Source organism: Microcaecilia unicolor, chromosome 3 (assembly GCF_901765095.1).
Source record: "Microcaecilia unicolor chromosome 3, aMicUni1.1, whole genome shotgun sequence".
Lineage (NCBI taxonomy): Eukaryota > Metazoa > Chordata > Amphibia > Gymnophiona > Siphonopidae > Microcaecilia > Microcaecilia unicolor.
The window spans coordinates 318,889,154-319,147,461 of record NC_044033.1 but is presented as its reverse complement, the minus strand read 5'-3'; the positions used below and the strand labels follow the sequence as shown (position 1 = coordinate 319,147,461).

Sequence of the window (258,308 nt, the reverse complement as noted above, 5' to 3'; positions counted from 1 at the left end):
TTTCAAAACCACATTTGTCCATCCTTCATATAAGAATAGTTGTACAGATAAAAGTATGGTGTATTTGATATTCATCCTAAAATGAAAAATGTATTGATTAGTGTAGATATGGATTAAAGGGGTTGAATGAAGAATAAGTGATTGTGGGCCAGATTCTATATATGTTACCTAAAATATTGGCACCAAAAGAAGACATACTAAGGTGTACTCTGTAAACCATGCCTAAAGTTAGGCACGGTTTACAGAATATGCCTAAATCCGTCCACATGACTAGAATTTAGGCACAGCCATTTATGCCAATGACAACCTGGTGTAAATGCCCACAACTAAGTTTAGGCATGGAGCAAGTTATTCCATAACATTGAACATAAATGTTTGGAATGTCCATAACCCACCCATGCTCCTCCCATAGCCATGCCACCTTTTGGGATCTGTGTGGAAGAGTTTACGTGGAGTATATTATATAATACGCTTAGCGAGTAGTGCATGTAAATTCTAATTGTTACCAATTACTGCTGATAATTTCTTGTTAGCATCCAATTATCAGATGCTGATTGGCTCATTATCAAATTAAGTTATGTGCACAAATCAGAATGCTCCCAGATGTACACATGCAACTCAAGAAACCATCTACAGAATTGGTGTTGTATGTGTTATTATGGATAAGTAGCCTTCACAAGAATATTGGTGGCTTGAAAAGACTGATCTTTACACCCTATAATTTCAATAGCCAAAGATGTATTATTGTCAAACCTATTAAAAAAAAGATTGGGATAGAAAGGATCAAAGTATGTAAATTATTTATTAAAGAGCCTGAGAACAGAGTAAAGAAAGACAGCAGTAGATTACTCTAAAGGAGTGTGTAGGAATTATTGAAAGGTGATTATATAAGTTTAGGAACTTGAGGTTAAAGAAAAGATATTAGCAAAAATACAGCATTTTGAAAATCAGGCCTAAAAGTGATAGTATGGATTATGTGCTCTCCTTCATACCTTTTAGATTACTTTTCATGTCATCTACAATCAGAACTACTCTGTTTGAACATAAGAACATAAGAGTTGCTGAAGGTCCATCAAGCCCAGTATCCTGCTTCCAGCCGTAGCCAATCCAGGTCTCAAGTGCCTGGCAAGATCCCAAAAGAGTTCAACAGATTTTATGCTATCCTAGAAATAAGCAGTAAATTTTCTCAAGTCTACCTTAATAATAGTTTATGGACTTTTCTTTTAGGAAATTATCCAAACCTTTTTTAAACCCTGCGAAGATAACTGCTTAGTGTCTAAAAGTGTAACCCCATAGAGTTCTGCTGGGAACGAAATAGAGTAGTAGTTCCCAAACCTGGTCCTGGAGGTACCCCCACAAGTCAGGTTTACAAGGATATCCACAATGAATATTCATGAGAGAGATTTGCATGCAGTGCCTCCACTGCATGCACATTTCTCTCATGAATATTCATTGTAGGTATCCTGAAAACCTGACTGGCTGGGGTGCCTCCAGAAGCAGGTTTGGGAACCGCTAAAATAGAGTATACATTCAGGTTTTTTTTGCAAAAGATTGTCCTTCAGTTTAGGATGTACACCTCCGCTTAACTTCTAACTCCTAGGTCCTGATGCACAAAGGCAGCTGCCTCGGTAAACTTTTATGAGTCGCAAACAGCAACCGATGCAGCTAGCTGCCCCACTATGGAAGCCATGTAGAATGTGCCGATCTTTAGGAAATCCCGATAGAGAGATTTCAATAATGGTGAAAGAAAACCAGGAGTGTTCAATGGGAGAACAGAGTAAAGGATGCAAATTATTCCCATTAATTTCAAAGCAGTCTATAGATGTAAGGAAAAAAGACAATTTAAAGTGTCTATATACAAATGCTAGAAGCCTTAAAAATAAGCTAGGAGAACTGGAGTATATAGCACTAAATGAAGAGGTAGATATAATAGGCATTTCAGATACCTACTGGAAGGAGGACAATCAATGGGACATTGTGTTAGCAGGGTACGAATTATATCGCTATTATAGAGTGGAGTGGATTGAATTGGAGAGGGACTTGTGCTATATATTAAAGAGGGAATTAAGTCAAACAAAATAAACATTCTACATGAAACAGATAGCAGCGTGGAATCTTTATGGATAGAAATTCCAAATCTGAAGGGAAGGAATATACTGGTAGGGCTGTACTATTGTCAGCTGGGACAGAATGAATAGACAGATGAAAATATGTTTACAGAAATTAGGAAAGCGGCAGATTGGGCCACATTATAATAATGGGTGATTTCAATTATTCTAATATTGACTGGCTAACTGTTACATCAGGGCGTGCTAGGGAGGTAAAAATTTTAGATGTATTAAATGACTGCTGCTTGGAGCAACTGGTACAGGAACCAACAAAAGGGGGATCTCATCCTTAATGGATTGCAAGGCATAGTACAAGAGGTAATGGTGTTGGATCCTCTGGGAAACAATGATCATAACAAGATCAAATTTGAACTGATATCAGGAATGAAGTCACTAAGGAAATCTACTGTAGCAGCTTTCAATTTTCGAAAAGGCGACTATGACAAAATGAGGAGAATGGTTAAAAAGAATCTAAAATGATCAGCCGCAAAGGTTAGGACTCTCAATCAGACATGGATGTTGTTTAAAAATACCATTCTGGAAGCCCAGACTAGATGTATTCCACATATTAACAAAGGTGGAAAAAAGAGCAAACGACAGTCAGCTTGGATGAAAGGTGATGTGAAAGAGGCTATTAGAGCCAAAAGAATATCCTTTAAAAAATGGAAAAAGTATGTCAATGAAGAAAATAAGAAGCAATATAAGCACTTTTATGCCAGATGCAAAGCACTGATAAAGAAGGCTAAAAAAGAATAAAAAGAAAATCTTGCTGAGGAAACAAAAACTCATAGCAACACCTTTTTTCACGTATATCAGAAGCAGGAAATCTGTGAGGGAATCTGTGGGACCACTAGATCAGGAAGGAGTAAAAGGAACGCTCAGGGAGGACAAGGCCATAGCAGAGAGATTGAATGGAATTTTGCTTCAGTCTTTACGGAAGAAGATGTACAAGATCTACCTGTACCGGAAATGGTTTTCAGGAGTGATAATGTGGAGGAACTGAAAGAAATCTCAGTAAATTAGGAAGATGGTACTGAGCCAAACTGACAAGTTGAAGAGTAATAAATCACTTGGACTGGATGGTATACACCCCAGGGTAATGAAAGAACTCTTAACATGAAATTGCTGATCTGTTGTTACTGATCTGTAACCTGTCCATAGTACCTTAAGACTGGAGGGTGGCCAATGTGATGCTGGTTTTTTAAAAGGGTTCCAGGGGTGATCTGGGAAATTACAGACTGGTAGGCCTGACCAGTGCTGAGCAAAATAGTGGAAACTATTATAAAGAATAACATTACGGAACACATAGACAAATATGGTTTAAGGGACAGAGTCAGCATGGATTCAGCCAAGGGAGGTCCTGCCTCACCAATTTGCTTCATTTCTTTGAACGCATGACTAAATATGTCGATAAAGGTGAGCCGGTTGATGCAGTATATCTAGAATTTCAGAAAGCATTTGACAAATTTCCTAATGAGAGACTCCTGAGAAAATTAAAGAGTCATGGGATAGGAGGCAATGTTCTGTTGTGGATTAGGAATTGGTTATCGGACAGAAAACAGAGAGAGTAGGATTAAATGGCCATTTTTCTCAGTAGTTGAGGGTGAATAGTGGAGTGCCACAGGGATCTGTGCTGGGACCGGTGCTTTTTAACATATTTACAAAATGATCTAGAAATTGGAACAAGTTAGTAATTAAATTCGTGACGAATTGAGGAAGACCTTAGGAAACTGGAAGACTGGTCATCCAAATGTAGACAAGTGCAAAATGATGCACATTGGGAAGAATAATCTGAATCATAGTTATTTATTTATTTGTTGCATTTGTATCCCACATTTTCCCACCTATTTGCGGGCTCAATGTAGCTTACAATTTCCGTCTAGTTATCTAATGTTAGGGTCCACCTTAAGACTCAGCATTCAAGAAAACAACCTAGGTGTCATTCTATACAATCTTCTGACCAATGTGTGGCTGTAGCCAAAAACGCAAACAAGATGCTAGCCATTATTAGGAGAGGGATGCAAAATAAGATCAAATATATTATAATGCCTCTATATATCACTCCATGGTGCGACCTCACCTTGAGTATTGTGTTCAATTCTGGTCACTGTACCTCAAAAAAGATATAGCGGAATTAGAAAAGTTTCAAAGAAGAAGGACCAAAATGATAGAGGGGATGGAACTGCTCCTGTAAGAGGAAAGGCTAAAGATATTAGGGCTCTTCAACTTGGAAAAGAGATAGCTGAGGGGGGATATGATTAAGGTTTTAAAATCCTGAGTTGTGTGGAACAGGTGGAGGTGAATCTGTTTTTCACTCATTCAAAAAGTACAAAGTACAAAGACCAATGGACACTCAATGGAATTGCATGGAAATACATTTAAAACAAATAGGAGGAAATATTATTTCACTCAACGAATAATTAAGCTCTGGAACTCTTCGCCAAAGAATGTGGTAATGGCTGTTAGCGTATCTGGGTTTAACAGTTTAGACAAGTTCCTGGAGGAAAAGTACATAGCCTGTTATTGAGATGGACATGGGGGAAGCCACTGTTTGCCCTTGGATTGGTAACATGGAATGGGCTACTAACTGTGTTTCTGCCAGGTGCTTGTGACCTGGATTAGCCTCTGCTGGAAGCAGGATATTGGGCTATAGGAAACATTGGCCTGATCCAGTATGGCTATTGTTATGTTCTTGTGTAAAGGGCGATTGCAGGACCTGTAGGGGGGAGCACAGAGGGAAATCCAGTCCTGCAATCTCCCTTACCACCCCCGTCTCCAAGATTAGGGCTGTAAGGTGGGTTGGAACCATTCCTGAGCTTTTTCAAGGGGCCAGATATTGGCCTGAGAAATCCTGGGGGCAGGCAGGACCCTCAGTGGGTGAGAAGATGGGTGAGACAACAGTCTGAGAGACATGTGCATGGAATCCTGCCACTGCATGTACATGTGTACCAAGACAGATTCTGGCCCAGCCCCCCTTACCAACTCGGTGGCCAGCTGGCCCTCAGGATCTGGCAGGTCAGTATCTGGCTTCTCAACTCTGCTAGGTAAGAGCTCATTTCATAAACCCTCCACCCATTAATTCATACTCTGGGGGTTAGTGGAAAGTCCTGAAAGGAGAAGCATTAAAGGAGATGATACCTTAATGTTGGTACAGAGACCTGGACATAACAATACAAAGCAAGTAGTAGTAGTAGGTCACAGTATGGGGCAGATTGACAGCCTACCTCACCACTGAACTCTGTAGCCATCTGTCCCCTGGGTGGGGGATAGGGGGGAGGGAAATATCTGGTCCTTCTATAATACCGATACTGCCAACTGAGATCTGTTCTAAGGGAAAGCTGGCGTTGATGGGGCTGCATGTTCCATGACAGAAGTATTGGTGGACACCTGGCATGCTGATCCCAAGTCCAGCTCCATGCTGGAGCCTGGAGCATAGGTCACAACACAGGTGTCCCATGCCAATGATCCCAGGTATATAGGTGCCCTGCTGGGCCTAGATAGAGGGCCACATGTACTCATGTGGGCCACAATTAGCCTACTCTAAGCATTTCCCTGTCTGTTCTTTACCCTGCAGCCACACACCCTTTTGACACGTGGCATAGAACTGCTCAAAGTTAAGGTATGTTGTCTCTAACTAACTAGCAACCCATCTGCTACCAGCCAGAAGATATGCATAGGCAGTTCCTAGATTCTACTTTACTCTCTGTTCTTCATGCTTCCTTACCCACAACCAACATGATTGAGGGCTTGGAAAGACATACAAACAGCTGCTTCTTATTGATACATTGACATATTTACAGCAGCGGTGTACATTGGTGAGGACGAAAGGAAAATCAATCATGCACAGATATGGGAGATATATACGTGAGTGAGGAGGCTAAGGAACTAGACAAAGGTTATTTTTTTCACAATAGCAAACAGTCAGGCACTACACATCAGAGGAGCTTCCCCACAGCTGCAACTAACCTCAGCAGGCCAAAGGCCAGGGGATTAATGTAGGCAGAAGGCCAGAGCTGCCTGTAGGGGATAAAGAACAGGAACTGTGACTGGATGACCTCCCCCCAGAATATGCTGATGGGTTTGAAGAGGGTGAGGGGCCCCTCCTCTGGCCCTACTGAATATGGGGTGCGGGGCAGGGAGAAGGTAATAAAATGAAGGACTTTTGAGTATTGTAGGGGTGAGTTCACTGTTCTGGAAATGACAATCAATGCATACAATGGTCCCCCCCCCCCAACTCTAGAAATGGGTGGGCACTTGAGCAAAGTTTATTGGGATTTACGAGGTGCAAATCTGATGAAAGACCACAAGATAGGGACTCCGTGATGCTGAGTCCAGTGGAGAACATGGTGCACAGGTCCATTCCCAGGGCCTCTCTCCACCCCCCAACCCCCACAAATGGCCACACCTGGATGTCTCCAGTACAGCTGCACATATCCCCACAGTCTCATCATGTCAGTTTTTAACCAATAGATATGTAAATAGGCTGGAAACAGTTTGTATCAAAGTATACTGCTGTCCTTTGTGTTCCTGCTGACCAATGCCTGTGCTCTATCCTGTCTTGCAGCCAGGTCCTAAAAACAACAGACCTTGGTTAGCTGTTACATAGGGCAGATAATGTCTCAGGTCTGCTTCCTAGCAAAAGGGGAAGGGAGGTCTGTGCTTACCTGCAGACTTTGGCAAAAGAAGAGTCCATCTGGCTCATGGCTTCCTAGGTTCAGCTGCTTGATGCTGGGGGGACAGAACGGAGAGCAAAAGAGTCAAGTGTGCAAAAATCCAAAAAGATGAAAAGCCACCTTCCACCTTGGGAATGTTATAGTAAGGGGGATATGACAGGAAATATAATAGACATTAATCTCCCCAAAATGTTTCCACGTGTGGGTCATAATCAAATCCAAACGTCTATGTCATAAACAATCTCTCTAAAACATTTTCATGTGTGGGTCATAATCAAAAAATTCCGTCCATGTCCCAAACATCTAGTTGGCCCCACCCAAAATGCTTCAGGGGGCCTATTTAAACATTCATCTCAGGATTTTCAAATCTCTATATGCCATTGCTATCATAGCGCCCAAAAAGCAGGCGCAAAGACTTAATGGCAACTTTACTGATGGCAAAATCGAGCTCCTGGTGAGGGAGATCAGTGAAAGGTATGCAAATCTGTTGCCCCCAAGGGCCAGAGGCTTTCAACCACCATCAAGAGGAGAGAGTATGAGGCTGTCAGTGACAGCATCAATGCAGTCTACCACTGCAACTAGGAGGTTGAGGACTGCAAGCGTAAATGGTGCCAGTGGGGGCTGGACATCATGGACAAGGCTGGTGCCAACCACCCAGGTGAAGACACAACCAGTCTCACCTCCATGGAGCAGATTGTTCATACCTTCCTCCCCCAGGAGGGGATCCATGGAGTCGGGAGCCAGAACACCTCAGCATAGCCTGAGGAGTCAGATACATTTGGAACATGAAAGCTGTGCTGTCTATTCTGTTTCACTCTCTCTTCCAAAAGTGAGGACAGTGTAGGAAGCCTCATTGATAACACTCCTGTGTGTAGGCTAGGTTCACAGGTAGGTAGGGGAGGGGGTGAGAAGGCACATTAGAAGGCATGGTGAAAAGCTGGATATCAGGAACCATGAACCAACAATTCAATAGGGAGTAGTAGTTAGTGAGTAGGTTGGGGGCCAGTTAGCTAGGTGGGTGGAGAGCCCCAGTATCTGTCATCTTTTGGTACCTTATTTTCCCCATCCATCTTGACCCATCACCAACTAGTGCGTATATCTGCTCTTCACATCTCTATGTTCCTGTTACTGTGCTCTCTACACCCCTTCCACAATCCTTCTTTGTCTACCTACCTGCTTGTTTGACTGTCTGGCATGTTGGTCTCTCAGGTAAACAGTGCACCATACCCCTTGGCTCCAGCAGTATTGCATGTAGAGGCACATATCTTTGGGTGTCATAGTTGTGGCCATGCCCTTATGTTCAGACCTACTGTTTCTCTGTATCTAGCTCTGCGACCTCTCCAGTCTGCTTCATTTCCTATTGTTGTTCTTCCTGTAAGCAAACCCTCGCTTTGGTCTCCCTGCTTCTGCTACATTTTTTGTTTTTGTTCTTCCTGTTAGCCAAGCCTCGCTTTGGTGTCCCTGAAGCCAAGCCTTGCTTTGGTCTCCCTGCTTCTGCTTCATTTTCTGTTGTTGCTCTTCCTGTTAGCCAAGCCTCGCTTTGGTGTCCCTGAAGCCAAGCCTTGCTTTGGTCTCCCTGCTTCTGCTTCTTTTTCTACTTGTGACATCATCAGCCTACTCCTTTATAAGGACCAATGGAGCTTTCCTATGTTGCCTTTGCAAGAGGTCTCTTAATCTTGTGTTACCTGTTTAGAGCATTTCCCTGCTTGGCTTTGTTCCTGAGTATCTTGCTCCTGAAGGTCTGTTCTGTGTTTCTTTGAGTCTTGTGTTTCTATGCTTGCTTTGTTTCTGTGTGTTTGCTTTTGTACCTTGATCCTGAAAGCCTGGCTCTAGAGCCACACCCTGCCCTTGGTGTCTGCTGCTTCTCAGTCTGCCTGGCATTTCCCTTTCCAGCTGTGGGTGCTGGTAAGCACACTGCTTCTTTGTTTGTTTGTTTGTTTGTCTGTCTGTCTGCTTAATCCTTTGCCTGCTATGTTTGCTTCATGGCTCTTGAGCTCTGTTTCTGCCAAGTTCTGTTCCTGTTGTGTGTTTGAGCCAGGTTCTGCTCCTACTCTATGTTTGAGCTAGTTCTGTCCCCGTTCCCTGCCAAGCCAAGTCCCTTTCAGTATCCTGTTCTAGCCAAGCCAAGTCCCTTTCAGCATCCTGTTCCAGTCCAGCCAAGTCCCTTTCAGCATCCTGTTCCAGTCAAGCCAAGCCAAGTCCCTTTCAGTATCCTATTCCAGTCCAGCCAAGCCAAGTCCCTTTCAGTATCCTGTTCTAGTCAAGCCAAGCCAAGTCCCATTCCAGTATCCTGTTCCAGTCAAGTCAAGCCAAGTCCCATTCCAGTATCCTGTTCTAGTGAAGCCAAGCCAAGCCAAGTCTATTCCAGAATCCTGTTCCAGTTAAGTCAAGCCAAGTCTGTTCCAGAATCCTGTTCCAGTCAAGCCAAGTCAGTTCCAGAATCCTGTTCCAGCCAAGCCAAGCCTGTTCCAGAATCCTGTTCCAGTTAAGTCAAGCCAAGTCTGTTCCAGAATCCTGTTCCAGTCAAGCCAAGTCAGTTCCAGAATCCTGTTCCAGACAAGCCAAGCCTGTTCCAGAATCCTGTTCCAGCCAAGCCAAGTCTGTTCCAGTATCCTGTTCCAGTCAAGCCAAGCCAAGTCTGTTGCAATCAAGCCAAGCCCGTTCCAGAATCCTATTCCTGAATCCTGTTCCAAGCCAAGCCCGTTCCAGAATCCTGTTCCAGTCAAGCCAAGCCAAGTCTGTTCCAGATCCCTGTTCCAGCCAAGCAAAGCCCGTTCCAGAATCCTGTTCCAGTCAAGCCTGCTTGAGAATCATGAATCCTGTTTGAGAATCCTGAATCCTGGTCCAGCCAAGCCTGTTCGAGAATCCTGTTCCAGCCAAGCCTGTTCAAGAATCCTGAATCCTGTCCCTGCCTTGTTTATTGTCTTGCTTCTGTTATTCTTGTTGCCTAGCACCTACCCTGTTTTGTCTGTCTAGTTATGCTTTGTCTTGTCTATTTCAGTCTAGTCCTGTCCGGATCCAGTCGTTGCCTTGCCCTTTTCTGGACCCGGTTTTAATCTACTTCCATGTTTTGACTTGTCTTGCATTTCTGGGTCCCAGTCCCAGTTTTAATCTCGTTCTGAGTCTTGCTTTGTCCTGTCTGGGTTCCAGTTCTGGCCCTTGCCTTATTTCCTTGCCTCATCTGGATCCGGTTCTTGTGTTGTCCATTGTGTTTAGTTACCTCTGTCCTGCCTAGTCCAGTCTGTTCTGATTTCTGCCTGTGCCAGCCCCAGTGATTTGTCTGCCGAAGCTCCAGCTTTGGTCCAAGGGCTCACCATTCCTGGGTTTTGTAACATTGGGTTGAGTGACAATGCCATTCCTCATCATGTGAGCTGGACATGCACGTGGAAGAGTATGTACAGGAATGCTGCAACACAGTGGAAGGTTAGGTAGTTCAACAAACACTTTCTTCCACTTTGCCTATGCAGGTGATGACACTGACTCAGAGAGTAAGGCAGGCCCTAGCAGCCAGCAGACCCAGCAGCCACAGGTGTGGGAAAAGGAATCGGAAACGGTACCAGTACTGCCCTCACAAGAGGTCAGTGGGGATGCTGGCAGCAGATGCGACCCTCCAGGGGCTGCCTGCAGGGGAGGAGACATAGGAGGCCACAGTGGTGGACACCTCCCCACCCCATGAGCATTTGCTGATGGGGGCCAAGAGGCCAAAGAGGCATATGGCGAGCCACATTGGGCCCATTGAGGACCATCTCGACACAGACAGCAGGAGCTCTGTCTGGCAAGAAAGCTCCTTCCCTAGAATGTGGAGCTGGCCAAATGTCATGGCAGAACCTGCAGCTCCTCCAGGAGGGGGTGAAGGCACAGCATGAATGTGGGCAGCTGCTCCAGAGCTGGCAGGAGGGGATGCAGGGGATGAGCCTTCAGGTTGTGGGCCTCCGCCAAGATCTGCAGGCCTACTTGGCAGCCATCACTTCCCAAGAGGGCACACAGCAGGCAACTGGTGAGGCCAACAGGTGGCCACCACTGTCTTCCCCATCCACAAGTGCTGCCTCAAGAGCCAAGCATCAACCAGCAGCTAAGGCTAGGACCCCCAGGCCAGTGGGTCAGCAAGAGGGCAGGTTTCATCAGGCCCTGCATATGCTCCCATCCTGGGTCCTGTGCCCAGATCTTACCTAGACACCAAGCCAACTAGGTGGCCTGACTTCCAGGGGGTGGCCAAGGCAGCAGGCTGCATTGTGGACAGTGACAAGACTGAGAGCCTTGCAGGGGATGAGTTGGTCACCAGTTCAGCTGTAGCCAGGCCCGGGCTGTCACCAGCTACTCTGGGACAGGGTGGAAGTGGTGCAGGTCAGTGAGGACAGGGGAGGGGAAAGGGGAATTAGGCATTTTCTGTGCAATATTGCCTTTCTGGGGTCAACTGTGCTGGGAATGAGGAGGGGGGTGTGTGGGGGTGTGTATGATGGGGGTGGGGAGGGTATGCACAGAGAAGGGGTGGTGAAGGGTGTGGAGGTGTGTGTTACATGAAATAAATACTATGTACTGTCACTAAAAATTGGTCTATGTGAGTCTTTCCCTGGCTTGGATCCCCAGCTGGTGTGCACCCAGGTCTGCTCTGTGGGTGGGGGGCAGAGGGGGGTGCTCCTCATGCTCTGCGTCTTGGGCCTGCTGCTGTGGTTGCTGTCCATCTTCTGGCAGGGCCTGCCCTCTTTGCTGTTCCAGGCTGTGCAACATGCAGCAAGCCATGACAATCTTTGCTAGCTTTTCAGGGCTGTAGAGGGGCTCCCCTCTGGACCGGTCAAAATATCAGATGCGATTCTTGAGCTTCCCAAAGGTGTTTTCGATGATGCAGTCTGTGGTTTGATGCCTCTTATTCTAGTCCACCTCCAACGCAGTTTGGGAGTGCACTATTGGGTAATGAGCCAGGTTCATTGTGGGTATCCTCTGTCACCTGGGTGGGGAAGCAGAATGAGAAACAGGGGTGTGTATTGGCTGGTTTGGGTACCTTGTGGAGGTGATGTGGTGCTTGTGGGTTGGGAGGCACCTAGAGAGAGGAAGTATGTTAAAGGGTTGTGTGAGGAGGTATGGAGTTGGGGGAACTGTGTAGTGCTTACCTAGGAGCCAGCCACCAGTGATCTCCCCTCAGTTGTACCTCCAGTAGATTCCAGAATGCTGTGAGAATATTAGCATAGCCTAGCATATAACTAGAAATCTTAGTGAACTTAAGTTTACATATTCTCACTGCATTAGCAAGGGAGAGAATCACCGTGTAGAGACCAGAAGTGATCTTGTAGTCAGGACCTTGCCTCCAGGGGATGCAATATCCTCGCACACTAGTGTCTCCAGGGGCATTTTCGCAGAAGGGAAGGGTTAGGATGGCATTGTAGTTGGAGATTTGATCATTAGGCATGTAGATAGCTGGGTGGCTGGTGGACTAGATTGCTTGGTCACTTGCTGCCTGGTGCAAAGTTGGCTTACCTCACACGACACCTAGATATAATTTTAGACAGTGTTGGGGAGAAGCCTGCTGTCTTGCTACATGTGGGTACCAATGACATAGGAAAGTATGGGAGGGAGGTTCTGGAAGCCAAATTTAGGAAGCTGAAATCCAGATCCTCCAGGATAGCATTTTCAAAAGTGCTCACCATTCCATGTGCAGGACCCAAGAGACAGGCAGAGCTCCACAGTCTAAATGTATGAATGAGGCGATAGTACACGCGTTTAGATTTGTTAGGAACTGGGGAGTGTGGTAGCCGTGTTAGTCCACTCCTAAGGTTATCAATAGAAATCAAACAAAATAAAACATGGAAAAGAAAATAAGATGATACCTTTTTTATTGGACATAACTTAATACATTTCTTGATTAGCTTTCGAAGGTTGCCCTTCTTTGTCAGATCGGAAATAAGCAAATGTGCTAGCTGACAGTGTATATAAGTGAAAACATTCAAGCATTACTATGACAGTCTGACAGGGTGGGAGGATGGGGGTGGGTAGGAGGTATGCATGGGGACATCAAAGCATATCATTGATATTCTAACAGGATGGGTGTGGATGTTGGTCAACATTTTACAGGACCAGGACACTGTACCAGTGACTTCACAGTGAGAATCCTGAAAAGTAACTTTAAAACCATACAAGAACGTAAGACCTTTGAAGTCAGAATGATTGAATATTTTAACACCCAACAGAAAGGACTTAACAAGGATCTGGGGTTCCTAGCCCATTATAAACCATAAAGCTGTATGTCTCTGTTGATCAACCCACCCCTCACCTATCCACACCCATCCTGTTAGAATATCAGTGATATGCTTTGATGTCCCCATGCATACCTCCTACCCACCCCCATCCTCCCACCCTGTCAGACTGTCATAGTAATGCTTGAATGTTTTCACTTATATACACTGTCAGCTAGCACATTTGCTTATTTCCGATCTGACGAAGAAGGCCAACCTTCGAAAGCTAATCAAGAAATGTATTATGTCCAATAAAAAAGGTATCATCTTATTTTCTTTTCCATGTTTTATTTTGTTTGATTTCTATTAGGAACTGGGCAAACATTCTGGGGAAGGGGAGTCTGTTCTAGAAAGATAGTCTCCACTTTAACCAGGGTGGAACAAGGCTGCTGGTATCAACATTTAAAAAGGAGAAAGAGAAGCTTTTAAACTACAAACTAGGGGGAAGCCAACAGTTGCTCAAAAGCGCATGGTTCGGAAGAAGGCACCTATAAAAGATATCACTAAAACAAGGAAGAATGGGCATCCTGATAGTGAAGTTGCAATAGAGACCATAGTTGACCTGAAAAGAAGATTGTACTGGAGGCAAAAATAAATAGTAAAAACTTTTTTAGGTATATTTGTTACAAGAAACCGGTACAAGAATCAGTTGGACCACTAGATGACTGAGGGGTAAAAGAGACACTCAGGGAAGTCAAGGCCATAGCAGACAGATTAAATTAATTATTTGCTTCGGTTTTCACCGAGATACCAGTGCCCCCCCAAAACCCACTACCCACAACTGTACACCACTACCATAGCCCTTACCGGTGAAGGGGGGCACCTAGATGTGGTACCGTGGGTTTGTAGTGGGTTTTGGAGGGCTCGCTGTTTCCTCCACAAACATAACAGGTAGGGGGAATATGGGCCTGGGTCCGCCTGCCTGAAGTGCACTGCACCCACTAAAACTGCTCCAGGGACCTGCATACTGCTGTGATGGAGCTGAGTATGACATCTGAGGCTGGCATAGAGGCTGGCACAACATATTTTTAAAGATGTTTTTGAGGGTGGGAGGGGGTTAGTGACCACTGGGGGAGTAAGGGGAGGTCATTCCCGATTCTCTCCGGTGGTCATCTGGTTATTTCGGGCACCTTTTTGTTTCTTGGTTGTAAGAAAAACAGGACCAGGTAAAGTCGTCCAAGTGTTCGTCAGGGACGTCCTTGTTTCTTTCGATTATGGGTCGAGGACGTCCAAGTGTTAGGCACGCCCAAGTCCCGCCTTCGCTATGCCTCCAATACGCCCCCTTGAACTTTGGCCGTCCCTGCGACGGAAAGCAGTTGGGGATGTCCAAAATCGGCTTTCAATTATACCGATTTGGACAACCCTGGGAGAAGGACGTCCATCATCCAATTTATGTCAAAAGATGGGTGTCCTTCTCTTTCGAAAATGAGCCCTATAGTCATAACCATCAAGACACTTTTCTCAAATTCCACCACATTTACTTTCTCTTTGGCTATGCAAGCTTAGCTGCCATTGGTGGGCAAATTCATATCTGAGGTAAGGTATACACAAAAAGTAGCACATGTGAGTTTATCCTGTTGGGCAGACTGGATGGACCATGCAGGTCTTTTTCTGCTGTCATCTACTACGTTACTATACTATATTTCATTAAAGAACTGATATTATTAGGAAAGGATTTCCTGTCATCTGAAGTTTATTTTTTATTACATTTGTACCCTGTACTTTCCCACTCATAGCAGGCTCAATGCAGCTTACATATTATATACAAGTACTTACTTGTACCTAGGGCAATAGAAGGTTAAGTGATTTGCCCAGAGTCACAAGGAGCTGCCTGTGTCTGCAGTGGGAATCGAACCCAGTTCCCTAGGACCAAAGTCCACCACGCTAACCACTACACCACCCCTCCAGTGCTACTTCTTGTGTACGTTCTAGGTATACTAGTTGTTCTCATAAGTTGCCCTTGCACTGATCCTAATTTAGGTGCTCATTTTCAAAGCACATAGATTTAGAAGGTTACATGATCATCCATCTTCACTTGTACTGGGAAAAAAATCATCTCTGCTATACATGCTACTACCTTTAGACTGGACACCCTTTCACCTAAACATGTAAAACAATTCTTCGCTGGCCTTATTCCTACTGTCTTAATGTTTCACATAGTCTTCGCACTAGTAAAGTACTGTGAAGAAACAGTGTGTTTTAAGCCTGTAAAATGTATTAGATACTTTCCTATCTTAATTATGTCTGGAATGTATTTTTCCTATTTGGCCAGCAGGTGGTGTTTCCTTGCTGTTCTTTTTCTTTAGCACAAACTGGAAGCAAGCAGTAGTATACTTTTAAATCTTGTTGACTGGGCTCTGATTGGCATGGAGTTTGAAAATACCCAGCAGTTGTTGCTGGCTGTTGCTTCAGTCTTAGCTGTTAGTCGTTAACTCACGAGAGGATTGTGAAAAATTACAGAAGGCACTTACGAGACTGGGAGACTGGGCGGCTAAATGACAGATGACGTTTAATGTGAACAAGTGCAAGGTGGGAAAAAAGAACCCGAATTATAGCTACGTCATGCAAGGTTCCATGTTAGGAGTTACAGACCAAGAAAGGGATCTGGGTGTCGTCGTTGATAATACACTGAAACCTTCTGCTCAGTGTGCTGCTGCGGCTAGGAAAGCGAATAGAATGTTGGGTATTACTTGGAAAGGTATGGAAAACAGGTGTGAGGATGTTATAATGCCATTGTATCACTCCATAGTGCGACCGCACCTTGAGTATTGTGTTCAATTCTGGTTGCCGCATCTCAAGAAAGATATAGTAGAACTGGAAAAGGTGCAGCGAAGGGCGACAAAAATGATAGTGGGGATGGGACGACTTCCCTATGAAGAAAGACAAAGAAGGCTAGGGCTTTTCAGCTTGGAGAAGAGACGGCTGAGGGGAGACATGATAGAGGTATATAAAATAATGAGTGGAGTGGAACAGGTGAATGTGAAGCTTCTGTTCACGCTTTCCAAAAATACTAGGACTAGGGGCTTACGATGAAACTACAGTGTAGTAAATTTAAAACAAATCGGAGAAAATTTTTCCTCACCCAACGCATAATTAAACTCTGGAATTCGTTGCCAGAGAACGTGGTGAAGACGGTTAGCTTGGCAGAGTTTTAAAAGGGGTTGGACGGTTTCCTAAAGGACAAGTCCGTAGACCGCTACTAAATGGACTTGGGAAAAATCCACAATTTTGGGAATAACATGTATAAAATGTTTGTAAGTTTGGGTAGCTTGTCAGGTGCCCTTGACATGGATTGGCCGCTGTCAGGGCAGGATGCTGGACTTGATGGACCTTTGGTCTTTTCACAGGATGGCATTACTTATGTACTTATGAGAAAAGAGAGACAGATCTCTTTGCTGAGGCTCGGTGAATTATATGTCCTGATCTTCCCAGGTACAGTTTAGGCAGTGTACAGATGTTTATTTAGTGTTATAATGATCCATATTTCAGTTACTTGCTATTATTTGCTATTTGCACTATTTTGTTCCACTGTTCAATATTTTTAAGAGAATAAACATAATTGTTTGTTCACCCTGTTTGTCTGGACTGATAAAGAATCCTGGTAGTTTGTGTGCTGGGTTTGTGAGTGCTTTCTGGGAACTGTGAGACAACTTGCAGTATGGCCCATGTAACCTAGAAATCACTGGGGATAACTTGAGAGTGGGAGACTTGCACAGAAGCTGTTGTACCACAGTCAGTGGGAGGAGGGTGCTAGTACAGGGCATAAGCAGCAGGTGCAGGTGGACCTGAGCTGTGCTGGGGCTAGTGGATAAGCATTTTGTGACAAGTATCATCCATTTAGAAACAGGCACTAATTAAGAACATCATACTGGGTCAGACCAATGGTCCATCTAGCCCAGTATTCTGCTTCTAGCAGTGGCCAATCCAGGTCATATGTACATGGCAGAAACCCAACTCCATGCTACCAATCCCAGGGCAAGCAGTGGCTTCCCTCAACTCCATCTCAATAACAGACTATGGACTTTTCTTTCAGGAACTTATCCAGACCTTTTTAAACTCAGATATGCTAACTACCATTACCACATCCTCTGACAACGAGTTCCAGAGCTTAACTATTTTTTGAGTGAAAAAATTTTTCCTCTTATTTGTTTTAAAAGTATTTTTATGCAATTTTGTTGAGTGTCCCTTGGTCTTTGTACTTTTTGAATGAGCGAAAACTCAATTCACCTCCACCTGCTCCACACCACTCAGGATATTGTAGACCTCAATTATAATCCCCCTCAGCCATCTTTTTTCCAAGCTGAAGACCCCTAACCTCTGGCCTTTCCTCATATGGAAGAGCTTCCATCCCCTCTATCATTTTGGTCTTTTTTGAGGTACAGCGACCAGAATTGAATACCCAAGGTGTGGTTACACCATGGAGTGATACAGAGGCATTATAATATTTTTGGACTTATTTTGCATTCCTTTCCTAATAAGTTCTAGCATCCTGTTTGCTTTTTTGGCTGCCACCGCACACTGGGCAGAAGATTTCAGTGTATTGTCTAAAATGACACCTAGGTCTTTTTCTTGAGTGCTGACTAAAGTGAATTGTAGCATCAGATAATTATGATTCAGATTATTCTTCCCAATGTACATCACTTTGCATTTGTCTACATTAACTTTCATCTGCCATTTGGATGCCCAGTCTTCCAGTTTCCTAAGGTCTTCCAGCAATTTTTCACAATCTGCATGTGTTTTGACAACTTTGAATAGTTTCGTGTCATTTGCAAATTTAATCACCCCACTCGATATTCTGATTTTCAGATCATTTGTAAACATGTTAAAAAGCACTGGTCCTAGTACAGACCCCTGAGGCACTCCAATATTCTCCATTAAGAAAAATGGTCATTTAACCCTATCCTCTGTTTTCTGTCCAGTAACCAATTCTTAATCCACAGAAGGACATTGAGGGGCATAATCGAAAGCAAACGCCTATCTCCATGGGCGTTTATCTCCGAGAACGGGTCCGTGAAGGGGCGGACCGAACCGTATTTTCGAAAAAAATAGACGTCCATGTTTTATTCGACAATTTGTGAGCTGGGCGTTTTTGTTTTTCAGCGATAATGGAAAATGAAAGCGCCCGGCTCAAAAACGAATAAATCCAAGGCATTTGTTCGTGGGAGGGGCCAGGATTTGTAGTGCACTGGTCCCCCTCACATGCCAGGACACCAACCAGGCACCCTAGGGGGCACTTTTACAAAAAAAAAAAAAAGGTAAAAGAGCTCCCAGGTGCATAGCACCCTTCCCTTGTGTGTTGAGCCCCCCAAATCCCCCTCAAAACCCACTGCCCACAAGTCTACACCATTACTATAGTCCTAAGGGGTGAAGGGAGCACCTACATGTGGGTACAGTGGGTTTGGGGGGGTTGGACGACTAAGCATTAAGCAGCACAATTGTAACAGGTAGAGGGGGGATGGGCCTGGGTCCACCTGCCTGAAGTCCACTGCACCCCCTAACAACTGCTCCAGGGACCTGCATACTGCTGCCAGGGAGGTGGGTATGACATTTGAGGGTGAAAATAAAAAGTTGTGAAACATCATTTTTTGTGGTGGGAGGGGGTCAGTGACCACTGGGGGAGTCAGGGGAGGTCATCCCTGATTCCCTCTGGTGGTAATCTGGTCATTTAGGGCACTTTTTGGGGCCTTATTCGTGAAAAAACAGGATCCAGGAAAAGTGCCCTAAATTCTAGCTAAAAACGCATACTTTTTTTCCATTTTTGGTGAAAGGCGCCCATCTCTGTTCGGGTGATAACCATGCCCCAGTCCCGCCTTCACCACACCTCCGACATGCCCCCGTCAACTTTGTACGCTTCTGCGATGGAGTGCAGTTGAAAACGTTCAAGTTCAGCTTTCGATTATACCGCGCTATTCGTTTTTGTGAGATAAACGTCCATCTCCCGATTTAGGTCGGAACTTGGGTGTTTTTCTCGTTCGATTATAAGCAGGATTGTCTCCTATCTCATGACTCCTTAATTTTGTCAAAACCTTTCTGAAAATCTAGATATACTACATCAATCTGCTAGATATACTACATCAATCTGCTCACCTTTATTCATGTTTATTTCTGTCTTCAAAGAAATGAAACAGATTGGTGGGGCAAGACCACCTTTGGCTGAACCCATGATTACTCTGCCCCATTAAACCATGTTTGTCTACGTGTTCTGTAATTTTATTCTTTATAATAGTTTCCACTATTTTGCCCAGCACTGAAGTCAAGCTTACTGGTCCGTAATTTCCTGGATCACCCCTGGAACCCTTTTTAAAAATCAGCATCACATTAGCCACCCTTCAGTTACTACAGATAATTTTAACAGGTTACAGAACACTAGCAGCAAATCATCATTTCCATGATTGAGTTCTTTTTTTGTTGTTGTTACATTTGTACCCTGTGCTTTCCCACTCATGGCAGGCTCAATGTGGCTTATATGGGACAATGGAGGGTTAAGTGACTTGCCCAGAGCCACAAGGAGCTACCTGTGCCTGAAATGGGAATTGAACTCAGTTCCTCAGGACCAAAGTCCATCACCCTAACCACTAGGCCACTCCTCCACTCCTTTCAATGTCCTGGGGAGTATACTATCTGGTCCAAGTGATTTATCACTCTTTATCATCTCAACTTGACTCAGTACATCTTCCAAGTTCACCAAGAGTATATATAAAAGAGTCCTCCCTTTACACTAATATTTTTCAGCCTCTCTTGAAAAAACAGTCCTTGTATCCATCTCTCATCTCTAACTAGTGCCTAGTTTATAATTTATCTATGCTCTCTAAAATCATGGAGAAGGTTGTAGCAATGTAGCGTATTCAATTTATTACCAAATCCATTGTTCTTCACCCCAAAGATGCAGGCTTGTAGAAGGAGCTTAGCATGGAGGCTTTACTAATTATTCTTGGGAATGACATTTGAAACTTTCTTGATCAAGGCTAGTCAGTAATAATGGTTTCCATAGCCTTAACATGTATGTTTGATCTGGTTGACCACCAATTGATACTTTACAGAATTTGATATCATGCCTCACCATAAATGCTCAAGTTGAATTAGAATAAAACATTAAAAAGAATCACATATATAATCAAGTACCAGCCCCGTTATTCAGTTGGCAGCGGGCAGCAATTTGCTCGTTGTCATTGTTCAACCCGGATATTCAATGCTATGCCATTTCCAGCAACAGACGTTGAATATCCAGGTTTTTCAGTGCCGGCTACTGCATGACCAGTTAAGTCAATTTTCAGACTTAACTGGCCATGGCTTAGCAGGCAAAGATATGCCTGATTTTTATGTGGCTTTATTTGAATGCTAAGTCAGCTGGTTAAGTTCTGGATAGCGGGACTTAACCAGTCAGATCCCTGGAACACCCCCAATATTGCCGGCTTTATTTTTGGTGCTAACTGAGCGTTTTCAGTGGCATTTAACCAGTTATCGCTGCTGAAAATTACTGGTTATTCATATATTTAGCAACAATATCTGTTTAACTAGTGCTGGCTGAAAAAATGTATGATCAGAAACTGTTTAGTACTGGGTCCATCTTAACCCCCTTCCCCCCAATTTCAGCCCTCTTTTTCTAGGGCTAAAATTGGCCATTTCAGAGGGAAAGATTTATAAGTGCATTATGGCCACAATAATAATAATAATAATAAAATAATAATAATAATAATAATAATAATAATAATAATAATAATAAAACTATATTTATAACGCGCTATATCTTTAAAAGTCTAAGCGGGGAACAAATCACATACAAAATATTAAAAATAACAAAGCAATAAAAATTATTTCTTTACACAACAAACTATACAAAAAAAACCCTCTACAATTGAAACATACAGCAGATTAAAAATTTACATGGTATTAAAATAATTTATACATCAGAGGAACCAAAAGCCTGAAGAAATAGTTTCCAATGCTTTTTTAAACTGATCCATATTTTGGATTGAACGAAGTTCAATGGGCAAAGCATTCCATAATTTCAGACCTTTGATGTAGAAAATAGATGATCTGCATTCTTCTAAATAAACCTGATGAAATGAAGGCACGCCAAGTAGCTGTGTGTCACTTAAATGTCATTTAAAAGTGAGTCATTTACCAGTTACTGTACATTAAAGTGCAATAATGTGTTTTATTACCAAAATATGCATAATGCATAATGTTTTAACCCCTTACACACCTTCAAGAACCCTTTGCTCCACAGGTCTAAACCTCTTTATCAGTCGCTTCCTCACACCACATCTGCTTTGATTGTATACAGACCAGAATTTTCACCGTGAGTGGCCCCACACTCTGGAATTCGTTGTCCTTACGTCTTCACCTGGAGTGTGCTTTTGACAGTTTTAAAATAGGGTTGAAGACTTTTTTAATTTAAAAACGATTTGGTATCTGAGCCTGTAGTGGGAGGCGGGGCTGGAGGTTGGGAGGCGGGGATAGTGCTGGGCAGACTTATACGGTCTGTGCCAGAGCCAGTGGTGGGAGGCGGGGATAGTGCTGGGCAGACTTATACGGTCTGTGCCAGAGCCGGTGGTGGGAGACAGGGATAGTGCTGGGCAGACTTATACGGTCAGTGCCAGAGCCGGTGGTGGGGAGGCGGGGATAGTGCTGGGCAGACTTATACGGTCTGTGCCCTGAAAAGCATAGGTACAAATCAAAGTAGGGTATACACAAAAAGTAGCACACATGAGTTGTCTTGTTGGGCAGACTGGATGGACCGTGCAGGTCTTTTTCTGCCGTCATCTACTATGTTACTATGTTTAGTATCCTGGGCTACTGGTGCAGCTCTGCTGTGTTTGCTGGATCTGCAGAACAACTTCTTGCCTTTCCCTTTCCCCTTCTATTGCCCTGCCACCTAACTTTCCTCTGTCTCATCAACCACTGTAGTTCCTTTCAAACTTACTTTACATTGTATTTTTAGTATATTGTGAACTTCTCTGAAAGCATACTCATGATGAGGTGTATCAAATAAATTGAACCTTAAACCTTGAATTTAAGATACCATGGGATGTACAGTAACGAGCTACAAAGTTTAAGCTTGTTTCTATCAACTTGATATACCGCCTCTATCGAGGCATGAATCGAGGCAGTTTACATATACTATACAGATATTCAAATGCATGCAAAACAACTCATTACTATGTAAATGGTTGTATTTAATTAGTATACTACTAGTAAATAGGCAAAAACTGTTTATTATTCCTCTTCTAACCAGATTATCAACTCGTAGCTATTGATAATATAACAATCCAGTTTAGATCATTCTAAATCCTCTTCAATTTAGAGATAGAAAACTTTATATATATATATGAATGTACAATTTTTAACCATCAAATTTACTTCAAATAATTCTATATAGATATATTTTATCTTGAACCTCAGTGATGTCAGTCGCCTTTCTTATATATAAGGTCAACTTTACGGCATCTAGTTCTTCATAGGTTCTTCATAGAACATTTAGTTCTTCATAAGTTCTTGTTCTTATTTAATCTAACCAGTGTTATTTTATATCCTATCAACCATTATTTTACTTTAAACATTTTTAAACACTTATCTTTTTAATTTTTGATATTGTCGGACTCGGGGGATCAAACGTCCGACATGCACGTTTCGCCCGCAATGGGCTGTCTCAAGGACATTCCCCCTGTCTTTCTCTAGCGTCTGCTCAGCAAAAGTTATCAGCTAAGATCTTAGCTGATAACTTTTGCTGAGCAGACGCTAGAGAAAGACAGGGGGAATGTCCTTGAGACAGCCCATTGCGGGCGAAACGTGCATGTCGGACGTTTGATCCCCCGAGTCCGACAATATCAAAAAATTAAAAAGATAAGTGTTTAAAAATGTTTAAAGTAAAATAATGGTTGATAGGATATAAAATAACACTGGTTAGATTAAATAAGAACAAGAACTTATGAAGAACTAAATGTTCTATGAAGAACCTATGAAGAACTAGATGCCGTAAAGTTGACCTTATATATAAGAAAGGCGACTGACATCACTGAGGTTCAAGATAAAATATATCTATATAGAATTATTTGAAGTAAATTTGATGGTTAAAAATTGTACATTCATATATATATATAAAGTTTTCTATCTCTAAATTGAAGAGGATTTAGAATGATCTAAACTGGATTGTTATATTATCAATGTATTTAATTAGTAACATTAGTTAATATACAGTGGTCAAAATAAAGATATAAAGCAAAAACACTAAGGCGGGATGTTATCACCTTGGGCTGCCGTTAAGACGTTATTTTACTGCTAACCCCAGTTATTAGTAATTAGGGGGCCCTTTTACTAAGATGCACTACGAAATTGGCGTGGAGGGGCATAATCAAACGCGAACGCCTATCTCCATGGGTGTCTATGTCCGAAAACGGGTACGTGATGAGGCAGAACAGACCGTATGTTCGAAAAAATGGACGTTTTTTAGCTGGGCGTATGTTTTTTTTAGCGATAATGGAAAAAAAACGCCCAGCTCAAAAACGTCCTAATCCGAGCCATTTGGTCGTGGGACGGGCCATGATTCGTAGTACACTCGCCTCCCTGATATGCCAGGACACCAACTGGGCACCCTAGAGGTCAGTGCGGTGGACTTCAGAAACAGCTCCCACATGCATAGCTCCCTTACCAAGGGTGCTGAGCCCCCAACCCCCTCCCCAAAACTCACTACCCACAAATGTACAACACTACCATAGCTCTTAGGGGTGAAGGGGGCACCTACATGGGGGTACAGTGGGTTTTGGAGACCTCCCTTTTACCAGCACAAGTGTTACAGGTGGGGGGGGATGGGCCTGGGTCCACCTGGCTGAAGTGCACTGCGGTACCCACTAAAAGTGCTTCAGGGACCTGCATACACGCAGGCCTCTAGGACTTATTGCTGCTATATAACATTGGCACACCATTTTACACCTGAAGACTATTATTGGAATAAGCATGTTTACTCACAGTTAACTGCAGATCAGAGGTTGTGCCCCACTGGCAAAAAGTCTCCCTGGTACTGAGATGAGCAGTAGGTCAGAGCTGGCAGAATGGTGTACAATGCCCACTTTCAGCCACATTCAAGGTAAGAACTAAGTTCTGTAACGTGGCTAACATGTGAAAGGGAGCTAAAACTGGCTTACAAAAATGGCCACTACCTCATGGACTACCGGAAACAAAACAGGGCACACTCTGATCCAGTAAGCAGGGGGAAAAGCACCATGGGAGTAGAGCCTACCAACTACCAACATCGTGAGCATTTGCCACAAGCTAGTGGAATCACGGAGCCCAACACCCTACACCCACCACAATGCATTGCTGATGTGACTCTGCAGTGCCCTTAACAGAAAAGGTGTCCCACTCACCCGAGAGCCACATCAAAACCAGGGAAAGGCTATCAGAGGACAGAACACATTCTGCTGTCATGGAGGTGGGTACGAAATGTGAGGCTGGCATAAAGGCTGGGAAAAAAAGTTTTTAAAGTGGGTTTTTTTGGTGGGAGGGGGTTAGTGACCACTGGGGGAGTCCGGGGAGGTCATCCCCGATTCCCTCCAGTGGTCATCTGGTCCGTTGGGGCACTTTTTGGGGACTTGTTCATGAAAAAAAAGGGTCCAAAAAAAGTGACCCAAAATCGCAGTAAAAACACCTTTTTTTTTCGATTATCAGCTAAAGACGCCCATTTCTCCTCGGCTGATAACCACGCCCCAGTCCCGCCTCCACCACGCCTCCGACACACCCCCGTCATCTTTATTCGTTTCCGCGACGGAGTGCAGTTGGAAACGCCCAAAATCGGCTATCGATTATACCGATTTGGGCGCCTTTGCGAGAAAAACGCCCATCTCCCGATTTGGGTCGAAATATAGGCGTTTTTCTCTTTCGATTATAAGCTGGATAGTGTGTCCTAATCTGGGACCTTCCCATATGCTAAAGACCATTCTTACTGCATCCTTAAAAAGGTTATTTTTTTTTAATTTTGCAGGTCCCGCACTTTGTCAATTAGCACATTGGACTTGCAAAAATGTTTATGCGGGAGCGCTTGCAACCTCTTGTTTGGGTGGTGCTAAGTGCTCTCACATTAACCCTGCGATAACCAGTTAGTGTGCGGTAATGTGGGCGTGCTACCTGGTTAGTGCAGACACACTCACTCTCTGCCCACGGTAAACCCCCTCGAAATTACCACAGAATGCTTTACTGAGTCCTGTGCTAAGTGTTGTTATGGCGCAAGTTAGTGATAAAATAACACATCTTAGCCCACGTTTATAACTTCTCCCCCTCCAAAAAACACAAAGAACAAATAAGACATAGGACAGTGTTTTCCAAACCTGTGGTACAGCAGGCACCCAGCCAGTCAGGTTTTCAGGATATCCACCATGAACATTCACAGTAGCGTACCAAGGGGGGGCGGTCCGCCCCGGGTGCACGCCGCTGGGGGGTGCCACATGCCTGTTGGCTGAGTTCGCTCATTCCCTCCTTGCTGTTCCCTCTACGCGGAACAGGTTACTTCCTGTTCCATGGCAAAGGGAGCAGCAGGGAACGAGCGGACTCGGAGCCAACAGGCGCGCAGCACCTCCCCCCAGCAGGTAAAAATGCACCCGGGAGGGGGGGTCACACTGCACCCGGGGGGGGGGGTGTAATTTCACCAGGGGGGGGGTCGTGCTGCACCCGGGGGTGGTGTAATTTCGCCGGGGGGGGGGGGCCATGCTGCACCCGGGGGGAGGCACATTGGCGATCCGCCCCGAGTATCAGCCAGCCTAGGAACGCCACTGAACATTCATGAGAGATATTTCCATGCATTGCCTCCACTGCATGCAGATCTCTTTCATGAATATTCATTAAGGATATCCTGAAAACCTGACTGGCTAGGGTGCCTCCTGGACCAGGTGGTTTGGGAACCACTGACATAGGAGATTCACTATTAGTGCATCTTTAACCACAAACACAAGCTAGACAGAACTGTAAATGATTAAAAAAAAAATCTCATACCCGAAAAGGACAAGGGAAAAGTTATTCTACTGAAAAGTACTTGCAGGTAAGCTTAGAAAGTTTTTGAAAAGTTGGGTAATCTCTGCGTAACTTATTTTCCATGTGTAACTTGTAAGTGGTTTGACCGGTTTCCTGTGTTCATCTCTGGCAGAACCCCAAGCTGACGACTCCCAGCTCTACATTGATTCCAGAGCTTAAAGGAAAAGTACCCCCTAGAGTGGGTAAATAAAGAAAAATGGTACTACTTTTCCTTTAAAAAGTCTTTTTTTTTCACTCTGAATTCCCCCTCTCCCAAATAACCGTTTCCTGAGTCTCTAATTGCAACCGTATTCTCTCCTCTTAGTGAAGAAAAAGTAGTAGAGGTTGTTGACCTGTCTATGTTGTAAATGTATAAAGATAAAGATTCATAAAACATAACGGGAGAAGTAAAAAAATATATAAAATGATACCTTTCTATTGAACTGACTGTCCTGAGTAAGGGGGTTTTAGCTTATAAATTGTTAGTCTAACTAAAAGGAATTACCTTATGTGCTTTGAATATTTTATTTGTATTAGTTTTTACCTCCAATCGAAAGGATTTGGCCATTCTGGGGGGGGGTCTCAGCCTTGCTGCCAGCCTAGAAACAATGCTCTCACTAATTATATCCGCTTATAATGGGACTCCAGCATTTCTGTACCTTCAAAATTGACCTAGATAAAGCCAGTCTATCAACACTTTTTCTCCCTGTGCATCGTGTATGGTGTGTCTATTTGATCACATGACTTAGACGCCAGGTGCTAGAGGGGAAGGAAAACATGCAGGAGAAAAGAGAACCCGCGAACTGATCATTGTGATCGTCTGGTCTGGGATGGCCAAGGAGTTGGAGCTTGGAAATGGTACAGAAGAACAGAGGTTGTAATAAGCATCATTACAAACTGTAGTCATCAGTTGGTTGCAGGAGGGAAAGATAACGAGAATGATTGCCTAGCCAAAAAAAAAAAAAAAAAAATCAAACAGAAACTGAACGTCTGTTAAACTTATTTGGTTTTGCTAAGCTGCACGGAACCTGAGCTTTTCCAGAGATGGCATTTCTTCTGCTGCAATTATTATCTATTTCAATTTTGTGCAGTTCTTGAAAAAGGATATGGGGGAGGGGCAATGGAGGAAATGAAAGACACACCTATTATTTTACTTGGTGACGTGAAATATATTAGAAACGACGACCGACTGCAAATGCAACAGCCAGCAGGGAGAGATTGTTTAAATTACCTGTTAGAGGAAGATACTGGTCCCAGGGTGAGAGGTTCTTCAAAACTGAAAGGAGCCGTGGCAAAGGTAACATATTTTGGTATTAGAAAGGCGAATCAAAGCAAGAGTTTAAAGGACAGCATTCTGCTTTTCTAAAGGGATGATTTGAAAAGATAAAGATTAGCAGTCAGAAACTGTAAAAGCTAAGAGAAACAGAAAAGGTGGGAGGGTCACAGCAAAACGTGCAAAGAAAAGAAGAGCTACGGCACTTATGGCGAGATGACAAACTATAGTAACTAGTGAATTGTAAGCTCTGTAAGCAGGGACTGTCTCTTCATGTTCAAGTGTACAGCGCTGCGTACGTCTAGTAGCGCTATAGAAATGATAAGTAGTAGTAGTAAATGAAGGCAGGAAAAGAATTACGTCGTGATCACCTGCAAGACTTCACCTTATTCAGGACAGTATTTGTATTTTGCTAGATAGAGGGAGAACCGTCCTCTGGAAGGGATGTGGTACAGTAGATTTGGGGTACTACATTTGGCAGCAAACGTCATGCAGATTTAGATTCCAGAAACTTCATCAGCATATCAATTTGCATATATGTTACCAAATAAGAGCCTGAGGTACTAAGCTTTTTTCTTAAATACACAATGGGAAGAATGCCTTAGTAAACGAGGCCCACAGAAAAAGCCAAAAAAAAAAAAAATTAGGGGCTAAAAGGAAAGAATATACTTATAAATGTACAGAACAGAAGATTATTTCTGGATTCTGGAGTTATTCAGTATTGTCCCTGGTGAGATCACATTTCTACGCTTCTATATTTTGCTGCTATAGTTGCAGTTTTTCCTGTCCCCCCCCCCCCCCCCCCCCCATAATTAGACAGTTTTAACTTCTCATTCTCTTGTAAGAAGTGTGTGTATGTGTGTGTGTGTGTGTGTGTGGGGGGGGGGGGGGGGGGGGGTTCTCTTGCAGCTTTCAGAAATCTTTCCATTTGCAGAAGAGGAAATGTGTTCATGTTTCTGTTTCTCCAGCTGCAGTTTATGCAGACTCTGATTTAATTTAAATTTATTTTATTTCAATATTTAAACAAGCATACAACTTGTTTACGAAATACAGCAATAATATAACAGTAAAGTACATGAATAGCCATCAAAATAAACGTCATGCTACCTTAGACCACAAAATAATATATGAGTGGGGCTAAATGAATAGAGAAGTTTACATATTCATAATAATTGTATTAAATTAAATAGACCGCATGACTCTCATTTTTCCTTTAACTTTTCAGTTGTTTCATTTCTACGAATGATTTGAGCTCTTCAGGTGAATAAAACACATATTTTGTTGTTTCCAATCTTACTATGCATTTACATGGATACGCTAGAAAAAAGGAACCTCCCCCCCCACCCCCCTTTCAATGTCCCTTTTTTCAAAGCCAAAAATGCCTTTCTCTTTATCTGGATCTGTTTTGTGACATCAAGGTAGATCCATATTCTCTCCTCTTCAAAGAGGGATTTTGCATTTTTAAAATATAATCTCATTACAGCATCCAAGTCCTGTTCAAACACAAATGATACTAATAGAGTAGATCTCTGCATTGTATCTTCTAAGGATTGTTCCAATAAGAGTGAGATATTGTTCAAATTTATTTGGCCTTCAGCCTCGTTTCCAGGCCTTCTCATTTCCCCTTTGGGGCTTTCAATATAATAAATTGTATTTATCGGGGGCATAGATTCTTTCGAAAATTTCAGATTTTCATTGAGGTATCTCTTAAATAAATCTAATGGGGCATACCCCAGGGATTTAGGGAAGTTCAGGACCCGAAGATTCAGGTGTCTATTATAGTTCTCTATATATTCTATTTTTCTTCACAACTCAGTATTGTCCTTAATTGCAGATATTTTAAAGTCCTGTAACTGTCCCAAATCTTTTTCTACTTTAATTATTTTCGAGTCAAACTCTTGTTTCACTGTATCCACCACATTTTTCATTTCGTCAAACTTCCCATTTTATTCAGTTTACTCCAAATCATTCCTAGATTCACCTCCGGAGTTGTTCTTTGAGGTAAAACCTCAGCCCCCAGCATCTCTTTCGGCAGTCCTGAACCCTCGTTTGACAACTTCTCTGTCTCACTTCCGGCAGCAGAGACCATCATCTCCAGGGCTGTCTTCATCGAGGGATACGGAGGGAATGTCTGCGTTGATGGTGATAGGGAGACTTCCTCTCGCCATGATGTTTCCTCTTCTCCGGCAAATGACACTAGGGGATCCCTCTCCCGAGTGTCTTTAGAGAGCCCGGAGAAGAATCGCTCTATTCTCGGTTGTGTAGGCGTAGAGGTAGTGGGAGGCGATGGAAACCGTTTCACCACTCCTTTACGCTTAGTATGCGGCATATTCAGGTAAAGCTTGTAAAAAATGTTTTCTTCTCGAGAATAATCGAGCGTTCCGCAACCAGTCAACATGCGGCCATCTTGAAACGCCCCACCCTGCCAGGGCCTTAGCACACCGCAGACTCTGATTTATTGGGTTTGTCTGCTTCTCTTTCAAATTTCTGTTCACTTATTCCATATTTGGTGAGAGTCTGTGTTTGCCTGTGCCAGCAAGGTGAGGTATTCTGTTAACCCGTGGTTTCTGTGTAGCACTCTGAAACTGTCTAGTCTGTTTAATTTTCTAGTAGGTGGTATGTTGGTATTCTAGTTCCTTGGGTAAATGTTTCCTTTTTATGGATGGGTTATTACTATTTGTGTTCTGGAAACTAGTGCTGTTACAGTATGCTGCATTTGCTATCTAGATACTAAGAGTGTATATGTACAGTGGTGGAAATAAGTATTTGATCCCTTGCTGATTTTGTAAGTTTGCCCACTGACAAAGACATGAGCAGCCCATAAATGAAGGGTAGGTTATTGGTAACAGTGAGAGATAGCACATCACAAATTAAATCCGGAAAATCACATTGTGGAAAGTATATGAATTTATTTGCATTCTGCAGAGGGAAATAAGTATTTGATCCCCCACCAACCAGTAAGAGATCTGGCCCCTACAGACCAGGTAGATGCTCCAAATCAACTCGTTACCTGCATGACAGACAGCTGTCGGCAATGGTCACCTGTATGAAAGCCACCTGTCCACAGACTCAGTGAATCAGTCAGACTCTAACCTCTACAAAATGGCCAAGAGCAAGGAGCTGTCTAAGGATGTCAGGGACAAGATCATACACCTGCACAAGGCTGGAATGGGCTACAAAACCATCAGTAAGACGCTGGGCGAGAAGGAGACAACTGTTGGTGCCATAGTAAGAAAATGGAAGAAGTACAAAATGACTGTCAATCGACAAAGATCTGGGGCTCCACGCAAAATCTCACCTCGTGGGGTATCCTTGATCATGAGGAAGGTTAGAAATCAGCCTACAACTACAAGGGGGGAACTTGTCAATGATCTCAAGGCAGCTGGGACCACTGTCACCACGAAAACCATTGGTAACACATTACGACATAACGGATTGCAATCCTGCAGTGCCCGCAAGGTCCCCCTGCTCCGGAAGGCACATGTGACGGCCCGTCTGAAGTTTGCCAGTGAACAGCTGGATGATGCCGAGAGTGATTGGGAGAAGGTGCTGTGGTCAGATGAGACAAAAATTGAGCTCTTTGGCATGAACTCAACTCGCCGTGTTTGGAGGAAGAGAAATGCTGCCTATGACCCAAAGAACACCGTCCCCACTGTCAAGCATGGAGGTGGAAATGTTATGTTTTGGGGGTGTTTCTCTGCTAAGGGCACAGGACTACTTCACCGCATCAATGGGAGAATGGATGGGGCCATGTACCGTACAATTCTGAGTGACAACCTCCTTCCCTCCACCAGGGCCTTAAAAATGGGTCGTGGCTGGGTCTTCCAGCACGACAATGACCCAAAACATACAGCCAAGGCAACAAAGGAGTGGCTCAGGAAGAAGCACATTAGGGTCATGGAGTGGCCTAGCCAGTCACCAGACCTTAATCCCATTGAAAACTTATGGAGGGAGCTGAAGCTGCGAGTTGCCAAGCGACAGCCCAGAACTCTTAATGATTTAGAGATGATCTGCAAAGAGGAGTGGACCAAAATTCCTCCTGACATGTGTGCAAACCTCATCATCAACTACAGAAGACGTCTGACCGCTGTGCTTGCCAACAAGGGTTTTGCCACCAAGTATTAGGTCTTGTTTGCCAGAGGGATTAAATACTTATTTCCCTCTGCAGAATGCAAATAAATTCATATACTTTCCACAATGTGATTTTCCGGATTTAATTTGTGATGTGCTATCTCTCACTGTTACCAATAACCTACCCTTCAATTATGGGCTGCTCATGTCTTTGTCAGTGGGCAAACTTACAAAATCAGCAAGGGATCAAATACTTATTTCCACCACTGTATGTTTGCAAGGATTTTATATTATTTCTCATGTTGTCTGGTACTGAAGTAATAACAGAATCCAAATACTACTTTTGTGCTCTGGAAATAGTAAGAAGGAATCTCTCCTGTTAGTGGCTTGATGAATGCAGACTGTTCACAGAAATGGAAGTGGAGAGTTTATGTAACTCTCAGAGTAACTGGCTAGATCCATGTCAATCTGGATTCAGACCTGGTTATGGAACAGAAACGGTCCTCGTATCCCTGCTAGATGATCTTCACAGAAACCGAGACAAGGGGTTTGCCTTGATGTTAGTACTGCTAGATTTCTCAGCAGCTTTTGACACTGTGGATCATGATATCTTGCTAGCACGACTGACAAAAACAGGTATCAATGGAACAGTACTTGCCTGGTACAGATCCTATCTATCAGACAGGCAACAATCCATAATGATTGGCAGCAACTCATCACCACCATGGACACTGACCTGCGGGGTACCACAAGGATCGATACTGTCACCTATTCTGTTCAATATCTACCTCAAGCCACTAGCTGAGCTGATTTGGTCAATGGACACTCAGTTCTACATCTGTGCGGATGATGTGCAGCTACTCGTACCCATTGAACCTGACTTACCTACAGCCTTGAATAAACTGATCACTTGTCTAACATTAATTCAAGAATGGGCTAAACACAACAAACTTTGCCTGAACCCAAGTAAAACCAAGCTTCTCTGGGTCCCTAACACAAGTGGATAAACACCTGACATCAAAATCCCTTTTGGGAAGTATGAACTCCCCCTCAAATCACAAGTCAGGAACCTTGGAATACAGTTAGATTCAACACTTACTCTGATTCCCCAAATTCAAGCAACCTTCAAGAGCTGATTCTACTATTTGCGACAGCTACGCTGCCTCTCTCCTTACATCGAGAAGGTAAATCTTATCCCAGTTGTGCATGCCAAGACTGGATTACTAAAATGCACTATACAATGCTCTGACTACAAAGGGCCTGCACCAGCTCCAGTTGATTCAGAATGCAGCAGCAGCAAGACTCATAGAAGGTTGCAAGCGACGTGACCACATCACACCATTTTTGCAAAATCTTCATTGGCTACCAGTACAATACAGGGCTAAATTTAAAACTCTATGTCTGATCTTCAAGGCCCTGAAAGGAAATGGCCCTGAGTATCTGAAGAATAGGATGATCCGCCACACACCGCTAAGGACACTAAGGTCCTCCCAAGGACTTTCACTAACTACAGCCTCTCCAAAAGACATTACACGATGTGATACCCGCAAGCGAACCTTCTCCGAAGTAGCCCCCACATTCTGGAATGCATTGCCTGAAAGTCTCCGCTTAACACAAGACTATCTCTACTTCAGGAATCAGTTGAAAGCTTGGCTATTCAACCAAGCCTTTAATGGAAGAAGTAACTAACTTTTTAGTCTACTACTACTACTACTATTTAGCATTTCTATAGCGCTACAAGGCATATGCAGCGCTGCACAAACATAGAAGAAAGACAGTCCCTGCTCAAAGAGCTTACAGTCTCACTCACACACACAAGGATTGTCACTCTGGGCAAGTCACTTAACCCTCCATTGCCTCATGTAAGCCGCATTGAGCCTGCCATGAGTGGGAAAGTGCGGGGTACAAATGTAACAAAAATAAAATAAAAAAACACAAGGATTGACTCGGGCTGCACATACTGCAGCGGGACATGTTTATCCACTCCTACCCTAGCTGAGATAATATTTAACCATTTCTCTGACCTCACGTGCAACCTTCTTCAAATCAATCACCTTACTTTCTAATTCTTCCTACTTTCTTACTCATCTATATGTTACAACTTTGCCTTACCCTTCACTACCAATTATAATGTTCTAGTACATATTGTGTTGTCATTGCAAGTAATATACCATGCCATACTTTGTATTGTTGTTCAAATATTTTTACTGCTGTAATTGTCTATTGCTTATGTTTGACTTATTTTTATTGTACACCGCCTTGAGTGAATTCCTTCAAAAAGGTGGTAAATAAATCCTAATAAATAAATAATAGTAAATAAATGTTGGGGTTCCCTGCATAGTTTTTTTTAGATTTTATTGGTTGAATGATGCTACTGAGTAATGTTAACAGCAACTTTATTTGGAATGGAAACTGCACCTGATGGATGAGTACATAGATTTCACTATAGCATAAGTTTTTAATCCCAGTTCCAATTTGCAGTATTTGAGATTGAAGTCAGGATGCCAATTAGAATCAAATACTCTTTAAAGTTGATAAAACATTACAAATATTTACCAAAGAGTTTTTTTTAAATGTGTTTGTTAATCAGTGTTTATCATGTAAAAATGTGGTCATTGATTTGGTGCTTGGGAAGGGAACTCAATCTGACTTCTGTGCAGGGTTTTGCTATTAATTAGAAATTACATACTCTTTTCTTAAGGACTAGTAAAAGAGGCCCGTTTCTGGAGCAAATGAAACGGGCGCTAGCAAGGTTTTCCTCCCCAACACCCCCCTTCTCCCTCCCTCCCTCCCTCCCTCCCTCCCTCCCTACCTACCGACCCCTTCGTCGTTCTGACGCCATTGCTCCGCACCTCCTGAACGCACCGTACGCCATTGCTCCGCCCTCAGTGTGTGACGCCATTGCTCTGCCCTCAACATCATCAGAGCCGGTGGTGGGAGGCGGGGCTGGTGGTTGGGAGGTGAGGATATTGCTGGGTGGACTTATACAGTCTGTCCCAGAGCCGGTGGTTGGGAGGCAGGGATAGTGCTGGGCAGACTTGTACGGTCTGTACCCTGAAAATGACAGATCCCTATGAAGAAAGACTAAGGAGGCTAGGGCTATACAGCTTGGAGAAGAGACAGCTGAGGGGAGACATGATAGAAGTATATAAAATAATGAGTGGAGTGGAACAGGTGGATGTGAAGCGTCTGTTCACGCTTTCCAAAAATACTAGGACTAGGGGGCATGCAATGAAACTACAGTGTAGTAAATTGAAAACAAATCGGAGAAAATTTTTCTTCACCCAACGTGTAATTAAACTCTGGAATTCGTTGCCGGAGAAAGTGGTGAAGGCGGTTAGCTTAGCAGAGTTTAAAAAGGGGTTGGACGGTTTCCTAAAGGACAAGTCCATAAACCGCTACTAAACGGACTTGGAAAACTCCAAAATTCCAGGAATAACATGTATAGAATGTTTGTACGTTTGGGAAGCTTGCCAGGTGCCCTTGGCCTGGATTGGCCGCTGTCGTGGACAGGATGCTGGGCTCGATGGACCCTTGGTCTTTTCCCAGTATGGCATTACTTATGTACTTATGTACTTATGATCCAAATCAAGGTAAGGTATACACAAAAAGTAGCACATATGAGTTTATCTTGTTAGGCAGACTGGATGGACCATGCAGGTCTTTTTCTGCCGTCATCTACTATGTTTGATGCGAGGGCGGGGCCCCTAGACTTGGCGATTTTGGTGGCTTCACCACCACGAACCCTTCAAACCTGTTTTGAAGGAAGTGACGTCAATGGCTTGGCTTCACTGACGTCAGTGTCTTCAGAACGTTGAGAGTGAGTTTTATTATATAGGATATTACAAAAAAGATTACTAATACTGCTCTTGATACAGATCCCTCTATAATTAACCTTGGACAAGTATGTTGGTGTACGTGTGTAAGTCCCTTTCAATTGCTAAACAGCTAGAATAAGTTGAACCAAACTTTACATAGAGGTAGGTCTTTGGGAGGAGAGAACCAGAGGGAAGCAAAGTCAACAATTTGGTGGTAAGAAACCCAAGGGAGACAGCTTCAATACATCGTATCTCTAAAATCAGTCAAGTTCTCATGAAATTAAATAATTAGTCTAAGTTTAGTTCATTACTGCTTGATATACCACCTTTCTACAGAAATCAAAGTGGTTTACAATGTAAAACAATAAAATAATTAGTTACAATGTAAAAACAAATTCCAATATAAAATAACAGTATAACAAAAATGATATAAAACAGCAATAAAATACATAAATAGAACATCTTAACATACAAATAAGATGCCATAAAACAAAATACAATAAGCTACAAAACATAATAAAAAGTAAATATAGACTGTAATAGAACAGTGTGTTTTAAATCTGTAAAACCGCCTTTATTAAACCTTGAAGTGCATTTCTCTAGTTTGGCCAGTAATACACTTTTAAAAACTTGTTGACTGGACTCTGATTGGCCTGGAGTTTGAAATTATCCAGCAGTTGTTGCTGGCTGTTCCTTTAGTCTTAGCCCGGGAGAAAAGAGAGACAGATCTCTTTGCTGAGGCTTAGTGAATTAGATGTCCTGATCTTCCCAGGTATTGTTTAGACAGTATACAAATGTTTAGTTAGTGTTATAATTGATCCATATTTCAGTTACCTCTTATTGTTAGTAGATTGCACTATTTTGTTGCACTGTTCAATTTTTAAAAAGACAATAAACAATATTTAGTTTATTTGCCTCTCTGTCTGGACTAATAAAGAATCCTGGTGATTTGTGTGTTGAGTGCTTTCTGAGAATTGTGGAACCACTGGGAGTGTGGCTCCAGTAACCTAGAAATCACTGGGGATAATTTGAGAGCGGGAGACTCGTCCAGCGGTGGTTGTGATCCAGTCGGTGGGAGGAGGGTGCTATTGTAGAGCACAAGCAGCAGGTGCAGGCAGACCTGAGCTGTGCTGGGGATAGACCCTCTAAGTAACCTGTGACAAGACAAGCCCCAGAGATTCCCCAGTGAAGCAGTTGAGCCCAGAACTATGGGTCCCAGAAATCCTTGCAAGAATGAGAGAAGAGAGTAGTCCTAAAAAAATGGAATGGATTCCCAGCCCCAGCAGGGGGAGCAATGGCTCGAGGCAGGGTGAGCCTGTTACTCCATTCCCCACTAGAGGGAGAGGGAAGGATAAAGCTCAGATTCCCTGGCTTCGCAATCAGTATATAATTCCCCCCAGATGTGAGAAGGGGAGTGCAGATTTCCTGGAGGCTCTCAATCACCAGGAGAGAGGGGAGACGAATGGAGAGAAAGATTCCATGAAGTCTGTGGAGGAAGGAAGTAGCCTGCCACTAGAGCTGCCTAAGGGAGAGGAGCCAGCTACCATGGAGTGGGAGAATTCAAAGGTTGCCCTGCCCAGCACTTGAAGGCAGTGGAGGATGCCACACCGGGCATGGTGCTGAGAGGTGGGAGAAATTGCCAACCCTGCTCCTTACAGGGTTCCCTCTGTGCTGTGAAAAGGCAGGTGATTTGTGGTATTGGGTTGATGTACAAAGACTGTCCATGAAGATTTGTTCTGAACTGTTGTGCTACATTGGAAGTGGGCTGAACTCTTACTAAATCCTTCTGAAGGAGGGGGAAGGGAAAGCTAATGCCCTAATAGAAGACCTGAGCATTTGCTGAGGGATTTTGGGATCTGGACAGTACCTTTTTTTCTTTGAAGATTATCTTATGAGGACTGTACCTTTTTCTTTTGAAGACTATATTAAGAGGGCTGTACCTTTTGTTATGAAGAATTATGATTTTTGGTATGAAATTGCCTTGACAATAAAATGCTTTGGCCCTGAGTCCCAGTATCAGCAGTATTCTGTCCAAGAACCTTGGGAGCCCCGCAGGCTTGCCGGCTCCACCCAAGAGGAGGAAGCGAACCCCCTTTACAAACCCCAGGTGGGTGGCTAAACATTTCATGATATAGACCTCTCTGTGCAGCACACCAAATCCTGTCAACCATCTCTCAATCAAATATAGGATTTTTCAAGCAGATATTTTTTTTAATCTCACCTTAAATCAAGAAAAGGACAATTCTTCTCTAAGATAAGGCAATAATGAGTTCCATAATGTTGGCATGTGAAAGAAGACGGGCTTTCTGGATTCTAAGTCAATGGGTTGGAACATAAGAATCAAAAGTCTAGATAAATAATCCGGAATCCCTATGCACCCTGCCTTAAAGGCAATTGGAAACAAGCTTAAATGTTGCACGAAGATAAGAGGAGCCAGTGTTCATAATGTAACAAAGGTCAGACATGATCAGTCTTTCTAAGATATTCTTAATAGGCAAGTCTCACATGCAGTGAGTTGCAGTAGTCAAATTTACTTCAAACCAGAATTAATGTTCATATTTCTGAATCTCCAAATAAAGATATACAGCAGTAATTTTTATTAAGGCAAAAAAAAAAAAAAAGCAAAACCCTAGAACATATAGTAACAGAGATATGTGCATCAAAAGTCAAACCTTAATCCACTTGGCAACCCAAGTGAATTGCCTAATAATTGTGATTATGCTCAGAGGCGTGGCCAGGTTTTGATGTCAGGGGGAGCAGATTTTTGTAACTAAGACACTGGTGCAAGGATGAAGGGCTGAGAGAGAGGGGAGGGTTAAAATCTACATAGACAGGTTGTTAGTGATTCAAATTTTTGAAGAGCACTGTGCCTTCTAAACTGAGTGGGAGTCTGCATTGCTGCCAGTGTGGGGGGAGTTTGTGCAATATTTTGTTTTCAATTACTAGGGACAGACAGATTCCGTGGAGTCCTGCAGAGCTTGCCCATCCCTGAGTATTCAAAAGGTGATACTGAAACAGCACCTCCTACTGGAAGGACTATAGGTGGAGGACTCCCACTCAGCTTAGAGGGAACAATGCTGACAAGGCTAAAGTGGGGTGGAGCAGGGGTAGTATGGGGTGTAACAAGTCAAGTTTAAATCTTTAGGATGGCAGCACCTGTGCCTCCAACCCTTATATTCCATCTGTCCCTTGTCGGACCTCATCCCTCTTCTATCATTCCCAGCATTAGATCCTTTCACTCACCCCATCCCCAACCCCAGTCTGCTAGCTCTGAGCCCCCGTTTATCTCTGCCCCAGCCCTAGCATCAGCCTCTTCTTGCATCTGCCCCAGCATCAGACCATTTCTGTCACATCTACAACCTGCCAGAATCAGCTCCCTTTTACTATCCGCAGTCACCTTCTCCTAGCCTTAAATTAGGGCCATTTCCGAGTCCCAGCCATCTTCAGCTCCATCTTCAGAACCCTTCTCCCACCTGCCCCCCTTTACAGCCTCAGCCCCCTGCTCCAGCCCGCCCTTCTTTTTCAGCCCCCAGTTCCAGCTCCAGCCCAAATTACATAGTAACATAGTAGATGACGGCAGAAAAAGACCAGCACGGTCCATCCAGTCTGCCCAACAAGATAAACATATGTGCTACTTTTTGTGTATACCCTACCTTGATTTGTACCTGTCCTCTTCAGGGCACAGACCTTATAAGTCTGCCCAGCACTATCCCCACCTCCCAACCACCAGTCCCGCCTCCCACCACCAGCTCTAGCACAGACTGTATAAGTCTGCCCAGCACTATCCCCGCCTCCAAACCACCAGTCCCGCCTCCCACCACCGGCTCTAAGATCGTATAAGTCTGCCCAGGGGTAGATGATTCAAGAGTCAAATCAAATTGCCCTACTCCTCATTTACCATCTTCCGGGAGCTTGGTCCAAGGAAAAACCTCTACTTTTAGAGATTACTTCCTCTGCCATGTCACAATTTTCAAGAATTATTTTCCTGGGAGACTTAAACCTACACTTGGAAAATTCTTCCACACGCTCTCCTTTTCAGCTCCCTGTTCCAGCCCCAGCCCCCTTCTTCTACCTGCTCCCCTTTTCTGGCCCCCTTTCCAGCTCCAGCCCTATCCTTCTACCTGCTCCCCTTTTCGGGGCCCCTTTCCAGCTCCAGCCCTATCCTCCTACCTGCTCTCCTTTTCAGCCCCCAACTCCAGCGCCTTCTCCCTCCTGGCTCCCTTCCTTTTCAGCTCCCAGTGCCAGCCCCAGCCCCCTTCTCCTTCCTGCCTTACATTTAAAAATCATTTACCCTAATTCTTTGGCAGCTGTCAGTGACTGAAGCTGGCTGCCTTGGATCTTTCCTCAGCTGGGTCCTGCCCTATCAGGAGGGCAGAGTCCGGCTGAGGTAAGACCCAAGGAAGGCTGCTTCAGTCACTGACTGCTGCCTGAGTTAGGGTTAAGTTCATTTTACAAGATCTCCAGAGGGAAGGGAGAAAGGAGTTGGACTGTGTCTGGGTGAGGTCAATGCCTTCCCCATGGTGAAGGAAAGAAAGACAGCAGGGAAGGAAAAGTGGAGCAAGGCACTTAGGTGCTGTTATTGTTTAAAATCCATTTGGGGGAGCAGTTGCATGATGATGATACATACCTACAGTAATCACAAAAATGATAGCTGTTGCCTTCCTGAACTGCAGCTGTTAGTTCCTATTACAAGTTCCACTTTAGAGAGCGCGAGAGAAAATGCTATGTTAGCATCTTGACTGCATTACTTCAGGAGCCATGTTTGCTCTTCAGTATCTACCTATTCTCAGCATTAGACTGTCGGTCAGACTGTAAGCTCCATTATACAGAGTCTATCTCTTCTTCTATGTATACTTTGTACTGCTATATAACTGTGTAGTGATGTGATGGTAGCATTATTTATTGTTTGAGGAAAGTGGTCTATAAATGTGATATACCATGGCATATTGTTTCCATCACAGAACATTCTTCTATGAATATATTCCCCATATCTACTCTTGCCAAGACACAATCCTCCATGCCTCAGGGGAAGGCAATGGCAAACTACTCCTATATCATGGCAACATAACCACCGGGGTGGGGGGGGGGGGGGGGGGGGGAGCCTCATTGTGTGTTTGCCAGGAGTCAAGGCACTTCTGGATCTGGACTTGCCCTGGCATTTCAGTTTGGAATTATCGCTAGCTTAAGCCTGATTAATCTTAAGAACATATACTGGAGGTTTGTCATAATTTGAATGTGAGAAAATGAATAGAAGTACAAAAGGATATGTCAGTTTTCTGGATGACTTTTGTTTTCATGTTGAAAAGTGTTGAATACAGCATGATAGATGACTCAGTGTTTACTTCTATTGGCAATACTGCATACAAATAGGACTGAACCTATCTAGAGTGTCATATTTGCATCAGTATTTTGCGTTAGTGGTGTTCATTAACTCACCTGACCATAGAGAGACGGCTAGAATGGAGAATATAGTTCAATAGTCTTACTAGTGCTTCTGACTTGTGCACTGCTGGTATCTGAGCATTTCATTTAGGCAGAAGAATACTCCAGAGACTAAGAAAGAGCCAGCCCAATGTGCAGTCTTGCCACCATGAATTAATAATCTAAGGGTAAACTTATTATTGATTTAGTTAGTTATTGGGATTTATTAACCATCTTTATGATGAGATTCACACAAGGCAGTGTACAACAGGTACAATTTAATATTTAAAGCGTATAATTTTGTTAACAGCATAACAACAGTAAACTGTCCAAGTATAAATATAAATACAGCGAATGAGGTAAACTTGAAAGCAGCAAATTGAAACCTAATAATAGGACTACCATGAAACAGTATCAAAAACATACACATTTAACAACACTAAAATTCAAATAACAGATATAATACAATGTCAGCATAATAGCAATGAAACAACTAAGCACACATTAGAACATTCAAATAACATAGATATGATACTAATGCTTTTCTATTCTATTCTATTCCTATTTTTATATCCCATCTAAATCAACCTGGAATCAAAGTGAGTTACATCCAGATAGAACATCAACTAATATGGCATCAAGCATTTGCTACATAGTAATTTAGAGGCTCATTTTCAAAGCACTTAGCCTCCCAAAGTTCCATAGAAACCTATGGAACTTAGCCTCCCAAAGTGCTTTGAAAATATGCCTCTTAGTAACATAGTAGATGACGGCAGAAAAAGACCTGCACGGTCCATCCAGTCTGCCCAACAAGATAACTCATATTTGCTACTTTTTGTGTATACCCTACTTTGATTTGTACCTGTGCTCTTCAGGGCACAGACCATATAAGTCTGCCCAGCACAATCCCCGCCTCCCAACCACCGGCTCTGGCACAGACCGTATAAGTCTGCCTAGCACTATCCTCACCTCCCAACCACCAGCCCTGCCTCCCAACCACCGGCTCTGGCACAGACCGTACAAGTCTGTCCAGCACTATCCCCGCCTCCAACCACCAGTCCCGCTTCCCACCACTGGCTCTGGCACAGACCATATAATTCTGCCCAGCACTATCCCCGCCTTCCAACCACAAGCCCCGCCTCCCGATCTTGACTAAGCTCCTGAGGATCCATTCCTTCGGCACAGGATTCCTTTATGCTTATCCCGTTACTGTTTTCATTTCCACCACCTCCCGCGGGAGGGCATTCCAAGCATCCACCACTCTCTCCGTGAAAAAATACTTCCTGACATTTTTCTTGAGTCTGCCCCCCTTCAATCTCATTTCATGTCCTCTCTTTCTACCATCTTCCCATCTCCGGAAAAGGTTCGTTTGCGGATTAATACCTTTCAAATATTTGAACGTCTGTATCATATCACCCCTGTTTCTCCTTTCCTCCAGAGTATACATGTTTACTTCAGCAAGTCTCTCCTCATACATCTTGTAACGCAAATCCCATACCATTCTCGTAGCTTTTCTTTGCACCGCTTCAATTCTTTTTACATCCTTAACAAGATACGGCCTCCAAAACTGAACACAATACTCCAGGTGGGGCCTCACCAACGACTTATACAGGGGCATCAACACCCCCTTTATTCTGCTGGTCACACCTCTCTCTATACAGCCTAACAACCTTCTAGCTAAATAAATAAATATTTGCTAAATAAAGGGTCTTTTACTAAGCCACTGTAGAAATCAGCTAGTAGTAAATGCTGAGACGCCTATAAGAATATAATGGGCCTTTCGGCGTTTACTGCCAGCTGATTTCTACCCCAAGCTAAAAACACTACAGCGGCTTAGTAAAAGACTCCCTAAGTAGGTTTTCAACGCTTTCCTAAACATCATATAATTAGGAAGTATTCGTATCTGAACTGGAATGGAATTCCAAATCCTGCTAGACTGAAAGTTAAATGAACTTTCATGAATGCGTTTATAGCAAAACTGAATTACAGAAGGACTACTCAATCTTATTAATGATCCAAAACTAGAGGCAGAAGGAACAGTAGGAAAATAATTTAAGGGGCCCTTTTACTAAGCGGTGGTGAACCCAATCTGGAACTACTTCTAGCCCAAAGAATAGGAGAGCTCAGATACATTCAAGTATTAGTGAAATAAAGTCTTTCTGTTTTCTAAAAATGAGATATGAATCGGCAGATCTAATAACCTCAACAGGAATATTCCAAATTGAAGCCCCCTTATAAGAAAAGGAATACTCTAACATTCTCTTTAATCGAACACTCTTGAAGGAGGGAAACATAAGCTTAAAAATTCTTGATGATATAGAGAAAGAAATTACAGGTTTTAACAGTATATTGGAATTGGTGTAGAAAAAGATAGAAAGGAGTCAAAATGGGTTGCAAGCTGAGGAGGTGGGGAAGACAACAGTGTTAGCCACAGAAATAGAGAAAGAGGGAAGGGAGAGGTAGGTTTAGGGGAAAGATAAGAACCTCCATCTTGGCCTTCTTAAGTTCAGATAGAAATAGAACATTCAGGTGTCAGTGTCAGGCAAGCATGCTGAAATATGGGTCTGGATTCATGATAACATTTCTGGTGAAGAGAAGTAAATCTGGGAGTCATCAGCATAAAAACAGTTTTGAAAGCTGTTTTAGGAAATCAGACTACCAAGGGAACAAGTACAGCGAGAGAAGAGAAGAGATCCCAAGACAAAGACCTGAGGTACACTACATAAGTACTGCCATACTGGGAAAGACCAAAGGTCCATCAAGCCCAGCATCCTGTTTCCAACAGTGGCCAGTCCAGGTCACAAATACCCGGCAAGATCCCAAATATGTACAAAACATTTTATACTGCTTATCCCAGAAATAGTGGATTTTCCGCAAGTCCATTTAATAACGGTCTATAAACTTTTCCTTTAGGAATCCGTCCAAACCTTTTTTTAAACTCCGCTAAGCTAACCGCCTTTACCACATTCTCTGGCAACGAATTCCAGAGTTTTATTACAAGTTGAGTGAAGAAAAATTTTCTCTGATTCGTTTTAAATTTACTACATTGTAGCTTCATCGCATGCCCCCTAGTCCTAGTATTTTTGGAAAGCATGAACAGACGCTTCACATCTATCCGTTCAACTCCACTCATTATTTTATAGACCTCTATCATATCTCCCCTCAGTTGCCTTTTCTCCAAGCTGAACAGCCCTAGCCGCTTTAGCCTTTCCTCATAGGGAAGTCGTCCCATCCCCTTTATCATTTTCGTCACCCTTCTCTGAACCTTTTCTAATTCCACTATATCTTTTTTGAGATGCGGCGACCAGAATTGAACACAATATTCGAGGTGCGGTCGCACCATGGAGCGATACAAAGGCATTATAACATCCTCATTTTTGTTTTCCATTCCTTTCCTAATAATACCTAACATTCTATTTGCTTTCTTAGCCGCAGCAGCACACTGAGCAGAAGGTTTCAACGTATCATCAACGACCACACCTAGATCCCTTTCTTGGTATGTGACTCCTAACGTGGAACCTTGCATGTCGTAGCTATAATTCGGGTTCCTCTTTCCCACATGCATCACTTTGCATTTGCTCACATTAAACGTCATCTGCCATTTAGACGCCCAGTCTCCCAGTCTCGTAAGGTCCTCTTGCAATTTTTCACAATCCTTCCTCAATTTAATGACTTTGAATAACTATGTCATCAGCAAATTTAATTACCTCACTAGTTACTTCCATCTCTAGGTTATTTATAAATATGTTTAAAATCAGCGGTCCCAGCACAGACCCCTGGGGAACCCCACTAACTTCCCTTGTCCATTGAGAATACTGACCATTTAACCCTACTCTCTATTTTCTCTCTTTTAACCATTTTTTAATCCACAATAGAACACTACCTTCTATCCCATGACTCTCCAATTTTCTGTAGTCTTTCATGAGGTACTTTGTCAAACGCCTTCTGAAAATCCAGATACACAATATCAACCTTCACTAAATCCATGGTTTTTTTTTGTTACATTTGTACCCCACGCTTTCCCACTCATGGCAGGCTCAATGTGGCTTACATGGGGCAATGGAGGGTTAAGTGACTTGCCCAGAGTCACAAGGAGCTGCCTGAGGTGGGAATCTTGTCTCATTAATCCATGCTTTTGAATATGCTCTGTAATTTTGTTCTTAATAATAGTCTCTACCGTTTTGCCTGGCACCGAAGTCAGACTCACCGGTCTATAATTTCCTGGATCTCCTCTGGAACCTTTTTTAAAAATCGGTGTTACATTGACCACCCTCCAATCTTCCGGTACCATGCTCGATTTTAAGGATAAATTACATATTACTAACAATAGCTCCGCATGCTCATTTTTCAGTTCTATCAGTACTCTGTGATGAATACCATCCGGTCCAGGAGATTTGCTACTCTTCAGTTTGTAGAACTGCCCCATTACATCCTCAAGATACAGAAAATTCATTAAGTTTCTCCGACTCGTCAGCTTCGAATACCATTTCTGGCACTGGTATCCCACCCAAAACTTTTTCGGTGAAGATCGAAGCAAAGAATTCATTTAATCTCTCCGCTACATCTTTATCTTTCCTGATCACCCCTTTTACTCCTCGGTCATCTAGGGGTCCAAACTGATTCTTTTGCCGGCTTCCTGCTTTTAATATACCTAAAATACAGTTTTACTATGTGTTTTTGCCTCCAACGCAATCTTTTTTTTGAAGTCCCTCTTAGACTTCCTTATCAGCGCTTTGCATTTGACTTGACATTCCTTAGGCTGTTTCTTATTATTTTCAGTCGGTTCCTTCTTCCATTTTCTGAAGGATTTTCTTTTAGCTCTAATAGCTTTCTTCACCTCACTTTTTAACCATTTTGGCTGTCGTTTGGTCTTCTGTCCTCCTTTTTTAATACGCGGAATATATTTGGCCTGAGCTTCCAGGATGGTGTTTTTGAACGAAAATACAAAAGGTGGGAGTGTGAGCCAGGCTATCCAAAGACTGAAGCCAGGGTAAGCTAAAAATATATGACATTTACTAGTTGAAAACAAATAATAATAAAACAATTATACATAGAAAATGACTCGACATAATCTTATGTTTCGGCCGGATGGCCTACATCAGGAGTCTGGTCACTGGGGCAAACAATGATTAGAGATTATCAATGGGTATAATCACAAAATCTCAAAACTAAAAAAAAAAAACAATTGAAAGATCTGCGGAGAGGATCTAAAAAAGGAGGAGGTCTCTTCCCCTACTGAAGGAAAGGAGTTGGACCATACTTCCTCACTGACTGCAGTGCAGAACGTGTGACTGACGTCACAGTAAAGCCAGGTACCTACGTTTTTGAACAGCATCCACGCCTGATGTAAATTTTTGACCCTCGCAGTCGCTCCTCTAAGTTTTTTTTTTTCACTGTTCACATTTTATCATAGTTTCCACTTTTAAAGTTAAACACTAACGTATTTGATTCCCTATCAGGCTTATTTTCGAAAGAGAAAGACGCCCATATTTCAACCCAAATCGGGAGATGGGCGTCCGTTTCCCGTGGGCACCCAAATCAGTATAATCGAAACCCGATTTTTGGCATCCTCAACTGCAGTCCGTCACGGAGACGAACAAAGATCACGGGGGCGTGTTGGAGGCGTTGCGACGGCGGGACTGGGGCGTGGTTATCGGCTGAGGAGAGATGGGCGTCTTTAGCTGATAATCGAAACAAGAAGAGCGTTTTTGACGAGAATTTGGTCCGCTTTATTTGGACCCTTTTTTCTCAGGTCCAAGTCCCAAAAACGTGCCCCAACTGACCAGCTGACCACCGGAGGGAATCGGGGATCACCTCCCCTGACTCCCCCAGAGGTCACTAACCCCCTCCCACCAAAAAAAAAACTTTACAAACTTTTTTTCCCAGCCTGTATGCCAGCCTCAAATGCTGTACCCACCTCCATGACAGCAGAATGTGTTCTGTCCTCTGACAGCCTTTCCCTGGTTCTGATGTGGGTCTCGGGTGAGTTTGACACCTTTTCTGTTAAGGGCACTGCAGAGTCACATCAGCAATGCATTGTGGTGGGTGTAGGGCTCTGTGATTCCACTAGGTTGTGTTAAATGCTCACGATGTTGGTAGTTGGTAGGCTCTACTCCCATGGTGCTTTTCCCTCTGCTTACTGGGTCAGAGTGTGTCCTGTTTTGTTTCCGGTAGTCCATGAGGTAGTGGCCATTTGTGTAAGACAGTTTTAGATCCCTTTCATCTGTTAGCCACGTTACAACACTTAGTTCTTACCTTGAATGTTGCTGAAAGAGGGCATTGTACATCATTCTGCCAGCTCGGACCTACTGCTCATCTCAGTACCAGCGAGACTCGTTGCCAGTGGGGCACAAACACTGATCTGCAGTTAACTGTGAGTAAACGTGCTTATTCAAATAAAGGATGTTTTCAGCGAGATTAGTCTTCAGGTGTGAACTGCTGTGCCAAGGTTATACACCAGCAACAAGTCCTGTCCCTGGAGCACTTTTAGTGGGTACCGCAGTGCACTTCAGGCAGGCAGACCCAGGCCCACCCCTCCCCCACCTATAACACTTGTGGTGGTAACTGGGAGGCCTCTAAAACCCACTGTACCCACATGTAGTTGCCCCCTTCACCCCTAAAAGCTATGGTAATGTTGTACATTTGTCCCTCCCACGACCAAATGGCTTGGATTGGGACGTTTCTGAGCTGGGCGTTGTTAGTTTCCATTATCGCAAAAAAAAGAAAACGCCCATCTCAGAAGGAACCAAAAACATGGCATTTGGTCCGTCCAGACCATATTTTCGAAACGAAAGATGGACGCCCATCTTTTTCGATAATACGGTTTGTCCCGCCTCTTCACATACCCGTTTTCGGACATAGACGCCCATGGAGATGGGCTTTTGCATTCGATTATGCCCCTCCACGTATACTTGCTTCAAAGCTAATATCAAATCCGATCATATTATGATCACTGTTATCAAGCGGCCCCAGCACCATTACCTCCCGCACCAGATCATGTGCTCCACTAAGGACTAGTTCTAGAATTTTTCCTTCTCTCGTCGGCTCCTGTACCAGCTGCTCCATAAAGCTGTCCTTGATTTCATCAAGGAATTTTACCTCCCTAGCGGGCCCCGATGTTACATTTACCCAGTCAATATCATGGTAATTGAAATCACCCATTATTATGGTGTTGCCCAGTTTGTTTGCGACAATAATTTCCTTTAACATTTCTGCATCCGTCTGTTCATCCTGGCCAGGCGGACGGTAGTACACTCCTATCACTATCCTTTTTCCCTTTACACATGGAATTTCAAATCACAGTGATTCCAAAAAGTGTTTTGTTTCCTGCAGAATTTTCAATCTGTTTGATTCAAGGCTCTCGTTAATATACAATGCTACCCCTCCACCAATTCGATCCACCCTATCACTACGATATAAGTTGTACCTCGGTATGACAGTGTCTCAGTGGTTATCCTCCTTCCACCAGGTCTCAGAGATGCCTATTATATGTAATTTTTCATATAGGGCAATATATTCTAATTCTCCCATCTTATTTCTTAGGCTTCTGGCATTTTAGTTTGTCTGATGGTGTATTTATATTCTCTTTGTAGTTGTTTCCATTTTGTGGATGCCTACTATATCTAATTTTTCGTTTAGTGCAATATATTCTAACTCTCCCATCTTATTTCTTAGGCTCCTGGCATTCGCATATAGACATTTCAAAGTATGTTTGTTGTTCCTATTTACATGATGCTTAGTACTTGACAGTATTAATTTGCAATCTTTTGTCTGATTTTTATTTTTATTTAAGGAAACCTGATCTACTACGGTCTCTTTTGCAACCTCACTATCAAGATACCCTATCTTCCCTGTTTTGGTGATATCTTTGAAAGATACCTTATCCCAAACCATGCGCTTTTGAGCGACTGTCGGCCTTCCCCCCCCCCCCCCCCCCCCCCCCCCCCCCCCCCCCCGTTTCTAGTTTAAAAGCTGCTCTATCTCCTTTTTAAATGCCGATGCCAGCAGCCTGGTCCCACCCTGGTTAAGGTGGAGCCCATCCTTTCGGAATAGTCTCCCTCTTCCCCAGAATGTTGCTCAGTTCCTAACAAATCTAAAACCCTCCTTCCTGCACCATCGTCTCATCCATGCATTGAGACTCCGGAGCTCTGCCTGTCTCTTGGAAGTAGAAGTCATGATGGATTATTATGAAGCAGTCTTTGGGAAAAGATAGGTTTTTAGCCTGTTCCTGAAGTTGAGATAGCTGATCTCTGTTCTGACGGGAATAGGTAGAAAGTTCCATATTTTGACTCCAAGTACGGGGAATAGAGAGCTGAAAATCTTCTGATTTTGAATTGTCTTTTGAAATGGTGATGCTAGCATTAGTTGTTGTTTCAGTCTGTTAGACTGGACCAGATATAGCGAAGTGGTCTTAGTCAGCAGTTCAGAGGTGAATCCCTGTAAGATTTGAAAAACTAAAGAAGCAGCTTTGAACCTGAGTCTTTCTTTCTGTTATGGGAAGCCAGTGCAGTTTGTTTAGCTGAGTTGATCTATTCAGTCTGTATATTAGTCTTGTATAATTCTGTATAATTTGCAGTTATTTCTGATATTGACACTTAATACCAAGAAATACAACATTACAGTAATCCAAGTGAGGTAGGACTAACATTTAGGCTATTAGTGCGAAGACTTTTTGGTCAAAGAATGGTCTGACTAGACTTAACTGTCTCATTTTGAATAGCGTTTTCTTCCATAGCTGATTAATATGGGAAGAGAAGGTGAGTGAAGAGTTAAGCAAGACCCCTAATATTCTGATTTCAGATTTGACTGTAAAGCTTTAACCATTGGACAAAGATATTGATGAAGGGACCTCAAATCCCTGATTTCAGAAACCCCAGGACCTTGGTGTTTTGCGCATTCAATTTCAGTTTATCGATCAGGGCCCAGGTGCTAACAGCAGTCATACCATTTGCTACAGACTGAGGGCCAGATGCATCAACCAAACGTTAAAAAATCTAAAACGTAAAAGTCCCTAACGAATTTTAAAAAACGAAGAATGCACCAAAAAAACAAGTCGCACATGTTCGGTGCGGTATTGTAAAGAACAATGAATCAAATTGGTATAATCCCCATCGGTAATCGGCCCCTAAAGCATGCGCAGAGCAGCCAAGCGTTCTGCTGGCTGCTCTGCGCATGTCCCAAACGTCAAAACAAAAACAAAAAAAAACCACGTGTGTTTCGGGAGGGGGCAAAGGCATTCGTCAGGCGCGTCCTTGCCTCCCCCCACCCGAGGTCGCCGCTGCTCCCCGCTCCCCCATGCTTAAAATCGTGCCTTTTGTAGGCAGCCCCGACTCCTCCTCTCCCTCCCTTCCTGCTTTTTAACAAAAAACAGCTCCTGCCATCCTGCGCCCCGTGTCCCGCCCCTGCCGCCCCCCCAGAGGTCGCCGCTGCCGCCGTTCCCCCCCCTCCACCAGGCCCCCCTCTGTCTTACCGGGCTGTGCAGCCGCTGCTCCCCGCTTCCCAAAAATCAAAACTTTAAGCTGCCCCGGCCCGCCCCTCCCTTCCTCTTCTTTTTCTCCCCAGCTCTGCCTCCCGCCATCCTCCGTCCTGTGCCCCGCCCCTGCCGCCCTCCCTGAGGTCGTCGCCGCCGTTCCCCCCTCCACCGGTGCCGCCCTCCGTGTTACCGGGCCGTGTAGTGCAGGGGCGTAGCTACGTGGGGCCACGGGGGCATGGGTCCCCACAGATTATGCCCTGGCCCCCTCTACATTTGACCCCCCCTCACCGTCGCCGCCTGCCCCACCGCCGCATCAGGTACCTTGTTTGCTGACGGGGGTCCCCAAACCCTGCCAGCAGAAGAGTCTTCTTCAGCGCTGGTCGACTCCGGCGCCTTTTTTGTGGGATCATCTGTTTCTGACACCTTACGTCCTGCACGGGGCTGCATGCACGGTGCAGGATGTAAGGCGTCAGAAACAGATGATTCCACAACGAAGGCGCCGGAGTCAACTGACGCTGAAGAAAACTCTTTGGCTGGTGGGTGGGGGGGGGGGGGGTTGGCGGCGGCGAGAGGGTGGGTCAGTGGCTAAACAGTGCCCCCCCACCTTGGCCTCTAGCCCCCCTCCCGCTGAGGTCTGGCTACGCCCCTGGTGCAGCGCCTCTCACCTCTGTTGAGGGCGCTGCACGGAGAAGAACAGCTGATCGCCTCCTCTGCAGTCTCCGACGTTCCTCCTCCCTCCTCCTGGGCCCCCTTCATCTGGTTACGTCAGACAAGGGCGGGCCCAGGAGGGAGGAGGGATGTCAGAGACTGCAGAGGAGGCGATCAGCTGTTCTTCCCCCGTGCAGCGCCCTCACACAGAGGTGAGAGGCGCTATAAGGCCCGGTAACACGTAGGGGGGCTCCGGTGGAGGGGGGAACCGCGGCAATGACCTCGGGGGGGGGCGGTGGGGGGGGCACAGGGCGGAGGATGGCGGGAGGCGGAGCTGGGGAGAAAGAGAAGAGAGGAAGGGAGGGGCGGGCCGGGGCAGCTTAAAGTTTTGATTTTTGGGAAGCAGGGAGCAGCGGTGACTGGGGGGGGGGGGGCAAGGACATCCATAAAGGACGCTCCTGACAAGCACCCTTGCCCCCTCCCGATCCTTTTTTTTTTTTTTTCCTTTTTTTTAAATGCGGGGAGCAGCGGGGACCTCGGGCGTCAATAAAGGACGCTCCTGACGCCTGTTTTTTCCCCTCCCTCCCGATTTTTTTTTTTTTCATTACAGTTTGGCAGCTGGGCAGCCCTAATGAGAGGTACAGACCTCTCATTAGATTTCCTGCATTTTTCCTGCGTTAAGGCAATCGGACAATGTTAGTGCATCTTGTTACAATGGGGTTTGTACACGAATTGCTCATCTGCATTCCGTTTTCGTTAGCTGCTACCTACGTCGGAAAAAGGTCTTTAATGCATGTCATGGTTTAAAACTTGTTCGTTAAAGGGTTGTAAAAGGGTTGTTAAAGTTTAGTGCATCTGGGCCTGAGTTGGATCTTTGTTTAATGCTGTTACTGATAGAGAAGCAGGATGTCATCAACGTAGGATAATAGTAGTTCATTAAGGGTCACAACTGTCAGGAATGGTGAGCCCTTGGACCAAAGCCAGAGCTTTGGCAGACAAATCACCGGGGCTGGCACAGGCAGGAATCAGAACAGATTGGACTAGGATAAACAGACTCAACAAGGCAGGACAGAGGTAACTAAACACAATGGACAACACAAGAACCGGATCCAGACGAGGCAAGGAAAAGAAGGCAAAGGGCCAGAACTGGAACCCAGACAGAACAAGGCATGACTCGGAACTGGATTAAAACTGGGACTGGCACCCAGAAATGCAAGACAAGGCAAAACACGGAAGCAGAAAAGGGCAAGACAAGAACAAGGCAAGGATTGGATCTTGACAGGACTAGACTGAAAGAGACAAAACAAAGCACACCTAGACAGGCAAGACAGGGCAGGAGCTAGGCAACAGAATAACAGAAGCAAGACAATACACAAGGCAGGAACAGGATTCAGGATACTCGAACAGGATTCTCAAACAGGCTTGGCTGGAACAGGATTCAGGATTCTCAAAAGAGGCTTGGCTGGAACAGGATTCAGCATTCTCAAACAGGATTGGCTGGAACAGGATTCAGGATTCTCAAACAGAATTCAGGATTCTCAAACAGGCTTCACTGGAAACGGATGCTGGAACAGACTTGGCTTGGCTTGGCTGGAACAGGGTGCTGGAACAGTCTTGGCTTGATTGGAACCGGATTCTGCAACGGGCTCGGCTTGACTGGAACCGGATTCTGGAATGGGCTCAGCTTGACTGGAACAGGATTCAGGATTCTCAAACAGGATTCAGGATTCTCAAACAGGCTTGGCTGGAACAGAATTCTGGAACGGGCTTGGCTTGGTTTGACTGGAACCGGATTCTGGAACGGACTTGGCTGGAACAGGATTCTGGAACAGGCTCGACTTGACTGGAACTGGATTCTGGAATGGGCTCGGCTTGACTACAACCAGATTCTGGAACGGGCTCGGCTTGACTGGAACAGGATTCAGGATTCTCAAACAGGGTTCAGAATTCTCAAACAGGCTTGGCTGGAATAGGATTCAGGATTTTCAAACAGGATTCAGTATTCTCAAACAGGCTTGGCTGGAACAGAATTCTGGAATGGGCTCAGCTTGGCTTGAATCAGATTCTGGAATGGGCTTGGCTGGAACCGGATTCTGGAATGGGCTTGGCTTGGCTGGAACAGGCTGCTGAAACAGGCTTGGCTTGACTGGAACAGGATTCTGGAACGGGCTTGGCTTGACTGGAACCGGATTTTGGAACGGGCTCGGCTTGACTGGAGCAGGATTCAGGATTCTCAAACAGGGTTCAGGTTTCTCAGACAAGCTTGGCTGGAACAGGATTCAGGATTCTCAAACAGGATTCAGGATTTTCAAACAGGCTTGGCTGGAACAGAATTCTGGAATGGGCTCAGCTTGGCTTGAACCAGATTCTGGAATGGACTTGGCTGGAACCGGATTCTGGAATGGGCTTGGCTTGACTAGAACCAGATTCTGGAACTAGCTTGGCTTGGCTTGACTGGAACCGGAGTCTGAAAGGGACTTGGCTTCACTGGAACAGGAGTCTGAAAAGGACTTGGCTTAGCAGGGAACTGGGACAGAACTAGCTCAAACATAGAGCAGGAGCAGAACCTGGCTCAAACACACACAGGAACAGAACTTGGCAGAAACAGAGCTCAAGAGCCAGGAAGCAAACATAGCAGGCAAAGGATTAAGCAGACTAAGGGAAGACAAATAAAAAAAGAAGCAATGTGCTTACCAGCACCCACAGCTGGATAGCAGTGAAGTAACCAGGTATGATGCTGGCTTCTACAGACTCAGAATAAACAGACAAGAACCACACACACAGGAAACAGAACAGGGAATACAGAAACAGAGCTTGGCTAAACAAAGAGGTTGGCTTAAGCACAGAGCTTAACTATAGCAAGAGTCAAAAGCAGGGCTAGACTAAAAGCAGGAGCCAATGGTAGAATCAAACAGATACAGACACCAAGAGCAGGGTGTGGCTCTACAGCCAGGCTTTCAGGAAAGAAGATTGAAAAGCAAACTCACAGAAACAAAGGAAAGCATTGAAACACAAGACTCAAAGAAACACAGCACAGACCTTCAGGAGTAAAACACTCAGGAACAAAGCCAAGCATGGATGTGATCTAAACAGGTAACAAGATTAAGAGACCTCTTGCAAAGGCAACATAGGAAAGCTCTTTGAGTCCTTATAAAGGAATAGGCTGATGATGTCACAAGTAGGAAATGAAGCAGACGCAGGGAAACCAAAGCGAGTCTTGGCTTCAGGGACACCAAAGCGAGGCTTGGCTAAAAGGAAGAACAACAACTGGAAATGAAGCAGAAGCAGGGAGACCAAAGTGAGGCTTGGCTTACAAGAAGAACAACAATAGGAAAAAAGGCAGACTGGAGAGGTCACAGAGAAACAGTAGGTCTGAACATAAGGGCACAGCCACAACCGTGACAATTAAGTCCCAGGTGTTTTGAGGCAGGGGATTACATAAAGAGGTTGAACAGGTTCAGTGAGAGGGGAGATCCCTGCGGGACCCTGTAGTTAGTAGTCCAGTAGTTGGAAAGTTGGAATTCACTGAACCATTTGAGCACAGTCCCTATTATTCCTATCTGATCCAGATATTTGAGTAGCAATATGTAGTCAACCACATCGAGTGCCACTGATATATCGAATTGAAGAAGAATTACTTGGTCGCCTGTTGTTTGACATATTTAGTTAGAACTAGCAGTAATGTTTCCGTACTATGTGACGATCTGAAGCCAAATTCTTTCTTCAGTGTAAAGTAGAAACGTTTTCCAGATAAAAAAGAGTTGTGTACTAATGTAGGTTTTCTAATGCTTTAGTAAAAAGGGGCATGCTTGCCACTGGACGGTAGTTTGCAGGCGATGTTACGTGTAGCCCAGATCCCTTCCATAGTGGAGCGAGAAAAATTTTGCCAATATCAGGAGAAAGAGAGCCAGTTTTTACCAGCTCATTGAGATCAAGTAACCAGTTTACTGCTTCCATAGGTGTTTTGGGCATTGATCCAAGGAGCAGTTGGCTCGGGAGCATTTCAACAGTTTTGCTCTTACATCTTCAGCTGTTAGCGGTTGAAAAGATTTCCAGTTTTGGTCAGTTTTGAGTCCTTGGGTTGTAAGATCTCTGGCGATTAAGGCTGAACTACGGGTTGGGCTATTTTTCTCTGTTGTAGCCGTAGATAGTTTGGACATAATTTGGAGGATCTTACTGGCGAAATGATCAGCGAAATCTTGGGCAGTGGGACATGTTTTCTGTGAATATTCATCCTTATTAGTGGAAGCTAGTGTTTTAACTAAGGAGAAAAGGTTTTTGTTGTCAAGATCATCTTGACCTATTAGGCTGCTATAGTATTGGCGTTTTGAATCAGCTACCTTCATTTTGTAGCGTTGGAAGTCTTTTCTTCTTCAGTATAGGCATTGTAGGGACCTTTTACAAAGGTGTGCTAGTATTTTTAGCGCTTGCTATTCCTATGGGCATCTCTAGCATTTTGCGCCTGCTTATTTTTAGCGTTCACTAAAAATGCTTCTTCTGTTCCCATATTCATGGAGGCAGGTTGATTATTTTTTATGTGTACATGTTGGACATTGTTATTTCAGATTGCATTGCCTGTAACAGGTTACACTGCTTGTGCCTTTAAGAAAGGCAGGAAGTGCCTTTGGACTACAAATATTAGTCTTCCTGCTGTGCTCTGTAATAGGTTTTTTACGATCACATATCCCAGTTCCCTATGCCTTGTGGGACTTTTCCTTTTGGCTGGCTTCTTGTCTGTGCATGATGGGATATAGCCTACACATTCTCTTTCCATTGAGTAATAGGAATCTGTCTGCAGCATGGGGTTCTAAGAAGTGTGTCTAACACTGTGCCTAGCTGTTTTAAGCCTTTCAAACGCCTTGTAACATCTTCACATTTTCACCATTTAAAGTATTGACAGCAGAAGCGTAGCTAGGTGGGGCGCAGGGGGAGCGGTCGCTCCCCTAAACAGCTGATTTGAAAAAATGGCGCCTATGCGCCTCGTGGCAATATTTTTTTCAGCTTCCTCCCTCCCTGAAACTGCGCTTTGCAAGGCTGGAAAATCTCCTCCTCTCTCTGCCGCCCTCCTTAGTCCTACCCCCTCTAGCACGAAGAGTGTGCGTCAGAGAGAGGACCAGCATGTAGCGGCAGTGCTTAACCTACGACGCAGCTCCAGACGCCCCGTCCCGCCTCCCCAATGGCAAAAATGACCTCCATCTACTTCTGCCTCCCTCCAGCTCCCCGCGGTCAGACGGTGCTTGCTAACCTACCTCAATCGCTGCTGAAGAGGCACCGGAGCGATTGAAAGGAGCTGCCTTGGTGCCTCGATCTTCCTTGTGATGTGAACTGCCCACGCGGAGCAGGAAATTGCATAAGAGGAGACAGAACACATCACACTGAAGATTGAGGCACCCAGGCAGCATCTTTCAATGCTGCAGTGCCCCTGCCAGCAGCGATTGAAGCAGCTTAGCAAGCACCATCGGACCACGGGGAGTAGGAGGGTCGGCGGGAGAGACTCTGGAACCGGGGGGGGGGGGGGGAGATAAAGGGAGAAAATGCAGGCAAAAGGGAGGAAGAACTAAGTGCTGCTCTGCTGGAAGGGGAGAGGGAGAGACAGACAGGAAGAGGTGCTGGAGGGAGAGGGAGAGGCAGAGGGATACATAAATGCTGGATCAGCTTGGAGGGTGAGGGCAAGGGAAAGACAGTAGACTGATTGGCTGACTGACTAGGTAAAGAAAGGGGGGAAAAGACCCTGGAGACCTAGGAGGGAGACATACTGAACTGTGGGGGAGGGGAGTGGGATGAAAGAGGGAGACATCCTGGCCCCAGGGTGGGGGAAGAAGGGAAGAGAGAGAGGAGAGTGACAGGGAAACAAGAGATGTGAGATATGGAGGGAAAGGGATAAGGACACAAAGGGGCACTACTGGATGGGGAGGGGGCTTAGTGACACAGAGGGGCAATACTGATCACAGCAGGGGATAGGGAAAAAAGAGAGGGAAATGCAGGCCAAGGCAAGACAAAGACCTAGATGGGAAACTGCTGAATTTAAGGGCTAGATCGGAACATTTCGAGGGCAGATGCTGAAACTAGAGGAAGGATAGTGACAGGGCTGCAGGTGGTAGAAAGGACGCATAAGGACACAGGAGGATGGTGAACATGGTGAGAGAAACAATATCAAATGGAAAGAAGACACTGCATAAAACAGAAGACACTGAGACCAAAGCGAATAGAATAACTAAATGTTCAGACAACAAAGGTAGAAAAAAGTATTTTATTCAGAATTTATTAATTGCAATATGTCAGCTTTTGGAAATGTGTATCTGTGATATTTTGCATTTGTTTCAATTCCAGTTCCTTGTGTCATATCTGTTGTGTTGTGTTTTTTTCATGTGTGATCAAGGTACAGTATTCTGCTAGCATGTAGTATTTGCAGTCCTTTTTGTTTTGTTTTTTTTACTAGGTAGTGTATTGGTGTATTAGTGCCTGGTATAATATTTACAGTGCTGCCGTTTCACGCATAAGGTTATAGCTCATCCTGTCCTTGGAGTTTGGCAAGGTTCTCAGTGTGTTTTTGCACAAGTTTGTGTATAGTGTTTTAGAGTGGAGAGATTGTGAGTTGGCCTTACTGAGGTGGCACCAAAACGTCACAAAGGGTTTTAGAGCCTAAATCATGAGACACTACCTCTTGAAGGATCTTTAAATAGTCTAATTGTTCCATAGGTGTGTTGGCTGAGGGCAAGTAGGATGTGTAAAAGAGAGGCAGACTGACTGCAGGCCTCTTTGGATGTGTAGGCATCATTTACAAAATCAGAATTTGAATACATTTGTATGATTTGTTGTCATCTCCGCTTCACTCTATTTTGGTGGTGGGGGGGGGGGGGGGGGATATGGAGTTTGTAATACATAATAGAAGGTGCAGAGTTTTGCTGAGATTATATTCGATTCTGTTGAGAATCCAGATTTCACTCCGGAGTCCCACACAAAAGAATTTGTTGAATGATGCTATCAGTTATAATGTTGGTTTTACCTGATAGCTGAAACTAGCTGGAAGGGGATGATTTCTTTATGCATAGAAGGCCCTGCTGTCTTTCTGGGACGAAGAAGCTACATTACATTGCTAATTTAAAACTGAGTAGGTTGAACTCCGAGTCCTATCCTTTCACCATCCTTACACCATCTGTGTAGGAATGTGTAACGGTGCAGCTTGTTCCAGTTTCCCAATAGTAGGTATATTGGTGCTCCAGAGCCCAGTGTACTATATATAGCACTGTCGTCTGATAGGTGGGTTAGGGCTGTTATGGTGTGGTAAGTATTGTGTTCTAAGGCAGTCCTGGAGTACCCCCTTGTCAGTCAGGTTTTCAGGATAGCCACAATAAATATGCATAACATTGATTTGCATATACTGCCTCCATTACATGCAAATGTTTTTCATGCAAATTCATTGTGGATAGCCTGAAAACCTAAATGGCAAGGGGGTACTCCAGGACCACCTATGGAAACACTTATCTAGGTCCCACTGTAATATTTATAGCACTGCCTTTTCATAGGTGGGTTAGGGCTGTTATGGTGTGGTAAGTTTTCAGTATAGGTTTTGGGTGTCTTTTTGCAGGGGTTTGTGTTATTTCACAAAGTGTCTAGCCCTATTTGAAAGTAGACTCTGGGGCAAGGGCCATCTTTGTTGGCCCTTGTCACCCAAAATAAAAATGTTCCAGACTAGTGTTCTTCACATCCTGTAGAGTCACCACACAAACAAAAGACCATCTTGATTTAAATAAGGTGTCTAGCAGTGGAAGGACTGGGTGTGCTATTTCTGAGGTGATGGTCTCGATTTGAATATTTTTATTTAAAGTTAAGATAGGTTGTCTGCTCTGACCAGTCCAGGGACCTCTTCTGCATCCTGCCTCCTGATGTAACTTACTGTTTCCTTGTAGTAAGGACGTAACAGAGGCAGCCTGTATTAATCATTGCCCACCACAGCCCTTGAGCAACAACACAAACACTTCTGTCTAGCTGACACCAACCGGCGCCTATTTTATAAAAGTCTGCTCCCCCTGAGATCAAAACCTGGCTACGCCTCTGATTGACAGCATTACTCATCAGCCGGTGCTGATATATTCTGAATTCCCTGGTTACAGGGTGAGCTGGTAGAAGACAGACAGACTCCCAGTTCTACAGGGCAGAGACTCTTGTGCATTACTATAAACTTTGTTTGATTTGCATTAAAGAAGTTTTGATTCAAGAGTTCTGAGTTTTCACAGTGATGTTCTATATTATGGTTTAGCTGACAGTCTAGCTAAAGTGTCTGAAACAGCACTTTTACAGGGATTGTACAGTGAAATTTGTGGAAATTACAAAGGCATAATAAACTTAGGAAAGGTGCAGAATATTACAGGCATCATCATAAGCATAGTTGAAAGCAGAAATTAATGGGATTGGTGCTGGTCATCTATGCAGATAGCATACAATTAGTGCAAACCTAAATAATTAATTAGCCGGCAGATGCACAGTTAGCAAAAGTAACAATTCCTGCATAAGCCTCATCATTGACATAGCAACCAGTAAAGTATCCATTCCTGTAGCAAACCATCTCACTGTTGCTATACACATACCCTCTCTCCAAAGCATACTCTTTGCTTGCAAAAGAAAAAAACTTACCATATGTAGACTTCCTAGCCTCTCAGCAAAACGTAACATTTTTTGCCACAAAGCCAAGGTTTGCACTTACAGTTTAAAAAAAGGTTATCTTTGCTGCTGAAGCCATGGCAAACTGTGAAGTAATTCAGTCAGACAAACCAGTAGCTAAGGAGGCTGAAGTAATGGAACAGCACACAGACACAGCACAACCCAGCAATAGCAGCAGTGCTTTTTTTTGTGCTGGTACGCGCCGGTACAGCGTACCGGCACCTTTTTTGTGAGGTCCGGCTCACCTGCCCGCTCCCTTCCATTTGTGCACTGTACTCCCCCCCCCCCCCCGCCCTCCCTCTGCTCCCCCCCCCCCCGCTTCTCCCTTCCATTCGTACACCCGTGCTCCCCCCACCCTCCCTCAGCTCCCCGACTTTCCTTGAAATCTTTAATTTACCCGAAGTCGCGGCGAACTGGCAGTAAAAACAGCTGGCAGGCTTGCCTCCTCGTCGCTTCCCTTCCCTCTCAGCCCACCTTTCTCTGATGTAATTTCCTTTCCGTGAGGGCGGGACGCGTTGAGAAGGAAGGGAAGCAACGAGGAGGCAAGCCTGCCTGCCTGCCAATTGTTTTTACTGCCGGTTTGCCGCGACTTCGGGTAAATTAAAGATTTTAAAAGGAAAGTCGGGGAGCTGAGGGTGGGTGGGGGGAAGCTGAGGGAGGGTGGGGGGCTGGGTTTGAATGAATTGCTGGACAGGGGAGAGAGGAGAATTGCTGGACATGGAGGGGAGGGCAGGGGAGAAAAGAGTATCACTGGACATGGATTTGAGGGAAGGCAGGGAAGAGAGAATTGCTGGACATGGATGGGAGGGGAGGGCAGGGGAGAGAGGAGAATCGCTGGACATGGATGTGAGGGGAGGGCAGGGGAGAGAGGAGAATCACTGGACATGGATGGGAGGGAGGGAGGGGAGAGGAGAAATCACTAGACATTGAGGGAAGGACAGGGGAGAGAGGAGAATTGCTAGATATGGATGGGGGAGAGGGCAGGGGAGAGAGGACAGTTGCTGGACATGAATGGATGGAGGGGAGGGCAGGGCAGAGAGGAGAGTTGCTGGACATGGATGAAGGGGAGGGCAGGGGAGAGAGGAGAGTTGCTGGGCATGGATGGAGGGGAGGAAAGAAAAAAGAAAATGCACATGGATAGAGGTAAGGGAAAGGAAAGAGAGGAGAAAAACTTCACATGGATGGATAAAATAGGCAAAAGCTGGATCCACGTTATACCTCCTCCAGTCAATTCCATGGGGGAGGACCCAGCTTTTACTTATGGATGTAGGGCAAGAAATGAAGAAGAAAGGAGGAAAGTAAAGAAATATATGGGAAGGAAGCCCTGGAAACAGAGTTAAGAGAACAGATAGAGAGCAGCAGAATCAGAGACTGGGACCGATTTGGATAGAAAAACAAAGTCACCAGACAACAAAGGTAGAAAAAATCATTTTATTTTCATTTTAGTGTCTGGAATATGTCCAATTTGAGAATTTGCATCTGCTGTCTTATTTTGCACTGGCTATACTGGAGCTGTAACAGCTTACAGAAATGATTTATAATGAAAAAAAATCACTTTATTTTTTTTCTCCTATACTAGTAACATATTTTCAATGATGTCTGTTTATATGCGCCATGGCTGGTATAAGGGGTGTGGATAATGTGGGTGTGGCTATAATAGGGTGGAGTCATGTGACCCCGCCCATAATGAGTACCAGCACCTTTTTTCTACAAAAAAAAAGCACTGAATAGCAGTGACGGGTTCAAAGCCCACAAGACTACATAAACCAACAGAGAAAGCCAAAGATATGTATGAAGCTGAATTAAAAGGATATGTTTCCCTTTTGAACAAACTCTGAGTCAAAGTACAACAAGGAATGCATGAAGTTTCAAAGGGGGGCCAGGCTAAGGGCTTAAATACTGACCTGCCACAAGCTACCTATCAGTGATATCAACCAAAATCACAAGAATATTGTGAATTTCTGAGCAGGCAAAAAACATCAGACAGTTTAGCCCAGTGGGAGAGATAGCAGGCCACAGACCTCACATGCCAGGCCAAAGTAATTGAAGGCACAGAAACACACATAACCCCTGCAGAGCAGAATTTGCCCAAACAGTCTGGCAGCACTAGAAGCACTGAAAGTTCTAGGTCCCTGAAATCACACAGGACAATCCATACTAGCAGATCTACTGCAAGCTCTCTTCCTCTTAAGTTGCAAATGGATTGACTTGCGGTCCAATCGAGAGTTCCTTATGGTGAGCAAGAAGTAGCTATAAAAATGGAGAAACTTACTAGAAGAAGAAAGAAAGCAGCTTCTGATGCTGCTGCTAATGCTGCCGCTGCTGTTGCCACTGCTGAAGCTAAGGTTGCCGCCTCTGAGCGCAAGAAGGCAGAGTTAGACATTGTCCTAAAGTTACTCTAGGGGAAAGAAGAAGCAGCTGTTCTTGAGGCCCAAGTAAACGTTCTTGAAGAAGGTATAAAGCAGGATGGTGGGGTGAGTCACCTCAGCCACATAATCGCAGAAGATTCTACCCAGCGAACAGCAGAATATGTGAAGGCTCATACTCTGGCTCTTTGTTTGATTTGCATTAAAGAAGTTTTGACAGTGGCGTACCAAGGGCGGGGCGGTGGGGGCGATCCGCAGCGGGTGTCAGCAGGTGGGGGGGGGGGGTGCTCCGCTGGCACTGCAGTCCCTACTTGCCTACCTCCAGCTCCGTCGACAGACAACCCTCTTCTCCTGCCACCCGGCCAGCACCCAGCCTTTAAAAAAGAAATTTGTGAAGCGCCTCGCGTCTGCTCTGCTGTAAATGAAGCAAATTGCCTCGTCATGTCGGTCCTTCCCTCACTGTGTCCCGCTCTCGTGGAAATAGGAAGTTACATCAGAGGGCGGAACACAGTGAGGGAAGGGCCGATGCGACGAGGCGATTTGCTTCATTTACAGCAGAGCAGACGCGAGGCGCTTCACAGGTTTTTTTTTAAAGGCTGGGTGCCTGCCGGATGGCAGGAGAAGAGGGTCATCTGTCAACAGAGCTGGTAGGCAGGTGGGGACTGGGTTGTGGAGGGGGGAGGCTTAGATGTGAGAAGGGGACTGGGTCTGGGGGGTTCAGATGGGAGAAAGGGGCTGGGACTGAGTGGGGGGCTCAGATGGGAGAAGATACGAAGGCGGTAGAATGAGAGGACAGGAAATGAGATTGAAGGGGGGCAGACTCAAGAAAAATGTCAGGAAGTATTTTTTCACGGAGAGAGTGGTGGATGCTTGGAATGCCCTGCTACAGGAGGTGGTGGAGATGAAAATGGTAACGGAATTCAAACATGCGTGGGATAAACATAAAGGAATCCTGTTCAGAATAAATGGATCCTCAGGAGCTTAGCCGAGATTGGATAACAGAGCCGATAGTGGGAGGCGGGGCTGGTGGTTGGGAGGCGGGGATAGTGCTGGCCAGACTTATACAGTCTGTGCCAGAGCCGATGGTGGGAGGCGGGGATAGTGCTGGGCAGACTTGTACGGTCTGTGCCCTGAAAAAGACAGGTACAAATCAAGGTAAGGTATACACAAAAAAGTGGCACATTTCTTGGGCAGACTGGATGGACAGTGCAGGTCTTTTTCTGCCGTCATCTACTATGTTACTATGTAAGGGGACAGACTGGGTCTGGGGGGGTGCTCAGATGGGAGAAGGGGACTGGGTCTGGGAGGGGGGTTCAGATGGGAGAAGGGGCCTGGAGCTGGAACTGGGATCTGAGAAAGGGGCAGGAGGGAGAATGGGGCCATGCCAGGGGCAGGTGGGAGAATGGGTCTGGGGCTGAAAAGGGGGGCCCTAATGCAAGGCATGTGGATGAAGGGGACTGGAACTGGTGGCTGAAAAGGAGGGTAGGTGGGATAAGGGGGCTAGTACTGGAACAGAGCTGAAAAGGGGACAGGGAGAAGTGGCTGGGGCTGAAACTCAGGACTGGTGGGAGAAAAGGACTGGGGTTGAAACTGGGGGCTGAAAGGGGGACAGGGAGAAGTGGCTGGGGGCTGAAGCTCGGGACTGGTGGGAGAAAAGGGCTGGGGCTGAAACTGAGGACTGGTGGGATAGTGGGGCTGAAACTGGGGGTTGAAAAGGGGGGCAGGTGGAAGATGTGGGATAATGGGGCTAGAACTGGGAGCTGAAAAGAGGGGGCAGGGAGAGAGAGAGAGAGAGAACGGATAGATCCTGGATGGAAGGGGGAGTGAGAGGGAGGGCAGACCCTGGATGGATGGGAGAGGGTGGGCAAATGGTGGATTGAAGGGGCAGAGAGAAAGGGCAGACTGGATGGAAGGGATAGAAAGGGCAGACAGTGGATGGAAGGGGGAGAGAGAGATGTCAGATGGTGGATGGAAGGGGCAGAGATAGAGGGCAGATTTGGGTGGAAAGGAGAGAGAGGGCAGACAGTGGATTGAATGGGCAGGGAGGGAGGGCAGATGCTAGATGGAAGGAAGACAGTGAAAAGAAGAAACCAGAGACAACAAACTGTAAATAAAATATATATTTTTATTTTTTTGCTTTAGGATAAAGTAGTATTGTAGATGTGTTAATAAATGTTTATAAATAGAACACGTAAATAAGGTAATCTTTTTATTGGACTAATTTTAATACATTTTGACTAACTTTCAGAGAACAAAACCCCCTTCCTCAGGTCAGGATAGGATACTGTAACAGCACTATACTGTATTGACCTGAGGAAGGATGTTTTGGCCTCTGAAAACTAAATGTATTAGTCCAATAAAATGGTATTATTTTATTTTCTATATTTGTTAATTTGTAAAGTGGTGATTGGTATTTGTTGTTTTCAAATTTACATCTGCTGTCTTTATATTTTGCACAGTACTAGGGGCCATTTTCTGTTTCTATGGTGTTGCATTGTATGCAGAGTCTGGCATCTTGGGGGTTCAGTTTAATTTTTGTCTAAATAGAAAGTTTATTATTACTTATTCTATAGTGGATTAGGGTGTATCTGTGTTTGTGAAAAAGACATGGCTTTCAGTTGGCATTGACTGTGCAGGATCGACAATCTGTACTATTCTGTCTGGTTTCGTTTTACAATAGGTGAATTGATGTTCTAGTGCTCACTGTAGTGTTTAAGATGTTTTCCTTTTCCTTGTGTGATTTGTAGAAATGACTGCTTATGGTATGGTAGAATTGCTCTATAGGTCCTGAGTGTTTTGTATTCTCGGTACGCCTAGTACTGGATTTTGGAGGGTGGGTGTTAAAAAATGGTGAGCCCCGGGCGTCAACTACCCTAGGTATGCCACTGAGTTTTTATTCAAAAGTTCTGAGTCTTCAGAGTGATGTTCTATACTATGGTTCAGCTGACAGTCTAGCTAAAGTGTATGAAACAGCACTTCTACAAGGACTGTACAATGTTAGCTCGTTTTTGTAAAAGGACCCCTGTTTTACTTTTGCTTAGGAGTACCAGAAGGGTCTAATGAATAAGAAACAGGCCATTAGAGGCCTGTTTTTCTTTTGTCTTTTTTTTTCTTTTGCCTCAGTGAATGTGGAACTCTTAGTTCTATTTTTCTTATGAATTTTAAAGTTGCATTTCCCAGCATGCACTGAAACACAAGCAGGTCTGATCTTGCTTCTCTCTTCTCCAGTGACTCAGAGATGTATGATGATCTTGATGTTGTTCTTTCATTGTTTTTTTAATACAGGCATTCTGAAGCTGTAACAGCACCATGGCATATTCATCCTCCTCTAAACCTTATCATGAAGACAATCTTTTGCGAGTTCTGGAGGACCTTTGGGGGTATGATTTAAAAAGGTTTAAATATTGTCTACTTGAAGATGGGCAAAGGGAGGATGTCATCCTTCCCAGAATAGAGGTTAGGGATGCCTCTCCAAATGAATTATCAGTCCTCTTAAAAGACTATTTCCCCGACAGTTACTTGGAGAAAGCAAGGGAGATCCTCTGCAGAATCAATATGAACAAGCAGGCCTCAAACCTGATAGGTAGGTATCACTGTAGTAGAGCAGATGCATTGAAAAACAATGTTGTTTTCATGGAAAATGAATCTATGGACTACCAGCATGATTAGGGATACAAGAAATATATTTCAAAATGGCTTGCGGATTTGTAGTGCTTAAATTGCCAGGCTCTGCAGATTATTCAAAATTGCCCACATTGAGGGTAGTGGTGAGAATAGGGGTGAGTGGTTGGATAAAAGATGCAATGGGAAGCTGATATTGTTTTAAATATGGAAATGTATGTGCTTATCTACCCAAAGTAGGAGACAACAATAGAGGTAGACTAGATAGGTCAATTGATCTTTATCTGCTGTCATCTACATAAGTATATAAGTATTGCCATACTGGGAAAGACCAAAGGTCCATCAAGCCCAGCATCCTGTTTCCAACAGTGGCCAATCCAGGTCACAAATACCTGTCAAGATCCCCAAAATATACAAAACATTTTATACTGCTTATCCTAGAAATAGTGGATTTTCCCCAAGTCCATTTAGTAACGGTCTATGGACTTTTCCTTTAGGAAGCCGTCCAAGCCTTTCTTAAACTCTGCTAAGCTAACCGCCTTTACCACATTCTCTGGCAACGAATTCCAGAGTTTAATTACAAGTTGAGTGAAGAAAACGTTTCTCAGATTCGTTTTAAAGAGACGCTTCACATCTACCCGTTCAACTCCACTCATTATTTTATAGACTTCTATCATATCTCCCCTCAGCCGCCTTTTCTCCAAGCTGAAGAGCCCTAGCTGTTTTAGCCTTTCTTCATAGGGAAGTCGTCTGATCCCCTTTATCATTTTCGTCGCCCTTCTCTGCACCTTTTCTAATTCCACTATATCTTTTTTGAGAGGCGGCGACCAGAATTGAACACAATATTTGAGGTGAGGTCACACCATAGAGCGATACAAAGGCATTATAACATCCTCATTTTTGTTTTCCATTCCTTTCCTAATAATACATAACATTCTATTTGCTTTCTTACCCGCAGCATCACACTGAGCAGAAGGTTTCAACGTATCATCAACGACGACACCTAGATCCCTTTCTTGGTCCGTGACTCCTAACGTGGAACCTTGCATGATGTAGCTATAATTCGGGTTCCTCTTTCCCACATGCATCACTTTGCATTTGCTCACATTAAACGTCATCTGCCATTTAGACGCCCAGTGTCCTAGTCTCGTAAGGTCCTCTTGCAATTTTTCACAATCCTCCGGCGATTTAACGACTTTGAATAACTTTGTGTCATCAGCAAATTTAATTACCTCACTAGTTACTCCCATATCTAGCTCATTTACAAAAATGTTAAAAAGCAGTGGTCCTAGCACAGACCCCTGGGGAACCCCACTAACTAACCTTCTCCATTTAACCCTACTCTCTGTTTTCTATCTTTTAACCAGTTTGTAATCTACAATAGAACACTACCTCCTTTCCCATGACTCTCCAATTTCCTGTGGAGTCTTTCATGAGGTACTTTGTCAAATGCCTTCTGAAAATCCAGATACACACTATCAACCAACTCACCTATATCCACATGTTTGTTCACCACCTCAAAGAAATGTAGTAGATTGGTGAGGAAAGATTTCCCTTCACTAAATCCATGTTGACTTTGTCTCATTAATCCATGCTTTTGAATATGCTCTGTAATGTTGTTCTTAATAATAGTCTCTACCGTTTTGCCTGGCACCGAAATCAGACTCACCGGTCTATAATTTCCTGGATCTCCTCTAGAACTTTTTTTAAAAATCGGCGTTACATTGACCACCCTCCAATCTTCCGGTACCACGCTCGATTTTAAGGATAAATTACATATTACTAACAATAGCTCCGCAAGCTCATTTTTCAGTTCTACCAGTACTCTGGGATGAATACCATCCGGTCCAGGAGATTTTCTGCTCTTCAGTTTGTAGAACTGCCCCATTACATCCTCTAGGTTTACAGAGAATTCATTAAGTTTCTCCGACTCATCAGCTTTGAATACCATTTCCGGCACTGGTATCCCACCCAAATCTTCCTCGTTGAAGACCGAAGCAAAGAATTAATTTAATCTCTCCTCTACAGCTTTGTCTTCCCTGATCGCCCCTTTTATTCTTCGGTCATCTAGCGGTCCAACCGATTCTTTTGCCGGCTTCCTGCTTTTAATATACCTAAAAAAAATTTTACTATGTGTATTTGTCTCCAACGCAATCTTTTTTCAAAATCCCTCTTAGCCTTCCTTATCAGCGCTTTGCATTTGACTTGACATTCCTTATGCTGTTTCATATTATTTTCAGTCGGTTCCTTCTTCCATTTTCTGAAGGATTTTCTTTTAGCTCTAATAGCTTCCTTCACCTCACTTTTTAACCATGCCAGCTGTCATTTGGTCTTCCATGTTCCTTTTTTAATACGTGGAATACATTTCACTCTCTCAGTTTTTTTTTCACTGTTCTTCTCATTTTATCATAGTCTCCTTTTTTAAAGTTAAACGCTAACGTATTTGATTTCCTATGTGTACTTACTTCAAAGCTAATATCAAATCTGATCATATTATGATCACTGTTATCAAGCGGCCCCCAGCACCATTACCTCCCGCACCAGATCATGCGCTCCACTAAGGACTAGGTCTAGAATTTTTCCTTCTCTCGTCGGCTCCTGTACCAGCTGCTCCATAAAGCTGTCCTTGATTTCATCAAGGAATTTTACCTCCCTAGCGGGCCCCGATATTACACTTACCCAGTTAATATCGGGGTAATTGAAATCACCCATTATTATTGTGTTGCCCAATTTGTTTGTGTTCCTAATTTTATTTAACATTTCTGCATCCATCTGTTCATCCTGGCCAGGTGAACGGTAGTACACTCCTATCCCCATCCTTTTCCCCTTTACACATGGAATTTCAATCCACAGTGATTCCAAAAAGTGTTTTGTTTCCTGCAGAATTTTTAATCTATTTGATTCAAGGCTCTCGTTAATATACAGTGCTACTCCTCCACCAATTTGATCCACCTTATCACTACGATATAAGTTGTACCCCGGTATGACAGTGTCCCACTGGTTATCCTCCTTCCACCAGGTCTCAGAGATTTATTTATTTATTGCACTTGTATCCCACATTTCCCCACCTATTTGCAGGCTCAATGTAGCTTACAAAGACCTGTTATGGCATCGCCATTTCAGGGTAATAGATACAGTTGATGTTACAAAGATTAAGATAACAAAAAAATAGCTAAGCAGACAGTTGTAGAGGGAAGAATTACAGAGTCAGGGTGGGTTAGTGAAGTGTTATAATTAGGCTATGGATTCTCATGATAGGCCGTGTTGAAGAGAGAGGTTTTCAAAGATTTGCGGAAGTTAGTTATTTCGTTAATTGTTTTCAGGCTGGTTGGTAGTGCATTCCACAGTTGCGTGCTCATGTAGGAAAAGCTGGTCGCTTGAGTTAGTTTGTATTTTAATCCTTTACAGCTGGGGAAGTGTAGATTGAGAAATATGCGGGCAGATCTTTTAGCATTTCTGGGAGGTAAGTCCACGAGGTCTAGCATGTAAGCCGGGGCATCTCCGTAAATGATTTTATGAACAATCGTGCAGATCTTGAACGCGGTACATATTTTCAGTGGGAGCCAGTGTAGTTTCTCTCTTAGGGGTTTTGCACTTTCATATTTTGTTTTTCTAAATACGAGTCTGGCTGCGGTATTCTGGGTTGTTTGAAGTTTTTTGATAGTCTGTTCTTTGCAGCCAACGTAAAGTGTGTTGCAATAATCCAGGTGACTTAGTACCATTGATTGCACCAGGTTGCGAAAAATGGATCTTGGGAAGAAAGGTTTTACTCTTTTTGAGTTTCCATATGGAGTGGAACATCTTCTTGGTTGTGTTCTTCACGTGGTTTTCGAGTGTGAGATTTCAATCAATGGTAACCAAGAATTTTCAAAGTGTTTGAGACTGGGAGGGAAAGGTTAGGTGTGGTTATGGTGGTGAACTTGTACTATGTTGTGAGTTGAGTACAAGACATTGTGTTTTTTCTGCTTTAAGTTTTAGCTGAAATGCATCCGCCCAGGTGTGCATAATTTGGAAGCTTTGGTTGATATCATGGGTGATTTCTTTTAGATCATTTTTGAACGGGATGTAAATCATGACGTCGTCTGCATATATGTATGGGTTGAGGTTTTGATTGGCTAGTAGCTTGGCTAGTGGTATCATCATTAGGTTGAAGAGGGTTGGTGAGAGGGGGGATGTTGGAATGTATTGTATTTTACATGCATTGCCTGTCAGAAATGTTTTTCTCTGTGATTACTCTGTGACCTCTGATGTGAATTACTTAGAGAGGTCACACCCATGCAACTTCCTGTGGGGGTGATTAGGCACAGCACATGGAGCTCTAATGGTCTCTCCTAACCTGAGGATCTGTGGTGTGAGCATCCATTACCATCTAAGCACATGGAAAGAGCTGATAAACCAAATGTATAGTATTATGTATATATAAGCCTGTCTGAATATAATCTAACTACAAACTGTGAGTAAACAGATGTTTTGTTACTTCAACTTTAAAGTGACTCAGCAGTGAATTATTCTGGGGTGTATGTGAGAGAGATGAAGAAAAGAAATTAACATTTCTAAAGCTGAAGCTGTGTGTATAAAATCTGCTAATTATTTACTACAAATAATCCAACAAAAGGGTTATGGGCCCAGCCCAGGAATTGAAAAAGGAAGAAGAGAAATATTACCAGGCAGTGAAAAAGCCAAATTTTTCTCTTAAGTTTTAAAAGAAAGATTCAGTCTGTCTCTCTCTCCCCCCCCACACACCAAACAGGCTAAGCAATGGCTGAGGGAGGAAATTCACCATTTTTCTACTCTCTCAAGGTGCCTAAATTAACTGAATTTAATTATCAGCAGTGGGAACTAAGATTCAAATGTCTCCTTCAAGCAAAGAAATTAAGTATGTGTTTAGACCAAAACAGAACAGCTGAAAATATGGCTGAATGGGACAATGCAAACTATTATGTGAAGTGCATGTTTTTTGAAGCTCTCTCAGAGAAACAAGCCATATTGCTGGAAGCAAAAGATACAGCAAACGAAATTTTAGATAAGCTAAGAACTATGTATGCAACTACATATGCAAAACAGCAACCAATTTGGTTGGCAGAGTTAAATGAGACCAAATTAAGGGATAAAGGTAAATGTAATGATCACATTATGCATCTTATGTCTTCATTTCAAAAGTTAGAACTTTCTGGAATTCCCATGTGTGATGCATTGAAAAGAGCATTTCTTTTTACCTCACTATCAAAGAAGTTTGATGTTTTTAGGTCTGTAAATGAAGCCATTGAAGGGCAATCTTTTGAACAGGCAGCATCAAAACTCAGGCAGGAATGCATAATTAATGATTCTGAGGAGATGTGTTTTCAAAGACAGTCAGAGAGAAATGAAACAAATTTCTTGGCAAAGAATAGAGGAAGGCGGAGCTATGGGAAAACTCCACCCAAGGGCAAGCTGATTTGCTACTCATGTGGAAAGGAGGGACATGTATCTAAATGGTGTAAGGAAACACAAAACACTCCCTCTAGCTCACCTAAGCCAATGGAACAAAAGAATTTTCCAAGCAGAAAATGTATGAAAGACAATGATAAACATAATAGCTTTCTAATGGCAGAAAAATCTTTGACTATGGTAAATAATAATTCAAATGAAAGTACTTGGATTTTGGATTCGGGGAGCACATGCCATTTAACCAATTGTAAGGATTTCTTTCAGGAAATGAGTCCAGAAGAAGGTGTTCTTCATACTGCAAACGCAGGGACTACTCAGATCCAAGCAAAAGGCATTGGATTCTTAAAATGCAAAGTGTCTAATGAAGTTAAAGAAATTCCTGTAAGTGATGTCTTGTATATTCCCCAAGCAGTTTGCAATATGCTTAGTGTATCTACATTAGATAAGAAGGGATTTGTGATTCATTTTGAAAACAGTAAGTGCACAATCTCTAAAAATGATGAAGTGTATGCTGAAGCTTTTATGCATAATGATGTTTATAAACTGAGCATTTCAGGTGAAGCCTCACATATGGCGCAAGTAAGGAAGAATGATGGTAAATGTAGTCTGGAAATCTGGCACCGCCGCCTGGGACATCGTGATTTTAAGGTGATCCAGGATCTTTACAGTAAGCAACTTGCTACAGGCATTGAAATAAGTGCAGATACTGGTAAAATGGAGAAATGCATAGACTGTGTTACTCAAAAAGGTGTGAGACCCTCATTTCCTGCATACACAGGAAATAGGAGTAATAAAGTACTGGACTTAATACACAGTGACTTATGTGGACCGTTTAATATCCCATCATTGGGAAATAACAGATTTGTGCTAATATTCTTGGATGATTTCTCTAGATACTGTGTGGCCTATTTGCTGAAAGAAAAAAGTCAAGTCACAGACATGCTGAAGAAATACGTAGCCATGGTGAGCAATAAATTTGAAAGAAAATCAAAGGTTCTTCAGACCGACAATGGTGGTGAGTTCACTTCACAAAGCATGCGCACATTTCTACAACAAGAAGGCATTCAGCATATCACAACAGTAGCTTATACACCAGAGCAAAATTCTGTTGCAGAGAGAAAATTTAGGTCAATTGTGGAAATGACCAGATGTATGCTGTCAGATAGCAATCTCCCTAAAAGACTATGGGGGGAAGCCATTCTCACAGCAGTGTACCTACAAAACAGAATGCCAACTAAAGGCGCTGAGCGCACACCACATGAGACATGGCATGGTAGGAAGCCAAACCTGTCACACACAAGAACATTTGGAACTACAGCATATGCTCATGTACCAAAGCAAAGAAGGCATAAGCTGGATTCCACAACAGAAAGGGGCATTTTAGTTGGCTATGCTCCAGGACACAAAGGATATAGAATTTTGAATCTGAAAACTGGCATTGTTGGCATAAGACATGTTACATATTTTGATGAAAACAAAAGGGTTGATAAAGGCTGGATTATCCCAGATGAGCCTTATCATCCAGAATATGAAACTAGAACCATAATAGACATGCCAGTGTATATAAATGCCATACCAAGGCAGATGTCTGAAAGCAACTCATCTGTATCTAACGAGGAACAGGCAGAGGAAGCAGACACAGAAAGGATCATTGAAGAAGACAGTACAGTTGGAGAAGGGGAATCAATTGGAGAAGGACTCTCAGATTTAGAGGATGCGGAAAGGTCGGACCAACCTGTTGTCAGACGCTCATCCAGGGAAAACAAAGGTGTTCCACCCCCAAGACTGTCTTACCTAACAAAGTCAGCAGAAGCTCAAGAGCCCTTAACATGGGATGAGATTGAGAAAATGCCAGCAGAAGAAGCTGCTGAATGGCGTAAAGCTGCACAAGAAGAAATTGATTCATTGCATAAAAATAATACTTGGATTCTTACAAAATTACCTCCTGGCAAGAAAGCTATAGGATGCAAATGGGTATTCAAGTTAAAAAGGAATGCACAAGGAAAAGTGGAAAGGTATAAAGCCAGATTAGTCGCAAAGGGATATCTTCAAAAATATGGAGAAGATTTTGATGAAGTGTTTGCACCTGTAGTGAAACACACGACAATTAGAACACTTCTGAGCATTGCAGTCTCAAAAGGCATGCAAGTCAACCACATTGATGTGAAAACAGCATTTCTTCATGGAGATATAACTGAAGACTTGTACATGGAACAGCCAACAGGTTTCATAAATACAAAACAAAGACAGCTAGTGTGTAAATTAAACAAAGGTCTTTATGGATTAAAGCAAAGTGCAAAATGTTGGAATGACAAATTGCATGAAATATTGACAAATTTAGGATTTAAGCAAGGTGAAGCAGATAAATGCTTGTACACTAGGTGCAGAAATGGACAATATGCATACATTTTAGCTTTTGTTGATGATCTGCTCATTGCAAGCGAAAGTGAGCAAGAGTACAAGGACATTGTAAAATATTTAAACCAGAATGTTGAAATAAAAGAACTTGGTAATGTGTCATACTATCTTGGTATAGAAATTGAGAAACAAAATGATGGTTCTTATCTTCTAAGCCAGAAGCAGAAAATAAATGAGCTTATTGAAAGTTTAGGTATGCAAGATGCCCAAGTTGTAAGCACTCCCATGATCACTGATTTTCTGAAGGATGAAACAGTAAGAGAACCTTTACCAGATAACATCCAATATAGATCAGCCATAGGTAAGCTTTTATATCTGACTACCACATACAGGGCTGATATAGCAAATGCAGTAGGAATTTTGAGCAGAAGGGTCAGCTCACCTACCAAATCAGATTGGATTGCAGTTAAAAGGATGGTAAGGTATTTAAAAGGTACCATTGATTGTAAATTAAAGATTTCAGCCAATAGTAATCCAAAACTAATATGTTACTGTGATTCAGATTGGGCAGGGGATCATTCTGATTATAAATCCACAAGTGGATATGTGTTTATGTATGGAAATGTACAAATTTCTTGGGCCAGTCATAAACAAAGTATTGTGAGTCTGTCTTCTACAGAAGCTGAATATGTGGCTGTATCAGAAGCATGCAGAGAACTGATGTGGATTGAAAAACTTTTGCTGGATTTTGGAATAGCTGAACAGAGACCAATCCAGATAATGGAAGATAATCAGAGCTGCATCCGACTGTCACAGAATGACAAGGTTCAGTCACGCACCAAGCACATCGCAACGAAATACCACAACGTGCGAGAGTTGGCGAAAGAAGGGGTCATCAGTCTACACTATTGTCACACCAGTGAGATGACAGCTGACATCATGACCAAACCGTTACCCAGAGAACGTTTTGAGAATCTGCGTATAAAGCTTGGACTTTGTATGAATTAATAATTGCATGACAGTTATGCATGAGAAGGGGTTTGTTGGAATGTATTGTATTTTACATGCATTGCCTGTCAGAAATGTTTTTCTCTGTGATTACTCTGTGACCTCTGATGTGAATTACTTAGAGAGGTCACACCCATGCAACTTCCTGTGGGGGTGATTAGGCACAGCACATGGAGCTCTAATGGTCTCTCCTAACCTGAGGATCTGTGGTGTGAGCATCCATTACCATCTAAGCACATGGAAAGAGCTGATAAACCAAATGTATAGTATTATGTATATATAAGCCTGTCTGAATATAATCTAACTACAAACTGTGAGTAAACAGATGTTTTGTTACTTCAACTTTAAAGTGACTCAGCAGTGAATTATTCTGGGGTGTATGTGAGAGAGATGAAGAAAAGAAATTAACATTTCTAAAGCTGAAGCTGTGTGTATAAAATCTGCTAATTATTTACTACAAATAATCCAACAGGGGATCCTTGGGGGACTCCACATTCAGGTGTCCAGGGGGCTGATATGGCCGTTTTAGCTGTTACTTGGTATGATCTTGTGGTCAGGAGTCCTCTAAACCAGTTAAGAACATTCCCTCCAACTCCAAAGTATTCTAGGATATGTAGTAATATTCCATGGTTGACCATGTCGAAGGCACTGGACATGTCAAATTGTAAGAGAAGTATGTTAGTGCCAGTTGCAATTGTTTGTTTAAATTTATTCATTAAAGTCACTAGTACTGTTTCGGTGCTGTGGTTTGACCGAAATCCTGATTGTGATTCATGCAGAATTGAGTGTTTATTTAGGTAGGTTGTGAGCTGTTTCGTCACTACGCCCTCCATAAGTTTGGTTATCAGTGGGATAGATGCTACTGGACGGTAGCTGGTTAAGTCGTTTGCACTTTTCTTTGCATCTTTGGGTAAAGGAGTAAGTAAACTATTTCCCTTGTCCTTTGGGAAAAGACCATTTTCTAGCATGTAGTTTAGGTACTTTGTGAGGTCTATTATGAGTTCTTGAGTGGCATATCTTATACGTACATAAGTAATGCCACACTTGGAAAAGACCAAGGGTCCATCGAGCCCAGCATCCTGTCCACGACAGCGGCCAATCCAGGCCAAGGGCACCTGGCAAGCTTCCCAAACGTACAAACATTCTATACACGTTATTCCCGGAATAAGGTTGCTAGGGCAGGTATCTAATTTGCATTGTGACTTGGCGTATCTACCAAGCGATTGGGAGATGTTATCGATCGAGAGTGTGTCAAAGTTGGTCCATGACCGGTCTGCTGGATATTCCCCAGGTGATGTATCTAAACATTCAAGGAAGTTAGCGTAATCAGTGGTGTTGATCGGTATTGTGAGACGAAGCTTAGTAATTTTCTCTTTGAAGTAATTCACAAGATTGTCTGCTGATGGGGTGTCTGTGTTATTAGAAGTAACCAGTGTGGTATTAAGTAATTTGTTTATGAGTTGGAAGAGTTTATGTGTGTCCTTGTAGTCTGGCCCAATTTTAGTTTTATAGTATGTTCTTTTAGTTTGTCTGATGGTGTATTTATATTTTCTTTGTAGTTGTTTCCATTTTGTGGATGCCTACTATATCTAATTTTTCATTTAGTGCAATATATTCTAACTCTCCCATCTTATTTCTTAGGCTCCTGGCATTCGTATATAGACATTTCAAAGTATGTTTGTTGTTTCTATTTACATGATGCTTAGTACTTGACAGTATTAATTTGCAATCTTTTGTCTGATTTTTATTTTTATTTAAGGACACCTGATCTACTACGGTAGGGGCCCTTTTACAGAGGCATGGAAGGGCTAACATACGGTTAGCACACGCCCAATTAGCACTACTGCAGGGGGGCTTCCTGGTGGAAACTAGCAGCACGCCCACATTGGAGCATACTGCATGATTACCACATGGGTAGCACATGAGCCCTTACTGCTAGGTCAATGGGTGGCGGTGAGGGCTCAGGCCATAAATAGGTTTATATTAGTGCAGGCCCATTTCCCGGTCATTAAAAAATAGCCTTTTTCCCAGCTGCAGTAAGAAATGGCTCAGCACGCCTAAAAAACACGCCCACATACCACAGGGGACTTTTTACCGTGGCTTTGTAAAAGGGCCCAATAATCATGAAACACACACTCAAGTTATTGGGTTCTCCTAGATTTGTTAAAAAAACATATATATTTTTTTAATTAATTTTTTTTATTTTACCTCTTGCACCATTTAGCTAATGTTGTGGTTGTTTATTTTTGCAGTACTTTGTTAGGGACGGGGTGGGTGTGCACTGGAACTTTTCCTGCTTTTAACAACAAATTTCAAACAGCATTCTAGCATAGCTAGCAAATTCAATAGCTATGTATGCCAGGTATGTATCAATTTACAAGAGCGAAAGAGCTTTCTCAAAATTCTCCCCCCCCCCCCCCCCCCAACCTTTACCCAGCTAAAAGTATGCAGGGGGCGAGGAGAGGACCCACAATGAATGTAAATTGAGTAGAATTTCCAAGGGGGTATTTAGCTTGGAGGAACAGGGAAGGAAATAATGTTTATAGATTACATTTGCAAATCTAAATGAGTTATTTATCATGAAAAAGGTACGTGCAGAAAAGTCAATTGCAGATGTCAACAAGTACTTTGTAGTTTGTACCTGCTGCAACAAGGTGAAAATATACATTTCCTTTCACTTTGAAATTTGTTGCAAAGTCCATGGCTAAAACTTACTCATAGACTTTGCATTAATGTGGGCAGTTTGAAAATTGTTCCCAAAAAGTGAAAGCTTGGAGAATTTTTCCTTTCCAGAGCTCAAGGCTAAAGTCAAGTAGCATGAGCATAAAACAGCTTGCTGCTCAGACTGAACTGGAAGAGGTAGAGCAAGACAGACATTGTCAGTCCTAAATCACAGTAAGGTTAAATGATTGAGTAGAACCTGAAATCTCATCTTCTAGACTCCAACAGATGCGTGATTTTCTCCATTTTCATCTCTTTCAGGCACTGTCAAGGATCTCAAAACGCCCAAACCTGGTAAATATTTCTCAGAGCTAGACACCGATTTGAAATAAAGTTGATTAGGAAGATGTCACACTCCTTGCGGTGTTCCTTGATGTGATAGCCTTAGGTGAAAGTTCCATAGATTCTATAGGAATCGCCAATACTACAGCTGTGTATGAAGGTTCCACACTCTCTGCAGTAGTATAGTCGTATGTGACAGTCTGTCATGTGTAGTATAACTATTCGCTGATTGTCACATGTACACAGTGAAAGAGTGAAATTGCTTCAGGCAGGGAGCCTGTTTAGGAGAACCATTTTCACTGAGGGGCCCTTTAACTAAGCCGTGCCAAAATGGAGTTACCGCCCAACTACCACGTGGCTCTTGTGGTAATTTCATTTTTGGCGCGCGTCTGATACATGTGTCTGAAACATATTTTTTTTAGTTTCGGGCGCGTGTAACGGACGCATGCCAAGTGGCATTTGACGCGCGTAGGTCATTACCGCCTAGATTCTTTACCGCTAGGTCAGTGGCTGGCGATAAGGTCTTAGACCCAAAATGGACACGCGGCAATTTTGATGTTGCCGCATGTCCATTTTCGGCAAAAAAAGGCCTTTTTTACAGGTGTGCTAAAAAATGGATTGGCGTATGCCCAAAATTCACGAGCCATTTTTCAGCGCGCCTTTGTAAAAGGACTCCTGAATGTCACAGGAAAACTTGCTGATTGGGGGATTGCCTGAGAAAACTGTACTTCTGAATGCCAAGCACTAGCTGCCTCCGTGCAGTGCACAGCAGCCCTCTGTGCAATCATTACAACACTTATCATCATCAATGCCTGAATTGTGATATTCAGCTTTTTAGTGTATTGGACTCCTGATCCAGGCAATTTTTTTTTTCATAAATTTTATTGACAGAATTTTCATTTATAAGAATACAACAAATATAGTAACATCAAACAGTACCAAAGAGCATCCATAATTTGTACTAGAATAATGGGTGAATTGCATACATAAGGGTAAGAAGAATGCAGAATCTTCTGTAAAGATGCTTAGCACTTAAAATCCTAGGTAATAGTGTTACTGGTAGCAGTCTTTAAGAGGACTGAAGGTTGTGCTGTTTGAGTGCAGAGCAACATGGCTCCACCATTCTGTAAAATTCAGCTTTGAATTGTCCTTCAGTTGCATATGATAAGGTGCAAAGCAATTGCAAGCATAATGTTAAACAATTTCTGATGAATATCTATGGTAATATCAGGATCAGATGAACATAAGACTATTGTTTTGTAGGTAACAACTGAGTCTTTAGGTAAGTCAAAAATTAACACCATTCTATTCCATATGAGGTCCCTGTAAGCCTTGACATTCTTGCAATCATGTGGGCTAGTGAGCCTTGTTCAACCGAGCAGGACCAGCATAGATCCAGAGAGGACATTTTCCTGACTTTAGCCAATCTAGAAGGGGTCCAGTAAGCTTTATGTAACGTGATGAAGGAAGTTTGAGTTATTGCCATGGATTTAGTAGGTCTAATTACTTTACACCAAAAGGACATCCAGACAAAGTCAGCTAAACATAGATCAAGTTCCTTTTCCCATATAGATTCCAGGAGAAAAGTAAACTTTAACAGGAGAGTCGTGTAATTTTTTGTATAGATTAGATGTTTTCTTTCTGCCTAATATTATTTGTTGACACACTGAGGCAAACTCCGAGGTGGAGGTGGTTAAAGATGAGATTGACTGACTGGAATGAGGATATATATGAAGTAACCTGTGTTCAGGAAATAGAATGGGTTAGTGGCAAGTCAAACTATGAAGCCAAAGCTTCTTTAAGAAATAATAGTGATAAACACCACAGACCCTTGGATTTCCAGATAGATTCTAGTTGTAACAAGCAAAAGGAATCAAATATGGAATTATGCCAGAGAGGAACATCATCCAGTGTTTCAACTTTAATCTTGGTGACGTTTCAGAATTCCCGAATAGCACAGGCAGAAGCCTTCAGGAGTCGAAAGGGCTTAGGGTAGTGATATTTATCCATTAAAGGGAGCAGACATAGTGGGCATGGATACACCAAGGATGCTTCAAAAGAAAGCCATCTAGCAGCATCTCTGCTAAATTCCCTCTGCACTCATAATAACAATTGAGAAGGTCTAAAGGCTGAGTGATATTGTCTAAAATCTGGGAGATTAATTCCATGCTTATCCCAGATAAGCTTAAGTTTTGTATGTGAAATGTGAGGAGGTTTATGCTTCCATTGAAACTCATTAATAAGAGAGTCAATCTTTTTATGTAAACTACTTGGAAAAGGCAAAGGGGTCATACTAAGAATGTAATTTAACTTCGGGGCCAAAACCATTTTAATGGCTTCCAGTTTACCCCACCAAGTGAAATATAGGGGAGACGAGGAGTTTAGAAGGGATTTAGCAAGTGAGATGATAGATTTACTGATCAATTTCATAAATTTATCTATAGTGGAAACATACAATATACCTAAATATTTAATTTTTTGTGGTTCCCAAGTAAGGGGAAGATGTCCTAAATGATGTTTTAAAATACAGGGGTTTAGAAGCATGACAGCAGATTTTGACCAATTCACTTTATAACCTGAAATTGGGGAAATGGAGTTAATGACAGTAAGTAATACAGCGGAGAGATTAAATGAATTGTTTGCTTCGGTCTTCACCGAGGAAGATTTGGGAGAGATACCGGTGCCAGAAATGGTATTCAATGCTAACAAGTCAGAGAAACTGAATTAAATCTCTGTAAGCCTGGGGGATGTAATGGGGCAATTTGACAAACTGAAGAGTAGCAAATCTCCTGGACTGGATGGTATTCATCCCAGAGTATGAAATTGCAGAACTATTGTTAGTAATATATAATTTATCTTCAAAATCAAGCGTGATACTGGAAGATTGGAGGGTGGCCAGTGTAACGCCGATTTTTTAAAAAGGTTCCAGAGGAGATCCGGGAAATTATAGACCGGTGAGCCTGATGTCAGTGCTGGGCAAAATGGTAGAGACTATTATAAAGAACAAAATTACAGAGCATATTCAAAAGCATGGATTAATGAGACAAAGCCAACATGGATTTAGTGAAGGGAAATCTTGCCGCACCAATCTACTACATTTCTTTGAAGAAGTGAACAAACATGTGGATAAAGGTGAGCCAGTCAATATTGTGTATCTGGATTTTCAAAAGGTGTTTGGTAAAGTACCTCATTAAAGACTCCAGAAGAAATTGGAGAGTCGTGGGATAGGAGGTAGTGTCCTATTGTGGATTAAGAACTGGTTAAAGGATAGAAAACAGAGTAGGGTTAAATGGTCAGTATTTTCAATGGAGAAGGGTAGATAGTGGGGTTCCCCAGGGGTCTGTGCTGGGACCACTGCTTTTTAACATACTTATAAATGATCTAGAGATGGGAGTAACTAGTGAGGTAATTAAATTTGCTGACAACACAAAGGTTTTCAAAGTCGTTAAATCGCGGGAGGATTGTGAAAAATTACAAGAGGACAAGACTGGGAGATTGGGCGTCTAAATGGCAGATGACGTTTAATGTGAGCAAGTGCAAAGTGATGCATGTGGGAAAGAGGAACCTGAACTATAGCTATGCAATGCAAGGTTCCACGTTAGGAGTCACTGACCAAGAAAGGGATCTCAGCGTTGTCGATAAGTTGAAACTCTCTGCTCAGTGTACAGCGGCAGCTAAGAAAGCAAATAGAATGTTAGGTATTATTAGGAAAGGAATGGAAAACAAAAGTGAGAATGTTATAATGCCTTTGTATCAGTCCATGGTGCGACCATGCCTCAAATATTGTGTTCAATTCTGGTCAGCGCATCTCAAAAAATATATAGTGGAATTAGAAAAGGTACAGAAAAGGGCAACAAAAATGATAATGGGAATGGGACTACTTCCCTATGAGGAAAGGCTGAAGTGGCTAGGGATCTGCAGCTTGAGGAAAAGATGACTGAGGGGAGATATGATAGAGGTCTATAAAATAATTAGTGGAGTTGAACGGGTAGACATGAATCATTTGTTTACTCTTTCAAAAAACAGTAGGACTAGGAGACATGCGATGAAGCTACAAAGTAGTAAATTTAAGAGAAAATATTTCTTCTCTCAACATGTAATTAAACTCTGGAATTCGTTGGCAGAGTATGTGGTAAAGGCGGTTAGCTTAGCGGGGTTTAAAACAGGTCTGGACGGCTTACTAAAGGAAAAGTCCATAGACCATTATTAAATTGACAGGGAAAAATCCACTGCTTATTTCTGGTATAAGCAGCATAATATGTATTGAACGTTTTCAGGATCTTGCCAGGTATTTGTGACCTGGATTGGCCACTGTTGGAAAAAGAATGCTGGGCTTGATGAACCTTTGGTCTGTCCCAGTGTGGCAATACTTATGTACTCATCCGCCGATGAAATTCAGGGCAAGCTCTAATAACAATAGCTAGGGGTTCCAGAGCTAAATTAGGGGGTCTTTTACTAAAGCTTAGCTTGAATTATCTGCAGCAGGACCCATTTTATTGCTATGAGCCCTGCTTCAAATAACTTGAGTTAAACTTTAGTAAAAGACCCCCTCAAAGAGCAGGGGAGACAGGGGACTACCTTGTTTAGTGCTTCTCTTTAGTGGAAAAAATTGAGTAACTGTACCATTAACAGCAATGGCTGCCAATAGGTTTTTATGCAGGTGTTGAATCATTCATTTCAATAAATTTGGAGCTGAAACCATACCAATGCAATACATGAAATAAATAGTCCTACTTAATCCTATTAAACACCTTTTCGATGTCTAAAGATACATCCAAAAAAGGAGTCAGTCAAATATTTAGCTGTGGCCAAAATATTCCAGAGAAACCGAGAGTTATCACTGGCTAGTCTACCTGGAGTAAAACCATTTTGTTCTCTATGGATTAAATCGGGGAGAATTTTTTGAAACCTAGTGGCCAAAATTTTAGCATAGATTTTATTATCAATATTGATGAGTGAAATTTAGACCCCATCACAGTGTTACATAGTCCTTGTAGTGCTCCTCAGTTCTATCATGGCATCTGATGGACCCGCATTTCCTACAGCACTTCTTAGTACTGCAGTAGTATCTGAAGTAACTGGACCTGTTTGCCTGCTGCTGGGAAAAGCTTGACCTGAAGAGCATGGGAAAGGATACAGGAAGTGCCTTCACCCTCTTAACAACCATCGGCGTGCAAAGCAACTGTACAATAACATCTAATTGGGACTGGCTGAGCTGAGAAGGGAGCCTCAGGGTGTGGGAAGATCATGCCCTTGATGACATCATCTCAAGGGATTTATAAGTGACGCAGAATCCTGAGGCATTATTCATCTACTGCCTTCACCATCTTAACAACCATCAGAGTGCAAAGCATTTCTTCATGAACATCTAATTGGGACTGGCTGAGCTGAGAAGGGAGACTTGGGGTGTGGGAAGATAATGAGCTTGATGAAATCATCTCAAGGAATTTAAGTCATGCTGAATCCTGAAGCATCACACCTCAGCCATCGTACCAAAGGGGTGTGAAAGCCCCGCCCCTTTGTAAACCCCTTCATCTGCATCTTCGGATGCAACTCTGATGAAAATTCTGGAAGTGACTTTCTAGATTTACTGTTATAATATTTTTTCATGAGAACTTGCTGGCACACATTGTACAGTAAGTCATTAATTTATCAATTTTTTGTCACAGCTGTGAGGAATGATCCGGAGTAGTGAGCCCTTGGGTCACTGCTGGGGACCAGCAGCAGCAGGTGAACCACCCAACAGGAAGCGAGACTAAACACAGAGAGGCTGGTACAAGATTCAGGACTCTCAAACAGGCTTGGCTGGACAGAATTGTGGAATGGACTTGACTTGGCTGGACCCGGATGCAGGAACGGACTTGGCTTGGCTGGAACCAGATGCTGGAACGGACTTGGCTTGGCTGGAACCGGATGCTGGAACGGACTTGGCTTGGCTTGGCTGGAACCAGATGCTGGAACGGACTTGGCTTGGCTGGAACCGGATGCTGGAACGGACTTGGCTTGGCTTGGCTGGAACCAGATGCTGGAACGGACTTGGCTTAGCTCGGCTGGAACCAGATGCTGGAACGGACTTGACTTGGCTGGAACCAGATTCAGGATACTGGAACAAGATTCAGGATACTGGAACAGGATTCAGGATACTGGAACAGGCTAGGCGGGAATGAAAGCTGAAAGCAAGCAGGGCAGCCACAAGCAGGAAGGGGGCTGAAGCTAAAGACCAACAGGGCAGACACAAGCAGGAAGAGAGCTGAAACTGAAGACAAAACAAGAACTAGCAGGGCTGGAACTGCAACAAGCACTCACAGATGAAAACTCACCTAAAGACCTCTGTTGCAAAGACAAGTCTGAAAGTTCCCAGGTGCATAATAAAGGCAATTACAGATGAGGTCACAGGTGAGGCTTGGCAGCAGAAGCACCAGGAGTGCTGGAACATCAGGACTGGAATGAACTCTGGAACATGTCTGGGAAACAGAAAGAAGACAGTCCACAGCAGCCATAGACCTGGTCACCCGGAGGTGAGTGTAGGCATGGAATACAGTCACAATCGTGACATTTTTGTTAAATTCTGTGGTCCTGTGTTTTTTAAAAAAATGCATTGGTTAAGATGTTTTTGTTTACTTCAGCTGGGATTGGAATTATTGAGGAATGAAACCTCATGAATAGCTGGCAGTTTGATTCCTACTCTGCTGACACCAGCATTTTCGAGCATTAGAAGTAGTAGGCAACAAAGCAAATTGCAGCAACAATCTAGACTCAATGTGACAGATTGTTTGTTTCTTTCTAAAAATATTCCAGAAGTTATTTATGGCAGACAGTATGATAGAACAGCTCTAGCTAAGCATTCTTTTCATAAAAACAATTTAAAGGAATCTACTAATTTCATTTCAATCCCTACCAAATCTCAGATATCAGAGGTAGAAGACTGAACTATCATTGAGAGGTCCTTTTACCATGCTAAGGTAAAAAGGGCCCTGCAGTAGCAGTGGGGCCATTTTTGCCACACGTCAGGACTCTTTTTATCGCAGTGGGTAAAAAGCCCCTAAAAAAGACATGGCTATGTAGTAAGATTATTCTTACCACGTGGCAATGCGGGGGGGGAGGGCACTTACTGCCACCCATTGAAGTGGCAGTAAGGGCTCCCTTGGTAACCCAATGGTAACCAGGCAGCGCCAATTACCGCCAGGTTAACGCCGCACTAGAAATTATGGAGGCATTTTTCATAGAACCGGAAATGGTGCACACTCAAGGCAGAACTCAAGGTGGTGGAGATGAAAACGGTAACGGAATTCAAAAATGCATGGGATAAACATAAAGGAATCCTTTTTGGAAGGAAGGGATCCTCAGAAGCTTAGCTGAGATTGGGTGGCAGAGTCGGTGGGGGGAGGCGGGGCTGGTGGTTGGGAGGTGGGGCTAGTGCTGGGCAGACTTCTACGGTCTGTGCCCCGAAAAAGGCAGGAACAAATCAAGATCAGGTATCCACATAAAGTAGCACATATGAGTTTATCTTGTTGGGCAGACTGGATGGACCGTGCAGGTCTTTTTCTGCTGTCATCTAGTATGTTACTGTGTTTCCACCGGCAGCCGCGTTGGGCCAGCGGTAGTTCCGGGTTGACGCTCAGCAATCCTTTAGTAAAGTATATAGTATTATTATAGTTTGTTATACCAGCAGCGTTTGATGCTGTAGACTATTGTGCTCATTTCCAAAAGAGAAAAAATCCAAAAAGTGGCATACAGTGGGGGAAATAAGTATTTGATCCCTTGCTGATTTTGTAAGTGTGCCCACTGACAAAGACATGAGCAGCCCATAATTGAAGGGTAGGTTATTGGTAACAGTGAGAGATAGCACATCACAAATTAAATCCGGAAAATCACATTGTGGAAAGTATATGAATTTATTTGCATTCTGCAGAGGGAAATAAGTATTTAATCCCTCTGGCAAACAAGACCTAATACTTGGTGGCAAAACCCTTGTTGGCAAGCACAGCGGTCAGACGTCTTCTGTAGTTGATGATGAGGTTTGCACACATGTCAGGAGGAATTTTGGTCCACTCCTCTTTGCAGATCATCTCTAAATCATTAAGAGTTCTGGGCTGTCGCTTGGCAACTCGCAGCTTCAGCTCCCTCCATAAGTTTTCAATGGGATTAAGGTCTGGTGACTGGCTAGGCCACTCCATGACCCTAATGTGCTTCTTCCTGAGCCACTCCTTTGTTGCCTTGGCTGTATGTTTTGGGTCATTGTCGTGCTGGAAGACCCAGCCACGACCCATTTTTAAGGCCCTGGCGGAGGGAAGGAGGTTGTCACTCAGAATTGTATGGTACATGGCCCCATCCATTCTCCCATTGATGCGGTGAAGTAGTCCTGTGCCCTTAGCAGAGAAACACCCCCAAAACATAACATTTCCACCTCCATGCTTGACTGTGGGGACGGTGTTCTTTGGGTCATAGGCAGCATTTCTCTTCCTCCAAACACGGCGAGTTGAGTTCATGCCAAAGAGCTCAATTTTTGTCTCATCTGACCACAGCACCTTCTCCCAATCACTCTCGGCATCATCCAGGTGTTCACTGGCAAACTTCAGACGGGCCGTCACATGTGCCTTCCGGAGCAGGGGGACCTTGCGGGCACTGCAGGATTGCAATCCGTTATGTCGTAATGTGTTACCAATGGTTTTCGTGGTGACAGTGGTCCCAGCTGCCTTGAGATCATTGACAAGTTCCCCCCTTGTAGTTGTAGGCTGATTTCTAACCTTCCTCATGATCAAGGATACCCCACGAGGTGAGATTTTGCGTGGAGCCCCAGATCTTTGTCGATTGACAGTCATTTTGTACTTCTTCCATTTTCTTACTATGGCACCAACAGTTGTCTCCTTCTCGCCCAGCGTCTTACTGATGGTTTTGTAGCCCATTCTAGCCTTGTGCAGGTGTATGATCTTGTCCCTGACATCCTTAGACAGCTCCTTGCTCTTGGCCATTTTGTAGAGGTTAGAGTCTGACTGATTCACTGAGTCTGTGGACAGGTGTCTTTCATACAGGTGACCATTGCCGACAGCTGTCTGTCATGCAGGTAACGAGTTGATTTGGAGCATCTACCTGGTCTGTAGGGGCCAGATCTCTTACTGGTTGGTGGGGGATCAAATACTTATTTCCCTCTGCAGAATGCAAATAAATTCATATACTTTCCACAATGTGATTTTCCGGATTTAATTTGTGATGTGCTATCTCTCACTGTTACCAATAACCTACCCTTAAATTATGGGCTGCTCATGTCTTTGTCAGTGGGCACACTTACAAAATCAGCAAGGGATCAAATACTTATTTCCCCCACTGTAAGTCTGTATTTGGACATTTTTCTCACAAAAACTTCTAAATCATCATTTTCAAAACCTATTTTTAGATGTTTTTCTCTGAAGTCCACAAAAAGTGCATCCAAATCTCAAGGAGGAGTGCCAGGGGTGTGTTCAGAGTGTAACTTGGGCGTTCCTAAAACTTAGACGTTTCTCAGCCATAATGGAACAAAACCAAACCGTCCAGGACTAAATCGTAGACATTTTGAGCTAGATCTGTTTTTATAACAAATAAGGCACAAAAAGATGTCCTAATAACCATATAACTACTGGAGGGAATCAGGAATGACCTCCCCTTATTCCCCCAGTGATCACTAACCCCCTCCAACCCCCTCCCACCCCCCCCACCCCCAAAATGTGATGAAAAACATTACTTGCCAGCCTCTGTGTCACCCTCAGATGTTATACTCAGGTCCTTCAGAATAGCATGCAGGTCCCTGGAGTAGTTTAGTGGTGGGTGCAGTGCACTGCAGACAGGTGATCCCAGGCTCCTATCTCCCCCTACCTGTTACACTTGTGGAGGAAATTGTGAACCCTCCAAAACTCACCAGAAACCCACTGTACCCACATATAGGTGCCCCCTTCACCCGTACAGGCTATGGTAGTGGTGTACAGTTGGGGGTAGTGGGTTTTGAGGGGCTTAGCAGACAAGGTAAAGGAGTAATGGTGAGATATGTACCTGGGAGCATTTTACAAAGTCCACTGCAGTGCCCTCTAGGGCACCCTATTGCTTTCCTGGGAAGCCACTTTTCCATTATTCTACCTGATGCCAAGCTTTCTATTTTTTTTTATAACATCTGGGCCTTGTGTCTATTGTTTATCAGTAGATTTCGGCTTTGAATTCAGATCTATAGATAAAAAGGAAGTCTCATTACATATATCTAAATACCAGAGTGCTATTTTTCCATACTTCATAGCAAGCGTGTACATTCTCTAATTACCTGTCCCAATGCAACTGAAGGTTTTATCTCAGCATTGCATGTAAATGGCTTCATCTCTGTGTGGATTCTCTGATGCCATGGGAGGCTTTCTTCCCAACCAAAGCTTTTACCACACTCAGAACAAGTAAATGGTTTTACTCATGTGTGTATTCTGTGGTGCATTGTGAGGTTTACCTTCAGACAAAAGCATTTATTACAACCTGTATGTGTAAATGGTTTCACTCCTGTGTGCAATTTCTGGCGCACTGTGAGGTTTCCCTTCCAGCGGAAGTTTCTACCACACTCTGCACATATATATGGTTTCACTCCTGTGTGGATTATCTGGTGCACTACAAGCAATGCCTTCTTTCTGAAGCTTTTACCACACTCATAACATGTAAATGGTTTTACACCTGCACGGATTCTCTAGTGAACTATAAGGAATGTCTTGCCTGTGAATCTTTTATCACACTGAGGACATATAAATAATTTTACTCCTGTGAGGCTAGCACTACAGTCAGACCAAGCACTAGTCTCTCATTTTTCTGAATATTTTGAAATATTAGTCTTCCTACAAAATAATTTTTTAGATGTAATAGAACTGACTGATTCTACGGCAGTTTGAACTTTGTTATCCTCTATGAATGCTTTCCTGTGACTGAAACTTGTCTTATGGTCTGTATCCTAATGGCTTGATTTTGTGCTTTTTGCATTTGGATGTTTTTTGTTTGAAAATGGACTGAAAAACAAAACGTCGAAATCAGAAAATGTTTTTCAAAACAGTATTTTCAACAGAAAAATATAGTCTTTTTCCATGATTTACTGCTGTTAGGACTGAGCGAGATGGGCATTACAGGACTGGTTTTCAATTGGTTTTCTGGATTTTTAAAATATTGATCATACACAGTTCTTAAGAATGGGCAACAATCTTCAAGTTGGCTGCCAACTTGTGGTGTTCCACAGGGTCACCCCTGTCACCACAATTATTCAGTATTTTTAAAGCCCTTTAGGGAAGTTTTTGGAGACCTTGAATATTTATTCACTAAGTTATGCAGATAGTATATTTGTATTATGTCCAAGGTTGGATACTATAAATGATGCAATTCAGAAATTACAATGCCTGATTACAGTGGTTGAACACTGGGCAAAACCCACGCTTTTATGATTTGGTGACCAACTACAGCACACTTTCCACCTTATAATTGAAAGAGAAAAACGCCTAGATTTCGACCCAAATCGGGAGATAGACGTTTATCTCACAAAAACAAATACATCGGTATAATGGAAAGCCGATTTTGGAAGTTTTCAACTGCACTCTATCGCGGAAGCGTACAAAGTTGATGGGGGCGTGTCGGAGGGTGGCAAAGGTGGAACTGGGGCGTGGTTATCGGCCGAGGAGAGATGGGCGCCTTTCGCCGATAATGGAAAAAAAGTATGCGTTTGTAGCTAGAATTTAGGGCACTTTTCCTGGACCCTGTTTTTTCACGAATAAGGCCCCAAAAAGTGCCCTAAATGACCAGATTACCCCCAGAGGGCATCGGGGATGACCTCCCCTGACTCCCCCAGTGGTCACTAACCCCCTCCCACCACAAAAAAATATGTTTCACAACTTTTTATTTTCACCCTCAAATGTCATACCCACCTCCCTGGCAGCAGTATGCAGGTCCCTGGAGCAGTTGTTAGGGGGTGCAATGGACTTCAGGCAGGTGGCCCAGGCCCATCCCCCCTACCTGTTACAATTGTGCTGCTTAATGCTTAGTCGTCCAACCCCCCCCAAACCCACTGTACCCACATGTAGGTGCCCCTCTTCACCCCTTAGGGCTATAGTAATGGTGTAGACTTGTGGGCAGTGGGTTTTGAGGGGGATTTGGGGGGCTCAACACACAAGGGAAGGGTGCTATGCACCTGGGAGCTCTTTTACCTTTTTTTTTTGTTTTTGTAAAAGTGCCCCCTAGGGTGGCCCGGTTGGTGTCCTAGCATGTGAGGGGGACCAGTGCACTACGAATCCTGGCCCCTCCCACGAACAAATGCCTTGGATTTATTTGTTTTTGAGCTGAGCGCTTTCATTTTCCATTATCACTGAAAAACAAAAACACCCAGCTCACAAATTGTCGAATAAAACATGGACGTCTATTTTTTTCGAAAATACGGTTCAGTCCACCCCTTCACGGACCCGTTCTCGGAGATAAACGCCCATGGAGATAGACGTTTTCGTTCAATTATGCCCCTCTTTGTCAACCAATATGTCTTTAAGTTCAGGAGCCGACTCTTAAATTTGAAGATAAATTATTCAAGACTCTAAATTGACCCTAGAACATCAAGTAAATGCACTGGTAAGAAAAGGTTTCTGTGCATTGCATAAACTCAGATCTATTAGATCTAGTTGCAGTCCTGCTAATTTCTGAGTTATTGCTCAGTCAATTCTTTAACCCAACCTAGATTATTGTAACTTTCTGTACTGCTCACTTACGGGTTAACAAAAAAAAAAAAAAAAAAGAGAAGACTTCAGTTGCTCCAGAATTCTGCAGCTCAACTAATCTACAGGAAGGAAAAATATACTGAAGCTACCCCATTATTGAACAATTTGTACTGACTTAAAGTTGAGAGTCAGATTTATTTTGAACTTGCTTGCTGAGTTTTTAGAAGTTTATCTGGGTTAAATTCAGATAGTGTTAGTCAGTTATTGCTCATTCCAAGTTGGAGACTATATTCACGAAACAAGCAATTAATATTAGATTTTCCATCTCTGAAAGGAGTTAATCATAAATGTATGAGAGAAAAATCATTTGACTTTCAGAGTATAACGTTTTGGAACAGCCTACATGTCGATTTATGGCAAACTGATTCATATTTATTATTTAGAAAATCCTTAAAAACTTATTTGTTTTCCGATCAAAATTTATAAATTATTATGATGTTATTCTCTTACTGTATTGTCTCAAGTTGTACGTAAGCTCCTTCTGAATACAGAATGTTATTATTGTAATCCGCTTTGCAATTTAAGTTAAAGGCGGAATAGAAGTAAAGAAATACAGTACAATACAATACTTGCCCTATATCACTCCCCACTTCTATAGTCCATATGTGAAAGATCCATACTTCCTGCAGAATGCCTTTTCTTATGTCACCCTGTCTTACTGATGAATGACACTACTTGACTCCTTACTTTTATTAATTGTTTCCATTTCCAGAAGAGAAGGATGAGTATAAGCACCTTGTGAAGGAGAGATATGACAAGATCAGACTTCCCAGTGCCATCCCTGGAGAGCTAGAAGACTTGGAAGCCTCTTATACTGAGTTGCTAATTGTTAGAAAGTTCTGGGGCAAGGAACGCCAAGAGTTGCGCAGATCTAGTGGTGTAGGCTGCCTTCAGCAGATGTCCAGCCTGCATGAAGAGGATCCAGAGAAGATGACTATCAGTAAGTTGTTTGACCCAGATAAAAAAGGTCGAATACCACAGACCATCATTCTTCATGGAGCTGCTGGCACAGGGAAGACTTACACCGTTCGTAAAATCCTGCTGGACTGGGCTTCAGAAAAGATTTACGAGGATTTGTTTGACTTTGTGTTTTACATTGATTGCAAGGAGCTCCTGAAGAAGAAAGAGGAAGTGACCTTAACTGATTTGCTTTGGCACACATGTGGCGCATCCAAATTTGTTCTCCAGAAGGCTCTGACTTGTCAAGAAAAGATACTCTTCCTTGTGGATGGAGTGGATGAACTTTTTGGACATATAACAGATGAAAACTCCAGCAATGCCAAAATCCAGTCCTGGCCCACTTCAGTCACCATTGCCAAACTGTTGAAGAGAGATCATGCAATGGTTCAGCGTGCCAAGATCCTTCTCACCACTCGCTCTCTCTGTTTGTACCGTGTAGAAAAAGAGTTAACCTCAGCTAACTTATCAGCAGAAGTCCTGGGATTCCTAGAAGAAGGGATCAAAGATTATTTTAATAAATTGGTTCTTGATCAGGAGAAAGCCATGGAGATCTATAACTATATCCGAGACAATGAAATGATCTTTACCATGTGTTTTGTCCCAGCCTTGTCATGGGTTGTCTGCAATGCAGTAATGTCAGACATTGATGATGCAGGCAATCTTAAGACAGCAAGCACCACCACCCAAGTCTTTTTGTCATTTGTGATTACCTTGCTGAAAAACCACTGCCCTGAGTTCCAGAAGCAGCATCATAGCATCTTGGAGAAGCTTGGTGTTTTGGCTCTCCGTGGAATTAGAAAACAGCAGTTCAGTTTTGACCAAGAGGATATGGACCAAGTCCAGCAAGATTTGCCTGAGAAAATTCAATCCATCTTCCTTAACAGTATCTTTGAGAAGAAGATAATCCCAGAAACCCAGTGTGGCTTCACACATACTATCGTGCAAGAGTTCATTGCAGCACTATATTACTTCAGCAGTACCAGGAAAGAGGAGATGAAGGATCTCCTGGAAGATACTCTTAAGACCCAGGACCCTCACAAAGTCCGCATTGTACGTTTCCTCTTTGGTTTGGGTGGACAAAAGGCCAGAACTATGCTGAAGAATTTTATAGGCATGTCCACTGTACCCAGTCTCATGAAAGATCTTCTTTGTTGGGTAAAGAAAGCCTCTAGCATAGACAATAATGGATATTTCCAACGAGAGCTCCTGCACTGCCTATACGAACTTCAGCATGAGCAGTCAGTCAAACAGGCTCTAGAGGATATTAAGACCCTGGACCTTAGTAGAGCAACTCTAGGTCGGCTAGACTGCTCAGTTCTGAAATTTTGTCTTTCTTGCTGCCCATGTCTGGACCAGTTAGACCTACCTGATGCACCCTTGGGTCAAAAGGAGCTGGAGATATTGCTGCCTGAGCTACACAGGTGTCAGAACTTGAAGTAAGAAGAGTTTTACACTCATTATCTGTGTATCCCCAATTTCGTGGATAGTTGTGTTATAGGAACATTCAGCTCATTACTTCTGTTTCACAGCAGGATATGTTACAGGGATGTAGGTCTGGTACACAATCTCCACTGGTAAAGGAACGCTCACTATTTCTGCAACATCCTTGATTATTTATTTATTTATTGCATTTGTAGCCCACATTTTCCCACCTATTTGCAGGCTCAATGTGGCTTAGTACCAAATGCTCATCCTCTCTCTCTTGACTTGCAGGCTGTCTGCCCAGAAGCTTAGTGAGGAGTTTGCTAAGCAAGTGTGTATCCAGCTCTCTTCTAAGCTTTGTCTTTGGGACATCTCATTGGAAGGAGAACCAGAAGGGGATGGGGTTCTCTTATATTTCCAGGCTGCTCGTATTACAAAACAATGCAGGTATGTTTACTCAGGGGGAACATTTCCAGTGACGATAGTCATTGATGCATATTTATTTAAACACTAGCTGCAGCCGTTAAATAAATACATATATTCAATAGAAACATAGAAACGTGACGGCAGATAAAGGCCAAATGGCCCATCTAGTCTGCCCATCTTCTGTAACCCCTAACTCTTCCTTTTCCTAAGTGATCCCACGTGCTTATCTCATGCCTTTTTAAATTCTAACACAGTCCTCGACTCCACCGGGAGGCCATTCCACGCTTCCACCACCCTTTCTGTGAAATTATACTTTCTTAGATTACACCTAAGCCTATTCCCTCTTAACTTCATCGTATGTCCCCTCATTCCAGAGCTTTCCTTCAGTTGAAAAAGGCTCACTTCCTGTATATTAATGCCCTTGAGATATTTAAGCATCTCTGTCATATCTCCTCTCTCTCTCTCCTCTCTTCCAGCGTACACATGTTGAGGTTCATAAGCCTGTCCCTATATTTTTTGTGTTCAAGATCGCTTACTAATTTTGTAGCTGCCCTCTGGACCGACTAGTACATAAGCACCGCCATACTGGGAAAAGACCAAGGGTCCATCAAGCCCAGCATCCTGTCTCCGACAGCGGCCAATCCAGGCTTCAAGAACCCGGCAACCTCCACCCCCCCCCCCCCCCCCCAAAAAAAAAAAATTAATAATGTTCAATGGACTTTTTCCTCAGGAATCTGTCCAAACCCCCTTTAAATTCCGTAAGGCCAGCTGCTGTCACTACATTCTCCGGCAACGAGTTCCAGAGTCTAACTACACGCTGAGTAAAGAAAAACTTTCTCCTATTTGTTTTAAATCTACCATATTCTAGCTTCATGTTGTGTCCCCTGGTTTTGTTGTTGTTTGAAAGTGTAAACAAACGCTTCACATCTGTCCGCTCTACTCCGCTCATTATCTTGTAGACTTCTATCATATCACCCCTCAGCCGCCTTTTCTCCAAGCTGAAGAGCCCTAACCTTCTCAGCCTTTCCTCATAGGGAAGTCGTTCCATTCCCTTTATTATTTTCGTCGTCCTTCTCTGTTTATATCTTTTCATAGGTGTGATCTCCAGAACTGCACACAGTATTCTAAATGGGGCCTCACCAGAGACTTATACAATGGCACTATCACCTGCTTTTTCCTGCTGGTCATCCCTCTTTTTATTCACCCATGCATCCTTCTGGCTTTGACCACTGCTTTTTCTACTTGTTTGGAAACTTTAAGGTCATCAGACACAATCACCCACAAGTCACGCTCTTCCTTCGTACTACTATAGATAGTCTGTGGTGCTGTATACACATATGCACCAGTGACTGCTGTCACCACTGTCGATTTAGTTTAGGCCTGCATTTCAGCAGGCTTAAAATAAACATATAAACCATCCCTTTAGCGTCTGGATCATTTTAGCTTGCTGCCCTCACGCCACTTTAACTATACCCCAGCACTATAAAGCAGGGGCGTAGCCACGGGTGGGCCTGGGTGGGCCTAGGCCCACCCAGTTTGGGTTCAGGCCCACCCAGCAGTGGAGAACTTCAATTTCAACCGCAGCGGAGGGAGCAGGCTGAGGTCCGATCCCGCCTCTGCCTCCCTCTCTCCCACAGCGCTTCTCAGACGCTGCCTACCTACCGCTGCCACGATCTAGCATCTTCCTCCCGTCTCACCACTGCAGCAGCGGAGTAGCAGTAGCAATTCATGCTGCCTCCTGCTTCGTTCTAACCCGGAAGCGTCTCCTCTGCCGCGTCCCGCCCCCATTATTACAACTTCCTGTTTCTGCTGGGGCAGGACGCGGCAGAGGAGACGCTTCCGGGTTAGAACGAAGCAGGAGGCAGCATGAATCGCTACCGCTGCTCCGCTGCTGCTGAGACGGGAAGTAGATGCAGGATCGTGGCGGCGGTAGGTAGGCAGCGTCTGAGAAGCGCTGTGGGAGAGAGGGAGGCAGAAGCAGGATCGGACCTCAGCCTGCTCCCTCCGCTGCGGTTGAAATTGAAGATAGATGCTGCATGGGGGGGGGGGGGCATGAGGTGGACAGGGGCAAGAGAGAGAGAGAGAATTGTGGGACATAGGGTAGAGAGGGGTAAGAAAGGAAAAAATCTTGCATTGGGAGGGGAGAGGGACAAGAGAGGGAGAAATGTTGGACATAGGGGGATAGTGGGGAAGGAGAAATGTTGGACTTGGACAGGGGGTGGTGAGGAGGAGAAGATAGATGGTGAAAAATTGGACATGATGGTGGAGGGCAGGAAGAGATGTAGGGGGAAGCGAGAGATGGATGGGGCACAAGAGAGGGGGAGAGGCAGAAATGTTGGGCATGGCAGTGGAAGGGAGGAAGAGAGAAAATGCTGCATGGGGGGAGGGGGAAGAGAAGTGTTGGACCCATGGCACAAGAGAGGGAGAAATGGTAGAAAGTGGGAGAGAGGGAGATATATTGGACCTGGCGGTGAATGAGAGGGAGAGAGAAACACAGGAGCTGGAGAGGGGAGAAAGGAGGGGATGTTGGATTCAGGAGCAGAAGGGTGATAGAGAGGTGCCAGACAGTGGGAGTGAGGGAAGAGAGAGGGAGAAATGTTGGAACATGAGGGAGAGGGCAGGAGGGAAGAGAGAAGGGGCAGAGAGATGTAAGGCTGCAAGAGTGGGGTGGGGAGAAAGAGGGAGCAGATGCTGGGCTAGAAGGGTGGAGGGAAGGAAGATGGCGGAACCATGTGGGAGAGGCCAGGAGGGAGAGGAAGAGGGTGGCAAGGAAATAAATAAAAAGATAGTGATTACAGAGGATAGAAATATGGTAATGAAAGGGAATGGAGGGCTGAGGAAGGAGTGAGTTGGGGAAATGGAAAAGCTAGTGGGTGAGAGAAAAAGATGAAAATCTGATAGGTAGCTGTAAACTAAAAAGGAGGAGAACAGTGAGAGGGTGAAATTTGAGTTGACAGCAAGGCAGAAAGAAGAAAAAAGAGAGGAAAGAGCTAAAAATAAGAAGTCAATATGTCAGAAGCAGGTGTAGTGAAGGTAAAAGAAGACAAATGGACAGCAGCCGCTCGAAAGAGAATTAGAAAACGACAGACAGGAAAGCAGAAAAGAAACTGCAACCAACATGATGGAAAAATACAATGTCCAGTCCACAAAGGTAGAAAAAAGCAATGTATTTTGAATGTTTTAAATGGAATATGTTGGCTTTGGGAAATCTACATAGCAAATGTGTTTGTATCGTGTTCAGGAGAAAGGAAATGCATTTCTGTTTTTATTTCTCCAGTGTTGAAGTACATGCTAAGTTTAACTTTTTGGGGTTCCGAGTTCAATTTTTGTCTAAATATTTTTATTTCTGATACGTGATCCCTTGTTCTGAATTTGGTGAGGGTCTGTTGGTGTGACAGTAAAAGCAGGTTGGGAAATCGGAGGGCAGGCAGGGAGGAGAGGGGATCAGGGAGGGGGCCCTAGCATGTCTAACACCAGTTCTGACCCTTGCTGTATAGCTGGTAGGGATCCCAAGCCTCCCCAGCTTAGGACTTCCTCCAAAGACAGCCAGAACTTCCTTCTACCAAGCTCTGCAGTCGGTGACAGCATGCTTGAGTCACCGACAGCTAAGCATGCATAGGGTGCTGGCATCAGTGGCTTACTGAAGTTGCTGCTGCCTGCCAAGTTTGGTAAAAGGGAGTTCTGGCCACCTTGACAGAAAGTCTTTAGCTGATAGAGCTTGAGGATCCTTATTAGCTAATGTATTTATATTTTGCGGCAGGGCAGAGAAAATATTGTGCCCACCCACTTTGGGCTCAGGCCCATCCAAAATTGGCTGTCTGGCTACGCCACTGCTATAAAGACAATTCCATAAACAAGATGCTTTATGTGTCCTTGGTGTATGTGAATGTTTAGTATAATGATATATCTCCCACCAATATTTAAAACCATTTAACCAGCCAGGAACGGCTCCTGGCTGGTTAAATAGCACTTAACCGACTATCCAGCAATATTCAGCAGGAGATTGCCGGTTATCTCCTGCTGAATATTGCTGGTTAGGGCTTAGCGGATAACCAGTTATATCATGTGATATAACCACCTGTCCGCTAATATTCAGAGCATCGCCAGTTAATTAGGCCACCAAAATAGCAAGAATATCTTTGGCTGGTTTAAACTTAACCTGCCAGCACTGAATATCGGCTTGGCTAGTTAAATTTAAATGGCCAAGAAACACCCAGATATTCAATGCCGGTCACCAGAAATGGCCTGGCCTTGAATATCAGGACTGACTGCCAACTATGGGAGTTAGCCAGGCTCCTTCCCACGGTCTGAATATTAGGCCCATATGTGTCTAACCTGCCTGTTTTCGAAGGAGAAGGGCGCCCATCTTCCGAAACAAATCGGGAGATGGGCATCCTTCTCCTAAGGTCGCCCAAATCGGCATAATCGAAAGCCGATTTGGGGCGTCCTCAACTGCTTTCTGTTGTGGGGACGACCAAAGTTCAAGGGGGTGTGTTGGCAGTGTAAAGAAGGCGGGACGGGGGCATGGTTAACAGATGGGCGTCCTCAGCCGATAATGGAAAAAAGAAGGGCGTCCCTGACGAGCATTTGGCCGACTTTACTTGGTCCATTTGTTTTCACGACCAAGCATCAAAAAGGTGCCTGAACTGACCAGATGACCACCGGAGGGAATCGGGGATGACCTCCCCTGACTTCCCCAGTGGTCACTAACCACCTCCCACCCTGAAAAAAACAACTTCAAAAACTGTTGTCTTTTTTTTTTTAGAGTATGTTCTTTGCTATGCCTCCGTCCCTGCGACGTCAGTTGAAGACGTCCAAAATGTGGATGTTTCTGTGAGAAGGACATCCATGCCTTTGCTATGCCTCTGACACCCATTTTATTTATTTATTTGGATTTTGGATCACAAGTAGCAGCAGTGGGATTTGAACTGGCCACCTCTGGATTGCAAGACCAGTGCTCTAGCCAGTAGGCCACTCTGCCACTTCACTCCCTTGAAATTTGGCCATCCCTGTGGGGGGGAGGCAGTATGCAGGTCCCTGGGGGGGGAGGTATGTGTGTGCCAGTGGAGGCATAACGAGGGCGTGGACATCCTTCTTTCAAACATTTTGGACGTCCTCAACTGCCCCCCACAGGGATGGCCAAATTTCAAGGGAGTGGATAAGTGGCAGAGTGGCCTAGTGGTTAGAGCACTGGTCTTGTAATTTAGAGGTGGCTGGTTGAAATCCCATTGCTGCTACTTGTGATCCAAAATCCAAATAAATAAAGGGGGTGTTGAAGGCATAGCAGGCATGGATGTCCTTCTCACAAACATTCACATTTTGGAAGTCCAGGGAAGGATGGCCTCAACTGCCGTTGCAGGGAAGGAGGTCCTCAACTGCTGTTGCAGGGAAGGACGTCCTCAACTGCCGTCACTTCCTCTCCTTAGGAAGGAAATCGTGTGCAAATGAGCTAACAGCGAGCAGCTCATTTGCATGCAATTTCCTTCATGCATGCCTGTTCCTTTCCGGATTGGTAAGGGAAGTGCTTTTTCCATTCAGTTAGTGGGACTAGTGCACTACAAATGCTAGCTTCTCCCACAACCAAATGGCTTGGATTTGGTCATTTCTGAGATGGGCGTCCTCACTTTCCATTATCGCCGAAAACCGGGGATGACCATCTCTAACGTCAACCTAAATTTCATGATTTGGGCGTCCCCGACCGTATTATCGAAAGATGGACGTCCATCTTGTTTCGATAATACGGGTTGCCCCGCCCCTTTACAGGGCCGTCCTTAGAGATGGGCGCCCCCGTTCAATTATCCCCCTCCACGTGTGCATATATATGTGTCAATACCAATATTCGGCCTATGCACTGTTCTGCAAATAACTGCTTCATTTACCTAGTGAGAATTTGCAAGGGTGGTGTACACATTGGTGGGACATAGATGGGGGCTTCCACTTACACATGGAACTTACAGAATGCTGTAAATTATTTGTGTCTCTGCCACATTTAGGTGCCTGCACCTACACTAGCTCTTTCTGCCCAGATTCTATATATGGTGCTCAAATTTGGGTACCCACAAATTAATTAGCTAACAAGCCATTAGCTAGCAATAAATTTGTCAGCAATCGGATATTGCAGGCAATTGGCAGTAATTGAATTTTGCACGTGCATCTTGCTGTGTGCTATTCTATAACCCTGCGTGACTAAATCCCCTAGTGTGCAACTCAAAAGGGTCATGGCCAGGGGCAGGGTAGGGACATTCCAAAAAGTTGCATGCAAAGTTAGAGAATATCGCCATACCCATGCCCAGATGCCAAGAGTTGGCTTCCAGTATTTACACTAGGTTTCAACTGGTGTAAATACCGATGCCCAAATTTGTGCAAAGAAATGGGCTCTAATTACTCTTCTATAAAGAGTGCTGAGTTCAGACCACTCTTAATAAAATAGTGCCCCATGCCGATTTTTTTTAACTAAATCCAATCCTACTTGTGGATACTTCCAGAAATTGTATACATCTGCTTCTGCTTGTAAAACACTCTTACATATACTTCATACAAGTATGAGCTATACAGCAGGAACATATACTACTATTGTGCTCATTTTCAAAAGAGAAGGACGACCATCTTTCTACATTAATCAGAAGATGGGCGTCCTTCTCATAGGGTCGTCCAAATCGGTATAATCGAAAGCCGATTTTGGACGTCCCCAACTGCTTTCCGTTGCAGGGATGGCCAAAGTTTAAGGGGGCGTTTCAGAGGTGTAGTGAAGGTGGGACATGGGCGTGCCTAATACGAGGACGTCCTCGACCCATAATCGAAAGAAACAAGGACGTCCCTGATGAACACTTGGACGACTTTACCTGGTCGTGATTTTCTTATGACCAAGGCACAAAAAGGTGCCCAAAATGACCAGATGACCACCAGAGAGAATCGGGGATGACCTCCCCTTACTCCCCCAGTGGTCACTAACCCCCTCCCACCCTCAAAAAACATCTTTAAAAATATTGATTGCCAGCCTCTATGTGAGCCTCAGATGTCATGCTCATCTCCATCACAGCAGTTTTAGTGGGTGCAGTGCACTTCAGGCAGGCGGACCCAGACCCATCCCCCCACCTGTTACGTTTGTGGAAGAAACAGCGAGCCCTCCAAAACCCACCAGAAACCCACTGTACCCACATCTAGGTGCCCTCCTTCACCCATAAGGGCTATGGTAATGCTGTACAGTTGGGGGTAGGTGGGTTTAGGGGGACTCAGCACAGAAGGTAAAGGAGCTATGTACCTGGGAGCAATTTATGAAGTCCACTGCAGTGCCCCCTAGGGTGCCCGGTTGCTGTCCTGGCATGTCAGGGGGACCAGTACACTACAAATGTTGGCTTCTCCCACGACCAAATGGCTTGCATTTCATTGTTTCAGAGATGGACGTCCTTGGTTTCCATTATCGCCAAAAATCAGAAACGACCAAGTCTAAGGACGACCACATTTCAGGATTTGGGCGTCCCTGACCGTATTATCGAAACGAAAGCTGGACGTCCATCTTGTTTCGAAAATACCCGCCCCTAGATGGGGACGTTTTGCAAGGATGTCCAATTCGAAACTTGGACGTCCTGCCCCTTCACGTCTGTATACTCCCAGAAATTTCATAAGCACTTATAATAACACTGGTACATGCAAAAAAAGACCTATAAGCTTACCCCCAAAATATACATATTTTATTTTTGTTACAAGGAGCTTCCTGTGCGGGGAATCGAACTCGCTTCTTCAGGACTAAAGTCCACCACCCTAACCACTAGGCCACTCCTCCACTCTCATGTGCACTTTGGTGGATTACAAAAGTATTTCCATTTTGAAAACTATCCTGGGGATTTCTGCAATTACATTTGCACCTGCTCTTGGCAAACCCAAATGTCTCACGTTAATATGCTTGCATATTTTGTAATGTGCACTTGTCAAAGCTAACTGCTCCACACCCCCACATCAAGAGGGTAATTTTATGAAAGCTTTTTCAGAAGCTTAACCAAAATTGGGTGGCGTAGCAGGTGGGGGAAGAGAGGTTGGTGGTTGGGAGGCGAGGATAGTGGAGGGCAGACTTATACGGTCTGTGCCAGAGCCGGTGATGGGAGGCGGGACTGGTGGTTGGGAGGTGGGAAATACTGCTGGGCAGACTTGTACAGTCTGTGCCCTGAAAAAGGCAGGTACAAATCAAGGTAAGGTATACACATATGAGTTTATCTTGTTGGGCAGACTGGATGGACCATGCAGGTCTTTTTCTGCCGTCATCTACTATGTTACTGTATTATCTCACAGATCCTTTATAAATCCTCCTCCACTGACTTAACAAGTCAGATTCCCATCCATGAAATTTCCCCTCATGAAGCTGGTAAACGTGTACTCATTTAATTTACTGATCGAGTATGTTAGCTGCAGCAAAATCAGGATAGTCCAGGGGCACGGATAGATTAGAGGAAGGAAACTACATGCATAAATTAGATTTTCACATGTAGGTCAATACTCTGCAGCTGGATATATGGTTAAAAGTAAATGGATAAGTTATCCAGTGATCTTTAAGTGGATGTTCAGAAATATAACTGGTTAAGCATGGCATTTTGAAAATACTCAGTTAAAGTTAACACGTATTATTTTGACCAGACTTAACCAGTTCTGTATTAAACACGTAGGGCTCAATATTTAAAGTGATTTAACCAGGCAGGAGAGGCTTCTGCATGGTTAAAATATCTATATGTGGCTATTCAGAGGCATTGAATATCCCCTCTAATTACCTAAACCAGAGGTTCTCAACCCAGTCCATGGGACACATCTAGGCCGTCAGGTTTTCAGTATATCCACAATGAATATGCATGAGTTAATCTTGCATGTACTACTTCCATTCTATGCAAATATATCTCATGCATATTCATTGTGGGTATCCTGAAAACCTGATTGGCTAGATGTGTCCTGAGAACTGGGTTGAACTCCTGGCCTAAGCCAAAAGCAGCTATGTTGTGAGAAGTCCAGGGTTGAAATCAGGGCAGAGTCAGCACTTAAGTGACTATCAGGCTCATTTTCCAAAGAGAAAAACGTCCAAAAAGTGGCATAAGTCTGCATTTGGACATTTTTCTCACAAAAATGTCCAAATCAGTATTTTCAAAACCTATTTTTAGACATTTTTCTCAGAAGTCCGCCAGACGTGCATCCAAAGGGGAGTGCCAGGGGCGTGTTCAGGGCGGAACTTGGGTGTTCCTAAGACTTAGATGTGTTTCAGCCATAATTGAACAAAACAAAACCGTCCAGGACTAAGACTTAAAGACGTTTTGAGCTACACCTGTTTTTATTACAAATAAGGCACAAAAAGGTGCCCTAAATAACCAGATGACTACTGGAGGGAATCAGGGATGGCCTCCTCTTATTCCCCAGTGGTCATTAACCCTCTCCCACCCCCAAAAAATGTGATGAAAAACATTACTTACCAACCTCTATACCCCCCTCAGATGTTATACTCAGGTCCGTTAGAACAGCATGAAGGTCCCTGGAGTAGTCTAGTGGTGGGTGCAGTGCACTGAAGACAGGTGGACTCAAGCTCCTACCCCCCCCCCCTACCTGTTACACTTGTGGAGGAAACTGTGAACCCTCCAAAACTCACCAGAAACCCACTGTACCTTCATATAGGTGCCCCTTTCACCTGTAAGGGCTATTGGTAGTGGTGTACAGTTGGGGGTAGTGGGTTTTGGGTGGGTTTTGGAGGGCTCAGCACAAAAGGAAAGGGAGCAATTGTGAGATGTGTACCTGGGAGCAGTCTATGAAGTCCATTGCAGTGCCCCCTAGGGTGCTCTATTGCTGTCCTGGGATATCAGGGGGACCAGTCTACTAAAAATGTTGACTGCTCCTACATCCTAATGGCTTGATTTTGTGCGTTTTGCACTTGGACGTTTTGAGGGTGTTTTTTTTTTTTTTTTTTCGAAAATGGACCAAAAAACAAAACGTCCAAATCACAAAATACTGTTCGGAACAGTATTTTTGAAAACAAAAGATAGATGTTTTTCTTTTTTGAAAATGACCTTCTTTCCTATTCGGATTTTAGATGTTTTTTGCAAAACGTCCAAAGTCAGACTTAGACATGATATCAAAAATGCCCCTCCACATTCAGAAAACACAAACATGAGTCCACACTCTGCACAAAGTGAACAAGCAAAGTAAAAACAGTGGAGTTAATGAGAAAGGCAGGGTGTCCTTAATAAGCAATTCTTCAAACTGACTAGACACGGACTGTTTGCGCCAGAAGTCTACAAATAATAAAGATATAAATACATATAAAATATAAAACTAAATAAAACTACTAAATAAAACCCATAATTAGATAACATAAAATATGTACATATAAATATATATATATCAAAAAGATATGGCTGCAAACAAAAGATGTTAACCCACAAAATATCTACCATATTTGTAACAACAATGAAAAATTAATATCAGGATAGTGAAAGGATATTAATGTTCCGACAGAATCTATATGTACATTTTATGAAAGTCATCATTTATAGGTATTCTATTCGATCATTAATATATGGTAGATAATTTGCTTTTCTCGTCAGCTCCTCTGTCTTTGCTTTATTTATATTCAGTACTTAACCAGATAAGATAACTGGACAAATCAGGCTGCTGCTATTTTTGTCCGGTTTCACTCCTTTAGTTAAGGCTGAATATTGATCCTTAAGTGGATAAGGGCTGGTCATTTGCACAAACCAAGATATTCAATGCCAGTGCCTGGACATAGCCTGGCATTAAATATCCAGGCATTTAACCAGCCGTGGCTAAAAACTTGATGACCACTGCCAGCTGAATGTTTACAACAGAGTGTTGAATATTAGTGCTACTGGATTAATTACAATCGTGCCCTCACCACCCCTCTTTTGTTTTTACTATATTTCACTGGTTGAGAGGCTTAAACTAGACAATTTACCTAGTTAACTGCCAAAGTCAGGGCACTTCTTTCTCTTCCCTTGAGGTCTTGCTTCAGCTGTTCATGCTGCATACGTAGATTAGGGAGCTCCTTAGAGGGCTGCATTCACCTCTGAGATTTCTCTTCAGGTGTTCATACACCATTTGTCCTTTGGGTGTGCCAAAGTTCTGCTACAATCTAAGGGCCCTGTTTACTAAGGTGTGCTAGCATTTTTAGCGTTCTAAAAATTATCACATGCTAACCGTGTAGGTGCCCATAGGAATATTATGGGCATCTAAACAGCACACGCTAATGTCTCTTTACCTGTTTGCTCTGTATTCATAATTTGTGTGTATGTCACTGACATCTGTGTTCTTCGTGACGTACTGTAAATTCTCTAAAATATACAACTCAGAGCCAACCAGTTACAGTAAAATAGTTTTTTTATTCCATGTATCAATGTTCATGTTACACTTACAGCTTTCAATTCCTGACCTGAGATTTAGGTATAATGGTACTTCCCTTTCAGGCCAATCCAAACCCATGAGATTAAATAGAATCTTCTCCCAACTGTACGCTAAATAAAACCAGTGGGCATCTCTTCATGTGAATCTGAATAAACCCTCTCTCTAAGCTCCCCACCTGTGTCTCCTGAAAGACAGTGCTGTCTGCCGTTTATAGATAATCTGATTCTTTTCAGTACCTCTGTAATTAGTATTCCTCAATTACTACCACCACCCCTGTGGCCATTACCTTCCTCTTAATTGGTTCTCTGCCAAGACTCACTTTAAACTATATTTCCCAACATCCCTCTTGACTTCATTTTCTTCTAGCTTTACGATCCCCAGCCAACTTCTGTTCATTTTTCCTTTCTGCCTTAACTGGAGCCCCTTCTATGCCAGAGCAGCACCACTACCCCTCAAATTTTGCCACCCTAGACGGTGCCTAATCTGGCTAGTGGCAGGGCTGACCCTGAGACCACCCCTTCATTGATTGGACTTGTGCTAAAGAGGTGATCTATAATGTTCCTCCTGATACTTAAAAGGAAGGTATGTTGTGGCATCCACATATTCACGTTACTGTTTCTTTTAAACAGAATTCCAAAGAAGAATGAAGTTGATACCAAATGTATAAAGTTGCTGCTTATGTTGGAGGCAATGATCAGAAGCTTCTTCCTCTATAACATTAGCAAAATTTGCCCTTTCCTCTCTGAACATACCACCCAAACTCTCATCCACTCTCTCATTACCTCTCGCCTTGACTACTGCAACCTACTCCTCACTGGCCTCCCACTTAGCCATCTATCCCCGCTCCAGTCCGTTCAGAACTCTGCTGCACATCTTATCTTCCGCCTGGACCAATATACTCATATCACCCCTCTCCTCAAGTCACTTCACTGGCTTCCGATCAGGTACCGCATACAGTTCAAGCTTCTCCTAATAACCTACAAATGCACTCGATCTGCAGCCCCTCCTTACCGCTCTACCCTCATCTCCCCTTACGTTCTTACCCATAACCTCCGCTCTCAAGACAAATCCCGCCTTTCAATACCCTTTTCCACCACCGCCAACACCAGGCTCCGCCCTTTCTGTCTCGCCTCAACCCATGCTTGGAATAAACTCCCTGAGCCCATACGTCAGGCCCCCTCCCTGCTCATCTTCAAATCCTTGCTCAAAGCCCACCTTTTCAATGTCGCCTTCAGCTCCTAACCACTTTACCTCTATTCTGGAAATCTAGACTGCCCCAACTTGACATTTCGTCCTTTAGATTGTAAGCTCCTTTGAGCAGGGACTGTCCTTCTTTGTTAAACTGTACAGCGCTGCGTAACCCTAGTAATGCTCTAGAAATGTTTAGTAGTAGTAGTAGTTTTCATAGGTTTGGTTACTGCTCCCTTGTTCACATGCATGCATACTGTTGGTCACAACAGAAGTTGAGCTATGTTGGTGCCAGAGATGGGATAAAAACAGGAAAGTGCATGCGGAATTTCATTTTTAAAATCCCTGCACATATGTTCTTGCTCATATTTTGTACTCATGTGAGAACCTGGCACAAAACGGAAATTAAGGCGTGATATATAGAATCTCAAGGTAAATGAGTAATTTCAGACTTTGCCTGCCATCATCTACCATATTATCATCCCAAGCCTTCAGATAAGGACAGATTAAGTTTTGATTTTATCCCCATTGCATTCATGGACTTATTGTCAATGCATAAAGACAGTAAAACCAGAGTTTTCCTCATGAAATAGAGTTATCTGGTCTTCTTATCTATGAATGATTGTACTATCTAACTAAGAGATTTTACTCTCTCCTCTCTATATAGACTGACTGTTTATTATTTGAGGGAAGAATTCCTTCTAGACTTCTGCCAGTGCCTGAACTCCTTTATCAACCTCACGGATATCAGGATCCATGACACATCACTCGGATCAATATTCCTGGAGAAACTTTCCAAAGTACTGAGCATCTGTAAGCTGGAGACCCTTAGGTAATCAAGACCAAAAGAAAGGAGAAGGGCCAAAGTCAAGGTGCAAATGTGACGAGAAGTGAACCGGCTACAGTTGAGGGTCACTGAGACTGTTAAGGAACTAGGAGTTAAGGTGCTTGGTGTCTCATAGATAGTTCAAATCTAGCACAGAATATACCAAAGTCTGGTGTCTCTGAACTAGGTTAACAACCATCATTAGTGGGGTTGGGATTGAGTGTATCTGAGATCACTCAGGAACCAGGAGTAGAGGAGTCAGAGTTGGGTATTTCTGAGATAAGCCAGGGACCAACAACAGAGGGAATAGGTTAGGTGTCAGGGAGCTCAGGGACCAGCAGTAATGGAGTTTAGGTCAGAAGTCTCCAAAAAAAACCTCAGCATCCAGTTATCTTCTATGTTTTAAACTTCCTGGATGGCAAAATCATAACAGTCATATTGAGTTGGACAAAAGGTCCATCAAGCCCAGTATTCTATTTCCAGAAGTTGCAGTCCAAGTCACAAGTACCTGGCAGGTCCCTCAAATTGTGCCTAAGTGAAGGCCTATCTAAGGGAGTCTTTTACAAAAGTGCACTAGCATTTATAGCTCACGCTAAAAATCAGCCTGTGCTAAATGCTGAGATGCCCATAGGACTATAATGGGTGCTTCAGCGTTTAGCAGAGGCTGATTTGTAACGAGCTAAAAACGCTAGCGCACTTTTATAAAAGAGCCCCTAAATATCTTCCTTCTTCTTTCCAGATTCTCAGGAAATGGTCTTACCAAAGGGTGCATCAAATCTCTGATCTCATTTCTCCGTGCCAACCCTGTCCTGAAGGAATTTTATCTGGGAAGAAATGGTCTAGGAGATGATGGAGTTATCCAGCTTCTGATGCTTCTTCCACAGATGTGCTGTAGGCTCCAGGAACTCAGGTCTGTCTCTGTTTCTTATTCCTTCTTTCTTCAAATGGTGAGTAACTTTATTAATGATGTTTTCATTTACCTGCAATTCATGGTTGTCTCAAAGGAAACAAGTCAAGTGATCTATGCTTAAAAATAGAAGCCATAAAAATCACAAGCGTGCCAGTTTTAATCCCTGCCTTTGTCACTAACTCGAGATTCTGACCGCAGGAGTTAGCCCCGCGGTCAGTGCTAAGCCCAGATATTCAATGTTGAGCTGTTTCCAGTAACGAGCATTGACTATCTGGTTTATTTTTTGGCTGGTTTGAAGATAACCGGCTACGTCAATATTCAGATAGCGGGTTATCTTCAAACTGGCCAAAGATATACTAGGTTTTCAATCGGCTAAATATGGCTGCTAAACCAGCTTTAAAAATCAGTGAATATCTGGTTATATGGCCGATATAACTGCCTATCTGCTAGCCGCTAACCAAGAATATTCAGTGAGGGAGAGCTGGTTATTCCCTACTGAATATCGGTGGATAGCCGGTTAAGCGCTATTTAACTGGTCAGCAGCTGTTATGGCCAGTTAAATAGTGCTGAATATCGGGCGACCTGTGACCTCGGATAAAATTCTGATGTGATCATACCCAGAAAGTCTCTGGGCATTCACTTAGTCTCCAGGTTTTTGATCCAAAGTTTGGGTCTCTGGAGAGTTCCCAGGTTCTCTAGGTTCAGGACATTGACAGAAAACAAGTGGGAAAAGCATACAGAGCATGGCTTATGATATTATTTCTAACCCACATGTCTCTCTGTGTGTATTTCTGTTGTGTGCAATGCATGTGTTGTATTTGTAGAGTAGCTGGAGGTGGTGGTGCAGTTTTTCAGGGGGAGTATTTTTGGGAAATCAAGGCATCCACAGGATGGTTAAATGTGGCAGATAAAGACACATTGATTTTGAAAATGGGTCAAATTGAACCTGGGGTTCTAGAGAAGTCCCCCACAAATATGGCCCAATGCATTTCTATGGAATAAGGTGTTTCAGCTTCTGTAAGAGAAACAGAGTGAGATGTAGCAGTTAGAAAACAGAACAAGGCAGTTCAAAAGGTGGAATTTCATACTTTTCTAAATCCCCAAACTACCCTTGCCCCCTCCTTGCAACAGTCCCTACACTCTCAATCTGCCCTCACATAACTGCCATACATCCATGCAAATTATTCTATCCCCAGAACTACCCCTTGCAGCAGTCCCATCACTCCTAAATTAGGAGCGTAAATTATGCTCATAAATTAAGAGCATAAATTTTAAGAGCATAACAGGGGTGGAAGAGAAATGACCCCCCCCCCCCTCCAAAAAATACCCCAGTACATTTCTGTGGGAGAAGCAGTTCCAACAGCTACAGTATACACACAGTAATTCACTTTAACATAGTGATTAAGGAATTGTACCTTTCAAGCGGCCTTCCCTTCTCATCTCATTAATGAGACACAAAACACACACACACATACCAACACACAAACACATATGGACAGACACACAAATATATACACAAACACCTACTAATACCTGTCCCCCTCCCCCCAACAGCACACACACACACACACGCATTTATATGAAGAGGGGTTAGAAAGAATTCTGTGAGCTATGCTTTGCATGCTTTCTTCACTTGTTATGAGTTAAGGTGAATACTTTTTTTCTTAATGTTTGTATGCTTATTGTATGTTTTTGTAAGCATGCTTGGTAATTTTTGATAGTCAAGTTATAAATATATGATAATAAATGGAATTAAATGAAAGGAAAAAAAATGAAAATAGTGCGTCAGTGTTTGAATAGGTCTTGGGAGACAAAGAGGCCTCCTTCCTGCATCAGCATGGTAATTCAAATCTCTTTCTCTTTCCTTCCTGCTCAAAGTAAGCTGAGTTATAGCCTGTAAAAGGTTTCCCAAAGTGTCTTTTTAGGTACATTTGTAAATGCAAAATGCCTATTGTGGATGATCGATTTGTCTGTCTATCTGTCCATCACTATTGCCCATTGTTTCTGTGAAATCTGCCAGTGATTTGCTGCATCAGAAGTAAATGTCTCCCTTCCTGTTAGTGCATGAGTAGGGATTTGCTCACACACTAACAGGAAAGGTGACGTTACAAAAAAAAAAAAAAACACAGGGGCTAGACTCCCCGATTCCTATGCCCACCCTGCAAAATTTCTGTGGTGATCTAGTGGGACCTAGATCCTCTGACCCTCCAGCCTACAAAAATGTTCTTGTGGCCAAAGGGACTCTAGACTCCCACCCCCACCATACAAACATTCCTAGGTGGCTCAGTTGGCCTAGGATCCCCTGGCACCCACCTCCCAGACCCCCTTGCCCTTCTTCCTCCTCCCAAGGATATCTGGTTTATGACATCCCAGATCCTGTCATCCAAGACTGGAGGTCCTCTATATAGCTGAGCCCCCAGACCAATAACACTTATCTGATTCAGGGAGATATCTTTCTCCTTTCCTTCATCTTGAAAAATGGTGGCACATGACCCTTAGCATTGCATCAGGACTCACATCTAGGGGGTCAGTCTATGGAATAAGGCATTGGTACATGGGCCAGGATTAAGGAGAATGACTCCCTTGATCTTTCATGTAAACCCTTGACTGAACAAGCACTTTTATTAAACCTATACATGCTGTTAAAGAGGTGTAAAAGCTGACAGGGAACGTTTTCCCCATGCATGAATATTCCCTTTGTGCAATGGTGAATGCACATGTAGATCTTTGCCGCTCCCAAGCAATGCCCCCTTGAAATCTCTACAAAGTGTGGATCTCAATGTGTAATCTCTGCTGCTCCCCAGTATCTCTCCACACTCGTCCTTCCCTACACCCCTTCCCGTGCACTCCGCTCCATGGATAAATCCTTCTTATCTGTTCCCTTCTCCACTACTGCCAACTCCAGACTTCGCGCCTTCTGTCTCGCTGCACCCTACGCCTGGAATAAACTTCCTGAGCCCCTACGTCTTGCCCCATCCTTGGCCACCTTTAAATCTAGACTGAAAACCCACCTCTTTAACATTGCTTTTGACTCGTAACCACTTGTAACCACTCGCCTCCACCTACCCTCCTCTCTTCCTTCCCGTTCACAATAATTGATTTGATTTGCTTACTTTATTTATTTTTTGTCTATTAGATTGTAAGCTCTTTGAGCAGGGACTGTCTTTCTTCTATGTTTGTACAGCGCTGCGTATGCCTTGTAGCGCTATAGAAATGCTAAATAGTAGTAGTAGTAAATAGTGGCTTTCTGAAATTGTTTTTTACATCTGTATGCAATATACATGTGTAAGTGCAGGTATTTCCACGTGGAAATTGCGAGTAAGGCTTCTGAAATGACCATCATATTTTCCCTGGCGAGTAAATGCTGGAGGAAAAGAATGCCATTGAAAATGTTGTGTACTTCTTGCAGGACACCTTTCCAAGCTTGTTTTCTGCTGCTGCTTATAAAGAGAAGTAGACACACAAATTATTAAAATACCACCATTTACACATATTCTTGGCACCTAAGACTATATGTCTCCTTATAAAATTACTTCCTAAGAGTGAATAACCCATAGGTAATTTTATATGCATCTACTTGGGTGCATACATTCAGTTACGTATACTGTAGAACAAAAGAGAGGTGAGACAGGGATATAATAGGACTTTCAAATACCTGAAAGGGCTACATAATGCATTTCTCAGTGGAAAGGAAGTTCTAGAACAGAAGACTATATCAAGCTGAAGGGGATTAGACTCAGGAATGGCATAAAGGATTAGTTATTTACAAAGAGTGGTGAGTAAATGGAAGAGCTTCCTAGCAGAGGCACTGGGAGGAAAATATTGTAGTAACAGCATTCAAGAGGTTTTGGAACAGATGCAAATAATTATCAGTGCTGGGGAAATGATAGTAGAGCTGGCAGTCAAGTAGGGTCTGTTCTATTGAAACAGAAAGAGAATATAGGCAGAGAGTAGAGAGAACTAGAGGTCTTCTTTAAGCATTAAATTCAATATTTCACTTCTTTACATTTGCTCTTTTTACGGCTCTCAGTATCATGAGTAATGGGCTGACGAAGCAATGCATGCTCCAGCTCTGCATCACTGCTGCCAAGTGCCAAGCTTTGGATGTGCTGGACCTGGATAACAACAGACTGGGCGATGAAGGCGTGAAAAATCTTTGTCCATTACTCACAAACCCTGACTGCAAGCTGAGGACTCTTGTGTAAGAAACTGACTTTTCTTCCATGTTCTACTTTTTAACATTTATACTGTACATACATAGCGCTGTAGATGTATTCAAAACTATAAGGATCACAATCAAAGTGCAAAGGTGACCACAAATCACTTCAGTCTGTGTGTTAACATATTAAAGTGGAAAAGACGTTTTGATAGACTAAGAGGTTCACTTTCAAGGCACTTAGACTTGCAAAGTTCCATAGGTTATTATGGGGCTCATTTTCAAAAGAGTAAAACATCCAAAAAGTGGTATAAAACTGCATTTGGATGTTTTTGTCACAAAAACATTCAAATTGGTATTTTCAAAACCAATTTTTAGACTTTTTCTATTAAGTCCATCAGAAGTGCGTTTAAATCGCAAGGGGGTGTGTCAGGGGCATGTGAAGAGCGAGATATGGGCATTCCTAACACCTGGCCAACACTTGACCTTTTTCTGCCATAATGGAACAAAACAAAAATATCCAGGGTTAAAAGTTGGACATTTTGGTCTAGACCTGATTTTTTAACGAATAAGCCACAAAAAAAAATGTTTCCTAAATGACCAGATGACGGCTCTGTAAATACACATTTTTTTCCCCTTAAACTTTATTATACACTTGCAGGGGTATCTTAGAAAGAAGGTACCCCCCAAGTGTAAAACTTCAGGCCTAAGGAGCAGGAATTGTTTCCTTCGTCGCCGTGTCTCCTTGGAGACATCAGGAAAAAGTAAAACTTTTAAACCCAAGAAGGGTTTATCTTTATTTCGGAAAAACAGACGAAAGATCCAATTCTTATCTGGTAATAGTGCAACTGTAGCCACCAATGTAGCTGCAGTTGCTAATCCGATATCTGAAATCTCAAGCAAGAGAGAGACATTTATCGGAGCTTCGGGTTGAGTGGTTCCTTTCCCAGGAATATAGTAAACCATAGTCATTGGCGGTAAGTTCTGTTCAGGAATTAGTAAATTTTCACGCATATAGCATTTCAACATATCCATAGGAGCAACATTTTGAAGTCTAGGAAAGTTGACAAATCTTAGGTTATGATTTTTAATGTAATTATCAAAGATTTCCATTTTGTCTGTAAGATTCGTCAAATCTTTCATCATAATAGGTTGTGCTGTTTCAAGCTTCATAAATCTCTGATCCAAGTTAACAAATTTCCCATTCAAATCTTTAATCTGTTCCTCTTGTACCACCAAGTTACTTTCAAGAGATTTAACTTTAGGCTGGACATCATTTATCTACTTGAGGAAAACTTGTCGTAGGTTGGAAACCAGGTCCCACAAAGCTTCTAATGTCACATCTTTTGGTCTAGTCATAAATTCTTTAGGAAGTTCAAACCTTACAGGCTGGTCTCGGTCTTCACTCTGCCCCTCTGCTCCTCTCCCCTCGGTTTGCGACGTTTCCACGGGCAAACTGCTCTCCAGTCCCACCTCAGTAGTAAGTGAGGCTTCGATTCGGCGATCTTCTGGGCCCTAACCTCTGCGGGAGTGGACCTGTCGAATCCAGGAGGAAAGAGCTGGCGCCAATCGGCTGGGGAGGGGGAGTGCGTTCGGCGGGGCTGAGAGTTACTTCAAAGCCAGAGAGCGCCGAAGTCTCCGTTTTGCCGGCGCGCACCTCTGGAAGCGAACCGCCATCACGGTGAACTCCCTGCGATCTCAAATATCGATTCATCGGACCAGGTAATGAGGGAGTTAGCAGGGAAGCCCTACCCGCTAGTCTCCCTCTTCGTTTAGGCATTTCTTTTTAGGAGCGAGAGTCGCAGCAACCTAACAGCTTGCGGCCATCTTGGATCTCAAAGCCCTTATTCTTATAGATGTAAAATGCATAACCGGGCATATAATGGAGGCAGTGGCTTCATTCATATTCATTGTGGATATCCTGTATGTTCATTTTGGATATCCTGAAAACTTGATTGGCAAGGGGTTCTCCAGGCCTGGACTTCGGAAACACTGCAGTACAGTGTTGATTATCTGACCTTCGCTAATCTGACCATCCAGCATATCCAACAGACCCCTCGCCGGTGACAGCAGCAGCAGCTCTAAGTTGTTTGTCTAAAGAGAACCTTTTTGGGAAGAGAATGTTTGAAAATTGGGAATACTGTCAGGCTTATTTTCGAAAGAGAAGAGTGCCCATCTTCTGACACAAATCGGGAGATGGGTGTCCTTCTCTTAACGTCGCCCAAATCGGCATAATCGAAATTTGATTTTGGGCGCCCTCAACTGCTTTCCATCGCGGGGACGACCAAAGTTCCCGGGAGCATGTCGGAGGCATAGCAAAGGTGGGACTGGGGCGTGCTTAACAGATGGGCGTCCTCGGCCGATAATAGAAAAAAGAAGGGCGTCCCTGATGAGCACTTGGCCAACTTTACTTGGTCCATTTTTTTTCACGACCAAGCCTCAGAAAGGTGCCCGAACTGACAAGATGACCACCAGAGGGAATCAGGGATGACCTCCCCTTACTCCCGCAGTGGTCACCAACTCCCTCCCACCCTAAAAAAAAACTTTAAAACTTTTTTGGCAGCCTCAAATGTCATACCCAGCTCCCTGACAGCAGTATGCAGGTCCGTGGAGCAGTTTCAGTGGGTGCAGTGCACTTAATTCAAGTTGATCCAGGCCCCTCCCCCCCCTATCTGTTACACTTGTGGTGGTAAATGTCAGCCCTTCAAAACCCATCCGAAACCCACTGTACCCACATGTAGGTGTCCCCCTTCAGCCCTTAGGGCTATGGTAGTGTTGTACAGTTGTGGGGAGTGGGGTTGGGGGGGGCTCAGCACCCAAGGTAAGGGAGCTATGCACCTGGGAGCAATTTGTGAAGTCCACTGCAGTGCCCCCTAGGGTGGGTTTCCGGTTGGTGTCCTGGCATGTCATGGGGATCAGTGTTCAATATTTTTAACACAGTAAACACTGTTCAGTTTATTGCCTATGGTGTTTGGACTGATAAAGAATCCTGGTGGTTTGTGTGTTGGGTGTACGAGTGCTTTCTTGGAACTGTGGGACCACTGGGAATGTGGCCTCCAGTAACCTAGAAATCACTGTGGATAATTTGAGAGCGGGAGACTCACCCTGAGGCGGTTGTGACCCAGTCAGTGGGAGGAGGGTGCTAGTGTAGAGCACAAGCAGCAGGTACAGGCGTACCTGAGCTGTGCTGGGAATAGACCCTCTAAGTGGCCGCGGGGTAGTCCCAGGTGGGTGGCTAGGCGTTTCATTACATTGTGCCTTTGTTTATACTTTGTTTGATGGGTTATCATTGTTTTCCATATTATCTGACTTTTCACTTATCTGACGAGTTATTCCCATTTAGGTAGAATAATCGAGATTGTACTGTATTCTGTAATGGATTAGGCGCATACATTTGTTGTTATAAGATACTAGTTTAGCAACTAGATTTTGGGCGCCTAACTTTTAGTGTCCTTTATAGAATTGTCCCAATGTCTCTGGAGAACTGTGTTACAGTGAGAGGACACCTTGATCCATTTGCCCCTTCCATCTTCATGGTACTATGTTAGAAATAGGAATAGTACAGATCATAAGTCTCTTCCATCCTCAGATTATCCTGACACTGCATTAAGATATGTTTCTCTTATTCTGCCTTTTTATCACTTTAGGCTGTCACACAATAATCTCACAGATGCCTGCCTGGAATCTCTTGTCAGTGCTCTTCGCCATAACACGACCTTAAAACTCCTAAATCTGAGCTCCAACTATCTCACACACCATTCTGTGCCCATGCTTCAGTCAATGTGGAAAAATTCTCTCTGCATATAGTAAGTATCTCACACACAAAGATTGCCTGTAAAAGGAAGGGAGCTTGGTGAGTGGCTTGGTGTTAGTTGATAATGGGAAAGCACTTTATCAGTGTCCTGGTGTTAGAGTTTTATACAAGAAAGAACTTTAGGATGTCCCCGTGGCTCAGAGCATAGTGCTGCATGCTATGGCACAGAGGCTCTGGGTTTAGATTCACCATCCATCGAGGCTAGTCCAGTCTCTGCATACTGGGGAGATGGTGTGATCAGGCCTAGAAAAGTGGGGGGGAGATGGCTGTTGGTACCATGGTGACTTTTGGTGGTCAAGCAGCCCTGAGGGTGTGCCTCAGAACAGACTCGCCTCCAGTTCTGGGGGAACATGCTGCTTGATCAAGCCATCTAGAGAGGGGAAAATGAAGATGGTAGGGCAAAAGGGAAGAAAAAGAAGATAAAAATCTTTTCAATGGCCTCATGCTAAGTGGTAGTTTCAAAGTGGCTAATTCAATATTATACATATGTTTGTGTGTGTATGTATTACAAACCTTTTCCTATAGTAAATTTATTTTACTGTACTTATTATTGGATTTATAACTCACTATTCACAGCTCAAAATTGAGAACAATGCAGCTTATAACAATAGAATATCATAGACCAGTTAAAAGAGCAAGCTCAAACTGAAACCACAAAACAGCAATAAATATAGGGGGGGGGGGGGGGGGGGGGGGGGGGGGGAAAGCATGTTGGGGTCAATCTTCAAAGGTCAATTTTATAACAGTATTCTTATATCCAGGCTCCTAAAGGGTGCCTATATTGTATAGGAAAGTGGGTATCTACTCCTGTGCAGACTCCTTCCATGTGTGCAATCACCTGCAGACTACATGCTATCGAAGATCTACTCAAATTTACAGAATAGCGTTCAGCAGGCATAATTGTTAGGCATCGTGTATGCGCTTAGGGACAGACTCTATATATGGCGCCTAAAAAATCTGCACGGATTTAAACATATTCTATAAGAGTTAGGCGCAGTTTGTAGAATATGCTTAATTGATACCGTAGTGCCTAAATCTACATGCCCCCATTTACACCAATAAAAAAAACTGGTGTAAATCCATGCGTGTATATTGAGGCGCACTGATCCGTATTCTGTAATTACATGCGGAAATTTTGGCATGCCCACGAAACACCCATAAACATGCCCCTTTTAAACTATGAGCATTTATTTTGAACTGTGCGCTTTACAATTTAGGCGCAGCTCTTTATAGAATATGCGTCGCGATTTCCGCGCATAAATTCTGATAATTGCCAGTTAGTGCTCAGTATTGCTTGTTAAGTGCTGTTGTCAGCGTTCATTAGCTTGTTAAATTATGCGCATTGTAACAGAATAGTCCATAGACCATTATTAAATGGACTTGGGGAAAATCCACTATTTCTGGGATAAGCAGTATAAAATGTTTTGTACATTTTTGGGATCTTGCCAGATATCTGTGACCTGGATTGGCCACTGTTGGAAACAGGATGCTGGGCTCGATGGACCTTTGGTCTTTCCCAGTATGGCAATACTTATATACTTATGTAGAATCCACACCAATTTTGGCGCCAATCTCTAGGTGCACTATATAGAATCCAGGGGGTTAGTGCTAGTCTATACACTGTATAGAATAGCGCTCAGCACTGACACTTTTTGGCGCCATTTATAGAATCAAGTCCATGTGCATGTGGAAATATTTAGAATACCAGCACGTGTGGACAGAGGTGCACACTTGAGTGCATGTATGCCAATATTCCACCTAAGCGCTTGTACTCCTGTTTTGCATTCCATGTATGTGCAAGGGGTAGGATGTAGCCAGGGTTCCCACTTGCACGCATTCCTGCCACATTCAGGCATCTGCACCTACAGCAGCTCTATAGTTGAATTGAGAGCCGACGCTTAAATGTTACGTACGTCAATACCAGGTTACGCTAGTATTCTACATCGGAACCTAGAAACCTAGATTCCATTACAGAAAGGCACCCAACATGCACCCAGTTATGGAATTACCCCTTCTGTGTCTAGGAAACATGTTTGGTTAATAGGATTATTTATGGGAAATATTTATTGAATTCTTTTTATGACCTATACAGCATCGATGAAAATGATATCCCTGATCTTGAGAAGGAAAAATTTAGTAGGTAAGTAAATTCATTTTTGCTGATGTTTCTTGTGTACACATGCTGTAACCACTGAGGACCTGATATTCAGCCAGAGGCCATCAGCTTTTGCTGACCACTGCCAGCATTATACCTGGAAATTCAATGCCAGACCATGTCCAGGTTCTGGCATTGAATTTCTGGGTATACGGTGCAGGTGAAAACTTAGCCAGTTAAGTGTGATATTCAACACTTAAGTGGCTATGAAGAACCGCATTAAAATAGGACTGCATTTTATGTGGTCCTATGTATGCAGCTATCTTAACTGGCTAAGTGCTGACTGTGCCCCTGGAACATCTGCAGAATAGCTTGTTTCACCTTCGGCTATTAACCAGGCACTTTCAGCGGCACTATCCAGTTAATTGCAGCTGAAAATGCCTAGTTAGCCCTGAACAGGCGATTGTAAACAGCCAGAAGTCTCTCTTGGCCATTTAAATCATTTTGACTATCAGGCCTTGGGTATCTTTGTGATGCTTTTTCAAAGAACTACAAGAAACTGAGAGAAAGCTAAATTGCCCTGGGGTACAAGGAGATTCAGAGGTACACAAAGAGGCAAGAGTGAACGTAATGGGGATCCAAAGATCCAACTTTTGAGTCAAGGAGAACTAAAGAACCAGTTAGCTGCTGACAGGATCCAGAGATTCTACAGAGCCAAGGAGACACTCAGAGCCAGAAGAGAATCAGGGGAGCCTGAAACTGGGCTTTATTTCCCTTATGATTAAAATTGATTATGTTAGAAACTTTAGCAGCCATATACAGTATTGCTATACTCTTTACAATTCAGACCAGGAGACACAGAGTGTTCCAAGAAGAATTACCAGAATAGTAGTCAGTAACCCTCGCATTCTATAAATGGCGCTTTAAATTGAGTGCCCAAATTTGCAAGTGCAATTTAATTGAATAACGAGCCAATTAGACCCTAACAATCAATTAGTGCTGATTGGCTTTAATTAAAATCTACGGGCGGATAGAAAAGGGGACACGGTCATGGGAGGATCAGGGTGCTCCTGTAGTTTATGCGTGTTGTTATAGAATAAGGGAGAGCCCTGCCTAATTTAGATGCAGGATTTACACCAGGGATCAGCTGATGTAAATTGTCACGCCTAAAAGTAATTGCTAAGTCCTATATCTTTGTTGGTGCCGATCTTTTGACGCCATTTAGAGAATTTACCCCTAAATTCTTCCAATTTAGATCTGCGCTTCAGCTGTCCATGCTGTATTTATGCTTTACCTGAATCAGTTTGCGGCCTGAATGAGACATCTGCTAACAAGGCAGCAGTGATCTCTGGTTGACTCATATTCAGAATGATGGAAGCAGCTATGTTTATTTCCTCAGAAATAATATAAAGTCAGAGCAGAAAAAGGTATGAGAAACAGAAATGACAATTCTTGAGCACAAGTAATATTTGTCTTTGTTTGTTTGTTTGTTTGTTTTATTTAGTGTTTTATGCAGATCTTTTTCCACCTTAGTTTCTGATATGTTTGAAGCTGCTAGAGCCTTGCTGCTCCACACAGTAAATGATGGTTAGAGTTTCAGAAAATTAGTAGAAAGCAGTCAGTTGTGATACTTCAATTTGCATATCAGAGCTGCTGAACAAGTATTTTAAAAAGAAGGCAAGACATTCTTCCCCTTTTGCCAACACTTAACAGTATCCCTGTAAAAATATTGTACTGTTTACTTTTAGCAGTCAAATTACCTTTGAAAAACAAACCCAAGAAACCTTAAACCCCCTTTCCTCAAAGTGGCGCCTTTCAGCGCTGTCTGAAGGACAGTGTTTTCAGCTGAAAACAGGAAACCAGCCAGCCTAGTAGCTTGGCTGATTATTAAGACAGCTTCCCTTGTTAATGCTGCTATAGGTAGTAAAACAGTTTGCCCACCATATTCAGCACTATTACGTTTAACTGGCTAACCACAAATATTCAGCGTGAGATAGCCGGTTATCTCCACTGAAGATTCGTGGTGAGCGCCAAAAATTAACCAGCTATATCTTGCAATAATAGGCAGTATCTAGCACTAACCAGCTAAATTTAGCAGGCAAATCAGATTACATAAGTAGCAGTCCTATCTTTGCCCACTATTAACCAGTGCTGAATATTTGCTTAGCCGATTAAGTTAGCTCCTGCCAAAAACCCCTGGCTATTCAGTGCCGGTCTGTGGAAACTGGCCGGCATTGAATATCCGGGGTCAGCACTTATGTGAGCTGCCTCCCACTGGCTGAATATCAGCCCCTATATCCTATATAATAAAACTCACCTCCAACGTTCTGAAGCTGACTGTGTGGACACAAGCCTTGAGGCATTCGTGCTTCTGTTGACGCCTCCCACTTCCGGGTGCGTCAGCAGAGAAAGTGCCCAATCAAAACACAGCAGTGTTTGGAACTTTGGAGGCGCAGTTTCAGCCCTTCGCCATGCCCCCCCCCCCCCGAGGTCGCCACCCTTCCACCCCCCCTCAGGTTGCCACCGCTTCCCCCCTCCACCCACCCCCCGAGGTCGCTGCAGCCACTGCTCCACCCTCCACCCCCCCCTTCCAGGTCGCCACCGCTCCCCCCCTCCGTCCGACGTCAGCTCAGCTGCCATTTCCGGCCACTGCTGCTTCTCCTGTTGGGCAGCAGCGGCCAGTACAAAAACAAAAAAAAACAACTTAAACCTGCAAAAATGCTTTCAAAAAGGAAGCGGGGCACCGCAGGCAGCCATCAGCTGTCAGCTCTGCATCCGCTCCTCCTCGCACCTCTCATGTCGCTGCGCTCCTCCGGGGTTCTACTCCAGGGGCAGTGACGTGAGAGGAGGAGCGGATGCAGAGCTGACAGGCGATTGCTGCCTGCGGTGCCCCGATTCCTTTTTAAAAGCATTTTTGCAGGTTCAATTTGTTTTTTTCTTTGTTTTTGTACCGGCCACTTCTGCTCGACAGGAGAAGCAGCAGTGTCCAGAAATGGCAGCTGAGCTGACGTCGGACAGAGGGGGGGAGCGGCGGCGACCTTGGGGGGGGGGGGGGGGGGGGGAGCTGTGGCTGTGGCTGCGGCGACCTTGGGGGGGTGGAGGGGAGGAGCGGTGGCACTCTGGGGGGGGGGTGAAGGGGTGAGCGGCTGTGACCTGGGGGGGGGCGTGGCGGCAAGGGCAATGGAGGGGGAAGGGGTCCAGAGGCCAGAGGGGAGGGGGTCCAGAGACCTGGGAGGAAGAGGGGGAGGGGTCCTGACCAGATACAGGGGGGGGAGGGAGACCTGAGAGGAAGGGGGAGGGGAACCAGATAGGGAGGGAGAGGGGGTCCTGCGACCACACATAGGGGGGGGGAGGTATCTCTGGCACACACACAGTGTCTCTTTCACTCTCATACACTGTCTACCACACACTCTATGTCTCACACTGTATCACATTCACTCTCTATGTGTCACACAGTCACTCTCAAACACTCTCTCAAACTCATACACTCTCGCTCTCACAGAGAGTCTGTGTATCGCACACATACTCTCTCACACTCTATCTGTTTCACACAAACACTCTCTCTCACACACACTGTATCTGTGTGAAACACATGCTCTCACACTCACTGTGGCTCACACGCACTCACACACACTCTTTCACAGACACACTCGCACCCACACTCACTCTCTCTCTGTCACACACACACATTCTCTCTCTCACACACAGTCACTCTCACACACACTCTCTCAAACATACACACTCCGAGGAAAACCTTGCTAGCGCCCGTTTCATTTGTGTCAGAAACTGGCCTTTTTTACTAGTATATACATAATATAAATACATAGTATATGTAAATACATAATATTTTAAATACTTGGAAAATACTTTTAGCTCAAAAAGCACATGAGATGTTTGACAAAGGAAACTACAGTTCTTTTTTCTGTATTGCCACACACTTCCTGTGAACACTCAGCATTCAGGAAAACCACATGTTAAACTGCTCAGTCTGCCATCTAAATGTGAGTTTGCTTCTCATAGGGGTAGTGATTGTGCCTGTACTAAATTACGGGCCAGATCTGGTCTACAGGTTGCAGCATTCTGCAGGATTGATTTGTACATATCACTTTTTTTTTTTCAATACATGCTGTTTGATAAGTTTCCAGTGGTCCCTTAGAACTAAAAGACAAAGTTTTATACAACTGCTGATTGGGTTATTAGCAGTGGCGTACCAAGGGGGGGGCGGTCTGCCCCGGGTGCACGCCGCTGGGGGGGTGCCGCGGCGCGCGCCTGTCGGCTGCGAGTTCGAATCGCTACACTAAATTCTCTCGTTTGCTGCAGCTCCCTCCCTCTGCCCCGGAACAGGTTCGACAGGCGCGCGCCGCGGCACACCTTCCCCCTAGCGGCGTGCACCCGGGGGGGGGGTTCATTTCGCCGGGGGGGGGGGGGGGCGCATCAGCGATCCGCCCTGGGTGTCGTCGACGCTAGGAACGCCACTGGTTATTAGATAACTTACTCCTTCTCACCTGTATATCCATTCAGGGTGTCCTCATTTATGATTTTCACAGATATACAGGCACAGTTTGAGAAGAAGACAGTTGTTTATGTTTATTGAGGATGACACACCACAAATTATATCTCTGCAGTTTACAAAATGATTAATTCAATAATATTAACAGGGAGAAGAAGAGAGAATATAAATATTCATATAAGTTCAAGAGAGAGGAAGATGTAGAAGAAAGGGTACTACAGATAGCATATAGAACAACACTTGTGGTCAACCATCCTAACACACAGGGGACAATTCAGTAAAGAGCTGCCTAATTTTAGACAGCAGAAACTTGTGCAGTTGGTGATGTTCTAGTCATTTACATGCATAAATGACCTCTTATTGTATACCAACTAGTGGAAAAGTGCGTACTGTGGGCAGGTTTTGGGCAGAGCTTGCAAATACACTTGTAAATTATGGACTGTTTTAATTTGCATGTCTTCTGGAAATTATTTCTTCACTCAACGTGTAATTAAACGCTGGAATTCTTTGCCAGAGAATGTAATAAAAGCAGTTAGCTTAGCAGGGTTTAAGAAAGGTTTGGATAGCTTCCTAAAAGAAAAGTCCATAAGCCATTATCTTTGAAGGGGTGAACAAGCATGTGGATAAAGGTGAGCTGGTCAATATTGTATGTCTGGATTTTCAAAAGGCATTTGACAAAATACCTCATGAAAGACTCCAGAGGAAACTGGAAAGTCATGGGATAGGAGGTTGTGTTCTATTCTGGATTTAAAACTGGTTAAAGGATAGAAAACAGAGAGTAGGTTTAAATGGTCATTATTCTCAATGGAAAAAAGGTAGATAGTGGGGTCTTTGTTGGGACCGCTGCTTTTTAACATATTTATAAATGATCTAGATATGGGAATAACTAGTGATATAATTAAATTTGCCGATGACACAAAATTATTCAAAGTTGTTAAATTGCAAGAGGATTGTGAAAAATTGCAAGATGACCTTACGAGACAGGGCATCCAAATGGCAGATGGTGTTAAATGTGAGCAAGTGCAAAGTGATGCATGTGGGAAAGAGGAGCCCAAACTATAGCTACATGATGCAAGGTTCCACGTTAGGAGTCGCCAACTAGGAAAAAGATCTAGGAGTCATCGTTGAAGTTGTCATAGAGCCTGGTATGCACTGTCACTGTCACATCTTAGGGGGCTGGAAGGGAGTCATTGACCACTAGGGGAGTAAGTGGCGTTATGCCTTAATCCCTCCAGTGTTCATTCGGTCATTTAAGGCACCTTTTAGTCACTTAGTTGTGATTGAAACAGGTCTAGCCAAAAACAACTTAATTATGGCCCTAGACGTTTTCATTTTGTTTCATTATTGCAGAAAAAATTCTGTCTTTTGGTGCCGCCCATGTCCCGCCCAAAACACACCCCAACACACCCCCTTGAAATTTGAATGAACTGCAGAGCAAAACCTCTAAAATTGGGCGTCAAAAATTGCAACTTGGACATTTTTGAGAGAAAAATGTCCTCCTGCCACCTTATATGTTTTTTGGGGCTTTTTTTTTGTATTGAAAATTAGCCCCATGATATTATATCATCACAGAGGAAATTTTCAGGCTGTTCACATTGCAACAAAATCCATACACACAAGTTACTTGTCGGCTTTGCACCAGTTTTCAAAATGAGAGTACCCTTGTGCTTTCCCTTGAAAATTGCTGAGGAAAAAGTGTACCCAGTCACTTGCATTTGCCTTTAAGGTGGGTAAAGCTTTGCCAGAAAAGTATGTGCAATGATATGAAATGCTACAAGTGTACCTTTCCTTCATGACTGAAATACATTCCAAGAAACTGTGCCTCTCAGTGTGGCTAAAAGACTTCTAACTGCATTGATTGAAGACAGTTTTCAGCAGTTGATAAAGACTTTTCCTACTTTGAAATTTGTCTTCTCCACTGTAACATAGTCATTGTAGTATTATATCATTGTAATATGCCTTTATGTTGTAGACCTGCCCCCCAATCTCGATGGGGGTTTCTGAATAAAGTGATTCCAAAAGGCCTTGGAGCACATAATGAGCCAGCGACCTCAGAAAAACCTGGGCAGATAAGGAAGAACAGTATTTCAAAATTAGTGCCAAGAAAACTCTTCAGATCATCAGGTTGGTAAACAGCAGCTTGGCTGCATATTCATAAGTTTTCATTTTTAACTAAAAACGGACAAAACAGAGGCTGAAAAAATGTTTTATTAAGTCAGTTTTAACAGAAAGCTTACCTTTTCCTTTGGGTGAAATCAGCATGTTTATAAGGCAACCAACCTTTTTGTCAGATGGGACTGAGTGGGCCTAAAATATCCAAACTGTCTTATGCATTTCCTAGCAAGTGGTAAACAAATACCTCACTTATACATTACAAACAACATTTATAAGATAAAATCTGGCTGTTTAACTCACTCAGGGGCCAATGTCTGGGTCTCCTAAAGGGGGGGGGGGCAGGAAGGTCAAAATTTCCCGGGCCTGGCTTTCAAGGGGGGGTCCGGGTTTGGGCCTGGCACCAGCAAGCTTCTTCCTGCCTACTTCCAGGTCTGTAATCTCCTGCTCCTTCGTGCCGCCCAGGACCCGGATGATTGCATTTAATGCAACATTGCTTTAATGCAATCATCCAGGTCCCGACTCCCACCCAGCACGGACAGGAGCAGCGCAGGAGCGGATAGAGCAAAGGTGCGAAGGCGGCGGCCTGAGAGTGGAGGTGCAAGACGGTGGTGGCAGCCCAGGTGGGAGGGGCATGCGATGGTCCAGTCCTGTCCCAGGCCTGGCTGTGTCTTTCGGTGGCCCTGGCCAATGCTCAAAAGTCTCTGTTAAAAACCAAGTGCGTTTAGATCCATGGTAGAAGTTACCGATTTTGAAATAGTGAGTGATGCTCAAAGGAAATCGCATGCAAATGAGATTAACGTAAATTTAGCAAGTAGCTTGGTCGGGAAAGCACCTTGCTCATGCGTAGAACATGGTAAGTGTCCGTGCTCTGCGCATGCCCAGGAATCCCGCTGCTGTACTCAGTAGCTTTCCTAGGGGGGCTGACAACCCGGGGCGGATCGCTGATGCGCCCCACCCCCCCCGGGTGCAGCGCTACCCCCCCCCCCCCCCCGACGAAAGAACCCCCGGGTGCACGCCGCTGGGGGAGGGAGTGCCGCGCGCCTGTCCGCTTCGTTCGTTTCCATGCTCCCTCTGCCCCGGAACAGGAAGTAACCTGTTCCGGGGCAGAGGGAGCACAGAACGAACGAAGCGGACAGGTGTACGGCACGCCCCCCCCCCCCCCCTTGGTACACCACTGGCTGTACTCTCTCCTTTCCCCTGCAGTACTTGCTGGCTGCACTGTGCCCCTGTCTCCTTTTCCCCTACAGTGCTCTGATGGCTGCCTCCACCGTCCTCCTTCAACTTACTTGCCTTCCCTCAGGCTGCCCCTGAAATTTTCCTTTGGGAATCTCTTCCTTGCAAAAAGTCTCCCAGCTGACATCATAGGCACTTTCCCCAGCCGATTGGCTGTCTGCTTGTTTCTCAGCCCCTCTAAGCTGTTCTCTGCTTTTGGACAAATTTTGCTGTTGAAAAATTCAAGCACAGTGCTCCTCCCAGAAGTCGCCCTCACATGACAGCTCCAGACCTGCAGGAACATTTTGCACATTAAAGGTAGGTGCTACTTTATGTGCATTGCACAAAAATGTCTGTGCATCACATGGAATGCTCAATTTAATACTGATGAGCTCATTGTAATACATTTGCATTGGATTATTGTTAGCAGATATGGCTAACAATTAAAGCCACGCAGAATCCCTTTGTGCATTAGACACTAAACAACATTTGCTTTATACCAACTCGAACCGGTCTAAAGCCAACACTGTAAACTTTGTGCATTGGGCCTTCAGTGGTGAAATTTTATCAGTACAAGAAGGGACTGACATTGGGGAGAGGTAAAGTTGGTGCCAGCACTCATACCTTCAATATTTTTGTACGCATTGTTGTGGGTAGGCTGTTGGGGAAAGCTTTGCCTGATGATGGAAGGCGTGGACAACCTGAGCAGGGATCTAGCGTAGCTTGAGGCATAGCTTAGAGTATGGCAGCTAAAACGTAATGCTAAAAAATACATGGTCATACAGTTGGACTACAAAAATCCAAGGGAGTGATACAGTATAAGGGTGAAGTACTTCTGTGCATGAAAGAAGAGCAGAATCTGGGACTGATTGTATCTAATGACCTTAAGATGGCCAATGAGGTAGAAAAGGTGATGACAAAAAGCCAGTGCCGTAGCAAGAGCGGGGCGGTAGGGGCGGTCTGCCCCAGGTGCACGCCGCTGGGGGGGTGTCAGCTCCGCTGGTTCCCTGCTCCCTCTGCCCCGGAACAGGTTACTTCCTGTTCTGGGGCAGATGAAGCAGGGAACCAGCGGAACTGACACCCCCCCCCCCCAGCGTCCTGCACATGGCAGGCAAGAATGCACTCGGGGGGGGGGGCTTGGGTGATGCGCCAAGGGGGGGTGTCATGCTGCACCCCGGGGGGGGGGGGGGGTGCACAGAGGCGATCCACACCGGGTGACAGCCGCCCTCACTACGCCACTGCAACAAGCCAGAAGGATTTTTGGGTGCTTTAGGAGAGGAATGGCAAACAGGAAAAAGGAGGTGCTCAGTATAAGTCTCTAGTGGAATACTGTGCACAGTTTTGGAGACTGCACCTTCAAAAACATGTAAACATGGTGGAATTGGTCGAGTAAGTGGAGGAGTAACTGATTGGTTAGTACAGTGGCCTGAAAACCAGGGGAATTGAGTTCAATTCCCACTGCAGCTCTTTGTGACTCTGGGCAAGTCACTTAACCGCCCATTTCCCCAAATACAAAATAAATACCTGTATGTAAAATGTAAACCGCTTTGATTGTAACCACAGAAAGGTGGTATATCAAATCCCATCCCCTTTCCCTTACTAAAATGGTCAGTGGTCTTTGTCATATAGCATATGTTAGAGATCAAAATGCATATACTTTGAAAGAAAAGTGAAAGAGGGGAGATATGATAGATATTTAAATACCTCCTTGGTAGAAATGCACGGGAGGAATTCCTCTTTCAGTTGACAGGAAGTTCTGGAACAAAGCATTATGGAATGAGGGTGAAAGCTGATAGACTCAAGAGTAACCTAAAAAAACATTTCTGTATGAAAAAGCTGGTGGATACATGGAACAGCCTGGTAGAGCTGGTAGAAATGAGGACTGTATCTAAATTCAAAGAAGTATGGGACAAGTACAAGTATGAGGCAGGGGCGTAGCCACGAGTGGGTCGGGGTGGGCCTGGGCCCACCCAGCAACGGTGCAACTCAGCCAATGAAAAAGCGCGAGTTCAGCTCCCTCCTCTCAGCCACATTTTCTTCCCTCCCGGCCTGCTCCCTCCCCTTCCACCCCGCCGGACGTTTGCAGCGGAGCCGCACACTGCCACCGCTACACAACTGCTTTGTTCGGCGTCGACTCGTGGCGGGGTAACAGATCGGTAGATCGGAGGTGGGAGGTCTGCTTCTGCGCTGTGTTGCTGAGCCACTGCTGCCCCACCCCTTGCACATGCGCAGAGCCTGGCCAGGGTGTAAGTGTTCTTTCTGCCGGGAGGAGATCTTCTTCTGCTGGTGGGGCTTGCAGATCCCCCACCTGCTCAGGTATTTCTTGTAGTTTTATTGGGAAGAGGAGAGCAGGGAGAGCACCGGAGGAGGCAGGGGGAGCAGTGGAGGGGGCTGAGGAGGGCGGGGAAGAGATGAGTTTTCGGGCCCACCTTCTTTGGGCTCAGGCCCACCCTAAATTTGCCAGCTGGCTAGGCTTCTGGTATGAGGGAGTCTATAGGATGCTGCTCCTCTCCCTTGATAGCACTCCCTCACAGTGTTAGATCCACCTTAAAACTTACAGTCCCGCCCAGGGGGTAAGTGACCAAGGAGAGGTAGGGCATGGTTCAGGAAGTATAAAAGCTCAGGGCACAGCTAGGTGGGGAGGGGAGGCCTAGAGGGAAGCAGCATGCCCAGCTGCAATTGTCTTCACCACCTACATGTGAATTTCAGCTGCTGTAGTCAGGTAGGCCAAATCCTACTTGGAACCTTGCTACTTTGGAGTTTTGATCCAAGTAACTGCTAGAGACAACATTGCTAACTCTGGGGAACCAGGCCAAAGATAAGTAAAACATACTACCATACTAGAAGATAGTATATATGCCATGTCCCTGCAGGAGCAGGCCACTGGAGAACCTTCTCGTTTCTAAGGAATATTTTTATGTTTCTTTTTCTTCCCCTCCTGTGAATTGAACAGGACTCCTACCTGGTACTTTAAATAAATATTAATTGGTGCACCTTAACCCACTGTCCCCAAATTTCTATATGTCGCGCCAAGATTTCTGTGTGGAAATCGATGTGTATTCCATAACAACGCGCATAACTTAGTTGACAAGCTAATCAGCGCTGATAATTGGATGTTAACAAGCAATTAGCTCTAATTGGCATTAATTAGAATTTACATGCAGTACGTGCTAAGTGTATTCTGTAATGTGGTGCGTGTAACTTCTAAATCACATAGTTGAAGAGTGGGCGTGGAATGGGTAGGTCATGGACATTTCTAAAATCTATGCATATAGAATACACCCGCTCCGTGCCTAATTTCAGCAACAGGATTTACACCAGGTTTTAAAGTGTAATTTATATTATGCGCTTTGCTTTCCATGTGTAAATCTCGGCGTGATATATAGAATCTAGCCCTGTGTAGCTCCAGTGTATTCTGGGTCCGCCCTTGTTTACGTTATCACATGGAGCTTAGCAGTTCATGTACTATGCATCTGTGCTAGTTGCAGTATTCGGCTCCTAAATGGATAAGTTAACTGTTTATAGACCTGCTATTTTGCAAGCCTAATTTTAAACAGATAGAGTGGTCACTGATCAGAATTTATATGCTGGTCAGGCCCACTCTTATTGGTCATAAGAGATAATTGCTTCTTTCTTAAAGTGGAATCTGTCTAAAGCTCACTTGCATGTTCCCTAGTCCGCAATCAATGGCAGGGGCGTAGCTACGTGGAGGCATGGGCCCCCGTGGATTTGGCCCTGCCCCCCCCCCCCCGCCACTGACCCTTTCCACCCCCTCCCGCTGCCAACCCCCCGCCGCCGTCGGGTGCCTTTGCTGGCAGGGGTCCCAACCCCCGCCAGCCAGTCCTCTTCTTTGGCGCGACCACATTGCTGATGTGCAAGGGCAGGCTTCTGCTCACAAAAACAGAAGCCAGCCCTTACAGATCAGCAATGTGGTCGCGCCGGAGAAGAGGACTTCATCTGGCGGGGGTTGGGGACCCCCGCCAGCAAAGGTACCCGACGGCGGCGGGGGAGGGTTGGCGGTAGCAGGAAGAGGGGGTCAAAAGGGTTGGCGCTGGGGGGGATCAAAGGTGGTGGTGGTGGCAGCAGCAGCAGGGAGGTCAAAAATGGTGGTAGGGGGTTTAAAAATGGTGAGGGGGTTGGCGGCACCAGGGGGGGCTAAAATGTGCCACCTCCACCTCGGGCTCTGGACCCCCCTCCTGCCGAAGTCTGGCTACGCCCCCGAAATGGAGGTGATTCACTCCAGCATTTTGGGCCTCTACTTTCTGAATAGCGTCTGTATAGAATTTTCCCCAAAATATATACTATCATAAACAGAGATATTTGGCCACTATTTGAATATTTAAAAAAAAATATTCAGAAACTCCCAAAAGAGATACTCACAGCCAGTGGTGTGCTGGAGCTGGCTCTGTCCGGCTCGCAAGAGCTGTCAAAATTGAACAAGCGGCTCTTGCGAGCCGGTTGTTGTTGGGGGCGAGCCGGCTCCATTAGGGGAGGTAAGCATGGCAGGAGGGTGCCATCACAGGCCATGCTTACTGCCCCTGCAGCTCCGAAACATGTCCAACAATGTCCTTCGCCCCCACCCTCCCCTCCCGCTCCCATCTGTCTTTTTTAATTACCTCCGTCGAAGCGCACGCGATTTAAAGCCCTGCTGCGTGCTGGCCATCTCTCCAGGCTTCCCCTGCTTGCTTCGGTGATGTTCGCGCCCTTAGTCCCGCCTTCTGACGTCATTCTGATGTCATTTCCTTTTTCTGCGAAGGCGGGACTAAGGGCGCGAACATCACCGAAGCAAGCAGGGGAAGCCTGGAGAGACGGCCAGCACGCAGCAGGGCTTTAAATAGCATGCGCTTCGACGGAGGTAATTAAAAAAGACAGATGGGAGCAGGAGGGGAGGGTGGAGGCGAAGGACATTGTTCGTTGGACATGTTTGGGAGCGGGAGGGAAGGGCAGAGGAGGGAGGAGAATCACTGTGTATGGATGGGGAGAGGGGGGCAGGGGAGAGATTTGCTGGGCATGGATGGGGAGATGGGGGCAGGGGAGAGACTTGCTGGGCATGGATGGGGAGGGGGCAGGGGAGAGGCTTTCTGGGCATGGATGGGGAGAGGGGGCAGGGGAGAGGCTTTCTGGGCATGGATGGGGAGAGGGGGCAGGGGAGAGGCTTTCTGGGCATGGATGGGGAGAGGGGACAGGGGAGAGACTTGCTGGGCATGGATGGGGAGAGGGGGGGCAGGGGAGAGACTGGCTGGGCATGGATGGGGAGAGGGGGCAGGGGAGAGACTTGCTGGGCATGGATGGGGAGAGGGGGGCAGGGGAGAGACTTGCTGGGCATGGATGGGGAGAGGGGGGCAGGGGAGAGAGGAGAGTTTCAGGACATGGATGGAGGGAAGAGCAAGAGAAATTCTGGACATGGATGGAGGGGAGGGAAGGGAGAGAGAAGAAATGCTGGACATGGAGGGAAGATAGAGGAAGGAGATTAGATGAGGGAAAAGGAATTGAGGAGAGAAACTGCACATGGATGGAGAAAATAGGAAGAAGCTAGATCCACTGGACAGTCAAGTCTGCGGAGGACCAGAAATGAAGAAGAAAGGAGGAAATAAATGGAAAGGAAGCCCTGGAAACGGAGTCAAAGGAACAGATAGAGAGCAGCAGAATCAGATACTGGACCAGCATGATCAGAGAAAAAAAGTCACCAGACAAAAAAAGGTGGAAAAAAATAATTTTATTTTCATTATAGTGTTTGGAATATGTCCACTTTGAGAATCAGGTGCTGAACGTTAAAAGTTTATATTTATTTACTTATTTATGGCATTTTATCCCATATTAAACATGAATTAGATTAGAACCTGGGATCATTTAATTTTTTTTTTCCTGGAGAAAGTAATGCATTGCCTCCCCCCCCCCCCCGGCTATAGCCAGCTCTGCAATATTTTTTTTTGGGAGGGGGGGAGCCGAGGTGGACGGGGGGGGGGGGGCGCCGAGGTGGACGGAGGGGAGGGGGCGCCGAGGTGGACCGGGGAGAGAGCCTGTTGTTAAAAATTTACCAGCACACCACTGCTCACAGCTCACTGGAGGGGGAACCAGTTTATACTAGCTATTTTTGAACAAGACTCTGTCTACATTCCTCCTTATAACTAGTAATTTACCCTGTTAGATATTCAGTTTTTATTCACCTCCTCAGGATATCTACCTTGACTATACATTATCTAATCCTCTTCAGCACAGTAGTAAATCTTCATTTTCCTTCAGTGGCTCCCCATTCCATCTTTTAAAAGTAAAAATACATTTTTTGTAACGTTTCCTCCCACACAAAATAGCTCCAGACAGACTGTCCTCTTTCATCCAAACTTTTCCCATCTGAATAGAAGCCAAAAAAAAAAGGGAAATAGTGATTTAAAAAAAAAAATCCTGTCTGTATTGTTTCTTTCTACTTCTGAAAAGACAAATTCATATATATATATATATATATATATATATATATAATTTTTTTTTTTTACGTGTCATGGACTTTGTGGTAATCATTGTGCACCTTGTGAGCCCAAGAAGGTCAGAGTAAATCCTGATAGAGTATGCCTGTGAAAATAATTATGAGAAGAAAGAATGAAAGGCAAGGACAATTGGAGAGACAAGTGTTGTGCTTCAGGGATTATATATCTTAAAACAAAGAAAATAAACTCCTTTCCATGAGGGTTGGTCAGGTGATGGTCTTCATGTAGGTTGTATTGATTGAGGGTATGGTTTCCACCCCAGGAAGCTTCATTCTCTCCAACAACTCCCAGAAGTGAAACATACCGTATTCTCTTTAATAATTGCCCATCTCCAATAATTGCCCACCCCCTGCTTCAGGACCCCAAAACCCCATAAAATTAGGATTTAAAACCAAATCAATATTCTAATAATTGCCCACCACCACCCCCCCTTGCATTGCTCTTCCCCACCCTCCATCCCCTGCCATCTGAGACGACCGGATTGTTTAGTTTTCCCAATGGATACGTAATATTTAGAACACTAAAATATCAAAATAATAGAGAAATGGAAACTAACTGTTAAACATATAAAACACCACAAAATGCATTCAAATATTATAAATAAGCCCCAAAGAGGCTGGAATAAATTGGAGAAAAGATCTCAGTAAACCTTGAAAGTAAAACAAAAAATACTGCCATCTGTTGGTTAACAACTTACCCAAGGGAACATTAACGGTCAGAAAAATTCCGATAATCCATCATGCAACAATCACATACAAAATACTTTTATCTTCAAATATTTTCTCAACATGTCAATGATAAAGTTTTAATAAATAGCACTGAATACTTAGCTTCTTAGCCATCTTGGTGCATGGACTACATAGTAAACAAAGTTCAATACTGCCAGTAGAACATTGGCGGAACTGACACCTTTGGCTTGTCACAGCACTGCTTCAAAGAGGTACCATCAGGATTCTCGACAGAGGTCCTGTTTCAGCGGTATTGAACTGTGGATTACTTGAAGGCTGATGGAAACTTTGGGGCCCTTTTACGAGAGGGTGGCCACTCAGCAATCCGGAACTACCGCCAGCCTAACATGGGCACCAGCAGTAGCTCCACCCCCCAGCGTACGCCATTTCTAGTACTCCCAGAAATTATCTGGAATTTTTACTACCAGGTAAGGGCTTCCCACAAAATGGTAGCACAGCGAGTGTGAACTTACCACACAGACATTTTTTTCAGCCTTTTATCTGCTGTGGTCCTTGGCACATGGCAAAACCGGGCACAGGCGTTACTACAAGGCCTCTTTTACCAAAGTTTGGTAAAAGGGACCCTTTGTTTGCTGTGAACTCTGTGAACCAAAATGGCTAAGAAGCTAAGTATTCAGTGCTATTTATTAAAACTTTATTGTTGACACATTGAGAAAATATTTGAAGATAAAAAGCATTTTGTATTTGACTGTTGCACAGTGGATTATTGGAGTTTTTCTGACCATTGATGTTTCCCTTGGGTAAGCTGTTAGCTGTCAGATGACAGTATTTTTTTGTCTTACTTTCAAGGTTTACTGAGGTCTTTTCCCCAATTTTTTCCTGCCTCTTTGGGGTTTATTTGTAATATCTGAATGTATTTTTGTGTGTTTTATATATTTAGAACACTGCCTTTTCACGACAGGGTCATCTTTTGGAAGTTACTTCAGCATGGTAGATTTGCTCTGTGACAGTGGTTCCCAAACCTGGTCCTGGAGGTACCCCATCCAGTCAAGTTTTCAGGATATCCACAATAAATATTTGTGAGAGAGATTTGCATGCACTGCCTCTACTGCATGCAGATCTCTTTCATGAATATTCATTACGGATATCTTGAAAACCTGACTGGCTGCGGTACTTCCAGGACCAAGTTTGGGATCCACTGCTGTATAACCTGAGTGATTTTTTTGTAGAATTGTTTAACTTTAGAATATGCCTGCTGTTGAGAAGGTTTATGTTGTGTTAGTGAGATTACACCAGAATCAGAAATGTCTTTGTGTAGTGAGTTGTACAGGAAAAAAAAATGTTGCTGGCTGTGTGAAGGAGGAGAGAAAAGGGTGCTGTCTGTGTGGGATGCTGGGGAGACTAAAAAGGGAAGGAAAAGAGAAAGGGATGTGTTGCTGGGTTCTGAGGGACCTGCTAGCTCTGTGTCTGTGTAGAGGGAAGGTAGAGAGAAGGACTGGCCAACTGTATGTGTGTGTGGGGGGGGGAGTCAGGGAGGGGGCATGTCTGCTGTAGGTGTGTGAGGGACAAAGAGATGGCGGTATACATGATGCGTGGGGGGCGCAAGAGAGCGGGATGGGCCAGCTGTTATGTGGATGAGGGGCTCGGAAAGAGGTGGCAGTAGAATTTAGGTGAGAGGGAGCTGAGAGATGAGCAGGCTGGCCTTGTTCATTGGGGAAAGGTGGAGGGACAGGGTGGCTGTATGGGGGGCGGGATACAGAGAAATATTCTAGGTGTAGGTGGCATAGGAGCCAACTTTTCAAAATGATTGGGGGTGCTGAAATTTTTTTTTTTTTTTTACAGGTGGTGCATTCCCCCTCGTCTCCCCCCTCTCCCCCCCCCCCCCCCCCCCATGAACACTGCAGTAGTAGCTGCCAGATTTTTTGAGACCAAGACTAAGTTTAGCGGCAGTCACAGACAGACAGAATAAGACTTTGGAATTTAAAAGCTTACTTTAAAATAAATAAAGTTGTAAACAGTCAACAAGTGCTTTTTGGCCTGAAATCAAACCACCTTGACCCCACCTGACTTCAGCTTTTTAACGTTGTCTGGACTGGCACCTTTCCCTGTACTTCTCTGGCTCGCTTTCTGCCCTTCTTCAATGTTCCGGGCCGCCGGCAGCGTCAACGCGCCGGTAAGCACACACCTTCGGCGCTCCGGAAGCTCTCTCTCTCTCTCTCTCTCTGTTGCAGCATCCCGCCTACGCGGGACAGGAAACTGTAACCGTGCCGCTGAAGGCAGTGTGCTTACTGCACTGTCTGAGACACTGCCGGCGGGCCCGGAACACTGAAGGACAGATGTGCAGGGCAGGGAGCTGAACGGTGCATGCATGGACTGGAGCGGGAGCCAGGAGGGACAGGAGGACAGGCACTCTGTGCCCACGCGCAGCACCACTAGCCCACCACTGCCTCAATTGGGCGGTAACTAAGCAACTTGCAAACACTCAAGTAAGTGACTGAAGTAAGCACAAACTACCTTCGGCGACGGCAGCTCCGGAAGCTCCTCTGTTGCAGCATGATCATTCCACCTCTGCAGGACAGGAAACTGTAACAGATCCAAAGGGAAAGCTTCCGACTGCGAAGGCAGTATGCTTAACTGCACTGACACGGAGATTCACTGACGGCGGTCCGGAACATTGAAGGAGGTAGGAGCGGATGGACAGCACAGCGGTGCAGGGCAGGGAGTCGGGACGGTGCAGGGAGCGGGATCGGGTGGGAGGGACTTTATGCCCACGTGCCACTGTCTAATTATTGGGGGTGCTTGAGCACCCACAGCACCCACGGAGTCGGCGCCTATGGTAGGTGGGTGTTTGGGCAGAAGGAGCTGGCAGTTTGCATTTGGGAAACAGAGAGGAAAGGACAGGCTGGACATGTGCATTGGGGAGGGGCAGAGAGAGGGATAGGATGACAGTATGTGGAGGGGGGGGACAGAGGGGCTTTGGGGGGAGGAGGTTCAGAAAGAGGTGGCAGTGTGCATGGCAGTTGGGGGGACAAAAGAGAGGAACAAGCTGGTCATGTTGAATTGTGTGTGTGTGTGTGTGTGTGTGTGTGAGATGATGATAGTGTGTTTTGGGTGAGAGGACAGAAGGATGGAGAGGCTGGTCATGTGTATTGAGAGGGGGACAGACTTATTGTATGTGTGGTGGGTGGGGCAGAGATAGATATTCCCCTTCTGTCGCAACTTCCTGTTTCTGCCTGGGTAGGACACAGCACAAAGGAAGCTTCTTGGTTAATGGCAGGCAGTGTGTGGGAGTCGCTGCTGCTGCTATGAGCTCATTCAAACAAGATTGACACTTAAGGGAGGGAGATGAAGGAACGCGGGTGCCCAGCCTGTTCCTCTCCATGCTGCTGCTTTCAGGGACCCATTCATGCAAAATGAGAGTTGTGGGCTGGATTGGGGTAGGAAAGGAGAGATGTTGCATGATGGGGGGGGGGGGATAGATGGAGAATTGTTGGATGTGGAGGGGGCAAGACAGAGGGAGAATCATTGGATGGGGTGGATGGGAGCAAGAGAGGGAGAATTGAAGCACGTGGAAGGGGGACAAGAGAGGGAGAATTGTTGGTCATGGGTTGGAGGAGGAAGGGAGAGATTCAGGAAAGGGGTGGAGAGGGGCAAGATAGGAAAAAATCTTGTATATGGGGGTGAGGGAGAGGGGCAAAAGAAGGACAGTTGTTGGACATGGAGTGGAGAGGGAAAAAGGGAGAGAATGCTGCATGGGGAAGAATTGAGAGAAAGGGAGATGCTGGATTCAGGAGCAGAAGGGAGTGATGCCAGACAATGGGAGTGAGGGAAGAGAGAGGGAGAAATGCTGGACCATGGGGGAGAGAGCAGGAGGGAAGAGAGAAAGACTAGGGAAATGTCAGGCTATGACAGTGGGGAGGGAAGAAAGAGGGGGCAGTTGATGGGTAGAAGGGTGGAGAAAATGGCAGAACTATGTGGGAGAGTCCAGGAGGGGGTGGCAAGGAAATGAATGAGAGGATAGTTTTTACAGAGGGTAGAAGTATGGTAATGGGGAGTAGATTAAAGTTGAAAGGGAATGGAGGCCTGGGAAAGGTTTGAGATGGATAATAGGAGATCTAGTAGGTGAGAGAAGATGGAGATTAGATTGGTGGCTGAAAAGTAAAAAGGAGGAAAAGGGTGAAATTTAAGGTGACAGACAGCAGAAAAGAAAAGAGGAAAGAGCTAAAAAGGAATGATCAGTATGTCAAAGGCAGGTGTAGTAAGGGAATAGACAGGAGAGAGGAGAAAAGGCAAATGGACAGCAGCTGCTTGAAGGAGAATTAGCAGACAACTGACAGGAAAGAAGAAAAGAGAAACCGTAACCAACATGATAGAAAAATTAAATGTCCAGACCACAAAGGTATAAAAATTTTTTTATTTTGACACACACACACACACACACTTTTAATGGTGTTAAAAGGAAACTGCAGTTTGTGAGGACCAAAATTAGTATTAAGGACAGCATACTTTTTTCTCACATTGAAGCAATTCCCATGTTCTAAAGGAGTTCTTTAAAATGTAAGAACAACGAAGCAAATCACGTGATGCTTCCTGAAATTATATTTAGATGTAATGAGTTGACAGATAAGAGTTTTGGTTTACATTCATATGAAACAAATACCATTCTGTTCTGAGTTCTGACCACATTAGGAACTTCCGGTATTTATACTGTTTTGCAGTTTTCTTGCTTTTAAAATGAAGCATAAAGTTTACCAGTGACAGGAATACAGGTGCTAGACTATCAGATCAATATTCAGCTACTACATTCAGTAGCTGTGGAATTTTTGAAAAATATGGATATTCAGTGCCATTATCTGGATAGTGGGCATAACTGAATATCCAGAAAACGCCAGCAGTTTCCATTCTATCTGGATAGTGATTCTGGTGTGATGTCGGTCGGTAACAGCAGGAAGCAACCACCAAGGTGGAGAAACTTGGTCCACTAGCCAGCTTATAATCGAAAGAGAAAAACGCCTATATTGCGACACAAATCGGGAGATGGGCATCTTTCTCCCATGGGCGCCCACATCGGTATAATCGAAAGCCGATTTTGGGTGTTTCCAACTGCAATCTGTTGCGGAAACGGGTAAAGTTGATGGGGCGTGTTGGAGGCATGGTGAAGGCGGAACTGGGGCGTGGTTATTGGCCGAGGAGAGAGGGGCGTCTTTAGCTGATAATCAAAAAAAAAGGCATTTGTACCGCCATTTTGGGTCACTTTTTTTGGACCCTTTTTTTTTCACGAACAGGTCCCAAAAAAGTGCCCCAACTGACCAGATGACCACTGGAGGGAATCGGGGATGACCTCCTCGGATTCCCCCAGTGGTCACTAACCCCTCCCACCAAAAAAACCCCACTTTACAAACGTTTTTTCCCAGCCTGTATGCCAGCCTCAAATGCTGTACCCACCTCCATGACAGCAGAATGTGTTCTATCCTGTGACAGCCTTTCCCTGGTTCTGATGTGGCTCTCGGGTGAGTGTGACACCTTTTCTGTTATGCGCACTGCAGAGTCACATCAGCAATGCATTGTGGTGGGTGTAGGGTATTGGGCTCCGTGATTCCACTAGCTTGTGTTAAATGCTCACAATGTTGGTAGTTGGTAGGCTCTACTCCCATGGTGCTTTTCCCCCTGCTTACTGGGTCAAAGTGTGCCCTGTTTTGTTTCCGGTAGTCCATGAGGTAGTGGCCATTTTTGTAAGCCAATTTTAGATCCCTTTCACGTGTTAGCCACGTTACAGTTCTTCCCTTGAATGTGGCTGAAAGAGGGCATTGTACAGCATTCTGCCAGCTCTGACCTACTGCTCATCTCAGTACCAGGGAGACTCGTTGCCAGTGGGGCACAACCTCTGATCTGCAGTTAACTGTGAGTAAGCGTGCTTATTCCAATAAAGGACGTTTTCGGAGAGATTAGTCTTCAGGTGTCAACCTCCCCGGACTCCCCCAGTGGTCACTAACCCCCTCCCACCAAAAAAACCCACTTTAAAAACTTTTTTTCCAGCCTTTATGCCAGCCTCACATTCCGTACCCACCTCCATGACAGCAGAATGTGTTCTGTCCTCTGATAGCCTTTCCCTGGTTTTGATGTGGCTCTCGGGTGAGTGGGACACCTTTTCTGTTAAGGGCACTGCAGAGTCACATCAGCAATGCATTGTGGTGGGTGTAGGGTATTGGGCTCCGTGATTCCACTAGCTTGTGTTAAATGCTCACGATGTTGGTAGTTGGTAGGCTCTACTCCCATGGTGCTTTTCCCCCTGCTTACTGGGTCAGAGTGTGCCCTGTTTTGTTTCCGGTAGTCCATGAGGTAGTGGCCATTTTTGTAAGCCAGTTTTAGCTCCCTTTCACATGTTAGCCATGTTACAGAACTTAGTTCTTACCTTGAATGTGGCTGAAAGTGAGCATTGTACACCATTCTGCCAGCTCTGACCTACTGCTCATCTCAGTACCAGGGAGACTCTTTGCCAGTGGGGCACAACCTGTGATCTGCAGTTAAGTGTGAGTAAACATGCTTATTCCAATAAAGGACGTTTTCGGAGAGATTAGTCTTCAGGTGTAAACTGGTGTGCCAATGTTATATAGCAGCAACCAGTCCTAGAGGCCTGCGTGTATGCAGGTCCCTGGAGCACTTTTAGTGAGTACCGTAGTGCACTTCAGCCTGGTGGACCCAGGCCCACACCCCCCTTACCTGTAACACTTGTGCTGGTAAATGGGAGGCCTCCAAAACCCACTGTACCCACATGTAGGTGCCCCCTTCACCCCTAAGAGCTATGGTAGTGTTGTACATTTGTGGGTAGTGGGTTTTGGGGGAGGGGGGTTGGGGGCTCAGCACCCGTGGTAAGGGAGCTATGCATGTGGGAGCGTTGTCTGAAGTCCACCGCACTGACCTCTAGGGTGCCCAGTTTGTGTCCTGGCATGTCAGGGGGGCAAGTGTACTACGAATCGTGGCCCCTCCCACGACCAAATGGCTTGGATTAGGACGTTTTTGAGCTGGGCATTTTTAGTTTCCATTATCGCTAAAAAAAAACAAATGCCCAGCTGAAAAATGTCCATTTCTTCGAAAATACGGTCTGTCCCGCCTCTTCACGTACCCGTTTTCGGACATAGACGCCCATGGAGATAGGCGTTCGCGTTCGATTATGCCCCTCCACGGGAGTCAATGCAGCAACAAAGGAGTAGCGTGATCAACAGGACACTTCCAAAAAGCCAAGGAGACGTGATGTAAAAAAGTATATCTTTTAATAACAAATGAAATATATTTTTTACATCACATCTCCTTGGCTTTTTGGAAGTGTCCTGTTGATCACACTACTCCTTTGTTGCTGCATGTCGGTAACAGCAACATAAACCCTCACCAATACTGGGCATATTGAGAAGTAATAAATACGAGAGAGTAACTCCTTTGTACATCACGTTACACTGGCTATCATTATAAATTAGAGGGATTTTTAAACTCTGCACCATGATACACTGATTTGTACATGGCAAAATGCCGGAATATCTAAACCGTTGGATAATCCTACCCAAAAAGAGACTGAGAAGGATGAAAGGAAATCTAGACCTAGTATTTCCATCCACAAAAGCTATCAGATTTACGAGAGTACACTCAACAACCTTATCCTATCTATTGGCAACATGGTGGAGCGATATATCAGTGACGGTAAGATCAATATCAGAGTTCAGAATTTTCCGTAAACAGTTGAAGACTCATCTATTCAGAAAATACATGTTAGGGAATGAGGGATGATGTGCACAGCACTCCAGTACCCCCCCCCCCCCCCCAACTACAACCGTTATGACCCTAAAATGTAAAAATGTTTTTCTTCTTGAAATGTGTAGTCTGAAATATAATAATGTATGTGGAGGGGCATTTTCGAAAGAAACATCTAAGTGTAAATTTGGACGTTTTACAAAAATGTCCAACTTCAGAGGCGGGGAGAAGGTCATTTTCGAAAAAGATGGATGTCCATCTTTTGTGTTCGAAAATACCATGGACGACCTTGGATTTGGACGTCTTGCGATTTGGACGTCTTTGATTTTCGGCCATTTTCGAAAACAAAAACGTCCAAGTCTAAAACGTCCAAATTCAAGCCATTTGGATGTGGGAGGAGCCAGCATTTTTAGTAGACTGGTTCCCCTGACATACCAGGATAGCAGTCGAGCACCCTAGGGGGCACTGCAGTGGACTTCATAAAATGCTCCCAGGTACACAGCTCCCTTACCTTGTGTGCTGAGCCCCCCAAAACCCACTACCCCCAACTGTACACCACTACCATAGCCCTTACAGGTGAAGGGGGCACCTATATGTGGGTACAGAGGGTTTCTGGTGGGTTTTGGAGGGCTCGCTGTTTCCTCCACAAGTGTAACAGGTAGGGGGTATGGGCCTGGGTCCACCTGTCTGAAGTGCACTGCACCTACTACTAAACTACTCCAGGGACCTGCATGCGCTGTAATGGACCTGAGTATGACATCTGAGGCTGGCATAGAGGCTGACAGGTAATGTTCTTCATCACAATTTGGGGGGGTTAGGAGGGGATTAGTGACCACTGGGGGAGTAAGGAGAGGTCATCCCCGATTCCCTCCAGTGGTCATCTGGTCATTTTGGGCACCTTTTTGTGCCTTATTTGTTATAAAAACAGGTCTAGTTGTAAACATCCATTATGGCTCAAAGACGTCCAAGTCTAATGCCCAAGTCCCGCCTTAAACACGCCTCCGATATGCCCCCTTGAGATTTGGATGTCCTTGCGACGGACTTCAGAGAAAAACATCCAAAATCGGGTTTCGATTATACCGATTTGGACGTCTCTGTGAGATGGATGTCCAAATGCCAATTTATGTCACTTTTTGGACATCCATCTCTTTCAAAAATTAGCCTGTTGGTCTCTTAACGTAAGTCACAGGGCCGGTCTTAGCAAGTGCGGGGCCCTGTGCAGACCAATGTGGTGGGGCCCCATCCTAGCCCCGCCCCTGCCCTAGCTCCACCCCATTGATAAGATTATTCAATTTTTAGAAAATTTTTTATTTATGAAATTTCAAATAAAGACAAATGAAGCTAAACTTGTACAGAAAAACTGATTGAAATATAAGCACAATGCTATCATGAGCCCCCCTCCCCAGAAATTATTCAGTTCAAGTCCACTACAATTAGTAGTTCCAATTCTCATAACAAAGGAGAATAAAGGAAAAATATTAAGAAAAGATCCAGTACTTTCAAATTCCCCTATTACTCTGTAACCCATCAAACCAGAAAGGCAACACAGAGATCCCCAACCCCAAGTAGCCAAAAAAGATTTAAGTAAGTGCATAGGTTCCCATTAAAGACAAAACCACAACACATTTATGTTTCCATAAATCAGCTATATTAGAGATAGACGTTTAATTAAATTTAGATATTAGATATGTATCATATGTCAAAGAATAAAGTGGTTGCTCAAAGCATATACTAACCACAATCGCTCAACTGCAAAACACTATGCACAAATTTGTGCAAAAACACACTCAGAACCTTACTGTACCATAAATATTACACTGGGCAGAACCTAATACAGCAATATACCACCCATACAGAAAATGCAGACCGTCAACAATATGAAGCAAGGGATCATAATATCACAATTCTCATGTAGAGCCACAAAACACCCTTTTAAGGTGGATAGTGTTCACAATGAGTTCCTTTTATTAATGACCATATGTAGATCCTTCAAGAGGTAGTGTGTCATGATTTAGGCTCTACACCCTTTCTGGTGTTTTGGTGCCACCTTAGTAAGGCCAACACACAATCTCTCCACTTCAAAACACTATACACAAACTTATGCAAAAACACACTCATAACCTTACCAAATCATAACAGCACTAATTCCAAGGAAAGGACGAGCTACAACCTTATGAGTGGAAAGGCAGTACTGTAATTACACCAGGCTCTAAAATACCAGTACACAACCTAGTGAAAAAAAACAAAAACAAAAGGGGCTGCAAATACTACACGTTAGCAGAATACTGCACCTTGATCACACATGATAAACACATGACACAACAGATATGAAGGCAAAATACTGAACTGTGGAAAGTTACCTCAAGAAGTCAGACTCAGCATGCAGCAATAGTAGAAAAATTGAAACTTACATGCAAAATATCACAGATGCAGATTTCCAAAAGCTGACATATTCCAATTAATAAATTCTGAATAAAATACTTTTTTCTACCTTTGTTGTCTGATCATTTAGTTTTTCTATTCGCTTTGGTCCCAGTGTCTTCTGTTTTATGTAGTGTCTTCTTTCCATTTGATATTTTTTCTCTCAACATGTCCCTATCCTCCTGTGTCCTTATGTGTCCTGTCTACCATCTGTAGCCCTGTCCCTATCCTTTCTCCAGTTTCAGCATCTGCGTTCAAAGTGTTCCGATCCAGCCCTTAAATTCAGCAATTTTACCTCCATCCATATCCAGCATTTCTCATCACTCCCCTCTATCCATGTGCATCTACTTTCCTCCCCTCCCCTACATCCATGATGTCCAGCATTTCTCCTCTCTACCATGTGCATCTCCTTTGTCTTTCCTTCCCTCTATTCCTGCCCAACATTTCTCCTCTCTTCCCTTGTAACACTCATCATAAGTCATGCAGAAGAACTGTGTCAACTGGAAACTGGACATCAAGTACCACTTCTGCCACCAGCTTTGTGTGCGCCTTTAAGCATGGAGCCAATTGTAGACTGTGCTGAGACTATGGTGGAAGTTACAGTGCTGCTGATCACATTTCAGCAAGATGAGGAGCATTTGTTCAAATCAGAAGAGCGTGGATGCCCTTGTGGCAGCACAGCGGGCTGAGTGCCAGCTGGCATGTGCAGGCTGAGGAGGGTGGGGTGGGAACAGACATCAGGATGGGAGGGAAAGGGGTGGGGGATACCTGCTCTCCTCATCAGGCTGTTTATAGAGTCTGCTTCTAATTTCTGACTCAGGAACAAACTTTTCCTTCTGCTGCTATTTTCTGCAGCCCTCACTATTGCCGTCCCCCTCCCCTCACTGTCTGGCTTCCAGCCTGTCCTGCCCTCCCTCCTTCTATGCGACTCACGGATGTGGAAGTGTCAGCAGGCTCACATTTTCTTCTAAATTTATTTCCTCAGAGGCGTTCTCCCTCCGACACCGGCAATTCACATAGCCAGCCTTCTGCCAGCGTCGGAGCCTCTCCTCAGATGCGTCCCGCCTCCTCTAATGCAACTTCCTGTGTTGCGCGGAGGTGGGACACGTCTGAGGAGAGGCTCTGACGCTGGCAGAAGGCTGGCTATGTGAATTGCCGGTGTCGGAGGGAGAGCTCCTCGGGACTTTAAAAACAAGCGCCCACGTGGACGGGCGAGAGCGGGGGAAGGTGCAAGTCGCGCGGGAGGAGAGGACGGGAGGCAGATCACTGCTGCAGGCATTGAGGTGAGGCGAGGCGAGGCGAGGCGAGGTGAGGTGAGGTGAGGTGTGGTGTGCCGTGCCGCGCGGGGCCCCCCTAAGCACGAGGCCCTATGCGGCCGCCTCGGTCGCCTTGGCCTAAGACCGGCCCTGGTAAGTCACACTGAACTTAGTCTAGGAATGCTTGCAACTAATAAGAAATAAAGTAAAGTAATACAAAACTCTACAAAAGGCACTCAGGTCCTACAGAACAAATTTACTATTCCATAATGCTAACTCCCTGAATGCACCCAAGGACCTTATCCAGAAAAGGGCATCAATTTAAATATTGTAGTGAGCCCTAGAATATCAGTACATCAATTTGAAAAAATGAACAAGCTGAGTTACTATAGATCCTTACACTGAACCAGAGCTGATGTTAGTGTAAACCTGTAGGGTTAAAGTTTTTACCTGGCAGGAAGTTGGGAGGAGTCTCTGAGCCATCAGGAAATGTTTCAGGCAGAGATGAAGTGGGCTAATGCTGATGAAGTCCCCATAGTGGACTGGAGTTTTTATGTGTATTGTCACACAGCAGGAGGGGTAGAGATGTCACAGGTGCAGGGAAACGTTTCTTTTTTTTTTTTTACCAAACACACCCCCCTTTTACAAAACCGCACTAGCAGCTGCCAGTGCGGTAATGCCAACACAGCCCATTCACTTTGAATGGGTCATGTTGGCATTGCTGCACCATAGCTGCTAGCACAGCAATATAAAAGGGGGTCACAGCAGGGGCGTAGCCATGGATGGGCCTGGGCCCACCCAGTTTGGGCTCAGGCCCACCCAGCAATGGTGCACCTCATAGATAACCAAATTGCGACTTCAGCTTTCCCTCCTCCCAGCCACCCGCCCGCGTGCCACGTTTTGTTCCCTCCCTGCTCCCTCCCTCCCCTGTCATCCCCGTCCAGCAGTGGTGTTAGCTCCGCAGCGCCGGGGCCGTCCACACGCTGCTACGAGTGCTTCCTCTGCGCTGGCCCCGCCTCTTCAGAAAGAGTATTCGAGAAGGTGAGGCCAGCCGGAAGGAAGCAGTCGTAGCGGCGGCGTGCTGACGGATGCTACTATGCTGGAAGGATGTATTGGAGCACTGACTTTGGAGGGGATCCTGCTGGCTGTATCCTACCTGAAGGGTGAGGGAGCTTCAGATTTGGTGAGACAGAATGGAGGTCTCCAGTCTTAAGTCCATCAGCAACCTTCTGTAGGAGCTGGACGTGCAGAGCTGGACTGCGGCGTCGCCCGGCGGGATTGGGAAGGGGAGGGAGGACCTGCGCCGTGCTCCCGGGTGGCTGGGAGGTGGGAGAGAACAAAAACCACAGCAGGTGGCTGGGGGGGGGGGGAAAAAGGTGCAGCATGTCAGTGGGTGGCTGGGGGGAGGGGGAGGGAGAGAAAAAACCTACAGCATGCTGGCAGGTGCTTGAGGGGTCAGGGAGAGGAGAGACAGGAGCACTGTTGGGATGAGGAAGTGAGAGGGATGGAGAGATGCTGCAAGGGGAAAGAGAGGGAGAATTGTTGGATATGGGTGGGATGGGATGGGGAGAGGGAGAGGGAGGAAAAGGCTGCATAGGAGTGGTAAAGGACCAGAGAGGAAAAAAAAGTGTTGGACTTGGAAATGGAAGGAAAGGAGGGAGAGATGAGAGGGGAAATGTTAAACATGACATTGAGGTGAGGGGAAGGAAGAATGGAGAGATGCTGTGTGGCGGGGGGGGGGGGGGGGGGGAGGGGAGGGGAGAGTGAGATGTTAGACCAGGGGCTCAAGGCAGGGAGAGGGAGAAAAGTTGGACATGAAGGTGGCGGAGAGGAAAGGAGAGATGCACAAGGGGGGGGAGGGGAGGGGAGAAAGAGGGAAGATAAGGAAATAAATGAGAGAACAGTGATTACAGGGGTAGAAATATGGTAATGGTGCGTAGATTGAGGCTGGGAAGGAGAGAGATGGGGAATGGGAGAGCTAGTGGGTGAAAGGAAATGGAAATGTGATAGATATCTGAAAAGTAAAAAGAAGGAAAAGATTTAGAAAGAGGATGACATTTCAGTGTACAGAGGCAGAAAAGAAAAAAGAAAGAAAGGAAAGAGCTAAAATGGAAAGATCAATATTTCTGAGGCAGGTGTAGTGAGGAAATGAAATGACAGGAGAAAAAAGACAAATGGACAGCCGCTTGAAGAATTAGCAGCAGACAGACAGGAAAGCGGGAAAGAGAAATTGGAACCAACATGATGGAAAAATAAAATGTCCAGACAATAAAGGTAGAAAAATCTTTTATTTTGAATGTTTTAAGTGGAATATGTTAGCGCTGGGAAATGTGCATAGTGGGTGTCTTTTTATTGTGTTAAGTAGAAAAGGAAATGCGCTTTTGTTTTGTTTTTTCTCCAGTGTTGCAGTGCATGCTGAGGTTCCCAGTTCAATTTTGTCTACATATTTTTATTTCTAATTTGTGATCCCTTGTTCTGTAATTTGTGATGGTCTGTCAGTGTGACTGTAACGGCAGATGAAGAGATTGGAGAGGAGAGGGAATTGGGGGAGGGGTTTCTTTATTTTCTGCCCTGGTCACCAGCATGGTTAACAGCAGCCCTGAACCTTGCTGTGGCTAGTGGGGATCCCCAAGCCCTGCCAGCTGGGGATCTCTTCCGGGGCTGGCCGAAGCTGCCTTCCGCCGAGCTTGGCAGATGGGGGCAGCATCCTGGAGCCACTGACAACTAAGCACGTATTGGGTGCTGGCATCAGTGGCTCGAGTAGTTGACCGGTGAGTCTGACGTCGGTGCCGGGCAAGATGGTGGAGGCTATTATTAAGAATAAAATTGCAGAGCATATACAAAAACATGGACTGATGAGACAAAGTCAGCACGGATTTAGTGAAGGGAAGTCTTGCCTCACCAATCTAATGCATTTTTTTGAGGGGGTAAGCAAACATGTGGACAATGGGGAGCCGGTTGATATTGTATATCTGGATTTTCAGAAGGCGTTTGACAAAGTGCCGCACGAAAGACTCCTGAAGAAATTGCAGAGTCATGGAATCGGAGGTAGGGTACTATTATGGATTAAGAACTGGTTAAAAGATAGGAAGCAGAGAGTAGGATTGCGTGGCCAGTATTCTCAGTGGAGGAGGGTAGTTAGTGGGGTCCCGCAGGGGTCTGTGCTGGGTCCGTTGCTTTTTAATGTATTTATAAATGACCTAGAGATGGGAATAACTAGTGAGGTAATTAAATTCGCCGATGACACAAAATTATTCAGGGTCGTCAAGTCGCAGGAGGAATGTGAACGATTACAGGAGGACCTTGCGAGACTGGGAGAATGGGCGTGCAAGTGGCAGATGAAGTTCAATGTTGACAAGTGCAAAGTGATGCATGTGGGTAAGAGGAACCCGAATTATAGCTACGTCTTGCAAGGTTCCGCGTTAGGAGTTACGGATCAAGAAAGGGATCTGGGTGTCGTCGTCGATGATACGCTGAAACCTTCTGCTCAGTGTGCTGCTGCGGCTAGGAAAGCGAATAGAATGTTGGGTGTTATTAGGAAGGGTATGGAGTCCAGGTGTGCGGATGTTATAATGCCGTTGTATCGCTCCATGGTGCGACCGCACCTGGAGTATTGTGTTCAGTACTGGTCTCCGTATCTCAAAAAAGATATAGTAGAATTGGAAAAGGTACAGCGAAGGGCGACGAAAATGATAGTGGGGATGGGACGACTTTCCTATGAAGAGAGGCTGAGAAGGCTAGGGCTTTTCAGCTTGGAGAAGAGACGGCTGAGGGGAGATATGATAGAAGTGTATAAAATAATGAGTGGAATGGATCGGGTGGATGTGAAGCGACTGTTCACGCTATCCAAAAATACTAGGACTAGAGGGCATGAGTTGAAGCTACAGTGTGGTAAATTTAAAACGAATCGGAGAAAATTTTTCTTCACCCAACGTGTAATTAGACTCTGGAATTCGTTGCCGGAGAACGTGGTACGGGCGGTTAGCTTGACGGAGTTTAAAAAGGGGTTAGATAGATTCCTAAAGGACAAATCCATAGACCGCTATTAAATGGACTTGGAAAAATTCCGCATTTTTAGGTATAACTTGTCTGGAATGTTTTTACGTTTAGGGAGCGTGCCAGGTGCCCTTGACCTGGATTGGCCACTGTCGGTGACAGGATGCTGGGCTAGATGGACCTTTGGTCTTTCCCAGTATGGCACTACTTATGTACTGCCTGCTGGGCTTGGCGGGGAGGAGTTCTGGTCATCTCTGGTGGAGGTCCCCAGCTGACGGAGATTGGGGATCCTCATCAGCTAAAGTATTTATATTTTGAGTTGGGAAGTGCTTGGGGGAGAGAGAAAATTTTTGTGCCCACCCACTTTGTGCTCAGGCCCACCCAAAATTGGTTGTCTGGCTATGCCACTGGGCCACAGTCACCTCATTAACAGCTGGGTTAGCTCTGCAGTGGCCTAATCAGTACTTCCCCATTCTAATCACAATTCAGTGGATCCTGTAAGACTGCCACTACAATGTAGCTCCAGGATGCCAGCATTTCTTCCACAAAGACTCAAAACAAACCAAAATCAACATTTGGCTATCTCTCTCCCCCTCAATTTCCAGGGCAAAAGCTCTGAAACAAATCACAGAAGTCCTAGGTTTTGAAACTTAGCCAGGCTTACTGGAGGAAAGCTGTCCAAACTTCTGGCAGCAAACAACCTCAGCTCTTTTCTTATTTAGGTCAATATTATTGCTAACTCTAGTTCCCACAATACAGGCTGCTGTTTAGGTCCAATATAACAGGTACCAATGGAAACACAGCACTCTCCCTCCTAGGGTTTACAAACACTGTATTTGCCAGCCAAATAACCACTCAAACAGGGTGCTAAGACCAAAATATCTGACTGTGTCTGGGGAGCTCCTGGAAGTTACCCCCCTCCCCCCCCCCCCCCCCCCCCCCCCCGAGCCTTCCATAAAGCAAGACCTCAGTGCTGAGGAGGAGATGGAATAGTTTCCCTTCTCGCAGCCTAGCCCTGAACAGTAGAGGGATTCTGTTGCTGAAATGGCACCTCTTAGACAAGGTACCTTTTGGCAGAGCTGCCAAGTTACCTATTCCAGGAGATAGATTTTTTGGCTGGTCCTGGATTTCTGCCAGCCTCATCATTATGGGACCTGCAGCACTGATTGCAATATATAGAATCATGGACTACAAAATACTACACTGCTTTGGGGTGTAAGTGTAAAACTAGGACCAGCCAAAAAGTCTCTTTTTGTTTCCCATATTGCTTCCCATTTCGCTTTCAGGAATGTTTGTTTTATTCATTTGGCCATTTTTTCGTCGTGGGAGCAAAGTTGTTGCATGTACACTACTTTGAAAGAGGACCCACTCTCTCTGAAACAGTGCACTATGGGTTCGATTCAGTAAATGGTGTTCAAAATTGAGCACCAAAAAACCCCAATGCTAAGCGTGATTCTATAAAGGACACACATCCTTGATAGAATCACACTCAGCACAGATTTCTGCACCTAACTTTAGGCGCTAGACTTGTGCCCAAGTTAGGCAGGCTGAGGCCAGATTCAAAAAATTTCTGGCTGTCCATTCCTAATATGTACCTTCCTTGCTGCCTCAGGCACCTAAATGAAGGCACCTACTTAAAGAATCAGTAAGGCCCTGAAGTGTATCTTCTCCTCAGCAGGAACAGGTACTACTCTTTGTCTTGTTGTTTCATCAGTAAAGAATATCAGACATCAAAGCTGATGTATTTACACCCAGGGGAAGATGCACTAAAGACTCCTTAAAGCCCTTCCCTTAGCGAATTGGTAAGGAACCGGCATGCATCAAGGAAAAGGAATGCAAATGAGCTGCTCATTGTAGCTCACTTGCATTCTCTATTCCATCAGTAAACAGTCGGCCGGTCGAGCATGCGCAGAGCAACCAAGTGTTATGCTGGATGCTCTGCGCATGTCAAATACGCCTCTGTGCCACCCGAAAGGAAGACGTCGCGCCGCTCACCTCCTCCACGGCCTGCTTCAGGAAGGCTCCGATGCAGCTCGATCGTAGCAGGAGAGTGCAGTTGAGGACGTCCCCCCCCCCCTCCCTTCGCAATAATAAAAACGGCCTTTTTGGACGTCCTTCACTCAGCTGAGAGACCTTGAAGTCTCTGAGCCAATCACAACGCGTTTGGCTGAGCTAAACGCGCTGTGATTGGCTCAGAGACTTCCAGGTTGTACTGTCTACAAAGCAATTTTTTTTCATGAAAGACCCCGTTTTTTTCTGTGAAACTGAGCTGATCAAATCCCTGCACTGGCTTTACCCCCTTCCATTCCTGCTCTCTCTCCCAGCTAAACGCACTGTGATTGGCTCAGAGACTTCCAGGTCTCTCAGCTGAGTGAAGGATGTCCAAAAAGGCCTTTTTTATTATTGCGGGGGGGGGGGGGGGGCGGGGAGGACGTCCAAAAAGGACATCTTTTTGGATGGACGTCCTCAACTGCACTCTCCTGCTACGATCGAGCCGCATCGGAGCCTTCCTGCAGCAAGCCGTGGAGGGGGTAAGCGGCGCGGCGTCTTCCTTTCGGGCGGCACAGGTTTTTATTAAGTGAAGGACGTCCAAAAAGAATGTCTTTGGAGTGGGGTTTTTTTTTCAGGTGAAGGACGTCCACAAAGGACGTCCCTGACGACATTTCTTTCTTCCAATTTGCCCCAACAAGAGGTGTAGACCTCCCGTTAGGTTTTTTCACGGTAAGGGGATCGGAAAACCGTAGTGCATCTCATTATAATAGCCTTGCAATAGCCTTTGGATCATCTGCATTCCGTTTTCATGAGCTGCTACCGTGATCGGAAAATGGCCTTTAGTGCATGCCAGGGTTTACTACTTGCTCGTCAATGGCTCGTTAAGTTTAGTGCATCTGGCCCCCAGAGTCTATAAATGGCACGCAGATTTCCACACACAGATCCTGAAATGTAAGGGCAACTAAATTGGTAAATGAGCCAATTAATGCCAATAATTGGGTGCTAACGATCAATCATTGGTGTTAATGGGCAACAATATGCATTTGTGAGCGTGTATTGCTAAGCACTATTCTATAAAGATTTGCATGCAAATCTTTTGTGGGTATGCTCATTCTTTGAAATACTTGTATATATAGGTGACCTTTTTTATACCCTTTTCACCCTCAGTTTGTTTCTTCTCAGATCCCCTTTTTCTATTATTGCTTCTCTTGGATCTATTGCATATTATTTGAGAGTGTTCAGCATGCCATGTACTTGGCACTAATTGTCTCTGGATTAGAACTGATGCTCTCATTTTCAATTTTATCTTCAGGTTCAGGTTCCACCAGTGAATGGAGCTCTTCCTTGGACAGTGAATGCATGGAGTCAGAACCCAAAGTATACAACACAGAACAGAACACAGCAAGCAGCAGGAGCTCCTCCATCACCAGTTCAAGGACAGAGGATGATATCAGGGACAGAAAGCTGGCAGAGGACTTACTAGCAGCAGAAACAAAGATCAGGAAAGATGAAGGTATGGTGGAACACAGGCACCACACAGATGACTGTGGTATAAGCAATACCCCAGAAGCTCCGGAGAACCCAAGCAGCATTTCAGAGAGCATTACCAGTTCAGTGACCTCAGAAATGGATACTAGAGGGGCTGTGCAAGTCACACAGAATGCCTTGACCACAGACATGAAGGAAGGAGACTTAAAGAAAATTTATGGGAAAATATCTGAAGAAATATCCCACTTGAGACATGAGAATAGTCAGCATCATCAGGAGATTATGGATTCTCTAAGAGATATGAGTAGAGCTTTGTATAATCTGGAGAATCTATGTCAGAAGATTTTAGTTAAACAACAAGAGCTACATGATGAAATCATCTCACCACCAGCCTCCTCCAAAGGAATTCAAAGCTCTGGGACCTTATACACTAATGAGCTCTTCTTGGAGGGTACCCTGAGACCACCTGATTTATTCCTCACGCAGCCTACAAGCACCGAAATGCGGAGAAGACTTCAGCGGTCAAATAACCAGGACATACCAGATACTTAGCAACCCAAGATCAGGTTCAGGCCTTATACTGATGACCAGGTTCATGTCTTACAAAGGCTAGACATTGTCTGTAACAAAGGCTCTATAGTTCCATGTTTGTGTGTATATATATTTTTTATTATTATTTTTTTTTTTTTTTTACAAAGAACAAAAGAATAGCCATACCGGGTCAGACCAATGGTCCATCTAGCCCAGTAACAAGTACCTGGCAGAAACCCAAGTAGTACCAACATTCCATGCTACCAATCCAAGGGCAAACATTGGCTTCCCCATGTTTGTCTCAGTAATAAACAATGGACTTTTCCTCCAAGAACTTGACCAAACCTTTTTAAAATCCAGATATGCTAACTGTTCTTACTACATCCTCTGACAAAGAGTTCCAGAGCTTAACTATTCATTGAGTGAAAAAATATTTCCTCCTATTTGTTTTAAAAGTATTTCCATGTAATTTCCTTGAGTGTCCCCTAGTCTTTGTACTTTTTGAAAGAGTAAAAAGTCGATGCACTTCTTGTTCTACACCACTCAGGATTTTGTAGACCTCAATCATGTCTACCCTGAGACATCTCTTTTCCAAGAGCCTTAACCTGTTTATATAGGAGGAGTTCCAGCCCCTTTATCATTTTGATCGCTTTTCTTTGAACGTTTTCTAATTCATACCTGCAGTACTCAAGATGAGGTCACACCATGGAGCGATACAGAGGTATTATAGTATTCTTGGTCTTATATACCATCCCTTTCCTAATAATTCCTAGCATCTGTTTGCTTTTTTTGTTGCCAGGGCAGAAGATTTCAGTTTATTGTCTACAATAACACCTAGATCTTTTTCTTGGATGCTGACCCCCAAGGTCGACTCTAGCGTCAGGTAGCTATGATTCTGTGCATCACTTTGCATTTGTCCATATTAAAGTTCATCTGCTATTTGGAATCGTAGTCTTCCAATTTCCTAACATCTTCCTGCAATTTTTCACAGGCTGCATATGCTTTAACAACCCTCAATAGTTTTGTGTCATCTGCAAATTTAGGGTCTTTTACTAAGGTGCGGTCACGTTTTTGGCGTGCGCTAAAATTATGGGCGCGCTAAACATTAGAGACGCCCATAGAAATGCATTGGCGTCTCTAATGTTTAGCACTCCCACAATTTTAGCGTGTGCAAAAACATGAGTGCGCCTTAGTAAAAGGGGGTCTTAATCACCTCACTTGTCCCAATTTCCAGATCATTTATAAATATGTTAAATAGCACCAGTCTCAGTACAGATCCCTGTGGCACTCCTCTATTCACCCTCCTCCACTAAGTGAAATAGCCATTCAACCCTACCCTCTGTTTTCTGTTCAATAACCAATTCCTAATCCACAACAGAACATTGCCTCCTCTCCCATGACTCTTTAAACTGGGATAATTTGTTTGATGTCCTCTCCAGGTTTGGAAAACAGGGCTGTTTTTTTTTACAGGCAGTACAGACTTTATATACCTGCCCCTTGGCTCAACTTTTGGTTACTGGGGAGCGCATCTCATCTTTCCCAATTTGTAAGGGTATGAGACAGGGGTGTCTTCTGTCTCTATTATTATTTATCCTGTCATTGGAGCCTTTGCTCCACATCATTAATCGGGGGGCCTCAGATAAAGGGGTTGTTTCTATTGGGACATCAGATTAAAGTCCTGGCGTATGCTGATGACTTGTTTTTTCTTACAGACCCACAGTTCTCTTTGCCTAATTTGTTAAGCCTGATCACCACCGTTGGAATGTTCTCTGGGTTTGCTTTTAATTTTGCTGAGGCTCTTCTGGTATCCCGTGCCATAAGGGCTACCTAGGTGGGATCTTTTCCAATCACCTGGGAAATAGGGCCTTAAAATACCTTGCAGTTTTGCTGCCTTTGGATTTGACCACTTTGTATAATGAGAACATACGCTCACTGCTGGAGGAGACTCGCTTGAGATTGCACCTTTGGAAATCTTACCTGTTACCTTTGTGGGGCCAAATCTATTTATTTAATATGATTGATGTGATGTGATGTGACATGTTTCTTGTATCCCACTAACTTCCACTAACCAGTGGTTCAAAGCAGTTGACAAAAAAAAGAGAGTGGAAAAAAGAAAATCTGAAGCTTAGAAAATGAAAATTATCAAGACAAATAAATATTTAAACAGAGAAGTCTTTAAATTCTTACGAAATTGAAGTTAACTAGAAAATCTTCACAATTCTTATGGAAGTGAAAGCCAACAATGAAGTGCTTGATAGCAAAATGGCGATTCCAGAATCTTTTCATATTTAATACCAGAAAAAGAAGGAAGTAAAAAAAAAAATGGAATGGATCTCTTAATCTCGAAGTATCACGGGCAAAAGAAATCAAATTTAAAAAATATTCTGCAGATATGCCGTCAAACATTTTGAAAAGCAAACAAGCCATCTTAAATAAAACTCTAAGATTAATAGGAAGCCAGTGCAAAGAAGCAAGGTCAGAAGTAGAACTATCAGATTTTTTAAGACCAAGAATAAGTTTGGCAGCAGGATTCTATAATAATTGTAATTTAAGATGTAATTTCACTGAAATAGATGAATAAAGAGCATTTCAATAGTCTACATGGCTCAAAATGCAAGATTGTACCAAAATAGAAAAGTGAGCTTTATCAAAAAAAATGTTGAACATGACGAAGTTGACATAATTTAAAAAACAAATACTTCAAATTAAATAGTATACCTGTGGCTCAAATGAGAGAGAAGTATCGAGTGTGATTTCAAGGATCTTTAAAGAAAGATCTTTTTTTTTTTTTTTACTGGACACGTGAAAAAAATCAGGGATAAAAGTACCTTTACGGGCAAGATAGAGTAACTTGTTTTTATCAGCATTTAGCTTAAAACCATGAGTCAAGCTGTACTTTAGGCAACCTTCGATGTAGTATCAGACCAGTTCTCACTTACGGAACCAAAAGCAACATCATATCTGCATATGAGTAAAAGTATATCACTGTAACAAAAAAATAAAAATAAAATAATGATTAATCATATAAACGTTAAACAGAACGTGCAACAATGGAGAACCCTGGGTAACTCCCCAGGCTCCTCGTTGTTGTATACTTCCAGCTGTTACCTTTATTCCTATCGTCAAAAGGAGCAAGCACTCCATAAAATGTTGCAACATTTTTTATGGCTTGGGAAAAACCCCCATCTTTCCATGGCAATATTACAAATGCCCCGAGATCATGAGAGCATGGGTTTAAACATTAACTATCTGAGAGAGGCTAGCAGGATGTGTCACATAATTGAGTGGTTTCATGATACTCATGATTTTTTGACTACTGCTCTGCAGATAAGGTTGGTTACTCAGGTGCACTTCAGTCATATTTTTCATTCCTTCAGCAGTCTGTCAGCAGGAATTTTTAAAACTTTCCCATTATTGAAATCAAGTAGGGCAGTTTGGCAATAGTTATATCATAGGCCTCATTTTCTGCCACTACTAATCCTTTTATGTCTATCTGTGATAACCCTGCTTTTATTCCAGGTTGGGGCCCTGGGATTTCTGCACAGTGGCCTCGCAAAGGTGGCGAATATATTGTGCATGTAGTTTCTGAGGTGCGGTAACGTAAACCTTTTGCAAACTTTCAGTATGCATTTTCGCTCCCTTCCACCCATGGATTCACCTATGTTCTGCTCCACCATTATATTACCTCTTTGTTATGGACGGACTTAACAGGATGTTCAGGATTCTTTGGCTGAAACTTACACACTGTGCTCTCTACTACCGGTGCCTCTCACTTTTCATCATCTTTATCTTAAGGACACTACTCCTGTTTCACTTTTGGCTACTCTGTGATCTCAGGATCTACAATGCCAGCTTTCTTCTGCTCAGTTCAGTGACTTTGTGGTGGGCATGTACAAGTGAGTCTCCAAGCAGAGCCCGCTGAGTGGGTTTTCCCCCAGTGCTACCTGCCCTAAATGTAGTAAGTGGATACCATGCTGAGACATATGCTCTGGAGTTTCCCTAGGGTCGCACATTTTTGGCGGCGAATCATGGCTATCACTTGGGACCTCTGGACCTGTGCGGTTCACTACGATCCTATTATCTTATTTGGACTTTACACCTTGAGTGATCCTGTGCCTATGGGTTTTAAGCGGTTCTTTTATCAGGCAGTCCTATTCAGGCTGAAGACCATTCTTTTGTTCTGGCTGCTTCCCATAGGGTCTTCCCTACAGCACTGGTAGAGTTTGCTATTATACCAAATGTGTATGGAATGCATGCAAGTGCATCATTTTTCTGATTCTATTGGATGGACATTTCAGGAAACAAGGGAGAGTTTCTTGATGACTTTGCTGCCAGTGGCGTTCAGCCGTCTGTTGAACTGTTAAGTTGCACCAGTTCTTTGGAAGGAGCAGCTCTCCCCCATAGTTGGGGTTGTGGGGGGTGCAGGTGGGTTAGGCAGTGGAGTACCAAGGGGGGGCGGTCCGCCCTGGGTGCACGCCGCTGGGGGGGGTGCCACGCGCCGGTCAGCGTCGTTCTTTTCCATGCTCCCTCTGCCCCGGAACAAGAAGTAACCTGTTCCGGGGCAGAGGGAGCATGGAAACGAACGACGCTGACCGGTGTGTGGCACCCCCCCCCCCCCCCAGTGGCGTGCACCCGGGGGGGGGCTTTCACCGGGGTGGGGGGGTCACGCTGCACGGTGGGGGGGCGCTGCACCCGGGGGGCGGGGTGCATCGGCGATCCGCCCCGGGTGTCAGCGCCCCTCAGAACGCCACTGGGGTTAGGGTGAGTTATTTTGGGTATGTAACTTGTTACTTTGTTGCAGTGCCTTCCAGTTACTGTTTGGTTTCTTTTGCTGTTTGTGTTTACCTTGTTGGAACGTAATAAAAAAATGCAGCACATTGATTGATAGAAGGGGATGGAGAGGGGAGGGGAGGAGGACATGCTGCTCCTAGATGTTTGCTTTTTTGGAAATGTACATATTTTCTAATTTTGTGTTTAGCAGAGTACAGAAGAAAATGCATTTCTGTTATTTTTACCAGTGTTTTCACTGCTTACAGAATCTGGCTTTTTTTTTGGGGGGGGGGGGGGGGCAAGGTGACTGTGCATCAGGGGGTGCAGTGGGGTGGAATTGTATTTTTTTGTGTCCTCTTTTTTTTGTCTCTGCAAATATGATAACCCTGGCTGTTTCTATCAGTTTGCAAGGTGTTTTGTGGCAGCACTACAGCAGTTGAAATGGAGATCTTTGGACATTGATGAGATAAGTGAATGTTGAATTTTGATGAGACATTTATATATTTCAACCATGGACCATGCTGCTTTAGTGCAATGATAGATAACAGTGACCACTTTATTGGTTGAGGTCACATTTTGTTTTCTGAACACTATATTTTACATATTCTGATACTTACATTGAACCTGGGTATACCGGAATGATTTATAAAAACTTTTACTCAGGATTGTATTAATATATTTTATAGAATTAGTCTCATTATTTGTGTGTGTGTGTGTGTGTGTGTATAGATAGATAGATACAGACAGACTGTATATAATTTCTTTTCTACAGCAATACCCCAGGGATGATTGTAATTTACATGCTTAGGCTTTAAAGGGAAGGTTAGAAGAATATGCAGCTAAACAAAAGTTTCATTTATGTTTTGTTTGTGGTTTATTAGAATATTTTTTGTATTTTTAGGTTTTATACTTTCTCAAATTGTTTTCAAACATCTTGTATTTGTTTTTTAATTTTGTAGTTTTGTGATATTTTTTAAAAATTTGTACGTTTTGTTTAACTGAAAATCAAAATAACAATGCTTTAATTTAAAATAAAATAAAAAAAATGCCATAAAGAAAGCACAGCCATTATTTAGAAATCTGTCTTCTCTGACAAGCTGATGATCAGTTTCCCCTGTGCTGTTCTGAACAGCGCTTTAAAATTAGCGCCGGAACAGAACGGAGAAATAAAGCCCTGATGATCAAAGCTAATAGCTTGCAAATGTATGTATGTTATTTGCGTGGATCATCAGGGCACTTCTGTGGGAGGATTAAGCCTGGGCATGCGCCTAAGGTACAATCCTCCCACAGAAGTTGTTTGACAGATCTGGGCTGTCAACAAAAAAAAAAGGCCTGACCTGGCAAACAGAGCCCTACCCACCAGCGCACACACCGCATACAAGGAGCTGGAGGTCCAGTGGATGATCGTGGTAACTGTTACCATATAAGCATGACAGCACATGCCAATTAATGTGCTAATTGCATCCTGTGTTATGCATTTAGGAGTAGAGGAGGGAGTGCTACTCCCTCCTCCATTGAAGATACGGGAGGGGTATTCAGGGGGGTCGCTAGACCACCAGGGAGGGAGTCGTTAGACCACCATGGGAGAGCTGGAGGGCCAGCACTCTGTTCTGTCGGAGGGGCATTAGAGGGTCATGTCGTGTCGGGCTTTTCTTTGGGGGAGCAGTCTGGAGATCCACCAGACCTCCAGCTCCTTGGAATGTTTGACAGGTCCAGGCTTTTTTTTGACAAAGTTCTGCGGGAGGATTGAGCCTTGGGTGCATGCCCAGACACAGTCCTCTCACAGCAGTGAACAGAGCTAATAGCACACATGAATTTGCATGTTATTAGCTTTGATTATAGGGGCATTATTGCTCCACACTGTTCCAGTGCTAATTTTAGAGCGCTGTTTGGAACAATGTGGGACTTTTGATCAGCTGCACCTTAAACATTTTACACACTAATCCCCTGATTCTATACAGGTCAGCCAAAGTTTAGCATCCAAATGTGGGCTTGGATCCCAGATGCACACAGTAAATGAATTAGGGGTAGATGCATCAAGCAAACGTAAAAAAATCAGAAACGTTAAAACCTTTACCGAATTTCAAATAACGAAGCATGCTCCAAAAACACAGCCCCAAAACGTTTGGTGCGGTATTGGAAAGAACGATGCACCAATCCCCGTCGGTAATCGGCTCGTAAAGCATGCGCAAAGCAGCCAAGCGTTATGCTGGCTGCTCTGCGCATGCCAGAAACGTTCAAAACACAGTCAAATCGCCCCCTTTTGGGGTCGTCGCCGCCATTCCCCTCCTCCATCGGGCCCCCCTTCCTCTTACCGGGCCCGTGCAGCGCCTCTCTCCTCTGTCCGAAGGCGCTGCACGGGCAAGAAGAAAGCTGAATCAGCTGATGCCTGCCTTCGGACGGAGGATGTCGGGAGGCGGAGCTGAGGTGAGAGAGTAGTGAGGAAGGGAGGGGGGCAGGGGCTTCTAGAAGTTTGCTTTTTCGGGGTGGGGGGAGCGGCGGAAAATGGGGAGCAGCGGGAGGGGGCAAGGCCGTCCGTACAGGACGCTCCTGATGAGCGCCCTTGCCCCCTCCCGATCCTTTTTTTATTTTTATTTTTTTATGTGTTTTCTGAGGTCCTTTGGACCAATCACAGCGCTTTTAGCTCTGCTAATGCGCTGGGATTGGCTCAAAGTTTGTTTATTTTTTCACTTAACACTTTTTCCTGGCACAGAGCTGTCCTAACGAGAGGTCCAGACCTCTCGTTAGTTTTCCTGCCTTTTTCCTGCGTAAAGGCAATCGGAAAAGGTTAGTGCATGTCGTTTCAATGGGGTTTTCACACTAATTGCTCATCTCCATTCCGTTTTCGTTAGCTGCTACTACCGTCGAAAAATAGGCTTTAGTGCATGGAAAGGATCGGAAATTCTTCCTTAAGGGCTCATTTAACGATGAAAAACGTTTAGTGCATCTGGGCCTTAGTCAGTTAGGTGCTAACAATCAATTATCAGAGTTACTTGAAGTTGATTGACACTTAACTGGCAATAATTAGGAGCTATGCACACATCTGCCCTATGCACATCTCAAAGGGTCATGGGCAGATCAAGGTCATTGCCAGAAATTAGGCACCATGTTATAGGATACTTGGCTTTACATACCCAACTGCCATTAGTTGGGCACAAGGATTTATATCAGGCCTCTGCAGGTCCTCACGTTAAGATTGCTTACCACTAAGAGACTTATATAGAACTGGTGCTTAGCACAGATCTTAACGGCACCTAACCTTGGGTGTTATTTACTGAATCTGACCCTAACTAAAGACATTTAGGAACCTAAGAGGGGCATTTTCAATATGATGTCTAAGTCCAACTTTGGACGTTTTGCTCAAAACATCCAAAATTCCAGTGAGGAATATAGCCATTTTCAAAACAGAAAAACGTATATCTTAAAAAAAAAAAAAACTGGCTGTTTGCTAGATGTTTTTGTACTCTGTGCATTTATCTTTTTGGTCCATTACAAAAAAAAAAAAAATATCCAAGTGCAAAATGCACAAAATTAAGTCATTAGGATATAGGAGGAGCCAGCATTCTTAGTCGATTGGCCACACAGACATCCCAGGAGAGAGTGGGACACTTTAGGGGGCATTGCAGTGCACTTCACATAAAAGCTCCCAGGTACACATCTCACCATTGTCCCCTTATATTATATAGTGAGCCCTCTAAAACCCACCAAAAACCTACTGTACTCAACTGTACACCACTACAATAACCCTTATTGCTACAGTTGTCACCTATATATGGGTACAGTAGGTTTTTGGTGGGTTTTGGAGGGCTAACACTTTCCACCACAAGTGTAACAGGGTGGATTACGGGCCTGGGTCCTCTTTACAGTGCATTGCACCAACCACTAGGCTACTCCAGGCACCTGCTTGCTGCTCTAGTAGGACTGGCTATAAAATCTGAGGCTGTCATAGAAGCTGATATGTACTGTTTATTGTACATTTTTTTGGAGGTGGAAAGGGGTTAGTGATCAATGAAGGAATAAAGGGGGGGCATTCCTTTATTCCAACAGTGGTCATCTGGTCATTTAGGGCACCTTTTTGTGCCCCATTTGTTATAGAAAGAGGTCTAGCAAAAAATGCCCTGTATGTTTTTGTTTTCTTCCATTATGGCTGAAAAACGTTCAAATCTTAGGAAAGACCAAATCCTCCCCTTAACATGCCCCCTTGAGATTTGGATGCACTGCAAGATGAACAGCATAGGAAAACATCTAAAAGTAGGTTTTGTAAAATACAGATTTGGACGTTTTTGTGAGAAAAACGTCCGAATGCTGCTTTTTGCCATGTTTTAGAAGTGTTTCTCTTTCTAAAATGAGCCCCTAAATGTACACTTGCCCACTAAAATGTCATTTGGGCACCTAAGTGTTGTTCTACAAATACGCATTAAATTGGCATAGCACATGATTGGAGCATGGATAGGCCAGAGGCAGGGCAGGCATTTAGGGCAATTTGCAGAATACTGTAAGTTGCCTATGTGCCTGCTACAGTTAGGCACCCCATTTACACCACATCTATTGCGGAGGTATACGGGGCACCTAAATATACCCTAATATTGGGTGCCCAAAATGGCAGAGACTATTATAACGGACAAAATTACAGAGCATATTCAAAAGTATGGCTTAATCAGACAAAGCCAACATGGATTTAGTGGCGGGAAATCTTGCTTCACCAATCTACTAACAAACGTGGATAAAGGTGAGTCGGTTAATATTGTGTATCTGGATTTTCAAAAGGCATTTGACAAAGTACCTCATGAAAACATCATGGGATAGGAGGTAGTGTTCTATTGTGGATTAAAAACTGGTTAAAAGATAGAAACAGAGAGTAAGGTTAAATGGTCAGTATTCTCAAAGGTCCAGAGAATGGCAATGAAAATGATAAAGGGAATGGGACAACTTCCCTATGAGGAAAGGCTAAAGAGGCAAGGGCTCTTCAGCTTGGTGAAAAGATGGCCGAGTCTATAGTGGTTTATAAAATAATGAGTGGAGTGGAACGGATAGATGTGAATCGCTTGTTTACTCTCAAAAATACTAGGACTAGGGGGCATGCAATGAAGCTATAAAGTAGTAAATTTAAAACAAATTGGAGAAAATATTTCTTCACTCAATGTGTAATTAAACTCTGCAATTTGTTGCTGGAGAATGTGGTAAAAGCAGTTAGCTTAGTGGTGTTTAAAAAAGGTTTGGCTAGCTTCCTAAAAGACAAGTCCATGAGCCATTATTAAGCTGGACTTGGGAAAATCCATAGCATATTCTACGATAAGCAGCATAAAATCTGTTTTGCTGTTCTGGGATCTTGCCAGGAACTTGTGACCTGGATTGGTCACTGTTGGAAACAGGATGCAGGGCTTGATGGACATTCGGTCTGTCCTCATATGGCAACACTTATGCACCCTGTGCCGGATGACAGTTTAGCATGGATGTTCCTGGCTCCTAACATTGGGTGTCATTTATAAAAGTCCCAGATTGCATATTAATACTGTAGGTACAAACTTTTTGTGCACGTAGGGGTCAATTATTCAAAGCAATTAAACCAGCCAGAAACGGTTCCTAACCTGTTAAATCACTTGTTTGGGGCTAACCACTCATTTTCAGTGGCACTTAACTGGTTAGTGCTGCTGAAAATGACCAGATAATGCCTAACTCAAAACTGGGTATTTCGGGGCAGAGTCAGCACTTGTTTATATATGGTTAACAAATATGTTGGCCTAATTTGGCTTTGTCAATTTATCTTTTGTGCATCTCAAGTTCTTATTGTAACTGTGTTCTACAATTAAACAGTGGATTGGCCTTGTTGAGTCATGCCTCCAGGCAGGGCCGCCAAGAAGGGGGGGCAAAAGTCCCCGGGCCCAGGCCTCCAAAGGGGTCTTTCTGCTGCTCCTGACGGGACCAAGTGATCGCATGCAGCGGCGTAGCAAGGCTGGCTGACACCCGGGGCGGGTCGCCGCTGCGCACCCCCCCTGGGTGCAGTACGGCACCCCCCCTAGGCATGCGCGCGCCCCTTCTCGGCGTGCACAACCCCCCTCCCAGAGTGCATCTTTACTGCTGGCGCTCCGCCCCGCCAAGTGCACATCATCTCTGGGAGCTGCGTCGGCTCCGTTGGTTCCCTGCTTTCTCTGCCCTGGAACAGGAAGTAACCTGTTCCAGGGCAAAGAAAGCAGGTAACTAGCGGTGCCGACACCCCCCCAGCGCGTGCACCCGGGGCGGACCGCCCCACCGCCCCCCCCCCCCTTCCTACGCCACTGATCGCATGCCGGAGCAGGAGACAGAAAACTCCAACATCAGGCACCCCTTAGAGGCTGCAGAGGACCCGAAGGAGCAGCAGATATAGCAGGCTGGCGGGAGGCCCCTGCCAGCAGAAGAGATCTTCTCACAGTCAACTGTCACATTACCTTCCAAGCAGCTGCTTTTCCCCTCAGGCGCGCATGCTCGGTTTTGAAACCGCTTGGCCAGCCTCAGGGCAACGCGCCAAAACAGTGAAGAAGAGCAGCGCTGGAGTGGAGGAGAAAACTCTTCAGCTGGCACGGCCTTGGGATCCCTGCCAGCCAAGGTATTTGCAGTTGCGCCGGGCAGCAGCAATCCTGGGGGGGGGGGGGGGTGACAGCAGCAATCCAGGGGAGTGGTGGCGACATTGATCCTGGGGTGGGCCCAGCTGCAATCCAGAGGGCGGACCCGGTAGCGATCTGGGGGGTGGCCCCGGGGTGGTGGCGATCTGGGGGAAGCGGGCCCAGCGGTGGCGGCCCGGGCCCGGCTCGGTCTCTCGGCGGCCCTGCCTCCAGGCTAACTGTATGCATACTGGATTTTAATAAATACCATGGACTTTTAAGAGACGTCTCCTTTGGATTCCTTTTTTCCTCACTTATTGCTTATATTTGAAAATTAGGTTCATAAATCTGTCAACAGCTGCTATTACTCTTACTGCTACCTTTCATTTCTCTAGCACTAAAAGCAAGACAGATTTGCTCTTCAAAGCCTGCTTAAACGCTATGCAAACTCAAAAAAAAAAAATTCCCAAGGAATAAGTCTCCTTAATCAAACACTTAAGACAAGTTTCTGCACAGCTTGATCCACTGCCTCTAATACCATACATTGCAATCTATCGATACATCATTTTACAGAAAAAATACTTAATAGACACAGAGAATATGCTGGTACCTTAGATGATCAAATGCACATAGATGAACACCAGGAGGTAGGTCATATACAGTGGTGGAAATAAGTATTTGATCCCTTGCTGATTTTGTAAGTTTGCCCACTGACAAAGACATGAGCAGCCCATAATTGAAGGGTAGGTTATTGGTAACAGTGAGAGATAGCACATCACAAATTAAATCCGGAAAATCACATTGTGGAAAGTATATGAATTTATTTGCATTCTGCAGAGGGAAATAAGTATTTAATCCCTCTGGCAAACAAGACCTAATACTTGGTGGCAAAACCCTTGTTGGCAAGCACAGCGGTCAGACGTCTTCTGTAGTTGATGATGAGGTTTGCACACATGTCAGGAGGAATTTTGGTCCACTCCTCTTTGCAGATCATCTCTAAATCATTAAGAGTTCTGGGCTGTCGCTTGGCAACTCGCAGCTTCAGCTCCCTCCATAAGTTTTCAATGGGATTAAGGTCTGGTGACTGGCTAGGCCACTCCATGACCCTAATGTGCTTCTTCCTGAGCCACTCCTTTGTTGCCTTGGCTGTATGTTTTGGGTCATTGTCGTGCTGGAAGACCCAGCCACGACCCATTTTTAAGGCCCTGGCGGAGGGAAGGAGGTTGTCACTCAGAATTGTATGGTACATGGCCCCATCCATTCTCCCATTGATGCGGTGAAGTAGTCCTGTGCCCTTAGCAGAGAAACACCCCCAAAACATAACATTTCCACCTCCATGCTTGACTGTGGGGACGGTGTTCTTTGGGTCATAGGCAGCATTTCTCTTCCTCCAAACACGGCGAGTTGAGTTCATGCCAAAGAGCTCAATTTTTGTCTCATCTGACCACAGCACCTTCTCCCAATCACTCTCGGCATCATCCAGGTGTTCACTGGCAAACTTCAGACGGGCCGTCACATGTGCCTTCCGGAGCAGGGGGACCTTGCGGGCACTGCAGGATTGCAATCCGTTATGTCGTAATGTGTTACCAATGGTTTTCGTGGTGACAGTGGTCCCAGCTGCCTTGAGATCATTGACAAGTTCCCCCCTTGTAGTTGTAGGCTGATTTCTAACCTTCCTCATGATCAAGGATACCCCACGAGGTGAGATTTTGCGTGGAGCCCCAGATCTTTGTCAATTGACAGTCATTTTGTACTTCTTCCATTTTCTTACTATGGCACCAACAGTTGTCTCCTTCTCGCCCAGCGTCTTACTGATGGTTTTGTAGCCCATTCCAGCCTTGTGCAGGTGTATGATCTTGTCCCTGACATCCTTAGACAGCTCCTTGCTCTTGGCCATTTTGTAGAGGTTAGAGTCTGACTGATTCACTGAGTCTGTGGACAGGTGTCTTTCATACAGGTGACCATTGCCGACAGCTGTCTGTCATGCAGGTAACGAGTTGATTTGGAGCATCTACCTGGTCTGTAGGGGCCAGATCTCTTACTGGTTGGTGGGGGATCAAATACTTATTTCCCTCTGCAGAATGCAAATAAATTCATATACTTTCCACAATGTGATTTTCTGGATTTAATTTGTGATGTGCTATCTCTCACTGTTACCAATAACCTACCCTTCAATTATGGGCTGCTCATGTCTTTGTCAGTGGGCAAACTTACAAAATCAGCAAGGGATCAAATACTTATTTCCACCACTGTATAGAGAGCTCTTGCTTATTGTTGGGTGCTAAAGAAGTGATGAATTTCCTCCTACACTTCAATACAACTAACTCTGTGCTAGACCCCTGCCCATTGTGACTCATCAAATTGGACATTTCCCTGATCTTTAAAAGCAGTTTGCAGGAGCACCAACTGTATAAATTCTTTTCTTGTTTTTGTAATTCATAGCTGTTTCTACATATAAATTAGGCCATTCCTTAGCAGCAGCAACAGATAATCCGGAGACTAGTGGATTGTGACCATCTACCAACAGGTGGAGATAGAGAACACTGGGATGTTTGACCACGGAAATACAAATCCTGGAGACAATATCTTAAAAACTTCTTTATTGATGAAAAGACTCTAAAAGCTTCTTTATTTGATGAAAAGGCCGAAACACAACAGTTGTGTCGAAAAGCAGGCCTGTACCCCACCCAGGTCCACTCTCCTTTTCTGTCTCCTTCCTCCTTTCTCACAGTGGGAAAAAAATCACACCAGTTGAGTGCTGCTGAGTTTTTGTCTACGTCCCGGTGACGGGGGAGGTTTCTTTCTGTAAATTGGACTCGAAGTCTCGGTGGCCATTTTAAACAAGCAGCAGCGGCAAAAGGATCAGCTGCAGCGGGCAAGAAAGTGTGGGGACCTTTCCTGCCCCAAAGCAAACCACTAGACCACCAGGATGATGCAAGGTATGGGGAGGGAAAGCAAAGGTTAGTTTTTGTTCTGCAGAAACCCCACGGGATCAGGGTCCATCCCCGCAGGATCCCCGTGGGCCTTGGTTCATCCCCCACGGTCCTGGAGGAATCCTGGGAATCCTGCTATCCCTGTTCCTGTGCAGCTCTCTAGTCTATACACAACCAGTTAGACGTTGGCAGCACTTGCAAGAAAAAGGATTCAGAGACTGGGGCAAGTGACAGATCCGATACCTGGTGCTGGTTTGCTATAGTGAGGAGGTGCCCTTCTCACCCAGTATAGTCTCATTTGGGAAGGAGAAAGGAGATTCTCGACATTCAGCCCTATCACCCAGGCAGCTCATACACCATAGTAATAGCAGTGCCGTAGCGAGGGTGCCTGACACCTGGGGCGGGTCGCCGCTGTGCACCCCCCCGGGTACAGGGCACGGCACCCCCCCCCCCCCTCCGGAGTGCACCCCCCACCCCCGAAACGCACCCTACCTTTCAGCGGGGGGCAGGCAGAAGGGCCGATCCGCCCCCAATGCATGTCACTGGGAGCTGCGTCGGCTCTGCTGCTTCCCTGCTTTCTCTGCCCCGGAACAGGAAGTAACCTGTTCCGGGGCAGAAAGCGCAGGGAACCAGCGAGCCGACACCCCCCCAGCGTGTGCACCCGGGACGGACCGCCCCACCGCCCCCCGTTCCTACGCCACTGAGTAATAGTAGTAGTAGTAGTAAATGACGGCAGATAAAGACCTGCATGGTCCATCCAGTCTGCCCAACAAGATACATTTTACATGGTTTGTTATACTTTATATGTATACCCGAGTTTGATTTGTCCTTGCCATTCTCAGAGCATAGACTGTAGAAGTCTGCCCCACTGTTCTTGTACTAAAAGTTCTGAAGATAACGTTGAAGCCCCTTAAAATTTACACTCCAGCCCATCCATATCTATTCAATCATGATCAGAACGTAGACCGTAGAAGTCTGCCCAGCACTGGTTTTGCTTCCCAATTACTGACATTGCCACCCAATCTCCGCTAAGCTTCTGTGGATCCATTCCTTCTAAACAGGATTCCTTTATCTTTATCCCATGCATGTTTGAATTCAATTACCGTTTTCTTCTCCACCACCTCCAGCGGGAAGGCATTCCATGTATCCACCACCATTTCCGTGAAAAAATGCTTCCTGACATTACTCCTGAGTCTGCCCCTCTTCAAACTCAATTCATGTCCTCTAGTTCTACTGCCTTCCAATCTCCAGAAAAGGTTTGTTTGCAGATTAGTACCTTTCAAATATTTGAACGTCTGTATCATGTCACCCGTTTCGCCTTTCCTCCAAGTATAGGGTTACCATAAGGCTCCAGAAAAAGGAGGACACATTGATCCAGTCCAGGTTTTGCTTCCTTTGAAAGCAATGGAAGTAAAACCCAGACTGGCTCAATCTGTCCTCCTTTTTCTGGAGCCATATGGTAACAATATCCAAGTATACATGTTCAGGTCAGCAAGTCTGTCCTCGTACAATTTGCAACATGAAAGGGCGTTCTCAGACTGTTTCTATCCTGGATGGGTGTGCTCTTCCTTCACTGTGGCCCAGAGGTGTACCAAGGACTGGGCAGTGGGGGGCAACAGCGATCCGCTCCTGGTGGTAGCCGACATAGGAACACCACTGTTGTAGTGCCTAAGAAGGAGTAGGGAAACTGTATGGCTCACAATCTTTTAACCAGCGGGACGCAGCTATGCAGGAGTTGACAGATACATTGCTGTCCCTGCTTTGCCTATCCTGAAAAAGGTTAGGACTTTTTCTTAGAGCATGGATTCACTCAAGATTGCATGAGTGCGGTACTGTATCAAAAGTGTGATAAGCATTGTTGGGTCATGGCCTATGCCAGCAAAGCCTTATCAGAGGTAGAAAGGAAATATTCTGATTGTGAGAAAGCTCTATGGGCAACAGTATAGGTCTCACAACATTTCCACAGTTACATCCAAGGAGAAAAGTTGATTGTGGAAACTGGCCGTCAGTCCTTAAGCTTCCTTGGAAGTGATTGCATTAAGACAGACCAGGTTATGAACAGCTGGATCATCTCCTGAACATTAGCCCTGCAGGATTGGACCATGGAGGTGAGGTATGCTCAGAAATACAAGAATGCAGTAGCCTAAGTCCTAGTGGAATTACATGATTGCACAGTAGGTGATTCTGTGACTGAAGATAAACACCAAGACATAAACTCCTCTATGGAACCCACCGAACCTCACCATCACAGGCTTTGTGAGTGTTATCCTCTGGTATATGTGGATGGATGTGCTTATCAGAAGGAAGCCAGTCATGAAGTAATCTCGGGGATTGGTGTGGGGTCTAAGACGAACCAATATGCAGAAATGGCCACTGCTGTGGCTGCGGTTCAATCTGTTATCAAGAAAGGAATTAAGATCATGATTATTTGCACTGATTCTGACTATATCCAACAAGGTTTCATGACACATCTTCTCACATGGAAAGCCAATGGGATGCTAAATTTGAAGGAGAAACTTGTCATGCATGGGGATCTTATATTGTCCTGGATCATCTGGTCCAGGATAATGACATGACCACCTATTGGAAGAAAGGAGCATGCCAAAATTAATCATCTAGATTGGGTAAGAAATTACCTCACAGACCAGCTGGCCAAAGTTATTTCAGGTGATCAATGGCAATGTGAGGAGCTAGGGCCCTTGCATGATAAGAGGGTCACAAGACATTAAGCCCACCAGTTTGCTGATAACCCTGTGCTGCAGTTGAACCCTCATTCCATCTGGTGATCACACAGGAGGATCCAACTATTGGAAAATTCTAATCCTATACTGCAGTTACCAAGAAAAACCCTATAACCCAGGCTGACTGCTAGGATGACGAGGAGTTAAAAGTATGGGTTATGGGTATAATGCCCAAGTATTACTTACCCAGAAAGTGATGTTTCAGATCAATAAAGAACTCCTCATAGAGATGAGAGGTGATGGAATTCACCAATGGGTTGTGCCTTGGTCCTATTGTGGTCTTATGTTACAGTATGCACATGACAAACCTTGCGCTGGACATTGAGGTAACCATCCTGCTTATTTTCGAACGAGAAGGCCAGCCATCTTCCGACACAAATCGGGAGATGGCCGGCCTTCTCCTAAAGCCGGCCAAATCAGTATAATCGAAAGCTGATTTTGGCCCGGCTTCAACTGCTTTCCGTCGCAGAGCCGGCGAAAGTTCAAGGGGGCGTGTTGGCAGTATACCAAAGGCGGGACGGGGACGTAGTTAAGAGATGGCCGGCTTCGGCCGATAATGGAAAAAAAAAAAGCTGGCCCTGACAAGCATTTGGCCAACTTTACTTGGTCTCTTTTTGTTCACGACCAAGCCTCAAAAAGGTGACCCAACTGACCAGATGACCACCAGAGGGAATGGGGGATTACCTCCCCTTACTCCCCAGTGGTCACCAACCTCCTCCCACCCAAAAAAAAAATATAATTTTTTTTTTGCCAGCCTCAAATGTCATACCCAGCTCCATAACAGCAGTATGCAGGTACCTGGAGCAGTTTTAGTGGGTGCAGTGCACTTCAGGCAGGTGGACCCAGGCCCATCCCCCCCCCACCTGTTACACTTGTGGTGGTAAATGTGAGCCCTCCAAAACCCCCCCAAAATCTACTGTACCCACATGTGGGTGCCCCCCTTCATCCCTAAGGGCTATGGTAGTGGTGCACAGTTGTGGGGAGTGGGTTTTGGGGGGGATTTGGGGGGCTCAGCACACAAGGAAAGGGAGCTATGTACTTGGGATCAATTTGTGAAGTCCACTGCAGTGCCCCCTAGGGTGCCCGGTTGGTGTCTTGGCATGTCAGGGGGACTAGTGCACTACAAATGCTGGCTCCTCCCATGACCAAATGCCTTGGATTTGGCTGGGTTTGAGATGGCCGCCATTAGTTTCCATTATTGGCGAAAACCTATGGCGGCCATCTCTAACGCCGGCGATCTCTAAGGGCAGGCCAAATGTTGAGATTTGGCCGGCCCCGACCATATTATCGAAATGAAAGATGGCCAGCCATCTTGTTTCGATAATACAGTCGGGTACGCCGCTTGACTGGGCCGGCATTAGAGATGGCCGCCTTTATAGATGGCTGGCTCTGTTCAATTATGGCCCTCCATGTTACCTATGAGACCTTGAAAAAGGTAGCCTACTTGACCCCACATGCAATAGGATGTGACAACTTATACTAGGTGCTGCTTGACCTGTTGTAGGTTTCAACCATTGACATCATCCGACTGAGTCCCTGTAAAAGTCAGGTTACTCTTGATTATATTCTTGGTTACTCTTTCCAAAAATACTAGGACAAGGGGGCACGCAATGAAGCTACAAAGTAGAAAATTTTAAAATGAATCTGAGAAAATATTTCTTTACTCAACGTGTAATTAAACTCTGGAATTCGTTGCCAGAGAATGTGGTAAAAGTAGTTAGCTTAGCGGGGTTTAAAAAAGGTTTGGCTAACTTCCTAAAAGAAAAGTCCATAAGCCATTATTAAGGTGGACTTGGGGAAAATCCACTGCTTATTTCTAGGATAAGCAGCATAAAATGTTTTGTACTGTTTTGGGATCTTGCCAGGTACTCGTAACCTGGATTAGCCACTGTCGGAAACAGGATGCTGGGCATGATGGACCTTCAGTCTATCCCAGTATGGCAAAGCTTATGTTCTTATGTTCACTTATTCCCATTTGATGGTTCTTTGGTATGTCAAGGCATGGGTGGGACTAATATTTATGCACATAATTTACGGAATACTGTAAGTTACTCACTAAAGTGCTGCATGTAGGCAAGCACATTTATACCTGCTATTGACGTGGCATAAGTGGATATGCCTAACTGTTGGTGTGTTGATTCTGATTTATGATAGCAATCTTGGCACCCAAATGTCTTTATAGAATTAGTAGCTCAGTATGCTAAATTATAGTGCCCACTTATAGAATTGCCCCTTTACCTCCAGATTCTATATGGTGTGACTAGAGTTGTGCGTGCAAATCTAGGCTTATTCTGATTTGTGCATGCAACCCAACTGGTGAACAAGCCAATCAGTGATGATAGTTTGATGCTAACAAGCAATTATTGGTACTAATTGTCACTAATTAGAATTTACGTGCACTACTCGCTAAGCATATTCTGTAATGTAATCTGTGTAAATTCTACCACACAGAATCCAAAAGGGGGTATGGCTATGGGAGAAGCATGGGTGGGTCATGGGTGTTCCTAAAATTTACGTGCAGTGTTATAGAATAACCCGCTCCATTCCTAAAGTTAGGCGTGGACATTTACACTAGGTTTTCACTGGCATAATTTGCTGTGCCTAAATTCTAGTCATGTGAACGGGCTTAGGTGTATTCTGTAAACCACGCCTAACTTTAGGTGCAGTTTATAGACTATGCTTAAGGGTATTTTCAATTGGTGCCGATTTTTTAGGTGTCATAAATAAAATTAGGTCCTTAATGTCTTGCTTCCTGTCAATGCACCCTTTTTAATGTGCGGTAGTTTGCACGTTATTAGTTTACTTCATCAATGAGCAAAACGTTTGCATTGCATTCACATTAGAAGCCATGTGCTCAGCCATTGACACAAGGCTCCAATGCACAGTTTACTGCATCAGCCCCTGAGTACCTTTTTTAAATCACTTTCAATCTGATATAGTTCAACTCCACCCCAAGAAATAGCAGATTAAACAGATCTTTTATCATAATTTTATTTACTAATAGAATTATTTACATTTTGAAACAAAAATCTGCAGTAATGTAGAATCATCCTCAGAGACAATATGAGCACATTTACAGTCATTAATGCATGTTAATTATTAATGCAAGAATTCAAATGCACATCAATGCTTTGTAAATAGGCCACTGATATCAAAACTTTATCATGTATTACTGTGTCAGACGTCAGGATAGTTTGCCTTCTTACTTTTTGGGTGGAAGGGGGCTAGGCACAGGCAAAGGATAAGGGAGTCATGTTTTCGGTGGGGAAGGGGAACCAAATCAATATTAACAGTCTCAAAATTTGGGAGGGGCAGCACCCCTCCATGGCTACCCCAAACTACTCCTATGGTTCCAGATAGAAATTCCTAAACACTTAGGAGGCAATTGTACAAAAGGCGCCGAACCTTGAGACAAGAAATGAGCACTAGAAACAATAGTGCAAAGTGGTATTTTATAACAGCAAGTAGGGGGGACATGCCATTATAGAATACAGGAAAAAGCAGGGGGGGGGGATATATATACCAATAATGTAGCCATGATCACTTATGCCATGCCAAGAGCAGGCATAAGTGTCTGTAGCTATTTTGCAGCACTTTCATGAGTAATGTACACTAATCTGCCTATTGCCCACCCATGCTCTGCCCTCATGTATGCCTCCTCACATATATACGGGCACAGCAATGCCCTCTTGTGTTACAAAATAAATGCCAATCATATTCGCAGGTAAGTGCTGATTAGTGGTGCCTTTTACCCACATATGTGCTAGTATTCTGCAACGTACGCTGGTATTTGGCGCCTACCCATAGGTGTGAATTTATAGAATTCATTTTTAGGGAGCAATTCTATAACAGGGTACCTCCATTTGGAGTGGAAGAGTAGCCTAGTGGTTAGTGCAGCAGCCTTTGATCCTAGAGAACTGGGTTTGATTTCCACTACACAGTAAACATTTCTAGCTAAGTGTATTCTATAAGAGTCACCTAGATTTAGGTGCAGTATATAGAATACGCTTAGTTGATATCCCAGTACCTAAAACTACGCACCTCAGTTTACACCAATGAAAACATGGTGTAAATCTCAGTGTGTAGATTTGTGTGCACCAGGCCATATTCTGTAACAACGGGGGTCCATTTCCCCGACTATTACCATGCCCCTTTTGAACTGCATACATTAGAATTTAGGTGCAGTTTCTTGCAAAATATGTTTAGCAAGTTGTGCGCGTAAATTCTAATTATTGCCAATTAGTGCTCATTATTGCTTGTTAGTTGCTCTTATTAACATTGATTAGCTTCTTAAGTCAATTAAGTTATGCCCATTGTTATGGAATACGCTTTGATTTCAGCATGGAATGCTAGGCGAACTATATAGAATCTGGCAGGTAAATGTGAGTGCCTAGTTTACAGAATTGCCCCTTTAGGGATAACTCGACCTATATGTAGGTGCATATTCCTTAAAGGAAAGGAAGCACCTATTTTTCTTTACAGAGTATAGAATAACCAGGTACATACTGATGTATACGCTTAGGTGCAAGCATTTATGCCAGTCATTCCCACCTGTGTAATTCCCTTATCCCTTTTTTGTCCTGTTTGTCTGTCCTACTTAGGTAGTAAGCTCTTTCGAGCAGGGACTGTCTCTTTATGTTCAGTGTACAGCGCTGTTTACATCTAGTAGTGGTAGTAGTATAGAGTTAGTGTTCGTGTGCACCCAAATTTTGGTGATACGTGTGTGTAATTTAAAGTATTCTATAAGTTACAGACTACATTCAGTAAATGGTGCTGAAAAACAGCACCAAAAAAAATCCTCATGGAGCGCTGTTCTATAAATGGTGCTTTGAGTTGTACGCCGTTTATAGAATAGCACTTAGAGCCAATTTCCATGCCAAACTTTGGGCATGAGGATTTATGCCAACTGAAACCTGATGTAATTCCTGGGGCATAAGTTAGGCGCAAATCCCCAGTATTCAGAAATACTGCTCACATCTTTCGTGAACACCCCTGACCTACCCATGTCCCTTCCCATGGCCTCACCCCCTTTTGAGTTACACATTGTGGGGCCGATATTCAGACCACAGGAGTTAGACTGGTTAATTCCTATAGTCAGCTCTAAGCCTGGATATTCAATGCTGGACCATTTCCGGTGACCAGCATTAACTAGCGGGTTATTTTTGGCCGATTTGAAGATAACCGGCTAAGTTGATATAACTGGTTATCCTCAAACTGGCCAAAGATATTCCAGGGCTTGATGAGGCCAAATATGGCCACTAAAAATCAGCGGATAGCCAGTTATATCACGCGATATAACCAGCTATCTGCTAGCCACTAACAAGGGATATTCAGCAGGGGATAGCTGGTTAAGCACTATTTAACCAGTCAGCAGCCATTCTGACCAGTTCAATAGCACGGAATATCAAGCAGTCTAAGATTTGCATGAATATCTTTATAGAATAGCGCTTAGCAAGGTGCGTGTGCAAATCCAAATTGTTGCCAATTAACACTAATAATTGATTGTTAATACCTAATTATTGGCGCTAATTGGCTCAGCCAATTGAGGGGCCATTTTGCAGAGTGGCAGTAAGCCCAACGCGGGCTTACAGCTCGCTCTTTCAGGACTACCACTGGCACTACGCAGCTGCCAGCGGTAGTCCTTCCTCGAGTGCGCGCCATTTCCGAGGGAAAAAGAAAACCCCCTGAAATGGCTAGCATGACAGTAACCTGGCGGTTTTCAGGCATCGTCGCACGCTGCATGGTTACTACCGGAGCCCTTATCGCCACCTTAATGGGTGGCGGTAAGGGCTCCCTGCCCTATGGCCACATGATGAGAGTTATCTCACCATGTGGCCAATTGTATTCTGAGTTTTACTGGCTGGGGGGAAAAAAGGGCCCTGGCATGCAGGAAAAAAAGCCCCCGCCACCAGCGCAGGGCCCTTTTTCCCCACAGGTTAGTAAAAGGACCCCTTAGTTGTGTGCGCATCTCAGGAAGTTTGCACGCCATATGTCGAATCTGGGGGTATGCACACCCATCTGTAAAATATACACTATTGCAGATATATGCGTATTTACAAAGAAGAGATTAGGTCCATATCCAGCATGTACATACATACGCTCAAATATACCAGCATTCTAAACATTTACACTCGTAAGTGATGCATAAATCTCAGCGCCTACTTTATAAAATTACCTGTATGTGGTATGAGGAGAAGAAGAATTAAATTGTAGTATATCTAAGAAAATTAGAAGAAGGTGATTAGAGGATCTGGCTAACTTTCCATATCAAAAAAGAAAGGAGAAGGGTTCCCCTACAGCATGAAAAACAACAAAAAAAAGAGGAGTGGGCCATTAGACATATACAACAAAGATTCAACAAAGATGTATACAAAAGATAAGATTTATTAACCTCAAATAGCAAAAGGGTAAATGGGGTTAAATGTAGGTTCCAATCAAGTACAATATACAAAAAAAAGCTTGTAAGCAAATGTTCCAAAGACAGACTCAACAGTGTGCCATGTTTTGGTGTAATCACATGCGTCAGGTGTCACAAAAAAAAGTCTGATCAGAGCCCTGAGCAGACATTTCCTTCAAGTTTTTCCTCTAAATTCTACTTTTTGTGTTATCAAATTTGCATATATTCAGTATAATATAAAGCTGAAGGAACAGATAAGAAGGGCTTCTGTTTCTGCTCTAGGTACTGTCAACACCCCCTCTTCCAAAAGATCAGAAAGCAGGGAGGAAAAGGTCTAAGGCACAGCTCCATGGTTTCCAGTGGCAATTCAGGGGTTGATTTTGCGGCAACAAGAATTAGAAATTCTGTCCCACACTGGCAAACATTTCTATCTTTTATATTACAATCTTGCTTGTGTATAATTTGTTTTCTTTTTATTGTGTAAGGAAAAGCGATCTTAAGGATCAGCATAGTGAGGAGATCTTGGGAATAAGGACAGAAGGAGGAAGTGGATAAGGCTGAGGATCAGTGATCTGGAGAGAAGAGGGAGGAGGACCAGGAATAGGGGGAGAAGGTAAGAGAACTGAGGATAAGGGAGGGGCTTGAGGAGAGAATTGGGAATGGTAGAGAGAAGGAGAGAGGACAGAATGAGGAGGATGAGAGATCAGAATAAGGGAGAAAGATAAGAAGGAAAGGATCATAAATCTGCTATGGGGAAGAGGGAGGAAAGGGAGAGAGTTTAAAAGACAGAGGAAAAGGAGAAGGGAGATCTGAAGAGGGAGGATTTGGGTTCAGGCGTTGCAGATGGTTTCTAGGATCTGAGAAGAAGAGATAAATAACAGGAAAAGGAAGATTCCAGGAAGTGGGGAATAGAGTTCATGATGAAGACAGGGAGGATCTATATCTTTTTATGGAAGAGTTATCCTTAACTTACTTTGATCCTTCTCCCCCTTATGTCTCTCTCCTCTCTGTCCTCCCACCTAATTTGACTTTCATAAATATGCACCTGGTGCTGATTTCTTTCCTCTCATATACACAAATGCTGACTTCCCTCCTCCCCTATTCCCCCCTCGCACACAAACACATCATAACCCATCTCCTCACCCCCTCCCCCCAAAAAATCGCCCTCTCAATCCCTCCTAATTTTTCAAAATGATCCCCCTTTATCTACCCCAGCACTTCCTTACCCCAGAAAAGTTTCCTTTCATCCCCCCAGTGATCTCTCTCTCGCAGCCCCTCCTCCAGCTCCACCACAATAATTTCTAGGGTGGGTGTTCTTTGTGATGAAATACCATTCACTGATGGAAGTGTGCACTCTTTCAGGCTAGTGCATGCATGCATAATGATTTACGCATGTGCAAATTATTCGGAAAGTAATGCTCCCTCTTTCACATCTTGTGCACACTTTAAGAAAAGTGCACCCCCTTTATACAAAGGAGTCAATTCTATAAAAAAGGGCTTTTAAACAGAAAAACATGTTCCCCCTCCTCCCAGTTCTTTCCACTTGCTGGACTGTAGGTATGGAACTGGCCATTGTGTTGAGATGCATAAATCAAAGCTATCATGTAACTATACTTTTTTAACAATTGGATTAATATATTATATAAGAGTAGATCACATTATAGAAAATGTTGCATAGTACGCTAGTACAAGCCAAGTATTTGAATGAACTCAAAACTTGCACAGATTCCCACACCATGAACACACTGGGCCCAATATAAAAAAAAAAAAAAAAAAAAGCTGAGCTCCCAAATCAGTGCTCCTAGGTTTCCTTTTACAAAGCTGCACTAGCGATTATGGCATGGCAACTGTAACAAAGCCCATAGGAATTGAATGGGCTTCATCACATTTGCTGCTGGAATTGCTAGCGTGGCTTTGTAAAAGGAGCCCAAAGTTATGCTCCTATATTTGTTCCCTATCTTCAGCCAAACTTAGGAGCATAACGTTTCAGCTGAAAATGTATCTTAATTTAGGAGCTTAAAAATTATGCTCATAAATTTAGGCCTGCCGTTCATTTATAAGCCTAATTGATGAGCCTAGTGCTGAAAATCAGTGCTAAGCGCTTAACTTCTTTTCCCCACCCTAAATCCACCTGTTACCACCCACTTTTTATGCTCCTAAATTGAAGAGTTTAGTGAGATTTTGAGCAGAAATTTATGCACTCAGGCCTAGTAAATATTCAGGCGTCCTTTTACTAAGCTGTGGTAAAAGGGTCCCTGTGATAGCGGCGGTGGCCATTTTTTGCCAAGCACTAGTGTCCCTTTTACCACAGCAGGAAATGGACATGCAGTAAGTTTGCACTTGCCACGCAGCTATTTGGGAGGGGGGGGGAGCACTTACTGTCACCCACTGAGGTAGCGGTAAGGGCTCCCATGGTGGTAACCGGGCAGTTAACCCCCCTCTGGAAACATTTTTCAAATATTTCCGCTAGCACTGGAAATGCCACATGCTGGAGATGGAACCACCGCCTGCGCCTGCGTTGGACTGGCAGTAGTTCCAGATTGCCATGTGGCAAGCCCACGGTGGGCTTACTGCTGCTTGGTGAAAGGGTCCCTCAAAGAGGCCAGTTTATGAGCATAAATCTAAGTGAGGAGCATAATTCCTTTGAATATTGGGCCCATTGAGTTTTAGCCTTCTGAAAGTACCCCTAATTATCTGAAAATAAACACCTACATTTACAAATTTATAAAATAAACACCTAGCATAATCCACTTCTCTCCCTGTATTACCATTGTACTGTGCCTTGATTGTATTTTATCTTCTGAAAACAAGAACTTTCCTTCTCATGGCTTTCCTCAGTGCTCTCTTCACATCGTTGTTCCTCAGACTGTAGATGAATGGGTTAAGCATGGGTGATAGCACATTATACACAACAGTGGCAATCCTGTCCTTTTCTAAGGAATAGCTGGAAGGAGGCCTCAAGTACATGAACATCAGTGTCCCGTAGAAGAGTGTCACCACAGTGAGATGAGAAGAGCAAGTGGAAAAAGCTTTGTGCCTCCCATCTGTGGACTGGATCTTCAGGATGGTAGAAATAATCCGGACATAGGAGATCAAGATAATCAGGAAGGGCACCATAACTAGCAAAAAGCCTTCTGTGAAGATCATCACTTCATTGATGGAGGTGTCCGTGCAGGGGGGTTTCAGCAGTGGAGAGAGATCACAAAAAAAATGGTGGATATTGTTTGAGTGGCAGAAAGTGAGATGCGATATCAACAGCGTATGTAATATGGCGTTTAGAGAACTTATGATCCAAGAAGCAGCTGTCATCCCAACACATACCCACCTATTCATTATGGTGATATAATGCAGCGGATCACAAATAGCAATGAAACGATCATATGCCATGATGGAAAGAAGCATGCACTCCGCCCCCAGAAACACAATGAAGAAAAACAGCTGGGTGATGCAGCCTCTGAAAGAGATGGTTTTCTTCTCAGACAAAAGAGTGTTCAGCATTTTGGGAACTGTGACTGAACTGAAACACATATCCATAAAGGACAAGTTTGCAAGGAAGAAGTACATGGGGGTGTGCAGGTGGGGGCTGCTACCGATCAAACAGATCATGATCCCATTGCACAGCAAATTAATCAAATACATCATGAGGAACATCAGAAAGAGAAGATTTCTTATTTGAATGTGATCTGAGAGGCTCAGGAGAAGAAATTCTGTCACTGTTGTCCAGTTCCCCTCTTCCATTTCTATTCCATCACCACAGACATTGAAAATTTTACAGTATGGAGAATGTGCATAAGAGAAGTAACATGAAGAAGCCTTTTTCTCAAGAAAATAGGTAGAGCAGTGCCACAACATATCAGAGGTCTTAAACAGTCTTGAGTGGCACTAACATCTGTGCACTGCAAAGTGGGGCATTTTGTTTTCACGCAATCAGCAAGTCTATATAATTAGTGGGAAATGTGTCAAAATGTCAGAAAATGTAGAAACGAAGCTTTGGGTCAAACAGGTCCCAGTTGAGACTGGACTGAGAAGATAAGATAAGAAGATAAAAATACCGGTCACTTGCGACACAACATAACCAAAGACTGCAACGGACATTACCTGACTCTTCCCCCCCCCTTTCCCTCTCTAAGTTCCCACCAACTGTTTCCTACCATACATATACCTCATTATACCTCAATATCACTTTGTATTCATTCTTACTATGTATTTGTTCAAATCGTAATCGGCTAACACCGTTAACGATTATATGTAAGCCACATTGAGCTTGCAAAAGGTGGGGAAATGTGGGATACAAATGTAACAAATAATAATAATAATAAGTGTATTTTTCTTTGGCTCCATAGACATTTGAAAATTTGTGTTTGATTTTGTTTTGAGCAATGTGGCAGACAGCACACCAGTGGCGTTCCTAGCCTGGATGACACCCGGGGCGGATCGCCGATGCGCTCCCCCTGTGAAATGACACCTTCCCCCAGGCGAAATGACACCCCCCAGGTGCACGCCGCTGGGGGGGGGGGTGGCGCAGCGCGCGCCTGTCAGCTCCAAGTTCGCTAACTTCGCTTGTTCGCTGCAGCTCCCTCTGCCCCGGAACAGGAAGTAACCGGGGCAGAGGGAGCTGCAGCGAACGAGCGAAGTTAGCAAACTCGGAGCCGACAGACGCGCGCCGCACCACCCCCCCAGCGGCGTGCACCCGGGGCGGACCACCCCCCCTTGGTACGCCACTGCTGCACACACTGATGCACAGGGTTGCACAAATCCACTGAGGTGTTTGGTGGTTTAGGGCTAATGATTACTTTTTGCCTGCTAGTTGCTAAAATTGAGAAACTCATACATACCTCAGTGGTCTGAGGCCTTTTCCTCCATTATGTTAAGTAGTGAAGAGTATCATTTTTGATGATTAACTGTTCATATTCAGATGTTGGTATAAAATGTGGAAAACCACAAAGCTGAAAATTTGCACCTTTTCTTATTCACTGAAAAAATAAAATAATAAATGAGAATAGCAGTTATATAGAATTCTCCCTTCTCCTCCCCATACCATCTGATCCACAGCAACATACACATGCAAATAAATAAATATAAGAACAAATAATAATAATAATAGTTGTTTTCTCCGCTCTCCTATCACTTCAGTGTCTTCTCACCTGCTGAGTTTCTCTGTAGCTCCACCTCCTTCCACTCAGAACAGGTAAACTCCCCTTTATCTCTCATGATCAGTTCACACACTTCTGTTTCACAAAGATTAAAGTACTCCATCAACCTGAGAGATCAGGACTTCCTTTGCTCTCTCTTTATTGCACTGCATAATGCTTTAGTCCTTCAGGGGGGCCCTTTTACTAAAGGGCTGCCACATGGCAAACCCAGAATTACTGCCGGCCCAACATGGGTGCCAGTGGTAGTTCCACCCCAGCACACGGCATTTCTGGCACAGCTGACATTTTTCAAAAATTATCACTGTGGGGGGAGGGGGGTTACCGCTGGGTTAGCGAGGGAGGCCTTATCACCACCTCAACGGGTGGCGGTACATGCTCCCTCTGAAATGGCCACGTGGCAAGTACGAACTTACCTCATGGCCATTTCTTTTTCCCACCTTTTTACCCACTGCGGTAAAAGGTGAATCCGCGTGGCACAAATTTGCATTGCCGCTAGCACAAGACCCCTTTTACTGCAGCTTAGTAAAAGGGGCACTTAGAAAGCAGAATTTTATGCAGGTCATGGTGCCTCTTATTGTGTCAGCATAAGAACACATAGATGATATGATTCGGCTGCTGGGGACCAGCTGATTCAACCGATGACCTCCAATAATGCAGATGAATCACAGTCAGTCAGTAAACCCCAAAACTGTGTTGATGTAGTAGCAAATTGGCTATTATCTCACAAACTTAAGCTTAGCCATGAAAAATCAGAGGCAATCTAATTCACCAAGCAAAATTCATACCAGTATCTATAAAGAGGTAAGGGGCCCTTTTAAGAAGCAACAGTAAGCCCAAAACAGGCTTATCGCTCGCTAAAAGGGAAGTACTGCCAGGCTACCTCAGCAGCCCAGCGGTAATTCCCACCCCCAGCATACGCCCTTTCCAGCACTGTAAAAATATTTCAATTTTTGTAACGCTGGTGTGTACCCGGTGGTAATCGAGCAGTGCCATGGTGGCATAAGTGCCCATCGAAATGGCCATGTGGCAAGTGGTTCACTTGCCTCATGGCCATTTTGGTAAGAAAAGGGAAACCCACTGCGGTAAATGGGGGCTTTGGCGCACATCAAAAACACACCCTGATGCCAGCTGCAGCTTCATAAAAGGACCCCTAAGTTTCCACAATTGGCTTTCATCTTGATGCCCACTTAATCATTGACTTAATGAAAAAAAATCATTCATGATCCTTAGAAAGATTTTTTTTTTTTAATTTGTACCCTGTGCTTTTCCACTCATGGCAGGCTCAATGCAGCTTAGGTACTTATTTGTACCTGAGGCAATGGCGGGTTAAATGACTTGCCCAGAGTCACAAGGAGCTGCCTGTGCCTGCAGTGGGAACTCAACCCAGTTCCCCAGGACCAAAGTCCACCACTCAAACCACTAGGCCACTCCTCCACTTTAGACTATTAAGTCATTTCTGACAACTAAGCAGCTTTGCACACTCATTCATACCCTAGTCATAAATCAACTTGACTATTGCGACTCTTTGCGCACTGGCCTCAAAAAATATCTCTAATATTTAGTTTCTTCAGGTAGTCCAAAATACCACAATAAAACTTTTCTATGGGGACAAAAATTAAATTTATCATGCAATTCCCCTCCTTATAGTACAACACTGGTTACTGCTTTCCTTCAGATTTAAGATTAAGATTTTATAATATTTAGCGTTCCATCCATAATGGCTTTCCAATTTCTCTCTCCGGCATATTCATCCCCTCTGCACTAGCTTAATCCTGTCAAAGCAGTGTGTTCCTCTCCCCTCAACAAAAATTGCCTTGTGACCCCATTACTGTGACATTTTTCTTCAGTTACTGCAAAATACTAGGTGTTTTGCACTGGGATCATAGGCACTGGAAGCTATTCAGCAGCCTGTCCTGTGTACCCTACCTGACTGTCACAGATGGTTGTTTTTAAATCATGCTGGAAATTACATTTTCATTCTCTGTCTTTCTATCCTGGGAACCTTCTGCCCTCTGTGTCTTCAGGCAAAGTGCACTTCTGTCAAATCTGGAAAATACAGACATGAGAATCAGGAGATAGTTTAGGACTAGAGTTTTCTGGGACATTTTCTACAGCTAACAAATAATATTCAGAAACATTTCCTTGATAGGGTGTCAATCTAGGTGCTATTTTGTAAAAACAAGTAGGCACCTTATTTGTGTTTATAAAATACTGGCATATCCAAAAGAGAATGCACACTTAAATCTGCTCAGGATCAGTTTTAAAAGAAGGTGTGTACATTACACATTCACATGTGTAAATTGAAGGTAGATCTCTATAAAATACTGAGTGAAGTGGAACAGACGGACGTGAATCACTTGTTTACTCTTTCCAAAAATACTAGGACTAGGGGACATGCAATGTAGCTACTAAGCAGAACATTTAAAACAAAACCAGAGAAAATATTTATTCAGTCAACATGTAATTAACTCTGGAATTTGTTGCCAGAGAATGTGGTAAAAGCGTTAGCTTAGCAGGGTTTAAAAAGGTATGGCTAATTTCTTAAAAGTCCATAAGGTATTATTAAGATGGACTTGGAAAAATCCACTGATTATTTCAAGGATAAGCAGCATATAAAACTGTTTTACTCTTTTGGGATCATTGCCAAGTATTTGTGACCTGGATTGATCACTGTTGGAAACGAGATACTGGGCTTGATGGACCTTCCATCTGTCCCAGTATGGCTAATGCTTATGTTCTTATGTTCATTGTGTACTTGTGAACTCCACCCACACTCCGCCCAAACTCCACTCATAAGCTCCACAAACTAAGGAGAACAAGCCAATCACAAAAATTCTCAATAATTTATCTTACACAGTATAACCACCCAAGACTAAGCATCAAAGACTTTCAGAAACAGAACTCACCCATGCATCTAACCAGAAATCTGGTAGCTAAAGAGGGTAGACAAGATTTTCAATTCATTGGGTCCTTCACACTGTGAACTAAAGCCCTTAACTCCACTCATGGCATAACCAGCACATATTTTGTCCTTTATACAGGAACTGATTTTAATGATCCATCTGTTCATCCTCCAGTCTTCCACCTTTCCTCCAACCTCTTCTCCCCTATCCTTTCTAAACCTAGTCTATTTTGCTTTTTTTTAGGCTTCTCCACATATTTTTCTTCCATCTTCTATCCAGTTGTGTTTCATAAATCTATTTATCCTATGTTGCCAACTCCTCCTAAAGTCTGTGATATACAAGTTACACATAATAATTGTATTATATTGTTTTACGTAACCTATATTCCACTTTATCCGTAAGGATGCAAAGCAGATTACATATAAAAGCAACTTCACATTAGAAGAAATGTACAATAATCATTCCACAAATTACAATAAATAAAACAATTTATATCTCCAAATATACAACCAAGATGGTTTGCAATTGTCTTTAAAAATATATATTTTAAGTGTCTTACGAAAAAGAATGTATGATGCATTTGATGAATCTGGAACAGGGATTCCTTTCCATATTTTTAGCATTCTGATTACAGAGCGGAACATTCCCAGATAGATCTAAACTTTACATTTTTCATTGAGGGGAAATCTAAAGTTAATCTCTGAGCACTTCTCAAGTGCAATCTATTAACAGGGAAATATTAACAATTTGTACTAAATTTTCAGAACCTAATCCATAAAAACATTTAAAAACCAAACAGGCTATCTTAAAGCAAATCTGAAATTCTATTTAAGCCAATGTAGCTCATTCACTAACAGAGTGGTTTCATGAAATTTTCCCATTCTAAAAATGTTGATGTATTTTGTAACAATTGCAAAAAGCCTGCTCCCCTCCCCTCCTCACATCAACACTCCACAAGTGAAACATGTAATTAAGAATGTGCAAGTCTGTTGTCATTGCCACCAGTGCAAATGAGTTACAGGGGCTCATTTTCAAAGCACTTAGACTTACAAAGTTACATATTAACCTAGGAAACGCTGTAAATCATGCTTTGAAAATACACCTCATAATGTTACACTAAGGATAAAATGTTTGCAATACAGAAGTTACACTGAATTAGACACTTGCTATTTTTACTTGCCCCAATAATCCAGCTACACTGCACAGCTTTAGATTAAGGATAAAACACCTGCTCCCTATAATGACCAATACATGAATTACATAGTATGTTAAAAACAAAATTACTGCTTTCTTATGTTAAGGATTATTTTATTTCGCCTGGTATACAAGTCTTCCTGCATGACATTACATGTAGGATAAAATTCCTAGCTTTCCTTACTGATTTCAATTTCCTGTTTGCTTGCACGCACAAATACTCTGACAACTGGGGGGGGGGGGGGGGGGGGGGAGTGCAATTGGATTGCAACTGAAAGAAATATTTGCCTTTAGGGTATAATTATAATAGTGAATCATTTGGAAAAGCTGCAGAATGAACTGGAAATTTGTATTAATAAGAATAAGAATTAAAGAAGAAATAATTTAGGGGAAAAATAAAGATTGGTAGATAATAGAAAGTGGAAATTACTCATCTGCTTTTGCTGACAGAAGCACATCTTCAGATTCTAAATATATAGAATAATGTCTTATCTCTAGATCTTACCACATCTATGCCGATTGCAGAGGCAGGTGTTGGAACTCACAAAATCCCGTATACCATGGCCCATGTTTGCGGAATTCAGCAGCCTTTTTCAAATATATAAAACAAAAGAGATGAGAATTTACACGTCTCCAGAAGAATCTCACGTGGGACTAATCTATGGGGAAATTAGTGTTGGGCCACAGGGTAACCAAGACAAATGCAATAAACAAACTAAACTCTTTCAAATATCAACTTACTTTGTTTCCTATCTCTTTATACAACACGTGATGCCCTGTTTTATACAGAACATAAAGATCAGAATTGAGATATCCAAATCTGATGGTATTTTAGAAAAGGATTTGCCAATGTAGATAGAGCCTTTCCTACAAGAAAGTCCGGAAGTGCATGTGTATTTACTGACATGTACAGTGGGAGCAGCGTTGATAAAAGCAAAAAAGAATTGTACAGATTCATTAGCTTCCATGTGGAGATGTCAATACGTTTACACTTGGAAGTGCTATTTAATAACTTGCATGTATGAGTACCAACATGTCTATGTAAATTGTCCCATTTTATAAAACCAGAAAAAATAAGAGAGGTAGAAGATCTGTGATGCTAGCACAGCAGAACAGCAGGCCAACGCACTTAGATGGTAGTAATAAGGAACCTTAATTCTACAAATACACTTATGGCCTGACATGGCCATGTTTCGCCAAAGGCCTGCGTCAGAGGCAAAAACTAGAGAGGGGAGTCAAAAGCACACATCTCTCTAGAGAAACAGTCTAGGTGAAGTCTTGCAGCAACTCCTCAAAAGTATCTCGTGAAACGTGGCCACATCAGGCACTAAATAAAGAAAAAAAAAAACTAAATGCATGGCCATTACCAATCTCTAAGACCAAAATGAATTGCAAGTTTCACAATTGACAATACTTCCTTCCCCATTGACAATAATCTGTAAATTCTAGTAACATTTATAGACTAACATTTAACATTTGATACTCAAGTTTCCTCAGTAATCACAAAATCTTTCAGGTCTCTTTGGAAACTAAAAAGGATCAGACCCTATTTCTCATCAGAAACATTCAGACTATTGGTACAATCATTAACATTATTCCCAATTCGATTATTGTAATACCATATATGTTGGTTGTAAGGAGTACCTGTTGAAAAAACTTCCAAACAGCTCAAAACACTGCAGCCAGGTTCATCTACAAAATCTCTCGTTTTGAAAGTGCCTCCCCTTTCTTAATCAAATTACACTGGCTCCCCATCAAAGCGAGAATCACCTTCAATTTATGTACTTTTTCTTTCAACTACCAAATGGCAGCCCAGACCTATATGGTACCATTAAAAAACTTACCTCAAAGAAACGGCTTAAATACGAGGCAAGACTACATTTCCCAAATTGCAAAAACGTGATCTACAAAACTGTCCACTGTGCAGGCTTCACTTTGATAAGGGAGTTCCACCATTTGGTTCCACTCTGCAGGCTTCACTTACCTAGGAACCAAATGGTGGAACTCTTTACCACCCAAAATAAAAAAATATATACAGGAATATACTAGATTCTGCAAAACCTATTCAAACAAACATCTCAAGCAAGTAATTATTGATTGAATTAGTTATTACTCTACTTACCATTAACCTTCTCTTGCCTCATGTATAATTTTTCATTCATAATAGATTTTCTAAATGTTAAACACCCATAGCTAGCCCAGTAAGTCTATGATATTGTATTATATAATTGGGTTCTTATTTAATATTACTTTCTTATGCATTATTCTTCGTTATATATTCTATACTGTTTATTGTAAGCCACATTGAACTCAACTTGTTTGGGACAATCGGGATATAAATATCAGAAATAAATAAATGAGTGCATTTGGTAGAATTAAAGTCCTTACTACTACTACTATCTATAATCTGCTGTTCTGCCATTTTAAATAATGAGACCACAATTTTAATGTGATTTCATTTTGGAGGTGGTCAAAAACTACATGGAATGAAGAATGCCTTGTCGCTACTGCTAATTAATATTTTTCTTGCTCCATTGGTTGGTTTATGGATTTGGTCTAGTTATTTGTACAACCCCATACCCCAGCCATGCTCCATAATAAGGTGCCTGCGGTGGGTAAACCCAGCTCTGGCTGTATGGGGGCATTGGGGCGTAGTTAGGAGGTTGGTATTGCACCATCATTGGCCCTGGAATATCCGTGGCCCGTGCTACTATACTGAGTCATTGGTGGGGGCATTATCCATCCAGCAAAGGACAGAGGGTTCCGCCAGGGGCTAGTCGTGTCTGCTCACTGCACCGGTGGTAGACTCCACACAGCTGTCCCTGGGCTACTCGGGGAATCTGCTGAACCCTTGTCCGTTGCTGGTTTCTGTGGTGCCGTCTCCACGTCCTCGGGGTTCTTCGATCCCTTCACCTTTTGGCCTTGCAGTTTCTATCCATGCCCTCTCTTCTTCTCTGTTCTTGCCTCCGCAAGTGATGAGAAAGGTAGACTTTACTGCCATCGCTTTCGCTTTCTTTTTGGGGTCTTTTCTTTTGTTTGCTGCGTAAGCTGGTCCCGCTGGCTCGTGAGCACTGCACATTGAACTCTCAGTATTGCCAGCTATGACTTCCTTCTGTTTTGATATTATGGGCTGTGCATCTCTGCACCGCTCTCGTGCGCCGATCTTCGCTCTCAGGATCTGCGGTCATCGGGACCTGCGGTCCAAGATGGATAATGCCTCCACCAATGACTCGGTATAGTAGCACGGGCCACGGAATATTCCAGGGCCATGATGGTGCAATACCAACCTCCTAACTACGCCCCAATGCCCCCATACAGCCAGAGCTGGGTTTACCCACCGCAGGCACCTTATTTATGGAGCATGCTGGGGTATGGGGTTGCGCAATACCAACTGCAGCCATCAGCGGCAGTGGGGCAGTCAGACACCCGATGCGTGCCCGTCCCCATCGTTCACAGCGCACACATTGGCCCCGGCCATTCCGGAACCCGGCTACACCTTCCCGAAACTGGCTGTTATGAGAAGAGAACCGGACCCAATGACGTCCAGAGCACTGGCGCCCCCCGTGCCAACCACACTGCAAGTAGGTGCGGGTGAAACAAGAGACATGACGGGCAGCCTGGAGTGGAGATATCCCACATCACAACAGCCCCAGGTACGCCCAGCAGGTTTGAAACAGTGTGCAATGCAAATGTTATTCTGCAGGGGGTTAAAACTGGAGATGGAGAGACAGGAGGTATCTGGAGAAACTAAAACAATATATAGCGGTAATTCTGCATGGGCTGGTACAACTTCATTTATTTCTTTTATTATATACAGTATTCTTTTATTTTATTTATTTATTCTGCGACCGCCCCCCTTGCACATGCAGGGAAGCACAGCTGGCCCTGCAGCCACATGGCCGCAGCCCCCCCCCCACCGACTGTCCACCCAGTATGGGTGCCGGGGGGGGGGGGGGCACACCTGGGTCCTTGCCCATGCTGCCTGTATGGGTGGCTTTATATTAACTTCTTTTTTGAAAGCCAGCATTGATGCAGGCCGCTACCCCCTTGTACTTCCCCTCCCCATCCCAGCAGGATACCAGGGGCAGGCGGGGGAAACCTTCCCCCCTTGCTCACCCCTCCCCTGCTGGGGCCCATTCGCGCAGGCCCATTGGGGCAGGGCACCATGTTATGGTTGGCTCTGTGCACCTGAGTGCACTACGCCTCGCTTTATTGTAACCTGCTTATCTTAAGTGAACTATAAACCTCATTGAGCCTATATACTTGTAACACATTTACTGTAAGCCATATTGAACCTACCATAAGTGGGAGAATGTGAGGTATAAATGCAGAAATAAAATAAAACATGAAATATTCTATAGAAAGACAAACAATATGGGGCAATAGGAGTCAATTCTATAAAAGAACCTAGGCATAACTAGGTATTGATATGCCTAACAGCACTTATTCCAGCTACACCTAAGTGCAAAATAAATATATGTAACTTCAAATTGTGCATGTATTGGAGAGCCCATCCTATCTCTCACCCAAGCTCTACCCCTGTGTAAACCCCCTTGCAAATGCATGCTTCAAAATAGAGTAACTTGTAAACCCCCTTGCAAATGCATGCTTCAAAATAGAGTAACTGCAGCACTAAGTGGAGAAATATCCTAGTAGTTAGAGCATGGGACTGAAAACCAGGGATGCCTCCTTTAAATCCCACTGCTGCTGCTGCTTGTCATCTTTAGTGAGTCACTTAACCAACTGCCTCAGGTACAAACTATGGCAGCAATTCTACAAATTGGCAGCTCATTTTAGATGCATTAAAGAGGCATTTTTATCACCAATTCTATAACAGCTTAAGGGTGCATCTAAGTCATTATAGAATAGTAGCACAAAGCCACATTGCTGCTCAAGGTCATGCCTACTTATGATAGGTCAATGAGAATGTTATGCCTTTGTATTGCTCCATGATGCAAACACACTTCAAATGCTGTGTGCATTTCCATTCACATCTTTAAAAATATACAGCGGAATTAGAAAAGGAGAGGATGGGATGACTTCCCTATGAGGAATGGCTAAAGTGGCTAGGGCTCTTCAGCTTGAAGATGGCTGAGGGGAGATATGATAGAGGTTTATAAAATAAAAAGAGTAGAATGGGTAGACCTGAATAGTTTGTTTAGATTCCAAAAACACTAGGACTTAGAGACATGCAATGAAGCTACAAAGTAGTAAATTTAAAACAAACTGCAGAAAACATTTCTTCACTGAATAATTAAACCCAGAAATTTGTTGCCAGAGCATGTGGTAAAAGCAGTCAGCTTAGTAGGGTTTAAAAAAGGTTTGGATACTTTCCTGGAACTTGGGAAAATCCCACTGCTCATTTCTAGAGTAAACAAAATCTTGTTTTGCTCTTTTGGGATCTTATCAGGTACATGTGACCTGAATTGGCCACTGTTAGAAACAGGATGCTGGGCTCAATGGACCTTCAGTCTGTCCCAGTATGGCAATGCTTATGTTCTTATATTATGAATTGGCAGGCAAAATGGGCACACCTGAACACTCCATGAAAGCTTTTCAAAAGTTGTGCACATCACTTGGCAACACTCCCATGCTCTGCCCCCCCCCCCCCCCACCCCCTTGCAGTTGCAAAGGGCCAGATTCTAGAAATGGCACCAAAAATTCAACCCTGAGCTCAATGCTGATGCCCGGACGCCAAAAGAGGACGTCCGAGCTCAGCCTAGGGGTTTTAAAACCCCCTTCTCTTTCCCCACCCCTTCCCAGCGGGGTGCATCTGAGGGGCAGGAATGAGCCCGCCTCACCCCGCTCGGGATATTGCGCATCCCGTCAGGGCATGGCGCCATGTTAATGGCGGCTCCGTGCACCCGTTGGGGCACTGCGCCTTGCTTTTCTATAGGGGCTGCTTCAGGAGGAGCATGCTTTATAGAAGTGTTGAACTCAACTTTGGGTGTGAGAACTTATAGCAGAGGACTTGTACCCACTGAAACTTTGTAAATCCTGGTGCACAGATTGGGCATAGATTCTCCACTATTCTGGCAACACTTTACACATCTTTTGTGATTACCCCTAACACACCTGTGCCCCTCCCATGGCCACACCTCCTTTTGTGTTGCAGGGGTGTATTTTAGGTGCTCATTGTTACAGAATAGTGCCTAGCCAGATTGGCACCCAAATCATGAGTGTCATTTAAGTGCTTGTTAGCTCCAATAATTATTTTGGCACCCTCTATAGAATTCGGGGGGGGGGGGGGGTGTTTGCTTGGGACACCTGCTCAGCTCTTTACCTCCTGTCCCTGAGAGAGGCCAAGAGAAAGAATATCACACACAAAGACACTGTTACTTAATTGGCAAAAGCTTTTTGGGAAAAGGCTCACAGTAATTCCTGTTACTGCTGGATTTCACCTGCCAGTGAAATGGTACAGTAACTCTGGCAGCTGTCTCCACCCCCCCCCCCCCCCCCCCCCCCATCAATTAACTACACATACACAGGTCTGGCATAAAGGCTACAGCTTTATTAGACATAAAGACATATCCTGAATCATTCAAGGTTCTCAACTTTGGTTCACACTCCAGCCCTCTCAGCCTGTTGTCTGGGGCCAGCCAGCTGATGCCATACCACCCCTCTGGAGTCATGTTTACTGGCTTAGGGATCTTATACAGCCTAGAAGTGGTTCCCCTCCCCTAAGCCCCCACAATAACCTTACTTATATTAATTCCACCCTATGGATTGCATTCTGAGCTATCATGTATTATCAATGTAACCATCAGTGTGGAACAAACCTTTGGTGTCCACAGTCAGCTGATGGTGAATGACATCTCTTACTCTCTGAAAAATAATTTGTTTCTAGGCCTTTTATATGATCTGACCATATAAATCTCACAGCATGTTATGTTGCCCAAAAGAAAGTCAGGTTCCTCTTTATGGTCTTTATTGGCACTATGGCTAACCTTACTGAAATCATTTCCTCCCAAATTAATGATCACTATTTCTGGTTGTATCTCCATCCTTGCCATGCTGCTCATCCCATGCCAAGCCACCCTTCTTCCTCTTGAGCTAACCCCATGTGTGGTTGCTTGCTGCTGCATGCTCACCAGCTGGCTCTCAAGATGAAACTGGTGAGTCCACATCTTCCTTGCTGGTGCTGTACCTACAAGAGAACAATTTAGTCAATTAATGGTAGATTATGCTGCCTCAGAATACAACTCCTTTGTGGAAGGAATGTATTCAGTACACTTTCATATCTAACACAATGTCCCTATAGCCTTTTTTTAATTGCCATCAACTGCACTAGGATTGATCCATAGTTGACCAACATATGACCTACCCTGCCCCTCCATTTGTCTAATTGCCATCAGGTAATCAAAGAAGCAGATCAATGTCAAATACACTCCTTTGCCCTCCTGATCTTTGACCTTTCCACCCTTACCTTTAGTATTTCACTCCTAATACCCAAGTTGCCCATCAACAGAGCCCCAAAATTGAATGTGGGATATAGCACTGCAAAATTTGCCTCCCTACAATTTGCTTCAGTGGTTAGTGTGGTTCTTTGAAAGCTCAACATCCTTGGTCGTCTATTTGTTGATCCCTCATTGTTTTTAGCATTGAGGCATGAATGTAAGAGCAGAATCGCATTGCAAAGGAGGCTCAGCAATCTGAATGTATGAACCTTGGCAGAAAATCCAGGCATCCATCTTGCAGAGAGGCTGGCACAAAGAATACCCAAACAGGACAGCACTTTCTTGAAATGTATGGCCAAAGATAGTGCCCCTGTCTGAGTCTCCCTTGACCAGAGGCCTAACAAAATGAGCAGCTCTAAATAAAGTGTATACTGAACATTTCTGGAAGACCTACTAGCAAGGCATAGGCACCTAGCATGCCATAGGCAAGACTGGAGAAAAGACAGAATAACATAAGAACATAAGAATAGCCATACTTAGTCAGACCAATGGTCCATCTTAAAATAGTCCAGTATCCAGTGGCCAATCCAGGAGACTAGATCCTGGTCTTGAGACCATCCAGGAGCCTTCTGTTCTTGTAGTTGTGGTCCATTTGAAGATATCCTGATCCACACAACACCTAAACTTGAAAGCACTTCCTGGACCATTTCTAACCAAGGGAGTGCCTAGGTCTAGGTGATATGCAGCCAGAAAGATACTGCACAGGACAACAGTGGGAATAAAGTATTGAGTATCATCTGTAATAAAACTCTAATCTGTCTGATGGGGAGCTGACCATTATTACATTTCTCCTGGAATTGTCATTTTATAGATTCTTTTTAAATACACATTCTCCCAGCATAGATATTTTAATTTTTCAGAGAAAGCCTGATCTGGACATAGAGCACAGTAGCTTGGCCACTCCAGTGGAGATACAGTGAACAATACCAGAAGCTGGCAAAGTACTTCTTGTATTAGATCTGCTGAAACAGGCTATAGTAAAGTGCATGCCCCATCTGGTTGTTTCTCCACTAGGTAAATAATTGCCTCAGCCCTGAAAAACAGCTTTTTATCATCCACTCAGGATAACTCTCAGGAAGCTGTGAAATAATGGCAGAAGTCTCTTCCAGAGCTAGCCTGGTCTACTCAACACCTAAACTAGATAGCACTTCTTCAGAATATGTACCCAAGAGAGTGCCCTAGTCTAGGTAACGGGTAGCCAGAGAGGCTGGTATACCAGATCAGGGTTGTCCTGTAAGATAAGCCTGGTTCAAAAAAACATAGGGCAAGGGCAATTTCTGAGAGCCAGCCAGTGAGCTAGAAACAGCACGAGATGATCCTAGACAGAAATAAATCCATAAGGCAAAGCACAAGAAATAGTATAACTGAAAAGTGATATCTGCAGAAGCCACATTTGGCCCTTTCCATTAAATATTTCTGTTATGTATAGAATTAAAAAATAGAAATAGAATAAAGTAAAACATAGAAAAGAAAATGAGATGATACCTTTTTTATTGGACTAAATACATTTTTGATTAGCTTTCAAAGGTAGCCCTTCGTCAGATCTGAAGAAGAAGGGCTACCTTGAAAAGCTAAAATGTATTAAGTTAGTCCGATAAAAAAGGTATCTTACTTTCTGTTTTATTTTATTCTATTTCTCTTGATTACCCTTAAAAAAAAAATCAAGAAATATGTATTCAGAGGAAGATAGCAAGAGGGAATGAACCAGTAATAAATGCTTTTGTTATCAGCTACTCTTCCTCCTTGTCTGCCTGATGATCTCCATACTTGCCACCTCAAGGTATCTGGAGAAAGACTGGCCAAAAGATGCCCAAACAATACAGCACTTTCTCGCTGAAGATAAAGACAGGAAGTGCTGCATGTCTGGGCTACTCTTAGCCAGAGGTTTCATGTTCTGGCCTTGAGACTTCTTGAGAGGAGAAAAAGGTAACCTTTGTGCTGAAATCCATGACAAAATCACTTTTTTAGACTGGGAGGGGGGGGGGGAGGAGGTTAAAAATAAAGGACAGGGTGAAAGAATAGCCTAGCAAAGACCCAAAGAACTCAGGGCTCAAATCCCACTGATGTGGCTTGTGATCTTGGGTATAGATTTTGGACTTTCCAATTTCAAGACACTGCTAATTTCTCTTTTCTCTGGCTTTCTGCCATGGGACTGTTTTGAGCTCCCTTGGAGTACCCCCCTTGTTCCTTCCTGCCTGCTGTTCTATCAGATTTTGTAGTTCTACCCCCTTCCCCAGTGTCCTGTGATTTAAGTGTTTGCTTTTGACTTCTATCTAGATCTTCAGGGAAACTTGGAATGCTAGGTCATTAAGAAAATAAAGCATGATTTGCCACTTTTGAGAAAAGGCAAAACCCTGTGTTATTAGCTGTTAACACTTACTAGTAAGCAAAGCATCTTGTTATTCACATGTTACATTTGGAGAGTTGAAAGCATCATACAATATTGCTTTCATAGGTGGGACTGGGGTTTGTATTTATGTACACACTTTTGAAAGTAGGTGTATGTACACCAATAAACTCTGAAAATGCCAATGAGCAGGTCTAAGTGTAAGCACATAAATTCTGAGGTAATTTTCTAAGCAAAAGCATGCACAGGCTCCCACAGAGAAAACATATATGCATACTATTTACACAGGCCCTGGGCTATAAAATTACCACCAAAGAAGGCTGTAGGACTGGGTGCCCATAAGAAGGTACCCAGAGGGCACCTGGTGGGAACCTATTTTATGAATATAGGTGTATACTTTCTAGAGAGGAGTGGCCTAGTGGTTAGAGCTCTAGTCTTGCAATCCAGAGGTGGCTGGTTCAAATCCCACTGCTGCTCCTTGTGATCTTGGGCAAGTCACTAATTTATTTAGATTTTGCTCACACCTTTTTCAGTAGTAGCTCAAGGTGAGTTACATTCAGGTACACTGGATATTTCCGTCCCAGGAGGGCTCACAATCTAAGTTTGTACCTGAGGCAATGGAGGGTTAAATGACTTGCCCAAGATCACAAGGAGCAGCAGCAGGATTTGAACTGGCCACTTCTGGATTGCAACCCTCCATTGCCTCAGGTACAAACTTAGATTGTGAGCCCTCCTGAGACAGAGAAATATCCAGAGTACCTAACTCACCTTGAGCTACTACTGGAAAAGGTGTGAGCAAAATCTAAATAAATAAATAAGTAAATATAGGTGCCAATAAGTTAGGTGAGAACATTTATGCCTGCCACAGAGCTGGTGTAAGTGTGTATTTCTGAGTACTGGAGATATGCAGGTTACTTGGAGGGAATTTTATAAATGGGAAAAAAAGAGCGGTAAGCACTATTCTATAATGGGTACTCTGAGATGAGCTTTATAGAATGCTTAGAGCCAATTCCCATGCCTAAAGTGGAACACCAGAATTTACATCTACTGAAACCTGGTGTAAATGCCACCCCCAACTCATAAGCATCACCACACTAGGACAAACCGAAAGTCCATCAAACTAATTGATAGCTTATTTAGCAATGTAGCTGCTCACGCATCTTGCTACCATGTCTACATTTTGGTGTCATATATAGAATCCAGGGATTAGTATATAGTAGTTCCACCACCATTCCTCCAGATTCTATATATGGCATGCCATAGTGGGCATTAAATTGTGCATGCGGCTAATTTATGTGCGCTACACAATTAGTTAAAGAGTCTATTAGTGTTGTTAATTAGTCTATGACCTATTATCAACACTAATTGTCAATAATTGGAATAAAGTTCCGTGAAACTATGGAACTGTCTAAGTGCTTTGAAAATAAGCCCCATATGTGCATATACACCACCATTCTAATAATTACACATAATCAAGCATGTACTTTGTCAATTGGCATCAATCTAGCAACATCTATTAACTGTATTTGCTTTTCCAATTTTAGGTTGGGTTGATAAATGCCTTCCCCAAACAGTTCATGGTCAGACTGGGTAACTGAGGCAACAGGAGACAGTGTGATACTCACTTCAAGCCCTCTTGAATAAATTAACTTCAGGGCTACTGTACTTTTCTGTGGCAAGAAGAATTACAGGTGATAAACTAGGAAATCATTGACTCATCACTTGACAATCTTCTTAACAGAATGCCTTGTTCTGTCAGTTTCTGAAATACAAATGGGTAACAGATCAGACAGGACAGATTATCAGCCACCTTTTTTCTATAAGTAATATCCAACCAATTACAAAATTCTAAGACAACTTAACAAAGGCATAGCATTTGTGAGAAAAAAATATTCCCAGGGGTGAATGAGCATGGCATCAATCTTGCAAATTTTGATTTACCAGAAGTAGAAAGGATTTTATCATCCCTTCTCTGTAGTATCATTTCTTACCAGTAGATAGAGCAATTACACAACTGAGAGTTAACACTGCAGCAGACTTGAATGTTGACTACCACAGCCCTAGAGAAGATATGTGCTAGAAAACTAAGCCAGTCACAGTGGTAAAGGATAGAAGTATCAATGAAAAGCAACTAGACCACTAGCACGGCTGAAAAAAAAAAAAAAAGACACTCACCGACTTGCCAAGTCACCCATATTTGGTGAGAGCCTCTCCTGCACAGAAGACATATACAAAATGAGGGCAACGTGGGTGGTAGATACTGCCTTCTCTCATATCAGAAGCTGCAGCAGCACAAGCTGCAGAGATGCTGAATGAGTGCACTGCTACAGGTCCCAATAGCACCCCTCCCCCCCAAAAAAAAGCAAACACCTGAGTGAGAAGGGAGGAGGAGGAACTTCATAAGGACAGGCAGCACTGCATATGCTAATTGCTAAGTTTCTGTAGCTCAGCTAGGACAGGAGAGAGCATGATAAGGGAAGAGAAGCTAGAAAATGATTGTGGGAGGGAAATGGAGAAAAAGAAAGGCGAGAAAGACAAAAGAAAAGCAGGGAGACAAAAGCTGTATGAGAAAGGAAAGAAGGACTGAGGAAAAAAGAGAAGTAAGGAGAAGAGGTGAGAGAGAGGTGAAGGAATGAGATGGGTAGAAGGAGTGGGAGAACTGAAGGAGGGAAGGGTGGAGGATAGACAAGAGGAATATATGTGTAAGACAGGAACAACTGAACAGTGTATGAGAAAGAAGGTGTATGTGTAAGAGACATGGGAAGTGAGATTGAGAGACAGGGAGTGATGTGTTTAGGAAGGAGAAAGTGGTTAAATAAGAAGTAGGTTAAGATAAAAAATAAAAAAAATCAAAGGAAAGATCAGCAGGAGAAGAAAGGGGCAACAGGACAGAAACTTCTGATAAAATGCAAAGTAGGAAAATGGAAATCAAAATACAAATTACAAAAAGATATGAAATAGAGGGAATCAAGAGAAAGGATGAAGCTACAGAAAAGCAAGAAATTTTAAAATATTTTATTGAACTATATCATTACAAGACAAAGGGCCCTGTTTACAAAGGTGCTCTAGTGTTTTTAGCATGTGCTGTGTAGACACCCATAGGAATATTGTGGGCATCTATATGGTTAACGTGCACCAAAAACAGTAGGACAACTTTGTAAACAGAACCCAAACTGTTGGGGTGAAGAGTACCTTACTTAGTTCTTTTCTCTGTACCTGTACCATGTGCTGTATGCTGGATTCAGCTTTTCTGTTTACACACTAATCATACAATATGTTGCTGTTGTGAAGAAATTCCAGCTTACCACAGTAGTGAGCGGCTTTAGTAGCCGTGCTGGTTCTGCAGACAACCAGAGTGAGAGATATTTTTGTGGGTCTTTTAAAAAGTCCACAAATAGTATCTTTGTTCTACATATTTAAAAAATCTGCCACTATATTCTGGGATAAAAAGATTACACAGATTTAAGTTAATTGTGTTTTATGGGGTTGCTGCCCCCATGTTATGAAGCAATTTGTACAACTATAACTATAGATTCATAAATTCTTTTCCCTGCAGACTTTCCCTTTGAAAACTAACAAGAGAAAATGTTCCTGCAGAGGGTTTTTCTGGATAAATTTTCTATGGAAAAGTTTGATGATCCAAACAAAACTAGGTAATTGGCTCACCCAGCCTCTCTCTTTTCTAAAAGTAGGTACATTAGTCTGCAATGTGCCTACTTTTGGAAAACCTTTTCCATGTAAATATCCATTTATACAGGTAAATAGCTTTTTGAATTTCCCTCCCAATTCCCATATAAACATTTTGGTGCTGTCTAAAGTTAAATCCTGAAATTTTCCATTATAAAATTTTAATTCCTGGCAGCTCTGCTATTACTTCATCTTACAATACAAGGAAATTACCAGTGTTTTATTCAGGTTAGGATAGAACTGAGCTTAAAATAGTCTCCCTATTTGCTTATTCACAATGCTTAGATTACCTTTTCCCTGGTATTACTGGAAATCTGGGAGTGGCGATTTTTAGGTTCTCTTGCTGTAGAACACTACAGAAGTCTCAAGACAAAAACCTGGAGAGTTAAAAAGATACATATACAATTGTGATTCTGATAAAGTTCGTTGAATATGACAGTAGAAGAAAGACGGAAGGACAGAACGAAAAAAGGACAAGTAAAGCAAAGGGCAGAAAAGCCAAAGTAAAGAGAAACAGAATGAATTATCATGCAAAAGTTTCTTTAATCTTTAGATCATGGTAATAAAAGTTAATACAAAAATAAGGTGGAAAGGTTGTACTGATTTAACAATCTAGTGAGGTTAAAGAGTTAATTAGCAATGTAAGAAAATACTTTGACGCATTAAATATATTACAAAGGTAGAGGGAAGGAGAAGTAGGCGTTTTGAGTTGTTGGAGTGACAAGTTTCCAAGGTATCAGAAATACATTAAAATTTTATCGGAGCTAAATGAGCCAGAGAAAGAGAAAGGCACTTTGTATTACATGGTCCTAACCCATTCTTGGATACCCATTCAATAAGACAGCATGGAGAAAACTGACTGCATGACAGCTAGGTAAATCATGTTCCAAAGTAATTCCCTACTGTTCTGCAGGTCACAGCTTCTATAGCCCAGCTTCATAAAAGCATCAATGTGGAGGGCACGTTCTTTAGCACAGAGTGCAACATTTTGGGTGGCAAAGGGCAAGGGAGATAGAATCATAAATATTGCCACACCCTTTTAGGTTTTCTTACCATTGCAAGAATTATCCCGACTTCTTATGTTCTTTCCAGAAGCCCATCTGCAACTGGAATAAGACAAAGGTAAGGTTGCCAAACAGTACATTTAAAACAAATAGGAGAAAATATTTTTTTCTATCAATGCATAGGTCTGAAACATATTGCCAGAGGATATGGTTAAAGAGTTAGTGAAACTGAGTTTTAAAAAAGGTTTGCACAAATTCCTGAAAGAAAGGTAAACCTGGGGAAAGCTGCATAGAATCATACTGCTTTTTTGGATTTTGCCAGGCACTTATGACCTGCACTGGCCACTGCTAGAAACAGGATACTGAACTAAATAGACCAGTGGTCTAACCCAGTATGGCAACTCTTGCCTTCTGGAAAGAACCCCAGAGTTGCAGCGTAGCAGCACACAGAGAGGATGGAATCAGGAACATTCAAAGGGGAAGGAATCCTAGGTGGGATGGGGGCAAAGAGGCAGCAGGTGACAGTGAAGAGAGATAGAAGAATAATCCCAAGAGAGGGGAGCACTATCACTATTCAATGGAAGCCATCAGAAAAAAAGTCCAGGATTGGAGATAACAATCGAAGAGGCATTACACAGGAGGGCACACCACCACCACTCTAAGAGAAATAGAAAAAACTTGGCTGTGGGAAGATATGCCAGCAACACTGAATGTCAGAATAAGGCAAGGACTTCTGAAAGAAGAGAGAAGCAGAGGTAGCACATGCAGTTTAACTGTGGGAGTGCCAGGGACAGGCAGCAGAACAAACATACAGTAATGACTGAGGAGAAAGAGGACAGGCAGGAAAAAGCAGGAGTGATAGAAACAGAACTGCAGATGAGACTGGGACAATAAACTTGAAACAAAAATAAAAATCCTAGAAAATGGTGACAAAATTAAGCATTTCAAATTAGGTTTTATAAAAAGGTAATATTTTTGTAGCAGTGCACTGCATAAAGGGGTTAAATTAACAGAAGTAGAAGTTTAAGGCCAGTGGCACCATTCACCAAGGCTTCAACCACAAATTCTGTCCATTTAAGTTATTGTACCCTATTTTTTGCCATATAATAATGCAATGCACATGTAGCTTACTATTAAGATAGGTCCTTAGAACAGGGTTCCCCATATACATACCATGCCGGGCTTGTCACTGTCTCCTCTGCGTCCATCTTCTCCAGGTCTTAGGGGCAATATTCCTTTTTGACCTTAGGGGTTCCTATTTTATAGAACACTGTCCCAGGAGCATTTGGTATTCAGCTGGAATGTTAGCCCCACCTCTTTATTTCTCATCCAATCAAGTTCATGCATAAGTGGCAACTTCCTGACTATCACTAAAATGATGCCTGAGGCCTAGTCCATTGTTCTATCTCAGGTAATCATCAGAGACCAGGCAGCAATGGAATGGGAGGGGGGAGTGTTAAGAAGCCAAATGTTTAATTAAAGGAATACTTAATTTATTCATAGGATCTCTAAGCCATTTGTGGGACAATAGAACAGATTTTACAATGACTTGCTAGTTTTCAATTCCCCTGTCTCCAAGGCAAGATAAGGTAGGGGAGTGGCATATAGTTTCTATTCAGGTCTTTTAACACTAAAAACTATCTAATATTTCCACTTTAAATTCCTGGTCTCTGCCACAGCAAAGAAATACATTTACTGACACTTAAAAAAAAAAAAGAGCAGAAAATATCCTGTAAATATCAGTAAAATTGCTATGCGCTCAGGGAGGTTGCTTGCTGCACCCAAGAGTTATGGATTCTTGGTGCATGAAGGGGTGAATCTCAGCATAGTGATCATTAAAATCATTGAAATCAGGCACCATGCTGGAAGGCTGGAAGGCGACTAATGTACTACCAGTTTTTTAAAGTGCTCCAGAAGTGATCCAGGAAAACATAAACTGGGGAGCCTGACATTAACAGCAAAGAAAATAGTAGAAGATATTCTGAACCACAAAACGATTGATCCTATAGATAAGCATTGCTTAATTGGCAAATGCTAATGTGGATTAGCAAAGGGAAGGCTTGCCTTGCCAATCTGTTAGATTTTTTTGAATTTAAAAATAACATATAGCACCCAGGTCAATATAGAATATCTGTATTTTCAAAAGGCATTTGATCTGAAAGATTCCTCAAAAAATTAAAAGTTGTGGGATAAAAGTCACTGACCTAAACTGGTTTGCCACTACCTTCTCCTACACGAGCACACAAATATGGAATGCTATACCCACAGACCTGAAATCAATTGTCGAAACAAATAACTTTCGCAAATCTCTGAAGACATACTTCTTCAACAAGGCCTACAACGAGAACCAACAGCTTCACTAATTCACTTTCCCAACCTAACCAGTTATGAAAATCTACTTCTACTATCACCCGCCTAATCACTTCCTCTTTCTTCCCTACTTAATCCCTACACACTACTAAATGTATCTGATATTCTGGAATGACAATGTCATAACAAAACTATGTAAGCCTGCAAATAGGTGAGATAATGTGGGATACAAATGCAATAAATAAATAAAATAAATAAAATTAAAGATAGGAAACTGAGAGGCCTTGCTGCAATAAACACTCAGCAGTAAAATAATGTAAATTACCTTGGCATTATTTTAGATTGTAAGCTCTATTGAGCAGGGACTGTCTCTCTGTGTCAGGTGTTCAGTGCTGCGTGCGTCTGGTAGCGCTATACAAATGCTAATAATAATAATAATTAAACATGTGCACTATCTGAAAAAAAATCAGTGCACACTGCTGCAGAAGTGTGCAGCCTGTGTTGCACTGTGAGCAAAATGTAGTGCAGGAGCAGGGATTAGCTCACACACTATTTAAAAAAAAAAAACGCGCCTAGAGATCCTTGCCAAGCTCCAGGCGTATTCTATAACAATGCGTATAACTTAATTGCGTATTTAATAGCACTTAATAATAAGCACTAATTGTCAATAATTAGAATTTGTGCGTATAACTCGCTAAGCGGATTCTGTAATGAACTGCACCTAAATTCTACAGTGCACAGTTCAAAAGGGGTGTGGCTATGGGCAGGGAAATGGGCATTTCATGGGAGTTCCAAAATTTACACTCGTTGTTATAGAATATGGCTCAGTTTGCGTAAATCTACGTGCAGGGATTTACGCCACGTTTTTATTGGTGTAAATGGACACACATAGTTGGAAGTGCTGGGATTTCAACTAAGTATATTCTATATACCGTGCCTAAATCTAGATGTCGCTTATAGACTATGCTTAGGCGGAAATAATTACCACGTGGATTTTTTAGGGGCCATATATAGAATCTGGCTCATAGTGCCTAAATGCAAAGAGTGCATAAAACAGGGGTGGAACAGGGCTGCCATGCACACAACGTACTGAATACTATACTTTCGCTCTCCACCTGAACTAGTTCTCTGCTTACCCTGTAACATAGACCAGTTCTTCCTGTCTTGTTTAACTGTACATAGAAAGTGGGGTTACTTACCTGTAACGAAGGTTCTCCGTGGACAGCAGGATCAGTCAGCCACACACTGACGTCACCAGTGCGTGGCTGACTCATCCTGCTTATCCATGGAGAATTTGAATTTAGCTACCCAATTATTTATCTCAATTGACTTTGTACTACTCATTTTGTTCCCATCTATATATCTGCACTTTACCATTGATTGGCTATATAGTAAGCTGTCTCACTCTATTGTAGGAAGAGTATTAACATCATGTCGATGTTAATCGAATGTTCTAATGTGTGCATATGTGGAGGCTCATTTTCAAAGCACATAAATGAGCACCAAAGTGTACGTGTTCCATAGCTAACAGTAAAGGGGAAACAAATCCTTCTGTGAACAGGTCAAACCAAGGAAAAGGGAATGGAAGAAGCCAGCCACCACAAGTCAGGATGTCACAAAATGGCTCAATTTATTAACAACAAGTCTTCAGGGAACAATATACAATGAAGCTGTACAATATCAGCTGATGTTCAGTGTTTCTTTTACAGCTTTCAGTGGCACATCCAGAGTGGTGTTTAGTGCATTTATTGAGTACCTCTAAATAGGACCCCTGAGGAAGGCTTCTTTTTGCCTTAACACTGCAGTGTTGGGTCATCTATATTCAGGAGTACCCACTGTACATTACTTCTTATGTACTTTATTGAATATTGTACAGTCTTATTGTATATTGTTCCCTGAAGACTTGTTTTTAATAAAGTGAGCCATTTTGTGAGAACCTGACTTGTGGTGTTTGGCTCTTTCCATTCCCTTTTCCTCCATGTTTCATTGATAACATGCTGACATCGTATTATCTCTATGTGATTTGAATATTCTTCCATGCTGTCTGTTATGGTACTGTTTCTATTATACTGACATTTATCATATTTCTGTTATATGATTGTTCTACAGTGCTGTTAAATGTGTTTTGGTTTTTTTTTGGATACTGTTTCATGTTACTCCGATTACTAGGTTTCAATTCTCCATTTCCAAGTTTACCTCATTGTATTTTTGCTTATACTTGATCCTTTTACTATTGTTATCCTGTTAATAAAATAGTAAGTTTTATGTTAAACTGAACCTGCTGTACACCGGCTCGGGTGAATCTTTTCATGAAGGTGGTTAATAAATCCCAATAATTAAATGAATAAGTTATGCATGCCGTTGATGCGTTTGGCTGCCCTCAGTTACACCAGGTCTATGGCCGGTGTGACTGCCAGTGCATAGATTTTAGGATGTTAGGACCAACTAACATAAATATGTGCTCATTAAAAACAAAGTTTGTGAGAACCAAACTGAGCAAAGTACAGGCCTGAAGCCTTAGTAACAACAGGCCTAGCATAGGAAGGAATATACACCGATCTGCCTAATAGGATGGGAGGCACACAGAGAAAAAGTGCATAGACACACAGAGAAAAAGTGACTCACCCAAGGTCACACAGAGACTCTATGGCACTCATGGGTGGCAACACCGGTAATTAGGAAGCAAAACCAGTGCTGGGCAAACTGGGCAGACTTCTACGGTCTATGCCCTGATCGTGACTGAATAGATATGGATGGGCTGGAGTGTAAATTTTAAGGGGCTTCAACATTAGCTTCATAACTTTTAGACCAAGAACAGTGCTGAGCAGACTTCTACGGTCTATGCCCTGATCGTGACTGAATAGATATGGATGGGCTGGAGTGTAAATTTTAAGGGACTTTGACATTAGCTTCATAACTTTTAGACCAAGAACAGTGCTGGGCAGACTTCTACGGTCTGTGCCCTGAGAATGGCAAAGACAAATCAAACTCGGGTATACTTATAAAGTATCACATTATACCATGTAAAATGAGTTTATCTTGTTGGGCAGACTGGATGGACCATACAGGTCCTTTATCTGCCATCATTTACTATGTTACTATGGCATTGCTGCGATTACAACTCAGACCCAGAGAAACTACAGCATTCACCCAAGGGTATACAGTGGCAGATTACAACTGAGACAGTGCTAAAAATGAGAATTATAACTGAAGTACAAGGAGATGTGGAGACGGGAATTTAGATATCTGAGTTGAGATTGGAAAGTTCCCCCAAGTATTTTACAAGAGACTCTGCTAAATGCACATTGATGGCTCCCCATATCCAGCTGAGCAGCGATTTTACAAAGTTGCGCATAGGGGAAAAACATGCAACACCACACCACATGTGTGTGGGAGCAGCTTTTTAAAATCACTGATCCACGGTCTAAACGCACACCTGATCCTGCAGCACCATCCCCTCCCCCTCCACAGATCCCCCCCAAAAAGGGATCCTCCTGCTCCTCCCACAGCCATTCCCGGTTAGCGCCGCTCACTAGAAATTTCCTGACGCGCCTCGTGGATGCCCATAAAAAATGAAATTACTGCCTCGGCCTCACAGTAGCCGGGCGGTAGTTCAAAATTGATGCACGTAGGACACGCGTATGCGCCTACGCAGCTTAGTAAAAGGCCCCCTAACCAGGCAGTAATCGGCATTGTACACACGTAGGCCATTACCACCTGGTTAACACGTGAGACTTTACCGCTAGGTCAGTGGGTCGCTGAAAAATGGACCTGTGTGCATCCAATACAGTCGTCTACACCAGCGCAGGCCATTTTTTGGTACTTCTTAGTAAAAGGACCCCCTAGTAGCAAGATTACGATGGGGAAAATTCAGAGGAAACCACTGTGCTGATAGGTGGCACAGCTCACTACACTATCCTCAGAAGCAGTAACAGAGCTGGGATTAGAACTGAGGCGTGGGGATATCATGGGATTCACTCATGCTGATGCCCGGACGCCAAAAGAGGACGACCGGGCTCAGCCTAGGGGTTTTAAACCCCCTTCTCTTTCCCCACCCTTCCCAGCGGGGTGCCTCTGAGGGGCGGGAACGAGCCCGCCTCACCCCGCTCGGGATCTTGCGCATCCCCTTCGGGGCACGGCGCCATGTTAATGGCGGCTCCGTGCACCCGTTGGGGCACTGCACCTTGCTTTAACATAGGCAGCCGAGACCCCTCGGGCCTACTGGTATTCGTGATATTTGAAGAATAACAGATGCAAGGCATTTTCTTAACTTGGCACAACTTGGCCGCAGCTTTATTTAAATTACAAACATCATAAACCTGGGTATACCCAAGCCAATCAACCTTCCGGCTTAGCGGCCACACCCAGTCCGCCGTCACAGCAAGACTGACCAATCGTATACAGAGCTCCCCGCCGTACAGCAAGGGCGCTCAACCATAAGCGCAGCTATCCCAGCTGCCTAGCTTACACCATCAGGCTTGGGTACCCTGCCACCAGCCCGGGGTAGCAAGGCTTGTCCTGGGCCCCCCCCCCAGAGTTTCAGGGGCCCTTTTAGAATGCTGCATAGGCGCGTACGCGTGTCCTACGTGTGTAATTTTGAACTACGGCTCGGCCACCGCGAGGCCCGGGTGGTAATTTCATTTTTTCACACCCGTCCACGATGCGCACTGGAACATTTCTGGCTGCATTGTACACCCATAGACCATTTCCACCCAGTTAACGCGTGAGACTTTACCGCTAGGTCAGTGGGTGGCGGTAAGGTCTCAGGCCCAAAACGGATGCATGCCAATTTTTATTTTGCCGCACGTCCATTTTTGCCCCCCCCCCAAAAAGGCCTTTTTTGCAGGCGCACTGAAAAACGGACCTGCGTGCGTCCAATACACGCATCTACACCAGCGCAAGCCATTTTTTGGCATACCTTAGTAAAAGGACCCCTCAGAGCATAAGATGCAGAGCTGGGATTAGAACTAAGGGAGAGAGAGTTACAATTGGTTAGTGACAGTGCTGGAATTAAAAAATGTGGGGGCGTAGGGAGATAAAGTAGCTCTCCGAAACAAGAGATCACAAAGGATAGGTGGCAATGAACCAAGAAGTAAATTGGCCAAACTAGATGTAATACTTCCCATTATCTACCTATCTATACTCTGTGGTGGTAGAGCTGTGGCTGTGGTACTCAATACAGGGGTGCGGGCCTGAGCTCTCAGAAACTGGTATCTTTAAATTGATTATAGTTGACCATTTGGCATTTACTACCTACCAACTTGAAAACCATTGACGAAATAACCAACTTTCGTAAATCTCTGAAGACACATCTCTTCAACAAAGCCTACAAAGAGAACCCATAATCCTACCAAATCACCTCGCCAACCCACTCAGTTATGGAAGTCTATTTTCTATAACTATCCACCTAAATCTTCTCTTCTTTCGCTTATTTAATATTTCTACATCACTAATTGTATCTGACATCCTGGAATGACAAAGCCATAACAAGACTCTGTAAGCCACATTGAGCCTGCAAATAGGTGGGAAAATGTGGGATACAAATGCAATAAATAATAATAACAATAATTTACTACTAGTTATCATTTCTATAGCGCTACTAGACATACACAGCGCTGTACACTTGAACATGAAGAGGCAGCGCCTGCTTGACAGAATTTACAATTTAATCAGGACAGACTTAAAGGACAAATAAGGGATAAGGGAATTACTAAAGTGGGAACCATAAAATGGACAATCTTCCTCCCCCTCCCTCAGTTTCTCTCCTCTTCCTGACTCTTCAACAGATGCACTCCAGCTTCATTTGCAACCTTATCAAGTTCAACTAGCAGCTTATCTCCTGCATATGCACAGAACAAAGAGCTGAGAATGGGCACTCTGCAGGAGAATCCTGGAAGAATTACCAAGCCCCTGACAAACAAAAGCCTTTGCATAAAAACCAAAGCTTTCCTCATTCACAGTCCTTTAGCTAGCTTCCAAAAGTACTTCACTGTATTCAATTCAATCCTCTTTAAACGACTCATTCTTATACACTTATTTAACTTTGGTTAATTATGTAACCCAGATGGGGGGGGGGGGAAGCATTCCTGGATCCCAGGCAGAGATCCTAATCTATGTCTGATCAATACAGAGGAATTGACATCTTTGATGTACATTATAAAACACAAAGCATGCATACTGACATTTATATCATATCTCACAGGTACACTATGGAAAATAAAATACACAGATAGGGATTTATATCACATCTCAGATCCACACACTGGGAAATTAAGTATGCATACTAGGATCTGTCTGAGACCCCTGTCACAGAGGATAAAGTGCACACAAGGATTTATATATCTCAGAATAAAGTTCACGCACAGCGATTTATACCATTATACCAGAGAAAAAGTAGACATGAAATAATGTACATCACATTCCAGATGTACAGTGAGAGTTTTAACGCATACACAAATGTGTTTTGTAGATTATACTTTGATCTCTGCCATGGGGAATAAGTAACATACACAAGACTTATACTACATCTCACTTTCTCAGGAGAATGAAATACCTATGCAGTGATTTATATCACATCTTAAGCCCAGGCCTTGGAGAATAAGGTTAAGTACATACTGAGGGATTTATATCAATTATCAGATCTGATCCTTAGGGAATAAAGAGTATGTGTATACAGCAGAATGTACTAAAGGTCTCCCCCATTTTCTATCTATGGGGAAAACAGAGGTTAGCAGATCAGGTAGGTTGGTATTTTTTCATATCTCATATGCAACCCATGGAGAAAAATATGCACATGCAGCTCTACCTTGAATATGATCTGTTTGGATAACTTTGGAGTTAATTGTGTGTATCACTTGGACTGAAAATTCCCAATAACTTATCTGGACAGCTTTCAGCGGCAACTACCCTGCTGAAGAATGATCTCCTGCAGAATCATAACATAGTTCAAATTATGCCCTGGAAAATAAAGTACATATTTAAAAAAGCATGGGAAAGCAGTATTTGGGGGGGGGGGGGGGGAACTTACAAATTATGGTGGCTGTGGGGATTGTTAAAATATTGAGTAAAAAGAAATGAAGGGGAGCTGGTGTTGGATTAAATATTGATCTACTAAGAATCAGAACTAAAGATGACACAGCCTGCAAAGTCAGCAAAGATGGAAGTTTTATATCATATCTCAAATCCAGGCCCTGCAGAAGAAGTATATACACATTTCACATCTAGTCTATTGGGAAAACAGTATACACAGGAAATTATATCAAATCTCATATTCAGACCCTGCAGAATAAAGGGATTTATGTCACATCTCACACTTGGACTTGCGGAATAAAGTGGGGGCAGGGCACAGGGGCTGGAGAGTCCGACAAACAGGGATTTATATCACATCCCACATCCAGATCTTAGGGAATAAAGTCCAAACACAGGGATTTATATCACATCTCACATCCAGAACCTTGGGGATTAATGTACACGCACAGGGATTTACATCATCTCACATCCAGATACCGGGTGATAAAGTACAGACAGAGATTTATATCACACCTCACATCCCGACCCTATGTAATAAAATACACAACCAGGGATTTATATTACATCTCACATCAAGACCTTGGGAATAAAGTACGAACACAGGGGCCCTTTTACTAAGCTGCGGTAAAAGGGAGCCTGTACTACTGTCAGCATGCGTTTTTGAAGTGCGTTGAGGCCCCCTTTTACTGCAGCAGGTAAAAGGCTGTCTTTTCTTGAGGAAAAGAAATGGCCGAGAGCTATTTGGGGGGGGGGGGGGGGGGGGACCTTACCGCCACTCATTGAGATGGCAGTAAGGGCTTCCAAGCTAACCCAGCAGCAACCGGGCAGTGCAGTTACCACCGGTTAAGTTCCAGCACTACAAAAATAGATCATATTTTTGCAGCGCCAGCAATGGTACGTGCTAGGGGTGAGAACCAGGGTAGTCCAGCAATAGTTCTGGATTGGCGCGTGAAAGGGCTCCACAGAGATTTATATCACATCTCACATAGAGATCCTGGTGAATAAAGTACACACAAGGGGATAAATCTCATACTCAGACCCTGGGGAATAAAGGGATTTATGTCACATTTCACATCTGGACTTGGGAAATAAAGTGGGGGGGGGGGGGGGGGGGGGGGGGGGACAGAGCATAGGGGCCAGACAGTCTGACACTTAGGGATTTATATCACATCTCACATTCAGACCCTGGGAAATAAGTACACACCCAGGGATTTATATCACTTCATAGTTATAACCCTCATCAGTAATCATAATGTGGTGGCTGGTTGTTTCATATATCAGCCTTTCTAATTTTGGTAGCTGTTTAGATCAATACAAATCTTTATAGCAAGACCTAGAAAAGGGGCTGGGTAGGGGTTTCATGTGGCCCCAGATTTTCAGGAGAGGTTGATCTAATCCTGGTTTTTACCATGTTGCATGCATAGGCTTTTTTTTTTTTTTTAATTTGAATTTAGTTAGTTACCCACTTTTTGGTTTTCAAACCTGGGTTATCCAGGTGGATGGAACAGGGCAGGGTAGGGCAAAGCCTCCCCCAGGCCACTTTCCACTGTTAAAAATATAATCTGCTAAAAATATATATTTTATGTCTTAAAAGTATATTCTTCATGTTGCTTAACACAAAATGTTAAGGTCCAAGACCATAGTCTTGGGCTGAGTGATATGTTCCACATAAAACCAAATTAATTATGCCAGGAAAATGCCAAAATCATCTGTGTGATATTATCTAGGACATATGTTCAGGGTCTGAAAGTTTGCATGGCTTACAGTCTATGGGCCCTTTCACTAACCTGCAGTAAGCACTATTGTGTTCTTACCGCAGGTTAAAAAGTACTACTGTGCGGCACGCTTAGGCATCCCACAGTAATTTTGGGATTGGCAAGTGCAACCCACGCTTTCTTTGAGAGCTTCAACCAGCAGAGAAACAGAAAGGAGATTAGCAACGCCTTTCTCTCTCTCTCTCTCTCTTTAGCATCTACATGTGTCCAGGCTGACTAATAGGCCAGAAATGGTTTCTCTTATTATGTCGGTAGGTGTGAAGGGCATAGGGCCATAGGCACATAAAAGAAAAAGAGTGCATTTTCCTAAAAGTTAAAAAAGAAATCCTGGAGGACATAACAGAAGAACTCCAAAAGCAGGACATGTCCTCTTAAAAGAAAACGTATGGTAACCCTAATTTCACTAAGAAAAGCAAGACTACAGGTCCATGCAGGCAGTGAGCAAAAACCAGGACTGAATTTCCCAAACCAGAAAATCTGGAGCCAGTTGGCAACCCTAGGCGTGGATGTTGGATTAAATCTAGAAGAAGACCACAGAGAAAGTGGCAGAGACCAGCACTGTAACAGAGGTCAGACATTCTGGGACAAACTTTTTAATTCACAAATTGGGGGGGGGGGGTGGAACGTCTAAGGGGGTCTTTTACTAAAGCTTACCTCGAGTTATCTGCAGCAGAGCTCATTTTATTTCTAAGGGACCTGCTGCAAATAACTCGAGCTAAGCTTTAGTAAAAGACCCCCTAAATGCACTAAGCAAATAGTATACAAATTAATCAGGAGTTTTTAAGGGCACCTAAATCCTGTGAATAAAAACATGACATGCTAAACACATAGGGGTCCTTACGGTGACCTTATGCAAGTCATTACCACATCCTAAGGCTATTTTTCCCAAGGCTGTAAAAACCCCAATTTTCTATTTTTTTTTTTTTTTTATGAACAGCCACGCACTAATGTTGCCCTACATGTGACCATTTTTAAAAATTACCACAGGAGCCCTTACCGCCTCTTATTTTGAAGGTTGTAAGAGCTCCTGCGTTATCTGTGCACTAACCTGTTAGCATGCAATCATGTAGATACACTAACTGGTTAGCACAGGAACTCCCACTCATCACCCCTTACATGCCCCCTACTAAAAAATAAAATAAAATACCAAAAAAATGATTTAGTGTTCGGTTAGCAGGTGCACATTCCCAAACTGCTGCGTTACACTGTAGCATTTCCTGTAGTAATCCATTTTTTATGCTTAGGTGCACATTAGCATCTAATGCAGTTTAGTAAAAGGGCCCCATAGGAAGGAAACTAACTTTAATACTGTTTCTGGCTTCAGAGGTTAGAGGTGGATGTTAAGTCTAGTTCACACCTCTAATGAATTAAACAAATTGAAGTCTTTTTGGCCCAAAGGGACTAACAAGCAGATGATCAAAAGCCCCACGCTGTTCCAAAGCGCTTTAAAAATAGCGCTGGAACAGCACGGGGCATTATTGGATCCATAATCAGAGATAATGTGCAAATTTAAGCACGCAATTCTCTCTGATTATGGGGTAGAAGCGCAAGAGGATTGTGCCTGAGTATGTGGTCAGGCACAATCCTCCTGCACTTGTTTGACAGGTCTGAGCTATCAAAAACCCAGACCTGTTAAACAAAGGGGCTGGAAGTCCATGGGACCACCAGACCCCAACTACCCCTGCCCTGAGCAAGATAATAATGGGGGGCTGGAGGTCCGCCAGACCTCCGGTCCCCTGACCTCCCCCCCCAACACAGGTTCAGGAAGGGCTGGAGATCAGATGGGTCTCCAGCCCCACCTAACCCCCCCACTCCAGCATTTCTAAAAAGTCCCTGGTGGCCCAGTGGGTGACCAATACCCCCCCCCCCCCAGTGACAGGGGGCTGAACGCCCCCCCCCAACACAGGTTCAGGGGGGTGCTGGAGACCTGTGGGTCTCCAGCCTCCCTACCCCCCCAGCATTAGCAAGAAGTCACTGGTGGTCCAGTGGGCCGCTGTCAATCCCCCTACCCATACCCCTTTCCTTGAGTTGGAGGAGAGAGGTGGCCTCCCTCCTCTTCCTTTGATGCCGCCTGCAAAATGGCGGCACCCAACCCTGCCCAGTGTATCCTGGGATGCGCTGGGTGGGGCTTCATACCATATAAGGGAGAAACTCCCTTATATGGTGTGCAGCCCCGCCCAGCACATCCCAGGATACACTGGGCAGGGCTGGGCGCTGTCATTTTGCAGGCGGCATCGAAGGAAGAGGAGGGAGGCAGGCCACCTCTCTCCTCCAACTCAAGGTAAGGGTGGGTAGGGGGGATTGACAGCAGCCCACTGGACCACCAGGGACTTCTTGCTAATGCTGGGGTGGGGTGGGGGGCTAGGGGGATGTAGACCCACCGGATCTCCAGCCCTCCCTGAGCCTGTGTCGGGGGGGTCGGGGGACCGGAGGTCTGCCGGACCTCCAGCCCCCTGTCGCTAGGGGGGGTCATCGGTTCCTGGGGGGGGGGTCATCGGTTCCTGGGGGGGTTGCTGTATTGCGGGGAATGGGGGCCTGATAGCATGCAAATGCATGCTGGGCAGGGCTCACCATTCCTCCCCAGTGGTCTGCAAACCCTAACACCAGCTCCAATCTGGCGTAGGGTTTGCTGCAGCCAGCGAGCCAATCTTTGGTGTACTGGTCGCTGATCATTGGGAATGAATAGGTTTAACATGCATTTGCATGCTATTTGCGTAAAGAGCCCTGTTTGCATACATTTGCATGCTAGTTGCGTTCAGAGCCTTCAAGCGCGTTGCTTCACATGCTCGGGGGTTCTGATCATGGGCAGTAGCAAACACAGGCGCTAGTATGGCGCTAACAGCCTCTAGCACCTGCGTTTGCTTCTGATCATCGGGGCATAAGTCCTGTAATCCCCCATCCAACTACCTAACCCCATTCATCCACTAATCCACCCCCACCCACCTACCCACTAACATCTACCAACCACCTACCTTCCCCTACCCATCCATTAACCTGGTTCCACCCACCTACCCACTAACACCATCCCTAAAGCCAGTGGTGTAGCAAGGGGGGGGCGGGAGGGGCGGTCCGCCCCGGGTGTCAGCTCGGGGGGGGGGTGCTCCCTGCCAGCTCCCCCCCTGGGCGCATCGACACCCCCCCTCAGTGCCCACCCTCCTCCATCCAACCAGCTCCCCCTACCTTTAAAAAAATATCGGAATCCGAAGCGAGGTGCAGCGCCTCGCGCCTGCACGTAAAAGAAATGTGCAGCATCTCATCGGGCCTTCTCTCGCTCTGTCTGTCCCGCCCCTGCAGAAATAGGAAGTTGCGTCAGCGGAGGGCGGGACAGACAGAGCGAGGGAAGGCCCGATGAGACGGTGCTCATTTCTTTTACGTGTAGGCACGAGGCGCTGCGCCTCGCTTCGGATTCCAATATTTTTTTAAGGTAGGGAGCTGGTTGGACGGAAGAGGGTGAACACTGGGTCGGGGGGGTTGTCGATGCGCCGAGGGGGGGTATGTCATCATGCTGCACCCGGGAGGGGGGTGCAACGGCGAACCACCCCGCCCCGGGTGGCATCCCCCCTCGCTATGCCACTGCCTAAAGCCATCTACCTATCCCCACTCATCTACCAACCTACTCCTATCCACTTATCCACTAACATCTACCAACCACCTACCTTCCCCTACCCAGCCACTAACTCACCCCCTGCCCACTAACACCATCCCTACAGCCATCTCTACCTGTCCTCACCCATCCACTAAGCACCCACAACCACCTACCTAGCTCAACCCATCCGCTAAGCCATCCCTTAACTATCCTCTCACTAACTTACTAAACCAACTTCCACCCTACAGGTCCCCTGCAGTTAACCTTATCTGACTCCTCTAGTCTGACCATTTAAAACTGGAAGAGGTTCTGTTGACACAACTGACCTCAGCTGAACGGGCACAATTTATAAAATGGTGTGCATTAAGGACTGGAGGGGTACTGTGGGGTATAGGAAGTGGCATGGTGGGTGGGGTGGATTAGGGGATGGGTAGCAGTAGTTAGGTAAGTGAAGCTGGGTTAGTGGATGGATGAGGGTTTGTTGGTAGAGGATAGGTAAGATGGTGGGAGAAGGTAGTGGGTAACTGGGTGGAGGGAGTCTCAGGGCAGGTCTCTGGTTCAGGGGTCAAAGGCCAGGAGGTTTTTGGCTTGAGAGTCCAAATACGGAGTTCCTCTGGCTCCTCCAGTGTCCTGAAGCAGAGTCCTTCTAATTCAGGAACCCTAGTACCTAGCTTGATTTTTGTTATGTTTGGAAATCTAACTCCTGAGTGAGAGATGGGCCCCTGGTTTCCCACAATTGTGAGACTGCTGGAAGGCCTGCAAAATGTAACCTTTCCTGCAGAATTGCCCAAGGATACTAGGCCAAGCCAGATTAGGAAGGTGAAGATTGAGGTGAGTGGTGTGATCCATTTCCCTCTATTCACCACCTCCCATGCTGATGTCCTGGCAGAAAGAGAGCAGTGGTAGCCTGTTGTCCTGTGTCCTCCTTCTCTGCCACCCAGGGCCTGACTTCCAATTTCATCTGCAAGTCCACCACGGGGCCCTGCAAGCCCACCACGGTTCAAATCACCAGTCCACTAGGGCTGGCAGGGGAAGAGGATGCAGGCTGATGTGCTGCAGGTGCTCTCCTCCCCTCCTTCTATCTCAATATCAGTGTTGGAAGAGGGAGAACAGGGAGAAGGGGATGTGAGATTTTGGTTTTAGCTCATTCCTTTTTCAGTTCTAGGGAGTCACTTTCAGATATGGTTGGCATGTTCCTGTCCCTGGAAGGCTCACAATCTTTTATACCTGATGCAATGAAGAGTTAAGTAGGATATTGCCATCTAGCACAGCCTTGTTCATCAATTAATTAAATAAAAATGTTTATCGTCCACTTAATTATATTACAGAACTTAAGTGAAGAAAAAACTCCAAAAGGAGGAAAATTAAATACATTCAATACAAATAATACTAAATCAAAATCAAACAATTTACATAAATCAAAACATATCATACACTATCCTGAACAGTTCCAATCTAGAAGCCCCCATTTCCCAACCTGATCCAGCCCTCTACTTTTTCTGTCCACTAGGATCAGCAAATTCCAATGAAAGGGGTAGATTTTGCAGTACTTATTGCAATAGAAAAATCACGGGAGACCAAAAACCCTGATTATGCTACATTTCATGTCTGTGACACATGAAATACAGTGAATATACAGATTTATGTCATATTTCAGATTCATGGAGCTTAATAGTTAAGATTGCATATCACTTTGCAGATGCACTTGGATTAGAATTTTCCATGTTTCTGGCCATCTTAACTGGCTATACTGATGCTTTGGTTTAGCTGAATTTTAACATGCAGAAAAGGGCAACAATGAAGTTTAAGAAAGAGAGACAGAGAGCACAGAGGAAGGGCTTATGCTTTGCCCAAGAATAATTGAATGTGAAAACTACAACCCCCTCCTCCATCTTCAAGGCCCTTTGAATGCAGAGTACCTCCAATCAAGGTCAGGGAGACAGGGTATGTGCATGTGTGACAAGGCACAAAGGCAGCTCAGCAGGGGAACTTCAGATTGGACTCATCAGGAGGCGACTGAGTTGGTGAGGACTCCTCCCTGAGGAATGTGTCACCTTATAAACCACAAATATTCAAGGTAGGCTTTTGTGAACAGCCTAAATCCTTATTGAAAGAAAACAGAGTCTCTGTCAGGGTCATATCTAATCTCTTCAGATCCCATGCAGAGATCACAGAGACAAACAGAAACATTATCACCTCTTTTTCTCTGCTGGTTATGCCTCTCCTCATGCATCCTAGCATTCCTGTGGGCATTGCTTTTTCACACTGTAGCATTATTTTAAGATCTTCATATATGACCACCCCAGCATCTGAGCCCCATCACTTAGGGCTTCCTCAGATTTCTGCACCCCTAATGTATGACCCTGGTTTTTGCACTGAAATCTAGCTGACAAATGCAGGCTTTTCTTAGAAGAGTCCATGTTTTATTTTGCTGGCAGAAGTATCTGAGGTCTTGGTGATCTTAGTTCCGTTTGAAAAATAAACCATAGGGTTGCTGCAAAATCTTGGTCAATATTGATTAGAAAAATCCTGAAAAGATTCATCCCCAGGCTTGATACATGATGCACTACACTATCAACCTTTCTTAACATAAAAGTACCTGGTGGCAGCAGAATGAGGGAAAGGGCTGGAGGCAAAGAGCAGTTGGCTGCCATGCCTTCTGACCTTAACCATTTTCTAATACAATGCACCACATTGGTTTCAATCCTCAAACTTCTCAGTTTATTTACCAGTCTTCTGTGTAGAGTGCCTTTAAACATGAAACAAAAGAGAATATTTTTGATTTACTTTAATTTCATTTTGGAAATGGATGCAAAGCACATCCCTAGAATTTACCCAAAAGTGAGGTCACACTGACTAGCTTTTAGTAACCAAACTTTTCCCAGTTACCACTTTTAAAAAGACAAATGCAGGAAATAATGTCTTGAAAGGTTGACCAACAGAACCATCACTGGAACTGCCAAAACTTAATATTCTAGGATATGTCCCATCCGGTTTCATATCTTTGTCCACTTTTAATTTTGCTGATTCCATGCATGTAAGTGATATGTCGGCTAACCTGCTATCATATGTACCCCTGTCAACAATATATGGTCTTTTTTTTTTTTCAATCCTAGCCTAGTAGTTAGAGCAGTGGACTTTCATCCTGGGGAACTGAATTCGATTCCCACTGCAGCTCCTTGTGACTCTGGGCAAGTCATTTAACCCTCCATTGCCTCTGGTACAAAATAAGTACCTGAATATATGTAAACCGCTTTGAATGTAGTTGCAAAAACCTCAGAAAGGCAGTATATCAAGTCCCATTTCCCTTTCCCCTTTCCAATCCATTTTGCATTATTGAGCAAAGGATCCTCTGTGCCTGTCTGAGCTTTGGTGCTTGCTAGCGAAATACCCAGTGTACCTGAATGTAACTCACTTTGAGCTACTGCTGAAAAAAGTGTGAGCAAAATCCAAATAAAATAAATAAATACATTTAAAGCAGTTCTCAACCCTTGTCGGAAGGCACAGCTAGCCAGTGGCAGCTACCGCAAACAATAGTCTTAAACTAGATTTATATAAAATAGGTCTCCAGATCTATCTTATGCATATTCATTGTGGTAATCCTGAAAACTCGACTGGTAAGGTGCAGTGGTGTAGCTACGTGGGGCCATGGCCCCCGTAGATTTGGCCCTGGACTCCCCTGCCGACGACCCTCTCGACCCCCCTCCCACCGCCAACCCACCATCGCCGTCGCCTACCTGGAGCCATATGGTAACCCTACCCCAGCCCCCACCAGCCAAGGCCCTCTTCTTCCGGCGCAAGGCTTCGTTCTGTTTCTGACGTCCTGCACGTTGTACGTAACATAGTAGATGATGGCAGAAAAAGACCTTCACGGTCCATCCAGTCTGCCCAACAAGATAAACTCATATGTACTACTTTTTGTGTACGTGCAGGACGTCAGAAACAGAACAAAGCCTTGCACCGGAAGAAGAAGACCTTGGCTGGCGGGGGTTGGGGTCCCCCACCATCAAAGGTAGGCGATGGTGACGATGGCTTGGCGGCAGGAGGGGGGGTCGAGAGGGTCGTTGGCAGGGGGGGTTATAGTTGTTGGTGGTGGTGGCGGCGGTGGCGGGGGGGGAGCTAAAATGTGCTCCCTCTCCTCGGGCTCTGGACCCCCCTCCCGCCGAAGTCTGGCTATGCCCCTGGTGAGGTGTACCTCTAGGACAGGGGTGAGCAAGCTTTATACACAGAGGGTCGCATGAATGTCAGTACTATCTCTAGCAGGCTACACATAGAAAATTAACAAATGCACCATATAATTCACTGCCAATAAAACTCAATGGAGCTGATATTCAAACCACACAGGAGTTAGCCAGACTGCTTCCCGGGGTCGGTGCTGAGCCCGGATATTCAATGCCGGGCTGTTTCTGGTGACCAGCATTGAAAATCCAGTTTATTTTTAAGTTGATATTCAGTGCTGGTCAGTTAACTATAAACCGGCCAAATATAGGCCTTCTATTTTGGCGGCCTAATTTGGCTTCCAAACTTAGCTGGCGTTGAGCTGAATATTCGTGGATAGGTGGCTATATTGCATGATATATAGCCAGTTATCCACTAAGTGCTGACCAGGAATATTCAGTGGGAGAGAACCAGCTATCTCCCGCTGAATTTTCACAGATAGCCGGTTAAGCACTGTTCAGCCAGCCAGGAGCCGTTCCTGAACGGTTAAAATAGTGCTGATTATCGGGCGGAATGTGATTGCTGAATGAACATAAATTATTACCAGAATGGTATGTTACTCTATACTTCTGCCATTCCGAACAGTTACTGTCAAACAAGTCTTGTCCCCTTATTGTATCCTGACAATTATAATCTGTTTAATAAGCTGCTGTTTTTTATGTATACTTCCCATGGTCTTGCAGGCCACATAAAATTCTGCTATTAGGGATTCCACAGTGACATTAAATCTTTGAATTCTGCTGTGTTTCTGGTAGTTTAGATATCAGTGCTAAAACAGGCAACAAGGCTGAGGGGCCAGTGCTATAAGCTTTCATTCGAGCCATGTGCTGATGCTTAGCGCATGGCTTCATGACACAACTGTAATGCCAAATTTTTCTTTGCTGATGAAGTAACCAAACTCTATGCAAACAGAGAGATCACCGGACACATGCGCACATGCAAACAAAGCAATGGCGCATTAAATCTGCGCATGTGCTAGAATGCTTATCAGCCCGGAAACATTAATGATTTGTCAATGCAGGTTGACCTAACAACATCTTCCGATGGATTTTCTTTGTGCTTATCTTGAAAATATAAGCCATTTACTTCTCCTAATATATTGGCGCAACATCATCTGTTTTCTCTTGTGCAGAATTACATACTAGCATACACCATACTTTCAGACTCCTGAGGCAGGCACCTATGCCCCGAAACACGGCCACTGTATCGAGTCTTCCCGTGTATTTTAATAAAATTTAACATTCAAGAATTATTGTGTCTCCCTTGCGTCCTTTGGAAGAGCCTAAATACCCTACTCTTTGGTTTTTGTGTACTACGGTTGTAGGGATTGAGCGTTCCTCCACATTTTGTAGTTCACTCTTTTGTCAATACAGGAGCCCAAATATTATTCTGCACAGAAATATACAGCAGTTCATCAGTTCTCCCCAGTTCCTTGCACATGCCTTACTTCAAATTTCCAGACCTCCCCCCCTCCCCCACACCCAACAAAGTGGATGAAAAACATGCATATATTACGGAGTTATGTATACACGCATATGGCTTTTTTGAACTGGGCACTGAATTGCACAGAAGATAATGAATCATAAAAGTGATTTTCTAACACATTAAGGGACCCTTTTACCAAATAGCAATAAAAAGTGGCCTTAGCACACACTAAGGCCTTTTTTACCACTGAGGTAAAATGGCCAAGTTTCCTATTTTTTGTATTAATGGCCATGTGTTGATTTTTCCCTGTGTTAATCAGTCAGTGTGCAGCAATGCCCACATGCTAACCAATCACTGCAGAATATGCCCACTCCCCATCCCCCAGACCTACTTCAGCGTGCCCCGCGGTAAGTCATTTTTTGCTGTGGTAAGCATGGGTTAGTGCTTTCCACAGCTTTGAAAAAGGGCCCCATATTATTGGCATGGTCACACAGTGCAGCAGGTCACAAAGTATTGAAATGGAACCTGTACATAATACTGGGCTGTGAACCTGAGTTTGTAAATGTGAATGTAGGTGTGTCTATATATGTACCAGTTAAAAGAGCCTACAAATGTGTTTTATAGGTGCTACAACAATAAATATCCAAACACTGCATATAAATAGATTCATTTATAGCAGTAAAGCAAATGCAATAGCTATGGATGCTAGAAAGCAAGTAAGTGCTGAAAAAGTATTCTGAAGTTGAGGTAGTATACACAGGACCTCTACGTTACCAAGGGTGGGATGGTAGGGGCAGTCTGACTGGGTACAGGCAGCAAGGAGGTGCACTGAGCAGTTGCGCAGCTGCAAGTTCTGCCGGTACCCTGCCCTGGAGCAGGAAGTTGATGTCAAAGGAGGCGGGAAGCAGCAGAGCCTAGAGCCATGCAACTGCTCAGCACACTCCCATGGACCATGGTACACCAACCAAGGTAGGTACGCGGCGCCACCGCACAGGATTTAATTTCTGGGGGGAAAGCCTGGAACATAGTTCTGCCACTTCTTTTCAGATTCAAGAGCCAGAGCAGCAGGAGTGTTGTGCTCCAGGCAGCATGCAGGAAAGAGCAGGGGAGAGGGTGTGCCTTACCTAGAGCACAGAACAGCCTTTAAGTTTCCTATCAGCCCTCTCTTCTCCCGTTGCTCCCACCCTTGGTTTGCCCCTCCCTGTGCTCCACATAGAGAATGGCACGGGGACAAAGTTTGTCCCCGTCCCTGTGGGTTCTGTCTCTGTCCCCGCAGGTTCTGTCTCCATCCCCATTTCATCCCCGCAGATTTTATCCCCATCCCAGCCCCGTCCCCGCAGATTCTGTTCCCGTCCCCGCAGGCTCTGTCCTCATCTGAAGAAGCCTCAAACACTTATGATTTTATATTTAAATCATTTTATTAAAGTATAAAAAGGAGCTATATGCTGTGCGACTGTTGTTTATAAATCACAAACAGAAAACAATAATAACAGCATGTCTGGGCAACTGGGCGGGTTTTGCCAATCTGCCCGTTTGTCTGGACAAACAGGCAAATTGCTAGCCTCCCCTCCCCTCCCCTCACTTACTACTGCCCTGGTGGTCTAGTGACCTTTTCTGCCTTCGGGCCAGGAAAGAGCCCCCTCTTCCCTGCCCGAAGCGCTGCCCTGCATGCATCCTTCCTGTTCCTGAGCTCAGTGCCAATTCAAAATGGCCACCAAGAGTTGAAGTGACCTCGCGAGACTTCAACACTCGGCAGCCATTTTGAATCGGCGCCAAGATCAGGAACAGGAAGGATGCATGTAGGGCAGCGCTCCGGGCAGAAAAGAGGGGGCTCTTTCCTGCCCCGAAGAGGTCACTAGACCACCAGGGCAGTAGTAAGGTAAGGGGAGGAGGGTGATGGGGAGGGGAAGTAACGGGGTGTGTGACAGGGGGAGGGGAAATGTGACAGGGGGCGGAGCAAAGGTGTGAAAGAGGGTGGGGTGTGAAAGGGGTGTGGTGGGGTGTGTGGTGGGGCAGGGCATGTGTCCTCCTTTTTGAGGGACAAAATATGGTGACCCAACTCAAACATAATTGTCCAATTCATTAACCACCTTCAAAGTAGAGAATGACACGGGGACAAAGTTTGTCCCCATCCCCGAGGGATCTGTCTCCGTCCCCACCACCTCAGGTTCTGTCCCCGCCCCGTCCCCTTCCCTGTGGTTATCGCGGGTCCCTGTGTCATTCTCTAACTCCATAGTTCTACTTCCTCTATGTCTGCAAATTAATCCCTGCCAATATAAGGCCAGCCTGCAGCTAAAGGGGCCATTTTGTCATTGTTGTGGTTAGCACTGCACACAGGCATCATCTTACAGAGACGTTTATACATACATGTGTTCATTGATCTTGTATGTTTTGTCCTCTGTGTTTGAATTTGTTTTCATATTAATCCTCTATCTTTTTGTGCAGTGTTGTAATTCTAGAGGAGGAAGGGAGCAGAAATATCTCTGTGTGTCTGCACAACTGGTAGACATGGAGTATGAGACTAGGCCTGGGTACAAGAATGTAGAGAGAGTGGTTAATATGTCTCAGAGTAGCCAGGAGGTGCGAATGGTGCAGGGGGCAGCACATGGAACTAAAAGACCAAAGCCTTCAGAGCAGACAAGAGGGGGTCAATGAGTAAGTCATGGCACAGGTGCCAAGGTGGATAGCAGTAGCAAGCAGGCAGGGATAAGCATGCAGCCAAAGCATGTCTGTGCTACATGCTTCCCTGAGAAAGAAAATGACCTGCTTATCCAGCATGTCTGTGCTGAACATCATAAATTGTATTGGGAAGAGACACTAGCAGACTAGAAAAAAAAAGGATAGGGGATCAAATATCTGCAGATGTAAGCTTCCTTGGAGTGAAGAGCAAGCGACTCTTTGTTGGCAGGATAGGCATTTTAATGTTAGGAAGAAGCAATACAAATAGTGTTCCTATTGGTAGACAGGGGGAGGGCCAGGATATTCCATAGAGCTGACACCCCTAGAACAGTTGTTCATGGCCACAATCCAACCAGAGCCAGACATAATTGGCAACTTAATAAAGGGTAGAAACACATCAGAGATGTCCAGCAAAGCAGAACCTGGTGAGTAGATCTTATGATAGTGGCCATGAGACGTTGGTTAACAGCATAATAGTAAAATGACCAAATATAAGCAAAAATGCAACCAATGATGTAAATTTGGAAATTGTACATTAAAACCTAGTAATAGGACTAATGTGATACAGTATCAGAAATATATGCATTTAACAGCATTGTAGAATAATCATATATATACAGTATAACAGAGGTATGATAAATGTCAGTACAATAGAAATGATACCATAACAGCATGGAAGAAAATTCAAATAACGGATATAATACAAGGTCAGTATAATACTAACAAAATACCTAATAGGTACATATTAGAAGATTCAAATAACATAGATATGATGCTAGTCCTATTCCTAAAATACAATGGAACATCTTAAAATACATCCGAGGTGACAAGTGCAGTTGAGTTATAGACTGGACAAGATGGGTAGAACAAAGTCAATTGGGATAAATAGATGAGTGGCTAAACTGAAGGCACATTATATGTACAGTTGAATAAGATATGTATTTGGATTTTGCTCACACCTTTTTCCAGTAGTAGCTCGAGGTGAGTTACATTCAGGTACACTGGGGTATATCTCTGTCCCTGGAGAGCTCACAATCTAATTTTGTACCTGAGGCAATGGAGGATTAAGTGACTTGCCTAAGATCACAAGGGAACAAGCCACCTCTGGATGTCAGGACTGGTGCTCTAACCACTAGGCTATTCCTCCTAATTGGTCTAAGTTACAGGTTGTGCAACAAAATAGTCCAGGTGCAGAGTGAGTGGATAGTCAGTTGCCACCTGTATTAAAGGCTTGGGAGAAGAACCAGGCTTTCACCTGCTTCCTGAAGTAAATTTTAAAGTGTGGGGACTACTCTTGAGAAGACTTGCTGGTAGGTTTCATGCAATTGCTTTTGATAAGGGTGCAGATAGTGATGCTCCTTGAGAGGATCTTAAGAGATCTCAAAGGTGTGTAGAGGGCTAACTTATTGATATATAAAAATATCAGAAATATATAAAAATATCAGAATAGCCATACTGGGTTGGACCAATGGTCTCTTTAGCCCAATATCCTGTTTCCCACAGTGGCCAATCCAGATCACAAGTACCTGGCAGAAACCCAAATAGAAGCAACATTCCGATTTGTGTCAAAAGATGGGCGTCCTTCTCTTTTGAAAATAAGCCTGATGATCTCTTCTCCGCTTCCCTTTGCACCTTTTTTTTTTTTTTACACCTTTCTCCCTTTTTTCATTGGACCCATTTCTTTTAAAGTTTATTTTTGTAATAGTTTGTTTCTTAATAAAATAGATATATGTTTTTGGTAAAATGGGTGTCATCTGATATGTCTAGAGCTGGGGTTGGGTGCAATAATCACCTTATTTGGAAGACTGACTCCATGCAGTGCTTCTTGGGATGAACCACACATGGTTAGGCACCACCATTTTGCAAGATGGCAGCACGGAGGCAAGAATGAGTGACCATCACTCCTGCCTCACACTTTAAAATGTTCATGAGGGGCACAGAGGCATGGGGTGTGGGCCATGAGTCCCTTCTGGGTTTAGGGGTGGTCCATCAACATTTGTGGGATTGGGGTGGATTGGAGAGGTCCAGGGGTGGGGACAGGATTCAGATAGGTTTTATTCTCTTCCTGTCAGCGCATGAGCAGTTTGTATGCTATTTGCTGATAGCATTTGGGAGCTAGAATTTCACTTGGCCAGTGTTAGGAAACTGTGCGCTAAGCATCAGCACATGGCTCGAATGCAAACTTAGTTCATTAACCAGAATCCCACCGGAAAAAAAGTGATTGTATCCCACAACTGACAGCCAGTGGAACCACGTTTCCTTCTGTTAATTTCACTTCACGCAGTTGTCTACTCTAGGGAGACATAAAAAATGGAAATTAATGTTAGTAAAACTATAAGATTTATCTTCTTCAGACCCCTACAATCTAACAATCACTGCATAATGCAATTCTATGCATATAACTGTGCCTGTGTTTTAACCCCACCATGGAAAGAACCTGAAAATGCATCCATCGCACAGAAAACTAATAAAGCCACTAAGAATTCACTATGTGTCTTTTTGAGTCAACCATTTCCAAGGGATTAATATTATGTACATGAAAAGTAATCCCGTATAACATTTTGTCCCGGTTAGACTATTGTGAAGCTTTGTATGTTGGTTTACATTCTAATTTAGCTACGAAGTTTTTGCAGAATGTCGCAGCAAAATTGGGGCCCTGTTTACTAAGGAACGCTAGAATTTTTAGCGTACCCTAAAAATTAGTGTGTGCTAATGCTACAGACACCCATATATTCCTATGGGTGTCTCTAGCGTTAGCACATACTAAAAACGCTAGAGTGCCTATATCACGGCTTAGTAAACAGGGCCCTTAATGTTTAATTATTCAAGATTTGAGTATATAACTCCTTTGCTGAAAAGCTTGCGTTGGCTGTCATTTCATGCGTGAGTTGAATTTAAGATTGCTTGCATGGTGTTTACAATTTTACATGGTTATTGTTCTGTTTTTCACACTCATTTATTAATGAATCCACTTTATCGTGAGAATTCTCATTTCTGTCCTACTCCATTATTGAGATTTCCAACAAGAAAGTATGCTAGAAAAGAGTTTTAGATGGTTCTTTTGTATATCAATTAAGAGAGTAGGGTTAAATGGTCAGTATTCTCAGTGGAGAAGGGTAGATAGTGGGGTCTGTGCTGGGATTGCTGCTTTTTATCATATCTTTGTTGTTCGTGGAAATAAACACGATTTAAACATAAATGATCTAGAGATGGGAGTAACTAGTGAGGTAATTAAATTTGGTGATGATACAAAGTTATTCAAAGTTGTCAAATCGCAAAAGGATTGTGAAAAATTACAAGAGTACCTTACGAGACTGGGAGACTGGGCATCTAAATGGCAGATGACAGATCTGAATCATTCAGCATACCATGCAGGACTTCTTAAAGTTTTTTGGTTCCTGCACCCCTTTAACTCAGGGGTATGGAATAGAGAGCTGCACAGGAACAGGGACAGCAGGAATCCTGCGGGGATACACCCAGGTTCTACGGGGTTCCCAAGGAACTATACGGTGAGCGGACCTTTCTTCCTCTCCCCCTCATGCACTGACAGGAAGGAAATCATTAAAAAAGCTGTCTGAATACTGTCCCCACCCCTGAACCTCTCCAATCCACCCCAGTTATCAGCACTAATTGGCATTAATTAAGATTCGCACTCACAACTCGCTAAGCGTATTCTGTAATGTGGTGCACCTCAATTCTGAGTCGCATAGTTGAAAAGGGGGTGTGGCCATGGGAATTTATAAAATCTATGCATGTTGTTATACAGTACACCTGCTCTGTGCCTAATTTAGGCATCAGGATTCGTGCTAAGTAAAACATGTTGTAAATGGCCGCAACTACATTAGGTTGCGTAGAGAGGCACTCGGCATTATTCTATATACCGTGCAGAAATTTAAACCTATTCTTTAAAATTTAGGCATACTTTACAGAATATGCCTACACTTATTTTTTTCCATGTGGAATTTTCAGGCACCGTATATAGAATCTAGCCCTTGAGTGGCAAATTCTCATAAGAAACATGTGCTTCCTCTGGCCCTGGCAAGAAACAGTTGTGCTGTGTGCGATACTTACCCAGGAGGAAGCCCTCACCATGCTTTCTCTCAGTGAAATTCTGCCCTAGAGCTGAGTTGGACAAAATATAGGAATCATGGCAGCCCCCTGGAAACTCTGAGACCACATTCAAGATCTTTATTCATGCATCACACACATCCTGAATGTTCAGTGTGTAGAGTGTTTTTTTTTTATGGTTCATTTCTACCCCACATTTTCCCACAAATGCAGGCACAATGTGGCTTACATGAATTACAAAAGAAGAGAAGTACAACACATGAATTTTACAGAAGAATAAGGATAAAACGCTAGCAACAAGTAGGATGACTAAACAGCAGAATTACTAATGGAGTATGTTTTTCCAAAAAGGAACGTTTTCAGCAACTTCTTGAAAAGATGGTGATCAGTTTGTGATTTTAGGTACAAAGGTAGAGCATTCCAAGTCTTCGGGCTGGAGTAGTGGAAGGTAGAGGCAACAAGAAGCTTGTATTTGACACCAAGGTTGCCAGATGGGAAAAATTTTCCCAGCCCAAAATCAGCCCTAAACCCGCCCAAAAAACGCCCAAAGTCAAACCCCGCCTCTCACGTCACCAACCCCGCCCCTCGTGTCACCAGCCCCGCCTTCTACCTCATTAACCCCGCCCCCGACATCACCCCTGGCGTTGTTAACCCCGCCCTTGATGTCAACCATGCCCCTGAAAAGCTTCTATTGGACCAAATTGGACCAATAGAAGCCCCGGAAAAAAGCGCACAGCGGCCACAGGAAAAAAGCCCAAACCCGCACCCCTGCAGCCGCCGAAAATTTTCCGCAGCTGCTTGCAGAAAACCTGCCCAGTGTTGCGGGAAGACCGCAACCCTGGTGACAATGTTTGACACCCCTGCAAGATGAATAATGAAGTTGGAATATATATCAACAACTTGTTAATGCTTGTAAAATAGCTCGCTGTAGTGTTAATGTGCAATCTAAGCAAACGAGGTGGTGAGATGCAAATGCATGCAAAGTATCGTATTACTTTTTCTGTTGTGGAATGCATTTCTCTATCAAGTGAAGGTGTAAGAGAAAGCATAAGTAGAACCTCTCACACTCATCATGTTTGGCATACCAGCAATATTGAAAAACTCAGATTTCATGTCCTCAATTGTGCCTCCTGCTCAGAATACTTCTGGGCATGTCTTTTTCAAGGCCTGAAGGTCTTGTTTAAAGTGTCTGAAAAAAAGATGATCGCTCCATTCCTCAGGCTACTCCAATCACATTCTGGAATGATCCATTGCCAGGTAAACATAAGGTGCTGAAGAACTTCACCAACCCTGGTACGGCATGCCCTTGAGTTGTGGCTGCATCTATATTTCTGTTTCTTCATACAGGGATCAAATCGCCCTTGTGCAGAAACAGTAGATATGCACCCCATGTCTCTCTGGTATCCCCTCCTTTCAGACAAGTGTTGCCCTTGTCTGAAATATACACTGCCTTGCCTTTTGCAGCTTCATGAAATTGGCTTGGGCCTGTGCCACCTGGCTCTCCCTTCTGCCTGGTTGCCTTGCTCTCTCCTTTGTTCTCTGTTTTCTCCACTTTCTCCTGCTCCAACTTCCTCTTACAGATCAGGAAAAGCCGCAGGTAACTCATTCTGCACAAAACATTACTATTTATGGCACTATAATGCCAAACACAATAATTCACGGTATTTTTAGTCTACCTCACACCACTTGCTTTATCCAAGGTGCTAAGGAACCCGGCGTTCGGCCTTCCAACCTTCTGTGTACATCGTTAGATCTGGGCAAAATGACAAATGACCTCATTTCCATGCTATTACAATACACTGAGCACATTACAATGCAATCATAATAAACACAGCTCTGTTATTGGCGCAGCCACGTGTACAGATTACCTATGCGCTAACCCCTTTTCTGCATTTCTACGCTCATGATTGCATAGAATATTATGCACAGATGTACCTCTAACCCCTTCAGTGTGAAGGTGAATCAGCATTAGCAGTGCTATCTGTAATGAGCATTCAGCCTTCTACCCTAATTCTGGTCAGTTCTAACAAAGGACATGTTTACTGACTTTGCCCATTGTGTATCTGCAGAAAAAGAGATTAGTAAATCAGATTCTGCATTTTAAAATGATTAGCTTAAACTCAATGTGTATCTAGAGTGTTATCACCTGTGCCCCATCTACAAAGCCAATATTTGAAATGTAAGGATCACATAAAGATATCGGAGGAGGGGAGAGGAGGGGAAGAAAAAAAGTGACTGATCTTCAAGTCAAGATATTGTGGGGGGGGGGGGGTGGAGGGGGGGGAGTAAAAAAGCAGAGGTACCAATGATCAGAAGCCCTGCACTGTTCCAAACAGTGCTCAACATAGTATCGTGGACGGGCATAATCCAACTGGGCACCCATCTTTAAGGGCGCCCGGGCGAAGGGGCAGGGCATCCCGTATTATCGAAACAAGATGGGTGTCCACCTTTCGTTTCGATAATACGGTCAGGGATGGCCAAATCTCAACATTTAGGTCAACCGAAATGTTGAGATCGCCGACCTTAGAGATGGCCGACCTCAGTTTACGTGGATAATGGAAACCAAGGACGGCCATCTCAAAAACAACCAAATCCAAGCCATTTGGTTGTGGGAGGAGCCAGCATTCGTAGTGCACTGGTTCCCTTTCACATGCCAGGACACCAACCGGGCACTCTAGGGGGCACTGCAGTGGACTTCACAAATTGATCCCAGGTACATAGCTCCCTTACCTTGGGTGCTGAGCCCCCCAACCCCCCCCCCAAAACCCACTACCCACAACTGTACAACACTACCATAGCCCTTAATGGGTAATGGGGGGCACCTAGATGTGGGTACAGTGGGTTTCGGGTGGGTTTTGGAGGGCTCCCATTTACCACCACAAATGTAACAGGTAGGGGGGGATGGGCCTGTGTCCGCCTGCCTGAAGTGCACTGCAGTACCCACTAGAAACTGCTCCAGGGACCTGCATACTGCTGTGATGGAGCTGGGTATGACATTTGAGGCTGGCATAGAGGCTGGAAAAAATGTTTTTTAATTAGTTTTTTTGGGTGGGAGGGGGTTGGTGACCACCGGGGGAGTAAAGGGAGGTAATCTCCGATTCCCTCCAGTGGTCATCTGGTCAGTTCAGGCACCTTTTTGAGGCTTGGTCGTGAACAAAAAGGGACCAAGTAAATTCGGCCAAATGCTCGTCAGGGACGCCCTTCTTTTTTCCATTATTGGCCAAGGACACCCATCTGTTAACCACGCCCCGTTTCGCCTTTGGTACACTACCGGCACGCCCCCTTGAACTTTGGCCGTCCCTGCGACGGAAAGCAGTTGAGGACGGCCAAAATCGGCTTTTGATTATTCCGATTTGGGCGCCCTTAGGAGAAGGACGCTCATCTACCGATTTGTGTCGGAAGATGGGCACCCTTCTCCTTTGAAAATAAGTTGGATAGTAGCATAGTAGATGACGGCAAAGAAAGACCTGTACAGTCCATCCAGTCTGCCCAACAAAATAAACTCATATGTGCTACTTTATGTGTATACCTGACTGATTTGTATCTGACATTTTCAGGGCACAGATCGTAGAAGTCTGTCCAGCACTAGCCCCGCCTCCCACCACCGGCTCTGCCACCCAATCTCCGCTAAGCTTCTGCGGATCCATTCCTTCTGAACAGGATTTCTTTATGTTTATCCCACGCATTTTTTAATTCCGTTACCGTTTTCATCTTCACCACCTCCCACGGGAGGGCATTCCAAGTATCCACCACTCTCTCCGTGAAAAAATACTTCCTGACATTTTTCTTGAGTCTGCCCCCCTTCAATCTAGTTGTACTGCCTTCCCATCTCCAGAAAAGGTTCATTTGCGGATTAATACCTTTCAAATATTTGAATGTCTGTATCATATCAGACGTTCAAATATTTGAAAGGTATTAATCCGACACTGGAACAGAGCGGGGCTATAACACAAATATAGGCATGCTATTAGCGCTGATCATAGGGGTGAAGTGCAGGAAGAGGCACAATCCTCCCGCGCTTGTTTGACAGGTCCAGGCTGTCAAAATCCAAGACCCGTCAAATGCAGGAGATTGAGGTCCAATGGATCCACAGATCCCCGGCCCTATTGCTCCCCCCCCCCCCCCAACAGCCCCCATGTCGCTGGCTTTGGGGTGGAGGGGACTCTTTTCAGGTTCTCTGTTGGTGTGCAGATATGTTGGACAGGGCTCCCCATTCCTCTGTGAAAGGGGCGGGGCAGGAATTTTTTCCTGTCCCGAAGAATCCACTAGACCCCCAGGATGGCTTCAGTCAGGTATGTGCCAGGACCCTGCGACTCAGGGGAGTCCAGCATTCAGTGGTGTGCTGGAGGGAGCAGCCCTGCTGCATTTAACAACCGGCTCGCAAAATCTTTAAAAACTTAACAACCGTCTCTTGCGAGCCAGCTCCAGCACACCACTACACCTGTGGCTCTCACAGAGTTTGAGCAGCACGGTGCCTAAACTCTAGTGTTGTTCACATGGGTTACTGAGAAAAGTTCAGGAGCTGAGTACCATGAATCTCAAATTTGCTGAGAGCTATGCACTGCTGAAACTATGTAGACCAACTCTTTCAGAGGTGATGAGTGGAGGAGTGGCCTAGTGGTTAGGGTGGTGGACTTTGGTCCTGAGGAACTGAGCTTGATTCCCGGCACAGGCAACTCCTTGTGACTCTGGGTAAGTCACTTAACCCTCCATTGCCTGCTGCATTGAGCCTGCCATGAGTGGGAAAGTGCGGGGTACAAATGTAACAAAAATAAATAAATAAAATGCTGGCAATAGGCCTCTGGAGAAAGTGAGTGGTGATTAACAATCTGAAAGGGAAGCCAGTTTAGAAGGTTTGCGGTGGAAAGAGCCCAGTGGAGATTAACTGATGGGGAAAAGTCAGTGTTAGTTGAAACTGGATGAGATAGGTTTGGGGAAGACATTGTATGGGGGTGAAGAGCTGGGAAGATAGATGTTTTAACTCTCCTCTTTTCAGTGGTAGTTCAAGGTGAGTTACATTCAGGTACTGCAGATATTTTCCTGCCCCCCAGAGTGCTTAAAATCTAAGGGACCAATGCAGTAAAGGGTGCTAAACTTTTGCACACAATTCTGTGTACCTTCTATGGAGTAATGAGTTTTGCACATGAGTTAACTATACACAAAACCTTGGACAGCCATTAGTGCACATTAGAGAATGACACGGGAGTGGGTAATCGTGGTAAACTGCAGTAAACCGCAGTAAAACCGCAGGAACGGGGAAAATTTTCAAAGTTTTACTGCGGGTGCAAAAAGAGGTTATTTCCCCGCCCTGCAGGAGTGGTACAACAGACACCTACCCATAACAGACGCCTACCCATGGGCGTAGTTTGGGGGGGTGAGGGGGCATTGCCCCCCCCCCCCAATTGCAGGGCTGGCGCAACGGTGCAGGCAGCTCTTCCTGCCCTCAGCTCCCAGACAGGCTTCCTCTTCGTTCCTGCCCCCCCCTGCGTGCATTTAAACCTTTTATTTTCCTTGCAGCGACGGTAGTGAAGCACACAACACAGCGGGCTCGCCTCCAGCCTTTCACTTCCCTCACTCAGTGTCACGCCTTCTTGCAATGATGTATTTCCTGTTTCCACAAGGGCGGGACACTGTGTGAGGGAAGGGAAAGGCTGGCGGTGAGCCCGCTGTGTTGTGTGCTTCACTGCCATCACTGTGAGGAAAATAAAAGGTTTAAACGCGCGGGGGAGGGGGGACAGGAAAGAATGGAGAGGAAGGCTGTTGGGGAGCTGAGGGAGGACAGGGAGAATCACTGGACATGGATGGGAGGGCAGGGGGAGAGAAGAGATTGCTGGACGTAGAGAGGAGGAGAGGGAAGGGGAGAGGAGAATTGCTGGACATGAATGGATGGAGGGGAGGGCAGGGGAAAGAGGACAATTGCTGGACATGGATAGATAAATGGAGGGGGCAGGGGAGAGAGCAAATTTGCTGGATATGGGTGGATGGAAGAGAGGGCAGGGGAGAATGGAGAGTTGCTGAACCTCGATGGATGGAGGGGGCAGGGGAGAGATGCTGGACATGGATGGATGGAGGGGGGCAGGGGAGAGAGCAAATGTACTGAATATGGGTGGATGGAGGGGATGGAAGTCAGGAAGGAGATGCACATGGATGGAGGAGCGGGAAGGGAGGAGAAATGCTGGACATGGATGGAGTGGAGGGCAGGGAAGCGAGAAGAAATGCTGGACATGGATGGAGTGGAGGGCAGGGAAGAGAGGAGAAATGTTGGACAAGGATGGAGGGAAGGAAAGCAACACCAGACTTTGTGGAGGGGGAGAGGGAGGGAAAGTGACATCGGACCTTGGAGGGAAGGAAGAAGGGAGGGAGGGAGGGAGGGAGAGTGACACGACGTTGCAAGGGGAAAGAGGAAAGAAGGGCATGGGGTATAGGGCCTTGGAAGCAAGGGAATGAAAGAGAGAAGCGGATGGCGCTGGGGACTGATAGGGTGATGAGATCCAGTGGAGGGTAGATGAGGGCTAATAGGATAGGAATGAGAGCTAAGGAAGTGGGTGAAAAAAGATAGGGGTTTAGGAGACTGGATATTAAGTGAGAGACAGAGGGAGCAATGGTAAAAACTAGTAGGTAGATGAGAAGTGAAATAGAGACTAAGGTGAGAGAAAGGGGATAAATAGTAAACCCAAAAATAGTACCAGCCTATCCCGAACGTATTTACATCTGCATTATCCAGAATGCAATGGACTTAGATACAAATCAATTTATGCATCCAGCTTTTCTTACATAAGTACACAACTGTGGAACGCTTTGCCTAAAACCGTGATATCTATCCATAACCATCTTAACTTCAGGAAACTACTGAAAACCAACTTGTTTAAGAAGGCCTACCCCCCTGATCCAAATGAACTTCCTACTTCCTGCGACACAGCAAAATATGGACCGTACTAGACTTCTATCACCAACCCCTCTTTATTTCTTTGTTGTTTTATACTGATGTCTGGTACATGCTTACTACTGTACTATGTATTTGTATTATTGAACCAGAGCCTACCTCTACGGTATTGTGTAAGCCACATTGAGCCTGCAACTAAGTGGGATAATGTGGGATATAAATGTGTTAAATAAATAAAATAAATAAATAAACACAAATAAGGGGAGTGGGGAACATGAAATGTAAGGTCACTGCCAGACAGATGTAGGAAAGGAAAGGACAAAGCCAAGAGGAGAGAGAAGAAATGGAAACGCCAACGTGGAAAAGAATTTAGTGAAGACTGACACGTGGAAAGTAGAAGAGACTGGGACCAGCCCAATTAGAAAAATAAAGTGCTCGGACAACAAAGGTAGAAAAGAAATATTTTTATTTAATACTTTTTAAGGACTGAGATGTGCCTGCTTTGTGAAATGTACTTCTTTTCTATTTTTGTATTTTGCAGAGTGCAAGAGAAAATACATTTCTGTTTCTCTTTTACCAGTGGGAGATCTCTTTTTCAGTTTTTCTGTGGTTCCCTGTTTTGTATAGTGAGAAAAGAATTAAATGTGCTTGGAGTTGTAGAATGATTAGAAAAATTAGTGCTCATTATTGCTTGTTATGTGAATGAATATTCCATCACTATTTCATTATTGCTTGCCAGACCAGTCCAGTATTATTACATTTTAAAGGCATTTGTTTTAATTCGTGTATGCAGTCCTTATATGCACATGATTTTGCTTTTTAAACCCAAAGGTAAATCTTAAGTGTGGTTAAACAGCGAGGCTTCTGTGGATAGGGACAGAGTTCGTGGGGATGGGGATAGAGTTCACGGGGACGGGGACAAACTTTGTCCCCACATCATTCTCTAGTGCACATCACATTAAATCCATGCTAATGAAACTATTAGCTACTCTGTGCAATAAAAACCCTACACAGGGTCGCTGAGGGGGGGATTACCTAGGGCCAGCCTCCAAGGGGGGCCTGGTGCCGGGGTCTGTCTCTCTCCTGCTCCTGTGTGTCGAGACCCGAGTGGTGAATGCGTTAACGCAATAACCCGGGTTCTGGCACACAGGAGAAGGACAGTGACAAACCAAGGGAGGAGCAGACACAGAAAGGTAAGGGGGGCAGGACTGGAGGTGGCAGCTGCCTGAGTAGGAGGGAGCGAGGGCTGCGGGGGGGGGGGGGGGGGGCGACCCCAGAAGGGGATGAGGCAAGGCAGGACAGTGGTAGCAGTGGTGGCCCTGCCCCAGGCCTAGTTCTGTCTCTTGGCTGTTCTGACCCTACATAGCCCTGTCTAGAAATACATACTACAAAAGAAAGAAGTATCAGAGGTCTTCACATGCGGGGGGGGGGGGGGGGGGGGGGCTCTAAATTGATAAGTCATATATCCTGTGTACAAAACTTGCACTATTGACCCACTAATGACTAAGGTTAATAGTGCAAGTTTTATACACAGGATATATAACTTATCAATTAAAAGATCCCCCCCCCCCCCCCCCTGCTTGTGAAGGCCCCTGGTACTTCTTTCTTTTGTGGTTTGGACCTTGTTTTGTGCTTTGAATACCCTCTCTTTGTTTTTGTCTAGAAATACATACTCACAGGTCAAGCTAAACCATCAGGTAGGTAGTCTCCTAAAGTGTCATATTCTAGGGTGGGGTAGGGCTAAGAGGAGCAACAATCAAAGCAAAACAATAGGTCCTGACAGCCACACAAACTCAAAGAACCATCAGCACATACTTTAACCCATAGGGAGGGTGGGCAATTTTCTAACAGCCCATTTACCTCAGTGAATGGCTTTTGGAATCTGCCCTCCTTAAAGAACAGTTTTTTCAAAAGAATAATTATTTTGAAGAGAAGTGCTCAGAAGGCTGAGTATCATGATGGGGTTTTAATGATGGTCTGAGGAGGTGTAAAAGCTTAGCTTGATCTTCTGCCAGAATGTTAGTGGGAATTTCATGCCTGTTTCTTTTTCCTATGAGTATAAGGACCAGCAGTATTTTCTGGCTTTCATGAAGAGTATGATTTTAATTAAAAAAAAAAAAGACAAAACTGAGGGGAGATGTTCTGAACCAAGAGTAAAGTGCTGGACATTTGACAAATGAATATTGGCACTCATGGAAGTTGCAGATCCATACATTTGTGCATGTGCTGGAATGCTATTCTGAACATAAAAATACACACAGTGGCATTCTAGTAAATGCACATGCAATCTGCTGAGTGTTGATACAACCTTTTTGTGCACTAGATATAGTTTCCAGCAGTGCAGACCCATGTTCATGTGTCCAATGTCCTCTCCCATGTTACTGCACATTTTGTGTGCTCACTTCTCAGCCTAGTTCTTTTTTTTATTATTTATTTATTTATTATTAGGATTTATTTACCACCTTTTTGAAGGAATTTACTCAAGGTGGTGTACAATAAGAATAAATCAAACATGAGCAATAGACAATTACAGCAGTAAAAATATTTAAATAACAATACAAAGTATGGCATAGTATACTACTTACAATGTCAACACAATAAGTGGAGGGCCATAATCGAACGGGGACGACCATCTCTAAGGACGTCTCGGAGAAGGGGCGGGGAAACCCGTATTATCGAAACAAGATGGGCGTCCATCTTTCGTTTCGATAATAAGGTCAGGGATGTCCAAATCCCAACATTTAGGTTGACCTTAGAGATGGTCATCCTTAGAGATGGTCGTCCCCGGGTTTCAGCGATAATGGAAACCGAGGACGCCCATCTCAGAAATGACCAAATCCAAGTTATTTGGTCATGGGAGGAGCCAGCATTTGTAGTGCACTGGTCCCCCTGACATGCCAGGACACCAACCAGGCACCCTAGGGGGCACTGCAGTGGACTTCAGAAATTGCTCCCAGGTGCATAGCCCCCCAAACCCCCCAAAAACCCACTCCCCACAACTGTACAACACTACCATAGCCCTAAGGGGTGAAGGGGCACCCCCGCCGCTGCCGGCGCCACCACCAAGTTTGACCCCCCCCTGCTGAACACCCTCTCGGCCCCCCTCCCGCCGCCAACCTTCCCCCGCCGCCGCCGTCACCTACCTTTGTTGGCGGGGGACCCCAATCCCCGCCAGTCGAGGTCCTCTTCTTCCAACGCAAGGCTTTGTTCTGTTTCTGAGTCTGACATCCTGTACGTTGTACGTGCAGAACATCAGACTCACAGAAACAGAAAAAAGCCTTGCAGATCAGCCAGCAATGCGGCCGCTGGCTGATCTGCAAGGCTTCGTTCTGTTTCTGTGAGTCTGATGTTCTGCACGTACAACGTACAGGATGTCAGACTCAGAAACAGAACAAAGCCTTGCGTTGGAAGAAGAGGACCTCGACTGGCGGGGATTGGGGTCCCCCGCCAGCAAAGGTAGGTGACGGCGGCGGCGGGGGAGGGTTGGCGGCGGGAGGGGGGGTCGAGAGGGTCATCAGCAGGGGGTCCAGGGCCAAATCTATGGGGGCCCAGGCCCCCGTGGCCCCACGTAGCTACGCCACTGCTCACTAGTACTCAGCCCGCAGCAGTGAGTGACATGTAAGCTACTTCCAGCCACAGGCTGAATTAACCCTGTATATTCAGTGCCAAGGCATGCATAACTCCCAGCATTAAATATTCAGGTATGTCCGAAACTAGGCACAGCCTAAATTCAGATTAGAACCTTGTTAGTTTGACACATAAATTTAGGACAGCTGTGTTGTTGTCCTAACTTTATATAATTACATAGCGGCCCTTTTATTAAGTCGCATAAGCGACTACATGTGCCCAACACACGGCAATTTCAAGTTACCACCCGTTTAATTTTTTACGTGTGCCCACTATGTGCGCCGGAAAAAAAGTTTTATTTTCTGGCACACATGTGGTAATCGGGTGGTAATCAGCATTTTATGCGCGTAGACCATTACCCCCTGGTTACCACATAAGACCTTACCACTAGGTCAATGGCTGGCAGTAAGGTCTCAGACCCAAAATGGACATGTGGCAATTTTCAGCAAAAATTTTAAAAAAGCATTTCTTACAGGTGTGCTGAAAAATGATTCTGCGCACACCCAAAACCCGAGTCTATACTACCGTAGGCCATTTCTCAGTGCGCCTTAGTAAAAAGGGCCCTTTAGCCAGTTAGAGGACTGAATATTACTGCAAACCAGCTAAGCTGATGCTTCACTCCTGGCCTACCCCTAATCTAACCAGTTAGGAGTCTGGGGCACTAACCAGTTAAGTGCCACTGAATATCAGTGACCGACCAGCTCAGCAGGATTTAACCCTTTTGAATATCTACCCCTAAGTTTTTATTTAAAAGTATGACATCCATTTACTGGTATTCATTTCTACAGTATTCTTCTGTGAGAGGTGTTGGGGTAATCGTGATTGTTAGGTTCAATTATTACTGGTAATTATCAAAACTTTGGGAAAAGCAAGGATGAGGGGTTTGCAAGTTCATTAACGCCAGGAAGTACTTTTTACAGAGAGATTGGAAGATACAGTACCTGGAATCAGGGTTACCGTATGGCTCCAGAAAAAGGAGGACAGATTGAGCCAGCCGGGTTTTACTTCCAATGGAAGTAAAACCCGGCTGGCTCAATCAGTCCTCCTTTTTCTGGAGCCATATGGTAACCCTATCTGGAATGCCTCCCATAGGAGGTGATGGAGATGAAAACGGTAACAAAATTTTAAAATCGTGGGATAAAAACAAAGGAATCCTATATGGAAAGAGAATGGAACCAAACTTAGCAGTGCTTAGTTGGCAACTCCAGTAATTGGGAAACAAAGCCTGTGCTGGGCAGACTTCTACAGTCTGTGCCCAGATCATGGCTGAACAGATCTAGATGGACTGGAGTGCGCTTCAATGACAACTTCAGTAGTTGGAAAACAAGGCCAGTGTTGGGCAGACCTCTATGGTCTGTACTCTGAAAATGGCAAGGACAAGCAAGATCAAGTATGCATATAAAGCATTGCATCATACCTTATGCTAATGTTTATTTTATTTATTTTTATTTACTTATTGCGCTTATGAAGAGATTCACCCAAGGCTAAGTACAGCAGGAACTGTTTAACATAAAACTTACAATTTTGTAAACAGCATAACAATAGTAAAATGACCAAATATAAACATAAAAACAATAGATGATGTAAACTTGAAAACAGCAAAGTGAAACCAAATAATAGGACTACCATGAAACGGGATCAAAAATATACACATATAACAGCATTGAAATTCAAATAACAGAGATATAATACGATGTCAGCATAATACTAATGAAATATCTAACAAGTACATATTAGATCATTCAAATAACATATCTATAATACTAATGGGAGACATGTATACCCTGGAGGAAAGGAGAAACAGGGGTGATATGATACAGGCATTCAAATATTTGAAAGGTATTAATCCGCAAATGAACCTTTTCCGGAGATGGGAAGGCGGTAGAACTAGAGGACATGAAATGAGATTGAAGGGGGGCAGACTCAAGAAAAATGTCAGGAAGTATTTCTTCACGGAGAGAGTGGTGGATGCTTGGAATGCCCTCCTGCGGGAGGTGGTGGAGATGAAAACGGTAATGGAATTCAAACATGCGTGGGATAAACATAAAGGAATCCTGTTCAGAAGGAATGGATCCTCAGAAGCTTAGCCGATATTGGGTGGCAGAGCCGGTGGTGGGAGGCAGGGCTGGTGGTTGGGAGGTGGGGCCAGTGCTGGGCAGATTTCTACGGTCTGTGTCCTGAAAATGGCAGATACAAATCAAGGTCAGGTATACACAAAAAGTAGCACATATGAGTTTATCTTGTTGGGCAGACTGGATGGACCGTACAGGTCTTTTTCTGCCGTCATCTACTATTACTATGTAAGTATGGAACTCTGTGGCACTCCACAGTTTAGTGTCCAAGGCAATGATCTGCTGTTGCTGAACATAGCTGATTGTTGTCTGTCTGACAAATAGGATTTGAACCATGTAAATACTGTGCCACTGATAACTTGTTTCTGCCAGTCTTGTAAGCACGATTTGATCCACAGTGTCAAAGGCTGCTGAGAAAGTGGGGTTACTCTAACCACTAGGCCACTCCTCCATGACTATGCATTGTTCTTATAAGATATGCATATACATGTATATTTTACATGATAATATTTGCACCTGCTACGTGTCCATGAAGTTTACAGAAACATTTTTTTAACATGATGTTTTCTTTTTAGGGGAATGAACCGCAGTCTTTTATGGTCTGTGTTCCCTACATGGCAATCCAGTTTAGGATGGGCTGGAAAAGGTTTCAACGGCAACTGCAGTGTTGGAATGTAAGAACCGTGCCCAGAAATGCTAAAGAAAGACCATGATTAAGTATTTTATATCACATTCATTATTGGTTTATTCATGAACTGATGAGTGTGACTGTTGGGCAGACTGGATGGACCGTTCAGGTTTTTATCTGCCATCATTTACTATATTATGAAACAGCTTTTAGGCAAAATATGAATTTCTGTTGGTACACAATCCTCTATTGATATAGAAGATAAGTGGATATGTATAATATAAATCGATGAATAAATACAAAGGGCCCGATATTTAGTCGGCGATGAGCAGCATTTTGCTATCCGCCGGCAGCATTAAACCCGGATATTCAATTCCAGGCCATTTCTAGTGACCAGCACTTAATATCTGGGGGGAGGGGGAGGTTTAACTGCTAAAAAGTTAACCATTACGCCGACATTCAGCGCTAACCGGTTTAACTTTTTATCAGTTAAAAGTAGTCCTGCTATCTATGTGGCTAATTTTAACCACTGAACATAACCAGTTAAGTGCTGTATATCCACAGCTAACCGGCTATGTCATGCAGCTAGCTGCTAACCACAGATATTTAGCAGGAGATAATTGGTTTCCTACTGAATATCCATGGTTAGGCGCCAAAACGCTATTTAACTGGTCAGTGGCTGTGTCTGGCTGGTTAAATAGCTTTGGATATTGAGGGGAAAGTTTATGTATAGACTGTAAACAAGACAAATATAAAAAAAAACTAGTAAAAAAGGCCCGTTTCGTAAACAAATGAAACGGGCGCTAGCAAGGCTATAGACAGAGTGAGAGTGTGTATATGTATGTGTGTCTGTGTGTGTGTGACACAGAGAAAGTGTGTGTGTGTCTCTCTGTGTGAAAGAGAGAGTGTGCACAGGTAGGGTGAAAATGAAGATACAGCAGTGAAATTTTACATAGGACAGCTGAACCATCTGAGGCGTGTTTGTGTGTCTGTGTGAGAGAGTGTGTATATATGTGTGTGTGTGTGTGTGTGTGTGTGTGTGTGTGAGATAGAGACAATGTAATTGTGTGTGTGTGTGTGTGTGTGTGTGTGTGCATCTGTGTGAAAGAGAGTGTGAAAGGGTAGGGTCAAAATGAAGAGGCAGCATTATAATTGTACATAGCCCAGCCCAAACGTTTGAGGCAGTTCTTGCCTTATCTCCCCTGCCGCCCCCTCCATACACAACGATTCGTTCCTTGTCTTCCATCCCCTCTGTGTCCCGTGTGTATGTGTGTGTGAGAGAGAGAGAGGTGCTAGCAGTCCCTGTGATAGTGGCAGGTCAGTTGCTCATTATAGCCAGTTAAGAGTGAGAGAGTGTGTGTATGTGCTGGTTTTTTTCCTTCCCTCCTATGCCCTCCGTGTCCGTTGGAGAGCAGAGATCTATATGGTCCTTTTAGCGTTGCTGTTGACGTCGCGTAGCAACTGTGTGCTGCTGGTTTTCATTGTTTTGTGATGTGTCTTATGTCACATTCCGTCACTTAGTAACGGGTTTGCGATGCGATTGGTTAAGTGTCATTGGTCCGCCCTTGACGTCATGATGTTTGACGCAGGGGGCGGGTCCAACACTCATGGGCGAATTCCGGGTTTCACCACCACGTATTTAGAACGTTGGGACTTGTGGAGGCTTCAGAATGTTGGAGGTGCGTTTTATATAGAGAGATATTACATATAAAAATCATTTAAAAAATACTTTTGATGTAAGCATTAATGAAGATGGATGATGATGATATAAGGTGAATATAGCTCATTTGAAAGCAAAAGGACTTTCACCTCTGATGGTCCAATACCTTCAATAAATGTAATTTAAATTGTTAGTTATAATGGTGGTTATAAATAGGTGGGAAAATGTGGGATACAAATGTAACAAATAAAAAATAAAAAAAATATTATGGGGCACACATGCGTACTGGCTGGTTGGGACTCATAGCGATAAATCGCTGTGAGTCCCAACGAGCCAGTACGCATGTGTGGGCGTCTTGTTTGACGTTTCTACCGGCTACTCGCTGGGATGAGGTCCTGATTACCGTCGGTAGCTGTAAGTAAATTTAAGTTCAGTTTTACAATATAATTTTGGTTTATGTTAGATTGGATGGATTAGGTATGATGTCTTTGTACTTTGTCCTTTTTTATATAGAGTGAAAGACCCTTGAAGATGCTATGGATAGCGAAACATGATCATGTTGGGTTCTTCCGGAATTCATTTTTAGCGGATTTAAATTGCACAGCAGTGTGGAGGACACAGTAAAGATGATTGTGTCCCAAGTGGTTAAGCACTACTATTGATATTGCAGCTATCTGTGTGACTGTTATCAAGCTTTGCTTCAGTTCCTATGGTTGTGGATATCTTTGAATTTTCTTCATCTTGGCCCACTGTGCTTGTTGAACTATCTTGAAGTGCACAGTGCCATCTACAAGTTATGACAAATTAGACATCATTTCCACATACTGGTGACGTGGCAAGCTTTAATCTGTTTATGATGAGAAGCTTGGGACTGCTGCATTTCTTTATGTAGAGGCTGACGTATTTGATATATGTGCACCCTGCTATATGATGAGATTTTATATAATGTACAGTGGGGGAAATAAGTATTTGATCCCTTGCTGATTTTGTAAGTTTGCCCACTGACAAAGACATGAGCAGCCCATAATTGAAGGGTAGGTTATTGGTAACAGTGAGAGATAGCACATCACAAATTAAATCCGGAAAATCACATTGTGGAAAGTATATGAATTTATTTGCATTCTGCAGAGGGAAATAAGTATTTAATCCCTCTGGCAAACAAGACCTAATACTTGGTGGCAAAACCCTTGTTGGCAAGCACAGCGGTCAGACGTCTTCTGTAGTTGATGATGAGGTTTGCACACATGTCAGGAGGAATTTTGGTCCACTCCTCTTTGCAGATCATCTCTAAATCATTAAGAGTTCTGGGCTGTCGCTTGGCAACTCGCAGCTTCAGCTCCCTCCATAAGTTTTCAATGGGATTAAGGTCTGGTGACTGGCTAGGCCACTCCATGACCCTAATGTGCTTCTTCCTGAGCCACTCCTTTGTTGCCTTGGCTGTATGTTTTGGGTCATTGTCGTGCTGGAAGACCCAGCCACGACCCATTTTTAAGGCCCTGGCGGAGGGAAGGAGGTTGTCACTCAGAATTGTACGGTACATGGCCCCATCCATTCTCCCATTGATGCGGTGAAGTAGTCCTGTGCCCTTAGCAGAGAAACACCCCCAAAACATAACATTTCCACCTCCATGCTTGACAGTGGGGACGGTGTTCTTTGGGTCATAGGCAGCATTTCTCTTCCTCCAAACACGGCGAGTTGAGTTCATGCCAAAGAGCTCAATTTTTGTCTCATCTGACCACAGCACCTTCTCCCAATCACTCTCGGCATCATCCAGGTGTTCACTGGCAAACTTCAGACGGGCCGTCACATGTGCCTTCCGGAGCAGGGGGACCTAGCGGACACTGCAGGATTGCAATCCGTTATGTCGTAATGTGTTACCAATGGTTTTCGTGGTGACAGTGGTCCCAGCTGCCTTGAGATCATTGACAAGTTCCCCCCTTGTAGTTGTAGGCTGATTTCTAACCTTCCTCATGATCAAGGATACCCCACGAGGTGAGATTTTGCGTAGAGCCCCAGATCTTTGTCGATTGACAGTCATTTTGTACTTCTTCCATTTTCTTACTATGGCACCAACAGTTGTCTCCTTCTCGCCCAGCGTCTTACTGATGGTTTTGTAGCCCATTCCAGCCTTGTGCAGGTGTATGATCTTGTCCCTGACATCCTTAGACAGCTCCTTGCTCTTGGCCATTTTGTAGAGGTTAGAGTCTGACTGATTCACTGAGTCTGTGGACAGGTGTCTTTCATACAGGTGACCATTGCCGACAGCTGTCTGTCATGCAGGTAACGAGTTGATTTGGAGCATCTACCTGGTCTGTAGGGGCCAGATCTCTTACTGGTTGGTGGGGGATCAAATACTTATTTCCCTCTGCAGAATGCAAATAAATTCATATACTTTCCACAATGTGATTTTCCGGATTTAATTTGTGATGTGCTATCTCTCACTGTTACCAATAACCTACCCTTCAATTATGGGCTGCTCATGTCTTTGTCAGTGGGCAAACTTACAAAATCAGCAAGGGATCAAATACTTATTTCCCCCACTGTATATGAGGTGTGAATGAGATTGAGTGCAAGTGACAGGTGAGAGGATAATATTATTATTAGAATATTTTTGATATGTTAAATATTTAATAAAGATTGAAGTGTTTTGATATGTATCTTACGGTTACTTGTTAGTTTATGAGTTTCATGTGCAACTAGTTGAATCGACTAGACCTTGTTTAGAACTGTGTATGTATAAATATATATATATATATATATATATATATATATATATATATATATATATATATATATATATATATATATGCTAAGAGTTTTTGGATAGCTCCTCTGATTTGTTTAAAAATGCTAAATGTTAGCCATTTGAAGGTTTGATAATGGCTCAAATTAAATAGTGAATCTGCAGGATATTTGGATGAACAAGTAACACAGATTTTACAATGAACAGCATTGTTAGCAGAGAATCAGGAGAATGAGTTGTTAAATTTGTGGACTGAAGTGCAGAATCTACATAAAAGATGAATTAGAGTGGAACTCCATGGAAGCACCTTAGTACAATATGTAAAGAAAATGATGATTCCTAGAGGCCTTCGGATTTTAAAGGAGCCAAAAATATTTACTACAGATAAACAATTTAGGGATGTGGATAGCGATTTTAAACCGATGCAGCCAAGGCTTAATCTTGTTAACAGTGGGGACAACAACACGGGTTGAAAAAATAAAACAGCAAATTGTGAGTCAGAGGCAGAATTGAAGCAGAAATTTAATGATGATGAGTACAGCACACTAAACAACATAATGAATCACAACACACCATATAATCCTTTCATGAATCCTTGCGACAAATTAAAATTAAAAAGTCCAAGTGAGATGAAAAGGAACTATTAGCAGGAAAGGGTATATACCTGGTTAAGTAAAGATAGAGAAAAAATATCCTCTAGAAGGCGGAGAACTCTAGACGCCCCACGGACAACAACAAGAAATGAAATAAAAGTGGGAGGACGACCAAGGATTCCAAAGACTGAAAGGATATATAATAATAAAGATGTTTATTGGAGTATAAAGACTCGACACAACGTCGTGTTTCGGCCGTTAGGCACCCTTTTTGCCTTTATAATGCTTAGCAGCCCTCATGAACACTATTGACTTATTGCAGCATTCTATACAAGCTCACCTTCACAATGGTCTTTCTAAAGACCTCCCTTTGTTGAGGATTTGCCTTCATCAAATAGTTCTCAAAAGCATTCGGCATTAAGACTCCTGATGCAGGCCTAATGGCCGAAACACGACGTTGTGTCGAGTCTTTATACCCCAATAAACATCTTTATTATTATATATCCTTTCAGTCTTTGGAATCCTTGGTCGTCCTCCCACTTTTATTTCATTTCTAAGTACAGATAGATCAACAAATATTAAAAGGAAACAATGCCACCAGAAATTCCTCTTAACACCTTGGTATTGTCCAGATAATGTCAGGGAGAAACAAGAGGGAAGCAAGGGCATTCCCCATAGCTATATATTTAGCAGTGATATTCAGTCACTATCCATATGACTAAACAGTTAATTCAGTAACTGAAGATTCAAGTTTCCATATGCAAGTTAGTATTGACTTCCTCCCTATCCCATGTCTTTTACTGGAGCTCTCAACCCTTTACCTCACACTGATCTTCATACCTGTGCCACATTTGTCCAAAATCTGCCACATTATTGGCCTCTACCACCAACTCTAGTAGGTATTTTAGGCCTTTCCATCTTGAACTCTGCTTCTTACAAAGCCAGTACTTAAGTCAAGGCCTATGTCCCCTTCCCGAAGTATAGAAGAGGCTAAAGGTTAGTGTTGCTGTTGTAAAAAAAAAAAAAAAATTCTAAATCTGGGCTTCGCCTAGCTCTTTGAAATTTGGGTTCTAATCATGATTCCTCCATGTAGATCACTGTAGCTTTTGTAGAAACTCAATAATGTACCACTGTTTAGGGTTGTAACTGCCATGTGTGCCGATTATTTATCCCGATGCTTTCTTGGATGTCCAGTGCAATTGTAGCCCCCTACAGCAATGGTATGTAGGCTCCCAAGGAGGAATCTTTGAATCTTTTCCTGAGGATTCCTCAGGTTATGTAAGAGAAGGAGAATGTGCTGCTTGGGATCTGCTAATGCAATGGAAGGCTAATGGCAGCAGATTTCCAGAGCATCAAAAAGCCTCAAAGGAATTTACTCTCTCAAAACAACTGCAGTGAGTAAAATGGTGATGCGTAAACCAGTTAACCTTGACGGCTGAGAAAAAATGCTTTAAGAACATAAGTACATAAACATTGCCATACTGGCACAGACTGAAGGTTCATCAAGCCCAGTATCCTGTTTCCGACAGTGGCCAACCAAGGTCACAAGTACCTGGCAAGATTTCAATGAGTAAAACAGAATTTTATGCTGCTTATCCCAGGTATAAGAAGTGGATTTTCCCAAGTCCATCTTAATAATGGCTTATGGACTTTTATTTTAGGAACTTGTCCTGGTAAAGTTTAAGTATTGGAATTTAAATACATCCTAGCAGGTACATTAACTGTATAGAATCCATGATATGTTAAGTGTCGTCAAGTTTCTCCTGGTATCAGCATGCTGTTATTGTATTTCTATAGTGGACAATAAACAGGAAGGTCTGACCTCAAGTGGAGTACTCAGTGTGGTTTAAATAAGCACACACAGCATTGTCAGAGGAAGTGATATAGGAAATACAGATTACACAACGAAACCAAAGCTTGTAATGGACATATAATAGCTCTTCCTCTCTATGATTCTTTTCCTCTCTAAGATTCCCTAAAGTGTCTGTACACACAAACCTTATTCTACCACAACATTACTATATTTATTCATACCGGAATTGGCAAACGCCTTTACGGTACTATGTAAGCCACATTGAGCCTGCAAATAGGTGGGGGAAATGTGGGATACAAATGTAACAAATAAATATACAATCAACCACTATGTTGTAGGATTGTAACTACTTCACTTCTCTATGCATTTTACCTTAGTTTTTCTTTATCCTGGCCATTTTTCCCAAATCCCCACTTTCCCCTGTCCTTCTCTGATTTCCTGCTTTCCCACCCAATCCCCACAGTGTCCCTGTACTTCATCCCCCTTGACCCCTTCCCTCCTTTGTCATCCTTCACAGCCCTTTCTTCAATCTCCCCCTTCCCCGTGGTGACCCTTTCCCACCTCTTCTCCACCTGCAGTGCTTCTTTCTGGTTCCAGTTCCTATTCACTTACCCTTTTTGGTTGGTTTTTACCCCACAATCCAGACAGAGGGCTATGAGCCAGCATGCATTCACAGATACTGTATTTATTTATTTATTTGTAGCATTTGTATCCCACATTTCCCCACCAATTTGCAGGCTCAATGTGGCTTACATTTGACGTAATGGTGGTTGCCATTTCTGGGTTACAGAATTACAAATGTAGAAGCATCAGCTCCTTTACCCCCAGAGGCTTTCTGTTACTATGGAAGCCAATGCAAAGGGTAGAGCTTCTGCAGGACTATTACAAACTGCTCTCTCACAGGCCTTGCACTGATTGTTAATCAAAATTCTCAGATCTGTGACAGATCTGATCTGCCTAGTGTCAGTGTTTCTTGGCTGGATCTCTAGTTATTGATGCCCTGGTGGGCAAAAAGGTTGGTCAGGCCATGGCCCTGTGTTCCACCCCATTTCCCTGCCTGTGGTTACAGCCCTGTTTTGTATCACTGCAAATTTCACTAGGAGAATTTGTTTGCATTTCTTGGTCTTCATGAGAGCTTAGATAAAGCAGAAATGCAATTCAGATCGTTTTAAGGGGTTTCTCTTTAATTACAAGACTGACATCTACTGGCCACCTGGAATATTTTCCCCATACATTTTTTTTTTTGTAGTTTTTTTTTCTTCTTTGTCTCTGGTATAATATTAATTTAATAAACTTATATATTTCCCATCTATTATTCCTCTTGGTCTTCTGCTAGTGATGTGCTGGGCAGACTTCTATGGTCTATGCCCTGATCGTGACTGAATAGATAGGGATGGGCTGGTGTGTAATTTTAAGGGGCTTTGACGTTAGCTTCAGAACTTAGTACAAGAAGAGTGCTGGGCAGACTTCTACAGTCTGTGCCCTGAGAATGGCAAGGACAAATCATAAAAAATGAGTTTATCTTGTTGGGCAGACTGGATGGACCGTACAGGTCTTTATCTGCTGTCATTTACTATGCTACTATGTTATGGTATTGCTATGCTAAGGTTAACAGCATTTTTGTTTGCAAATCTGGGACATCCAAGTGGGGCAGGGCAGGGATTTTCCTGGTGCAGCTTTCCACCATAAACTACCTAAAATGAATATTATATTACTTTACATCTTAGAAATACATTCTTTAGTTTCCTTAGCGCAAAATATTTTTGGTCAAATACTATGTTACACACGTGTGTCCAGAACTTAGGCATTGCACTTTCACCAGCTCTGTTAAGTGCTCACACCTAGGTTACTGGCCTGTTACCTTAGGGCCCTGTTTACTAAGCCACACTAGCATTTTGTTTTTGAAATATTTATTGATGACACATACACTACAACGAAGTGCTATACATAACACAGAATACAAATTACTCAATGCATATACGGTACGTAACATACACAATTACTGGTCATCGGTTTTTAACTTTATCTCCCTTCACAACACCACCCCCTATAAACCTGCCCTCGCTATCCCTCACCCTACCCACTCCTCCCCTTAACAGTTCAAGATCCTACTTCTCGCAACAGGTGTTAAAGTGTCCCAAAAAGGCAACCAAGTTTTACAGAATTAAGGTGCTAAGGTGCACTAGCATTTCTAGCATGTACTAAAATTAGCGCATGCTAACCATATAGATACCCACAGGAATATTATGGGCACCTACACAGTTAGCACGCACTAATGTTTAGTGTGCGTTAAAAATGCTAACTGTGTAGGTGCCCATAATATTCCTGTGGGTATCTATATGGTTAGCATGCGCTAATTTTTAGTACGTGCTAGAAATGCTAGTGCACCTTAGTAAACAGGGCTCTTAGTATTCTATAAGGAATTAGGTGCCTACTTTCATTTATAGAATTAGGCTCCTACTAGGTATCAACAGGGTGCCTATTCCTAGGTGCCCAGTTATAGAATTGTCTCAAAAAATGGGACATATGTTCAGCTTCTGAAACTCTGAATTGGGCCCCAAGACAGTTTATGCTGATGAGTTATCCACCACACAATAAAAATATCCAACCATTGGTGTCTATGGCTTGTTTCTATTGTTCACCAATATACAAAAACATCCAAACTAGGTGTAGGAAATCTAGACAATCCACAATAACACCTTTCCTGTAGTCAAGCACAATAAATCATTGCCTCAGGTACAAACTTAGATTGTGAGCCCTCCTGGGACAGAGAAATATCCAGTGTACCCGAATGTAACTCACCTTGAGCTACTACTGAAAAAGGTGCGAGCAACATCTAAATAAATAAATAAGAATAAATAAAATATATACTTTGTGCTGATTCCTCATCAAGAGAAGAGTTTTTTTTAATAACTTTTGAATTGTGAACTGCCTAGAAGGCCATTATGGATGACATGTGCGGTATATAGGACAAAATAGCATCTCCACCTCCGCGGGAGGTGGTGGAGATGAAAACTGTAACGGAATTCAAAAATGCATGGGATAAACAAAAAGTAATCCTATTCAGAAGGAATGGATCCTCAGAAGCTTAGTGGAGATTGGGTGGCATCACTGGTGGTTGGGAGGCGGGGCTAGTGCTGGCAAGACTTCTACAGTCTGTGCCCCAAAAATGGCAAGGATAAATCAAGGTCAGGTATACATATAAAGTAGCACATATGAGTTTATCTTGTTGGGCAGACTGGATGGACCATACAGGTCTTTATCTGCCGTCATCTACTATATACAGAAGAAAATTATTTTTTTGACCATCAGTATCAGGGCTATAATGCCAGTTCAGCCAAATACAAGTGCTTATGGCTTGCCCAGTATATGTTTCATCATTGGTTATTCAAATGTATAACAATAAAGTAAAGTGAAATGAAATAAAACTTATGCATGCGTCTGGTAGCGCTATACAAATGCTAATAATAATAATAATAATCTTAGTGAAACAAAGGAAGCACCAACGTGATCACGTTTCAAGAGTTGGCTCTGCTTCAGGGTGCACTTTCTTTCACCATTACTGCAAAAAGAAAAATAGTGAGTCTAAGTGATCAATACAAAACAGCTATCATCAAGACATCTTTCTTACAAAAAAAAAACACAGCTAGTACCTGACACAATCACTACTTTCAAGGCTAATTTACTCCACAAAATAGAGTCCAGGTTTTTAAACCTTGGTATAAATGAACTAATCAAAACAAACCACATGGGGAAACGTAGACCAATCAGAAACCACATGGGGAAACGTAGACCAATCAGAAAAGAGGAGTCCATTACATTGCAAATTTGTCTCCCAAATCCATCTTATTAATGACCCCCTTTAGGTGGTCCCAGTTTACTCTATCCAGCGTTTCAGCATCCAATGCCAGTAGCATGGCAGGGGATGCTTGAGCTTGTGCTATCCAAATCATGTGAAGGGTACATTTTATATTATCTGAGACCTGGCATCCTAGAATGAATCCAGCTTGGTCTCCTTGCATGAGGGTCGGAATTTCTTTACCTAATCTATCTGCCAGCAGTTTTGCAAATAGTTTTGCATCCACATTAAGTAATAAACTTGGTCTATAGGATTCGCATTTCGCTAGATATTTACCCTCCTTCAAGAAAGTTGTTAAAAAGAGTCATTAATGATTTAATTCTTTCTAATTCAAATTTCTTATAAAAGCTCCCATTAAACCCATCCACCCCAGGGTCCTGATGATGATCAAAACTCCGGCACTGCATGGAACAGCACCAGAGTTTACCACCACAGCAGCACCAAACCAACTCCTCCATGATCAAAGCTAATAGTATGCAAATGATATGCATGCTATTAGCTTCGATCATAAGAGAGCAAAGTGGGTGGATAGCACCTGGAGCATTCATTCAAAAGTTGTGCACTCTCACAGATTGTAGTTATTCACCTTGTAGTTTCTGGTTTTGATATTTTTGACTGGTCCAATTGATGAAGGTTGCTGTAGACTTTTTTGTTGTTGTCCAGGAAGAAGGTTAGGTATAAATCTAGATCCAGCTCAGACACAGGATATGAGGAGAGTTTTTTGTAAGAACATAAGAGTAGCCATACTGAGTCAGACCAATGGTCCATCTAGCCCAGTATCCTGTTTCCAACAATGGCCAATCCAGGTCACAAGTACCTAGTGAAATTGGCCTAAGGAGCTTCTGACAGAAAGACTGTGACTTGGCCCAACAGACTGAAAGGCCGATGTACAAAAGTTCCAGAAGGCACTGCTCGCTATTTCCACCTCAATAAAAATTACAGAGGTGGAAATAGCGAATGATGCTAAGAAAAGAAATTGCATGTAAATAAGCTGCATGGACTCTTACCATGCAGCTTGGGCCAGCACATGCACATAGCAGTCAATTGGTAAGCGTGACTGCTGTGCGCATGCCCAGAACATTTTCTCTACACACGGCTTTCACACATGCATGCAAGCTGCGTATATGAAAGCCGTGTGTAGCTTTTTTTTTTTTTTTTTTTTTTACTTTTTTGATTACAGTCAAATAGCTACTTTTTTGCTAACAATCAAACTGATGCTTGGTCTGGATTATTTTGATGGAAAGGAGCTGCAGGAAGTTGGTGCTTTTGTTCTGTGTGTGTCCCGACTTCCTCCTGCCACCCCTCATCAGAAAATGCCTGCTGCTGGCTGAGCCAGAGAGGAGGAAGAAACCCCAACCAAGCACTGAAGCTGCTGTCAGCTGGCTTTCCATATGTGCTGGGGAGTAGGGAAGGTTTGGCAATTCCTACACTCTGATCAACTCCTGGCATGCCTCTTTGGTAGCTGTACAGACAGCACAGACAAACAGATGCCAGAGGCAAAATTAATTGTTCTTCAGTCTTGCTTGCTTTGCTTGGCTGCTTCCCAGTTCCACTTCCTGGTTGCATGCAGCCTTTCAACTATTCCTGAAGGCTCGGAGATGCTTTCTGCAGCCAGCCAGCAATGCTCCTGGATGCTGCCTTCTGCTACTCCTTGGAGAGAACAGTACAGCTGGTGCTTGCTTTTCTTCCCCTGTCTCCTGATTCCTGTAGGGAGATGAAGAGGCATTTCCAATCCTCACCACAGATTGTTTTCTTTTTTCTTCATACTACAGTACAGCCAAAAGCCTCTCCACCATAGGGAGACTGCATCGCTGAGGCCACAGTCATGCTACGGCTGCTCCAGACCTCCCATTAAATTTCCATCATAAAAGGTAGGCGGTCCTTTCTGTGCACTGCTCATAAATGGCTGTGCATCCCTCGGAATGCACATTTGAATACAGATCGGCTCATTAGCATAGTTTTGCATGCGACTCTCATTGGATGCCACCTCAGAGCTAGTAAAAACGCATGGTTCTGGCCTGGTAAGTTTTGTGCATCAGGCCCTGAGATACCTTGGGGATCCCAGTGGTGTGTGAGAGAGGAAACTATAATCCCAACCAACCAAAAGTGCAAAAGGTCAGACACCTACCTAACAGTAGCTAAACAATCACCTCACTGCCCTAGCAATGATGCCTCCAAAACTCCCAGATCACCCTTCAGAACCATAAGCCTGGTGAATGCCAGATTGGCTGCTCAGAAGTCCTCAGTGATGCATGATGTCATGCATGAGCAGCATCTAGACATTTTAGGAATAAGTGAAAACTGTCTAGATGAAATCACTAGCTGAACTATGCCCAACAGTTTTCAACATCCAACATCAACCAAGACCAGGAAGGCGGGGTGGAGAGGTAGCAGTCCTGATTCAGGATACAATCAAACTGCACAGAATCACCATTCCTCAGCTAAATTAATCAGAATCCCTTTAAACCAGCTACTTGAGGATAAACCAATCTGGCTGCTCATGGTAGGCTGAGCACCTTGTAACTAACATCATCTATGCAAAAACTCCTTGATCTGATTACACAGGTGACCTTGAATTACACTAGAATGGTGATCATTGAAGACTTCAATCTACATATCGAAACCCCTGGTACCACCACAGCTGTCTTGCTGGACACAATGGCAGCACTAGGATTCACACAGGTGATCAATTCTCCAACCCATGAAAAGGGTCATATACTAGACATTGTGTTGAAGGATTCATGCCAGGACAGGGCAATGCCTTTCCTGATGGATCTGCCAGTCAATTCACAGATTCTGTTTAAGCCAAAAACCGGGGACGACCATCTCTAAGGTAAACCTAAATGTTGAGATTTGGGCATCCCCGACCGTATTATCGAAACGAAAGATGGATGCCCATCTTGTTTCAATAATACGGGCTTCCCCACCCCTTCGCGGGGCTGTCCTGCGAGGAAGCCCTCAGGAAAACTTAGGCGCACCATTCGATTATGCCCCTCCACATCAATTAAGCTGGGGCATCCCTCCCATCTTCCCAGGCATCACTACAATCATCATTATTGGAAAGTCAGTGATACAATTTGCAAAACCCTCGTCCAGGGGCAGTCTTCCCATCAGTCCAGGAGCTGTTGGCTAACAAGAGTCACTGGCACCCTGTAGTAGTGCCCAGATAAGCTTTTCCTGACCCACTAAAGAATAGATAGGCTTGGTGTACTTGATACTTTCTAATTCATACATTTCTTCTTCATTATCTACTTTTGGTTCATAGTCTTTATAATCTTCCTGAGTAGGCTCAACGATCTTACTTTCCATCTTTAGATTTTTGATCCTGCTTCCCAGCAGTTCTTCAGGATTTCATTGTTTTAGTTCCCCTTTTTCTGAAGCTTTAACTTGGTGTCACCTATTGGTATCACTTCCTACTGATCCTTTTCTGGAACTCTAGCTTTCTGACAGTGAGAAGCATAGATCCACGTATGAAGTCCTTCACACTTCACTGCTGTATGTGTAGTCACAAGTACTTGATATGACCCTCTCCACCTTGGCTCAAAACAATTCTAGCATGGCTATGTTTCACCCTTTCCAAGGATTATGTCAGGACCTATAAAAACCATCGCTTCACATAGACCAAAGCTCCAGGTTGCAACTGGTGGCACGGTTTCTCAGCCTTATCCGGAAAGGCAGCAATAATCTGCAAATGATAAGACAGTATCATATGGATTAGATGTTTGTAATAAGACATAAGTTCACTTTTCATTAAATTCAAGTCTGGTGGCACAAATATAGAGAGGAAGATTTTCATAGGTCTTCCAGTAACTATCTCATGAGGTGTCAATCTTGTCTTCCTATTAGGTGTATTTCGTAAACTCATGAGAGCTAATGGCAAACTTTGAACCCAATTTAATCCTGTTCCCTGCTATATTTTAGCATTCTCTGTCTTCAATATTCCATTTGCTCTCGCCACTTTTCCTGAACTCTGGGAGTGATAAGGGGTATGGAACTGATGCTTTATACCCAAGGATTTCACTACCTGTTGCACTACCTGTGAAATGAAGGGAGTACCGTTATCACTGGAGAGCCAAATATGAATTCCCCAGGAAAGAATAAAATGCTGTATTAGCTTCTTAGCCACTGTGACTGCATCAGCCTTGTGGCAAGGAAAATCCTGAGAATAAATACAAAATTACAAAACAATACTCAAATCCCTGACATTTGGGCAGCTGGATAAAATCCATCTGTAAATTTAGAAAAGGTCCTAATAGTACAGGCTTGTGGCCTTGGCTGGTCTTAGCATGCTTACCTATATGATGCTGTTCACAGATCAGGCAAGTAGCACATACATCTTCTGCAATTTTGGCAAATTTGGGGTTGTACCAATCTTGGAAAAATTTATAAATTATCCCTCCTCTGCTGTTGTGTACCTGGCCATTGTACACAAAGGCAACATGTGGGAACAGGGCATCAGGAAGAACCGCAAAAACAGTATAAGTCTTCCAGAGCCATCAGAATGCAAAGTGCATCCAGTCTGTCTCCAAGAATCAATTTCTAATTGTGACGCTTCCACTTGGACTTGAATGACAGTCTGTAAGAGAGACAAAGGATACAGCAACACTAGGTACAGGAAGGCAGAGTATGACATTCACCTAAAGCAGCTGCCCTAGTAGCATGGTCAGCAAAAGAATTCCCCTGAGATACTTCAGTATGGGCTTTAGAAAGGCCCTCACATTTAACAATGACAATTTCTTTTGGATACGAAATAGCTTTCAACAAGGCAGAAACATAGGGGGCATTATGAATTGGTTTCTCTGAAGATGTTGAAAAGCCTCTATTTTCCCAAAGTCCTGAGTAACTCCATATGCATAACGACTATCATTATATCAACAGAACTGTCAATAGCAATTTCACAAGCATAGGTTAAGGCAACAAGTTCAGCAATTTGGGCACTATGAACATCTGACAAAGGAGCACTTTCTACTATGTCTGAAGGGGTACAAACTGTGCAGTGGAGTGGAGTGGAGGAGTAGCCTAATGGTTAGTGCAGTGGGCTTTGAGCCTGGCAGCTTGGGTTCAATTCCCACTGCAGCTCCTTGTGACCTTGGGGAAGTCACTTAACCCTCCATTGCCCCATGTACAAAAACATAGATTGTGAGCCCTCTAGGGACAGAGAAAGTGCCTGCATATAAAGTGCACAGTGCTGTGTATGCCTAGTAGCACTTTAGAAATGATTACTAGTAGTAGTAGTATATCCAGCCCTTAGTTGCCCTTGGTCCTCCCTGAGGCAAGTGAGGTTTAGTATTCATTTCAACAAATTAAACACAGTCATGGGGCTCCCCATCGTCAGGGAGTGGAAGCAAAGTTGCAGGATTAAGAGTGGTACACCTTTGAACAATAACATGTTTTTGACAAAGAAGAAGTTGCACAGCTATGTTTCACCCTTTCCAAGGATTATATCAGGGCCTATAAAAACCAAGAGGTCTTTTCCAAAAGTATCACGTAATGGTAAAAGCTTCACTTCCAAGCTGCTGGGTTTTATAGTTCCTGACACAGCCCTTGGAAAGGGCAAGACATGGCCCTGTCGGGCTTTTAAATCATTATTTTTTTTTGCTGTGGTGAATAAACTTGGACCCTTCTTTGCACTATCGATCTGCTGTTTTGTTGTCCACCTTGGATTTTGTAGATTGCTTGCCCATCTGCTTTCTGGGACCCTCATTGCCAGGAGTTAGCCAGGTAGCACCAATATTTCAATGGCGATACCCGGATAGCTGTCCAGTTAGCTTTTGCTATCCTAAATTAGCCAGATACTTATCTGGGTAGCATTGCTGAATATCAGTGGTGGCCTGGTAACTTCCGGTTCTGTCTTGACTCTAGCCCTAGTGTTATGATTGGGGTCTGAACCCCTCTCAAACTTACCTCTTTCCTGGGGGTCAGCTTCTTAGCTGGCTTCTGTTTCTTTTCTCTGTCCTTTCTGAGCTGGCTCTGTGTCTCTGTGCTGGCAGCTTCCAGCAGCATGGCTCTAATTGTTTCACTACACTGCACCTGTGGGTATGTTGTCTGAGTTGCTCTAACTCTCTTTGGGTGTACTGGCTTCAAGTGTTTCACGGTTTTGCATTGGTGTGGGTTGGGCCTCTCTGGGTCAGTGTGCTTTTGCCTAGGTCTAGGGAGTGTGACATCATTAGGGAGGGCCTTGATAAGGAAGTGGGTTCTTTCCTTCAGGGCCTTTGCAACAGTGGTGTTTGCTGTAGGTAGGGTGGTGCAGTGTGCACTTCTGACTTCGTGTCTAGTTTCCCTGCTTGCTTTTGCTAAGGTCCAGGTTAGTGTTAGTGCAGTGTGCACTGGTGTTTGTGTGTTTGGTCCCCCTGCTTTTCCCTCTTGGTTTTGGAAGCATTGCTGTGTGTAGGGCTTTGGAAGCTCTGTTGTTGATAGAAGTACTTCAGGGTTTGGTGTTGTTAGGAACACTGCAGAGTTTGCTGTTAGAAGTACTTCTGGGATTGTGCTATTGGGAGCATTGCAGTCTTTGCTGTTGGTGTTTGGTGATTTAGAATCACTTTTGGCTTATGTGTTAGCTTCCCTTCTTTTTCCTTGTGGCTCCCCTGTCTTCCCTTTTAGTGCTAGGAGCTCTTCTGGTTGCTTGCCAGAGTAGTGCTTGGGAAGCACCTTGTTAGTTGTATCTAGCTTGCTAGAGCAGTGCTTAGGTAGCTGGTTAGTTCTGTGTTCAGCTTATTAGTGTAAAGCTCTGCTTGTAGCTTGGTGCTTAGTAGCACCTGTGTTAGCTTTGTGTTTAGTTCCCTGCTCTGTTAGTTTAGGGCTTAGGAAGTTCCTTTCTTGAGCAGGGATTAAGAGCTCCTGTTTAGTATAGGGCTTAGGAAGTCCTTTTGTCAGTTTACTGTTAGGAACACTCCTGCTGGTTTAGGGCTTGGGAGCAAGTAGATCAGTTTAGGTTTAGGAGCACTTCTGTTTCCAGTCCTGGTCCCTATGTCATCCGGTATCCAGTAAGTCCTGTCGGCTACTCGAACCCAGGAGCTCAACTTCTGGGGGGCTTAGTAGCTAAGTGCAGGTGAAGCTGTGTGGACCAGTCCAGTGTGCTCCAGTCCCATGTTCCAGTCCTGTGTCCTCCAGTCCGGGGGACCAGTCCAGTGTGTTCCGGTCCGGTGTGTGTTCCAGTCTGGTGTGCTCCAGTCCAGTGTGTTCCGGTCCGGTGTGTGTTCCAGTCCGAGGGATTGCAGTCCAGTGTTCCAGTCCTGTGTCCTCCAGTCCGGGGGATTCCAGTCCAGGTGTTCTGGTTCGCTGGGCAGTGCCTGCAGTCCCTGCTGGTGTGCTTACCCAGTGTTGGTTGGTGGGTTTTGCCTGCTGCTGTCGCTCCTCGGCAGCAGCCCAAGGGCTCACGTTTGCTCCAGAGCCCGGCCCCGCGGGCTCTGAACCTGAGAACCTGACAGATTGCAAAGGCCATGAGCCCGGCAAGAACCCCCGCCCAGCTGACCCAGCTGGGGTCCAGCTCCATCGTTGTTCTTGATCCTTCTATGACTCTTCGTCAGTATCGTGGGAAGCTTTTGTCTCATCCTGTGTTGAAGAAGACCCCTGAAGCAGCAGCTGAGAGAAAACGTGTCCGGTGGCTTGGAATCGCTGAAAACCCAGTTTCAGATATGGACCCTTTCATCACGCTCTCAGAGTATCGTCGCAGCCTTGTCTTGAATCCAGCTTTGTGGGATACTCCTGAAGCTGTCGCTGAGAGAAGACGTCTTGGGAATTCCACGCTCTGGGCCCAGCAGGGGTCCAGTCCCGTTCAAGCAGCGCGCCCAGACAAGCCTCTGAATCCAGTCCGAGCAGCATGTCCAGCCAAGCTTCAGAGTCCAGTCCGAGGGACGCTTCTGACCGAGCCTCCGATGCCAGTTCAAGTGGCGCTTCCACTCAAGCTTCAGAGTGCAGTCCGTGGGATGCTGCTGGCTGAGCCTCCGATTCCAGTACGAGAGGGGCTTCTCACCGAGCCTCCGGTGCCAGTCCAGATGGCGCCTCCACGCAAGCCTCGGAGTCCAGTTCAAGTGGCGCTTCAAACCAAGCCTCCTAGTACAAGTTTGGATCCCAGTTCCAACCCCATTTTTGATCTGGATCCGTTTCTGACACTCCAAGATTACCGGGTTGCACTTTTGTCTGATCCAGGCCTGAAGAATACTCCTGAAGCTGCAGCGGAAAGAAGGCGTGTCTCCTGGCTTGGGTTCGAAGAAAACCCAGTTTCTGCTATTGATCCATCTACCAAGCTGTTCTTTTACCGCTTCCAACTCCTCTCGGAGCCAACCCTACGGGATACTCCTGAAGCCCAAGCTGAAAGAAGGTGGCTTCCTGATTTTTCCCGACAAACTTCTGAGTCCAGCCTGAAGGGCTTTGTCTGCCAAGTTTCTGAGTCCACACTGAGTTCCAGCCCAGTGCCTGAGTCTGTTTTGAGTTTCAGCCCAGATGCTGAGTCCGGAGCGAGATGCAGCAGTGACAGCCGAGATGCTGAGTCCGGAGCGAGTTGCAGCAGTGACAGCCAAGATGCTGAGTCCGGAGCGAGTTGCAGCAGGGGCAGCCAAGATGCTGAGTCTGGATCGAGTTGCAGTTCCAGTCAAGATGCTGAGTCTGGATCGAGTTGCAGTTCCAGTCAAGATGCTGAGTCTGGATCGAGTTGTAGTTC

General features: G+C 44.0%; 2 protein-coding genes across 4 annotated transcripts; one reads left to right on the top strand and one right to left on the bottom strand.

Annotated features, from left to right (window-relative positions):
• Window positions 1-27,215: 27,215 nt before the first annotated feature.
• Window positions 27,216-151,638, top strand: LOC115466823 (NACHT, LRR and PYD domains-containing protein 3-like). 3 transcript variants are annotated; one of them, XM_030198366.1, is made up of 12 exons: window positions 27,216-27,307; window positions 65,026-65,323; window positions 77,137-77,169; window positions 90,613-92,296; window positions 92,574-92,729; window positions 105,949-106,113; window positions 106,847-107,017; window positions 111,048-111,218; window positions 114,821-114,979; window positions 117,080-117,127; window positions 123,565-123,716; window positions 150,811-151,638. In XM_030198366.1, the coding sequence occupies exons 2-12, from the start codon at window positions 65,050-65,052 to the stop codon at window positions 151,536-151,538; spliced, it is 3,741 nt and encodes a 1,246-aa protein (XP_030054226.1). In that variant the 5' UTR covers window positions 27,216-27,307; window positions 65,026-65,049; the 3' UTR covers window positions 151,539-151,638. The 3 variants fall into 3 exon arrangements, with proteins under 3 accessions (XP_030054226.1, XP_030054228.1, XP_030054227.1); XM_030198367.1 differs by lacking the exon at window positions 27,216-27,307 and having other exon boundaries at window positions 65,041-65,120; XM_030198368.1 differs by lacking the exons at window positions 123,565-123,716; window positions 150,811-151,638 and having other exon boundaries at window positions 117,080-117,131.
• A 26,091-nt stretch (window positions 151,639-177,729) lies between these two features.
• Window positions 177,730-178,674, bottom strand: LOC115464646 (olfactory receptor 1C1-like). Its single transcript, XM_030195006.1, has one exon. The coding sequence runs from the start codon at window positions 178,672-178,674 to the stop codon at window positions 177,730-177,732; it is 945 nt and encodes a 314-aa protein (XP_030050866.1).
• Window positions 178,675-258,308: the final 79,634 nt, after the last annotated feature.

Bases quoted from the DNA above. Each gene is read 5' to 3' on its own strand.
- LOC115464646 (XM_030195006.1), bottom strand. From the start codon at position 178,674: ATGGAAGAGGGGAACTGGACAACAGTGACAGAATTTCTTCTCCTGAGC.
- LOC115466823 (XM_030198366.1), top strand. From the start codon at position 65,050: ATGGCATATTCATCCTCCTCTAAACCTTATCATGAAGACAATCTTTTG. The intron at 92,730-105,948 runs GTATGTTTACTC...CTCTCTATATAG, and splicing joins CGTATTACAAAACAATGCAG to ACTGACTGTTTATTATTTGA. The intron at 114,980-117,079 runs GTAAGTATCTCA...TGACCTATACAG, and splicing joins AAAAATTCTCTCTGCATATA to CATCGATGAAAATGATATCC.